The following is a 288,358-nucleotide window of genomic DNA, read 5'->3' as shown; positions in this document are numbered from 1 at the left end:
CAACAGCACTTTTTCTGAATCTTGCCCGCCATAAGAAAGGGGTCAAAGGTCCCTCTTCCATTCCTGTGTCACTCAACTATCCACAAGGTCGCCAGCTGGGTTTATAACTCTGTACCCCAGCAGTGCAGTTCAGTGGTTACACTCTATGTTGCCTGACATCATTATGTGTTGCTTCTCCCATAGTGTTAAAACAGGATTGCCAGCCTAGGATACGTTTCCATAAATATCAGTGTTGATCCAACTCTGCCAGCCACTAGGATATTTCCATATGAAATAATATTGCTCATATATGGTGCTATAGTATCACTCGTTAATGCTCAAAGAGATATATGGAGGGCACACACAAACACGTCAGTTAATTATAGGAAGTTTACTAATGCAAACTACATTAAACATATATAGTACGATACATGGGTGAATATAGGAAATAGATGCTCTGGAGAACGTTGGCAGCTCTCCTCTCGCCGTCTTCGGCAACTCCGTCAGCTGAGCAAATTTATTTTTTTATATGGTGGACTCGCACCCTCTCGAGGGGAAAGCAGCTCCATCAACGTCGTCCACCGCCTCACCAACTGCCACGTCGTCCACAAACTGCCTTCTCCAAATAGTAGAAGATACTGGCTGCCCTACTTCGAGGGAAGCCCTACAGCCTATTCTAATACTAATATAATAAGAAACATACTAATAATGCATATAAATATTTACTGGCCTATCTAGCCTAATCATCAAGGGGTATTGGGAGGGAAATATAATCTACCTTAATCACTCCTGTCCAGAACGCCTGTCCTCAGATGGTGTGAGGTCCCACGATTCTCATGTCGCTCCTCGGCAGTCCAGTAGACTGTTGCAAGTACTCAGGTGTCGTGAAGAAATTGCGTCATCACCGTGTCACTCCCTAGAGTTCAGATTTTCTGAAACTGGTTCAACCAGTGGTCACTGAGCCTGTCACTGTACACTCACATACATTCCTTCAATGGGACATTCTCTCCTGGAACCGGAAACGGTGTTTTCTCTCTATTATCTCAGCAGACGTGATCCAATCACTGCAGCACTGCTAGTCGTACCAAGCTAGACTCGCAGGCGCCAGACTTGCCCTCCCAAGTCGTCGCTCACCTCCAGTCGCCTATTAATATCCTCAAGTTCTTGGCACTCCTTTGCCCACTAAACCTGGCTTCTTCATGCTCACCAGGAGCACAGTGTCTTCTGCGACAATGGCAGACTGCGATGGCTGCTCAAAATCCACTGAGGAAGGCTCCCAGAGCCTCAAACCTCAAGAGCCCTCCGATGCACTTCTGCTCATGTCCAAAGTTTGACCAGCTCTGCGGGCACGCCTCCACTAGTGCTGGGCTAGGTCTCTCGGTGACGTCACGGCGGGTTCTGATTGGTTACCCACCTCACGTGACCTCGGCCAGTCAATCACCAGCCTACTGACACCGTCCACAAAATGGCGCACTTTTAAGGAGGGGGGGGGGGAGTCACCCTTTTGAATGTACAAGGGAGTGCAACCCCCTTACCTACAAAACTTATAAACACTAATTTCTCCCTATATATATATATATTTCTCCCTATATATAGGTAATCAATTCGGGCGCCTCACACACCAAAAGTCTCCCTGCATCTCAGGGAACCTGCAGGGTTAGTGGATATGACTCTTAACACTGGCATTGGGGAGAAATAGGAGGGAGCACCGCAACATACCTCTCCCCTAAAATAAGAGTCATATCGGATAGTGAATCCGGAAGAGGGCGTCCGCTATCACATTCACTCTCCCTTTAATGTGTCTGATTTCCAACTATTACTCTTATAACAGTTGGGACCATCTTGTCAGCCTCTGGTTTGAATTCTTCATTCTGTGCACGAACATCAAGGGGTTATGATTGGTGAACACCGGTCTCCCGTCATGCAGGGTGCATTCGCACCGGTCTCGTACCTCCACCCATATAGACGTTGAAATGTTTCAATGCCATGATCAGGGCTAAAGCTTCCTTCTCCACTGTACTTTAGGCTCTTTGGTACTTTTCGAACATCGCCATGTGCTAACATGGCTCCAAACCCTATGTGATTGATTGATTGATGAAGATTAAGCCACCCAAAAGGTGACACGGGCATGAATAGCCTGTAAGTGGTGGCCCCCTTTTGAGCCATCACCAGTATCAATAGATGGTACTGGAGATCTGTGGAGGTGCGACTGCACCCTGCGTGACGAGAGATGTCGCCTTTGTGAATGTGTTAAGATGAAGATGAAGCCACCCAAAAGGTGGCACGGGCATGAATAGCAGGTAAGTGGTGGCCCTTTTAAGTCATTACAAGTATCAAGAGCTGATACTGGAGATCTGTGGAGGTGCGACTGCACCCAGCGTAACGGGAGATGTCTCCCGGACCAAATGGTGTGACCAACCCGATTGATTGAATTTGATAAAGATTAAGCCACCCAAGAGGTGGCACGGGCATGAAGAGCCCGTAAGTGGTACAATTTATTTATTTTTTTCTCAGTATTCTGAGGTTGCATTTAACCATCAAGCTGTTATCGCGGGGGAGGATACTGCTTCACAGTCTTTATGAGGGTGTCCAGCTGCTGGACACCTTTGTTGACCAGGAGAGTGGCTGTGTTGATGGCTTCAGGGTGGCCACTGCATGATTCAGGAACTCTTAAAGCTATTTTAAGGTCATTGGTTGCTTCACATTCCAGAAGATAGTGAAGTAATGGCTTTTCTGTGACAGTTCGGCCGAAGATGCACTCTCTCTGTCGGGGTTCACCAATCTCCCAGTTGCATCTGTAACCTAGACGTAGTCTATATAACCTAACTGCTATTTCCCTGTGGATTCCTTTTGGGATATTTAACCTTTCTAATTTGGTTGCCTGAAGATACCATGTTGCAGATGGCGAACCTTCAGCTATTCTCTGGTGCAGGTAGGCTTTGTTGAGATGTGAGAGTTTTTTGGTGATGATGTTTTTTATGTTCTCTAGGCTGGGTTGAATTGTTTTATGTATCACTGGATGACGAGTTGCCAATTTAGCAATTTCATCAGCTTTTTCATTTAATGGGATTCCAATATGGGATGGGATCCAGTTTAAAGTTATGTTGAGTCCTTTGCCTTTAGCGACTGCTCCAAGATACAAAATGGTGGTAATTATTTCCACATTATCTTTCCACTGTTTTTGTCCTAGTATTTGAAGTGCAGCTTTTGAGTCTGTGTGTATGATTGCATTTTGAGTGTTTTGTGCAATCACATATGCGAATGCCTGTTGTATGGCAAACAGCTCAGTTTGGGTTCATGATACTAGTCCTCCCAGTCTCCAATATCCCTGTACGTTGGTCGTGCAAAGAGCAGCGCCAGCACTCTCATATTCTGTGTCCACCGATCCGTCTGTGAAGATGTGGGTGGCTCCTCCTACTGCTATGCTATACATTTGCTCTTCTATTATGCGCCTTAGGATTGTCGGATCATAGGCAGCCTTTTTCATTGGGAGACTTTCTATTACTATTTTGAAAGTAGGCTCTTCCCACGGCGCGGAAGGAGTGTAATTTGGGTGTGGATGATCACCCTCTCTATCAAGAATCATGTTTTTTAAATGTAGTCTGTTTAGGACTTTTCCTGCTCTTGCAACCCAAGAGTTTCCATTGTTTTGGCCTAGTCCAACCACCAAGGCCTGCCGTACTGGGATTGGATCAGAAGAAATAATTATCTTACTGATAATTGTAGCTGTCCTTTGTGATATTCTTTCTTGTAGAGAGGGCAAACCCGTCTCCAGTCTAAGAGTTTCAAGCCTGGTCCACATGGGGGCTCCCAGTGCAGCTCTCATAGCATTGTTTTGGGCAACTTCAAGCTTTTTCCACTGTTGGTGTGATAGATTTGTGAGTGCAGGTGCGGCATAATCGATCACTGATCTGACTGCCTGTACATAGTATGTGCGAAGGACTTGCAGATTGGCTCCTCCAGAAAGGGAGGTTAGCGACCTGAGGATTGCCGTCCGGGCCGCAGTTCGCTCTCTCAAGTAAGTGACCTCAGCATTAAAATTCATGTGTGTGTCCAGGATGATTCCTAGATACTGATAGGTGTCGATCCATTCTATTGGTTGACCCTGTACTGTGAGTTGGATGTTGGGCTTCGCTATTTTTATGGGCATGGCCTTTGACTTTGAGGGGTTGAGTTTGATCCCAATCTGTTTTGCCTCTTTACTGATGCAGTCTAAGCATTTGGATGCAAGGCGCGCCGCATACCTTCCTTTTATGATGATGACAAAGTCATCCGCGTAGTTTAGCAGCCTGCAGTGATGTGGGAGTTTCAACCTCATTATTCTTTCCATTAAACAGTTGAAGAGAAGAGGGCTGATAATACCTCCTTGCGGTGTACCATTTTCATCTCTTTTGTTCTCAGAGACTGTGCCATGACGTTTTACTCTTGCTTCTCTGTTTATGAGACAGTTTTTGGTCCAGGAGAGCAGGTTGCCTCTGACCTCTTTGTCAATGAGGCAGCAGAGAATAGCTGGGGCGCTAGCCAGTTCAAAGGCTTTTTCGAGCTCCAGGAATATCAGCATTCCTGGTCTGTCATTCAAGTGGGCTAACAGAGTTGTAATACATTCCACTGTGCCAACCCCTCTTCTATAGGCATACATATCATGGGGCAGTTTAGGCATTTTCCACTCCATTCTGTTGAGTGCCATCCTGTCAGCCGTCTTGGCTGCACAGCTTTGGAGAGAGATGGGCCTGGGATTAGGTGGATCTTTGGGTTTTGGGATCGGCACTATGTCTGCTCTATTCCAAGCAGAAGGTCTAGTTTGAGAAGTCCAGGCTAAATTAATTAACCTTAGGTATGCAGCGTCTCCCTCTGGGCCGAGATTCTAATCATTTTATAGGTTATTTTGTCGGCTCCAGGGGATGTATCCTTGGAGTTTTTCTTAGCCCGTTTGAGTTCATCCAGTGTGAAGGGGGCATTAGTATCAGAGACTTCTTCACATGCTGTAAGGATTCTGTGCCACCTTTCTTCCTCTAGTCCGGTCTGTACTGCTAATACATCTGGTGGAAGTTGATTGCTGGCTGCTCTCTCTGCAAACCTGGTTGCCAGTACTTCGGCTTCCTGTTGAGGATCTTTGGGGTGTGGAGCTTTAGGTGTTTTATTCCCTTTGGCCCGGTGAATTTGCTGCCACATCTCTCCGAGAGGGGTGTGTTCATTCAGGTGTGAACACCATTCCAGCCACTTTTGTTCTTTTATTTGTCTGGTCTCTCGATGTACATGTTCCTTGACCTCACAAAGTAAGATCCTGTTGCGGTCACTTGGCTGCTTTTTGTATAGCTTTCTTGTTCTATTGAGTCTATGGTTGAGTTCTTTGACACGTTCGCAATAGTACCTATGATCTTTATGTCACTAGCATCGATATATAAAATAAAGTCTGACTCGAAGTCAGGTGAAATCAGCACTGGTGCTTCTGTTAAAAATTTCTTTGTCTTCTTGAATGATTCTTGACATGCTTCACCCCACTTCCATCTAACGTTCTTAGACAGCAATTCAGTCAGAGGGTGTGCCACTGTCGAGACGTTCTTGCAAAATTCGCGATAATATCCTGTCGTTCTAAGATATCGTAACTACTCTTTCCTTGTCTTGGGAATCGGATATTCTTTGATAGCCACCACTTTCTGTTCCACTGGAGTTACTTTCCCTTGGCCAAATGACGAAACCTAAATATTTCAATCGGGCCTTCCTGAATACTCTCTTAGCAAGGTTAACTGTCAGGTTCGCTTCTTCCAATCTTTGGAACAATTCTCTCAGTCGATTCATGTGTTGTTTCCAGCTATCGGCGTACACTACTATATCGTCTATGTACACGGCGCAGCCTTCTAGCCCTCTTAGTACTTCGTTCATCATCCTCTGAAAACTACTTCCCGTTTTTTAGGCCGAACAGAAGTACTCTGTACTGGTACAATCTATCCGGAGTAGCGAACGCCGAGATCCTCCTTGCACTTGGAGATAAAAGTATTAGATAATAACCTTTCAGCCGGTCGACCTTGGAGACAAACCTTGCGTTTCCCACTTGGTCGACGATGTCACTTTTTCGGGGCACAGGGTGAGAACCCGACACGGCGATTTAGTTCACTTTGTGATAGTCGGTGCAAAAACGAAATGAGCCGTCACCCTTCTTAACTAACACACAGAGTGAGCTCCATTCACTGTTGCTGGGCTCAGAGAGATCATTCGCTAGCAGATACTTCACCTTCTTTCGCGTGATCTTTCCTCCACTCACATCCATTTCGTGCAGCACACTCTTGTGCAGTTGGGGCACATCTGTGAAGAGTGAATTGTTCTTCCTTATTAGAATCACTTGATTTCCTCTCTGCCCTCTACCCAGATGACATAGTTTTTCTTCCAGGGGCATCAAACTTTCTGTATTAGAAAGACGCATGCCATCAGCACTGGCCAACTTTCCTTCCTCTGACGGCAACACTTGGTTCATTTCCATACTTAGAATCAATTCTTCTTCTCCTGACTGTTGTTTTCTTCCCCGTTGCACTCTCCCGTTCTTCTTGGAAGTATGGCTTCAAACAGTTGACATGACATACTTGTGTCTTGCGGGGGCGACTCGGCTTGCTGATCTCGTAGCTTACAAGACCTACTCGCCTGACGACCGAGTATGGACTACTAAAGCGTGATTCCGTCACTCTACATCTCCCAGGTAGCAACATCATTACTCTGGCTCCCACCTCAAACTCCCTAGGGACAGCGTTCTTGTCGTACCAAATCGACATCTTCTCGTGAGCTGTCTTCATGTGCTCAGCAGCCAACGTCTTCGCCGTTTTCAATCGTTCTCGGAATTTCTGCACATATTCTTCACTAATGTCCTCTCTGTCAACTGCTCCTTCAACATCAACAACGGACTTCTTACTTCGTGTTCGAAGTAAGAACACTAGTTGGAAAGGAGAGAATCCCAGAGACTCAACTATAGCATCTCTGATCGCAAACAGGACTGGACAGACAGCTTCATCCCACTCCGTCCCCTGTTCCACACAATTTTCCCGCAAAACGGTCTCCAGAGTGGAGTGGAACCTCTCAATTATTCCTTGCGACTGAGGTCTGTAGGGTGATGATCGTAGTTGTGCTATTCCCCAGCCTGCAACAGCCTGCCTAAACCACTGTAATTGGAAAATACTTCCTCAATCGGATTGAATTTCCTTGGGCATTCCTACCCAAGAGAAGAATTGCTGAAGGTGTCCCATGACGCATCTTAATGATACCTTCCACACTGGGATTGCCTCTGGAAATCTCGTCGCAGCACACATGATGGTCAACAAGTAACTATTTCTTCTTCGTGTTCTAGGTAAGGGTCCCACAAGGTCGATTATTAGGCGTTCAAATGCCAGGCCAAACGTAGGAATTGGAACCAAAGGTGCCTTCGGGATGGCAGAGACGTTCTTCCCCGCTCTCTGGAACGGGAAACATTTCTTGCTAACTCTCCATACATCCGCGTCCATACCCGGCCAATAAAAATGCTCCCAAATCCGGTTTAAAGTTTTGGTCACCCCCCAAGTGACCCGAGGGATCCACTGAGTGTGCAAGCTCTGTCGGAAAATCCGACACCATTTAATATCATACAGATAATAGCTGTATTACCAACAAGTTACCCATAGAAAACGTAACTTGTAGTGGAATTACCGTCTAAAGAAAACGGGATATCATCACCACATACTATTATAATTCACCAGCTATTCTGCTGGGAATTGTTCTTAAATACATTAGTCTTTGGACTTTACCATCATAAAAACATCTTATATAAATTAACTTAATTATCAATATTAAAGTAGAGTAAATGTGACCCTTCTATCACTTATTGACATCTGGACAAAGTAGGCCAGGTGTCAGGGAGGAAGGAGCAGCCATTGTTGTGTCACCTCCGAGACGTGTGGAGCAAATTTAGCTCCTATCATTCTGGACAATGTCGGCCAGTAACGTCAATAGTATGGAGTGTTAAACAGCCATTGTATATTGAGACCAGAGGCTCACACGGGAGCAAATTCGGCTCCTGTTAATTTTACTTGGACGTAGTGTTATGGAAACCAAAGGTACCATCTCCAACACGATGTCTACAATTCAAGTTAAGTCTATCCGAAACCCGTTTATCATTCATTTATGGCCATTAATGTCAGGATATAGGGTGACCCGGTTAGATCACGTGGAAGCCTCAAACTAAAGGTAATTAAGCCAGGTCTTCAATGTTCCATGTACTGTATAGTGTTTTCTCTGATATAGCTTGTCATATATAGGATTCTGGCTTTACAGCTAGCGCAATTTTGACAGGTCAAGACGAGGATGCAAGATTTGTGCACCAGTTACTGGGTGATATGGAAGCTACCTCAAAGAGGATAATTTGGTGTCTACACCCTAGTTATACCTGGTGGACTAACCTGCTGTACTATAAGATAAGGAACCTCATCAATGTATGTAGCTATTACTGTAGTTTGATTGGCTGCATATATATTAAACTAATAAACCCCCCTAATGTGTAGAGGATCGATTTGTGAGATTATAAGATTATTGCAGAAATACAGTCCACTTAACATTATACAAATTGCTATCGAAGTATATAAATTAACGTAAATATAAATTCATATAAATTAAATAAATATAAATCTCACAGGTCGGTGCCCACATTAATTGGTCATCTTCGAACCGGATGACGGATTATTTGATCCTTTGAACCCACATTTGGTCATCTTAGTACCGGATGAACCAGTTAACCAGTGGATTCATTAAATATACTAGTGCAGTGTTATTTAAACAAAGGCCAGCCAGTCAAAGACAGCGCCTCGTGGGAGCTCACGAGCCCCGCTCAGTTCAGATCAGCCTTAGTCAGCGGTTTCATGCACACCCACAGAAATTTGGTGGCGTGTTATTTCGTGAAATGACAGCGCTAATATAGAAGCCAGCCTAATTAGTGACTGTGTCTTCGCGATATTGTTCACGGATTTCGTGGTGTTACATTTCGCGAGAATTTTGTGGACTTTATTTCGCGAGGTCACTAATAACATTTAATACTTCTAGATAATATTAGAAGTTTCATAGAGGCTAATTAAGAGGCTATTATCAATAATTGTGTATATTATTTCTCCAAAATAGAGAATTATTTAATATATACTGCACTAGTGTTCTCAATATAATATTTACTAATTGCCAACCCACAACAGGGTAGGATACTGACTAGTTGAACTATTATCGTTCATCCTAGTCCCATTATTACCATAGTCAGTTGTACTATATTGAACAACTTAACACCATTAATGAATGGTCCAGACCCTATTTTGGGTGTAATTTTTATCAACTCGAGTTGAGTTGTATATATAATAAATTACTTATGATCATTACACCTTTGAGTGATTAATTAGTGTCTCTACCATCCTAGGGTGATATAGAAGAGCTAACCTAAAGGTACTTCCAGTGACACTGGTTTATCACTCAAATTATTAGTGTGTATGATTGTATATATATAATTTGTATTAATTTTAAGTGCTAACCTCTAGTAGAGGTAGGATTATTGCCTAGTGAGTGCAGAATTTACCCTAGGCTACCATTAGTGTTTGTTCAGTATTATGAGCAGCCCAAGTACAAGTCCCACAAGGCTTCACCAACGAGCCAGTATGGATAATGCAGGGAGAATGAAAAGAACCCTTGCAGGTCTTAAAGGCCACTTAACAAGACAGATCAAGAAATGTGAAGATTTGTCACAACAATCTCAAGTTGATTATGCTGACCTGGAAAGCTATTATCAAGCAGCTGCAGGTAAATTTGAGCAAATCAAATGCCAAATGGCTGTCCTTGTGGGGACAGACTACTACCATCAATTCATCGGTAGCCCTACTAAATATCAGGGTATAACCATGTTAAACTCTGCAGGAGGTAAATTACTCTCAGGCCCAGTATCAAGCCTGAGGAGACCTATGCCTGCAGATAAACAATACCAGTAGAGATCTAAATTTGTCAGCTGATTATATTTCTCCAGTAGCATTATACTAAGGAGATTACAGCTGACTATAGTAACAGAGGTTGATGTTAGTATCATCATTTAAAGCTGGAGATGAGTTCATGAGGCCTCAGTGGCAAATCAGTGAACAGTAGCTTAAACAGCTACAAGTCACTGCGACCAATGTCACTGAACCCACTGCAGTCTCAGAACCATACTTTACTTTAATGATGAGCTATTCAATCTTCTGAATCAATTAACTAAATTAAACCCTAATAAATCTGATGACTGATTTGATACATTTATTATTTAATCAAGATGTATTCCATGGGCCTCAGTGTTTATATATCAGTGACCAGTTACCTGAAGAAACTTCAAGTTATATCTAATGTCACTGATCTCACTGCAGTCCCTGAATCATACTTGACTGTAGTACTTGATCACATCCAGTCTTCTGGGTTAAATAATATGTAATAAGGCTTGAATATTAGCCTTTCAAGAGTTGACAGGGAAATGAAATTGCATTAGACTTCTAACCCCTGCAACTCTAGTACGGGACATCCGTCCTGTACGAACAGACACACAAATGTGTGATTACTAACTACTAACATCAAATTAATCTAATAATTCGAAGGAGGAGTATCGGTATTCGTCTGTTCTAATTAGGACTTCGACCCGTGAGCAGCCCCTGGGGAATTATGTTGGAAAATCCGACACCATTTAATATCATACAGATAATAGCTGTATTACCAACAAGTTACCCATAGAAAACGTAACTTGTAGTGGAATTACCGTCTAAAGAAAACGGGATATCATCACCACATACTATTATAATTCACCAGCTATTCTGCTGGGAATTGTTCTTAAATACATTAGTCTTTGGACTTTACCATCATAAAAACATCTTATATAAATTAACTTAATTATCAATATTAAAGTAGAGTAAATGTGACCCTTCTATCACTTATTGACATCTGGACAAAGTAGGCCAGGTGTCAGGGAGGAAGGAGCAGCCATTGTTGTGTCACCTCCGAGACGTGTGGAGCAAATTTAGCTCCTATCATTCTGGACAATGTCGGCCAGTAACGTCAATAGTATGGAGTGTTAAACAGCCATTGTATATTGAGACCAGAGGCTCACACGGGAGCAAATTCGGCTCCTGTTAATTTTACTTGGACGTAGTGTTATGGAAACCAAAGGTACCATCTCCAACACGATGTCTACAATTCAAGTTAAGTCTATCCGAAACCCGTTTATCATTCATTTATGGCCATTAATGTCAGGATATAGGGTGACCCGGTTAGATCACGTGGAAGCCTCAAACTAAAGGTAATTAAGCCAGGTCTTCAATGTTCCATGTACTGTATAGTGTTTTCTCTGATATAGCTTGTCATATATAGGATTCTGGCTTTACAGCTAGCGCACTTTTGACAGGTCAAGACGAGGATGCAAGATTTGTGCACCAGTTACTGGGTGATATGGAAGCTACCTCAAAGAGGATAATTTGGTGTCTACACCCTAGTTATACCTGGTGGACTAACCTGCTGTACTATAAGATAAGGAACCTCATCAATGTATGTAGCTATTACTGTAGTTTGATTGGCTGCATATATATTAAACTAATAAACCCCCCTAATGTGTAGAGGATCGATTTGTGAGATTATAAGATTATTGCAGAAATACAGTCCACTTAACATTATACAAATTGCTATCGAAGTATATAAATTAACGTAAATATAAATTCATATAAATTAAATAAATATAAATCTCACAGGTCGGTGCCCACAAGCTCCAGTACTGCACTTCTATACCTGCACCGGCATCACCACTTGATGCCTCACTCTCAGCATACCATCACCCACTTCTTCTCTTACCCGTCTCCACCGCCTCATTAGCACTCCCTTCTCCACAAAGAAGCGAGTCGGTGACTCGGATCCAGCGAGACCTCCTTCTGCCTCCCGCACCAACTCTGGAACTCTTCCTTTTGCAGCTCACTTAGATGGGCGCTGTCAATACTTAGAGGCCTGGTGAGAGTAACTTGGATTCTCCTATCCGAGTCTTCTTCACCTGGCACTCGTCCTCCGGCCTCCTCTCTGAACAGATGATCGAACCCCAGGTCACCTGGCATGTCCTCTTCGGCGTGACCAGATCCGCTCAGATCATCTTCCCCGACACCCCGTCTCTTTATCACCTCGCATACGAGAAATGCTTCTCTCGCAATTTCCGTTGCATCACATTTGGTTTCCGTCATGTTACTCCGTCTGTAGGGCTCTATACACTCTTCGCCCTTAATCAAGTTCGGGAGAACGCACCCCCCACAGGGGTCGTTTCCTTAGATCACCTGAGCTTTCATTCTGGGAAGTGAAGCAAAGATCCCCTACTACGAGAGTCTGGCAACCATAGTCAAAATCAAGAGTCACTTTGGGGAGGGGCATCCTCACTTGTCCCTCTAACGTTGTTATTAGGGCTACCCCCTGCACTGAAACTTCTGTAGACATCAGGGAAGAGGGATTCACTAACAAGGGTGAAACCAGATCCCGTGTCCCTCAGCATCCTTGCTGGCACAGGATCAGCTCATCTTATCTTCACCGTTCCCTCACATACAAAGGGATAAATCCTCTTCTCCTTCATAACTGGGATCTTACCTATGGTATCGTTGGCTTCTTTGCTTCCTACTCTCACGAAAGTCATGTTCCCACTGTGTTTGGGGCGACCGCACTCTCGTGCAAAGTGTCCACGCTCCTCACAGTTGAAGGATCGGCCGCCTCCTCCAGGCGACCCTCAATCAGTCACCTGGCAGCACCAATGGTAGACGCCGCACCTTGGGTCCTCCTCGGACGTCCCGTCGTCGACTCTCTGCTCCAGAGTTTGGACTAACAATCACTCCTTGCGATCTCTTCGTCGTTTCTCTCGAGCTCTTGAATCAGGAGTTTACTCCGTGAGAAAGCTAGTTATGGGAGAGTCCCCGCCCGTCTTCGCTCCTTCTGAACTTTTGAAGTTCCCTCCTATTCTTATGTAAAACAAGTGTCTGGGCGGTCCCTCCCTACGGAGATGCAGTGCCTTCCCCAGCATGTCGGCTCTATCTACTGCAACTTTAGGGTCCATAATACCTGCTTCTCTCATCCTAACCCGTAGTTCTGGATGGAACACCGACATAAACTTCTCCATCACTATCAGTCGTTTGATCTCATCCGCTGTTTTCACTTCCTCTACCTTCAACCATCTTAGAAATTTCCATTCCATCTCTCGGGCTGTCTCGGTGATCTTCCCGATCGCTCTCGTACACTCCCTGAACTGCTTCCAGTACATTTCCGGAGTTAGTCTGAACGAGTGGAGGACCGCACTCATGATCGCGTCGTACCTCTCTTAGGTCCAGAGAGGTACACTCCTCTAGATCCAGCATGTTGTAGGCTTCCTGGGCCTCACCGGTCAACCTACTCTGGACCAGTGCAGCCCAATCATCTTCCGACCACCCTCTCAAAGTCGCTATCCTTTCATAGTGTTAGAAGAACGCCTCGGCCTCCTGAGGTTAGAAAGTTGGTAAGTCATGCTCCCTTACCTTGAGGTCATCCCGCCGTGCAGGTAGCGAGGTCAGCCCACGCTCAACACGTCTCAACTCAACTTCTTTGTTCGCCTCTGTCGCATCCAGAGCTGTGCGTCCCATTCCTCGCGTCACAGCTGTGCCTCTCTTTCCTCTCGATGCAGCTGCATCTCTCTTGCTCGTTACTCTCGTATAACCGCACCTCTCATTCTCGTGCCTCTCGCTGTAACTGCGCCTCACTTTCTCATTCCTCTCGCTGCAACTGCGCCTTTTTCTCAATCCTCTCGCTGCAACTGCGCCTGTCTTTATTCTCGTCGAAGCTGCGCCTCACTTTCCCGTTCTTCTCGCTGCAACTCCGCTACTCTTTCTCCTCGTTGCAGATGCGCACCAAGTTGCATAATAATTATTTCCAGTTGCATGTTTCTCTTACTGCCACTGGACCCTACACTGCTTCCTCATTCGCTACGGGTCCTTCCCACACTGGCAGGTGCCTGGGACGGGTCTTTCCCTGTGGTTTCTTCTCGAGCCTTGAGGTGAGCCATAATCTCCAGCGGGCGTTCCACCGCCTTGGACGTCCTCAAGTGGATGCCAAAATGGTCTGCTACAAGTTAGAGTTGGGCCTTGATGCACTCCTCTAAAACGCTCTCATCCCTAGTCTCAACGAATTTACTCACTTTACTGTCCTCCATATCTGTCACTGAGCATACACGACAACACCACACTATTTTCACTATTTCAGTCTTTGCACTAGCTGGGGCAACACTATCACTGTGTTCACTGAGTTTCTGGCAACACTGTCTCTCGTTAATGGACCCTGGCAAAACTGTAGCTTGATTAATGGATCCTGGCAACACTGTAGCTTGATTAACGAATCCTCGCAACACTGTAGCTTGATTAACGGATCCTGCCAACACTGTAGCTCGATTAACGGATCCTGGCAACACTGTAGCTTGATTAACGGATCCTGCCAACACTGTAGCTCGATTAACGGATCCTGGCAACACTGTAGCTTGATTAACGGATCCTGCCAACACTGTAGCTGGATTAACGGATCCTGGCAACACTGTAGCTTGATTAACGGATCCTGGCAACACTGTAGCTTGATTAACGGATCCTGGCAACACTGTAGCTTGATTAACGGATCCTGGCAACACTGTAGCTTGATTAACGGATCCTGGCAACACTGTAGCTTGATTAACGGATCCTGGCAGGGTCGCCAATTTGTTACAGGGGGTGGACTAAGGGCTAGGGAAAAAAAGTTAGTCTTTCTGACTTACATAACTTACCAGTCTATCGGTCCCGAAGATGAGGATCACGTCATGCGGGTCTATGCTCCCACACACCTGGGTGCCACTGATCGCCCTGCGAGCTCTTCAGTCGAGCCACGGGGGAACTGTTACCAGCAATTCCAGCCTTGTGCCACGGAAGAATGAAGGAAGATTATAATTTACCTTCAAGACGTCGCTTCGTGCAGGAACACCACTTTCTCTGAGTCTTGCCCACCATAACATAGGGATCACAGGTCCCTCATTCACACCTGTGTCACTCAACTATTCACAAGGTCGCCAGCTGGGTTTATAACTCTGCACCCCAGCAGTGCAGTTCTGTGGTTACACTCTATGTTGCCTGACAGCATTACGTGTTGCAACTCTTACAGTGTTAAAACAGGCTTGCCAGCCTAGGGTACGTATCTATAAATATCAATATTGCTACAACTCTGCCAGCCACTAGGATATTTCCATATGAAATAATACTGCTCATATATGGTGCTATAGTATCACTCATTAATGCTCAAAGAGATATATGGAGGGCACACATAAACACGTCAGTAAAATTATATGAAGTTTACTAACGCAAACTACATTAAACACATATAGAATGATACATGGGTGAATATAGGAAATAGATGTTCTGGAGAATGTTGGCGGCTCTCCTCTCGCCGCCTTTGGCAACTCCGTCAGCTGGGGAAATTTAAATGGAGGACTCTCACCCTCTCGAGGAGGGCAGCTCCATCAACATCGTCCACCACCACACCAACTGCTACGTCGTCTACACACTGTTGTAGACGACGTAGAAGATGCTGGCTGCATCTGGCTTAACAGTAGAAGATGTTCACCTTTGAAAAGTCCTGTCAAGATTGCAGCTTCTACGACGTTGCTGATTAATTTTTTTACTGCAATGCGCATGCAGTTGCAAAGTTTTGGTTGGTTGATATTTCGCAACATGATAATTGGTAAGCAAATTTCCAACTGCCGTACGTGTGATGATATCCCTGGCAGATCAAGTGAATTAAAAAATTCTGTTGGATAATTAACCACTTTATCTGCTTCCTCAACAGTGTTGACGGACATGTATGTGACTGCCTTGCTTTGAATGTTAGACTGAATAATATTGCTAAGTTCGTAGACGTCTTTGTTCTTGGCCACAAGAACATTCATTCATTCGTTCGTTCATTCAAGAACATTCATTGGCTCATTCATTCAGCCAATCGTGATGATTGTAATAACTGATTATAATCAGTTTGAATATTGGGAAATACTTTTTCAAGCTATTCTTCTTTTGACGTCACTAAATTGTAGACGTTATGAGGCAATGACATTCGTCCTGAGGTCAGATCAACCGGCACGTTTCCGTTCCCAATTTCCAGAAATTGATGTGAGAATATCTCAGCTGATGGATCGTTTTACAGCTGGACATGCAAATTTGTAGTTAATTTTAACGTCTTTACGTAACTCCACAAAGAAGAGTATCTCAGGTGAGCATTTATTTCGTCCGCTGGTGTCGATCGAAGAATTACAGGTAATGTTTACCTGAAATCTCCTTCAAGCAATATTAATGCATTCACAAATGATCTGATGTTTCCACACAAATCTTGTAATAATCGATCAAGAGCCTCGAGCGATTTTTTCTGTGCCATTATGCATTCATCCCAAACAATAAGTTTTCATTTCTGCAATACTTTTCCCAGGCCGAATGCTTTGGAAATGTTGCACAGGGGAGTTTCAATGAATTGCATTTTGAATGGCAATTTCAAAGCCGAAGTAGCAGTTCTTCCACCTTGGTAGCAATGTTGCAGTTATTCCGGACGATGCAAGAGCTAAGGTTATGCCATTTTGGGATCGAAAAGCTGCCAGAATCAATCTAATTCGGAACGTTTTACAGTTCTTCCTGGCGCATCTAAGAAGATTTCTCCAAACCCGTTTTTGACAGTTTGAATTATTTGAATGTAAATGACTTTTTGCTCAAGCATTAGCTTAGGAATATTTGATTGCACATACGACTACAGATCACAGGTGTTGCAATTTTGTTCACAACGCAATTCTTCATCGAACGAAGCAGCAGCAAATCGAGTCAGTAATGGCATTTCCAATTGATTTAGAACTTTGTTCGAGATTTCTAAGCACAAATCTTCAATCATTATCAACGCTTCGTTGTAGATTTCTGCTGTGAAATCCATTTTCATATTTGAATTTTTATTGCGTATTCGATGGACAATATCTTCAGCCATGTGCGATTTATATTTCTCTCATAACTCTGATGGAGATGAAGGAGACCCGGTGGTCAATATAATTGCAAACAATACACGAATTTGATTTGGATGTGACGTGTTGGACGCGTCATTAATGCATACATCCAAGTGTCGGTCGTTCTTCAATAAATTCTGAGCTTGACATGCACTACGGAAAGTGGCATGTATTAGGCCGTTGACAAATCTCAGTGGCTGGAAAGACGTTAGACTGGGCACATTTACCAACAGCATGTGAATAAAGAAGCATTCATCTTGACTGGGATGTAAGGTATACAGTCTGTTTGTTGCACATTTGAAGCTATGAAATAAACATGTTGTTCCTTTTCCTGTTTTAAAAAGGAAAAAAAAATACTAACGAAACATTTCAATTCAAATGCAGATCAATCGACACAGCTCAATTTCACCACCAACTGCACTGAAAAATAAGGACAGTTAAAAAAACGTAATGAAAAACAACGAAAAAAAAACATAAGCTATACCCACGAAATAAACAGTATGGGAAAGAACACAGCTCAGTTCCAATGCAATGTCACATGAAATAATTAAATCAAAATGAAAATGAATCAAAATCTATGAAAGTTGAATTTATCAATGCAATCGGAAACATTGAAACGGAATCGTAACATATTTTGTGTATCGTGTGTTGCTCTTACGTGCAACAGATGGCGCTGTTTTTTTTAAACATGTTTTTACCTGTCACAGGTGTGGCATCTAAATAGAAGGCATATAAAAACATGTACATATTCTATTGGAACGTTGTGTCAAAATTTCAAAGCAATCAGTGAAGAACTTTTGGAGATTACATCGTGTGGTGCTCTTACGTCCTACAAATGGCGCTGTTTTTCAAAAAAAGCATGTTATATCTTGTCACAGGTGAAGCATCTATTTAGTAGGTATATAAAAGAACTCGCCTAATCTAATGCAATGTTGTGTCAAATTCAAAGCAATCGGCAAAGAGGTTTCGAAGATTTCCTTCACATGAAAAACACACAAAAAAACATAGCTTTAAAAAAAAGCAAGTTTTTTCCCGTCACCGACGTGACAGCTATATATTATGCAAATAATAACCCGCTCGGATGCACATGGAATGTTGTGTGAAAATTTCAAATCAATCGGTGAAGAACTTTCGGAGATTAGGGATTTTGAACAAACGAACATTTCCATTTTTATTTATATAGATATATATTTACTGGCCTATCTAGCCTAATTATCACGGGGTAATGGTAGGGAAATATGATCTACCTTAATCAGTCCTGTTCATGACGCCTGTCCTCCAATTGTGAGAGGTCCTACGGTTACCAGGTCGCTCCTCGGTGGTCCAGTAGCGTGTTGCAAGTACTCAGGTGTCGTGAAGAAACCTGTTATGACCGTGCCACTCCCTAGATTTCAGATTTGGTCCAACCAGTGGTTACTGAACCTTTCACTGTACACACACGCTCCTTCAACAAGATATTCTCTCCTGGATCGGAAACGGTGTCTTCCCTCCAGTATCTCAGCAGATGTTATCCAATCACAGCAGCATTGCTCGCCAGACCAAGTTAGACTCGCGGGCGCCAGACTTGCCCTCCTGTGTCTTTGCTCACCTTCGGTCGCAAACTAATATTCTCAACTTCTTGGCACACTTTTCCCAAATAAACCATTGTCTTCTGTGACAATGGTAGACTGCGATAGCTGCTCAAAATCTAGTGAGCGAGGCTCCCAGAACCTCCAACGTCGAGAGCTCTCTGACGCACTTCAACTCGTGTCCAAAGTCTGACCAGCTCTGCAGCCACGCCTCCGCTAACACTGGGCCAGGTCTCTCGGTGACGTCACTGCGGGCCCAGATTGGTTAGCCACGTATGGTGACCTCGGCCAGCCAATCACCAGCCTGCTGGGGCCGTCCACAAAATGGTGCACTTTTAAGCAGGGGGTCGCCATTTTTTATGTACAAGGGGGTGCAAATCACCCTTACCTACAAAATTTATAAACACTAATTTCTCCCTATATTGGTAACCAATTCGGTCGCTTCACATATCAAAAGAATTCCTGTATCTCAGGGAACCTGCAGGGTTAGTGGATACGACTCTTAATGCTGGCATTGGGAAGAAATAGGAGGAGGTACCGCAACACTGACAACATCAGATACAGTTGTATTATAATGTATGATAATGAAGAATATTACTGGACTTTGTTTGATGGGGTTGTGCCTGTATTTGTTATAATAACGTTCATATTTAACGGTCAATAATCATTGTTATTTGCCCCAAACATTCCTCTATTTGCCCCAAACATTCCTCTATTTGCCCCAAACATTCCTCTATTTGCCCTTAACATTGATCGGTTTGGCACTGTGCATCCAGATACTTCTAATTGCAGTTCATTGTTGATGACAATTACATTCATAAAGGGAGACTGACGATTGCATTCAAGAATTCGCTGGTCATCTTCGGGAGAGGTTTTTCTTGGCCAACCAAACCGACGTTTGTCGTTCAAATTCCCGGATTCTTCCCCCCAGGAACTCTAACTGTCTGGAAACACCACAGTCTAACAGTTGGCTTTGTTATTCGAGGTTCTCTAGGGATGGCGGCGATTGACATGCCTCTCTCTCTCATAGCAAATATTGACTCCCGTTGACATAGCCTTTCGTCCTGGGGGTTTATCATTGATAAAGCGTCTGTGATCTTGAGTTGACTCGTGGATTGATCTGGAAAGAGTTAAGGGTCCACATTCTTTCACTCAGACGATGACACTTTCTGCTATAATTTGCCGGTTAAACGACCATTGTAGGAAACTGGCTTGTTTTAAGAAGCACTAGTGTGTTAACTAACAGATATCATCATTGTAGTCCGTGATGGGTATTGGGTAGTCATCACATGACAATGAATTACACGGGTAATATAATCCGACATTTCAGATGTCTGCCATATGTACAACTTATGTCTGTGTGTCTGAATATTTAATATTTGTATCTGCAGAATCGAGCTGTTAGCTCTTGGAACCCGCTTTCCTAACCAATCTATTTTTTCTTTATTATGTCTACTACATATATTTCTTTCTAACACACGTACCTACACACACATCCTCCTAGGAAGTAGCCTGTAGCAGGCGTTTAACTTCCAGGTGTCTATTTACTGTATTATAGACTGTGGGTTGGTTGGTGTTGTCGTCGTTGATCCTTCTCTACGGACAACCCAACCCACAACTCGGTAGAGTGCTTATACTAGGAGATCACCCTTGGCGCTTCTGGCTCTTGGAGAGGGGCTCAACGTCACACGTTTAGGGGATGCGGCTCCAACACTTAGCCTCGTTGTCACGTGCACACACCCACTCGAGCCGCTGTGACTCCCCACTCTCTCCTTAGATAAGATATGATCTCCTCAATCCCCTATGACTTACTAGTATTACCTCCTACCCTGTCCACAGCAGTGGTTCTTGGTTCTTTCTCTCTCCCTCTCCTTCTTTACTACCTCCTGGGAAGCCTCACTAGGACAAGGGCAAACACCATCAAATTGTGACACATTTACTGGACAAAGCACATACACGATACATACACACATATAATAATAATGAATCCTATACTCTATAATATCACAATCAGGTTGCACTCCAACACCATCAGAGCTCTATTATCAGCTTATCAAGTGGTATCCTATCTCCTGGTCCACCACCCGATACTATTAACCTCCTCAAGTTGATCAAGCCTACATACACTGTTGCACCATCAGCAAGACAATGTATATATAGAAAACCAGCACTTGAATGCAATAACATATATCAGTACAAATGTTCATTGATACACAACAATGATTAATCGATCAATATCAGTCCCAGAACGCATACATCTGTAGGTAATCCAGCCTACGACTGTAACTCTAAACTTCAGTATAAAAAACTCCTTGACATAAGAATGCAAACAGTCACTCACCTCTCACTGCGTCTTGCACGCTACTGACAACCAAACACTATCAACTCCCTATAAGTAATCCACCAGAACTTCCCCTTCCACCTCTGGAAGTTCACAACCCTAATATCCTTAGGTTCTTCCGGGCTTCACTACCAGGATCCTCTGCAGCTCCTCCCGGCTGCTATCACGAAGTTTCCTTGTGCAGCTACGGTGCTTCACCCTTCTGTTAGGTTCTTCCACAGCTCTCTTGGCTGCTACACCACCTCTACAGAAGCACGTGACACTCCTCTTCACTGCTGCTTCTCCTCACAGCTCGAGGTCCTCTGCTCCACTACCTTGGAGTCTCATCAGCTACATCATCTGCTGGCTTCGAAGTTCTCAGCAACTTCTTCCCCAAAAGACAAACCTGCAACCCATCGACGTTCCAATAAAATGTTCCCCTTTAACACATAAACAAAAATAACCACACAATATGCTTGCCTCAAACCTCTATCTGTCCTCTACATACAGTGAGAGTGGACTCCCCCGTTTTGGGCGGGTCCATACTCCACCTCGCCTGGCGGCGGTCCTCACTCGCTGGGAGGGTCTTCCTCCATCCGGAGCCATGCTCCCTCAGTCGTCCGCCAGCGCTCAGAGGGGACGGACGTCGCTCCGTGTTCCTCCCTCTCCACTCTCTTATTTCAGGCTTTCTGCCTTATTAAAATATGTCTAACTTATAAATAAACATTGCTACTGTCGCTGGGCACACGACCAACTACAAGTGATCACTATGAACTGGCGTTTATCGTGCTTACCACAGATTAATTGGTCGAGGGCGCTTTCCCTCTGACGGCGTCTGGTCAGGGCGCTCCCACGGCCCACAATAATGCTTCTGGGCGATTTAATATCTGCTCGTCGACCAGGACTTGAGACCACAACGTTCCCAGCTCGATTCCACAGCTGGTACGTCCGCACACTTCTCTTCTCTTCGAGATATATCACTAGGGGTTCCCTTCTGGCGGGAGCTCAAACGGAGCGCGGCTTCCCCCTGCGATGTCTGGCACTCAAGTGAGGTCAAGGTCCTCCGGAAGCGAGCCTCACGCCTCCAGCAAAATGTCCACATCTCCTAGCCAGTCATTTATCCATTTCCTTACTTACTGCCCATAATCTTAAATTGTTTTACATATCCAACCAGCCATTTTTCATATGGGTTATCACCTCAATATTTGCTAGTCCTTCTAGTTAGGTCAGGCTTGACGAATAACTCTCAAGGAGGGAGACTCGTTTCTCCTGTAGGCTGAGATCATAACACTCCCCTCCCCTTATTTTTGAGAGTTATTCCAGTGGCAAAGCTCGGGATAATACATCCGCCACCACACTGTCTCGTTCTTCAATCAATTGGTTCGAACGGTTGATCTGCTTACGTACTCCCTTAGGAGTCTACAATTAGTTCGTTGCTCCTTGCAACATCTGGCTCACAACTCGCCAGAAACATGATCTTCTCATAAACGATCTGACTTCTCTGGCACCTGTTGGCTAGGCTGTCCTCCTTGGACGCCTGCACTCCATCGTTCCACTCTACTTATTGTCTCCACCCTCCGTTTCCTCGTCTTCTTCTCTTCACGTCCAGAGTCAGACATCTGCTGTCTGTACTTCCTCTGTCGTCTTCATACTTCCATCTACTGCCATTATACTTCCGTCTCCTGTCATCATACTTCACTCGCTCGTCTTCACCAACTATCCTCCCTTTCGTCTCCTCATTTGTCCAAGACATCGTCTTGTTTGACCTCCATCGAGTCCTCGGCTTTCTTCTATCCCTCCATGCTTGCATCATCATCCTCTTCCTACACTTTTCACTTCTATACCACTCCATTTCTTCTCCTTCGACTCTTCTTCGTTCCCTAAAAGTTTCTTCGAGCTCTGTACTACAGCCAACAGCACTCGACCATACATGTCGCTCTACCTCTCCCAGAGTGCTCGTAAGCATCTCTCCACACATACTGTCTCTTCTCCTTTCATTTTCTCGGCTATTACTCTTCTTCATTATCTCTACTCTACGTTTTCTGTGAAACATGTCAACTCCTGACATCTCAAACAACTTAACTCTACTACCCAAATGCCTCTGTGCTCGTGGACAACTTGACGCTCTACTCTCGTCCTCTGTATGTCCACATCCTTCCTCATTCCTACTCAGCACAGTTGCATTCACCTTCCGACTCTTAATTTCAGCAGTCTGGGCTCTCTTCAGGTCAACTCCCTTCACAGTATTCTTCTTCGGCTGGGCCATCTTCACTTTTGACCTCACCGAGACTTCATTTTTCTGGGCTGGACCTTCATCAAACAGCCACGCTATATCTACGTCGATATCTTCCACCGGCTGAATCGACACTGTCTCACCTTCTCCAGTGTCTTCCTCGTCGGCCACCTCTGTCTTCATCACTACCGAGACAGGGTTTTCAATGGCTTGGCGGTCTCCTGACTCATCTCCTCGGATGTCAGTCAGGTTCACACTCTCAGGTGTCCCACCCGTGCAGTGGCCTTCTGGGCACTCCTCTGGCACAGTCTCCGCTACGACTCTCGGCAACACCTTTGTCCCGCACAAGTCATTTCCCAGGATCACTTGGACTCCTGGAACAGGTATGTCGGGGCACACTCCCAACATCACCTCCGCCGACACATATTCCGACCTTAGCTGGACAGTACATACGGGCATGTCACTCTCAGACAATAACCCATATACTCTCATCTTACTCCTGCCAGCTAACCGTCGATCATTCCCAATCAGGCTTCTCGTAATCAAGCTCTGATTAGCTCCGGTATCTCTTAAGATACCAACTTCTACCTCAGGTTGGCCTCCTACACTGATCCAACCTTTGCTCATGAACGGCCTATACCTCTCGTTCACTAAGTTCGCTCTCTGTGGTTTGTCTTCGAACACATTAGTATATTTACCTCGGGGGTCACACATGGCCAGGGTCACAACTCTCTTGCCCTGCCGACAATATCGCATCACGTGACCCAATCCGTTACAATTGTAACATCTCATCTGGGAGACATCTCTCCTATACGTACCAAAGCGGCTCTGACTTTGTCCACTCACATAAGAGTTCCTCGAGCCAGGTACACTACCTGCACTCTGTGGGGCTTTACTGGACTCTTGATTCCCTGGATCACGAATAGTTTCTCGTTTGGCTCCTCCATCTTCACTTTCAGATGAAGTGCGCGACCTACTCTTCTGAGTTTTAGGGTACTTACTTTGATCTGCCCATTTATCAAAATTTTTCTCACCCCAGACTCTTCTGGGTCTCTCATAATTTCTTCCTCCCCAGACTCCACTGGATCTGCCATTGCTGCGTCTCACCTCATTCTGCACTCTGTTCTCCCTCAAGCTCTTGTATGCTTCAGTAATCATATCTGCCCTATCTGCGGCATCTTTCACCTCCATTATCCCTGCTTCTTGGATCTTGAACTTTGTTTCGGGATGCATCATCTCCAAGAACTTCTCCATGACCATCAGTTGCTTCAGGTCAGCGTAAGATCCAACTCCAGCAGCCTCAATCCACTTCTGGAATCGTCTTTCCAGATCCCTTGCTGTCTCAGCAAACGTACATGCTCCAACTTTGATCATCTCTCTGAAGCGCTTCCTATAAGCCTCTGAGGTTAACTGAAACGAGCGCAATATGCTGCTCTTCACTGTGGCGTAATCCTGGCACTCTTCCAGTGACAATTGGGTGTATGTCTCCCTGGCTGCACCGGTCAATCTTAACTGGATCAGCTGGGCCCATTCCTCCTGTGGCCACTCCTTGATGCTGGCTACTTTTTCAAAGTGCTCGAAAAAGCTCTCTGCCTCTTCGGGAACAAACAAGGGAATGTCCTTCTCCCTAACCCTAACATCTGGTGGGTGTGATACCTGGGTGGTGCTCTCTGACAACCCATGTTCAATCCTTTGCTCAGCCAAGGTTCTATTCGCTTCTATCTGCATTTGTTTTGTTCTCTCTTTTTCTTTTTCGACTTGGGCTTTTTCTTTCTCCTGTTCCAACTCTAGTTCCCTTACTCTGGTTTTCTCTTTTTCTTTCTCCTGTTCCAACTCCAGTTCTCTTACTCTGGTTTTCTCTTTTTCTTTCTCCACCTCTAGTCTTGCTTTCTCTTTTTCTATTTCCAGTCTGGATTTTTCTTTTTCCTTCTCTGCTTCATTTTTCATCTGGAGTTCTAATTTCATCTTTTCCAGCTGGAACTGTCTCTCCTTGTCCTCTCGTTGTTGCTGCATCTGGAGCTCTAACTGGAATCTCTCCAAGCTCCTATTTCGGCTACTCCTGCTACTGCGGCTACTCTTGCTGCTCCTACTCGATCCCTGGGATCTCACGTCATCCTGCCCATCATCCTCCTTTCCACTTTCAGCTCCTTTTTGGGCTCCTTGCTCTGCCGCTTCATTTTTGGCTCTTAACTGCCTCAGGATCTCATCCTTCATCCCAGCTACTTTAGATGCTTTCAACCTAATGCCACATTTTTCTGCTATTTGTTTCAATTGATCCCTCGTGCAACCTTCCAAGACCTCAGGCTTGCCTGACTCCACAAACGCTTGCACCTTATCCATCTTTGTCCTGTGAGTCTTCCCAAAAGAGAGAATATACACCTGCGGTCACACAGTTTATCTCAGCAAGGGTGTACAAATCCACTCTTGGACAGGGTGTGGGTGTGTCAGTTCACTCTCCCGGACAGGCCCCCAATTTATTATAGACTGTGGGTTGGTTGGTGTTGTCGTCGTTGATCCTTCTCTACGGACAACCCAACCCACAACTCGGTAGAGTGCTTATACTAGGAGATCACCCTTGGCGCTTCTGGCTCTTGGAGAGGGGCTCAACGTCACACGTTTAGGGGATGCGGCTCCAACACTTAGCCTCGTTGTCACGTGCACACACCCACTCGAGCCGCTGTGACTCCCCACTCTCTCCTTAGATAAGATATGATCTCCTCAATCCCCTATGACTTACTAGTATTACCTCCTACCCTGTCCACAGCAGTGGTTCTTGGTTCTTTCTCTCTCCCTCTCCTTCTTTACTACCTCCTGGGAAGCCTCACTAGGACAAGGGCAAACACCATCAAATTGTGACACATTTACTGGACAAAGCACATACACGATACATACACACATATAATAATAATGAATCCTATACTCTATAATATCACAATCAGGTTGCACTCCAACACCATCAGAGCTCTATTATCAGCTTATCAAGTGGTATCCTATCTCCTGGTCCACCACCCGATACTATTAACCTCCTCAAGTTGATCAAGCCTACATACACTGTTGCACCATCAGCAAGACAATGTATATATAGAAAACCAGCACTTGAATGCAATAACATATATCAGTACAAATGTTCATTGATACACAACAATGATTAATCGATCAATATCAGTCCCAGAACGCATACATCTGTAGGTAATCCAGCCTACGACTGTAACTCTAAACTTCAGTATAAAAAACTCCTTGACATAAGAATGCAAACAGTCACTCACCTCTCACTGCGTCTTGCACGCTACTGACAACCAAACACTATCAACTCCCTATAAGTAATCCACCAGAACTTCCCCTTCCACCTCTGGAAGTTCACAACCCTAATATCCTTAGGTTCTTCCGGGCTTCACTACCAGGATCCTCTGCAGCTCCTCCCGGCTGCTATCATGAAGTTTCCTTGTGCAACTACGGTGCTTCACCCTTCTGTTAGGTTCTTCCACAGCTCTCTTGGCTGCTACACCACCTCTACAGAAGCACGTGACACTCCTCTTCACTGCTGCTTCTCCTCACAGCTCGAGGTCCTCTGCTCCACTACCTTGGAGTCTCATCAGCTACATCATCTGCTGGCTTCGAAGTTCTCAGCAACTTCTTCCCCAAAAGACAAACCTGCAACCCATCGACGTTCCAATAAAATGTTCCCCTTTAACACATAAACAAAAATAACCACACAATATGCTTGCCTCAAACCTCTATCTGTCCTCTACATACAGTGAGAGTGGACTCCCCCGTTTTGGGCGGGTCCATACTCCACCTCGCCTGGCGGCGGTCCTCACTCGCTGGGAGGGTCTTCCTCCATCCGGAGCCAGGCTCCCTCAGTCGTCCGCCAGCGCTCAGAGGGGACGGACGTCGCTCCGTGTTCCTCCCTCTCCACTCTCTTATTTCAGGCTTTCTGCCTTATTAAAATATGTCTAACTTATAAATAAACATTGCTACTGTCGCTGGGCACACGACCAACTACAAGTGATCACTATGAACTGGCGTTTATCGTGCTTACCACAGATTAATTGGTCGAGGGCGCTTTCCCTCTGACGGCGTCTGGTCAGGGCGCTCCCACGGCCCACAATAATGCTTCTGGGCGATTTAATATCTGCTCGTCGACCAGGACTTGAGACCACAACGTTCCCAGCTCGATTCCACAGCTGGTACGTCCGCACACTTCTCTTCTCTTCGAGATATATCACTAGGGGTTCCCTTCTGGCGGGAGCTCAAACGGAGCGCGGCTTCCCCCTGCGATGTCTGGCACTCAAGTGAGGTCAAGGTCCTCCGGAAGCGAGCCTCACGCCTCCAGCAAAATGTCCACATCTCCTAGCCAGTCATTTATCCATTTCCTTACTTACTGCCCATAATCTTAAATTGTTTTACATATCCAACCAGCCATTTTTCATATGGGTTATCACCTCAATATTTGCTAGTCCTTCTAGTTAGGTCAGGCTTGACGAATAACTCTCAAGGAGGGAGACTCGTTTCTCCTGTAGGCTGAGATCATAACAACTGTTAGATGAACAGGTGCACCAGGGTGAAAGAAACTGACCATTTGTTTCTGACTCGGCCAGGAATTGATGCCGGGCCTTTGGGACTACGACCCCCGAGCGCTCCCTACTCAGCCGCAAGTCGGCCCCCAAATACGTGCGTCTGTGTCTGTATGTTTGTCTCTCTCTCTCTGTCCAACCATTTGGGGGTGGACGGTAGAGCGACGGTCTCGCTTCATGCAGATTTGCGTTCAATCCCCAACCGTCCAAGTGATTGGGCACCATTCCTTCCCCCGTCCAATCCAAATCCTTATCCCGAACCCTTCCAAGTGTTATATAATCGTGATGGCTTAGCACTCTCCCCCTCATAATTTCCTTCCCTTCCCTTTCCTACCCCCCCCCCCCCCCTCTCTCTCTCTCTCTCTGAAGATGTGTGTCCGGGTCAGCTATACATACTATTGCATAATGTATTAAATTGCCTAATTAATAATTTAATAATAGTTGTTCTCAGGAATCAAATACACAAGTCACATAATCCCTATTCTGGGACTATTCACTATGTCTTCCAGCTGTTAGTAATATTAAATTAATTAATGAATTATAATTCTTTGTGATTCGCCTATCCATTTCTGAGATTGATGTGTAATTAGTTTTTGATACCATTAATATTGTGTAAAGTATATTCACAATTATCACAAATTAAAATGTTTGAAACTTCCTTAAACTTGAAAAGAACGTTTTGTGTTGTTGTGCCAAAGACTGTTCCTGTAGAGGAGGACCTGAGAATAATACAGAATTGCCTATAAGCAGTCAAGGAGAATAATACACTAAGAACTCCAATAACATTTTGTAGATCTGAGGCAAAGTGAAATCGACACCATTAATTCCCTGTGTCATCATACTATCATGCAAGAGTCACATATACATGGATCAACCAGTAAAATCAGAAGGCTCCTAGATATTATTACTGCTCGGCTTAGACTCGGCTATAAGTATCTCTGGGAATTTTCATTACTTGCTGATGCAAACTTGACCAAATGTAAAATGTGTCAACTAAATTATTTACACACTTCCGTTACTATGTGGTTTAGTGTGAAAAGATACGTGAATTCAGAGACAATTCTATAACAAATATTCAAGAAATGTGTAAATATGTAAGTCAAAATTATCTGCCACCAGAAATTTTAGCCAAATATCGCCAGTTTGCTAACTGTAGGTAGCAACTGTGTGTGATTTTCACTTTTCCACCCATGCCTAATATATAATGGGCAGTGTACAGGATAAACATATCAACTGTGGCTCCACATATGTCAGGAGCTTAATATAGGGAATACTTGTGGTCTGTCTCGAGCCCATTGTTGATGTGACGATGTACTTTGAATTTTGTAACTAGCTCATCAAGACTAATTTTCTTAGCTAAATGAATTTAGGGGCTTAGTCTCTTAGCGATTATGTGCTTATGTAACCCTTTTCACTACCGCTAACAGGACGGTAGTGGAAACCGAAGCACCTCCATACCCGGTAGTTATGCAACCGGGTATGGAGGTGCATAATAAATGATCTAACTGGACCGTGTTGCTGGTGATTGACGGTCAACGACGATCGAGGTAGCGTTTGTAGCTGGTTCGCCACCGACTGGGACACGGTTGTTTGTGCTGTCGCAGCTCAGTTTCGCTCTAGCCCTGCCTGTGAAAGGTTGTGCTCCAGTTGGTGGGCCCGGGTGCCATGGAGGTCTTTGGTATGGTGTTGCCTCCTAGCTCACCATTGAGCTAGATTTTACTTCATGTAGGACCTACTCCTTAGTTGAGGAGGCTTTGCTGGACGTCCTGTGTGGGGTGGTAACGGACGTTACGGGTGTACAGCTGGCTGGAGGGCACCGTGCTTTGGTGCAGTTCCGTGGCGATGTGGTGTTCCAGCATATAGTGAAGAAATACTAGAAGTGACTCTCCAGTTGCCTGAAGGTGCGGAATCGCAGCGAGTCAGTAAATGGGTGGTTGTGACGGGGCTGCCTTTCGAGTTCCCGGAGGAGTTGGTCTGACGCTTCTTCCAGAGGTATGGCTGCATTTTGCCCGGGTTTTTATGTCCGGGCTTCCGGATGTGATGAAACGTTTTCGTGAGCCTGTTCATCCTGCTGCGGCGCTTATTTGGGAGGGGCATTGCCTCCGGTTTCCGATGGCGGACTTTCCAGAAAAATATAGGTAGGCGTGGCATTGCTTGCTCTCGACTCCCGCTTGTTCTGCTTGCTGTAGGCCCTTCAGGCTATTGGTTGTGTGCCTTGTGTTTCTTTATGTTCCCTGGTTTTGTATTTTTTTGTTATGTACCTGTACTGTAATTTACTGTTTTGCTTTTTCCTATATTTGTGTTTTGATTCTGTCCATCGTGGACGGGCTACTGTAATGTGTTGTGTGTTCCCCTTCATTTAGAATTTTCACGTTTGTGATTCATCTGTCATTGTTTGCTGTAGGGGCTTCAGGCCTGTGATTTTTGTACCCTTGTGACCTATGTTATGTGTTCTGTATTTTGTTCTGAGGCCTCTCAGGCGTATGATTTTGTTCTTTTGTTTTTGTCACTAAGATCACTACTCAGCTGGGTTCAACGGTCACAACGTTGCACCCAATATTGCTACTCTCTATCAACTACACACCGTTGCATCCATGCTACAATTTTCTCCTGCTTGTCCTATTTCCTTATATATAAATAATTTTCTGCCATGGAATGTAGCTGACTTTTATGATATATATTTCACACTGGCAGACTATCTTTATGCCTTTCACCTCTGTCAATGATATGCAAATATTTTAGATGTTCGAAGGTCAAATAACAATTATAACTTATATAGATTTGTCAGCTTATGGATTCCTGCTATCATATGGTTAATGAACGAGGTGATCCGGTGCAGCACCGGATTCATCAAGGTGTAAGTGTTGCCTGGAGTGTGGTTATCATGGAGTAAGTGTTGCCTGGGGTGTGGTTATCATGGTGTATGTGTTGCCTGGGGTGTGGTTATCATGGTGTAAGTAGTGAAATGTACGCCTACGACCGTCCCAAACTCGAGGAGAACCTCGAGGATTGAACTTGGTCATAGTCAAAAGTGGTGTGGGAGTCCGTAGAATGGGACGGGTTGCGTCAGGGGGGACGTTGTGGGTCACAAGGGTAAAATGTAAGGGATGTTGTGGGTCATGTAGGTAAGAGGGGAGGATAAGTATGTGGGCATGTGTACATCATCTCAAAGGTTTCCCCGGATGTTATGACGCATGGCGTCCGGCCAGGCGTTGCTTGAGAGAGTCATGTTGGGTAGGGGTTGGAAGCTAAGTGGATGGTATGCAGTCGTGTAGGGAGGAAGAGGAGGAGTATGTAGGTTATGTTGTGTAGGGAGAGGAGAGCCCCCATACCTGAGAGGATAACATTGACGTCCATTAGCTTTCCCTACAGGAAGCCGTAAGTGTTGAGGGGGATAAGAGAGAGCAGCCTCTTGCAGATGTGGTCCATTTGCTTTAATGGTTTTTCGATGTCTTCAGAGTTGTCTGGAGATGATGACCCCAGCATGGGTCTGTATCCACTGCGGATTCGTTAAGGAGGGGTGAGGGTCTTACTTCCGCTAGCAGGCCCTCACCTGCCAACCATCAATCACTCCCACCCCTCATCCCCTCCTCTCCCCATACCATCAACCATTGTTCTGTGCAAAGCCTTTAGTATTATTTCTGTTAATATGTGTAAGCTATATCGTAACATGACCAACATGGCATCAGCATCATCATCATTCTTTGCCCAAATAGCATTTTTTTTTATGAGCAATAAACGAGGGAAAAGTAAACACATAATATATAAATTTATTTCTTTTATTAAACACTTAAGCGATTTACAACGATAATAATAATAATAATAATAATAATAATAATAATAATAATAATAATAATAATAATAATAATAATAATAATACTTTTTCTTGGTGGTTTAGCTAGCAGACAGATTGGGAGTCATTCATCCACTCCATCGAACCTTCCCACCACGCTAGTCAACCAGCCAATCTTTAGAAAGGGTTTAGGTAGTAGAGAGACAGATTGGGAGTCATTCATCCACTCCAACAAACCTTCCAGGCACGCTAGTCAACCAGTCAATCTGTAGAAAGGGGAAAAAGGTTATAAGTTTTTTGTTGTTGTCAATGTTGTAAACATAAATACAGACATTATTATGTTCATCATTCAATCCTAACATAAAGTATTACTCACCGCACTATCATCCTAGCCAACTTCGTCACACAACGTTTCACACCCAGCGTCAGTACCGTTTAAGCAGAATGTTTGCTTACACACAGGCATTTTCATCTGAGCATAATTGAATTTCAACACTTTTTCATCATTCTTGCGAAATTGACCATATTTAAATGCTTCGTCAAAGTGAAGCAGGGCGGCCTCTAAGCTTAGTCTGGAAAAATGATAGGCAAAATAAACGGCGTAATTCCCACAGAAGTAACTATTCAAGAATTCAATCCTTTTCTTCATAATACATAGGGCATAGTCTTGGAAGTAAGACATAAACTCTTCGAAATATCTTGAATAAGATCCTATTGCAGGATTGGCGTAGCTGTCTAGTATAACTATCTCGCTTCCACCTTCATTCTTATTTACATAGAATGTTATCCAATGGCCCATTTTATTACGAGAACCAGACTCCAGAGTGTTGATTATGAACACCACAGGTCTTTTTTTAAGTATTTTTGTCAGTATTTTCCTTACGTCATCAGCTAGGAAACATCCTAGATAGTTTACCTTATCACCTAAATTACTTCTGATAGCCTCATTTATTTCCAAACAATTCATATTAGTATTTTATCCTCGCGTATCGCAAATAACGCGACGATCTGCGTTAATGCTGATCACACCTGTTGTAGACCCATAAACTAGAATGACTTTATTTCTAGCCACACCGCGTTTAAATTCCAAAGCGATCCGCAGATTACCACTTTTTTCAATCGGGAAGGTGTCATCTATATCCTCAGGTTGTAAATTAAAGGCCAGTATGGTTCCACCATTCACATAAGTGTCATAAGACAATATATTGTCCTTATCGAAGCCTAAGGCTTGTAATGCAGTGTAATATAACTTGGCACAGTTATGAGGGAAGTCGCATCCAATATTGACAATATTAGTGCTATTCTGCGATATTAATACTTTACTAAGCTCGCAGTTTTCGAAATAAAGCGCGTTGCGATTATATGCACCAGACACAGCCTCCATATCAAGGATGATCATATATAAATGTTCTGGTATAACAGTCCCCCACGGTTGGTCCATTGGTATCGAGCGCTGACCTGTACCCAATGTATACGTTTTGTATAAAGTTTTATTAAAAGTATACGTAATAGGAGAGTTGTTCTGCACCATGGCTTTATTAACGGCTACTAATCCTTCAGGGTATGGCAATACCCGATCCACCCATAGACGTGTAGACTTGATATTGTATTTAAAATTAGCGTGTTCATTATCGCTGAGTATAAGCCACTTATCAGGTTGAAGTTCGAGCCTCACCCTGATGTCCACATTATCCAAAACGTATTCACTAACGGATGTGACATCCAGCATTAGTTTAAAACAAGTATTCACGCCACTCGTTTTCATATCAGTCATCCGTTGCTTCTCACCCGCCGAGGCGTTAGTGAAATAACCAGCTTCAATTTTACCAGGATCGACACGGTTAAAAAACTGTGACAGTTTATCATAGCGGTTAGCCTTACACCCAGAAATCGTAGATAATAACTTTACGTATGACCAGAATGAGAATAATGAGCTGGTTTCAACTACTGTTTCGTTTAAATACACAATAGCGGATTTGAATAGAGTTTGCGATAATCCATTCACTAACGAAACGTTTTTAGCATCTCCTAAAGGTGTTGTTCCATCTTCTTCGGTTAGATCAATAGACAACTCCAAAGCTATAGATGATAAATCCACCAGTTCACCATTCACTCCCTTGATGATGAATTCCAGATAAGTGTCTGTAAACTTATTATTGACCCCAGAATTCACAGGTAATAAATCCACCGTTTGTCTGCTTGCAATTGTTGATTCTACCAATCGAGGGGAAAATACTTTAGGAAAGGCTTCACTAACAGCAGCTGTATAGTGTTCTAACGGCACCTGGAGGCCCAGAGCGTTATATCCGGCCATGTTCGCGCTTTAGACAACACCAGCCAAGTGAGAAGAAGTTATGACAACACATCATTATATTTCGCTTTAGTAAAACGTTTGATGTTTACTAATTTTTTGTTTGTTTGTTTATTCTTTTTCTGCACTCTTCCGCCTATCATTTGCTTCCCCACTCCTTTCAATGTTTCAATTCCGCGTTTCTTAAGAGATTGTTTGAAAGTTTGTTTGTCATTATTAATGTCGTCTAGTACGTTCTGCCCCAAGCTAAGCGCAGCCGGGGCCAGAGTCCTCATGATAAAGGGCGCTGCTCGACGCGCTATTCCACTTAAAAAAGAAAATATTCCTCCTCTACGCGTATAACGTCTACTGCTGTTGAAAATCCGTATATCATCAGTCCCCCCACCTCTAGGAGGGGTTAACAGAATGTATAATTCCTCAACAGAGGGGGGAATAAAGTGGACACGCATTTCTCCGCTTGTTTCAGACGAATGAGGAGTGGCGGGAAAGCGTTGGTGTTATATACCTCCTGCAACGGGGCGTACATGCAAGACTGCTATGGTGCACCCACGTTCATCAAAATGTATTGGGTTACCATCTTGATCCCTAATAGTGATGCTGACGCTATCTATCATGTTAGTGTTAAGACGCACATATAGTTTTTTATTGTTGCTGTTATCACTTCCATTTAGGGAGATTACATCCAAAATATTTACAGACTGGTTTCCATATCTAGTAGAAGAGATTTTATCGCAATAAACACACAGAATATCAACTCCTCCTCTAGACATTGGCGGGAATAGACATGTGTTAACTACACTCGAGGCATACTGACGTTTTGCGAATATGTCATATTCTATTTCTGGAACTACGCCCAACACTTTCCCAAAAGCGGGTCCAAATGATAATGTAACTCTACTGATGTTTTTATGCCCCGTTGCAGAGCTAATATTCTCCTCACTAATCACAGTAGTGAACTTGTTTCGATTCGAGGAAGAATCATATTTAATAAAATGTGTTCCATATTTAGCTGAAAATTGTTTTAATGACTTTCCTAAAAAATTCAGTTTAGCATTACTTGAAAATATGGCCTCTATTTCTGTATTAATCGTGGTATTAATCTCTTTTATAGTTCCGGCTAAAACATCAGATGATAATAAATGCTTTGAATGCATGTATTTCCCCTCACCCACTTTCTCATACGTAACGCCTACACGTATATATGCCTCAGGATTATCACGCTTAATAACGTAATGTGAAGTGGAGAGGAGTAATTTTTGTACACACATTTCATAACTCCTCCTGGGATCTAATTCTAGCTGGTTAAACAATCGATTTTGGAAAGATGCGGGGATGTTATTGGGGAATAAATGCGTATCTGATACACTGGTGGTGTATATCACGTGAGTGTCCATCGCTCTGTCTCCTTAGACTGCTTTTTGCCTAGTAAAGCCAGCTACACATTACATGCACATTTATATACACTCACCTGTTAATATACGATCTAGGAAGCTTTCCTTTTACTGTGAGGATCAATCTTCGCAGTTGCCTTTCTCTTAACAGATGGAGCCTCATACACTTGACTGCTTGCCGTAGTATTACGGAATAAATCTCGTGGTGTAGAAGTTAGTGTGAAAAACAGTTGAGCAATGGGGAGTTTATCCGGTAAAAACACACATTTAAGCACAGTCATTTTATGTATAATGTCGTTAATTATATGTATGCCAGATACTGGAGCCAATACATTTCCATTCAGATCCCAACGAACGATTCCAGTAGCATCATAATGGTTTAGCAAGGATCTTGCATATTCATAATCTCGCACTTTCAACTTCAAATCTATTAAATATTTTATGGAAGGGTTGGTATGCAACTGTGGAGGAGGTGGTGGTGGTTTGACAGTAAGATGACGAGCAACAGCTTTCACAGTGGGGTAAGCAGGGCTGTGTGCAGCTTTCCGGTTGTCCACTATTTTACGCGGTACGAGATAAAAGGATTTCATTTTACTTTACTTACTGAACAACCGTGTAATTAAACTAGCTGCAATTGGTAAAATAATGGATAAAATACTGACCCCTCGCTTGCTGGTTAATATCCGTTTCTTAGTTGACACAGAAGGTTTCTTACAGGCTAGTGACCGAATAAGCAATTTATATTTTTTCAACTTTTTAACGACCTTGTCAGGCACGGGCAATTTTTTTTTTTAAAAGTTATTAAAAATTTCTGATAAACAATTTATATGTGGTTTCTTCAATTTTTCAATCGACTGTTTTCTCGAGGAATACTGAAGTTTTGATAATAGTTGGATCAATTCCTTGTATTTATAAACTAAGGGCTTCTTCATTATAAATGCAATATCTCAGCAGCATCAATCCATTGATCGAATGATCGATCATAACCTGCGTACCTAACTTTATACTGAAGCTTGCCAGAGACTCTGCGTTGCCCCACTACCTTTTCAATATTAAAGGTTTGAGGTAAATGTGTGGGTGTTAATTCTTGTTCATAGAAGCCACCATCAATTTCTTCCCCATTCAGATCTTTTAGAAAGTATAGAGGGATGTGTTGTCTCCGATCAATACGTGTAACTGTAAATATCTCTCGGGTGTTCTGCTGCTTAAACCCTTTCTTAAACTTGGAAATGCGATCAGATGGAGTGATGTGTACTGTATCACCAACACTCAATCGAGGAATGACAGTTCTCTTTGATTTGCTCGGGCTTTTATACATTAAATCAAATTGTTTGGCGTGTTCGCTGGGCGAGGATAGAGCGTGCACCTCCGTAGGTGTCTTCCCCTTCAATCCTCTGTGTGGGGTTAAATTATATGTTTTCACAATATCAGGTAGAGCCTGCATGTATTTTAAAGTGTTGTGCGCCGTCATAAACTTGTAAAGTTTGCCTTTTAAAGTACGTATGAACCGCTCAGCGATTGAAGCTTTAGTCTCCTGAGAAAATACACTATATAACTGTACTTTCCTTGCTGCCAGCATTTTTTTCATAGTGGCGTTATAAAATTCTCCACCTCGATCAGAATTAATTTTGCGCACTCCCTGAGAATGAGGTGAATCTAGAATTAAAGCCAGAGCTTTACTGGTACTTTTCCCGTCCTTGGCGCGTAAGGGTACTACTTGGGCGTACCTGGAGAAAATATCTACACATACGAGTAAATATTTCACTCCGTCATTATGTTTGTCCAATAAACTCATCTCGGCCAAGTCTATAGCTTGAAATAGTCGCGGTTTAGGGCTTAACACCCGACGCCGAGGGAATTTGTGGTTGTAAATAATGCAACGTATAGGAGTCAGAGCTTTTCAGATAGTCCTTTACATCGGTTACAGTTATACTAGAGTTAATTAATTTGGCGTCCTTATACAACCTCTGTATCCCTCCAAGTCCCCCGCTAGATGAGGGGTCGTTATATACTCGTTCCAGTACATCTTTCTTGCTCACCATTGGTAAACTATCTCATAGGGCGGTTCGTGAACAATATTACCGACTAATGTTATAGTAGAGGGAGTGTTCGTGCTCAGATCTACTAGCAAATAGCCGTAGGGTTGGCTAAAAACTTACTTATATAACCCTACAAATTTCTTTGAATACACTTTCCCAAATAATTGTCGTCCGAGTGTTTCAATTTGTGAGAGGTCTCGTGATTTAACCAATATGAAATGAGAAGCATTTAAACTAATATTCCTCGAATATTTACCAGGAAAAAATATATTTTGAGTAATTAATATGACGGAAACCATGAAATGTCGGCCCCTAGTAAACATGTCTGATACGATTTTTGAATTCGCATACTCTGTAAAAAGGTCATCATAGATTACTAAGATATGCGAGTCATTATCTACTCGCTCTTCCACAGGATCAATAATGGTTGAATGCTCGATCAGCTTCCCTTTAATTTGTGGATCTGATCGTAATTCAGAGTAACCTCCTCCACATATAATTATTGAGGAGAACTTGTGTTGATACTTCCTTACAAGTTTACTGCACAAGTAGGATTTTCCACTGTTTGAATAACCAGCAATAATAACACGAGATGGTTCTCTGAAAATATCTAGATGTTCCTCATGGATTATATCATAGGAACTGTCCATGATTAATGCTTCGTTAAGACTGCTAAAAACTAAGGAAATGTGGTGGTATTTATACAAACATAGTCATTTACAGGTGTTTATTCACATTTTATGTACAGCAACAACATTTTTAAAACTAATCATAGTTCTTACAGTTCACAAACAATAATATTAAACATCCTATTTTAAAACTAAACATAGTTCTTACAGATCACAAACAATAATATTAAACATCCTATTCATTTAGTATAAATAGTTCTAGTAATATGGGGCATCTATCTTAATACTAACAATTGTACAACATAAAATCTAGCGAGGGTTGAATAGTTTCTGAGCTGTAACATCGCGTTTGCTCCAGGGATGGAATATTGGGTAGAGTCTCTGTGCTTGCTCTACTTCCTCCTCCATAAACACTTCTTCCATCTCCTCCTCTCTCACTTCTACATCCATCTCATCATCATTGTTATTGGGAATATCAGGATGACCATACGCTAGGGACTGTGTGGGGCTTAAAATGTAGCGTTTATCGTCAAATGCTGACAATCCTCTGTAGGTACTGCGACATGTGCAAATCTTTCCTTGCACGTTGCGTATAGATCTCGACACAAACCTGATTGAAGTGTTTGTTTCAAGAGTGTGCTGAAACGAGTCATGTGAGAGCTTCTCTTGTAGGTGGTATGGTACACCCTTACACTTACAAGTGTGCTCCCCATCATGCGTGGTGAACGAATATGTTTTAGGTCTGAGAGCAATTAACTGGTTAATAATCTTAGAGCCTATTTCAGACTTGAGCAATCCTAGTTCACCTTCTCGCGCTTTAGAGTAGGATGGATGTGTGTCATTAAAATTACTAAAATCCATACAGTTGAAGAGAGGAGACTTATTCAACTCTTCAAACACATCCTGACAGTCCAGTTTAATGATGAAAGAGTCTGTGTCTGTATATAACAGACTCGCTTTATCCCCATACGCAGGTTTGACAACATCATACCAGAACTCATAGAGACGCCTCTTAGCAATTTGAAGTATATGATAACCCAGATACGTAGGAGTGTTGACTAGGAGAGACTTCTGCTTGATAGTACATATCACACGATCCTTACTTAACAAAAGACTCCGCTTGAAGAATGGGTTTCGAGCATGTTTCAGGAAATGTCTACGATCTGTGACCAAATAGTGTTTGTTCCCATATTTAGATACATCTGTGAGACTCTTTCCATATATAGAGTTTGATACGATTTTGAAAGCCTTTTTTTTATCGCGCATTTGGTACTGGCACGTTCACGAACATTGGTTTCAATGAAGTCTTTAAGGTAGCTCTCCTGCTCGAATTCGTAGATGTCATGAACTTTAGCTACTTCTAATCCAATGCGCATGAGCAACTGTAACAAGTCCAGACTAACGAGGTAGTCTTTCTGAGGAAGGTGAGAAGCAATTAATTTAGTGTTATTTTTAGGCAGCCCACGACTTTCTTCTGTAAGAATATTCTTACTGTAGGGTGAAATGTGTTCCTCAGTAATGCAAGTATGGGAAAGAACTAGGGGCAGTTCATCTGTATACCTAGCTACATCCGGTCGGACCTGCAGTGTATCACACAACACCCAATATCCCTTGGACCCGTCACATGGGATATTCTCCAAGCCTTGCTCTAGCAGTACGTCACGCTCATTGTGTGTCAGTTTCCGAATCCCCCCACGAGGGAGCAGTTCAGTCATACACGCCCCGTAAAGACTATTAAAATCTAAATAAATGATGTAGCTACTATCTTCCCCTAGATCTAAGCCTGTGTGCTGGTTCTCCACATTCGTGTACTGTCTCGTCACACTGGTGAACCCACCTCGGAGATTCCGACGAAGTAAATCATATAACAATGGGTCTGACACAACATCAAGTTCAACTTTCGATTTAAGCAAGAATGCATCCCAAGCAAATGAGGGTAAAGAAATGTAGTGTGAAATGTCTAATTTGTAGAGAGCAAGCATGGTATCTCGCCAGACTGTGAACACATCCGCTAGCAATCCTGTGTCCACTTTGAGGTTAAAGGAGCAGATACTCCCCTATGTTGCGACATTTAGCCAAATCAAAAATTTCTAAGGCTTGTTTATAATCTTTTTCTGACAACTCTTCGTCTTTTAGTGTATTGTAAAACTTATCGCGAGAAGGAAGGTGTGGTTCATCTAACACAGACATAGAGGATAAATAATCATAGGAGATTGATTGTTTACCCTTGAGCAGTTTTGGGATGGCTGCTTTATTTACCCCTTTTAACATAGCCAAAGTGAATGTGGTAGGTTTCCCACTATCAATATGATCCTTGGCTATTCTTCCTAGCGAGCCGTTGAGAAGGGCTAAGCTATCCAAAAATCTTAAGTTGTTCACATCAACTTTCATAAATTTAAATCCATCCTTGGCTAATATATCTATTTCACTTCCTGGTCTATCTCTCATCTCGTTTAGGATTACTCCTAAATTATAGGAAGCGTTGTGGGAAAAAGTGTATAGGAACTTGTATGAATTTACACACTGCAAATTACATCTATCACAGTAAGCTGCTTGATAATTGTGGAATCTTACTGTGTGGTCGTGATGACGGACTTTGATTACATCTTCTCCGTTAAAAGGTTCATCACAGAGTTCACAGGCCGTTTTTGTCTCAAATATCGCCTGTTGTTGCTGCGACATGTGAAGTTCATAGGCTACTAACCCCTTCTTGATTCTAGCCCATGACGCTTCTAGCGTGGTTACAAAGTGATTGACCGCATCTTTACCCAAATAAGTATCTTTCTCAACAATATTCATCTGTCTGTCAATGATGATGTACGCATACGCCACTGCGTTGTGACGTGATTCTATCATTCCCTTAGGGTTCGAGCGGTCTAACATGCACTCAAAGTCATAAAAGCACATGTGACTAGGACCATATCCCCGTCCATAGTTACGGAAAGTAATCTTCCTCTCTGGTGGGTAGAATTTGAGTCTGATGTACTTTGCATGTACTTTCATAACTGCATGCGATCTGCTGGGAGTGATATCATACAACAATGACAAAAGCTGTGATGCCTTGGGATTAGATCTGTATTGTTGCTCATATTATGTACATATTGGTTAAAATCCTTAATTAATACTAAGTGTTGAGCTTCCAACATCAGCAATGGTATGACATCTGTATATCCTCCTCTTCCCTTCCTAGCTAGTGTAATGTAGTGTCGCTGTCGTCTAGCATTTTCATCTCTTTCTAGTGAATAGATGAATATACTGACTTTATTCATTTTCTCTACCTTGTGAATATCCTCAAACGTCACTGCAGAATTGACATCTGCTGGCCAATTAATGTGTCTGAGACACCATCTCGCTTCTCCACACCGTGTACGAATATTATCTAGATGCATCCCCTTAGCTAAACATTTATAAGCAGCAACACACTGCATAAGGCAAATATCAGCCTCTCCCTCTGGATTGAAAACCAGCTGCTTTCCGCGCAAGCCTTCAGGATAGTCTACATGCGAGCCTAATCTTATCGGGTGTTCAATCTGACCACAGTTAATGTAAAACCCTGTGAGCCGCTCAACCAAGACATTGGACCCCTCCCTCTCTTCCAGGTACTGGGATATTTTCCCTGTCAATTCGTCCGCCCAAAAATCAATAAGGGTGTCTACCTCCTCAAGAGTTATTGTTCGCCCCTCACCTCGTATGGGAAAGCCATCGTTATTTATAGGATCCAATAGATTCTCCTCCCCCCCGTCTTGTTGTACATTTAAATTCCGCAAAATTAGAGTGATGTCTGGGTAAATTAGGAGTGATGGGTGTTGTGGAGAGAAAAGGGCGCGTATCTCATTAATGAAAAAATCACTATGTTCTCAGATAGAGTCCTGGGGAGGTGTTAACATGTTCTGGTATGGAGAATGAAAGCCGGACATAACCGCCATTATAGTTATCAATTCGATCCAGTAGCTGAGGTTGAATTTCTAGGACAGGAGGGGGAGAGGGAGAGAGAGGTGGTGGGGGTGATGGGAGAGGGCTAGGGGGGGTGGGGGGGGGTGATAGCCCCCCTCCGAGATGAATGGGCGACACTGCGCGGTCAGCTATTACGCCAGACGGTGCTAACCAGTCAGAATTGACAGACGCTGACGAGTCAAGGTCAAGGTCTGCTGAGCTGTCGTCTGAGTCAAGGCTATTCTCACGGACTGTGATGCTGTTGTTAACGGTAGTGTTCTCACCACTGTTGCTGCTGCTGCTGCTGCTGCTGTTGATGTTGCTGCTGCTGCTGCTGTCGCTACTGTCGCTGATTGATTGGGGTATGGGGCTGGGGGAGGAACGGGGGGTAGAGTGAGCCCGTGAACGAGCCCTCCCCTCCCTGTGAGTTGAGGGGTGAGAGCCGGATATGGGTAATGGCCACTCTGCTGAGTTGGGTGTGTCACTCTCACTGCCGCTCTCAGCGCTGCTGGATGCCAAATCTATGCACAGTGGTGTGTCATCTGTAAAAAAGAAAAACATATTATCTCTAGAAAGAATGAAAGCATATATATATATATATTTGAAGTGAGGGAACAGATTAGGGGGAATTAATATGTTTAGGAAATAGAGTGAAATAAGACAGTATTAACTTACTTATGTCCTGGTGAGGGGGTTGAGCAGGTGTGAGGCTGTGAATCCTTAACGTTGTGTTAACTGGGCGTGATATTGTCTCGTAGCCCTCCATCTGCTGGCGCCGCCGCCGCCACCCTTGTTGAAGGGGGCGGGGGGTGCCCGCGAGTGAGATCTGCTCTCCTTAGCTCAGTGTGGGATGGATGGGATACAGACTCGATGACGTCTATCTGTTCCCTCCGTCGATTGAGGTAAGGATTATAACCTGAAATGGAACAAAATGATATTCAGCACGGGTGAATGGGGAAAATATGTTTATTATGCATGTGTGTTCGCTTGCAACTGGATGTAATACAGATACGAGAAGTATATTTATATATGCTACCTACGTTTATGTGAAGTTTCATTCCGGCGATGACCTCCTCGCGGGGCAGGTGAGCAATAAGGACACTTCATGTTTTTGTAAACTGAAATTGGAAAAAACATATTTAACTGTGTGGAATGTAATAGCCCGAAAGAGTAAATATTCTCACACTATAAGTGAGATAATAGTTTACACACGCGATATTTCACCTGTGGATGCCATAAAATGAACTGTGGAATATTAAATAAGAATAACACTCACGGTTATCACAGAAAATCTGCTGACATCGCTTGCATTTGATGTCGTAATGGCCTAGGGGCGGTTTTTCACAGCTTGCGCATTGCAGCCGACATAGTTGATTTGGTGATGGAATATAAAACACTCCGCATTTCATGCAGGCTGTTGAGGTTCGTCTTTCCATGACGCGGACCAGTATGGTGTGTGTGTGTAGCGAATGAAGACTCGCAGTGAACCAACGGCGCGTTTGTGTGTGAGGGGAGGGAAACGATCCCGGTCAAATGAGAAGTGATTGATGGTTGGCAGGTGAGGGCCTGCTAGCGGAAGTAAGATCCTCGCCCCTCCTTAACGAATCCGCAGTGGATAGAGACCCATGCTGGGGTCATCATCTCCAGACAACTCTGAAGACATCGAAAAACCATTAAAGCAAATGGACCACATCCACAAGAGGCTGCTCTCTCTTACCCCCCTCAACACTTACGGCTTCCTGTAGGGGAAGCTAATGGACGTCAATGTTATCCTCTCAGGTATGGGGGCTCTCCTCTCCCTACACAACATAACCTACATACTCCTCCTCTTCCTCCTCCTCTTCCTCCCTACATGACTGCATACCATCCACTTAGCTTCCAACCCCTACCCAACATGACTCTCTCAAGCAACGCCTGGCCGGACGCCATGCGTCATAACATCCGGGGAAACCTTTGAGATGATGTACACATGCCCACATACTTATCCTCCCCTCTTACCTACATGACCCACAACATCCCTTACATTTTACCCCTGTGACCCACAACGTCCCCCCTGACGCAACCCGTCCCATTCTACGGACTCCCACACCACTTTTGACAATGACCGAGTTCAATCCTCGAAGTTCTCACTCGAGTTTGGGACGGTCGTAGGCGTACATTTCACTACTAGTGTATGTGTTGCCTGTGGTGTGGTTATCATGGTGTAAGTGTTGCCTGTGGTGTGGTTATCATGATGTAAGTGCTGCCTGGGGTGTGGTTATCATGGTGTAAGTGTTGCCTGGAGTGTGGTTATCATGGTGTAAGTGCTGCCTGGAGTGTGGTTATCATGGTGTAAGTGCTGCCTGGGGTGTGGTTATCATGGTGTAAGTGCTGCCTGGGGTTTGGTTATCATGGTGTATGTGTTGCCTGGAGTGTGGTTATCATGGTGTAAGTGTTGCCTGGAGTGTGGTTATCATGGTGTAAGTGCTGCCTGGGGTGTGGTTATCATGGTGTATGTGTTGCCTGGAGTGTGGTTATCATGGTGTAAGTGCTGCCTGTGGTGTGGTTATCATGGTGTATGTGTTGCCTGGAGTGTGGTTATCATGGTGTAAGTGCTGCCTGGAGTGTGGTTATCATGGTGTATGTGTTGCCTGGAGAGTGGTTATCATGGTGTAAGTGCTGCCTGTGGTGTGGTTATCATGGTGTAAGTGCTGCCTGTGGTGTGGTTATCATGGTGTAAGTGCTGCCTGTGGTGTGGTTATCATGGTGTAAGTGCTGCCTGTGGTGTGGTTATCATGGTGTAAGTGTTGCCTGGAGTGTGGTTATCATGGTGTAAGTGCTGCCTGGGGTGTGGTTATCATGGTGAAAGTGCTGCCTGTGGTGTGGTTATCATGGTGTAAGTGCTGCCTGTGGTGTGGTTATCATGGTGTAAGTACTGCCTGTGGTGTGGTTATCATGGTGTAAGTGTTGCCTGGAGTGTGGTTATCATGGTGTAAGTGCTGCCTGGGGTGTGGTTATCATGGTGTAAGTGCTGCCTGTGGTGTGGTTATCATGGTGTAAGTGCTGCCTGTGGTGTACAAGTCACAGCTTCGTATCATCCTTTGCAGATGACACAAAAATCAGTATGAAAATTACCTCGGCTGAGGACATTGAAAAACTTCAAGCTGATATTAATAAAGTTTTCGACTGGGCATCAGAAAATAACATGATGTTTAACAGTGATAAATTCCAGGTACTCAGGTACGGTAAAAATGAGGACCTTAAACATAATACAGAGTACAAAACACAATCAAATGTACCCATAGTAGGAAAACAGCATGTAAAGGATTTGGGAATAATAATGTCTGACGACCTAACGTTTAAGGAGCATAACCAAGCAAATATTGCGACAGCCAGAAAAATGATAGGATGGATTACGAGAACTTTCAAATCCAGGGATCCCATCACAATGGTTGTACTCTTCAAGGCACTTGTGTTGTCCCGTCTTGAGTACTGCTCAGTACTCACTTCCCCCTTCAAAGCAGGAGAGATTGCTGAAATAGAGGGAATACAGAGAACATATACGGCACGCATAGACGCAATAAAGCACCTAAATTATTGGGATCGTCTCAAAGCCCTCCAAATGTACTCACTAGAAAGAAGACGAGAGAGATATCAAATAATATACACCTGGAAGATACTGGAGGGCCAAGTACCAAATCTACACAGTAAAATAACAACATACTGGAGTGAACGACATGGAAGAAAATGTAGAATAGAACCAATGAAGAGCAGAGGTGCCATAGGCACAATCAGAGAACACTGTATAAACATCAGAGGTCCGCGGTTGTTCAACGTCCTCCCAGCAAGCATAAGAAATATTGCCGGAACAACCGTGGACATTTTCAAGAGGAAACTAGATTTATTCCTCCAAGGAGTGCCGGACCAACCGGGCTGTGGTGGGTATGTGGGCCTGCGGGCCGCTCCAAGCAACAGCCTGGTGGACCAAACTCTCACAAGTCGAGCCTGGCCTCGGGCCGGGCTTGGGGAGTAGAAGAACTCCCAGAACCCCATCAACCAGGTATCAACCAGGTGTGGTTATCATGGTGGATGTGTTGCCTGGAGTGTGGTTATCATGGTGTAAGTGTTGCCTGGAGTGTGGTTATCATGGTGTAAGTGCTGCCTGGGGTGTGGTTATCATGGTGTAAGTGCTGCCTGTGGTGTGGTTATCATGGTGTAAGTGCTGCCTGGAGTGTGGTTATCATGGTGTAAGTGTTGCCTGGAGTGTGGTTATCATGGTGTAAGTGCTGCCTGGAGTGTAGTTATCATGGTGTAAGTGCTGCCTGGAGTGTGGTTATCATGGTGTAAGTGCTGCCTGGGGTGTGGTTATCATGGTGTAAGTGCTGCCTGGGGTGTGGTTATCAAGGTGAAAGTGCTGCCTGGGGTGTGGTTATCATGGTGCAAGTGCTGCCTGGGGTGTGGTTATCATGGTGCAAGTGCTGCCTGGGGTGTGGTTATCATGGTGTAAGTGCTGCCTGTGGTGTGGTTATCATGGTGTAAGTGCTGCCTGGAGTGTGGTTATCATGGTGTAAGTGCTGCCTGGGGTGTGGTTATCATGGTGTAAGTGCTGCCTGTGGTGTGGTTATCATGGTGTAAGTGCTGCCTGGAGTGTGGTTATCATGGTGTAAGTGTTGCCTGGAGTGTGGTTATCATGGTGTAAGTGCTGCCTGGGGTGTGGTTATCATGGTGTAAGTGCTGCCTGGGGTGTGGTTATCATGGTGAAAGTGCTGCCTGGGGTGTGGCGATCATGGTGTAAGTGCTTCCTGTGGTGTGGTTATCATGGTGAAAGTGCTGCCTGTGGTGTGGTTATCATGGTGTAAGTTAGTCAAATGAGCAATTTAATAAAGTTGTTGCACGATTCATAATATTTGAAAACACATGTGCACGTTACTTGATAAAACAGAGCACTTGACTTGATAAAACAGAGCACTTGACTTGATAAAACAGAGCACTTGACTTAATAAATCAGAGCACTTGTGTGTATTTAGAGTTGTCTGTAGACTTGATACAGTGTTTGATACAACAGTATGTACATTTGTGTGTGTTGTGACAATAATCTCCTTCAAGAGATTGAGCCTGCTCTTCCCTCCACAAACACGTCGTTGAAATTATATAAAACGACTATGGAAGACATGTCCAACAACAACAACAACACCAGCAAGGCTTGCCAGGGTGAGCAAAACGGATGCAGCCAGCCACCTGTTCGGACTCAAACCACCAAACTACATGTTGATCGCTACCGGCTCCGCTGATTGGTCGCCGGTCTGGCTGCACTTGCACTCGCCCCCCCATACTACTTGATGTCTGGGGTCGCCCCAACCTCCTACCTCAGAATGTTCAGTGCTCTCGTTGTTACCACTCCTCCCGGCTAGACGCTAGCGTGTACTGAGGGAAGTGGTAGCTTAAGCCAATATTCCAGCACCTCCCATTTACTTGTATATTGCACTTCTTGTTATTTTGCCTTAACGTAACTTTTCATTGTGTCATTTAATTATTCTTATTATTTTGATTTTGATTGATTTTATTATAAGAATTTGTTTGTGCATTTTATTCATGTTTTGATTTAATTAACGTAATTAAAATTTCATTGTTAAAGTTTACTTATGTTTTGTGTGTCTTCTCCTTACCTTACCACAGACGAAGTTCCAGTTTTTTCTATTTTTTTTTATAACTATGTGACGAGGCCATACCCCTAGCCTTAAACAGCCGAACACCAACGCGTTACCGTCACAGTGTATAGACCTGATACAACAATGTACTAGTGTGTGTGTGTGTGTGTAGACATATTGTAGTGTATACAACTGTGTATTGTATGAGTGTAGACTTCAAACAACAGTGTACTTGTGTGTGTATTGACATTATACAACAGTGTACTTGCGTATGAACATGATACAACAGTGCACGTGTGTGTGTGTATACATAGACTTAATACAACAGTGTAATTGTATGATTATAGAGTTGATTCGACGGAGCACTTGTGAATAGAAGTGTTGCAGCAGGGAGCATATGTGTATTGACTTGATACAACTGTACAGTTCTTCCCACCTAGTTGTACTCACCTAGTTGTGCTTGCGGGGGGGTTGAGCTTCGGCTCATTGGTCCCACCTCTCAACCATCAATCAACAGGTGTACAGGTTCCAGAGCGTACTGGGCTCTATCATATTTACACTTGAAACTGTATATGGAGTCTGCCTCCTCCACATCACTTCCTAATGCATTCCATTTATTAACTACTCTGACACTAAACATTTTTTCCAATGTCTTTATGGCTCACCTGTGTCCCCTAATGAGAGTGCACCTTGTGTTAAATATTCTGTCTTTGTCTACCCTATCAATTCCTTTGAGAAACTTGTATGTGGTGATCATGTCCCCCCGAACTCTCCTGTCTTGAAGCGACGTGAGGTTTAATATCCGTACTCTTTCCTCATAGTCCATGCCCCTCAGATCGGGCACGAGTCTGGTGGCAAACCTCTGAACCTTCTCCGATTTAAGAACATAAGAATAAAGGTAACTGCAGAAGGCCTATTGACCCATACGAGGCAGCTCCTATTTAGTTGGGGAAAGGTTCAGAGGCAAACATCTGAACCTTTCTCCAGTGCTCCAGGATTAGTCTGACATACATGGTATACAGGGTTCTGAATGATTTCTTACACAAGTTTCTAAAGGCGGTTCTTATGTTGGCCAACCTGGTATATGCCGCTGATGATATCCTCTTGAAGTGGGCTTCAAGGGACAGGTCTGCCTTGATATCAACCCCCCCCCCCCCCCCCAGGCCTTGTGTGTGTGTATAGACTTAAATCAACAGTGTAATTACACACAGAGATCACACTAACGTGATGCATCAAATGAACAAATCCACAAGTGCCGTGACGAGGATTCGAACCTGCGTCCGGGAGCATCCCAGACACTGCCTTAATCGACTGAGCTACGACAGGGTAAAAGGGTTGAAACCGAAGTTCTACTGAACTTACTGGATCCCGTAGCCTCTCCGAGGCACAAATCAGGATTTTACACCCCCCCCCCCCCTGCACCCGAGCTATGTCAATAGGTCGCTCCGTAAGGGCGAAGAGGGAGAACGGCCTATTGACATAGCTCGGGTGCAGGGGGAAGGGGGGTGTAAAATCCTGGTTTGTGCCTCGGAGAGGCTGCGGGATCCAGTAAGTTCAGTAGAACTTCGGTTTCAACCCTTTTACCCTGTCCTAGCTCAGTCGATTAAGGCAGTGTCTGGGATGCTCCCGGACGCAGGTTCGAATCCTCGTCACGGCCCTTGTGGATTTGTTCAACAGTGTAATTGTGTATGACTGAACTTGATGTAACATTACTCACCTAGTTGTACTTGCGGCGGTTGAACTTCGGTTCTTTGGTCTCGCCTCTCAGCTGTTAACATACTGGTGTTTAGTTTTCTGACTCTATTTGGCTCTCTCATATATACATTTGAAACTATGTATGGAGTCAGCCTCCACCACATCACTTCCTAATGCATTCCACCTGATAACTACTCTGGCACTGAAAAAGGTCTTTCTAATGTCTCTGTGACTTATTTGAGGACTCAATTTCTTCCTGTGTCCCCTTGTTCGTGTACCACCCATGTTAAATAATCCATCCTTAACTACCCTGTCAATTGCCCTGACAATTTTGTATGTGTTGATCATGTCTCCGTCAACTCTTTTCTCTTCCATCGACGTAAGCTGCAACTCATGCAGCCTTTCCTTGTATTTGAACCTTCTCCAGCTTCTGTCCCATGATATCATTATGTCCTTCTGATCACAAATGTCATATCATTAATGCAAACACTCAAACGACAATGCCGACGGGCACTTATCAACTGGGTGCCAAGTCATGTGGGAATAATAGGAAATGACATTGCAGACGAAGCTGCAAAACTTGCAACTAAGAGAAGAAATGTAGACATTTACATACCACAGAGTCTATCACAGATTAAGAAAGTAATTAGAAACAGAGCAATGCAGAAGATGTACAGTGACCACAACACAGCAGTTGCAACATCAGGATCTGCGGGTTGGTACAAGAATTCAACCAACTATGAACCATTTAGTTAGATGACAGGGGGCAGTAGAACAACAGAAATACACTTACATCGCATCAGGCTTGGATACCCATGTGCATGGGAAATAGGCTTACAGGTTCCGGAAGATGAGAGGACATGTCAGCACTGTGGAGAAATGCCCGACAGACCACTGGAACATTATCTAACACAGTGCACAGTAACAAACCCATTAAGATTTCAACTTAGATTCAACAGAGCAGAAGAAGTTGTTAAACACATGGCAAAATCTTACTGAAACGACCATACGAGTCATAAATACTCATACTCCGCCCAAGTAAAACAGAAACAAGCAACACTTAGTGGGCCAGTCAGAGGCTTAGGGCCCGCGCAGGAATATCCCTGGAAAAAAATTCATGTCCTCTTACAAAGAACGTCGCATTTCCATCGTATGCATTACATAAGGCCAGAAATTGTCGTACTAGAAAATGGAAGTGGCTCGCGAAAGTGATTTACTGTGCCGTTTTCTGTTTTGGATCCTCTGGTAGGTTAGGAGAGGGCACTTTAATTTGACCGTTTTCATGACGTTGGTAAACCTTAGAAGGACGGGCTGGATGATGGGCTCCATGCTGGAGCGCATAGTCAAGGATTTGCCTTGTGTACATATGTGGTACACAAGTTTTTTTTTTTTTTTGCAGGGATATTCCTGCGCAGGCCCCTAAGCCTATGGCTGGTCCACTAAGTGTTACTTGTTTCTTGTTTCTGTTTTACTTAGGAGGAGTATGAGTATTTATGACTCGTATGATCGCTTCATTAAGATTATGCCCGTTTTCTGCTTTGTTGAATCTAAGTTGAAATCTTATTGGATTTGAAACTGTGCACTGTTAGATAATGTTCCAGCGGTCTGTCGGGCATTTCTCCACAGTGCTGACATTTCCTCTTATCTTCTTAACCTGTAATTCGTAACCTATAAGCCTATTTCCCATGCACATGGATATTCAAGCCTGTGGCGATGTAGGTTCTACAGCTCCACAAAGACCTAAATAAATCCTGAAATAAATTTCAATTGCAGTTTTCATGTTAGCCAGCCTCGCATTCGCTGTTGGTGATATTCGTTTGATGTGGGCTTTAGGAGACAGGTTCGGTGTGGCAACTCCTAAATCTTTCTCTCTGTCCGTTTCGTGAAGGACTTATCTTTCATTCGGTACCATGTGTCTGGCTTCCTGTTCCTTCCATTCAGTTTCATTACCATACATATACACTGGTTGAAATTTAATTGCCATTTGTTGGACCATTCCTTCAGTTTGTCTAGGTCATCTTGTAGCCTCTTTCTACAGGAGTCTTCTTATCATCCTCGGTCTTAATCCTTTTTATACCTTGCATCATCGCACACATTGAGAGGAACGAGTCTATTCCCTCTGAGAGATCATTTACATATATCAGAAACATTATATGTCCAAGGACTGATCCCTGTGGGACTCCAGTGGTGATGCCTCGCCACTAAGGCCTCACCCCTCACAGTGACTTACTGTCTTCCGTTGCTTAGGTACTTCCTTATCCAATGAAGTACCTTCCCTTTCACTGTGGGGAATATTCCCAGCAGGAATTTATTTATTTACTATTAAATTATTAACTTATTAAATTTACTTGAATGTATTATTATTAATTAAGAATAGACTGAATATAAGACTGGAATGTATTTTATTAATTTATTCCTCTAGGTGTTATCACGCTCACAAGTTTGGGAGTGTTATGTATGTAGCCTATCTATCAATAAATCAATGAATAACAATAAGTTACTATAAGGTTAATCGACTACTAAATGGGAAGTAGCTAATAAGTCGACTCCGAAATTTATCTCCTCTCTGCAAGTTCTTGATGTTGCAGTTATATACATTGAAGGGAGCACCGACCTGGAGAGGGAAACCTGTTGTTGTCTGGTCCAAGAAGACTCTAGCCTCTGTAGTTTCAAAAAATTTCCCGCTGTTTCCTGTAGAATCTTCTCGGGGTATCCTGTGTCCTGAACAACGACCACAGTATGTCAAATCCTTGAGTTCGCTGTCAACACTCGTTATCTGCTTTATCCAAATGCCTAAAGAATAGTGGAGAGATCTCTATACGGAAATTTGGTGACAGGAAGTATATAGACGGTTAGATATATAAGCTTAGATATATAAGAATGCAGGATAGAATCCTTGTAGAACACTTTAGTCTGGAGTCTATTTTCTCTGTCCAGTTATACACATGTGTCGAGGAAGGATAGCTCCTAAGGGCTAGATTTCACCGTAAAACCCAAATCTGGGTGGACACAATTAGCCCAGGTGTGAAAACTCTTGACCTCCACCTCCCCGCCTGCCAGTATTGACCTCCACCTCCCCGCCTGCCAGTATTCACCTCCACCTCCCCGCCTGCCAGTATTCACCTCCACCTCCCCGCCTGCCAGTATTCACCTCCACCTCCCCGCCTGCCAGTATTGACCTCCACCTCCCCGCCTGCCAGTATTGACCTCCACCTCCCCGCCTGCCAGTATTCACCTCCACCTCCCCGCCTGCCAGTATTGACCTCCACCTCCCCGCCTGCCAGTATTCACCTCCACCTCCCCGCCTGCCAGTATTGACCTCCACCTCCCCGCCTGCCAGTATTCACCTCCACCTCCCCGCCTGCCAGTATTCACCTCCACCTCCCCGCCTGCCAGTATTCACCTCCACCTCCCCGCCTGCCAGTATTCACCTCCACCTCCCCGCCTGCCAGTATTCACCTCCACCTCCCCGCCTGCCAGTATTCACCTCCACCTCCCCGCCTGCCAGTATTCCAAAACTGTGATCAATATACGTGAATTAGATGACTGGAGCCGGGGTGCAAATCCTGAGTTGGTCCTCGAGGGTTGTGTGCATAAAGACCTTCGCAGGTTACTCACTCTCCCTCCAGTCGCTCTTCCTTTAGTCTGGCGGTAGACTTTGTCAAACCAAAGGAGCGTGTCCTCTGGGTCGTGACGCAGGCACTGTTCCTCTAGCACCCTCCCCGGGGGACGTCTTACTCCGGCGTCTCGTAAGCGTCTGCTATTTCTCCTGTATTACCTAGTTGCCTAGTTGTACTTATCTAGTTGTGCTTGCGGGGGTCGAGCTGATCAACTAATGTACAGGTTCCTGAGCTATTTTGCTCTATCACCTTCAGTGATTAAGTGCTTAATTGCACACTATTATCTCTTGCAGCTATCTCACCCTGTCAGAGTAAAAGAGACAAAAGTATGTGAATGCATGTGTGTGTATATATGTATTTGAACGTATATGTGTGAGTGTATGTATATGTATTTGTATAAAGTATATATGGAAGCTGATCAGAATTACATATCACCTTTGTAAATGCACATTAATGACACTATGTAAAAGACACATCGAACACTTTATGTAGGGCATACGTAAATCAGTGTATCTATGTATTTACATACGTAGGTTAACTTAGCATTTTAAAAGCACCGAATCACCTTCTGTGGTTGATTGTTTAATAAACCCTTGAACTATATGTTTAACATATCTCTAACCCTGTGCATGGAGGACAGAAGAAAATGTATACATGCTGGTTAGCATTGTAAATGTATGGCCACGTCTGTGGTAGAAAAAAAAAATTACACCTGAAACTGTGTATGGAGTCAGCCTCCACCACATCACTTCCTAATACATTCCATTTGTCTACTACTCTAACACTGAAAAAAATCTTTCTAACGTCTTTGTTGCTCATTTGGGCACTCAATTTTCACCTGTGTCCCCTAGTGCGTGTGCCCCTTGTGTTAAATAGTCTGACTTTTTTAACCCTGCCAATTCCTCTGAGAATCTTGTATATGATGATCATGTCCTCTCTAACTCTTGTGTCTCCCAGTGACGTGAGGTTTAATTCCCGTAGTCTCTCCTCGTAGCTCATACCTCTCAGCTAGGGTAATAGTCTGGGGGCAAACCTTTGAACCTTTTCCAGTTTAGTCTTATGGTTGACTAGATATGGACTCCATGCTGGAGCTGCATACTCCAGGATTGGTCTGACATATGTGGTACACAAAGTTCTGAAAGATTCCTTACACGAGTTTCTAAAGGCCGTTCTTGTGTTAGCCAACATGGCATTTGCCGCTGATATTATCCTCTTGATATGGTTTCCAGGGGACAGGTCTGGCATAATATCAACACACAGGTCTTTCTCTCTCTCTGACTCTTGAAGAATTTCATCACCCAAATAATACCTTGTATTTGGTCTCCTGCTCCCTACACATATCTTCATTACATTACATTTGCTTGGGTTAAATTCTAACAACCATTTGTTCGACCATTCCTGCAGCTTGTCCAGGTTTTTTTGAAGCCTCAAGCTGTCCTCTGTCTTAATCCTTCTCATAATTTTGGCGCCATCAGCAAACATTGAAAGGAATGAGTCTATACCCTCTGGGAGATCATTTACGTATATCAGAAACAGGATAGGTCCGAGTACAGAGCCCTGTGGAACTTTACTGGTGACTTCACGCCACTCTGCGGTCTCACCGTAGCTCTCTACTTCCTATTGCTTAGATACCCCCCCCCCCTTATTCACGGGAGCACCCTACCAATTACTCCTGCCTGTTTCACCAGCTTATGCATCTGCCTCTTATGGGGTACTGTGTCAAAGGTTTTCCGACAGTCCAAGAAAATGCAGTCCGCCCATTCTTCTCTTTCTTGCTTAATCTTTGCCACCTTATCGTATCATTCTATTAAGCCTGTATGGCAAGATTTACCCTCCCTGAATTCATGTTGATGGGTTGTCACGAAGTCCCTTCTCTCCAGATGTGTTACTAGGTTTTTTCTCACAATCTTCTCCATCACCTTGCATGGTATACAAGTTAAGGACACTGGCCTGTAGTTCAGTGCCTCTTGTCTGTCACCCTTTTTGTATATTGGGACTACATTGGCCGTCTTCCATATTTCAGGTAGATCTTCCGTCTCCAGTGACCTACTCTACACTATCGAGAGTGGGCAAGCAAAGTGCTTCTGCACACTCTTTCAATACCCATGGTGAGATTCCGTCCTGGCCAACAGCCTTTCTGATGTACAGATCCAACAGATACCTCTTGACCTCATCTCCTGTAATTTCGAATCCGTCCGAGGCCATCTTTTTTACTGCCACCTTTCCTAGCGCAGTGACTTCACCTTGTTCTATTGTGAAGACCTCCTGGAATCTCTTACTGAGTTCTTCACACACCTCTTTGTCATTCTCTGTATACCCGTCTTCACCCGTTCTAAGTTTCATCACCTGTTCCTTCACTGTTGTTTTCCTCCTGATGTGACTGTGGAGTAGCTTTGGTTCGGTCTTGGCTTTACTAGCTATATCATCTTCATACTTTTTAACAGCTTCTCTTCTCACACTAACATACTCGTTCCTGGTTCTCTGGTGTCTCTGCTTTCTGGTGTTCTGTTATTTCGGAAGTTCCTCCACGCCCTTTTGTTCAGTTCCTTTGCTTTCATACATCCCCTATTAAACCATGGATTCTTCTTTTGCTTCTCGTTTTTTTCCTTTCGGGCCTGGATAAACCTGCTTACAGCCCCCTGATACTTTTGGTTGACAAAGTTCAACATGTCTTGTATGGACTTGGTTCTGAGTTCTGTGTCCCATGGTATATCCTTTAGGAATTTTCTCATCTCCTCATAATTTCCCTTTCGGTACGCCAGTCCTTTGTTTCCCAGTTCTTTTTTTGGGGTGATAATTCCTAGCTCAACCAGGTACTCAAAGATCAATACACTATGATCACTCATTCCCAAGGGTGCTTCCAACTTAACTTCCCTTATATTCGACTCATTTAGGGTAAATATTAGATCAAGCTTAGCTGGTTCATCCTCTCCTGTCATTTTTGTCGGTCCCTTGACGTGTTGGCTTAGAAAGTTTCTTGTTGCCACGTCTAGTAGCTTAGCTCTCTGTGTCTGGTCCTCCATGCCCTGGAAACACAAACTGAAACTGTCTCTAATTTCCGCTTGTTACAACTTGTAATAAAGATGCTACATCTTGGCTTAACGTGTTTATGACGTATTAGAACGTTGTTACAACCTGCTATATTGGTTGTTATAGCTAGTTAGGTGGTGTTAAAGCGTGTTCGAACGTTGTACCAACGTCATAGTTTCGGTGTGTGTTTGGGGGGCATGTGTCTCCATTATCCCAATCTATCTTCCCGTGATTGAAGTCTCCCATGATTAGTAGTCAGGATCCGTTCCTGCTTGCTACCGAAGCTGCTCTCTCTATTATATTAATGGTGACCATGTTGTTTCTATCATATTCCTGGCTGGGGTCTTCTGTCGTTTGGTGGGAGGGGATTATATATGACTACTACTATAATTTTTTGTCCTCAAATTGCTATGGTACCTGTTAAGTAGTCACTGAAATCTTCACAGTCCTGAATAACCATTTCTTCAAAACTCCAGCCTTTTCTTATCAGCAGAGCTACACCACCTCCTCCTCCTCCTCCTCCTTCCTCACTACATAGTAGTCTGGTGGAAACACTCCATGTGTTATGGTTTTCGTTTACTTTGATTCTGTGAGTGCTATTATGTCTGGGTTTTCTTCTAGTACCCATTCTCCAAGTTCATTTGTTTTATTTCTAATCCCATCTATGTTAGTGTACATTGCCTTGAAGCTCACTTTCTTCTGTTCATTCTCTTGTCCCCTTCTTGGTGAGCGTTCTGCTTATGGAGGAAGCTGTTCCCAAGGTGTGAAGATCTGTGGGGTGGTTAACAGGGTCTCGGAGAATTCTAGGGTGGGGGTGAGGGTCAAGGAAAGGGGTTATCTTGAGGTTACCTTGAGGTGCTTCCGGGGCTTAGCGTCCCCGCGGCCCGGTCGTCGACCAGGCCTCCTGGTTGCTGGACTGATCAACCAGGCTGTTGGACGCGGCTGCTCGCAGCCTGACGTATGAGTCACAACCCGGTTGATCAGGTATCCTTTGGAGGTTCTTTTCCAGTTCTCTCTTGAACACTGAGGGGTCTGCCAGTTATGCCCCTTAGAGGGGGGAGGGAGGGGTATGGGGGTAAGGAGGTAGGGAGGACATGGAGGATATGGGGGGGAGGAGGGATAGAGAGGGTATGGGATGAAGGGGGAGGGGGAAAGGAAAATGGGGGAGGGGGATATGGTGGGGATGAGACAGGGTGGGTATGGGGTGAGGAGGGGAGGGAGGGTTTCTATGCAGAGTAAAGTGGCGTGTTTGTGTGTTCTTCAAAGAGAGCAGCTCTTCTACTAGCTGCTTTTACTTGGGGTATATTTGGATACAAGGCCGAAACATCCTGAGAGAAAAGGTGGGCGCCTTCCTACAATGATTGGTTCAATTCAGTAATTCTCCGAAGGAAATCCGTAGTTTCCTGCAATCTCTCAAGCAATAGTTTCTGTAGTGGAGAGAGCTTCGGTATGAGGATCATATCTACCGGCTTTGTGGGAGCTCGGCAATCACTCATCCCTGCCAATAGTCCATAGAAGATGAAAGTCTTTATGAACTTCTGCTAAGGAATATAGAGGTAGAAGGGCAGGAATGTGGAGCCATGAAGATATCTCTTGCTGCCACTGAGAATAGTCCTCTTCCTCCTGGCGTCAACTGTATCTGGAGTGTCCCCATAGTTGTTGTAAAGGAGGAGAATAAGATTCTTGCTTCTGCACGTAGGAGAGTCACCTCTGGGTTTATTAGACGTCCATCACTTCTTTCGTCCATCATATGTCTCGTTCCTTCCTTTCTGTAATTCTCCGTGTCCAAATCACTATGGTGGGCCCCCCTTGTCTGCTTTTTCCCGTGTCTTGGTGCGGTTTGAAAGGTCTTCTTTACTTCCTTGTAGAAGGACTCCATCCGGTTATGGAGTCCCGGTATTTTGATTAAAATATCCTTTCCAGCTTAGCCAGGTGCAAATACTTGGAGAACAGGGAGGGAGTTCTATGGGCTCCCCCCTGAAGTGGGCGGTTGTTTGCATTTTTCCACAGCTGCCTCCCATCCCATGTTAATCTTTTTCTCAGTTTCTTAGGTCGGTTATCGATTTTTCCTTCATTTTCCCTCCACTTGGTGGACCCTTGACAAAGGTTAACCCTTTTGCTAAAACCTTTGTGGCCACCCTAGAGAGAGTTATTTCCGAAAAATTCTAATGTTGTCCTCTTCTACTAACCTTTTCTGTTCCAGTTTCCTGTTGCGGGGGCGTGTCCTTGATTGTATTTTTCAGATTGTATACAAGTTCAGGTTCTTGTTCCTTCTCCTGTGTACCGTTTGCCAGCCTCCTCCATCTTCGTTTCCTAGTTGATTCCATTTTCCATCTCGAGAGTATCCATCTCTCCACTATCCACCGTCTTGTCGTTTTCGGGGAAGACGCCTGTTCTCCTCATCCTTGTAGCTGAAAAAATCTTGTCACGTTGGTTTCTGTTCTGTCGAGGATCATAGTAACGTCTGTCGCCTCCATTCCTGTTCTAGGATTGGTCTCTTCCAGTGCTGTCGTTCCAACTGCGTAATCTCCATGCTACCAATTTCCACGTCCTTCTTGTCGATCGTTTCTGAGTCCTGTAGTTTCTCCTGTCTTTACTGAACTCCAGTCTGCGTTAATTTCATTCTAGTCTGGTGAAAGGGCAGAAGAACACACAAGCATTATTGACTATTTACAACACCAATATGCTGAGCCATGTTGACTATTTACTCGCCGAGTATAAAGTAAGAATCATGTACCTCCTGCATAGGAAGCCGGTGTTTGTCTTGAAAATCTTCATAATACATTAAAATTCTGGAATATATTTGATTACGGATCCCTCACATTCCCTGGTGGGTAAGAAGGGATGCAAAGTCACATATTTAGTTCAAATTCCAAACACAATGATCATTATGCTAAGCAAATTTTGTATTTGTGAACAAGTAACATTTTTGTTCTCTTTGGCTTTTCATGGCTCCTTTACCAGATTAGTAGACAACCCCTTCCTCTTAAAATAGCATCGCTTTTCGCTCGTTGGTCGCTTTTCATCGCTTTTCATGGGGGCCTCGTAGCCTGGTGGATAGCGCGCAGGACTCGTAATTCTGTGGCGCGGGTTCGATTCCCGCACGAGGCAGAAACAAATGGGCAAAGTTTCTTTCACCCTGAATGCCCCTGTTACCTAGCAGTAAATAGGTACCTGGGTGTTAGTCAGCTGTCACGGGCTGCTTCCTGGGGGTGGAGGCCTGGTCAAGGACCGGGCCGCGGGGACACTAAAGCCCTGAAATCAACTCAAGATAACCTCGTATGCGCACTATGGCCAAATATGGACGTAATATGAAATTAAATCGGATCACGAAAGTGATGTACGATTCCGTTTTCTGTTTGAGTGCTCTGGCTTACTCGGAAAGGTTAGGAGAGGAAACTTTCAATTAACTTTTTCATGACTTTTGAAACTTTAGGAAAATTTCCTGCCCTCCTAACCTACCAGAGGACCCTTAACTTACTGTTTTGGAAAAAAAATCCAAAATTTATTTTCATTTTTTTTTCATTTTTCAAATTACGTTTATTTTCTGACATACGAGGAAAACGGCCAAATTCAGACGTAATTTGTAGGAAGACAGGTTGCTGGACGATGGTGGAAAGGGTGCAGTCAAGCGCAGTGCTTACTGAAGACGAACATGGGATACCTAGCTAACATTATTGGTCGTGTATAAAATATATAATTCATTATATACTAGCTGTGCCCGGCCACGCATTGCTGTGGCTCAGCAACGCATGTGCGTTGCTGAGCCACAGCAACCTTCCCTTGTCTCCCAGTCCTCTCAACCATTCCCTACTCCTCTGTCCCCTCGTCCTCCCAATCATTCTCCACTCACCCATCCCATCGTCCTCCCCACCAATCCCCCCTCCCCCGTTCCCCTGTCTTCCCCACCATCCCCTTGTCTTCCCCACCATTCCCCACCATTCCCCACTCCACCATCCCCTCGTCCTCCCTACCATTCTCCCACTCCCACATCCCCTCATCCTTCCTACCAATGCCCCCTCCCCTGTCCCCTCTTCCTCCCCCCACTGTCCTGTCCCCTTGTCCTTCCCACCATTCACCCCCTCCCCTCGTCCCCACCATCCCCAACTCCCCCGTCCCCCTCGAATTCCCCATCATTACCTCGTCCCCTGTCCCCTCGTTGTCCCCACCATCCCCCACTCCCGTCCCCTTGTCCTCCACACTATTCCTCACTCCCTTGTCTGATGCATTCTCAAATGATCTGGTATTCCTTTCAGAAAATTGGGAACATCAAATGATCTGATGGTTCCCATTACGGAAAAATAAGAACAGTTAAAAACAAAACGAAAAACAAAGAAAGAACTAAAAAATAAACTATACTCATGAAATGAACGGTATGGTAAAAAACACAGATCAACTCCAAGGCAATGTCACAAAATAATAAAATCAAAATGAAAATAATCGAAATAGATGAAATTTCAATTTATCATTGCAATTGAAAACATTGAAATGGAATCGTAACATATTTAGTGTAGTAAGTATTGCTCTAACGTTCAACAGATGGCGCTGTTTTTCAAACAAAGCATGGTTTTACCTGTCACAGGTGTAGTATCTATACTTATACTCACGAAATGAATGGTATGGTAAACAACACAGTTCAATTCCAACGCAATATCCCACAATATAATTAATTCAAATTGAAAATAAATCGAAATCTATGAAAATTCAATTTATCAATGAAATCGGAAACAATGAAATGGAATCGTAACATATTTAGTATGGTATGTGTTGATCTTGCGAACAACAGATGGTGCTGTTTTTGAAAAAAAAATGTTTTTACCTGTCACATCTATATAGTAGGTATATAAAAAGCTGCGCCTATTCGAATGCAATGTTGTGTCAAAATTTCAAAGGAATCGGTGAAGAACTTTCGGAGATTACAGCGTGTGTTGCTCTTACATCCAACAGATGGCCCTGTTTAAAAAAAAAAAATGTTTTTCCTGTCACAGGTGAGGCCTGTATATAGTAGGTATATAAAAACACGCGTCTATTCGAATGCAACGTTGTGTCAAAATCTCAAACCAATCGGTAAAGAGGTTTTGAAGATTTTGCTCACATGAAAACACACGAAAAACACAGTTTTTCAAAAAAGCCTGTTTTCTCCCGTCACAGATGTGACATCTATATAGTATGTATATAAAAACCCACTCGGATGCAAATGAAACATTGTGTGAAAATTTTAAAGCAATCGGTGAAGAACTTTCGGAGATTAGCTTTTTTGAACAAACAAACATTTCCATATATATATATATATATATATATATATATATATATATATGTCGTACCTAGTAGCCAGAACTCACTTCTGAGCCTACTATGCAAGGCCTGATTTGCCTAATAAGCCTAGTTTTCATGAATTAATGTTTTTTCGACAACCTAACCTACCTAACCTAACCTAACCTAACGTTTTCTGCTACCTAACCTAACCTAACCTATAAAGATAGGTTAGGTTAGGTTAGGTAGGGTTGGTTAGGTTTGGTCATATATCTACGTTAATTTTAACTCTAATAAAAATAAATTGACCTCATACATAATGAAATGGGTAGCTTTATCATTTCATAACCAAAAAAATAGAGAAAATATATTAATTCAGTTAAACTTGGCTTATTAGGCAAATCGGGCCTTGCATAGTAGGCTGAGAAGTGCGTTCTGGCTACTAGGTACGACATATATATATATATATATATATATATATATATATATATATATATATATGTCAGTGGGAAAATGTTTTAAGTGGAGTGTCTCAAGGCTCTGTCCTGGGACCTTCGTTGTTTATAATATATAAATAAATTATCTAGATTCAGGTTTGAGTAGCAACATTTGCAAATTTGTCGATGATACAAAAATCGGTAGGGTAATTAACACGGGAGAAGACTCACTAAATCTTCAAGTTGATCTAAATAGGGTTTTGAAATGGTCAAAAGATTGGCAGATGCAGTTTAATGGTGATAAATGTAAAGTTCTGAGGTTAGGTAATGAGGATAGAGTTACAAGATTGCGAAAGGGGTCTGTGAGTTATGATTAGTAAGAATTTAAAACCAAAGGCTCAATGCATGAATGTTCGTAATAAGGCAAATAGGACGCTGGGATTTATTAATCGAAGTGTTAGTAACAAGACACCTGGTATGGTTCTTCAGCTATATCTTGCTCTGGTTAGGCCCCATTTAGATTATGGAGTTCAGTTTTTGTTGCTGTACAATAGTATGGATATAAATTCATTTGAACGTGTCCAGCATAGAATGATAAAGTTATTTCCCCAAATTAGAAACCTGTCATATGAGGAAAGATTAACAAAGCTTAAAATGCATTGCAGTCGAGGCGTCACAATATTGTGCCCCATTTAGATTATTCAGTTCTTTTTTTTCGCTGTACTATGGAATGGATATAAATTTGCTTGAACGCGTCCAGCATAGGATGACAAAGTTAATCCCTTAAAATAAAAACCTGTCATATAAAGAGAGATTAACAAAGCTTAAATTGCATTCACTGGAAAGGCAAAGAGTTAGGGGGAGACATGATAGAGGGTTACAAGAGGATGAATGGACATAACAAAGGGGATATTAATAGGGGTATTAAAAGCATCAACACAAGGCAGAACACGAAACAACGGGTATAAATTTGATAAGTTAAGATTTAGGAAAGACTTGGGTAAATACTGGTTCCGTAACAGGGTTGTTGATTTGTGGAACCAATTACCACGTAACGTGGTGGAGGTGGAGTCCCTTGATTGATTCAAACTTGCGTTGGACATGTGTATTAGTGGGACTGGTTGGTTATAAATAGGTGCGGCCTCGTATGGATCAATAGACTTTCTGCAGTTATCTTTGTTCTTATGTTCTCTCTCCTCGTTTTCCCTGTTCTCCCCTCTCCCCTGGTCTTCCCTGTCCCCCCTCTCCCCTCGTCTTCCCTGTCCCCCCTCTCCCCTCGACTTCCCTATCCCCCCTCTCCCCTGGTCTTCCCTGTCCCCCCTCTCCCCTGTCCCCCTCTCCCCTCGTCTTCCCTGTCCCCCCTCTCCCCTCGTTTTCCCTGTCCCCCCTTCTCTCCTCGTCTTCCCTGTCCCCCCTCGCCCCTCGTCTTCCCTGTCCCCCCTCTCTCCTCGTCTTCCCTGTCCCCCCTCTCCCCTCGTCTTTCCTGTCCCCCCTCTCCCCTCGTCTTCCCTGTCCCCTCGTCTTCCCTCGTCTTCCCTGTCCCCGTCTCCCCTCGTCTTCCCTATCCCCCCCTCTCCCCTCGTTTTCCCTGTCCCCCCTCTCCCCTCGTCTTCCCTGTCCCCCCTCTCCCCTCGTCTTCCCTGTCCCCCCTCTCCCCTCGTCTTCCCTGTCCCCCCTCTCTCCTCGTCTTCCCTGTCCCCCCTCTCCCCTCGTCTTCCCTGTCCCCTCGTCTTCCCTGTCCCCGTCTCCCCTCGTCTTCCCTGTCCCCGTCTCCCCTCGTCTTCCCTATCCCCCCCTCTCCCCTCGTTTTCCCTGTCCCCCCTCTCCCCTCGTCTTCCCTGTCCCCCTCTCCCCTCGTCTTCCCTGTCCCCCTCTCCCCTCGTCTTCCCTGTCCCCCCTCTCCCCTCGTCTTCCCTGTCCCCCTCTCCCCTTGTCTTCCCTGTCCCCCCTCTTCCTTCGTCTTACCTGTCCCTCTTTCCCCTCGTCTTCTCTGTCCCCCCATCTCCCCCCTCCCCTATCCTAACCTAACCTAACCTCTTTTGCCACTCTTGTTTGAATGGCAAACATTTGCCTCACTCCCCAAACAACAAGGTTAGAGGGTGAGAGTGGAACTACGGAATAAGGAACATGGTAATAGGGTAAGTGGAACAACACAAGGAACAAGGAAAAAGGGAAAGTGGAACAACACAATGAGGAACAACAAGGTAAGGGGTGACTGGAACCACAGAATAAGGAACAACAAGGTAAATGGGTGACAGTGGAACAACACAATTAGGAACAGCAAGGTAAGGGGGTGAGTGGAACAATACAGTAAGGAACATCAAGGTAAGGGGGTGAGTGGAACAATACAATAAGGAACATCAAGGTAAGGGGGTGAGTGGAACAATACAATAAGGAACATCAAAGTAAGGGGGTGATAGTGGAACAACCCAATAATTTATTTATTGACCTCTTCCATTGACATTAAATTCTCTCGAATGAATAAGTGTTAAAGTTAAAATAATTGTTCCTGGTTCACTGAGGTTGGGATAACACTGTTCCTGGTTCACTGAGGTTGGGATAACACTGTTCCTGGTTCACTGAGGTTGGGATAACACTGTTCCTGGTTCACTGAGGTTGGGATAACACTGTTCCTGGTTCACTGAGGTTGGGATAACACTGTTCCTGGTTCACTGAGGTTGGGATAACACTGTTCCTGGTTCACTGAGTTTGGGATAACACTGTTCCTGGTTCACTGAGGTTGGGATAACATTGTTCCTGGTTCACTGAGGTTGGGATAACACTGTTCCTGGTTCACTGAGGTTGGGATAACACTGTTCCTGGTTCACTGAGGTTGGGATAACACTGTTCCTGGTTCACTGAGGTTGGGATAACACTGTTCCTGGTTCACTGAGTTTGGGATAACACTGTTCCTGGTTCACTGAGGTTGGGATAACATTGTTCCTGGTTCACTGAGGTTGGGATAACACTGTTCCTGGTTCACTGAGGTTAGGATAACATTGTTCCTGGTTCACTGAGGTTGGGATAACATTGTTCCTGGTTCACTGAGGTTGGGATAACACTGTTCCTGGTTCACTGAGGTTGGGATAACATTGTTCCTGGTTCACTGAGGTTGGGATAACATTGTTCCTGGTTCACTGAGGTTGGGATAACACTGTTCCTGGTTCACTGAGGTTGGGATAACACTGTTCCTGGTTCACTGAGGTTGGGATAACACTGTTCCTGGTTCACTGAGGTTGGGATAACACTGTTCCTGGTTCACTGAGGTTAGGATAACATTGTTCCTGGTTCACTGAGGTTGGGATAACATTGTTCCTGGTTCACTGAGGTTGGGATAACACTGTTCCTGGTTCACTGAGGTTGGGATAACATTGTTCCTGGTTCACTGAGGTTGGGATAACATTGTTCCTGGTTCACTGAGGTTGGGATAACACTGTTCCTGGTTCACTGAGGTTGGGATAACATTGTTCCTGGTTCACTGAGGTTGGGATAACATTGTTCCTGGTTCACTGAGGTTGGGATAACACTGTTCCTGGTTCACTGAGGTTGGGATAACACTGTTCCTGGTTCACTGAGGTTGGGATAACACTGTTCCTGGTTCACTGAGGTTGGGATAACACTGTTCCTGGTTCACTGAGGTTAGGATAACATTGTTCCTGGTTCACTGAGGTTGGGATAACATTGTTCCTGGTTCACTGAGGTTGGGATAACTGTTCCTGGTTCACTGAGGTTGGGATAACATTGTTCCTGGTTCACTGAGGTTGGGATAACATTGTTCCTGGTTCACTGAGGTTGGGATAACACTGTTCCTGGTTCACTGAGGTTGGGATAACACTGTTCCTGGTTCACTGAGGTTGGGATAACACTGTTCCTGGTTCACTGAGGTTGGGATAACACTGTTCCTGGTTCACTGAGGTTGGGATAACACTGTTCCTGGTTCACTGAGGTTGGGATAACACTGTTCCTGGTTCACTGAGGTTGGGATAACACTGTTCCTGGTTCACTGAGGTTGGGATAACACTGTTCCTGGTTCACTGAGGTTGGGATAACACTGTTCCTGGTTCACTGAGGTTGGGATAACACTGTTCCTGGTTCACTGAGGTTGGGATAAGACTGTTCCTGGTTCACTGAGGTTAGGATAACATTGTTCCTGGTTCACTGAGGTTGGGATAACACTGTTCCTGGTTCACTGAGGTTGGGATAACACTGTTCCTGGTTCACTGAGGTTGGGATAACACTGTTCCTGGTTCACTGAGGTTGGGATAACATTGTTCCTGGTTCACTGAGGTTGGGATAACACTGTTCCTGGTTCACTGAGGTTGGGATAACACTGTTCCTGGTTCACTGAGGTTGGGATAACATCGTTCCTGGTTCACTGAGGTTGGGATAACTGTTCCTGGTTCACTGAGGTTGGGATAACACTGTTCCTGGTTCACTGAGGTTGGGATAACACTGTTCCTGGTTCACTGAGGTTGGGATAACACTGTTCCTGGTTCACTGAGGTTGGGATAACACTGTTCCTGGTTCACTGAGGTTGGGATAACACTGTTCCTGGTTCACTGAGTTTGGGATAACACTGTTCCTGGTTCACTGAGGTTGGGATAACACTGTTCCTGGTTCACTGAGTTTGGGATAACACTGTTCCTGGTTCACTGAGGTTGGGATAACACTGTTCCTGGTTCACTGAGTTTGGGATAACACTGTTCCTGGTTCACTGAGTTTGGGATAACACTGTTCCTGGTTCACTGAGGTTGGGATAACACTGTTCCTGGTTCACTGAGGTTGGGATAACACTGTTCCTGGTTCACTGAGGTTGGGATAACATTGTTCCTGGTTCACTGAGTTTGGGATAACACTGTTCCTGGTTCACTGAGTTTGGGATAACAGTGACTTTGATAACAATTACTTCCAGGAACCCATCGTGTGTGCATGTCGAGGGCGGGCGCCGGAGTGTGCAGCTTCTGCCATATCTCGGCCGCCATCAACCATTTCATCAATATTCAACAGCCAGAGGTGAAGGTCAGGGTTAAAGTTCATACCGGGATCAATGCCAAAGTTTAGGTGCAGGTCAAGGGTTCAGTCACTATTACACTTTAGGTCAGGATTGGCTGTAATGATTGGTTAACTCTGTTGTAATCATCTGAATATGTTTTCCTGGTGCCTTTGATGTCAGCTGTTGGTAGGTCGTATTTTAGAAATATCTTCCTGATACCAGTTCTGTTTCTCTTATCTGATTGGTCATGGCACTATTGGTGTCAACATCGGAATGCCATGTCTGATTATGTCACGGAGGAGAACATCGGAGTGTTATGTCTGATTGGTCAGACATAACCCATGTTGTCTATGATGCTTCATCATGAGAACCCATGTTGTCTATGATGCTTCATCATGAGAACCCATTTTGTCCATGCTGTTACATCAACAGAGCCCATAATGGCCATGCTGCTACATCAGCAGAACCCATGTTGTCCATGCTGCTACATCAGCAGAACCCATGTTGGCCATGCTGCTACATCAGCAGAACCCATGTTGGCCATGCTGCTACATCAGCAGAACCCATGTTGGCCATGCTGCTACATCAGCAGAACCCATGTTGGCCATGCTGCTACATCAGCAGAACCCATGTTGGCCATGCTGCTACATCAGCAGAACCCATGTTGGCCATGCTGCTACATCAGCAGAACCCATGTTGGCCATGCTGCTACATCAGCAGAACCCATGTTGGCCATGCTGCTACATCAGCAGAACCCATGTTGGCCATGCTGCTACATCAGCAGAACCCATGTTGGCCATGCTGCTACATCAGCAGAACCCATGTTGGCCATGCTGCTACATCAGCAGAACCCATGTTGGCCATGCTGCTACATCAGCAGAACCCATGTTGGCCATGCTGCTACATCAGCAGAACCCATGTTGGCCATGCTGCTACATCAGCAGAACCCATGTTGGCCATGCTGCTACATCAGCAGAACCCATGTTGGCCATGCTGCTACATCAGCAGAACCCATGTTGGCCATGCTGCTACATCAGCAGAACCCATGTTGGCCATGCTGCTACATCAGCAGAACCCATGTTGGCCATGCTGCTACATCAGCAGAACCCATGTTGGCCATGCTGCTACATCAGCAGAACCCATGTTGGCCATGCTACTACATCAGCAGAACCCATCTTGGCCATGCTGCTACATCAGCAGAACCCATGTTGGCCATGCTGCTACATCAGCAGAACCCATCTTGGCCATGCTGCTACATCAGCAGAACCCATCTTGGCCATGCTGCTACATCAGCAGAACCCATGTTGGCCATGCTGCTACATCAGCAGAACCCATCTTGGCCATGCTGCTACATCAGCAGAACCCATCTTGGCCATGTGGAGACTAGTAAGATAGGACTAACACCCACTACCTTAAACTACTGGGACACTCACTGCCAGAGCTCCCAACTACTCGTTACCAGAGAACAGTTAGCTGGGACCCACAAGCTGATCTCGGCTTGACCAGTAAGTTCTGTGTGACCAAAAACGGCGTACAATAAACTAGGGCAGATGAACTGTGAAGATCTCCTGCATGTTTCTTCTTGACTCGCTATGTTGCAATGGCTCACACTCCAGCTGAGTACACTTAGCCTGCACACTCCAGCTGAGTACACTTAGCCTGCACACTCCAGCTGAGTACACTTAGCCTGCACACTCCAGCTGAGTACACTTAGCCTGCACACTCCAGCTGAGTACACTTAGCCTGCACACTCCAGCTGAGTACACTTAGCCTGCACACTCCAGCTGAGTACACTTAGCCTGCACACTCCAGCTGAGTACACTTAGCCTGCACACTCCAGCTGAGTACACTTAGCCTGCAGACTCACTAGTGTCACCAATGTATTATCACAGTACCCAGCGGATTCAGTCATTTTTCGTAGCGTGGGAAATGTCCTGTAGAAAGTTATAAATGTGTTGTATGACGGGCCTGGTGCTGCCCACATGTTACGACACACTTATCCCCAGTACCCCCGGTAAGAACAAGAAGAGCCCTTGTTTTATATACCTACAAGAAGAAGGAAGTGGATGGTCTTTTCGACAGTGGAATAAGTTTGTGGACGTGTCAGCTCAAGTCGTGGACTGCAGGAAGAGTGGTAAAGCAGTACTGAAGCATTTTTTGTTGAGCAGCTTGTGGGCGCCCTGTTGAGCATCGGCCAGGAAGCGCCCTCCCACATTTTATCCAGTTGACAGTGATTGCCTGTAGTTGGCCATGTGCCCAGCGGCCGTATTAAGTGTTTATTGATATGTTAGGATGTTTTGATAAGGCAGAAAAAGTAAATAAGAGAATAGAGACGAGAGTACCAGCTGAGGAGAGGAACTGCACATCCTCTCCCGACGAGATCATGGAGGCAACTGAGTGGCCGGCTCCTGCAGGGTTGCCAGATTCAAATTGCTAAAAGTAGCGAGCTGACGGTCTAAAAGTAGCGAATTTGTAATAAGAGTAGCCCAATTTTTTGTTTAGTGACTGATACGGGTTTCAAAGTAATCTATTATGATATATAGAGTACGTTACACGATTTTAATTGTTTTATTAACATTATCTCTGCATATATATATTTAACCAATATGATAATAGGATAACTTACCAATATTTACTGTTTGAAGCATAATGGGTGTGAAGTCCTTCCACGTCTTTACAGTTGAAGATTACCAAGATCTTGATCTGCATCCACAACCTCATTCTTGTATATTGCAGACTCATATTTAAGCATTGACATGAGTGGTTCAAATGACGAGCAACAAGTTACATTTTCTTCAAGATATGTTTTGATAGATATGTCTCAAGATATGTCTCAAGACTGATGTCAAAAGCTCAAGTCCCATTCCCATTCAAGATTTCTCAGTTTAGTTTTCACAGACGTTACTCTCGAAAATATCCGTTCAACCAGGGCATTACTGATTGGCAAGCTGAATATTTTCAACACAAACTCAGCGAGGTCAATCAGTATGGGATCGCCAGCAGTGTTCTTGACAGTTGTTGTCTTGGTCTAAAATGACGATTCAGATGTCGGAATTTGTCCCTTACAAATGTTGGACCAGTCAATGGTTAACAGTAGGCGCCACTGACTTTCAATTTCACTAAGCTTAGATAGGTCAGCTAATACTAACGGAAGTTCCGAAAATTGTGGCCATGTAAGCTAAGGCATATGATAGGTAACAGATTTTTCACCTTTTTTTTATAGTTTCAACATTACTTAGAATACGAGAAAGAAGCTATTTGCAAGCTTTCATTAAAAAATTATCGCATCTTTCTTGAACATTTTGAAACTTTTCCTGGGTTGTAAAATTGTTTTGTCTGTTAATGGCCAGAAGTGTTGAAAATTCGTAACCAAAGTCAACTTTCTCCAAGGGCAGATACATAGAAATGTAGTCCAAATTAACATGAAACTTTGCATGATGAGAACGAAAGCTGCTTCTGAGTATTCCAGGAGTGAAGTTTTCTAAGACAGTGTGAAGGCTATTCTGACCTGCTTCATCTTTTGATAAAGTAAATTCATCCTTTCAAAATCATTTAGGATTGGTTTGAGACATGTGAAATATAGCTTATTGGAGGGATCAGCGTACATTGAAAATAGTTGTCTTGCAACATATTTATCACAAGAGGAAAAAACTATTTGGTAAGAGTTGTTAGAGAACCCCACTGATCTGACAGCCGCTTTACACTACCGCTCCTTGCCAACCATCGTCTTCCTGACAAAGGTATTAACTGTAAGGGATCTTTCCCATCATTTTTCAATCTGTAAATTTCTAGATAACTTTCTCCCCTTAATAAAGATCTGTGGAACCAGGTGTAGCTTTTGGGATGAAGTATTATTAACAATTAAGGTTGGGAAATCTATTGCCCCTGGGGAGGATTACCTTGCCTTGCGGTTACTATTTCTTTCAAAGGTTCCTAGGATCATCGTCCCCAGGGGCCGGTCTCTGACCAGGGCTCTCCTGCGGTAAGTGGTCTAGTCAATCAGGCTGTTGGACTCGGCTGTGATTTGTACAGATTATATTATTAAAGCATTAATAATCATCATTGAGTTTCTTAATATTAATATCCCAAAGTAGCCCAACATGCGTTTAAACTAACCCAAAAAGTCGCAAGTAGCGAAATTAAAAATTTGGGAGCGTGGGGCTCTCAAAAGTAGCCCAATTCGCTACTTGTAGCCCAATCTGGCTACCCTGGGCTCCTGGCGAGTCACACAGGGCGGAGGATAGACCCATCAAAATGTAGGGAAGTCATCTCACAGTATGTGGGAAGCAGAGAGATGTCGGATGAAGACATTTATTGTGTAGTTTATTTAAGTTATATGTTTATAGAGGAACATCTTTATTGGCGTGTCAATGGGTTGCAGGTTTGTCTGGGGGAAAGAAGTTGCTGAGAACTTCGAGCCAGTAGAGTGAGTTAGTGGAAGAGACTCCAAGGCTGTTGGAGGAGTAGCGTACCAGTGCCGTTCGAGGAAACTTCATGGTGTAGCAACTTGGAAGAGCTGTAGAGGACCCTGGTAGATAATTGTCGAGGAGCCTGAAGACGTTCAGGGTAGTGTACCTCCAGGTGTAGAGAGGAGGTTCTTATTGTTTACCTATAGGGAGTTGATGGAGTGTTTGAGTGTCATTGGCGTGTATGACGCAGTGGGAGGTGAATGACTGACTATTTTTGGTATCGAGGAATGTTTATATTGGTGTCTATAGTGTAACAGCCATAGGCTAGCTTTCCTTGTGTATATTTATATATGTTCTAGGACTGATAGTGCCTTATTATATTGCAGGATTTAACCCACTAGGTGAGGTTGGTAGCATAAGTGGTGAGCCAGGAGTTGGGCTACCACTTGGTATAAGCAGCTGAAAGAGTCCCAATGGGATTGGATGCAACCTGACTATAATAGCATAGTGTTGAGTCATTATTGTATCTTGTGTGTGTTGTATATGTTTTCTGTATATTAAATGTTTATAACCAGCAGGTGTTTGCCCTTGTCCTAGTGAGAATTCCCAGAAAGTAGGAGAGAGAGAGATAAAACACCATAGTTGTGGGCAGGGAAGTATAGAATCATAATTCGAAGAAAGGGGGGATTGAAGAGGTCATACCAAATAAGGAGAGAGTGAGGAGTCACGGTGGCTCGAATTGAGTGTGTGCACGTGACAACGAGGCCAGTGTTGGAGCCGCATCCCCCTAAATGTGTGACGCTGAACCACTCTCCAAGAGTAGGAAGCGTTCAGGGGGATCTGACCAAAGTATAAGCACTTCACGGTTTTTTTTTATATGGAAGGGACTTACGCACTCGACTTATAACCATGTAATAATAAATAATATCTGTACTATAAGATAATTTTTTTTGTCTGAAGTTCGAGGCCAGTTGCTTGGTGCTAGATTCTCCTATTTTCGCAGAAGGAGTAGTCTGTGGTACAGGATGAACATAGGTTGGTTGGGGTCGCCATAGTCCCAAAGGTAAGAGCGTGCAAAGCTCACATTCAGACTTCCTCGACTATGTTTAGCACTGCCCGCCAGGTACCCTAGTTAAATATTTTCACAACAAACAATTCAACACTATATTTCTTCTAGTAATATGCACCATTATTCACTGATCTCGAGAAAATTAACATAAATTTGCTGCTGTCCATAATACGTACTGGCTTGAAACAGACGATCCTCTCACAGCTTGCAAGCTTTCTCAAGCCACCCAGCTTTATCTGAGTAAAGGGTGTAACAATTTTACATTTTAGTGTTTTACCCCACTAAGCTCCTCTCACCAGTGTTCACCTACATAATTATATGTTTTACGAAAGAGACAGAAACAGACATAGACAAAACAGCCAATACTCTAAACAAATACACAAAGTCCATTCCATGCACCCGCCAAACCCCGCTGTTTATGAATGAAAAGCGGTTTACACACGACTCACAACTGCTGACGTTCGAACATATCCGGAACAAGTGCTTCACTGACGAATTTTGTTCGAATCACAACGCTATAAATGCTTCACCCACGTACTACAAATACAAATAATCGCCAACAGAACCTAAACACCAAACCTAACCTGTGCCTAAATATGCACAGTATGCTAATAAATAATAATATTAATTTACATTTCATAAAATTCCTATGTTGAATGAAAAGCATGTTAAAATTGATGAATGCGTCCTTGGGGTCGACCGCTGGATGGAAATGACTTGTTATGAGGACGGGTTGTTCAAGCTGACGTGACAGAGTTACCAGTTGGGGATTTTCCAGTCGGGGAGAGTTGCCAAGAAGCACCAGAGGGAACAATTGAACCTCAGTAAATATGTGAAATTCTCACCTGTAATTTTTTTATGTTCAGTTGATTTGCTGATGTTTTAGGACTGCGTGGTAGTAAATGAGTTCGCTTATGTGAGTCAGTGTAGACAGGCAGGCCAGACGACTCCCTACACCTTAGAGTTAGTATTTAAAGGGTGAAATTTATATGAATAAATATATATTACCGAGTCGAGGTGATCATTTTCTGTGAGATTTATTATCATTGATTCCTCAATGTCTTCTGGCCCGGTGATGAATGGAAGGAGAGAGGCAGCGAGTGTAGGTGAATGATGACCTCTTTGTGAATGGTGTTCCCTGCATACATTATGATTAGTAGTATTATATCATGTGTGGGTGAGTGACGCATTGATTCTGGCGGTTGTTACGGGACTGTTGTTATTATAAGGTGCGCCTGTAGCCTGGTCCAGGGATGCATTGTTGGAAGACAAAGTTTTCTATCCCTTATTGATTTATATACATAATACAGAGCGTAGCCAGTGTGGCCAGGCCCGGTCTCTATATTATTAATTTTATTATATATATACATATATATATATATGTCGTACCTAGTAGCCAGAACGCACTTCTCAGCCTACTATTCAAGGCCCTATTTGCCTAATAAGCCAAGTTTTCCCGAATTAATATATTTTCTCTATTTTTTTTCTTATGAAATGATAAAGCTACCCATTTCATTATGTATGAGGTCAATTTTTTTTATTGGAGTTAAAATTAACGTAGATATATGACCAAACCTAACCAACCCTACCTAACCTAACCTAACCTATCTTTATAGGTTAGGTTAGGTTAGGTAGCCGAAAAAGTTAGGTTAGGTTAGGTTAGGTAGGTTAGGTAGTCGAAAAATAAATAATTCATGAAAACTTGGCTTATTAGGCAAATCGGGCCTTGCATAGTAGGCATAGAAGTGCGTTCTGGCTACTAGGTACGACATATATATATATATATATATATATATATATATATATATATATATATATATATGTCGTACCTAGTAGCCAGAACTCACTTTTTGGCCTACTATTCAAGGCCCGATTTGCCTAATAAGCCAAGTTTTCATGATTTAATTGTTTTTCGGCAACCTAACCTACCTAACCTAACCTAACCTAACTTTTTCCGCTACCTAACCTAACCTAACCTATAAAGATAGGTTAGGTTAGGTTAGGTAGGGTTGGTTAGGTTCGGTCATATATCTACGTTAATTTTAACTCCAATAAAAAAAAATTGACCTCATACATAATGAAATGGGTAGCTTTATCATTTCATAGGAAAAAAATTAGAAAAAATATATTAATTCAGGAAAACTTGGCTTATTAGGCAAATCGGGCCTTGAATAGTAGGCCAAAAAGTGAGTTCTGGCTACTAGGTACGACATATATATATATATATATATATATATATATATATATATATATATATATGTATGTCGTACCTAGTAGCCAGAACGCACTTCTCAGCCTACTATGCAACGCCCGATTTGCCAATAAGCCAAGTTTTCCTGAAATAATATATGTTTTCTAATTTTTTTCTAATGAAATGATAAAGCTACCCATTTCATTATGTATGAGGTCAATTTTTTTTTACTGGAGTTAAAATTAACGTAGATATATGACCAAACCTAACCAACCCTACCTAACCTAACCTATCTATAGGTTAGGTTAGGTAGCCGAAAAAGTTAGGTTAGGTTAGGTTAGGTAGGTTAGGTAGTCGAAAAACAATTAATTCATGAAAACTTGGCTTATTAGGCAAATCGGGTGTTGCATAGTAGGCTGAGAAGCGCGTTCTGGCTACTAGGTACGACACACACACATATATATATATATATATATATATATATATATATATATATATATATATATATATATATATATAGTCCACATATATATATATATATAGTCCACAAGGAGACATGTATTTACAAATAGACGGAGTAGCAATGGGCTCCCCCTTAGGAGTTTTATTTGCTAATTTTTATATGGGAACCATCGAAGATAGGGTCTTCAGTAGCAGACAAAAACCAACTGTATACTGCCGTTATGTAGATGACATATTCGTAATAGTAAAAGACTCAGATGAACTAATTGACCTAAAAAGACACCTCGAGAGAGAGTCAGTACTCCGATTTACACGTGAAAATAGTGAAAATAACAGTCTGCCATTCTTGGATGTACTAATAACAAAAACAGGAACCTCTTTAAGCACCAACGTATATACCAAGCCCACCAACATAGGATTATGCCTGAACGGTAGAAGTGAGTGCCCCCAAAGATACAAAGCCAGTGTTCTCAATGCTTATATTCGCCGAGCGCTTACCCACTGCTCTGAATGGAGCAACGTGAGTAGAGAGTTTGAAAGAGTAACTCAGGTATTGGTGAACAACGGATATAGCAACACGGAAATAAACGCTGCTATAAGAAGACACTTGGACCGTTGGTATAATTCAGAACCTAGAACAGAAACCACAACACCCCCAATAAAATTATATTACAAATCAACCATGCACAGTGAACATATAAAAGAGGAAAGAATAATGAAAGAAATAATCCGTAAAGGAGTAAAAAGCACTACTCCTAACCAAAACATAAACCTGATAATATTCTACAAAACCAAGAAGACTTCCGAACTCCTTATCAAAAACAGCCCGAAGCCGACGGAGAACCCTCTACAGCAGTCAAGCGTTGTATACATGTACACTTGCCCCCACGAAGGATGTAACCTTCAATGTAATTACATAGGTATGACGTCGACCAAGCTGACGAGGCGTTTGACATGCCATCTTCAATCTGGTGCCCCTAGGAATCACATGAGACAAGCCCATGACATTACTCTAACAAGAGAAATGTTGAACAAGAATACTTGCATAATAGACAAAACCCAAGATTCAAGAAGATTACAAATTCTTGAGGCAATTCACATAAGAATAGAGCGACCTACCATGAACACCCAAATCACGGAACTATTTACTCTACCCACCATGAGAGTAAGGACAAGACAAGAACATATCGATGCCAACACAGAAGACAATGTCCAACATAACAGGCCAATTACACTGGATTAATCTTTGTGTTTAGATAGGAGATGCCTCGTATGGGCCAATAAGCCTTCTGCAGCCTCTATGTTTCACCTCACATTTATCCCTTATGTATCCCCCCATGTTTTCACCTTCATTGTATTATCACCTGACCTAATGCGGGTATAAAATCAACTAGTATTGTAAGATCTGTTCACTTGAGAATGAACCATGGAGGTTCGAAACGTCGTGCAAATTATACAAATAAGTGTAATACACTCTATAGTAAATCACTTCTTTTCTTCACCTTAAAAGTACGAAAATGAGTTTTGGAGAACTCCTATTTCAATTAAGCCCTGATGCTAAGAAAATAGTTAGAGGGATAGAAGCCCTAAACCAGAAAATAATAAATACAGAATATGCGGTCATATTCAATGAAACATGTTTGAAAGAAAACCTGCTGCCAGTATACACCAATATATATATATATATATATATATATATATATATATATATATATATATATATATATATATATATATATATATATATATATATATATATATATATATATATGTATATATATATATATATGTATATATATATATATATATATATATATATATATATATATATATATGTATATATATATATATATGTATATATATATATATATGTATGTCGTACCTAATAGCCAGAACGCACTTCTCAGCCTACTATTCAAGGCCCGATTTGCCTAATAAGCCAAGTTTTCATGAATTAATGTTTTTTCGTCTACCTAACCTACCTAACCTAACCTAACCTAGCTTTTTTTGGCTACCTAACCTAACCTTACCTATAAATATAGGTTAGGTTAGGTTAGGTAGGGTTGGTTAGGTTCGGTCATATATCTACGTTAATTTTAACTCCAATAAAAAAAAATTGACCTCATACATAGAGAAAAGGGTTGCTTTATCATTTCATAAGAAAAAAAATATAGTAAATATATTAATTCAGGAAAACTTGGCTTATTAGGCAAATCGGGCCTTGAATAGTAGGCTGAGAAGTGAGTTCTGGCTACTAGGTACGACATGTATATATATATGTCGTACCTAGTAGCCAGAATGCACTTATCAGCCTACTATGCAAGGCCCGATTTGCCTAATAAGCCAAGTTTTCATGAATTAATTGTTTTTCGACAACCTAACCTACCTAACCTAACCTAACCTACCTTTTTCGGATACCTAACCTAACCTAACCTATAAAGATAGGTTAGGTTAGGTTAGGTAGGGTTGGTTTGGTTCGGTCATATATCTACGTTAATTTTTACTCCAATAAAAAAAATTGACCTCATACATAGTGAAAAGGGCAGCTTTATCATTTCATGAGAAAAAAATTATAGAAAATATATTAATTCAGGAAAACTTGGCTTATTAGGCAAATCGGGCCTTGCATAGTAGGCTGAGAAGTGAGTTCTGGCTATTAGATACGACATATATATATATATATATATATATATATATATATATATATATATATATATATATATATATATATATATATATATATATATATATATATATATGTCGTACCTAGTAGCCAGAACTCACTTTTTGGTCTACTATTCAAGGCCCGATTTGCCTAATAAGCCAAGTTTTCATGAATTAATTGTTTTTCGACTACCTAACCTACCTAACCTAACCTAACCTAACTTTTTCGGCTACCTAACCAAACCTAACCTATAAAGATAGGTTAGGTTAGGTTAGGTAGGGTTGGTTAGGTTCAGTCATATATCTACGTTAATTTTAACTCCAATAAAAAAAAATTGACCTCATACATAATGAAATGGGTAGCTTTATCATTTCATAAGAAAAAAATTAGAAAAAATATATTAATTCAGGAAAACTTGGCTTATTAGGCAAATCGGGCCTTGAATAGTAGGCCAAAAAGTGAGTTCTGGCTACTAGGTACGATATATATATATATATATATATATATATGTCGTACCTAATAGCCAGAACGCACTGCTCAGCCTACTATTCAAGGCCCGATTTGCCTAATAAGCCAAGTTTTCATGAATTAATGTTTTTTCGTCTACCTAACCTACCTAACCTAACCTAACCTAGCTTTTTTTGGCTACCTAACCTAACCTTACCTATAAATATAGGTTAGGTTAGGTTAGGTAGGGTTGGTTAGGTTCGGTCATATATCTACGTTAATTTTAACTCCAATAAAAAAAAATTGACCTCATACATAGAGAAAAGGGTTGCTTTATCATTTCATAAGAAAAAAATTATAGTAAATATATTAATTCAGGAAAACTTGGCTTATTAGGCAAATCGGGCCTTGAATAGTAGGCTGAGAAGTGAGTTCTGGCTACTAGGTACGACATATATATATATATATATATATATATATATATATATATATATATATATATATGTATGTCGTACCTAGTAGCCAGAACGCACTTCTCAGCCTACTATGCAAGGCCCGATTTGCCTAATAAGCCAAGTTTTCATGAATTAATTGTTTTTCGACTACCTAACCTAACCTAACCTAACCTAACTTTTTCGGGTACCTAACCTAACCTATAAAGATAGGTCAGGTTAGGTTAGGTAGGGTTGGTTAGGTTCGGTCATATATCTACGTTAATTTTAACTGCAATTAAAAAAAATTGACCTCATACATAATGAAATGGGTAGCTTTATCATTTCATAAGAAAAAATTTAGAGAAAATATAATAATTCAGGAAAACTTGGCTTATTAGGCAAATCGGGCCTTGCATAGTAGGCTGAGAAGTGCGTTCTGGCTACTAGGTACGACATATATATATATATATATATATATATATATATATATATATATATATATATATATATATATATATATGTCGTACCTAGTAGCCAGAACGCACTTCTCAGCCTACTATGCAAGGCCCGATTTGCCTAATAAGCCAAGTTTTCCTAAATTAATATATTTTCTCTAATTTTTTTCTTATCAAATGATAAAGCTACCCATTTCATTATGTATGAGGTCAATTTTTTTTTATTGGAGTTAAAATTAACGTAGATATATGACCAAACCTAACCAACCCTACCTAACCTAACCTAACCTATCTCTATAGGTTAGGTTAGGTTAGGTAGCCGAAAAAGTTAGGTTAGGTTAGGTTAGGTAGGTTAGGTAGTCGAAAAAACATTAATTCATGAAATCTTGGCTTATTAGGCAAATCGGGCCTTGCATAGTAGGCTGAGAAGTGCGTTCTGGCTACTAGGTACGACATATATATATATATATATATATATATATATATATATATATATATATATATATATATATATATATGTCGTACCTAGTAGCCAGAACTCACTTCTCAGCCTACTATTCAAGGCCCGATTTGCCTAATAAGCCAAGTTTTCCTGAATTAATATATTTACTATAATTTTTTTCTTATGAAATGATAAAGCAACCCTTTTCTCTATGTATGAGGTCAATTTTTTTTTATTGGAGTTAAAATTAACGTAGATATATGACCGAACCTAACCAACCCTACCTAACCTAACCTAACCTATATTTATAGGTAAGGTTAGGTTAGGTAGCCAAAAAAAGCTAGGTTAGGTTAGGTTAGGTAGGTTAGGTAGACGAAAAAACATTAATTCATGAAAACTTGGCTTATTAGGCAAATCGGGCCTTGAATAGTAGGCTGAGAAGTGCGTTCTGGCTATTAGGTACGACATATATATATATATATATATATATATATATATATATATATATATATATATATATATATATATATATATATATATATATACATATACATACAACTTTAGAACACTTTCCCACCAGGAGACTCGAACCCTAGCCAGCACAGAAGCCTTCCAGCAACTGGCATAACAGGTACGCCTTAACCCTCTCCACCACCTGCTCAGACCCTTAAAAGAGATGGTAATTTCGGAGTATTTAAATACCCCAAAGATCAACACCTCCCAAGAGCACCAGAGCAAGTGAGGGGTCATTTATACGTTAATTTCATCAAGTCCCTGTTAATATGGGAAGACACAGTGTCTCTGCTTAAGGCACAACTCTCCTAAACACGAGAGTTAAGTATACAACTTTAGAACACTTTCCCACCAGGAGACTCGAACCCTAGCCAGCACAGAAGCCTTCCAGCAACTGGCATAACAGGTACGCCTTAACCCTCTCCACCACCTGCTCAGACCCTTAAAAGAGATGGTAATTTCGGAGTATTTAAAGACCCCAAAGATCAACACCTCCCAAGAGCACCAGAGCAAGTGAGGGGTCATTTATACGTTAATTTCATCAAGTCCCTGTTAATATGGGAAGACACAGTGTCTCTGCTTAAGGCACAACTCTCCTAAACACGAGAGTTAAGTATACAACTTTAGAACACTTTCCCACCAGGAGACTCGAACCCTAGCCAGCACAGAAGCCTTCCAGCAACTGGCATAACAGGTACGCCTTAACCCTCTCCACCACCTGCTCAGACCCTTAAAAGAGATGGTAATTTCGGAGTATTTAAATACCCCAAAGATCAACACCTCCCAAGAGCACCAGAGCAAGTGAGGGGTCATTTATACGTTAATTTCATCAAGTCCCTGTTAATATGGGAAGACACAGTGTCTCTGCTTAAGGCACAACTCTCCTAAATACGAGAGTTAAGTATACAACTTTAGAACACTTTCCCACCAGGAGACTCGAACCCTAGCCAGCACAGAAGCCTTCCAGCAACTGGCATAACAGGTACGCCTTAACCCTCTCCACCTTAACCCTTCTAAAGTTGTATACTTAACTCTCGTGTTTAGGAGAGTTGTGCCTTAAGCAGAGACACTGTGTCTTCCCATATTAACAGGGACTTGATGAAATTAACGTATAAATGACCCCTCACTTGCTCTGGTGCTCTTGGGAGGTGTTGATCTTTGGGGTCTTTAAATACTCCGAAATTACCATCTCTTTTAAGGGTCTGAGCAGGTGGTGGAGAGGGTTAAGGCGTACCTGTTATGCCAGTTGCTGGAAGGCTTCTGTGCTGGCTAGGGTTCGAGTCTCCTGGTGGGAAAGTGTTCTAAAGTTGTATACTTAACTCTCGTGTTTAGGAGAGTTGTGCCATATATATATATATATATATATATATATATATATATATATATATATATATATATATATATATATATATATATATATATATATATATATTTTATTAAATATGACCGAAAAAGTAAGATTAATAATTCTAACACGAATTTTCTCAATCTTTCGTACATTATGCTTCACTGTTGGAGGTAAATCAAAAATCACTTCTCCAAAATTCATTTTTATTTCTAGTCTGACGCGACACGGGCGCGTTTCGCAAAACTTATTACATTTTCAAAGACTTCACAAATACACAACTGATTAGAACTTGCATTTCCCTGATTTTATATCTACTTTTGAGTGAGGTGGGAAGGGTGATGTGGCATTACATTTGAGTGAGGTGGGAAGGATGATGTGGCATTAGAGGATATTAATAGGGTATTAAAAGTATCAACACAAGACAGAACACGAAACAATGGATATTGAATAGAAGTGTTTGTAGAAAGCCTATTGGTCCATATTTCTTGATGCTTCTATATTGGAGCGGAGTCTTGAGGTGGGTAGAATATAGTTGTGCAATAATTGGCTGTTGATTGCTGGTGTTGACTTCTTGATGTGTAGTGCCTCGCAAACGTCAAGCCGCCTGCTATCGCTGTATCTATCGATGATTTCTGTGTTGTTTACTAGGATTTCTCTGGCGATGGTTTGGTTATGGGAAGAGATTATATGTTCCTTAATGGAGCCCTGTTGTACAACAGGGCTCCATTAAGGAACATATAATCTCTTCCCATAACCAAACCATCGCCAGAGAAATCCTAGTAAACAACACAGAAATCATCGATAGATACAGCGATAGCAGGCGGCTTGACGTTTGCGAGGCACTACACATCAAGAAGTCAACACCAGCAATCAACAGCCAATTATTGCACAACTATATTCTACCCACCTCAAGACTCCGCTCCAATATAGAAGCATCAAGAAATATGGACCAATAGGCTTTCTACAAACACTTCTATTCAATATCCATTGTTTCGTGTTCTGTCTTGTGTTGATACTTTTAATACCCTATTAATATCCTCTAATGCCACATCATCCTTCCCACCTCACTCAAATGTAATGCCACATCACCCTTCCCACCTCACTCAAAAGTAGATATAAAATCAGGGAAATGCAAGTTCTAATCAGTTGTGTATTTGTGAAGTCTTTGAAAATGTAATAAGTTTTACGAAACGCGCCCGTGTCGCGTCAGACTAGAAATAAAAATGAATTTTGGAGAAGTGATTTTTGATTTACCTCCAACAGTGAAGCATAATGTACGAAAGATTGAGAAAATTCGTGTTAGAATTATTAATCTTACTTTTTCGGTCATATTTAATAAAATATGTCTACAGGAAAGACTGCTACCAAAATATACTAATATATATATATATATATATATATATATATATATATATATATATATATATATATATATATATATATATATATATATATATATATATATACAAAAGTTCTTACATTCTTGTAAGAATGGACATCTTCTGTCCATCTATTTCTTCATTCTTCTCTTTGTCTATCCATCTATCCAACAATCCATCTTTCCACCCTTCCATTAATTTCTCGTCTATCCATCAATCAGCCTATCCATCAACCTATCCAGCTATCCGTTCATCTTTCTAACCACCTTTCTGTTCCTCCAGCTTCCATTTATCCATCTATTTATTCCACTTCGCATTGACGGTAGAGCGATGGTTTTGCTTCATGCAGGTCGGGGTTCAATCCCCGACCGTCCAATTTGGTTGGGCACCATTCCTTTCCCTCCGTCCCATCTCAAATCCTTATCATGATCCCTTCCAAGTGCTATATATTTCTAATGGCTTAGTACTCTTTCTTGATAGTTCTCTTCCCTATCTATTTATTGATCCATCCATTTATCCATCTATCAGTCCATCTATCCATCTATTTATCCCTGCATCAGTCCCTCTATCTATTGTCTCTGTCTCTGTTTGTGTCTCTGGTTTTACCAGTCTCTCTCTCTTTGTCCATCCCGTCATCAGACCAAGTCCATTCCATCCGGCGGTCGACCACAAAGATGCATTAGTAAATTTGACCATGCTGTTCATTCTACGCAGGAATTTTCTCAAATATAAATTAATATTATTATATATTAGCATACTGTGCTTATATAGGCATTGGTTAGGTTTGCTTAGGTGTTAAGGTTCTGTTGGCGATTATTTGTATTTGTAGTTTAGAGGTCTTTGTTTAGAAGACGGGTTGCCTTGCAAGTAAAAAAGTGTTCAATGTGCTCACGGTCGCTGGATGAGTAAGACCCAGGTTCCCCCCCCCCCCCACCGTCCTCATAAACAAAGGCCAAAGTCCATTCCATGCACCCGCCAAACCCCCTGTTTATGAATGAAAATCGGTTTACACACGACTCGCAACTAATGACGTCCGATCACTTCCGGAATAATTTTTGTTCGAACCTCAACGTTGTAAATGCTTCATCCTCATACTACAAATACAAATTATCGCCAACATAACCTAAACATCTAAGCTAATTTAACCAATGGATATATGCACAATATGCTAATATATAAAAGAATGTGCTTTTAGGGTCGACCGCTGATGGAATAGGCTGAGTACGGGCCACCCCTAACATCTGCCTATTTAACACAACTAAGTCTGGTTTCTCTCGAGCGCGGGGTTGTATAATTACTGATCATTCACATGAAAAGAACATGACCTAATTTATTTTACGTAGTACCTTGTGTCAAACACAGTTCGCTCTTCTTATGGGTTTAATAAGCCGCTGGTATCCCACAAGCAGGCGGCTAAAATGTTTAAAAATGCAATGTACTCCTTTAAGACTCCCTTTCTTTTGTAGACTATTACTGTGCTATACTATTAAGGAAAGGATAGGTCCATTAATATCTGAGACCGGTCAGATAAGGATAATGACGAAGAGAGAAGTAATATTTTTAATAAATAATTTATCTCTGTGTTTGCTAAAGAACTTAACTCAATGCCTTCAGCAGAACTATGTGGGTGGGGACGAGAACAGGTTGACTAGTTTAACAGTTACCAGGAATGATGTTATTAAACAAATAGTGAAACTCAAACCAAACAAATCCTCAGGACCGGACGAAGTATTTGGCAGGGTGCTTAACGAATGCAAGAGGAGCTTTGCGATCCATTGTCAACCATATTTAACAAATCATTAGAGTCAGGCAGAGTGTCAGAGTCGTGGAAGGTTGCTAATGTGGTACCAATTTTTAAGAAAAGAGATAGATCACTTGCTTCAAACTATCGGCCAATTAGCCTAACGTCTATTGTGAGAAAGTTATTTGAATCGATAATTGCAAATACAATTCGTCTTCATCTTGAAAAATATAAAATAATAAATGATTCGTAATATGGTTTTACAAATGGCCGTTTAAGTTTAACAAATTTGCTATCATTTTAATCCAGCATAGTTGAGGCAGTTGATAATGGTAAGGTTTATGATGTTGTGTACCTTGACTTTAGCAAAGCTTTTGATAGTGCCACATGAAAGACTGATTAAAAAGATAGAGGCTCATGGTATTGGGGGTGATATATTAAGTTCGATTAGGGCATGGCTGTACCAAAAGGAATAGTTAGTATAAATGGGGTTAAGTCAGACTGGGAAAATGTTGTAAGTGGTGTGCCTCAAGGCTCTGTCCTGGGACCTCTGTCAGAGTTGGATTCCCTATGGGAGGAGGTACGACAGTTGAAGCAACATCAGGAAGAAACAAAAGAGGAGACCAGTATTAAAAAGACCTCGTCTTGGAAAGTCGTAAAGGACAGGGGTCTTAAGACTTTGACTAAGCCGCCTACAGATATCCTATGGTCTTCTAACTCATTTGACGTGTTGGAGGACGAGTGCTGTGGTGAGCCTGCAGATCGTTCGATAGGGAAAGCAACGAAGCTCAGGTCCCTCAAAGTGCTCAGAAAGTAAAGGGAGTAACTAAGCGAATTTTGGTTGTGGGAGATTCACAGGTGAGATATTTGGAGAGAACTTTTTGTGACAGAGATAGGGGTAACAGGTTAAGGGTTTGCTATCCGGGAGCTGGAATTGATGATATTGTTAACAATATGAATGATATTACGGCTGGAAATGGGAACAAACTCATCATTTGTATTAGTGCAGGTGGAAATGATGTTGGACGAGTGGAAGTGAGGAACTGATACAAAGGATTAAGACAGCTATAGAATTAGTTAGGAGCAAAGTGGGAATCCCGATCATATGTGGCATTCTTACAAGTAAGGGAGTTGGAAATGAATGGTTGTCGAGGGAACTTGGTGTCAATTGCCGACTGGAAAATTTTTGCAAATCAAATGCAATATCTTTCATAGATAACTGGAAATACTGCTATGGATGAAATTAAATGTATGCTCGGGATGGGGTGCATCTATCGAGGGCTGGCCCCCTCCCCATCCGGCTCGTTGGCGTCGTGAGGGGGCTTCGCGGACGGCTGCCAGAGTGTGATGCTCCGGGGGACAGTCCTCTGTCCTTTTCTGGCCTTGCACTCATGCTGCTGTCTTCTCTAATTGTGCCAGATCGCTTTTCCTTTTCATTATGTTTCGTTTTTCTCCCCCCTCTTCTCCTGTCTGCTTGTCGTTTCCTGCCGACCTTTTGCTTGTTTTGGATTATTTCTTTGGACTTCTTCTATTTTGACGCCCGGGTGCTTGAGGAGGCATACTCTTGCACCCGTAGAACTGTAATACCCGACGTCTCAAGCGAGGGGAACCTTTTATTGTCAATCCCCGTTTCGTCGCTGAACCCGATCTCGACGGACTGACGGTTCTTAAGGTGGCGTATGTGGGACGTATACTCATGACGCACCCCTAGGGGGCCCCGGCAAGATCGGCGATAGCTTCCTGTTGGGTGTCCTGCCTCTAATTGTGGCTCCATGGTGGGTATGGGGGCACATTCGTGGATGAATTTTTCACTCTGCATACCTATGTCGTTAAATGTTTCTGTTGTACCTTTTTGGGCTCGTGAGGTGGGCGACCAAGCCCCCGAGTCGGCCTGTCTTGGAAGACCGGGCTCTGGAGCCTCCACTGCGTTGGGCCCCGACCTTGCTCCTCCTTTGACCATCCTGACTTCTTCCCCCAGCTCCCCTCCCTCCTCTGTGGTTGGGTCGAACCTCCAGCCCCCAGTGGTGACCTCTTCGTCCCCTGGTGCGGCTAAGTCTCTCGTTGTGACAACTGCCCCTTTTGACCCCTCTCTCGCTGGGGGTTCTCAATGCCGTTCGCGCCCCGGCCGCACTCGCTCGATTCCTTCCCATACTGACGCGTATCAGGCCTTGTTTAGTCCCGCTTCATGGGCCAAGTACTTTGATCTCCTCCCTCTTGATTCTGCGCCTCCTGACGATTTCTCCCTCCATCGGCATCTTGTTGATTCCGTGGATGCGTCTGTAACCTTCAACCCCACTCATCTCGGTACACGTGTCGTTGCTGCTCCTTCTCAGGATGCAGCTTCCCGCTTGGCTGCCTTATCTTGCCTTGGCGAGATCCCTGTTCGGGACTCCAAGAACGTTCGGATGAATGCCAGTGTTGGCACTGTTCTCCTCCCGCCCCATGTTGCAACCGGTGTTCGGAATCTGCAGGATTGCCACGATGATATTCGGCATATCCTTGATGCCCAAGGCCATTCTGTCCTCCAGGTGGACTCGTTTACTCGTCCCCCTCGTGGTCGTCGCCGTCAACCCCTTCGTGTTGTGAAGATCACCTTTGATGGTAGGACCCTTCCATCCTCTGTCATTCTTGCTGGTGCTACGTGCTCTGTCCAGGAGTATATTCCTTCTCCCCGACTTTGTAACAAGTGCTGAAGGTTTGGGCATGGTGCCCTCCGCTGCTCTGGGACTGTCTTTCTCTGTCCTTTGTGTGGGGGTGAAGGTCACTCTAAGTCGGAGTGCACTTCTCCCCAAGCTCGCTGCCTCAACTGCGGTGAGGCCCATCCTACCTTCTCCCGTGCCTGTATCCATTACAAGCTTGAGGCAGCCATCCTCAACTTGAAGCACCGGGAGCGTTTATCTTTTCCTGAGGCGAGGCACCAGGTTCGCTTGCTCCCGCCTTATGCTAACGTCTCTTATGCTCGCGTGTTGCGCTCGTCCTCTCCTCATCCTTCCCTCCTTCCTCAGACTCACAACCGTTTCCGGGCCTTGGACCCTGATATGCCCACTGCTCCCTCCTCTGTTCCTTTGCGTTCTTCTGCGTTCCCCTTCTTTCTACCCGGTCTGTCATGTCTCCTGTGTCTTCTTCCTCGTCTCCCTCCGATCCTCCTTCCCATCCTCTTCCTCCATCTATCGGCTCTCCCCGCCGCCTGTCGGTGCAGGCGGATGTCCATCGCTCTCCAAACGGTCGTCGCGTGTGCTCTCGTTCAGCTTCTCCTGTTGACACACTGGAATCCGTTGCCCGGTACGTAGTTGCTGGGATACCGGTCTCTTTAAGTCAGAAGCGTAAGCCTGGCTTCTCTCCTTCCTCCTCCTCGGCGGGTAAGAAGGCTTCGGTTTCTTCCTCAGCCCCTACTTGTGGCTCTGTTTCTCCTTCCCCTCCCATTTGAGTGATTGCGCCCCCTTTTCCTGCTATGGAGGTTTCTTTGGCCCGTACTTCCCTTTCGGTTGCTGCTCTTGCTGAGGTGTGCTCCCCTCTTTCTACTCCCCCTCTTCTTGCTGCTGTCCTTGACTGCTCCTCTCCATTGTCTCCTCCTCTGCCTCCTCCTCCTACTCCTCCTCGTCCGGACCCTGCCCGCCCACCTCTGGTCTGTTCTCCCGCTTCCTTCCCTCCGTCTTTGCTCAGTTTACCCATGCCCCCCCTAACCCTGACTTTGCTGACACTGATATTTTTTAACGTGCTGTATTGCTCTTTCGCCTTTGTTTCTTCCTTGTTCTCTGTTGTTGTCCTTTCCCTTCTCGTCGTTGTCCATTCTTCAATGGAACGTTCGTGGTTATTATGCCAATTTCCTCGAACTCCAACTTCTGATTTCGCGGTTTTCGCCCCTTTGTGTCTGTCTCCAGGAGCCGATGCTTGGTGCTCGTCCTGGTCGTTTTCGTGGCTATTCCTTTCTCCCCCCCCCCACCCCAGCCGTTGCTGGGGCTCCTAATTCTTCTGCTCTATTGATTCACGCTGATGTTCCCTTTGTTCCTTTACTTTTTCCTTTGCCCCTACATTGTTCTGCTGCTCGTATCTTTGTGGGGAAATGGTACACAGTTTGTTCCATTTATCTCCCCCCGAGTGTCCCGCTTTCTCTTCCTGATTTGAAACACCTCTTGGACTCCTTGCCGGAGCCTGTGCTCCTGCTGGGTGACTTCAATTGTCGTCATTCTCTTTGGGGTGACGTTCTGACGAATACCCGGGGTCGCCTTCTTGAGCCGTTTCTCCACTACACAGGAGTGTAGTGTACACTACACTACACTGGATGTAGTAGTGTAGGGTAGTGTACACTACACTACACTCATTTGTTCATGAGACAGGTCAGATAACGGATAATGACGAAGAGATCAGTAATATTTTTAATAAATATTTAATCACTGTATTTACTAAAGACGAACTTAACAATATGCCTGCAGCTGAACAAGTCTATGTGGGTGGGGAGGAGGATAGGTTGACTAGTTTAGCAGTTACCAGGGAGGATATTATTAAACAAATAGTAACAAACCAAACAAATCCCCAGAGTCGAATGAAGTGTTTGCCAGGGTGCTTAAAGAATGCAAAGAGGAGCTTTGGGAGCCACTGTTTACCATATTTAATGAATCAACTGAGTCATGGAAGGTTGCTAATGTGGTACCAATTTTTAAGAGAGGAGATAGATCACTTGCGTCAAACTATCAGCCAATTAGCCTAACGTCTATTGTGGGAAAGTTACTTGAATCGATAATTGCAAATACAATTCTTCTTCATCATGAAAAACATAAATGAATAAATGATTCTCAACATAGTTTTACAAATGGCCGTTCATGTTTAACAAATTTGCTATCTTTTTATTCCAGCATAGTTGAGGCAGTTGATAGTGGTAAGGATTGGGATGTTGTGTAACTTGACTTTAGCAAAGCTTTTGATACAGTGCCACTTGAAAGACTAATTAAAAAGATAGAGTCTCATGGTGTTGTGGGTGCTATTTTAAGTTGGATTAGGGCATGCCTATACCAAAGAAAGCAGAGTTAGTAAAATAAATTCACACGGGCCGTGATGAGGATTCGAACTTACGCGCGGGATGTGTAGAGAGTTAGTATTAGTGGCATTTAAGTCAGAGTGGAAAAATGTTGTAAATGGAGTGCCTCAAGGCTCTCTCCTGGGGCCTCTGTTGTTTATAATATAGATACATGATCTAGATTCAGGTTTGAGTAGCAACATTTGCAAATTTGCCGATGATACAAAAATCGGTAGGAAGATTAACTGGTAGAAAGCCTCAGTCACTTCGAGTCGATCTGAATAGGGTTTTGAAATGGTCAAAAGATTGGCAGATGTAGGTTAATGCTAATAAATGTAAAGTGCAGACGAGGAGTCACAATAACGTGCCTGAAATGTTGACCAAACTACTCACTAGAAAGTGAAGGGACGACGACGCCTCGGTCTGTCCTGGGCCATTCTCAAGTCAAGTTGAATCGACTTGAGAATGGTCCAGGACGAACCGAGGCGTCGACGTCCCTTCACTTTCTAGTTTGTGGTTTGGTCAACAAATGTAAAGTTTTGGGTCTAGGTAATGATGATAGAGTTACAAGATATGAGCTAGAGGTGTTGAGATTACGAAGTGGGATTGCGAAAGGGATCTGAAAGTTATGATTAGTAATAATTTATAAACAAAAGGATCAATGCATGAATGTTCGTAATAAGGCAAATAGGACACTGGGATTTTTTAATCGAAGTGTTAGTAACAAGACACCCGGTGTTGTTCTTCAGCTATATCTTGCTCAGGTTAGGCCCCCATTTAGATTATGCAGTTCAGTTTATGTCGTTGTACAATAGAATGGATATACGTTCACTTGAATGTGGCCAGCGTAGGATTATAAAGTTAATTCCCAAAATTAGAAACCTGTCATATAAGGAAAGATTAACAAAGTTTTCCTTCTTCATAAGCGTCTTCTTGAATCTCGTCCTTTAGATTTCTGCACCCATCTCAGCCTTCCCTATAACGATCCCCTCTGTCTCTCTGAACTTCAGTCTGCCCTGGCCCTTTGCGGTTTTACGACGGCGGCTCCAGTAGCATTCATTATGAGATGCTTCGCCGTCTTCCTCCTTGCACGTCTCAGTATTTACTGAGTCTATATAATCGGATCTAATCGGATCTGGGAGTCGTCGTCAGTCTCTGAGGACTGGCTCGATGCTGTTCGGAAATCAGGGTCTCTTGGGACATCCCATAAGGACTGTCGCCCTATTGCCCTCATGAGTTGTGTCTGCAAACTCTTTGAACGTTTGGTTAACGTTTGCCTAATGTGGTTCTTAGAACACTATCACCACCTCTCCCCTTCTCAATTTGGTTTTTGTAAGTGCCGCAGCACAACAGATGTCCTGGTGAACTTGGAGGTCTATATTCGTACTGTTTTGCTGTAAAGACCTCCGTTGTTGCCGTCCTTTTTGACCTGGAAAAGGCTTACGACACCACCTGGAGATATCATGTTCTGTCCCAACTTCATTCTTTTGCCCATCGTGATCATCTCCCTCTCTTTCTCCAAAGCTTCCTCCCTCGTCGTTCCTTTCGAGTGAGGCTTGGTACCACACTCTCTGTCCCTTTTCGGCGATATGAGGATGTTCTCCAAGGTAGTGTTCTGAGCACTACTCTTTTTCTAGTTGCCCTCAATGGTCTTTTTTCCTCCCTTCCTTCGGGCGTCTTCTCCGATCTCTATGTCGACGATCTTACCCTGCTGTCGGGGTGATGATTCGCCTCCCCTTCAACAGTGGCATCAACTTGCGATTGATGCCCTGTCGTCTTGGGACACCGGTCATGGCTTCCGGTTTTCTACGTCTAATACTTGTGCTATGACTTTTACTCGGAAGCATATCGTTCTTCGTCCCCTCTAGGTCGCTCTATGGCCCTTGAGCACAAGGATTCCGCTAAGCTTTTCGGGTTAATCTTTGACACTCGTTTGTCTTGGTCGCCCCATATCTCTTACCTCAGAGTTGAATGCTCTAAGGCCCTTACCTTCCTTAAGGTTTTGTCCCGTACTTCTTGGGGAGTGGATAGGAAAACTCTCCTCGCTTTACATTCCTCTCTCGTCTTGTCTAAACTCGATTATAGTTGCCCTGCTTATTCGTCTGCTTCTCCTTCTACTCTTCCCCATCTTGATGCTTTGCACCATACTGGATTGTGCTTCAGCTCTGGTGCCTTATGTTCGACTCCCATCCTCCGCTTGTATGTTGACACTGGCTTCATATCTCTCCGGGACCGCCATGATCGCTACTGTCTTCGCTATCTTGCATGGTCCTTGCTACATACTGCCTCTCGCCTCTGTCGTGCTTTGACTTTTACCCCTCCTGTAGTTCCTGTTCCTCTTCACCACCTCCCTCTTTCTGTCCGGTTAACTCGCCTTCAGGATTCTCTTTCGGTTCGTATTTCTGATATTTCTCCTGGTATTGTTCCTTCCTTGCCTCCGTGGCAAGTCCCCCTTCCAAAATTTTGCTCTTCTTTGACCCGCATCACTAAAGCTTTTTTCCCTCCTATGGTTCCGAAACGCCTTTTCCTTGAGCACTTTTCTTCACACTTCTGCTCCGTTTCCTTCTTCACCAATGGGTCTAAATCTGCGGACGGTGTAGGCTACTCTGTTGTTTTTCCTGACCGCACTTATATATGTCGCCTACCTCTGGAGACTAGCGACTTCACAGCGGAACTGTATGCTATTCTCTATGCTATGCTCTTCGTCTCCTTTCTCATTGTCAATCTTCCTTTGTGGTTGTCATTGATCCTCGTAGTGCCCTCATGTCTCTCGGGTCCTTCAATCTGGTCCATCCAGTGGTCATCGAGATTCATTATTGGCTGTTTCTTATTTCCAGTAAATTTAAGTCAGTTGAGTTTTGCTGGGTTCCCAGCCATATTGATGTTTCTTTAAATGAGCGTGCGGACACTGCCACTAATGAAACTGTCCACTCATGTCCCATCTCCCGTAAAGGTATTCCTTACTTTTACCCAGTTATTCATTCCTCCGTCATTACCCGTTGGCAGGATTGTTGGTCTTCTGTTACTGGTAACAAATTGTGTACTCTTAAGGGTAGTGTGTCCTCATGGCCTTCCTCCTGCCACCGTAGCTGGCGATGGAAAACGGCTCGAGGTTGCGTATTGGCCGTACACTTTTAATTCATGGTCACTTAATGGAGCGCCGCCCTGCTCCTTATTGGCCAAATTGTATTGTCCCTCTTACAGTTGTGCATGTCCTTATTGAATGTGGTGACTTCCAGGAGGAACGTGTGTCTTGCTTTCCGACCGTCCCTCGTGGACGCTTTTTCCTTGATAAAATTCTTGGTGAATCGGATACTCTTGATATTGTTCGCCTTATTAATTTCTGTTCTCGTATTGGCATCCTTGGTTATATTTACCCTCTGTGATTATCCCGCACATTCGATGGTGCTACATAGCCTTCCCAGTTTGGTGCCTCATTTGATAATTACTTACTTACCATTATCAACTGCCTCAACTATGCTGAAATAAAATTATAACAAATTTGGTAAACATTAATGGCAATTTGTAAAACCTTGTTGTGAATCATTTATTAATTTATGTTTTTCAAGATGTAAATGAATGGTATTTGCAATTATCGATTCAAGTAACTTTCAAACAATAGACGTTAGGCTAATTGGTCTATAGTTTGAGGCAGGTGATCTATCTTCTTTCTTAAAAATTTGTACCATATTAGCAACCTTCAACGACTCTGGCACTCTGTCTGACTCTAATGATTTATTAAATATGGTAGACAATGGATCGCAAAACTCCTCTTTGCATTCTTTAAGCACCCTGGCAAACACTTCGACCGGCCCTGGGGATTTGTTTGGTTTGAGTTTCACTATTTGTTAAATAACCTATTCCCATGTTACTGTTAAACTAGTCAACCTGTCCTCGTCCCCATCCACATAGACTTGTTTGGCTGAAAGCATAGAGGTAAGTTCTTCTTTAGTAAATTCAGAGATAAAATTTCTATTAAATATTCTACTCATCTCTTCGTCATTATCTGTTATCTGACCTGTCTCAGTTCTTAATGGACCTATCCTTTCCCTAATCTTTGTTCGATATAACTGAAAAAAAAAGTTTTAGATTTGGCTTTACTTGCCCTGCTATGCGAACTTCATAGTTTCGTTTTGACCTCCTTATCTCTTTTATAACATTTCTATCCAGGTGTACGAATTCCTGTTCTAAACTGACTTCCCCATTCTTAACCCTTTTGTACCAAGCTCTCTTGCTACTTATAAGGTTCTTCAGATTCTTTGTTATCCATTTCGAGTCATTAGTATTCGATCTCTTCTATTTTGTATGGTATACTACGTTCTTGTGCTTTGCTAGAACATTTTTAAATAAGTTATATTTGGATCAATATTGAAATCTCTTTTTACACCACCCATTGTTGGGTTCACGTCTCGCTCCAAGACCGGCCCACCTCACATGCCTAAGACTTTCCAATTTATTTCAACCAAAAAAATTCTTCGACCATTCAAATCAGTTTTTCGAAATTTTGGCACTTTTCTGGCAACAGCAACAACAATTTGGCAACAGAATTTTCTCCTACAAGTCTAATCCATTCTATGCTAAATCTGATTTCTTTGTGATCGGTGTTCACTAGTTCACTTCCTATTTCGATGTCATTTATTTGTGTTTTCCTGTTAGTTAACACTAAGTCTAAAATATAATTTTCTCTCATTGGCTCCTTGATGTGTTGCATAAGAAAGCAATCATTAATTAATTCTAGAAAATCTTCTGCTTCATTATTCGCTGTTTTGTTAATCCAGTTTATTTCACTAAAATTAAAGTCATCCCTGACACAAATACTGTTTGACCTAGATGCTCTAGATATTTCATCCCATAGATGCTTTGATTCCTTCCTGTCTAAGTTCGGTGGCCTGTATATATCTATATCTCTTATTATAAGATTTCTAGCTTTTTCGTTTAATTCTAGCCAAATAGTTTCTGTGAGTGGCATAGTTTTGATTTAGTCTTTGAGACTTCATTTCAAATTATCCCTAACATATATGGCTACTCCCCCTCCTTGAATAATATATATGTGTGAAATAGTTTAAATCCATTTATTTGATATTCAGCTAATAGTTCTCTATTTTCTACATCCATCCATGTTTCGTTAAGTGCAATAATATCTATTTTTTTCTGTGCAGACATGAGCATATAAATAGTGTGATTTGTTTCTATGTCTCCTACTGTTCGTGTAGTGTATTGTTATTTTGATAACCTTCTTTCCTTGATAATTTTAGCAATTTGTTTCTCCCACACACACGTACTTTTATTACCTCCTTTCTCCATATCAATTCCCATACCACTATCTACTAACAGTTTAAACCCCACCCAAAAATTCCAACCACAGGTTCCAACGAGTTCGCAACAGCAACAACCCCAGCCCTATGCAGATGCACCCCATCCCAAGCGTACATGTCATTTCTTCCATAGAAGTGTTCCCAGTTATCAATGAATGTAAATAATCTTGCTCTGGGACGTAACGACATTGGGAGATTCACCAAAATACTAGTTCGTTTTAATTGAAGTTGTGGTCACCTTCTCATGGACAATTCCCACACAATAAGTTTCTCCTGAGATCACACCACACCCTCATCAGGTCAGCCTGCAGGTGACGCGGGCTGGCCTGCTTGACGCGGGCTGGCCTGCTTGACGCGGGCTGGCCTGCTTGACGCGGGCTGGCCTGCTTGACGCGGGCTGGCCTGCTTGACGCGGGCTGGCCTGCTTGACGCGGGCTGGCCTGCTTGACGCGGGCTGGCCTGCTTGACGCGGGCGGGCCTGCTTGACGCGGGCTGGCCTGCTTGACGCGGGCTGGCCTGCTTGACGCGGGCTGGCCTGCTTGACGCGGGCTGGCCTGCTTGACGCGGGCTGGCCTGCTTGACGCGGGCTGGCCTGCTTGACGCGGGCTGGCCTGCTTGACGCGGGCTGGCCTGCTTGACGCGGGCTGGCCTGCTTGACGCGGGCTGGCCTGCTTGACGCGGGCTGGCCTGCTTGACGCGGGCTGGCCTGCTTGACGCGGGCTGGCCTGCTTGACGCGGGCTGGCCTGCTTGACGCGGGCTGGCCTGCTTGACGCGGGCTGGCCTGCTTGACGCGGGCTGGCCTGCTTGACGCGGGCTGGCCTGCTTGACGCGGGCTGGCCTGCTTGACGCGGGCTGGCCTGCTTGACGCGGGCTGGCCTGCTTGACGCGGGCTGGCCTGCTTGACGCGGGCTGGCCTGCTTGACGCGGGCTGGCCTGCTTGACGCGGGCTGGCCTGCTTGACGCGGGCTGGCCTGCTTGACGCGGGCTGGCCTGCTTGACGCGGGCTGGCCTGCTTTGAACGCGGGCTGGCCTGCTTGACGCGGGCTGGCCTGCTTGACGCGGGCTGGCCTGCTTAGCGCGGCTGGCCCTGCTTGACGCGGGGCTGGCCTTCTTTGACGCGGGCTGGCCTGCTTTACGGGCGGGCTGGCCTTCTTGACGCGGGCTGGCCTGCTTGGCCCGCGGGCTGGCTCTGCATTGACGCGGGCTGGCCTGCTTTGACGCGGGCTGGCTGCTTGACGCGGGCTGGACCTGCGTGACGCGGCTGGCCCTGCTTGACGCGGGCTGCCTGCTTGACGCGGCTGGCCTGCTTGACGCGGGCTGGGCCTGCTTGACGCGGCTGGCCTGCTTGACGCGGGCTGGCCTGCTTCATCGCGGGCTGGCCTGCTTCCACGCGGGCTGGCCTGCTTCCACGCGGGAGGCTGCCTGCTTCACGCGGGCTGGCCTGCTTGACGCGGGCTGCCTGCTTGACGCGGGCTGGCCTGCTTGACGCGGGCTGGCCTGCTTGACGCGGGCTGGCCTGCTTGACGCGGGCTGGCCTGCTTGACGCGGGCTGGCCTGCTTGACGCGGGCTGGCCTGCTTGACGCGGGCTGGCCTGCTTGACGCGGGCTGGCCTGCTTGAAGCGGCTGGCCTGCTGACGCGGGCTGGCCTGCTTGACGCGGGCTGGCCTGCTTGACGCGGGCTGGCCTGCTTGACGCGGGCTGGCCTGCTTGACGCGGGCTGGCCTGCTTGACGCGGGCTGGCCTGCTTGACGCGGGCTGGCCTGCTTGACGCGGGCTGGCCTGCTTGACGCGGGCTGGCCTGCTTGACGCGGGCTGGCCTGCTTGACGCGGGCTGGCCTGCTTGACGCGGGCTGGCCTGCTTGACGCGGGCTGGCCCTGCTTGACGCGGGCTGGCCTGCTTGACGCGGGCTGGCCTGCTTGACGCGGGCTGGCCTGCTTGACGCGGGCTGGCCTGCTTGACGCGGGCTGGCCTGCTTCACGCGGGCTGGCCTGCTTCACGCGGGCTGGCCTGCTTCACGCGGGCTGGCCTGCTTCACGCGGGCTGGCCTGCTTCACGCGGGCTGGCCTGCTTCACGCGGGCTGGCCTGCTTCACGCGGGCTGGCCTGCTTCACGCGGCTGGCCTGCTTCACGCGGCTGGCCTGCTTGACGCGGGCTGGCCTGCTTGACGCGGGCTGGCCTGCTTGACGCGGGCTGGCCTGCTTGACGCGGGCTGGCCTGCTTGACGCGGGCTGGCCTGCTTGACGCGGGCTGGCCTGCTTGACGCGGGCTGGCCTGCTTGACGCGGGCTGGCCTGCTTGACGCGGGCTGGCCTGCTTGACGCGGGCTGGCCTGCTTGACGCGGGCTGGCCTGCTTGACGCGGGCTGGCCTGCTTGACGCGGGCTGGCCTGCTTGACGCGGGCTGGCCTGCTTGACGCGGGCTGGCCTGCTTGACGCGGGCTGGCCTGCTTGACGCGGGCTGGCCTGCTTGACGCGGGCTGGCCTGCTTGACGCGGGCTGGCCTGCTTGACGCGGGCTGGCCTGCTTGACGCGGGCTGGCCTGCTTGACGCGGGCTGGCCTGCTTGACGCGGGCTGGCCTGCTTGACGCGGGCTGGCCTGCTTGACGCGGGCTGGCCTGCTTGACGCGGGCTGGCCTGCTTGACGCGGGCTGGCCTGCTTGACGCGGGCTGGCCTGCTTGACGCGGGCTGGCCTGCTTGACGCGGGCTGGCCTGCTTCACGCGGGCTGGCCTGCTTCACGCGGGCTGGCCTGCTTGACGCGGGCTGGCCTGCTTCACGCGGGCTGGCCTGCTTCACGCGGGCTGGCCTGCTTGACGCGGGCTGGCCTGCTTGACGCGGGCTGGCCTGCTTGACGCGGGCTGGCCTGCTTGACGCGGGCTGGCCTGCTTCACGCGGGCTGGCCTGCTTCACGCGGGCTGGCCTGCTTCACGCGGGCTGGCCTGCTTCACGCGGGCTGGCCTGCTTGACGCGGGCTGGCCTGCTTGACGCGGGCTGGCCTGCTTCACGCGGGCTGGCCTGCTTCACGCGGGCTGGCCTGCTTCACGCGGGCTGGCCTGCTTCACGCGGGCTGGCCTGCTTGACGCGGGCTGGCCTGCTTGACGCGGGCTGGCCTGCTTGACGCGGGCTGGCCTGCTTGACGCGGGCTGGCCTGCTTGACGCGGGCTGGCCTGCTTGACGCGGGCTGGCCTGCTTGACGCGGGCTGGCCTGCTTGACGCGGGCTGGCCTGCTTGACGCGGGCTGGCCTGCTTGACGCGGGCTGGCCTGCTTGACGCGGGCTGGCCTGCTTCACGCGGGCTGGCCTGCTTCACGCGGGCTGGCCTGCTTCACGCGGGCTGGCCTGCTTCACGCGGGCTGGCCTGCTTCACGCGGGCTGGCCTGCTTCACGCGGGCTGGCCTGCTTCACGCGGGCTGGCCTGCTTCACGCGGGCTGGCCTGCTTCACGCGGGCTGGCCTGCTTCACGCGGGCTGGCCTGCTTGACGCGGGCTGGCCTGCTTGACGCGGGCTGGCCTGCTTGACGCGGGCTGGCCTGCTTCACGCGGGCTGGCCTGCTTCACGCGGGCTGGCCTGCTTCACGCGGGCTGGCCTGCTTCACGCGGGCTGGCCTGCTTCACGCGGGCTGGCCTGCTTGACGCGGGCTGGCCTGCTTCACGCGGGCTGGCCTGCTTCACGCGGGCTGGCCTGCTTCACGCGGGCTGGCCTGCTTCACGCGGGCTGGCCTGCTTGACGCGGGCTGGCCTGCTTGACGCGGGCTGGCCTGCTTGACGCGGGCTGGCCTGCTTGACGCGGGCTGGCCTGCTTGACGCGGGCTGGCCTGCTTGACGCGGGCTGGCCTGCTTGACGCGGGCTGGCCTGCTTGACGCGGGCTGGCCTGCTTGACGCGGGCTGGCCTGCTTGACGCGGGCTGGCCTGCTTGACGCGGGCTGGCCTGCTTGACGCGGGCTGGCCTGCTTGACGCGGGCTGGCCTGCTTGACGCGGGCTGGCCTGCTTGACGCGGGCTGGCCTGCTTGACGCGGGCTGGCCTGCTTGACGCGGGCTGGCCTGCTTGACGCGGGCTGGCCTGCTTGACGCGGGCTGGCCTGCTTGACGCGGGCTGGCCTGCTTGACGCGGGCTGGCCTGCTTGACGCGGGCTGGCCTGCTTGACGCGGGCTGGCCTGCTTGACGCGGGCTGGCCTGCTTGACGCGGGCTGGCCTGCTTGACGCGGGCTGGCCTGCTTGACGCGGGCTGGCCTGATTGACGCGGGCTGGCCTGCTTGACGCGGGCTGGCCTGCTTGACGCGGGCTGGCCTGCTTGACGCGGGCTGGCCTGCTTGACGCGGGCTGGCCTGCTTGACGCGGGCTGGCCTGCTTGACGCGGGCTGGCCTGCTTGACGCGGGCTGGCCTGCTTGACGCGGGCTGGCCTGCTTGACGCGGGCTGGCCTGCTTGACGCGGGCTGGCCTGCTTGACGCGGGCTGGCCTGCTTGACGCGGGCTGGCCTGCTTGACGCGGGCTGGCCTGCTTGACGCGGGCTGGCCTGCTTGACGCGGGCTGGCCTGCTTGACGCGGGCTGGCCTGCTTCACGCGGGCTGGCCTGCTTCACGCGGGCTGGCCTGCTTCACGCGGGCTGGCCTGCTTCACGCGGGCTGGCCTGCTTGACGCGGGCTGGCCTGCTTGACGCGGGCTGGCCTGCTTGACGCGGGCTGGCCTGCTTGACGCGGGCTGGCCTGCTTGACGCGGGCTGGCCTGCTTGACGCGGGCTGGCCTGCTTCACGCGGGCTGGCCTGCTTCACGCGGGCTGGCCTGCTTCACGCGGGCTGGCCTGCTTCACGCGGGCTGGCCTGCTTCACGCGGGCTGGCCTGCTTCACGCGGGCTGGCCTGCTTCACGCGGGCTGGCCTGCTTCACGCGGGCTGGCCTGCTTAACGCGTGCTGACCTGCGTATACCATTACATGGAGTAACTGTCTTTAAATAAATTACTCCTTGCCGGGTTGACGAGTAAAGATATGTAAATGTTGGAGTTTGTGTTGACCAAGGTCTCCTAGGTGGAGAGTGCCAGACCTCGTCAGTCACCCCTGGTCTCATGCTTTCAGTCTCTTTTTCCCGTTTCCATCCCAACTCTTTCATTTCCCTTTCTCTCACCTTTCTTCCGTCTCCCCTCCCCTTTCTCTTTCTGTACTCTGGCGAACAATTACTCTGAGATGTTTAATCAAACCAGAGCCATTTTTCAGCCTGCCACCCCCGCCTGCAACCCACGACGGCCACCCTCACCTGCCACCCTCGCCTGCCACCCTCGCCTGCCACGCTCGCCTGCCACGCTCGCCTGCCACTCTCGCCTGCCACCCTCGCCTGCCATCCCCGCCTGCCATCCCCGCCTGCCACCCTCGCCTGCCACCCTCGCCTGCCACCCTCGCCTGCCACCCTCGCCTGCCACCCTCGCCTGCCACTCTCGCCTGCCACTCTCGCCTGCCACCCTCGCCTGCCACCCTCGCCTGCCACCCTCGCCTGCCACCCTCGCCTGCCATCCCCGCCTGCCACCCTCGCCTGCCACCCTCGCCTGCCACCCTCGCCGGCCACCCTCGCCTGCCACCCTCGCGTGCCACCCTCGCCTGCCACCCTTGCCTGCCACCCTCGCCTGCCGTCCTCGCCTGCCGTCCTCGCCTGCCACCCCCGCCTGCCACCCTCGCCTGCCACCCTCGCCTGCCGTCCTCGCCTGCCACCCCCGCCTGCCACCCACGACGGCCACCCACGCCTGCCATCCCCGCCTGCCACCCTTGCCTGCCACCCTCGCCTGCCACCCCTCGCCTGCCGTCCTCGCCTGCCACCCTCGCCTGCCACCCCCGCCTGCCACCCCCGCCTGCCACACCCGCCTGCCACCCCCGCCTGCCACCCTCGCCTGCCACCCTCGCCTGCCACCCCCGCCTGCAACCCTCGCCTGCCACCCTCGCCTGCCACCCCCGCCTGCCATTCCCGCCTGCCACCCTCGCCTGCCACCACCGCCTGCCACCCTCGCCTGCCATCACCGCCTGCCATCCTCGCCTGCTATCCCTGCCTGCCACCCTCGCCTGCCACCCTCGCCTGCCATCAATGCCTGCCACCCTCGCCTGCCATCCTCGCCTGCCATCCTCGCCTGCCATCCCTGCCTGCCACCCTCGCCTGCCAACCCCGCCTGCCACCCTCGCCTGCCATCCTCGCCTGCCATCCCTGCCTGCCACCCTCGCCTGCAACACTCGCCTGCCACCCTCGCCTGCCATCCTCGCCTGCCACCCTCGCCTGCCACCCTCGCCTGCCACCCTCGCCTGCCATCCCTGCCTGCCACCCTCGCCTGCAACCCTCGCCTGCCACCCCCGCCTGCAACCCTCGCCTGCAACCCTCGCCTGCCACCCTCGCCTGCCACCCCCGCCTGCCACCCTCGCCGGCCATCCTCGCCTGCCACCCTCGCCTGCCATCCTCGCCTGCCATCCCCGCCTGCCACCCTCGCCTGCCACCCTCGCCTGCCACCCTCGCCTGCCATCCTCGCCTGCCACCCTCGCCTGCCATCCTCGCCTGCCACCCACGCCTGCCATCTCCGCCTGCAACCCTCGCCTGCCACCCTCGCCTGCCACCCTCGCCTGCCACCCTCGCCTGCCACCCTCGCCTGCCACCCCCGCCTGCAACCCTCGCCTGCCACCCTCGCCTACCACCCCCGCCTGCCATCCTCGCCTGCCACCCACGCCTGCCACCCTCGCCTGCCACCCTCGCCTGCCATCCTCGCCTGCCATCCTCGCCTGCCATCCCTGCCTGCCACCCTCGCCTGCCACCCCCGCCTGCCACCCTCGCCTGCCACCCTCGCCTGCTACCCTCGCCTGCCACTCACGCCTGCCACCCTCGCCTGCAATCCTCGCCTGCCACCCCCGCCTGCAACCCACGCCTGCCACCCTCGCCTGCCACCCTCGCCTGCCACCCTCGCCTGCAACCCCCGCCTGCCACCCCCGCCTGCCACTTTCGCCTGCAACCCACGCCTGCCACCCTCGCCTGCCATCCTCGACTGCCATCCCTGCCTGCCACCCTCGCCTGCCACCCTCGCCTGCCATCCTCGCATGCCACCCTCGCCTGCCTCCCCCGCCTGCCACCCTCGCCTGCCATCCCCGCCTGCCTCCCCCGCCTGCCATCCTCGCCTGCCACCCTCGCCTGCCACCCACGCCTGCCACCCACGCCTGCCACCCTTGCCTGCCACTCTCGCCTGCCACCCTCGCCTGCCATCCTCGCCTGCCATCCTCGCCTGCCACCCTCGCCTGCCACCCTCGCCTGCCACCCTCGCCTGCCAAACTCGCCTGCCAGCCTCGCCTACCACCCTCGCCTGCCACCCTCGCCTGCCACCCCTGCCTGCCACCCTCGCCTGCCACCCTCGCTTGCCACCCTCGCCTGCCATTCCCGCTTGCCACCCTCGACTGCCACTCCTGCCTGCCACCCTCGCCTGCCATCTCCGCCTGCCACCCTCGCCTGCCACCCTCGCCTGCCACCCCCGCCTGCCACCCTCGCCTGCCACCCTCGCTTGCCACCCTCGCCTGTCATTCCCGCTTGCCACCCTCGACTGCCACTCCTGCCTGCCATCCTCGCCTGCCATCTCCGCCTGCCACCCTCGCCTGCCATCTCCGCCTGCCACCCCCGCCTGCCACCCCCGCCTGCCACACCCGCCTGCCACACCCGCCTGCCACCCTCGCCTGCCACCCTCGCCTGCCACCCCCGCCTGCAACCCTCGCCTGCCACCCTCGCCTGCCACCCCCGCCTGCCATTCCCGCCTGCCACCCTCGCCTGCCACCACCGCCTGCCACCCTCGCCTGCCATCACCGCCTGCCATCCTCGCCTGCTATCCCTGCCTGCCACCCTCGCCTGCCACCCTCGCCTGCCATCAATGCCTGCCACCCTCGCCTGCCATCCTCGCCTGCCATCCTCGCCTGCCATCCCTGCCTGCCACCCTCGCCTGCCAACCCCGCCTGCCACCCTCGCCTGCCATCCTCGCCTGCCATCCCTGCCTGCCACCCTCGCCTGCAACACTCGCCTGCCACCCTCGCCTGCCATCCTCGCCTGCCACCCTCGCCTGCCACCCTCGCCTGCCACCCTCGCCTGCCATCCCTGCCTGCCACCCTCGCCTGCAACCCTCGCCTGCCACCCCCGCCTGCAACCCTCGCCTGCAACCCTCGCCTGCCACCCTCGCCTGCCACCCCCGCCTGCCACCCTCGCCGGCCATCCTCGCCTGCCACCCTCGCCTGCCATCCTCGCCTGCCATCCCCGCCTGCCACCCTCGCCTGCCACCCTCGCCTGCCACCCTCGCCTGCCATCCTCGCCTGCCACCCTCGCCTGCCATCCTCGCCTGCCACCCACGCCTGCCATCTCCGCCTGCAACCCTCGCCTGCCACCCTCGCCTGCCACCCTCGCCTGCCACCCTCGCCTGCCACCCTCGCCTGCCACCCCCGCCTGCAACCCTCGCCTGCCACCCTCGCCTACCACCCCCGCCTGCCATCCTCGCCTGCCACCCACGCCTGCCACCCTCGCCTGCCACCCTCGCCTGCCATCCTCGCCTGCCATCCTCGCCTGCCATCCCTGCCTGCCACCCTCGCCTGCCACCCCCGCCTGCCACCCTCGCCTGCCACCCTCGCCTGCCACCCTCGCCTGCCACTCACGCCTGCCACCCTCGCCTGCAATCCTCGCCTGCCACCCCCGCCTGCAACCCACGCCTGCCACCCTCGCCTGCCACCCTCGCCTGCCACCCTCGCCTGCAACCCCCGCCTGCCACCCCCGCCTGCCACTTTCGCCTGCAACCCACGCCTGCCACCCTCGCCTGCCATCCTCGACTGCCATCCCTGCCTGCCACCCTCGCCTGCCACCCTCGCCTGCCATCCTCGCATGCCACCCTCGCCTGCCTCCCCCGCCTGCCACCCTCGCCTGCCATCCCCGCCTGCCTCCCCCGCCTGCCATCCTCGCCTGCCACCCTCGCCTGCCACCCACGCCTGCCACCCACGCCTGCCACCCTTGCCTGCCACTCTCGCCTGCCACCCTCGCCTGCCATCCTCGCCTGCCATCCTCGCCTGCCACCCTCGCCTGCCACCCTCGCCTGCCACCCTCGCTTGCCAAACTCGCCTGCCAGCCTCGCCTACCACCCTCGCCTGCCACCCTCGCCTGCCACCCCTGCCTGCCACCCTCGCCTGCCACCCTCGCTTGCCACCCTCGCCTGCCATTCCCGCTTGCCACCCTCGACTGCCACTCCTGCCTGCCACCCTCGCCTGCCATCTCCGCCTGCCACCCTCGCCTGCCACCCTCGCCTGCCACCCCCGCCTGCCACCCTCGCCTGCCACCCTCGCTTGCCACCCTCGCCTGTCATTCCCGCTTGCCACCCTCGACTGCCACTCCTGCCTGCCATCCTCGCCTGCCATCTCCGCCTGCCACCCTCGCCTGCCATCTCCGCCTGCCACCCTCGCCTGCCACCCTCGCCTGCCATCACCGCCTGCCACCCTCGCCTGCCATCCCTGCCTGCCACCCTCGCCTGCCATCCCCGCCTGCCAGCCATCCCCGCCTGCCACCCTCGCCTGCCATCCCCGCCTGCCACCCTCGCCTGCCATCCCCGCCTGCCACCCTCGCCTGCCATCACCGCCTGCCACCCTCGCCTGCCATCCTCGCCTGCCACCTTCGCCTGCCACCCTCGCCTGCCATCCTCGCATGCCACCCTCGCCTGCCACCCTCCCCTGCCATCCCCGCGTGCCATCACCGCCTGCCACCCTCGCCTGCAACCCTCGCCTGCCATCACCGCCTGCCTTCCTCGCCTGCCATCACCGCCTGCCACCCTCGCCTGCCATCCCCGCCTGCCATCCTCGCCTGCCATCCCCGCCTGCCACCCTCGCCTGCCACCCTCGCCTGCCATCCCCGCTTGCCATCCTCGCCTGCCACCCTCGCCTGCCATCCCCGCCTGCCATCCCCGCCTGCCATCCTCGCATGCCATCCCCGACTGCCATCCCCGCCTGCCATCCCCGCCTGCCATCACCGCCTGCCACCCTCGCCTGCAACCCTCGCCTGCCACCCTCGCCTGCCATCCCCGCCTGCCACCCTCGCCTGCCACCCTCGCCTGCCACCCTCGCCGGCCACCCTCGCCTGCCACCCTCGCGTGCCACCCTCGCCTGCCACCCTCGCCTGCCGTCCTCGCCTGCCGTCCTCGCCTGCCACCCCCGCCTGCCACCCTCGCCTGCCACCCTCGCCTGCCACCCTCGCCTGCCGTCCTCGCCTGCCACCCCCGCCTGCCACCCACGACGGCCACCCACGCCTGCCACCCTCGCCTGCCATCCCCGCCTGCCACCCTTGCCTGCCACCCTCGCCTGCCACCCCTCGCCTGCCGTCCTCGCCTGCCACCCTCGCCTGCCACCCCCGCCTGCCACCCCCGCCTGCCACACCCGCCTGCCACACCCGCCTGCCACCCTCGCCTGCCACCCTCGCCTGCCACCCCCGCCTGCAACCCTCGCCTGCCACCCTCGCCTGCCACCCCCGCCTGCCATTCCCGCCTGCCACCCTCGCCTGCCACCACCGCCTGCCACCCTCGCCTGCCATCACCGCCTGCCATCCTCGCCTGCTATCCCTGCCTGCCACCCTCGCCTGCCACCCTCGCCTGCCATCAATGCCTGCCACCCTCGCCTGCCACCCTCGCCTGCCATCCTCGCCTGCCATCCTCGCCTGCCATCCCTGCCTGCCACCCTCGCCTGCCAACCCCGCCTGCCACCCTCGCCTGCCATCCTCGCCTGCCATCCCTGCCTGCCACCCTCGCCTGCAACACTCGCCTGCCACCCTCGCCTGCCATCCTCGCCTGCCACCCTCGCCTGCCACCCTCGCCTGCCACCCTCGCCTGCCATCCCTGCCTGCCACCCTCGCCTGCAACCCTCGCCTGCCACCCCCGCCTGCAACCCTCGCCTGCAACCCTCGCCTGCCACCCTCGCCTGCCATCCTCGCCTGCCATCCCCGCCTGCCACCCTCGCCTGCCACCCTCGCCTGCCACCCTCGCCTGCCATCCTCGCCTGCCACCCTCGCCTGCCATCCTCGCCTGCCACCCACGCCTGCAACCCTCGCCTGCAACCCTCGCCTGCCACCCTCGCCTGCCACCCTCGCCTGCCACCCTCGCCTGCCACCCTCGCCTGCCACCCCCGCCTGCAACCCTCGCCTGCCACCCTCGCCTACCACCCCCGCCTGCCATCCTCGCCTGCCACCCACGCCTGCCACCCTCGCCTGCCACCCTCGCCTGCCATCCTCGCCTGCCATCCTCGCCTGCCATCCCTGCCTGCCACCCTCGCCTGCCACCCCCGCCTGCCACCCTCGCCTGCCACCCTCGCCTGCCACCCTCGCCTGCCACCCACGCCTGCCACCCTCGCCTGCAATCCTCGCCTGCCACCCCCGCCTGCAACCCACGCCTGCCACCCTCGCCTGCCACCCTCGCCTGCCACCCTCGCCTGCAACCCCCGCCTGCCACCCCCGCCTGCCACCTTCGCCTGCAACCCACGCCTGCCACCCTCGCCTGCCATCCTCGCCTGCCATCCCTGCCTGCCACCCTCGCCTGCCACCCTCGCCTGCCATCCTCGCATGCCACCCTCGCCTGCCATCCCCGCCTGCCTCCCCCGCCTGCCACCCTCGCCTGCCATCCCCGCCTGCCTCCCCCGCCTGCCATCCTCGCCTGCCACCCTCGCCTGCCACCCACGCCTGCCACCCACGCCTGCCACCCTTGCCTGCCACTCTCGCCTGCCACCCTCGCCTGCCATCCTCGCCTGCCATCCTCGCCTGCCACCCTCGCCTGCCACCCTCGCCTGCTACCCTCGCCTGCCAAACTCGCCTGCCAGCCTCGCCTGCCACCCTCGCCTGCCACCCTCGCCTGCCACCCCTGCCTGCCACCCTCGCCTGCCACCCTCGCTTGCCACCCTCGCCTGCCATTCCCGCTTGCCACCCTCGACTGCCACTCCTGCCTGCCACCCTCGCCTGCCATCTCCGCCTGCCACCCTCGCCTGCCACCCTCGCCTGCCACCCCCGCCTGCCACCCTCGCCTGCCACCCTCGCTTGCCACCCTCGCCTGTCATTCCCGCTTGCCACCCTCGACTGCCACTCCTGCCTGCCATCCTCGCCTGCCATCTCCGCCTGCCACCCTCGCCTGCCATCTCCGCCTGCCACCCTCGCCTGCCACCCTCGCCTGCCATCACCGCCTGCCACCCTCGCCTGCCATCCCTGCCTTCCACCCTCGCCTGCCATCCCCGCCTGCCAGCCATCCCCGCCTGCCACCCTCGCCTGCCATCCCCGCCTGCCACCCTCGCCTGCCATCCCCGCCTGCCACCCTCGCCTGCCATCACCGCCTGCCACCCTCGCCTGCCATCCTCGCCTGCCACCTTCGCCTGCCACCCTCGCCTGCCATCCTCGCATGCCACCCTCGCCTGCCACCCTCCCCTGCCATCCCCGCGTGCCATCACCGCCTGCCACCCTCGCCTGCAACCCTCGCCTGCCATCACCGCCTGCCTTCCTCGCCTGCCATCACCGCCTGCCACCCTCGCCTGCCATCCCCGCCTGCCATCCTCGCCTGCCATCCCCGCCTGCCACCCTCGCCTGCCACCCTCGCCTGCCATCCCCGCTTGCCATCCTCGCCTGCCACCCTCGCCTGCCATCCCCGCCTGCCATCCCCGCCTGCCATCCTCGCATGCCATCCCCGACTGCCATCCCCGCCTGCCATCCCCGCCTGCCATCACCGCCTGCCACCCTCGCCTGCAACCCTCGCCTGCCATCCTCGCCTGCCATCACCGCCTGGCACCCTCGCCTGCTTTCCTCGCCTGCCATCCTCGCCTGCAACCCTCGCCTGCCATCCCCGCCTGCCACCCTCGCCTGCCACCCTCGCCTGCCATCCTCGCCTGCCACCCTCGCATGCCATCCTCGCCTGCCATCCTCGCCTGCCATCCCCGTCTGCCATCCCCGCCTCCCACCCTCGCATGCCACCCTCGCCTGCCATCCTCGCCTGCCACCCTCGCATGCCATCCTCGCCTGCCATCCCCGCCTGCCACCCTCGCATGCCACCCTCGCCTGCCATCCCCGCCTGCCACCCTCGCCTGCCATCACCGCCTGCCATCCTCGCCTGCCACCCTCGCCTGCAACCCTCGCCTGCCATCCTCGCCTGCAACCCTCGCCTGCCATCCTCGCATGCCACCCTCGCCTGCCATCCCCGCCTGCCACCCCCGTCTGCCACCCCCGCCTGCCACCCTCGCCTGCCATCCTCGCCAGCCATCCCCGCCTGCCATCCTCGCCTGCCATCCTCGCCTGCCACCCTCGCCTGCCATCACCGCCTGCCACCCTCGCCTGCCATCCCCGCCTGCCACCCTCGCCTGCCACCCTCGCCTGCCATCACCGCCTGCCACCCTCGCCTGCCATCCCCGCCTGCCACCCTCGCCTGCCACCCTCGCCTGCCATCACCGCCTGCCACCCTCGCCTGCCATCCCCGCCTGCCACCCTCGCCTGCCATCCCCGCTTTCCTCCTTCCTTACCTTGAGGTTACCTTGAGATGCTTCCGGGGCTTAGCGTCCCCGTGGCCCGGTCGTCGACCAGGCCTCCTGGTTGCTGGACTGGTCAACCAGGCTGTTGGACGCGGGTGCTCGCAGCCTGACGTATGAGTCAGCCTGGTTGATCAGGTATCCTTTGGAGGTGCTAATCCAGTTCTCTCTTGAACACTGTGAGGGGTCGGCCAGTTATGCCCCTTATGTATAGCGGAAGCGTGTTGAACAGTCTCGGGCCTCTGATGTTGATAGACTTCTCTCTGAGTACCTGTTGCACCTCTGTTTTTCAACGGGGGTATTCTGCACATCCTGCCATGTCTTCTGGTCTCATGTGATGATATTTCTGTGTGAAGGTTTGGGACCAGCCCCTCTAATATTTTAAACGTGTAAATTATTATGTATCTCTCCTGCCTGCGCTCAAAGGAGTACAGATTTAGGCTCTTTAGTCGGTCCCAATAGTTTAGATGTTTTACTGAGTGGATTCTAGCAGTAAAGAATCTCTGCACGCTCTCCAGGTCAGCAATTTCTCCAGCTTTGAAAGGGGCCGTCATTGTGCAACAGTACTCCACTCTAGAGAACACAAGCGCCCTCGCCTGCCATCCCCGCGTGCAACCCTCGCCTGTCGTTCCCGCCTGCCCCACCCCCGCCTGCCACCCTCACATGCCACCCCCGCCTGCCACCCCTAGACGGTATTAATATTTAGTATATCATTATGGCCTCAAAGAGCGGTGGAGATTTATAATGGGAGATTACATGCACGCGTTGCACTGCTGCGTGTGTTGCATGCAACACTGTACTTGGTCTTGCAGCGACAATACTTTATGAATATTGGTGTGTAGTACCATAGTGTTGATGGTGTCATACAGGCTCTCATGCACACTATGGTAGCTGGTGCTCCCAGACCCCAGGATGGTTGTGGTGATGGTGTCATGCACAATATGGTAGCTGGTGCTCCCTGACCCCAGGATGGTTGTGGTGATGGTGTCATGCACACTATGGTAGCTGGTGCTCCCTGACCCCAGGGCTGGGATTCACGAAGGTACTTACGAAGGTTTTTCTTCTTAGCTACGAATATTTTCCTTCTTAGCGCCTTCGTGGCGGCTACGTCGGTATTCAGGTAGCTACACTAAGTCGAAAAACCTTCGTAAGTTTGGTCCGGGATCTAAGTGTGGTTTCGACCACTCGTAGCTTTACGTAAACTGGATATAACTCAATTTTTCTCTACTACATAACACTGTGATCGATTTTAAGATTTTGGAACATAAACAAAAGATTATAAAAATTGAATCTCGTGAAGAGTACTCCTTCGTGTTAGTTATATATACATTCTCTGCTTGAAACTTTGAGTAAATATGTCTTTTATGATATTAGAATTAGTTTTATAATAGCAAGATATTATACCCGTAGTTATTAAGTAAATAAACACTGGTGAACATGAAATATGAGAGAAGGTGATGAGCCCTGCCTGATGGGATCATTAACTATCACCAAATTCCCCTGTTCACCTAGTAGTAAGGGTGTACCTTAGCTATACATACCCATTTCTAATTTATTTAGTTTGGTTTTATTTTTAAATTAAATCTGGGTGAGACATAAAATAAAAATATGCTGCACAAATGATGTTAGGTAAGGAGAAGGGTAAAAATGTCAAAAACTTTTTTCATTGAATACTTAAAGCTATAATTATGGTATATAGACTATTAAAAAGAGAGAGGGAAGTAGGGGTCCAAGACCTCTTCCTGTTACACATCTTGGGTGTGGAACAAGTAATTATCAAAAGAAGGCACCATGCCAGGAAGGCTATGTAGCAGTAAGGCAGTGAGGTGAGGCAGCTACTTATTTGAGAAATGCTTATTTTATTTACCTTATAAGCTGAGGCAGCTTATTTTATTTGAGGAATACTCAGCTGATTCCTCTACATTTAGCATGAAACAAATTTGTGTCCAAGACCTCTTCCTGTTACACAATTTGGCTGTGTGTAACCAAACTAGAAGTGCTCTACAAATCAAGGGACCCAGAATGTGGAATGACCTCCTGAATCATGTCAAAGGCTGTACCTCTCTCAGCCAGTTTCAGAGTAAAACCAAGTACTGCCTAATTAACTCCATGTAACCTACCTTACCTCCTAAATGTCAACCCATGTCTTGCTATTCTTTAAACAATGCTGTTCACCAACGTGTACAATTGCTGATTTCTGCTATGTTACCCCCCCCCCCTTTTTTATTTTTTTATTCCTTCTTTCAACACAATTTATACCTAATCCCGATTACTATTAAGTTTTAGTCTAAGTGTTCCCCCCCCCACACCTTGCCCGAAATGCTATGAGTATTAGTGGCTTTAGGTATTGTGTGTACTAGCTCTCTCTATAATTCCAACATTATGTTTGTAAATCAACTGTATGTACTTTTCCTGAATAAAATTTATTTATTATTATTTATTTATTAATCAGTAAGTATTAAAAGAAGGCACCAAGCTGGGAAGGCTATGTAGCACCATTGTGTGTAACAATAAACCATTTTTTTTTAACAAATAATGCACCTGTATGGCAAAACAAATCCTGTCAGCTGTTAAAATATTGATGCAGTTATTTAAATAAAAAATATAATGAAAGAAATACTACTGGTTTATTTTTCTCCTATCTTTTTGTACAGACAGTATATCCAAGGAAGTGAAAAATTGAGACATAATGCACAATTTAATGAATGATTAGCATGGATTAGCAGGTCAAAAGAAATATGACTATTACATATCAGCATGAGATCTTAATGATCCATGGTTAACATGATTTAATGAGGATAATACAGTAATTGTAATAATACAAACTATAATTTAAAATCTTTATTACTGATTTTTTTTATTAAGAAGATTAGGTATACACAGCGATGTGCTGCTACCCTATTCTATATGGAATATTATACAGTGTAGATAAAAAACTAGCTGTAAGTTTATCTAATACTCCCATCTCACAGGATGGTTAGACATATATGGAATCAAGATAGAAAATACCAGCCTCAATACATAAAACAAATCAACTCTGACTAAACAACACTTCACGATTTTCACAAGAGGTAAGCACTGAATCATGGAAACAATATATTATAATTACTCTTACCAGTTTCTACAAGACTCCTCTCAAACAATGTTTAGCATGTTTTTTAACATGTTTAGGTATACACAGCAATGTGCTGCTTCCCTATTCTGTATGAAGGACCACACAGTGTAGATAAAAAACCAGCTACAAGTTCATTCAACATCCTCACCTCACAGGATGGTCAGTCATACATGTAATCAGGAGAGAACAAAATACTTAAGGCTGATCTATTAGCCTCCACTGGCAAAATCTGGGTGCAGCACAAGAATATCTTCCAATATTCCTGAGTGTATGAAGTAATTACAGAGCTCAAAGTACCTCATACCATTTGGTATGAAGTCACTCATAACAGGGCAATCACAGATATAGTGTTGGAGAGTATGTTCTCTCAAGTAAGACTGAAAACAAATGTTTTTTCCACCAAGAGGACTATAAACCAATGGAACCACCTACCCGCTGAAGCGTAAATGCCAAATTCCAGCTAAAAAATATCATTAAGACAATTGGCGGGCCTTTTAACAAGCAGCAGGCTTTCTGTCCTCGTCGAGGCCACTAGATAGTGGCCCTTGGGTAAATTCAGTTAATATATACAATAATTGTCAGCGCCTCTTCCGAGCAACAAGGACAGCTACACAGTATCTCTTAGAATTACGTAGGTAAACAACAAATGTAACATATTTGTTTACTACAATGTCGGTGCTGCCTGTAGAAGTTGAAAAAACATTGTTTTACTTCGAAATATACTAATTTTATAAGAAAATTCGACGTAAATAGGAGGCAGTAGAGCTCCGATAAGCCAGCGCTAAATCTTCAATATGAAGAATGTTTCTGCTCTCTAATTGGCCAAATGAAACACAGTAGTGACCTCGATCGGCACGCAGGTGAACCAACAAATATCTTCTTAAGTGGACGTACGTGAATTGCACGTCAGCATCTTCTTAGGGCATACTTAGGAACCTTCGTAGCAAACCTACTTAGAAAGAAATACATGGAGCTTCATGAATCTAGGTCCAGGATGGTTGTGGTGATGGTGTCATGCACACTATGGTAGCAGGTGCTCCCAGACCCTAGGATGGTGTCATGCACACTATTGTAGCAGGTGCTCCCAGACCCTAGGAGGGTTGTGGTGATGGTGTCATGCACACTATGGTAGCAGGTGCTCCCAGACCCCAGGATGGTGTCATGCACACTATTGTAGCAGGTGCTCCCAGACCCTAGGAGGGTTGTGGTGATGGTGTCATGCACACTATGGTAGCTGGAGCTCCCTGACCCCAGGATGGTTATGATGATGGTGTCATGTGCACTATGGTAGATGGTGCTCCCAGACCACAGGATGGTGTCATGCACACTATAGTAGCTGGTGCTCCCTGACCCCATGATGGTTGTGGTGGTGGTGTCATGCACACTATGGAAGCAGGCGCTCCCTGACACAAGGATGGTTGTGGTGTCATGCACACTATGGTAGCAGGCGCTCCCTGACCCCAGGCTAGTTGTGGTGATGGTGTCATGCACACTATGGTAGCTGGTGCTCCCAGACCCCAGGATGGTGTCATGCACACTATGGTAGCTGGTGCTCTCAAACCTCAGGGTGGTGTCATGCACACAATGGTAGCAGGTGTTCCCAGACCTCAGGATGGTTGTGGTGATGGTGTCATGTACACTATGGTAGCTGGTGCTCTCAAACCTCAGGATGGTGTCATGCAAACTATGATAGCAGGTGCTCCCAGACTCTAGGATGGTGTCATGCACACTATGGTAGCAGGTGCTCCCAGAAACAAGGATGGTGTCATGCACACAATGGAAGCAGGTGCTCCCTGACCCCAGGATGGTTGTGGTGATGGTGTCATGCACACTATCGTAGCTGGTGCTCCCAGACCACAAGACGGTGTCATGTACACTATGGTAGCAGGTGCTCCGAGACCCCAGGATGGTTGTGGTGATGGTGTCATGTACACTATGGTAGCTGGTGCTCCCAGACCCAGGGATGGTTGTGGTGATGGTGTCATGCACACTATGTTAGCTGGTGCTCCCAGACCACAGGATGGAGTCATGCACACTATGGTAGCTGGTGCTCCAAAACTCTAGGATGGTGTCATGCACTCTATGGTACCTGGTGCTCCCAGACCTCAGGATGGTTGTGGTGATGGTGTCATGCACACTATGGTAGCTGGTGCTCCCAGACCCCAGGATGGTTGTGGTGATGGTGTCATGCACACTATGGTAGCTGGTGCTCCCAGACCCCAGGATGGTTGTGGTGATGGTGTCATGTACACTATGGTAGCTGGTGCTCCCAGACCCCAGGATGGTGTCATGCACACTATGGTAGCTGGTGCTCCCAGACCCCAGGATGGTGTCATGCACACTGTGGTAGCAGGTGCTCCCAGACCCCAGGATGGTGTCATGCACACTATGGTAGCTGGAACTCTCAAACCTCAGGATGGTGTCATGCACACTGAGGTAGCAGGTGCTCCCAGACATCTGGATGGTTGTGGTGATGGTGTCATGCACACTATGGTAGCTGGTGCTCCCAGACCACAGGATGGTGTCATGCACACTATGGTAGCTGGTGCGCCCTGACCTCAGGATGGTGTCATGCACACTATGGTACCAAGTGCTCCCTGACCCCAGGATGGTGTCATGTACACTATGGTAGCAGGTGTTCCCAGACCTCAGGATGGTTGCGGTGATGGTGTCATGTACATTATGGTGGCTGGTGCTCCCAGACCCCAGGATGGTTGTGGTGATGGTGTCATGCACACTGTGGTAGCTGGTGCTCCCAGACCCCAGGATGGTTGTGTTGATGGTGTAATGTACACTATGGTAGCTGGTGCTCCCTGACCCAAGGATGGTGTCATGCACACTATGGTAGCAGGTGTTCCCAGACCTCAGGATGGTTGTGGTGATGGTGTCGTGTACACTATGGTAGCTGGTGCTCCCAGACCCCAGGATGGTTGTGGTGATGGTGTCATGCACACTGTGGTAGCTGGTGCTCCCAGACCCCAGGATGGTTGTGTTGATGGTGTCATGTACACTATGGTAGCTGGTGCTCCCTGACCCCAGGATGGTGTCATGCACACTATGGTAGCTGGTGCTCCCAGACCCCAGGATGGTGTCATGCACACTATGGTAGCTGGTGCTCCCAGACCCCAGGATGGTGTCATGCACACTATGGTAGCTGGTGCTCTCAAACCTCAGGATGGTTGTGGCGATGTTGTCATGCACGCTATGGGAGCAGGTGCTCCCAGACCCCAGGATGGTGTCATGCACACTATGGTACCAGGTGCTCCCTGACCCCAGGATGGTGTCATGTACACTATGGTAGCTGGTGCTCTCTGATCCAAGGATGGTGTCATGCACACTATGGTAGCAGGTGCTACCAGACCCTAAGATGGTTGTGGTGATGGTGTCATGTACACTATGTAGCTGGTGCTCCCAGACCCCAGGATGGTAGTGGTGATGGTGTCATGCACACTGTGGTAGCTGGTGCTCCCAGACCCCAGGATGGTTGTGTTGATGGTGTCATGTACACTATGGTAGCTGGTGCTCCCTGACCCCAGGATGGTGTCATGCACACTATGGTAGCTGGTGCTCCCAGACCCCACGATGGTGTCATGCACAGTATGGTAGCTGGTGCTCTCAAACCTCAGGATGGTTGTGGTGATGTTGTCATGCACACTATGGGAGCAGGTGCTCCCAGACCCCAGGATGGTGTCATGCACACTATGGTAGCAGGTGCTCCATGACCCCAGGATGGTTGTGGTGATGGTGTCATGTACACTATGGTAGCTGGTGCTCCCAGACCCCAGGATGGTTGTAGTGATGGTGTCATGCACACTGTGGTAGCTGGTGCTCCCAGACCCCAGGATGGTTGTGTTGATGGTGTCATGTACACTATGGTAGCTGGTGCTCCCTGAACCCAGGATGGTTGTGTTGATAGTGTCATGTACACTATGGTAGCTGGTGCTCCCTGACCCCAGGATGGTGTCATGCACACTATGGTAGCTGGTGCTCCCAGACCCCAGGATGGTGTCATGCACACTATGGTAGCTGGTGCTCCCAGACCCCAGGATGGTGTCATGCACACTATGGTAGCTGGTGCTCCCAGACCCCAGGTTGGTGTCATGCACACTATGGTAGCAGGTGCTCCCAGACCCCAGGATGGTTGTGGTGATGGTGTCATGTACACTATGGTAGCTGGTGCTCCCAGACCCCAGGATGGTTGTAGTGATGGTGTCATGCACACTGTGGTAGCTGGTGCTCCCAGACCCCAGGATGGTTGTGTTGATGGTGTCATGTACACTATGGTAGCTGGTGCTCCCTGACCCCAGGATGGTTGTGTTGATGGTGTCATGTACACTATGGTAGCTGGTGCTCCCTGACCCCAGGATGGTGTCATGCACACTATGGTAGCTGGTGCTCCCAGACCCCAGGATGGTGTCATGCACACTATGGTAGCTGGTGCTCCCAGACCCCAGGATGGTGTCATGCACACTATGGTAGCTGGTGCTCTCAAACCTCAGGATGGTTGTGGTGATGGTGTCATGCACACTATGGTAGCTGGTGCTCCAAGACCACAGGATGGAGTCATTCACACAATGGAAGCAGGTGCTCCCTGACCCCAGGATGGTTGTGGTGATGGTGTCATGCACACTATCGTAGCTGGTGCTCCCAGACTACAAGACGGTGTCATGCACACTATGGTAGCAGGTGCTCCGAGACCCCAGGATGGTTGTGGTGATGGTGTCATGCACTCTATGGTACCTGGTGCTCCCAGACCTCAAGATGGTTGTGGTGATGGTGTCATGCACACTATGGTAGCTGGTGCTCCCAGACCCCAGGATGGTTGTGGTGATGGTGTCATGCACACTATGGTAGCTGGTGCTCCCAGACCCCAGGATGGTTGTGGTGATGGTGTCATGTACACTATGGTAGCTGGTGCTCCCAGACCCCAGGATGGTGTCATGCACACTATGGTAGCTGGTGCTCCCAGACCCCAGGATGGTGTCATGCACACTGTGGAAGCAGGTGCTCCCAGACCCCAGGATGGTGTCATGCACACTATGGTAGCTGGAACTCTAAAACCTCAGGATGGTGTCATGCACACTGAGGTAGCAGGTGCTCCCAGACATCTGGATGGTTGTGGTGATGGTGTCATGCACACTATGGTAGCTGGTGCTCCCAGACCACAGGATGGTGTCATGCACACTATGGTAGCTGGTGCGCCCTGACCTCAGGATGGTGTCATGCACACTATGGTACCAAGTGCTCCCTGACCCCAGGATGGTGTCATGTACACTATGGTAGCAGGTGTTCCCAGACCTCAGGATGGTTGTGGTGATGGTGTCATGTACACTATGGTAGCTGGTGCTCCCAGACCCCAGGATGGTTGTGGTGATGGTGTCATGCACACTGTGGTAGCTGGTGCTCCCAGACCCCAGGATGGTTGTGTTGATGGTGTCATGTACACTATGGTAGCTGGTGCTCCCTGACCCCAGGATGGTGTCATGCACACTATGGTAGCTGGTGCTCCCAGACCCCAGGATGGTGTCATGCACACTATGGTAGCTGGTGCTCCCAGACCCCAGGATGGTGTCATGCACACTATGGTAGCTGGTGCTCTCAAACCTCAGGATGGTTGTGGCGATGTTGTCATGCACGCTATGGGAGCAGGTGCTCCCAGACCCCAGGATGGTGTCATGCACACTATGGTACCAGGTGCTCCCTGACCCCAGGATGGTGTCATGTACACTATGGTAGCTGGTGCTCCCTGATCCAAGGATGGTGTCATGCACACTATGGTAGCAGGTGCTCCCAGACCCCAAGATGGTTGTGGTGATGGTGTCATGTACACTATGTAGCTGGTGCTCCCAGACCCCAGGATGGTTGTGGTGATGGTGTCATGCACACTATGGTAGCTGGTGCTCCCAGACCACAGGATGGAGTCATGCACACTATGGTAGCTGGTGCTCCCAAACACTAGGATGGTGTCATGCACTCTATGGTACCTGGTGCTCCCAGACCTCAGGATGGTTGTGGTGATGGTGTCATGCACACTATGGTAGCTGGTGCTCCCAGACCCCAGGATGGTTGTGGTGATGGTGTCATCCACACTATGGTAGCTGGTGCTCCCAGACCCCAGGATGGTTGTGGTGATGGAGTCATGTACACTATGGTAGCTGGTGCTCCCAGACCCCAGGATGGTGTCATGCACACTATGGTAGCTGGTGCTCCCAGACCCCAGGATGGTGTCATGCACACTGTGGTAGCAGGTGCTCCCAGACCCCAGGATGGTGTCATGCACACTATGGTAGCTGGAACTCTCAAACCTCAGGATGGTGTCATGCACACTGAGGTAGCAGGTGCTCCCAGACATCTGGATGGTTGTGGTGATGGTGTCATGCACACTATGGTAGCTGGTGCTCCCAGACCACAGGATGGTGTCATGCACACTATGGTAGGTGGTGCGCCCTGACCTCAGGATGGTGTCATGCACACTATGGTACCAAGTGCTCCCTGACCCCAGGATGGTGTCATGTACACTATTGTAGCAGGTGTTCCCAGACCTCAGGATGGTTGCGGTGATGGTGTCATGTACATTATGATAGCTGGTGCTCCCAGACCCCTGGATGGTTGTGGTGATGGTGTCATGCACACTGTGGTAGCTGGTGCTCCCAGACCCAAGGATGGTTGTGTTGATGGTGTCATGTACACTATGGTAGCTGGTGCTCCCTGACCCAAGGATGGTGTCATGCACACTATGGTAGCAGGTGTTCCCAGACCTCAGGATGGTTGTGGTGATGGTGTCATGTACACTATGGTAGCTGGTGCTCTCAAACCTCAGGATGGTGTCATGCACACTATGATAGCAGGTGCTCCCAGACTCTAGGATGGTGTCATGCACACTATGGTAGCAGGTGCTCCCAGAAACAAGGATGGTGTCATGCACACAATGGAAGCAGGTGCTCCCTGACCCCAGGATGGTTGTGGTGATGGTGTCATGCACACTATCGTAGCTGGTGCTCCCAGACCACAAGACGGTGTCATGCACACTATGGTAGCAGGTGCTCCGAGACCCCAGGATGGTTGTGGTGATGGTGTCATGTACACTATGGTAGCTGGTGCTCCCAGACCCAGGGATGGTTGTGGTGATGGTGTCATGCACACTATGGTAGCTGGTGCTCCCAGACCACAGGATGGAGTCATGCACACTATGGTAGCTGGTGCTCCCAAACTCTAGGATGGTGTCATGCACTCTATGGTACCTGGTGCTCCCAGACCTCAGGATGGTTGTGGTGATGGTGTCATGCACACTATGGTAGCTGGTGCTCCCAGACCCCAGGATGGTTGTGGTGATGGTGTCATGCACCCTATGGTAGCTGGTGCTCCCAGACCCCAGGATGGTTGTGGTGATGGTGTCATGTACACTATGGTAGCTGGTGCTCCCAGACCCCAGGATGGTGTCATGCACACTATGGTAGCTGGTGCTCCCAGACCCCAGGATGGTGTCATGCACACTGTGGTAGCAGGTGCTCCCAGACCCCAGGATGGTATCATGCACACTATGGTAGCTGGAACTCTCAAACCTCAGGATGGTGTCATGCACACTGAGGTAGCAGGTGCTCCCAGACATCTGGATGGTTGTGGTGATGGTGTCATGCACACTATGGTAGCTGGTGCTCCCAGACCACAGGATGGTGTCATGCACACTATGGTAGCTGGTGCGCCCTGAACTCAGGATGGTGTCATGCACACTATGGTACCAAGTGCTCCCTGACCCCAGGATGGTGTCATGTACACTATGGTAGCAGGTGTTCCCAGACCTCAGGATGGTTGCGGTGATTGTGTCATGTACATTATGGTAGCTGGTGCTCCCAGACCCCAGGATGGTTGTGGTGATGGTGTCATGCACACTGTGGTAGCTGGTGCTCCCAGACCCCAGGATGGTTGTGTTGATGGTGTCATGTACACTATGGTAGCTGGTGCTCCCTGACCCAAGGATGGTGTCATGCACACTATGGTAGCAGGTGTTCCCAGACCTCAGGATGGTTGTGGTGATGGTGTCATGTACACTATGGTAGCTGGTGCTCCCAGACCCCAGGATGGTTGTGGTGATGGTGTCATGCACACTGTGGTAGCTGGTGCTCCCAGACCCCAGGATGGTTGTGTTGATGGTGTCATGTACACTATGGTAGCTGGTGCTCCCTGACCCCAGGATGGTGTCATGCACACTATGGTAGCTGGTGCTCCCAGACCCCAGGATGGTGTCATGCACACTATGGTAGCTGGTGCTCCCAGACCCCAGGATGGTGTCATGCACACTATGGTAGCTGGTGCTCTCAAACCTCAGGATGGTTGTGGCGATGTTGTCATGCACGCTATGGGAGCAGGTGCTCCCAGACCCCAGGATGGTGTCATGCACACTATGGTACCAGGTGCTCCCTGACCCCAGGATGGTGTCATGTACACTATGGTAGCTGGTGCTCCCTGATCCAAGGATGGTGTCATGCACACTATGGTAGCAGGTGCTCCCAGACCCTAAGATGGTTGTGGTGATGGTGTCATGTACACTATGTAGCTGGTGCTCCCAGACCCCAGGATGGTAGTGGTGATGGTGTCATGCACACTGTGGTAGCTGGTGCTCCCAGACCCCAGGATGGTTGTGTTGATGGTGTCATGTACACTATGGTAGCTGGTGCTCCCTGACCCCAGGATGGTGTCATGCACACTATGGTACCAGGTGCTCCCTGACCCCAGGATGGTGTCATGTACACTATGATAGCTGGTGCTCACTGACCCAAGGATGGTGTCATGCACACTATGGTAGCAGGTGCTCCCAGACCCCAAGATGGTTGTGGTGATGGTGTCATGTACACTATGGTAGCTGGTGCTCCCAGACCCCAGGATGGTTGTGGTGATGGTGTCATGCACACTGTGGTAGCTGGTGCTCCCAGACCCCAGGATGGTTGTGTTGATGGTGTCATGTACACTATGGTAGCTGGTGCTCCCTGACCCCAGGATGGTGTCATGCACACTATGGTAGCTGGTGCTCCCAGACCCCACGATGGTGTCATGCACACTATGGTAGCTGGTGCTCTCAAAACTCAGGATGGTTGTGGTGATGTTGTCATGCACACTATGGGAGCAGGTGCTCCCAGACCCCAGGATGGTGTCATGCACACTATGGTAGCAGGTGCTCCCAGACCCCAGGATGGTTGTGGTGATGGTGTCATGTACACTATGGTAGCTGGTGCTCCCAGACCCCAGGATGGTTGTAGTGATGGTGTCATGCACACTGTGGTAGCTGGTGCTCCCAGACCCCAGGATGGTTGTGTTGATGGTGTCATGTACACTATGGTAGCTGGTGCTCCCTGACCCCAGGATGGTTGTGTTGATGGTGTCATGTACACTATGGTAGCTGGTGCTCCCAGACCCCAGGATGGTGTCATGCACACTATGGTAGCTGGTGCTCCCAGACCCCAGGATGGTGTCATGCACACTATGGTAGCTGGTGCACCCAGACCCCAGGATGGTGTCATGCACACTATGGTAGCTGGTGCTCCCAGACCCCAGGATGGTGTCATGCACACTATGGTAGCAGGTGCTCCCAGACCCCAGGATGGTTGTGGTGATGGTGTCATGTACACTATGGTAGCTGGTGCTCCCAGACCCCAGGATGGTTGTAGTGATGGTGTCATGCACACTGTGGTAGCTGGTGCTGCCAGACCCCAGGATGGTTGTGTTGATGGTGTCATGTAAACTATGGTAGCTGGTGCTCCCTGACCCCAGGATGGTTGTGTTGATGGTGTCATGTACACTATGGTAGCTGGTGCTCCCTGACACCAGGATGGTGTCATGCACACTATGGTAGCTGGTGCTCCCAGACCCCAGGATGGTGTCATGCACACTATGGTAGCTGGTGCTCCCAGACCCCAGGATGGTGTCATGCACACTATGGTAGCTGGTGCTCTCAAACCTCAGGATGGTTGTGGTGATGGTGTCATGCACACTATGGTAGCTGGTGCTCCAAGACCACAGGATGGAGTCATTCACACAATGGAAGCAGGTGCTCCCTGACCCCAGGATGGTTGTGGTGATGGTGTCATGCACACTATCGTAGCTGGTGCTCCCAGACCACAAGACGGTGTCATGCACACTATGGTAGCAGGTGCTCCGAGACCCCAGGATGGTTGTGGTGATGGTGTCATGCACTCTATGGTACCTGGTGCTCCCAGACCTCAAGATGGTTGTGGTGATGGTGTCATGCACACTATGGTAGCTGGTGCTCCCTGACCCCAGGATGGTTGTGGTGATGGTGTCATGCACACTATGGTAGCTGGTGCTCCCAGACCCCAGGATGGTTGTGGTGATGGTGTCATGTACACTATGGTAGCTGGTGCTCCTAGACCCCAGGATGGTGTCATGCACACTATGGTAGCTGGTGCTCCCAGACCCCAGGATGGTGTCATGCACACTGTGGAAGCAGGTGCTCCCAGACCCCAGGATGGTGTCATGCACACTATGGTAGCTGGAACTCTCAAACCTCAGGATGGTGTCATGCACACTGAGGTAGCAGGTGCTCCCAGACATCTGGATGGTTGTGGTGATGGTGTCATGCACACTATGTTAGCTGGTGCTCCCAGACCACAGGATGGTGTCATGCACACTATGGTAGCTGGTGCGCCCTGACCTCAGGATGGTGTCATGCACACTATGGTACCAAGTGCTCCCTGACCCCAGGATGGTGTCATGTACACTTTGGTAGCAGGTGTTCCCAGACCTCAGGATGGTTGTGGTGATGGTGTCATGTACACTATGGTAGCTGGTGCTCCCAGACCCCAGGATGGTTGTGGTGATGGTGTCATGCACACTGTGGTAGCTGGTGCTCCCAGACCCCAGGATGGTTGTGTTGATGGTGTCATGTACACTATGGTAGCTGGTGCTCCCTGACCCAAGGATGGTGTCATGCACACTATGGTAGCAGGTGTTCCCAGACCTCAGGATGGTTGTGGTGATGGTGTCATGTACACTATGGTAGCTGGTGCTCCCAAACCCCAGGATGGTTGTGGTGATGGTGTCATGCACACTGTGGTAGCTGGTGATCCCAGACCCCAGGATGGTTGTGTTGATGGTGTCATGTACACTATGGTAGCTGGTGCTCCCTGACCCCAGGATGGTGTCATGCACACTATGGTAGCCGGTGCTCCCAGACCCCAGGATGGTGTCATGCACACTATGGTAGCTGGTGCTCCCAGACCCCAGGATGGTGTCATGCACACTATGGTAGCTGGTGCTCTCAAACCTCAGGATGGTTGTGGCGATGTTGTCATGCACGCTATGGGAGCAGGTGCTCCCAGACCCCAGGATGGTGTCATGCACACTATGGTACCAGGTGCTCCCTGACCCCAGGATGGTGTCATGTACACTATGGTAGCTGGTGCTCCCTGATCCAAGGATGGTGTCATGCACACTATGGTAACAGGTGCTCCCAGACCCTAAGATGGTTGTAGTGATGGTGTCATGTACACTATGTAGCTGGTGCTCCCAGACCCCAGGATGGTAGTGGTGATGGTGTCATGCACACTGTGGTAGCTGGTGCTCCCAGACCCCAGGATGGTTGTGTTGATGGTGTCATGTACACTATGGTAGCTGGTGCTCCCTGATCCCAGGATGGTGTCATGCACACTATGGTAGCTGGTGCTCCCAGACCCCACGATGGTGTCATGCACACTATGGTAGCTGGTGCTCTCAAACCTCAGGATGGTTGTGGTGATGTTGTCATGCACACTATGGGAGCAGGTGCTCCCACACCCCAGGATGGTGTCATGCACACTATGGTACCAGGTGCTCCCTGACCCCAGGATGGTGTCATGTACACTATGATAGCTGGTGCTCACTGACCCAAGGATGGTGTCATGCACACTATGGTAGCAGGTGCTCCCAGACCCCAAGATGGTTGTGGTGATGGTGTCATGTACACTATGGTAGCTGGTGCTCCCAGACCCCAGGATGGTTGTGGTGATGGTGTCATGCACACTGTGGTAGCTGGTGCTCCCAGACCCCAGGATGGTTGTGTTGATGGTGTCATGTACACTATGGTAGCTGGTGCTCCCTGACCCCATGATGGTGTCATGCACACTATGGTAGCTGGTGCTCCCAGACCCCACGATGGTGTCATGCACACTATGGTAGCTGGTGCTCTCAAAACTCAGGATGGTTGTGGTGATGTTGTCATGCACACTATGGGAGCAGGTGCTCCCAGACCCCAGGATGGTGTCATGCACACTATGGTAGCAGGTGCTCCCAGACCCCAGGATGGTTGTGGTGATGGTGTCATGTACACTATGGTAGCTGGTGCTCCCAGACCCCAGGATGGTTGTAGTGATGGTGTCATGCACACTGTGGTAGCTGGTGCTCCCAGACCCCAGGATGGTTGTGTTGATGGTGTCATGTACACTATGGTAGCTGGTGCTCCCTGACCCCAGGATGGTTGTGTTGATGGTGTCATGTACACTATGGTAGCTGGTGCTCCCTGACCCCAGGATGGTGTCATGCACACTATGGTAGCTGGTGCTCCCAGACCCCAGGATGGTGTCATGCACACTATGGTAGCTGGTGCTCCCAGACCCCAGGATGGTGTCATGCACACTATGGTAGCTGGTGCTCTCAAACCTCAGGATGGTTGTGGTGATGGTGTCATGCACACTATGGTAGCTGGTGCTCCAAGACCACAGGATGGAGTCATTCACACAATGGAAGCAGGTGCTCCCTGACCCCAGGATGGTTGTGGTGATGGTGTCATGCCCACTATCGTAGCTGGTGCTCCCAGACCACAAGACGGTGTCATGCACACTATGGTAGCAGGTGCTCCGAGACCCCAGGATGGTTGTGGTGATGGTGTCATGCACTCTATGGTACCTGGTGCTCCCAGACCTCAAGATGGTTGTGGTGATGGTGTCATGCACACTATGGTAGCTGGTGCTCCCTGACCCCAGGATGGTTGTTTTGATGGTGTCATGCACACTATGGTAGCTGGTGCTCCCAGACCCCAGGATGGTTGTGGTGATGGTGTCATGTACACTATGGTAGCTGGTGCTCCCAGACCCCAGGATGGTGTCATGCACACTATGGTAGCTGGTGCTCCCAGACCCCAGGATGGTGTCATGCACACTGTGGAAGCAGGTCGCTCCCAGACCCCAGGATGGTGTCATGCACACTATGGTAGCTGGAACTCTCAAACCTCAGGTTGGTGTCATGCACACTGAGGTAGCAGGTGCTCCCAGACATCTGGATGGTTGTGGTGATGGTGTCATGCACACTATGGTAGCTGGTGCTCCCAGACCACAGGATGGTGTCATGCACACTATGGTAGCTGGTGCGCCCTGACCTCAGGATGGTGTCATGCACACTATGGTACCAAGTGCTCCCTGACCCCAGGATGGTGTCATGTACACTATGGTAGCAGGTGTTCCCAGACCTCAGGATGGTTGTGGTGATGGTGTCATGTACACTATGGTAGCTGGTGCTCCCAGACCCCAGGATGGTTGTGGTGATGGTGACATGCACACTGTGGTAGCTGGTGCTCCCAGACCCCAGGATGGTTGTGTTGATGGTGTCATGTACACTATTGTAGCTGGTGCTCCCTGACCCAAGGATGGTGTCATGCTCACTATGGTAGCAGGTGTTCCCAGACCTCAGGATGGTTGTGGTGATGGTGTCATGTACACTATGGTAGCTGGTGCTCCCAGACCCCAGGATTGTTGTGGTGATGGTGTCATGCACACTGTGGTAGCTGGTGCTCCCAGACCCCAAGATGGTTGTGTTGATGGTGTCATGTACACTATGGTAGCTGGTGCTCCCTGATCCCAGGATGGTGTCATGCACACTATGGTAGCTGGTGCTCCCAGACCCCACGATGGTGTCATGCACACTATGGTAGCTGGTGCTCTCAAACCTCAGGATGGTTGTGGTGATGTTGTCATGCACACTATGGGAGCAGGTGCTCCCACACCCCAGGATGGTGTCATGCACACTATGGTACCAGGTGCTCCCTGACCCCAGGATGGTGTCATGTACACTATGATAGCTGGTGCTCACTGACCCAAGGATGGTGTCATGCACACTATGGTAGCAGGTGCTCCCAGACCCCAAGATGGTTGTGGTGATGGTGTCATGTACACTATGGTAGCTGGTGCTCCCAGACCCCAGGATGGTTGTGGTGATGGTGTCATGTACACTATGGTAGCTGGTGCTCCCAGACCCCAGGATGGTGTCATGCACACTATGGTAGCTGGTGCTCCCAGACCCCAGGATGGTGTCATGCACACTGTGGAAGCAGGTCGCTCCCAGACCCCAGGATGGTGTCATGCACACTATGGTAGCTGGAACTCTCAAACCTCAGGTTGGTGTCATGCACACTGAGGTAGCAGGTGCTCCCAGACATCTGGATGGTTGTGGTGATGGTGTCATGCACACTATGGTAGCTGGTGCTCCCAGACCACAGGATGGTGTCATGCACACTATGGTAGCTGGTGCGCCCTGACCTCAGGATGGTGTCATGCACACTATGGTACCAAGTGCTCCCTGACCCCAGGATGGTGTCATGTACACTATGGTAGCAGGTGTTCCCAGACCTCAGGATGGTTGTGGTGATGGTGTCATGTACACTATGGTAGCTGGTGCTCCCAGACCCCAGGATGGTTGTGGTGATGGTGACATGCACACTGTGGTAGCTGGTGCTCCCAGACCCCAGGATGGTTGTGTTGATGGTGTCATGTACACTATTGTAGCTGGTGCTCCCTGACCCAAGGATGGTGTCATGCTCACTATGGTAGCAGGTGTTCCCAGACCTCAGGATGGTTGTGGTGATGGTGTCATGTACACTATGGTAGCTGGTGCTCCCAGACCCCAGGATTGTTGTGGTGATGGTGTCATGCACACTGTGGTAGCTGGTGCTCCCAGACCCCAAGATGGTTGTGTTGATGGTGTCATGTACACTATGGTAGCTGGTGCTCCCTGACCCCAGGATGGTGTCATGCACACTATGGTAGCTGGTGCTCCCAGACCCCAGGATGGTGTCATGCACACTATGGTAGCTGGTGCTCCCAGACCCCAGGATGGTGTCATGCACATTATGGTAGCTGGTGCTCTCAAACCTCAGGATGGTTGTGGCGATGTTGTCATGCACGCTATGGTACCAGGTGCTCCCTGACCCCAAGATGGTGTCATGTACACTATGGTAGCTGGTGCTCCCTGATCCAAGGATGGTGTCATGCACACTATGGTAGCAGGTGCTCCCAGACCCCAAGATGGTTGTGGTGATGGTGTCATGTACACTATGGTAGCTGGTGCTCCCAGACCCCAGGATGGTTGTGGTGATAGTGTCATGAACACTGTGGTAGCTGGTGCTCCCAGACCCCAGGATGGTTGTGTTGATGGTGTCATGTACACTATGGTAGCTGGTGCTCCCTGACCCTACGATGGTGTCATGCACACTGTGGTAGCTGGTGCTCCCAGACCCCAGGATGGTTGTGTTGATGGTGTCATGTACACTATGGTAGCTGGTGCTCCCTGACCCCAGGATGGTGTCATGCACACTATGGTAGCTGGTGCTCCCAGACCCCAGGATGGTGTCATGCACACTATGGTAGCTGGTGCTCCCAGACCCCAGGATGGTGTCATGCACATTATGGTAGCTGGTGCTCTCAAACCTCAGGATGGTTGTGGCGATGTTGTCATGCACGCTATGGGAGCAGGTGCTCCCAGACCCCAGGATGGTGTCATGCACACTATGGTACCAGGTGCTCCCTGACCCCAAGATGGTGTCATGTACACTATGGTAGCTGGTGCTCCCTGATCCAAGGATGGTGTCATGCACACTATGGTAGCAGGTGCTCCCAGACCCCAAGATGGTTGTGGTGATGGTGTCATGTACACTATGGTAGCTGGTGCTCCCAGACCCCAGGATGGTTGTGGTGATAGTGTCATGAACACTGTGGTAGCTGGTGCTCCCAGACCCCAGGATGGTTGTGTTGATGGTGTCATGTACACTATGGTAGCTGGTGCTCCCTGACCCCAGGATGGTGTCATGCACACTATGGTAGCTGGTGCTCCCAGACCCTACGATGGTGTCATGCACACTATGGTAGCTGGTGCTCTCAAACCTCAGGATGGTTGTGGTGATGTTGTCATTTACACTATGGGAGCAGGTGCTCCCAGACCCCAGGATGGTGTCATGCACACTATGGTACCAGGTGCTCCCAGACCCCAGGATGGTTGTGGTGATGGTGTCATGTACACTATGGTAGCTGGTGCTCCCAGACCCCAGGATGGTTGTAGTGATGGTGTCATGCACACTGTGGTAGCTGGTGCTCCCAGACCCCAGGATGGTTGTGTTGATGGTGTCATGTACACTATGGTAGCTGGTGCTCCCTGACCCCAGGATGGTTGTGTTGATGGTGTCATGTACACTATTGTAGCTGGTGCTCCCTGACCCCAGGATGGTGTCATGCACACTATAGTAGCTGGTGCTCCCAGACCCCAGGATGGTGTCATGCACTCTATGGTAGCTGGTGCTCCCAGACCCCAGGATGGTGTCATGCACACTATGGTAGCTGGTGCTCTCAAACCTCAGGATGGTTGTGGTGATGGTGTCATGCACACTATGGTAGCTGGTGCTCCCAGACCACAGGATGGAGTCATGCACACAATGGAAGCAGGTGCTCCCTGACCCCAGGATGGTTGTGGTGATGGTGTCATGCACACTATCGTAGCTGGTGCTCCCAGACGACAAGACGGTGTCATGCACACTATGGTAGCAGGTGCTCCGAGACCCCAGGATGGTTGTGGTGATGGTGTCATGCACTTTATGGTACCTGGTGCTCCCAGACCTCAGGATGGTTGTGGTGATGGTGTCATGCACACTATGGTAGCTGGTTCTCCCAGACCCCAGGATGGTTGTGGTGATGGTGTCATGCACATTATGGTAGCTGGTGCTCCCAGACCCCAGGATGGTTGTGGTGATGGTGTCATGTACACTATGGTAGCTGGTGCTCCCAGACCCCAGGATGGTGTCATGCACACTATGGTAGCTGGTGCTCCCAGACCCCAGGATGGTGTCATGCACACTGTGGTAGCAGGTGCTCCCAGACCCCAGGATGGTGTCATGCACACTATGGTAGCTGGAACTCTCAAACCTCAGGATGGTGTCATGCACACTGAGGTAGCAGGTGCTCCCAGACATCTGGATGGTTGTGGTGATGGTGTCATGCACACTATGGTAGCTGGTGCTCCCAGACCACAGGATGGTGTCATGCACACTATGGTAGCTGGTGCGCCCTGACCTCAGGATGGTGTCATGCACACTATGGTACCAAGTGCTCCCTGACCCCAGGATGGTGTCATGTACACTATGGTAGCAGGTGTTCCCAGACCTCAGGATGGTTGTGGTGATGGTGTCATGTACACTATGGTAGCTGGTGCTCCCAGACCCCAGGATGGTTGTGGTGATGGTGTCATGCACACTGTGGTAGCTGGTGCTCCCAGACCCCAGGATGGTTGTGTTGATGGTGTCATGTACACTATGGTAGCTGGTGCTCCCTGACCCAAGGATGGTGTCATGCACACTATGGTAGCAGGTGTTCCCAGACCTCAGGATGGTTGTGGTGATGGTGTCATGTACACTATGGTAGCTGGTGCTCCCAGACCCCAGGATGGTTGTGGTGATGGTGTCATGCACACTGTGGTAGCTGGTGCTCCCAGACCCCAGGATGGTTGTGTTGATGGTGTCATGTACACTACGGTAGCTGGTGCTCCCTGACCCCAGGATGGTGTCATGCACACTATGGTAGCTGGTGCTCCCAGACCCAAGGATGGTGTCATGCACACTATGGTAGCTGGTGCTCCCAGACCCCAGGATGGTGTCATGCACACTATGGTAGCTGGTGCTCTCAAACCTCAGGATGGTTGTGGCGATGTTGTCATGCACGCTATGGTAGCTGGTGCTCCCTGATCCAAGGATGGTGTCATGCACACTATGGTACCAGGTGCTCCCTGACCCCAAGATGGTGTCATGTACACTATGGTAGCTGGTGCTCCCTGATCCAAGGATGGTGTCATGCACACTATGGTAGCAGGTGCTCCCAGACCCCAAGATGGTTGTGGTGATGGTGTCATGTACACTATGGTAGCTGGTGCTCCCAGACCCCAGGATGGTTGTGGTGATAGTGTCATGAACACTGTGGTAGCTGGTGCTCCCAGACCCCAGGATGGTTGTGTTGATGGTGTCATGTACACTATGGTAGCTGGTGCTCCCTGACCCCAGGATGGTGTCATGCACACTATGGTAGCTGGTGCTCCCAGACCCTACGATGGTGTCATGCACACTATGGTAGCTGGTGCTCTCAAACCTCAGGATGGTTGTGGTGATGTTGTCATTTACACTATGGGAGCAGGTGCTCCCAGACCCCAGGATGGTGTCATGCACACTATGGTACCAGGTGCTCCCAGACCCCAGGATGGTTGTGGTGATGGTGTCATGTACACTATGGTAGCTGGTGCTCCCAGACCCCAGGATGGTTGTAGTGATGGTGTCATGCACACTGTGGTAGCTGGTGCTCCCAGACCCCAGGATGGTTGTGTTGATGGTGTCATGTACACTATGGTAGCTGGTGCTCCCTGACCCCAGGATGGTTGTGTTGATGGTGTCATGTACACTATGGTAGCTGGTGCTCCCTGACCCCAGGATGGTGTCATGCACACTATAGTAGCTGGTGCTCCCAGACCCCAGGATGGTGTCATGCACTCTATGGTAGCTGGTGCTCCCAGACCCCAGGATGGTGTCATGCACACTATGGTAGCTGGTGCTCTCAAACCTCAGGATGGTTGTGGTGATGGTGTCATGCACACTATGGTAGCTGGTGCTCCCAGACCACAGGATGGAGTCATGCACACAATGGAAGCAGGTGCTCTCAAACCTCAGGATGGTTGTGGTGATGGTGTCATGCACACTATGGTAGCTGGTGCTCCCAGACCACAGGATGGAGTCATGCACACAATGGAAGCAGGTGCTCCCTGACCCCAGGATGGTTGTGGTGATGGTGTCATGCACACTATCGTAGCTGGTGCTCCCAGACCACAAGACGGTGTCATGCACACTATGGTAGCAGGTGCTCCGAGACCCCAGGATGGTTGTGGTGATGGTGTCATGCACTTTATGGTACCTGGTGCTCCCAGACCTCAGGATGGTTGTGGTGATGGTGTCATGCACACTATGGTAGCTCGTGCTCCCAGACCCCAGGATGGTTGTGGTGATGGTGTCATGCACATTTTGGTAGCTGGTGCTCCCAGACCCCAGGATGGTTGTGGTGATGGTGTCATGTACACTATGGTAGCTGGTGCTCCCAGACCCCAGGATGGTGTCATGCACACTATGGTAGCTGGTGCTCCCAGACCCCAGGATGGTGTCATGCACACTGTGGTAGCAGGTGCTCCCAGACCCCAGGATGGTGTCATGCACACTATGGTAGCTGGAACTCTCAAACCTCAGGATGGTGTCATGCACACTGAGGTAGCAGGTGCTCCCAGACATCTGGATGGTTGTGGTGATGGTGTCATGCACACTATGGTAGCTGGTGCTCCCAGACCACAGGATGGTGTCATGCACACTATGGTAGCTGGTGCGCCCTGACCTCAGGATCGTGTCATGCACACTATGGTACCAAGTGCTCCCTGACCCCAGGATGGTGTCATGTACACTATGGTAGCAGGTGTTCCCAGACCTCAGGATGGTTGTGGTGATGGTGTCATGTACACTATGGTAGCTGGTGCTCCCAGACCCCAGGATGGTTGTGGTGATGGTGTCATGCACACTGTGGTAGCTGGTGCTCCCAGACCCCAGGATGGTTGTGTTGATGGTGTCATGTACACTATGGTAGCTGGTGCTCCCTGACCCAAGGATGGTGTCATGCACACTATGGTAGCACGTGTTCCCAGACCTCAGGATGGTTGTGGTGATGGTGTCATGTACACTATGGTAGCTGGTGCTCCCAGACCCCAGGATGGTTGTGGTGATGGTGTCATGCACACTGTGGTAGCTGGTGCTCCCAGACCCCAGGATGGTTGTGTTGATGGTGTCATGTACACTACGGTAGCTGGTGCTCCCTGACCCCAGGATGGTGTCATGCACACTATGGTAGCTGGAGCTCCCAGACCCCAGGATGGTGTCATGCACACTATGGTAGCTGGTGCTCCCAGACCCCAGGATGGTGTCATGCACACTATGGTAGCTGGTGCTCTCAAACCTCAGGATGGTTGTGGCGATGTTGTCATGCACGCTATGGTAGCTGGTGCTCCCTGATCCAAGGATGGTGTCATGCACACTATGGTAGCAGGTGCTCCCAGACCCCAAGATGGTTGTGGTGATGGTGTCATGTACACTATGTAGCTGGTGCTCCCAGACCCCAGGATGGTTGTGGTGATGGTGTCATGCTCACTGTGGTAGCTGGTGCTCCCAGACCCCAGGATGGTTGTGTTGATGGTGTCATGTACACTATGGTAGCTGGTGCTCCCTGACCCCAGGATGGTGTCATGCACACTATGGTAGCTGGTGCTCCCAGACCCCACGATGGTGTCATGCACACTATGGTAGCTGGTGCTCTCAAACCTCAGGATGGTTGTGGCGATGTTGTCATGCACGCTATGGTAGCTGGTGCTCCCTGATCCAAGGATGGTGTCATGCACACTATGGTAGCAGGTGCTCCCAGACCCCAAGATGGTTGTGGTGATGGTGTCATGTACACTATGTAGCTGGTCCTCCCAGACTCCAGGATGGTTGTGGTGATGGTGTCATGCACACTGTGGTAGCTGGTGCTCCCAGACCCCAGGATGGTTGTGTTGATGGTGTCATGCACACTGTGGAAGCAGGTGCTCCCAGACCCCAGGATGGTGTCATGCACACTATGGTAGCTGGAACTCTCAAACCTCAGGATGGTGTCATGCACACTGAGGTAGCAGGTGCTCCCAGACATCTGGATGGTTGTGGTGATGGTGTCATGCACACTATGGTAGCTGGTGCTCCCAGACCACAGGATGGTGTCATGCACACTATGGTAGCTGGTGCGCCATGACCTCAGGATGGTGTCATGCACACTATGGTACCAAGTGCTCCCTGACCCCAGGATGGTGTCATGTACACTATGGTAGCAGGTGTTCCCAGACCTCAGGATGGTTGTGGTGATGGTGTCATGTACACTATGGTAGCTGGTGCTCCCAGACCCCAGGATGGTTGTGGTGATGGTGTCATGCACACTGTGGTAGCTGGTGCTCCCAGACCCCAGGATGGTTGTGTTGATGGTGTCATGTACACTATGGTAGCTGGTGCTCCCTGACCCAAGGATGGTGTCATGCACACTATGGTAGCAGGTGTTCCCAGACCTCAGGATGGTTGTGGTGATGGTGTCATGTACACTATGGTAGCTGGTGCTCCCAAACCCCAGGATGGTTGTGGTGATGGTGTCATGCACACTGTGGTAGCTGGTGCTCCCAGACCCCAGGATGGTTGTGTTGATGGTGTCATGTACACTATGGTAGCTGGTGCTCCCTGACCCCAGGATGGTGTCATGCACACTATGGTAGCTGGTGCTCCCAGACCCCAGGATGGTGTCATGCACACTATGGTAGCTGGTGCTCCCAGACCCCAGGATGGTGTCATGCACACTATGGTAGCTGGTGCTCTCAAACCTCAGGATGGTTGTGGCGATGTTGTCATGCACGCTATGGGAGCAGGTGCTCCCAGACCCTAGGATGGTGTCATGCACACTATGGTACCAGGTGCTCCCTGACCCCAGGATGGTGTCATGTACACTATGGTAGCTGGTGCTCCCTGATCCAAGGATGGTGTCATGCACACTATGGTAGCAGGTGCTCCCAAACCCTAAGATGGTTGTGGTGATGGTGTCATGTACACTATGTAGCTGGTGCTCCCAGACCCCAGGATGGTAGTGGTGATGGTGTCATGCACACTGTGGTAGCTGGTGCTCCCAGACCCCAGGATGGTTGTGTTGATGGTGTCATGTACACTATGGTAGCTGGTGCTCCCTGACCCCAGGATGGTGTCATGCACACTATGGTAGCTGGTGCTCCCAGACCCCACGATGGTGTCATGCACACTATGGTAGCTGGTGCTCTCAAACCTCAGGATGGTTGTGGTGATGTTGTCATGCACACTATGGGAGCAGGTGCTCCCAGACCCCAGGATGGTGTCATGCACACTATGGTACCAGGTGCTCCCTGACCCCAGGATGGTGTCATGTACACTATGATAGCTGGTGCTCACTGACCCAAGGATGGTGTCATGCACACTATGGTAGCAGGTGCTCCCAGACCCCAAGATGGTTGTGGTGATGGTGTCATGTACACTATGGTAGCTGGTGCTCCCAGACCCCAGGATGGTTGTGGTGATGGTGTCATGCACACTGTGGTAGCTGGTGCTCCCAGACCCCAGGATGGTTGTGTTGATGGTGTCATGTACACTATGGTAGCTGGTGCTCCCTGACCCCAGGATGGTGTCATGCACACTATGGTAGCTGGTGCTCCCAAACCCCACGATGGTGTCATGCACACTATGGTAGCTGGTGCTCTCAAAACTCAGGATGGTTGTGGTGATGTTGTCATGCTCACTATGGGAGCAGGTGCTCCCAGACCCCAGGATAATGTCATGCACACTATGGTAGCAGGTGCTCCCAGACCCCAGGATGGTTGTGGTGATGGTGTCATGTACACTATGGTAGCTGGTGCTCCCAGACCCCAGGATGGTTGTAGTGATGGTGTCATGCACACTGTGGTAGCTGGTGCTCCCAGACCCCAGGATGGTTGTGTTGATGGTGTCATGTACACTATGGTAGCTGGTGCTCCCTGACCCCAGGATGGTTGTGTTGATGGTGTCATGTACACTATGGTAGCTGGTGCTCCCTGACCCCAGGATGGTGTCATGCACACTATGGTAGCTGGTGCTCCCAGACCCCAGGATGGTGTCATGCACACTATGGTAGCTGGTGCACCCAGACCCCAGGATGGTGTCATGCACACTATGGTAGCTGGTGCTCCCAGACCCCAGGATGGTGTCATGCACACTATGGTAGCAGGTGCTCCCAGACCCCAGGATGGTTGTGGTGATGGTGTCATGTACACTATGGTAGCTGGTGCTCCCAGACCCCAGGATGGTGTCATGCACACTATGGTAGCTGGTGCTCCCAGACCCCAGGATGGTGTCATGCACACTATGGTAGCTGGTGCTCTCAAACCTCAGGATGGTTGTGGCGATGTTGTCATGCACGCTATGGTAGCTGGTGCTCCCTGATCCAAGGATGGTGTCATGCACACTATGGTAGCAGGTGCTCCCAGACCCCAAGATGGTTGTGGTGATGGTGTCATGTACACTATGTAGCTGGTGCTCCCAGACCCCAGGATGGTTGTGGTGATGGTGTCATGCTCACTGTGGTAGCTGGTGCTCCCAGACCCCAGGATGGTTGTGTTGATGGTGTCATGTACACTATGGTAGCTGGTGCTCCCTGACCCCAGGATGGTTGTGGTGATGGTGTCATGTACACTATGTAGCTGGTCCTCCCAGACCCCAGGATGGTTGTGGTGATGGTGTCATGCACACTGTGGTAGCTGGTGCTCCCAGACCCCAGGATGGTTGTGTTGATGGTGTCATGCACACTGTGGAAGCAGGTGCTCCCAGACCCCAGGATGGTGTCATGCACACTATGGTAGCTGGAACTCTCAAACCTCAGGATGGTGTCATGCACACTGAGGTAGCAGGTGCTCCCAGACATCTGGATGGTTGTGGTGATGGTGTCATGCACACTATGGTAGCTGGTGCTCCCAGACCACAGGATGGTGTCATGCACACTATGGTAGCTGGTGCGCCCTGACCTCAGGATGGTGTCATGCACACTATGGTACCAAGTGCTCCCTGACCCCAGGATGGTGTCATGTACACTATGGTAGCAGGTGTTCCCAGACCTCAGGATGGTTGTGGTGATGGTGTCATGTACACTATGGTAGCTGGTGCTCCCAGACCCCAGGATGGTTGTGGTGATGGTGTCATGCACACTGTGGTAGCTGGTGCTCCCAGACCCCAGGATGGTTGTGTTGATGGTGTCATGTACACTATGGTAGCTGGTGCTCCCTGACCCAAGGATGGTGTCATGCACACTATGGTAGCAGGTGTTCCCAGACCTCAGGATGGTTGTGGTGATGGTGTCATGTACACTATGGTAGCTGGTGCTCCCAAACCCCAGGATGGTTTTGGTGATGGTGTCATGCACACTGTGGTAGCTGGTGCTCCCAGACCCCAGGATGGTTGTGTTGATGGTGTCATGTACACTATGGTAGCTGGTGCTCCCTGACCCCAGGATGGTGTCATGCACACTATGGTAGCTGGTGCTCCCAGACCCCAGGATGGTGTCATGCACACTATGGTAGCTGGTGCTCCCAGACCCCAGGATGGTGTCATGCACACTATGGTAGCTGGTGCTCTCAAACCTCAGGATGGTTGTGGCGATGTTGTCATGCACGCTATGGGAGCAGGTGCTCCCAGACCCTAGGATGGTGTCATGCACACTATGGTACCAGGTGCTCCCTGACCCCAGGATGGTGTCATGTACACTATGGTAGCTGGTGCTCCCTGATCCAAGGATGGTGTCATGCACACTATGGTAGCAGGTGCTCCCAAACCCTAAGATGGTTGTGGTGATGGTGTCATGTACACTATGTAGCTGGTGCTCCCAGACCCCAGGATGGTAGTGGTGATGGTGTCATGCACACTGTGGTAGCTGGTGCTCCCAGACCCCAGGATGGTTGTGTTGATGGTGTCATGTACACTATGGTAGCTGGTGCTCCCTGACCCCAGGATGGTGTCAAGCACACTATGGTAGCTGGTGCTCCCAGACCCCACGATGGTGTCATGCACACTATGGTAGCTGGTGCTCTCAAACCTCAGGATGGTTGTGGTGATGTTGTCATGCACACTATGGGAGCAGGTGCTCCCAGACCCCAGGATGGTGTCATGCACACTATGGTACCAGGTGCTCCCTGACCCCAGGATGGTGTCATGTACACTATGATAGCTGGTGCTCACTGACCCAAGGATGGTGTCATGCACACTATGGTAGCAGGTGCTCCCAGACCCCAAGATGGTTGTGGTGATGGTGTCATGTACACTATGGTAGCTGGTGCTCCCAGACCCCAGGATGGTTGTGGTGATGGTGTCATGCACACTGTGGTAGCTGGTGCTCCCAGACCCCAGGATGGTTGTGTTGATGGTGTCATGTACACTATGGTAGCTGGTGCTCCCTGACCCCAGGATGGTGTCATGCACACTATGGTAGCTGGTGCTCCCAAACCCCACGATGGTGTCATGCACACTATGGTAGCTGGTGCTCTCAAAGCTCAGGATGGTTGTGGTGATGTTGTCATGCTCACTATGGGAGCAGGTGCTCCCAGACCCCAGGATGGTGTCATGCACACTATGGTAGCAGGTGCTCCCAGACCCCAGGATGGTTGTGGTGATGGTGTCATGTACACTATGGTAGCTGGTGCTCCCAGACCCCAGGATGGTTGTAGTGATGGTGTCATGCACACTGTGGTAGCTGGTGCTCCCAGACCCCAGGATGGTTGTGTTGATGGTGTCATGTACACTATGGTAGCTGGTGCTCCCTGACCCCAGGATGGTTGTGTTGATGGTGTCATGTACACTATGGTAGCTGGTGCTCCCTGACCCCAGGATGGTGTCATGCACACTATGGTAGCTGGTGCTCCCAGACCCCAGGATGGTGTCATGCACACTATGGTAGCTGGTGCACCCAGACCCCAGGATGGTGTCATGCACACTATGGTAGCTGGTGCTCCCAGACCCCAGGATGGTGTCATGCACACTATGGTAGCAGGTGCTCCCAGACCCCAGGATGGTTGTGGTGATGGTGTCATGTACACTATGGTAGCTGGTGCTCCCAGACCCCAGGATGGTTGTAGTGATGGTGTCATGCACACTGTGGTAGCTGGTGCTCCCAGACCCCAGGATGGTTGTGTTGATGGTGTCATGTACACTATGGTAGCTGGTGCTCCCTGACCCCAGGATGGTTGTGTTGATGGTGTCATGTACACTATGGTAGCTGGTGCTCCCTGACCCCAGGATGGTGTCATGCACACTATGGTAGCTGGTGCTCCCAGACCCCAGGATGGTGTCATGCACACTATGGTAGCTGGTGCTCCCAGACCCCAGGATGGTGTCATGCACACTATGGTAGCTGGTGCTCTCAAACCTCAGGATGGTTGTGGTGATGGTGTCATGCACACTATGGTAGCTGGTGCTCCAAGACCACAGGATGGAGTCATTCACACAATGGAAGCAGGTGCTCCCTGACCCCAGGATGGTTGTGGTGATGGTGTCATGCACACTATCGTAGCTGGTGCTCCCAGACCACAAGACGGTGTCATGCACACTATGGTAGCAGGTGCTCCGAGACCCCAGGATGGTTGTGGTGATGGTGTCATGCACTCTATGGTACCTGGTGCTCCCAGACCTCAAGATGGTTGTGGTGATGGTGTCATGCACACTATGGTAGCTGGTGCTCCCTGACCCCAGGATGGTTGTGGTGATGGTGTCATGCACACTATGGTAGCTGGTGCTCCCAGACCCCAGGATGGTTGTGGTGATGGTGTCATGTACACTATGGTAGCTGGTGCTCCCAGACCCCAGGATGGTGTCATGCACACTATGGTAGCTGGTGCTCCCAGACCCCAGGATGGTGTCATGCACACTGTGGAAGCAGGTCGCTCCCAGACCCCAGGATGGTGTCATGCACACTATGGTAGCTGGAACTCTCAAACCTCAGAATGGTGTCATGCACACTGAGGTAGCAGGTGCTCCCAGACATCTGGATGGTTGTGGTGATGGTGTCATGCACACTATGGTAGCTGGTGCTCCCAGACCACAGGATGGTGTCATGCACACTATGGTAGCTGGTGCGCCCTGACCTCAGGATGGTGTCATGCACACTATGGTACCAAGTGCTCCCTGTCCCCAGGATGGTGTCATGTACACTATGGTAGCAGGTGTTCCCAGACCTCAGGATGGTTGTGGTGATGGTGTCATGTACACTATGGTAGCTGGTGCTCCCAGACCCCAGGATGGTTGTGGTGATGGTGTCATGCACACTGTGGTAGCTGGTGCTCCCAGACCCCAGGATGGTTGTGTTGATGGTGTCATGTACACTATTGTAGCTGGTGCTCCCTGACCCAAGGATGGTGTCATGCACACTATGGTAGCAGGTGTTCCCAGACCTCAGGATGGTTGTGGTGATGGTGTCATGTACACTATGGTAGCTGGTGCTCCCAGACCCCAGGATGGTTGTGGTGATGGTGTCATGCACACTGTGGTAGCTGGTGCTCCCAGACCCCAGGATGGTTGTGTTGATGGTGTCATGTACACTATGGTAGCTGGTGCTCCCTGACCCCAGGATGGTGTCATGCACACTATGGTAGCTGGTGCTCCCAGACCCCAGGATGGTGTCATGCACACTATGGTAGCTGGTGCTCCCAGACCCCAGGATGGTGTCATGCACACTATGGTAGCTGGTGCTCTCAAACCTCAGGATGGTTGTGGCGATGTTGTCATGCACGCTATGGGAGCAGGTGCTCCCAGACCCCAGGATGGTGTCATGCACACTATGGTACCAGGTGCTCCCTGACCCCAAGATGGTGTCATGTACACTATGGTAGCTGGTGCTCCCTGATCCAAGGATGGTGTCATGCACACTATGGTAGCAGGTGCTCCCAGACCCCAAGATGGTTGTGGTGATGGTGTCATGTACACTATGGTAGCTGGTGCTCCCAGACCCCAGGATGGTTGTGGTGATAGTGTCATGAACACTGTGGTAGCTGGTGCTCCCAGACCCCAGGATGGTTGTGTTGATGGTGTCATGTACACTATGGTAGCTGGTGCTCCCTGACCCCAGGATGGTGTCATGCACACTATGGAAGCTGGTGCTCCCAGACCCCACGATGGTGTCATGCACACTATGGTAGCTGGTGCTCTCAAACCTCAGGATGGTTGTGGTGATGTTGTCATTTACACTATGGGAGCAGGTGCTCCCAGACCCCAGGATGGTGTCATGCACACTATGGTACCAGGTGCTCCCTGACCCCAGGATGGTGTCATGTACACTATGATAGCTGGTGCTCACTGACCCAAGGATGGTGTCATGCACACTATGGTAGCAGGTGCTCCCAGACCCCAAGATGGTTGTGGTGATGGTGTCATGTACACTATGGTAGCTGGTGCTCCCAGACCCCAGGATGGTTGTGGTGATGGTGTCATGCACACTGTGGTAGCTGGTGCTCCCAGACCCCAGGATGGTTGTGTTGATGGTGTCATGTACACTATGGTAGCTGGTGCTCCCTGACCCCAGGATGGTGTCATGCACACTATGGTAGCTGGTGCTCCCAAACCCCACGATGGTGTCATGCACACTATGGTAGCTGGTGCTCTCAAAACTCAGGATGGTTGTGGTGATGTTGTCATGCTCACTATGGGAGCAGGTGCTCCCAGACCCCAGGATGGTGTCATGCACACTATGGTAGCAGGTGCTCCCAGACCCCAGGATGGTTGTGGTGATGGTGTCATGTACACTATGGTAGCTGGTGCTCCCAGACCCCAGGATGGTTGTAGTGATGGTGTCATGCACACTGTGGTAGCTGGTGCTCCCAGACCCCAGGATGGTTGTGTTGATGGTGTCATGTACACTATGGTAGCTGGTGCTCCCTGACCCCAGGATGGTTGTGTTGATGGTGTCATGTACACTATGGTAGCTGGTGCTCCCTGACCCCAGGATGGTGTCATGCACACTATGGTAGCTGGTGCTCCCAGACCCCAGGATGGTGTCATGCACACTATGGTAGCTGGTGCACCCAGACCCCAGGATGGTGTCATGCACACTATGGTAGCTGGTGCTCCCAGACCCCAGGATGGTGTCATGCACACTATGGTAGCAGGTGCTCCCAGACCCCAGGATGGTTGTGGTGATGGTGTCATGTACACTATGGTAGCTGGTGCTCCCAGACCCCAGGATGGTTGTAGTGATGGTGTCATGCACACTGTGGTAGCTGGTGCTCCCAGACCCCAGGATGGTTGTGTTGATGGTGTCATGTACACTATGGTAGCTGGTGCTCCCTGACCCCAGGATGGTTGTGTTGATGGTGTCATGTACACTATGGTAGCTGGTGCTCCCTGACCCCAGGATGGTGTCATGCACACTATGGTAGCTGGTGCTCCCAGACCCCAGGATGGTGTCATGCACACTATGGTAGCTGGTGCTCCCAGACCCCAGGATGGTGTCATGCACACTATGGTAGCTGGTGCTCTCAAACCTCAGGATGGTTGTGGTGATGGTGTCATGCACACTATGGTAGCTGGTGCTCCAAGACCACAGGATGGAGTCATTCACACAATGGAAGCAGGTGCTCCCTGACCCCAGGATGGTTGTGGTGACGGTGTCATGCACACTATCGTAGCTGGTGCTCCCAGACCACAAGACGGTGTCATGCACACTATGGTAGCAGGTGCTCCGAGACCCCAGGATGGTTGTGGTGATGGTGTCATGCACTCTATGGTACCTGGTGCTCCCAGACCTCAAGATGGTTGTGGTGATGGTGTCATGCACACTATGGTAGCTGGTGCTCCCTGACCCCAGGATGGTTGTGGTGATGGTGTCATGCACACTATGGTAGCTGGTGCTCCCAGACCCCAGGATGGTTGTGGTGATGGTGTCATGTACACTATGGTAGCTGGTGCTCCCAGACCCCAGGATGGTGTCATGCACACTATGGTAGCTGGTGCTCCCAGACCCCAGGATGGTGTCATGCACACTGTGGAAGCAGGTCGCTCCCAGACCCCAGGATGGTGTCATGCACACTATGGTAGCTGGAACTCTCAAACCTCAGAATGGTGTCATGCACACTGAGGTAGCAGGTGCTCCCAGACATCTGGATGGTTGTGGTGATGGTGTCATGCACACTATGGTAGCTGGTGCTCCCAGACCACAGGATGGTGTCATGCACACTATGGTAGCTGGTGCGCCCTGACCTCAGGATGGTGTCATGCACACTATGGTACCAAGTGCTCCCTGACCCCAGGATGGTGTCATGTACACTATGGTAGCAGGTGTTCCCAGACCTCAGGATGGTTGTGGTGATGGTGTCATGTACACTATGGTAGCTGGTGCTCCCAGACCCCAGGATGGTTGTGGTGATGGTGTCATGCACACTGTGGTAGCTGGTGCTCCCAGACCCCAGGATGGTTGTGTTGATGGTGTCATGTACACTATGGTAGCTGGTGCTCCCTGACCCCAGGATGGTGTCATGCACACTATGGTAGCTGGTGCTCCCAGACCCCAGGATGGTGTCATGCACACTATGGTAGCTGGTGCTCCCAGACCCCAGGATGGTGTCATGCACACTATGGTACCAGGTGCTCCCTGACCCCAAGATGGTGTCATGTACACTATGGTAGCTGGTGCTCCCTGATCCAAGGATGGTGTCATGCACACTATGGTAGCAGGTGCTCCCAGACCCCAAGACGGTTGTGGTGATGGTGTTATGTACACTATGGTAGCTGGTGCTCCCAGACCCCAGGATGGTTGTGGTGATAGTGTCATGAACACTGTGGTAGCTGGTGCTCCCAGACCCCAGGATGGTTGTGTTGATGGTGTCATGTACACTATGGTAGCTGGTGCTCCCTGACCCCAGGATGGTGTCATGCACACTATGGTAGCTGGTGCTCCCAGACCCCACGATGGTGTCATGCACACTATGGTAGCTGGTGCTCTCAAACCTCAGGATGGTTGTGGTGATGTTGTCATTTACACTATGGGAGCAGGTGCTCCCAGACCCCAGGATGGTGTCATGCACACTATGGTAGCAGGTGCTCCCAGACCCCAGGATGGTTGTGGTGATGGTGTCATGTACACTATGGTAGCTGGTGCTCCCAGACCCCAGGATGGTTGTAGTGATGGTGTCATGCACACTGTGGTAGCTGGTGCTCCCAGACCCCAGGATGGTTGTGTTGATGGTGTCATGTACACTATGGTAGCTGGTGCTCCCTGACCCCAGGATGGTTGTGTTGATGGTGTCATGTACACTATGGTAGCTGGTGCTCCCTGACCCCAGGATGGTGTCATGCACACTATAGTAGCTGGTGCTCCCAGACCCCAGGATGGTGTCATGCACTCTATGGTAGCTGGTGCTCCCAGACCCCAGGATGGTGTCATGCACACTATGGTAGCTGGTGCTCTCAAACCTCAGGATGGTTGTGGTGATGGTGTCATGCACACTATGGTAGCTGGTGCTCCCAGACCACAGGATGGAGTCATGCACACAATGGAAGCAGGTGCTCCATGACCCCAGGATGGTTGTGGTGATGGTGTCATGCACACTATCGTAGCTGGTGCTCCCAGACCACAAGACGGTGTCATGCACACTATGGTAGCAGGTGCTCCGAGACCCCAGGATGGTTGTGGTGATGGTGTCATGCACTTTATGGTACCTGGTGCTCCCAGACCTCAGGATGGTAGTGGTGATGGTGTCATGCACACTATGGGAGCAGGTGCTCCCAGACCCCAGGATGGTTGTGGTGATGGTGTCATGCACATTATGGTAGCTGGTGCTCCCAGACCCCAGGATGGTTGTGGTGATGGTGTCATGTACACTATGGTAGCTGGTGCTCCCAGTCCCCAGGATGGTGTCATGCACACTATGGTAGCTGGTGCTCCCAGACCCCAGGATGGTGTCATGCACACTGTGGAAGCAGGTCGCTCCCAGACCCCAGGATGGTGTCATGCACACTATGGTAGCTGGAACTCTCAAACCTCAGGATGGTGTCATGCACACTGAGGTAGCAGGTGCTCCCAGACATCTGGATGGTTGTGGTGATGGTGTCATGCACACTATGGTAGCTGGTGCTCCCAGACCACAGGATGGTGTCATGCACACTATGGTAGCTGGTGCGCCCTGACCTCAGGATGGTGTCATGCACACTATGGTACCAAGTGCTCCCTGACCCCAGGATGGTGTCATGTACACTATGGTAGCAGGTGTTCCCAGACCTCAGGATGGTTGTGGTGATGGTGTCATGTACACTATGGTAGCTGGTGCTCCCAGACCCCAGGATGGTTGTGGTGATGGTGTCATGCACACTGTGGTAGCTGGTGCTCCCAGACCCCAGGATGGTTGTGTTGATGGTGTCATGTACACTATTGTAGCTGGTGCTCCCTGACCCAAGGATGGTGTCATGCACACTATGGTAGCAGGTGTTCCCAGACCTCAGGATGGTTGTGGTGATGGTGCCATGTACACTATGGTAGCTGGTGCTCCCAGACCCCAGGATGGTTGTGGTGATGGTGTCATGCACACTGTGGTAGCTGGTGCTCCCAGACCCCAGGATGGTTGTGTTGATGGTGTCATGTACACTATGGTAGCTGGTGCTCCCTGACCCCAGGATGGTGTCATGCACACTATGGTAGCTGGTGCTCCCAGACCCCAGGATGGTGTCATGCACACTATGGTAGCTGGTGCTCCCAGACCCCAGGATGGTGTCATGCACACTATGGTAGCTGGTGCTCTCAAACCTCAGGATGGTTGTGGCGATGTTGTCATGCACGCTATGGGAGCAGGTGCTCCCAGACCCCAGGATGGTGTCATGCACACTATGGTACCAGGTGCTCCCTGACCCCAAGATGGTGTCATGTACACTATGGTAGCTGGTGCTCCCTGATCCAAGGATGGTGTCATGCACACTATGGTAGCAGGTGCTCCCAGACCCCAAGATGGTTGTGGTGATGGTGTCATGTACACTATGGTAGCTGGTGCTCCCAGACCCCAGGATGGTTGTGGTGATAGTGTCATGAACACTGTGGTAGCTGGTGCTCCCAGACCCCAGGATGGTTGTGTTGATGGTGTCATGTACACTATGGTAGCTGGTGCTCCCTGACCCCAGGATGGTGTCATGCACACTATGGTAGCTGGTGCTCCCAGACCCCACGATGGTGTCATGCACACTATGGTAGCTGGTGCTCTCAAACCTCAGGATGGTTGTGGTGATGTTGTCATTTACACTATGGGAGCAGGTGCTCCCAGACCCCAGGATGGTGTCATGCACACTATGGTAGCAGGTGCTTCCAGACCCCAGGATGGTTGTGGTGATGGTGTCATGTACACTATGGTAGCTGGTGCTCCCAGACCCCAGGATGGTTGTAGTGATGGTGTCATGCACACTGTGGTAGCTGGTGCTCCCAGACCCCAGGATGGTTGTGTTGATGGTGTCATGTACACTATGGTAGCTGGTGCTCCCTGACCCCAGGATGGTGTCATGCACACTATAGTAGCTGGTGCTCCCAGACCCCAGGATGGTGTCATGCACTCTATGGTAGCTGGTGCTCCCAGACCCCAGGATGGTGTCATGCACACTATGGTAGCTGGTGCTCTCAAACCTCAGGATGGTTGTGGTGATGGTGTCATGCACACTATGGTAGCTGGTGCTCCCAGACCACAGGATGGAGTCATGCACACAATGGAAGCAGGTGCTCCCTGACCCCAGGATGGTTGTGGTGATGGTGTCATGCACACTATCGTAGCTGGTGCTCCCAGACCACAAGACGGTGTCATGCACACTATGGTAGCAGGTGCTCCGAGACCCCAGGATGGTTGTGGTGATGGTGTCATGCACTTTATGGTACCTGGTGCTCCCAGACCTCAGGATGGTTGTGGTGATGGTGTCATGCACACTATGGTAGCTGGTGCTCCCAGACCCCAGGATGGTTGTGGTGATGGTGTCATGCACATTATGGTAGCTGGTGCTCCCAGACCCCAGGATGGTTGTGGTGATGGTGTCATGTACACTATGGTAGCTGGTGCTCCCAGACCCCAGGATGGTGTCATGCACACTATGGTAGCTGGTGTTCCCAGACCCCAGGATGGTGTCATGCACACTGTGGTAGCAGGTGCTCCCAGACCCCAGGATGGTGTCATGCACACTATGGTAGCTGGAACTCTCAAACCTCAGGATGGTGTCATGCACACTGAGGTAGCAGGTGCTCCCAGACATCTGGATGGTTGTGGTGATGGTGTCATGCACACTATGGTAGCTGGTGCTCCCAGACCACAGGATGGTGTCATGCACACTATGGTAGCTGGTGCGCCCTGACCTCAGGATGGTGTCATGCACACTATGGTACCAAGTGCTCCCTGACCCCAGGATGGTGTCATGTACACTATGGTAGCAGGTGTTCCCAGATCTCAGGATGGATGTGGTGATGGTGTCATGTACACTATGGTAGCTGGTGCTCCCAGACCCCAGGATGGTTGTGGTGATGGTGTCATGCACACTGTGGTAGCTGGTGCTCCCAGACCCCAGGATGGTTGTGTTGATGGTGTCATGTACACTATGGTAGCTGGTGCTCCCTGACCCAAGGATGGTGTCATGCACACTATGGTAGCAGGTGTTCCCAGACCTCAGGATGGTTGTGGTGATGGTGTCATGTACACTATGGTAGCTGGTGCTCCCAGACCCCAGGATGGTTGTGGTGATGGTGTCATGCACACTGTGGTAACTGGTGCTCCCAGACCCCAGGATGGTTGTGTTGATGGTGTCATGTACACTATGGTAGCTGGTGCTCCCTGACCCCAGGATGGTGTCATGCACACTATGGTAGCTGGTGCTCCCAGACCCCAGGATGGTGTCATGCACACTATGGTAGCTGGTGCTCCCAGACCCCAGGATGGTGTCATGCACACTATGGTAGCTGGTGCTCTCAAACCTCAGGATGGTTGTGGTGATGTTGTCATGCACACTATGGGAGCAGGTGCTCCCAGACCCCAGGATGGTGTCATGCACACTATGGTACCAGGTGCTCCCTGACCCCAGGATGGTGTCATGTACACTATGGTAGCTGGTGCTCCCTGACCCAAGGATGGTGTCATGCACACTATGGTAGCAGGTGCTCCCAGATGCCAAGATGGTTGTGGTGATGGTGTCATGTACACTATGGTAGCTGGTGCTCCCAGACCCTAGGATGGTTGTGGTGATGGTGTCATACACACTGTGGTAGCTGGTGCTCCCAGACCCCAGGATGGTTGTGTTGATGGTGTCATGTACACTATGGTAGCTGGTGCTCCCTGACCCCAGGATGGTGTCATGCACACTATGGTAGCTGGTACTCCCTGACCCCACGATGGTGTCATGCACACTATGGTAGCTGGTGCTCTCAAACCTCAGGATGGTTGTGGTGATGTTGTCATGCACACTATGGGAGCAGGTGCTCCCAGACCCCAGGATGGTGTTATGCACACTATGGTAGCAGGTGCTCCCAGACCCCAGGATGGTTGTGGTGATGGTGTCATGTACACTATGGTAGCTGGTGCTCCCAGACCCCAGGATGGTTGAAGTGATGGTGTCATGCACACTGTGGTAGCTGGTGCTCCCAGACCCCAGGATGGTTGTGTTGATGGTGTCATGTACACTATGGTAGCTGGTGCTCCCAGACCCCAGGATGGTGTCATGCACACTATGGTAGCTGGTGCTCCCAGACCCCAGGATGGTGTCATGAACACTATGGTAGCTGGTGCTCCCAGACCCCAGGATGGTGTCATGCACACTATGATAGCTGGTGTGCACACTATGGTAGCAGGTGCTCCCAGACCCCAGGATGGTGTCATGCACACTGTGGTAGCAGGTGCTCCCAGACCCCAGGATGGTTGTGGTGATGGTGTCATGCACACTATGGTAGCTGGTGCTCCCTGACCCCAGGATGGTTGTTTTGATGGTGTCATGCACACTATGGTAGCTGGTGCTCCCAGACCCCAGGATGGTTGTGGTGATGGTGTCATGTACACTATGGTAGCTGGTGCTCCCAGACCCCAGGATGGTGTCATGCACACTATGGTAGCTGGTGCTCCCAGACCCCAGGATGGTGTCATGCACACTGTGGAAGCAGGTCGCTCTCAGACCCCAGGATGGTGTCATGCACACTATGGTAGCTGGAACTCTCAAACCTCAGGATGGTGTCATGCACACTGAGGTAGCAGGTGCTCCCAGACATCTGGATGGTTGTGGTGATGGTGTCATGCACACTATGGTAGCTGGTGCTCCCAGACCACAGGATGGTGTCATGCACACTATGGTAGCTGGTGCGCCCTGACCTCAGGATGGTGTCATGCACACTATGGTACCAAGTGCTCCCTGACCCCAGGATGGTGTCATGTACACTATGGTAGCAGGTGTTCCCAGACCTCAGGATGGTTGTGGTGATGGTGTCATGTACACTATGGTAGCTGGTGCTCCCAGACCCCAGGATGGTTGTGGTGATGGTGTCATGCACACTGTGGTAGCTGGTGCTCCCAGACCCCAGGATGGTTGTGTTGATGGTGTCATGTACACTATTGTAGCTGGTGCTCCCTGACCCAAGGATGGTGTCATGCACACTATGGTAGCAGGTGTTCCCAGACCTCAGGATGGTTGTGGTGATGGTGTCATGTACACTATGGTAGCTGGTGCTCCCAGACCCCAGGATTGTTGTGGTGATGGTGTCATGCACACTGTGGTAGCTGGTGCTCCCAGACCCCAGGATGGTTGTGTTGATGGTGTCATGTACACTATGGTAGCTGGTGCTCCCTGACCCCAGGATGGTGTCATGCACACTATGGTAGCTGGTGCTCCCAGACCCCAGGATGGTGTCATGCACACTATGGTAGCTGGTGCTCCCAGACCCCAGGATGGTGTCATGCACACTATGGTAGCTGGTGCTCTCAAACCTCAGGATGGTTGTGGCGATGTTGTCATGCACGCTATGGGAGCAGGTGCTCCCAGACCCCAGGATGGTGTCATGCACACTATGGTACCAGGTGCTCCCTGACCCCAAGATGGTGTCATGTACACTATGGTAGCTGGTGCTCCCTGATCCAAGGATGGTGTCATGCACACTATGGTAGCAGGTGCTCCCAGACCCCAAGATGGTTGTGGTGATGGTGTCATGTACACTATGGTAGCTGGTGCTCCCAGACCCCAGGATGGTTGTGGTGATAGTGTCATGAACACTGTGGTAGCTGGTGCTCCCAGACCCCAGGATGGTTGTGTTGATGGTGTCATGTACACTATGGTAGCTGGTGCTCCTTGACCCTAGGATGGTGTCATGCACACTATGGTAGCTGGTGCTCCCAGACCCCACGATGGTGTCATGCACACTATGGTAGCTGGTGCTCTCAAACCTCAGGATGGTTGTGGTGATGTTGTCATTTACACTATGGGAGCAGGTGCTCCCAGACCCCAGGATGGTGTCATGCACACTATGGTACCAGGTGCTCCCAGACCCCAGGATGGTTGTGGTGATGGTGTCATGTACACTATGGTAGCTGGTGCTCCCAGACCCCAGGATGGTTGTAGTGATGGTGTCATGCACACTGTGGTAGCTGGTGCTCCCAGACCCCAGGATGGTTGTGTTGATGGTGTCATGTACACTATGGTAGCTGGTGCTCCCTGACCCCAGGATGGTTGTGTTGATGGTGTCATGTACACTATGGTAGCTGGTGCTCCCTGACCCCAGGATGGTGTCATGCACACTATAGTAGCTGGTGCTCCCAGACCCCAGGATGGTGTCATGCACTCTATGGTAGCTGGTGCTCCCAGACCCCAGGATGGTGTCATGCACACTATGGTAGCTGGTGCTCTCAAACCTCAGGATGGTTGTGGTGATGGTGTCATGCACACTATGGTAGCTGGTGCTCCCAGACCACAGGATGGAGTCATGCACACAATGGAAGCAGGTGCTCCCTGACCCCAGGATGGTTGTGGTGAAGGTGTCATGCACACTATCGTAGCTGGTGCTCCCAGACCACAAGACGGTGTCATGCACACTATGGTAGCAGGTGCTCCGAGACCCCAGGATGGTTGTGGTGATGGTGTCATGCACTTTATGGTACCTGGTGCTCCCAGACCTCAGGATGGTTGTGGTGATGGTGTCATGCACACTATGGTAGCTGGTGCTCCCAGACCCCAGGATGGTTGTGGTGATGGTGTCATGCACATTATGGTAGCTGGTGCTCCCAGACCCCAGGATGGTTGTGGTGATGGTGTCATGTACACTATGGTAGCTGGTGCTCCCAGACCCCAGGATGGTGTCATGCACACTATGGTAGCTGGTGCTCCCAGACCCCAGGATGGTGTCATGCACACTGTGGTAGCAGGTGCTCCCAGACCCCAGGATGGTGTCATGCACACTATGGTAGCTGGAACTCTCAAACCTCAGGATGGTGTCATGCACACTGAGGTAGCAGGTGCTCCCAGACATCTGGATGGTTGTGGTGATGGTGTCATGCACACTATGGTAGCTGGTGCTCCCAGACCACAGGATGGTGTCATGCACACTATGGTAGCTGGTGCGCCCTGACCTCAGGATGGTGTCATGCACACTATGGTACCAAGTGCTCCCTGACCCCAGGATGGTGTCATGTACACTATGGTAGCAGGTGTTCCCAGACCTCAGGATGGTTGTGGTGATGGTGTCATGTACACTATGGTAGCTGGTGCTCCCAGACCCCAGGATGGTTGTGGTGATGGTGTCATGCACACTGTGGTAGCTGGTGCTCCCAGACCCCAGGATGGTTGTGTTGATGGTGTCATGTACACTATGGTAGCTGGTGCTCCCTGACCCAAGGATGGTGTCATGCACACTATGGTAGCAGGTGTTCCCAGACCTCAGGATGGTTGTGGTGATGGTGTCATGTACACTATGGTAGCTGGTGCTCCCAGACCCCAGGATGGTTGTGGTGATGGTGTCATGCACACTGTGGTAGCTGGTGCTCCCAGACCCCAGGATGGTTGTGTTGATGGTGTCATGTACACTATGGTAGCTGGTGCTCCCTGACCCCAGGATGGTGTCATGCACACTATGGTAGCTGGTGCTCCCAGACCCCAGGATGGTGTCATGCACACTATGGTAGCTGGTGCTCCCAGACCCCAGGATGGTGTCATGCACACTATGGTAGCTGGTGCTCTCAAACCTCAGGATGGTTGTGGCGATGTTGTCATGCACGCTATGGTAGCTGGTGCACCCTGATCCAAGGATGGTGTCATGCACACTATGGTAGCAGGTGCTCCCAGACCCCAAGATGGTTGTGGTGATGGTGTCATGTACACTATGTAGCTGGTGCTCCCAGACCCCAGGATGGTTGTGGTGATGGTGTCATGCACACTGTGGTAGCTGGTGCTCCCAGACCCCAGGATGGTTGTGTTGATGGTGTCATGTACACTATGGTAGCTGGTGCTCCCTGACCCCAGGATGGTGTCATGCACACTATGGTAGCTGGTGCTCCCAGACCCCACGATGGTGTCATGCACACTATGGTAGCTGGTGCTCTCAAACCTCAGGATGGTTGTGGCGATGTTGTCATGCACGCTATGGTAGCTGGTGCTCCCTGATCCAAGGATGGTGTCATGCACACTATGGTAGCAGGTGCTCCCAGACCCCAAGATGGTTGTGTTGATGGTGTCATGCACACTGTGGAAGCAGGTGCTCCCAGACCCCAGGATGGTGTCATGCACACTATGGTAGCTGGAACTCTCAAACCTCAGGATGGTGTCATGCACACTGAGGTAGCAGGTGCTCCCAGACATCTGGATGGTTGTGGTGATGGTGTCATGCACACTATGGTAGCTGGTGCTCCCAGACCACAGGATGGTGTCATGCACACTATGGTAGCTGGTGCGCCCTGACCTCAGGATGGTGTCATGCACACTATGGTACCAAGTGCTCCCTGACCCCAGGATGGTGTCATGTACACTATGGTAGCAGGTGTTCCCAGACCTCAGGATGGTTGTGGTGATGGTGTCATGTACACTATGGTAGCTGGTGCTCCCAGACCCCAGGATGGTTGTGGTGATGGTGTCATGCACACTGTGGTAGCTGGTGCTCCCAGACCCCAGGATGGTTGTGTTGATGGTGTCATTTACACTATGGTAGCTGGTGCTCCCTGACCCAAGGATGGTGTCATGCACACTATGGTAGCAGGTGTTCCCAGACCTCAGGATGGTTGTGGTGATGGTGTCATGTACACTATGGTAGCTGGTGCTCCCAAACCCCAGGATGGTTGTGGTGATGGTGTCATGCACACTGTGGTAGCTGGTGCTCCCAGACCCCAGGATGGTTGTGTTGATGGTGTCATGTACACTATGGTAGCTGGTGCTCCCTGACCCCAGGATGGTGTCATGCACACTATGGTAGCTGGTGCTCCCAGACCCCAGGATGGTGTCATGCACACTATAGTAGCTGGTGCTCCCAGACCCCAGGATGGTGTCATGCACACTATGGTAGCTGGTGCTCTCAAACCTCAGGATGGTTGTGGCGATGTTGTCATGCACGCTATGGGAGCAGGTGCTCCCAGACCCTAGGATGGTGTCATGCACACTATGGTACCAGGTGCTCCCTGACCCCAGGATGGTGTCATGTACACTATGGTAGCTGGTGCTCCCTGATCCAAGGATGGTGTCATGCACACTATGGTAGCAGGTGCTCCCAAACCCTAAGATGGTTGTGGTGATGGTGTCATGTACACTATGTAGCTGGTGCTCCCAGACCCCAGGATGGTAGTGGTGATGGTGTCATGCACACTGTGGTAGCTGGTGCTCCCAGACCCCAGGATGGTTGTGTTGATGGTGTCATGTACACTATGGTAGCTGGTGCTCCCTGACCCCAGGATGGTGTCATGCACACTATGGTAGCTGGTGCTCCCAGACCCCACGATGGTGTCATGCACACTATGGTAGCTGGTGCTCTCAAACCTCAGGATGGTTGTGGTGATGTTGTCATGCACACTATGGGAGCAGGTGCTCCCAGACCCCAGGATGGTGTCATGCACACTATGGTACCAGGTGCTCCCTGACCCCAGGATGGTGTCATGTACACTATGATAGCTGGTGCTCACTGACCCAAGGATGGTGTCATGCACACTATGGTAGCAGGTGCTCCCAGACCCCAAGATGGTTGTGGTGATGGTGTCATGTACACTATGGTAGCTGGTGCTCCCAGACCCCAGGATGGTTGTGGTGATGGTGTCATGCACACTGTGGTAGCTGGTGCTCCCAGACCCCAGGATGGTTGTGTTGATGGTGTCATGTACACTATGGTAGCTGGTGCTCCCTGACCCCAGGATGGTGTCATGCACACTATGGTAGCTGGTGCTCCCAGACCCCACGATGGTGTCATGCACACTATGGTAGCTGGTGCTCTCAAAACTCAGGATGGTTGTGGTGATGTTGTCATGCTCACTATGGGAGCAGGTGCTCCCAGACCCCAGGATGGTGTCATGCACACTATGGTAGCAGGTGCTCCCAGACCCCAGGATGGTTGTGGTGATGGTGTCATGTACACTATGGTAGCTGGTGCTCCCAGACCCCAGGATGGTTGTAGTGATGGTGTCATGCACACTGTGGTAGCTGGTGCTCCCAGACCCCAGGATGGTTGTGTTGATGGTGTCATGTACACTATGGTAGCTGGTGCTCCCTGACCCCAGGATGGTTGTGTTGATGGTGTCATGTACACTATGGTAGCTGGTGCTCCCTGACCCCAGGATGGTGTCATGCACACTATGGTAGCTGGTGCTCCCAGACCCCAGGATGGTGTCATGCACACTATGGTAGCTGGTGCACCCAGACCCCAGGATGGTGTCATGCACACTATGGTAGCTGGTGCTCCCAGACCCCAGGATGGTGTCATGCACACTATGGTAGCAGGTGCTCCCAGACCCCAGGATGGTTGTGGTGATGGTGTCATGTACACTATGGTAGCTGGTGCTCCCAGACCCCAGGATGGTTGTAGTGATGGTGTCATGCACACTGTGGTAGCTGGTACTCCCAGACCCCAGGATGGTTGTGTTGATGGTGTCATGTACACTATGGTAGCTGGTGCTCCCTGACCCCAGGATGGTTGTGTTGATGGTGTCATGTACACTATGGTAGCTGGTGCTCCCTGACCCCAGGATGGTGTCATGCACACTATGGTAGCTGGTGCTCCCAGACCCCAGGATGGTGTCATGCACACTATGGTAGCTGGTGCTCCCAGACCCCAGGATGGTGTCATGCACACTATGGTAGCTGGTGCTCTCAAACCTCAGGATGGTTGTGGTGATGGTGTCATGCACACTATGGTAGCTGGTGCTCCAAGACCACAGGATGGAGTCATTCACACAATGGAAGCAGGTGCTCCCTGACCCCAGGATGGTTGTGGTGATGGTGTCATGCACACTATCGTAGCTGGTGCTCCCAGACCACAAGACGGTGTCATGCACACTATGGTAGCAGGTGCTCCGAGACCCCAGGATGGTTGTGGTGATGGTGTCATGCACTCTATGGTACCTGGTGCTCCCAGACCTCAAGATGGTTGTGGTGATGGTGTCATGCACACTATGGTAGCTGGTGCTCCCTGACCCCAGGATGGTTGTGGTGATGGTGTCATGCACACTATGGTAGCTGGTGCTCCCAGACCCCAGGATGGTTGTGGTGATGGTGTCATGTACACTATGGTAGCTGGTGCTCCCAGACCCCAGGATGGTGTCATGCACACTATGGTAGCTGTTGCTCCCAGACCCCAGGATGGTGTCATGCACACTGTGGAAGCAGGTCGCTCCCAGACCCCAGGATGGTGTCATGCACACTATGGTAGCTGGAACTCTCAAACCTCAGAATGGTGTCATGCACACTGAGGTAGCAGGTGCTCCCAGACATCTGGATGGTTGTGGTGATGGTGTCATGCACACTATGGTAGCTGGTGCTCCCAGACCACAGGATGGTGTCATGCACACTATGGTAGCTGGTGCGCCCTGACCTCAGGATGGTGTCATGCACACTATGGTACCAAGTGCTCCCTGACCCCAGGATGGTGTCATGTACACTATGGTAGCAGGTGTTCCCAGACCTCAGGATGGTTGTGGTGATGGTGTCATGTACACTATGGTAGCTGGTGCTCCTAGACCCCAGGATGGTTGTGGTGATGGTGTCATGCACACTGTGGTAGCTGGTGCTCCCAGACCCCAGGATGGTTGTGTTGATGGTGTCATGTACACTATTGTAGCTGGTGCTCCCTGACCCAAGGATGGTGTCATGCACACTATGGTAGCAGGTGTTCCCAGACCTCAGGATGGTTGTGGTGATGGTGTCATGTACACTATGGTAGCTGGTGCTCCCAGACCCCAGGATGGTTGTGGTGATGGTGTCATGCACACTGTGGTAGCTGGTGCTCCCAGACCCCAGGATGGTTGTGTTGATGGTGTCATGTACACTATGGTAGCTGGTGCTCCCTGACCCCAGGATGGTGTCATGCACACTATGGTAGCTGGTGCTCCCAGACCCCAGGATGGTGTCATGCACACTTTGGTAGCTGGTGCTCCCAGACCCCAGGATGGTGTCATGCAAACTATGGTAGCTGGTGCTCTCAAACCTCAGGATGGTTGTGGCGATGTTGTCATGCACGCTATGGGAGCAGGTGCTCCCAGACCCCAGGATGGTGTCATGCACACTATGGTACCAGGTGCTCCCTGACCCCAAGATGGTGTCATGTACACTATGGTAGCTGGTGCTCCCTGATCCAAGGATGGTGTCATGCACACTATGGTAGCAGGTGCTCCCAGACCCCAAGATGGTTGTGGTGATGGTGTCATGTACACTATGGTAGCTGGTGCTCCCAGACCCCAGGATGGTTGTGGTGATGGTGTCATGCACACTGTGGTAGCTGGTGCTCCCAGACCCCAGGATGGTTGTGTTGATGGTGTCATGTACACTATGGTAGCTGGTGCTCCCTGACCCCAGGATGGTGTCATGCACACTATGGTAGCTGGTGCTCCCAGACCCCACGATGGTGTCATGCACACTATGGTAGCTGGTGCTCTCAAAACTCAGGATGGTTGTGGTGATGTTGTCATGCTCACTATGGGAGCAGGTGCTCCCAGACCCCAGGATGGTGTCATGCACACTATGGTAGCAGGTGCTCCCAGACCCCAGGATGGTTGTGGTGATGGTGTCATGTACACTATGGTAGCTGGTGCTCCCAGACCCCAGGATGGTTGTAGTGATGGTGTCATGCACACTGTGGTAGCTGGTGCTCCCAGACCCCAGGATGGTTGTGTTGATGGTGTCATGTACACTATGGTAGCTGGTGCTCCCTGACCCCAGGATGGTTGTGTTGATGGTGTCATGTACACTATGGTAGCTGGTGCTCCCTGACCCCAGGATGGTGTCATGCACACTATGGTAGCTGGTGCTCCCAGACCCCAGGATGGTGTCATGCACACTATGGTAGCTGGTGCACCCAGACCCCAGGATGGTGTCATGCACACTATGGTAGCTGGTGCTCCCAGACCCCAGGATGGTGTCATGCACACTATGGTAGCAGGTGCTCCCAGACCCCAGGATGGTTGTGGTGATGGTGTCATGTACACTATGGTAGCTGGTGCTCCCAGACCCCAGGATGGTTGTAGTGATGGTGTCATGCACACTGTGGTAGCTGGTACTCCCAGACCCCAGGATGGTTGTGTTGATGGTGTCATGTACACTATGGTAGCTGGTGCTCCCTGACCCCAGGATGGTTGTGTTGATGGTGTCATGTACACTATGGTAGCTGGTGCTCCCTGACCCCAGGATGGTGTCATGCACACTATGGTAGCTGGTGCTCCCAGACCCCAGGATGGTGTCATGCACACTATGGTAGCTGGTGCTCCCAGACCCCAGGATGGTGTCATGCACACTATGGTAGCTGGTGCTCTCAAACCTCAGGATGGTTGTGGTGATGGTGTCATGCACACTATGGTAGCTGGTGCTCCAAGACCACAGGATGGAGTCATTCACACAATGGAAGCAGGTGCTCCCTGACCCCAGGATGGTTGTGGTGATGGTGTCATGCACACTATCGTAGCTGGTGCTCCCAGACCACAAGACGGTGTCATGCACACTATGGTAGCAGGTGCTCCGAGACCCCAGGATGGTTGTGGTGATGGTGTCATGCACTCTATGGTACCTGGTGCTCCCAGACCTCAAGATGGTTGTGGTGATGGTGTCATGCACACTATGGTAGCTGGTGCTCCCTGACCCCAGGATGGTTGTGGTGATGGTGTCATGCACACTATGGTAGCTGGTGCTCCCAGACCCCAGGATGGTTGTGGTGATGGTGTCATGTACACTATGGTAGCTGGTGCTCCCAGACCCCAGGATGGTGTCATGCACACTATGGTAGCTGTTGCTCCCAGACCCCAGGATGGTGTCATGCACACTGTGGAAGCAGGTCGCTCCCAGACCCCAGGATGGTGTCATGCACACTATGGTAGCTGGAACTCTCAAACCTCAGAATGGTGTCATGCACACTGAGGTAGCAGGTGCTCCCAGACATCTGGATGGTTGTGGTGATGGTGTCATGCACACTATGGTAGCTGGTGCTCCCAGACCACAGGATGGTGTCATGCACACTATGGTAGCTGGTGCGCCCTGACCTCAGGATGGTGTCATGCACACTATGGTACCAAGTGCTCCCTGACCCCAGGATGGTGTCATGTACACTATGGTAGCAGGTGTTCCCAGACCTCAGGATGGTTGTGGTGATGGTGTCATGTACACTATGGTAGCTGGTGCTCCTAGACCCCAGGATGGTTGTGGTGATGGTGTCATGCACACTGTGGTAGCTGGTGCTCCCAGACCCCAGGATGGTTGTGTTGATGGTGTCATGTACACTATTGTAGCTGGTGCTCCCTGACCCAAGGATGGTGTCATGCACACTATGGTAGCAGGTGTTCCCAGACCTCAGGATGGTTGTGGTGATGGTGTCATGTACACTATGGTAGCTGGTGCTCCCAGACCCCAGGATGGTTGTGGTGATGGTGTCATGCACACTGTGGTAGCTGGTGCTCCCAGACCCCAGGATGGTTGTGTTGATGGTGTCATGTACACTATGGTAGCTGGTGCTCCCTGACCCCAGGATGGTGTCATGCACACTATGGTAGCTGGTGCTCCCAGACCCCAGGATGGTGTCATGCACACTTTGGTAGCTGGTGCTCCCAGACCCCAGGATGGTGTCATGCAAACTATGGTAGCTGGTGCTCTCAAACCTCAGGATGGTTGTGGCGATGTTGTCATGCACGCTATGGGAGCAGGTGCTCCCAGACCCCAGGATGGTGTCATGCACACTATGGTACCAGGTGCTCCCTGACCCCAAGATGGTGTCATGTACACTATGGTAGCTGGTGCTCCCTGATCCAAGGATGGTGTCATGCACACTATGGTAGCAGGTGCTCCCAGACCCCAAGATGGTTGTGGTGATGGTGTCATGTACACTATGGTAGCTGGTGCTCCCAGACCCCAGGATGGTTGTGGTGATAGTGTCATGAACACTGTGGTAGCTGGTGCTCCCAGACCCCAGGATGGTTGTGTTGATGGTGTCATGTACACTATGGTAGCTGGTGGTCCCTGACCCCAGGATGGTGTCATGCACACTATGGTAGCTGGTGCTCCCAGACCCCACGATGGTGTCATGCACACTATGGTAGCTGGTGCTCTCAAACCTCAGGATGGTTGTGGTGATGGTGTCATGTACACAATTGTAGCTGGTGCTCCCTGACCCAAGGATGGTGTCATGCACACTATGGTAGCAGGTGTTCCCAGACCTCAGGATGGTTGTGGTGATGGTGTCATGTACACTATGGTAGCTGGTGCTCCCAGACCCCAGGATGGTTGTGGTGATGGTGTCATGCACACTGTGGTAGCTGGTGCTCCCAGACCCCAGGATGGTTGTGTTGATGGTGTCATGTACACTATGGTAGCTGGTGCTCCCTGACCCCAGGATGGTGTCATGCACACTATGGTAGCTGGTGCTCCCAGACCCCAGGATGGTGTCATGCACACTATGGTAGCTGGTGCTCCCAGACCCCAGGATGGTGTCATGCACACTATGGTAGCTGGTGCTCTCAAACCTCAGGATGGTTGTGGCGATGTTGTCATGCACGCTATGGGAGCAGGTGCTCCCAGACCCCAGGATGGTGTCATGCACACTATGGTACCAGGTGCTCCCTGACCCCAAGATGGTGTCATGTACACTATGGTAGCTGGTGCTCCCTGATCCAAGGATGGTGTCATGCACACTATGGTAGCAGGTGCTCCCAGACCCCAAGATGGTTGTGGTGATGGTGTCATGTACACTATGGTAGCTGGTGCTCCCAGACCCCAGGATGGTTGTGGTGATAGTGTCATGAACACTGTGGTAGCTGGTGCTCCCAGACCCCAGGATGGTTGTGTTGATGGTGTCATGTACACTATGGTAGCTGGTGCTCCCTGACCCCAGGATGGTGTCATGCACACTATGGTAGCTGGTGCTCCCAGACCCCACGATGGTGTCATGCACACTATGGTAGCTGGTGCTCTCAAACCTCAGGATGGTTGTGGTGATGTTGTCATTTTCACTATGGGAGCAGGTGCTCCCAGACCCCAGGATGGTGTCATGCACACTATGGTAGCAGGTGCTCCCAGACCCCAGGATGGTTGTGATGATGGTGTCATGTACACTATGGTAGCTGGTGCTCCCAGACCCCAGGATGGTTGTAGTGATGGTGTCATGCACACTGTGGTAGCTGGTGCTCCCAGACCCCAGGATGGTTGTGTTGATGGTGTCATGTACACTATGGTAGCTGGTGCTCCCTGACCCCAGGATGGTTGTGTTGATGGTGTCATGTACACTATGGTAGCTGGTGCTCCCTGACCCCAGGATGGTGTCATGCACACTATAGTAGCTGGTGCTCCCACACCCCAGGATGGTGTCATGCACTCTATGGTAGCTGGTGCTCCCAGACCCCAGGATGGTGTCATGCACACTATGGTAGCTGGTGCTCTCAAACCTCAGGATGGTTGTGGTGATGGTGTCATGCACACTATGGTAGCTGGTGCTCCCAGACCACAGGATGGAGTCATGCACACAATGGAAGCAGGTGCTCCCTGACCCCAGGATGGTTGTGGTGATGGTGTCATGCACACTATCGTAGCTGGTGCTCCCAGACCACAAGACGGTGTCATGCACACTATGGTAGCAGGTGCTCCGAGACCCCAGGATGGTTGTGGTGATGGTGTCATGCACTTTATGGTACCTGGTGCTCCCAGACCTCAGGATGGTTGTGGTGATGGTGTCATGCACACTATGGTAGCTGGTGCTCCCAGACCCCAGGATGGTTGTGGTGATGGTGTCATGCACATTATGGTAGCTGGTGCTCCCAGACCCCAGGATGGTTGTGGTGATGGTGTCATGTACACTATGATAGCTGGTGCTCCCAGACCCCAGGATGGTGTCATGCACACTATGGTAGCTGGTGCTCCCAGACCCCAGGATGGTGTCATGCACACTGTGGAAGCAGGTCGCTCCCAGACCCCAGGATGGAGTCATGCACACTATGGTAGCTGGAACTCTCAAACCTCAGGATGGTGTCATGCACACTGAGGTAGCAGGTGCTCCCAGACATCTGGATGGTTGTGGTGATGGTGTCATGCACACTATGGTAGCTGGTGCTCCCAGACCACAGGATGGTGTCATGCACACTATGGTAGCTGGTGCTCTCAAACCTCAGGATGGTTGTGGTGATGGTGTCATGCACACTATGGTAGCTGGTGCTCCAAGACCACAGGATGGAGTCATTCACACAATGGAAGCAGGTGCTCCCTGACCCCAGGATGGTTGTGGTGATGGTGTCATGCACACTATCGTAGCTGGTGCTCCCAGACCACAAGACGGTGTCATGCACACTATGGTAGCAGGTGCTCCGAGACCCCAGGATGGTTGTGGTGATGGTGTCATGCACTCTATGGTACCTGGTGCTCCCAGACCTCAAGATGGTTGTGGTGATGGTGTCATGCACACTATGGTAGCTGGTGCTCCCTGACCCCAGGATGGTTGTGGTGATGGTGTCATGCACACTATGGTAGCTGGTGCTCCCAGACCCCAGGATGGTTGTGGTGATGGTGTCATGTACACTATGGTAGCTGGTGCTCCCAGACCCCAGGATGGTGTCATGCACACTATGGTAGCTGTTGCTCCCAGACCCCAGGATGGTGTCATGCACACTGTGGAAGCAGGTCGCTCCCAGACCCCAGGATGGTGTCATGCACACTATGGTAGCTGGAACTCTCAAACCTCAGAATGGTGTCATGCACACTGAGGTAGCAGGTGCTCCCAGACATCTGGATGGTTGTGGTGATGGTGTCATGCACACTATGGTAGCTGGTGCTCCCAGACCACAGGATGGTGTCATGCACACTATGGTAGCTGGTGCGCCCTGACCTCAGGATGGTGTCATGCACACTATGGTACCAAGTGCTCCCTGACCCCAGGATGGTGTCATGTACACTATGGTAGCAGGTGTTCCCAGACCTCAGGATGGTTGTGGTGATGGTGTCATGTACACTATGGTAGCTGGTGCTCCTAGACCCCAGGATGGTTGTGGTGATGGTGTCATGCACACTGTGGTAGCTGGTGCTCCCAGACCCCAGGATGGTTGTGTTGATGGTGTCATGTACACTATTGTAGCTGGTGCTCCCTGACCCAAGGATGGTGTCATGCACACTATGGTAGCAGGTGTTCCCAGACCTCAGGATGGTTGTGGTGATGGTGTCATGTACACTATGGTAGCTGGTGCTCCCAGACCCCAGGATGGTTGTGGTGATGGTGTCATGCACACTGTGGTAGCTGGTGCTCCCAGACCCCAGGATGGTTGTGTTGATGGTGTCATGTACACTATGGTAGCTGGTGCTCCCTGACCCCAGGATGGTGTCATGCACACTATGGTAGCTGGTGCTCCCAGACCCCAGGATGGTGTCATGCACACTTTGGTAGCTGGTGCTCCCAGACCCCAGGATGGTGTCATGCACACTATGGTAGCTGGTGCTCTCAAACCTCAGGATGGTTGTGGCGATGTTGTCATGCACGCTATGGGAGCAGGTGCTCCCAGACCCCAGGATGGTGTCATGCACACTATGGTACCAGGTGCTCCCTGACCCCAAGATGGTGTCATGTACACTATGGTAGCTGGTGCTCCCTGATCCAAGAATGGTGTCATGCACACTATGGTAGCAGGTGCTCCCAGACCCCAAGATGGTTGTGGTGATGGTGTCATGTACACTATGGTAGCTGGTGCTCCCAGACCCCAGGATGGTTGTGGTGATAGTGTCATGAACACTGTGGTAGCTGGTGCTCCCAGACCCCAGGATGGTTGTGTTGATGGTGTCATGTACACTATGGTAGCTGGTGCTCCCTGACCCCAGGATGGTGTCATGCACACTATGGTAGCTGGTGCTCCCAGACCCCAGGATGGTTGTGTTGATGGTGTCATGTACACTATGGTAGCTGGTGCTCCCTGACCCCAGGATGGTGTCATGCACACTATGGTAGCTGGAACTCTCAAACCTCAGAATGGTGTCATGCACACTGAGGTAGCAGGTGCTCCCAGACATCTGGATGGTTGTGGTGATGGTGTCATGCACACTATGGTAGCTGGTGCTCCCAGACCACAGGATGGTGTCATGCACACTATGGTAGCTGGTGCGCCCTGACCTCAGGATGGTGTCATGCACACTATGGTACCAAGTGCTCCCTGACCCCAGGATGGTGTCATGTACACTATGGTAGCAGGTGTTCCCAGACCTCAGGATGGTTGTGGTGATGGTGTCATGTACACTATGGTAGCTGGTGCTCCTAGACCCCAGGATGGTTGTGGTGATGGTGTCATGCACACTGTGGTAGCTGGTGCTCCCAGACCCCAGGATGGTTGTGTTGATGGTGTCATGTACACTATTGTAGCTGGTGCTCCCTGACCCAAGGATGGTGTCATGCACACTATGGTAGCAGGTGTTCCCAGACCTCAGGATGGTTGTGGTGATGGTGTCATGTACACTATGGTAGCTGGTGCTCCCAGACCCCAGGATGGTTGTGGTGATGGTGTCATGCACACTGTGGTAGCTGGTGCTCCCAGACCCCAGGATGGTTGTGTTGATGGTGTCATGTACACTATGGTAGCTGGTGCTCCCTGACCCCAGGATGGTGTCATGCACACTATGGTAGCTGGTGCTCCCAGACCCCAGGATGGTGTCATGCACACTTTGGTAGCTGGTGCTCCCAGACCCCAGGATGGTGTCATGCACACTATGGTAGCTGGTGCTCTCAAACCTCAGGATGGTTGTGGCGATGTTGTCATGCACGCTATGGGAGCAGGTGCTCCCAGACCCCAGGATGGTGTCATGCACACTATGGTACCAGGTGCTCCCTGACCCCAAGATGGTGTCATGTACACTATGGTAGCTGGTGCTCCCTGATCCAAGAATGGTGTCATGCACACTATGGTAGCAGGTGCTCCCAGACCCCAAGATGGTTGTGGTGATGGTGTCATGTACACTATGGTAGCTGGTGCTCCCAGACCCCAGGATGGTTGTGGTGATAGTGTCATGAACACTGTGGTAGCTGGTGCTCCCAGACCCCAGGATGGTTGTGTTGATGGTGTCATGTACACTATGGTAGCTGGTGCTCCCTGACCCCAGGATGGTGTCATGCACACTATGGTAGCTGGTGCTCCCAGACCCCACGATGGTGTCATGCACACTATGGTAGCTGGTGCTCTCAAACCTCAGGATGGTTGTGGTGATGGTGTCATGTACACAATTGTAGCTGGTGCTCCCTGACCCAAGGATGGTGTCATGCACACTATGGTAGCAGGTGTTCCCAGACCTCAGGATGGTTGTGGTGATGGTGTCATGTACACTATGGTAGCTGGTGCTCCCAGACCCCAGGATGGTTGTGGTGATGGTGTCATGCACACTGTGGTAGCTGGTGCTCCCAGACCCCAGGATGGTTGTGTTGATGGTGTCATGTACACTATGGTAGCTGGTGCTCCCTGACCCCAGGATGGTGTCATGCACACTATGGTAGCTGGTGCTCCCAGACCCCAGGATGGTGTCATGCACACTATGGTAGCTGGTGCTCCCAGACCCCAGGATGGTGTCATGCACACTATGGTAGCTGGTGCTCTCAAACCTCAGGATGGTTGTGGCGATGTTGTCATGCACGCTATGGGAGCAGGTGCTCCCAGACCCCAGGATGGTGTCATGCACACTATGGTACCAGGTGCTCCCTGACCCCAAGATGGTGTCATGTACACTATGGTAGCTGGTGCTCCCTGATCCAAGGATGGTGTCATGCACACTATGGTAGCAGGTGCTCCCAGACCCCAAGATGGTTGTGGTGATGGTGTCATGTACACTATGGTAGCTGGTGCTCCCAGACCCCAGGATGGTTGTGGTGATAGTGTCATGAACACTGTGGTAGCTGGTGCTCCCAGACCCCAGGATGGTTGTGTTGATGGTGTCATGTACACTATGGTAGCTGGTGCTCCCTGACCCCAGGATGGTGTCATGCACACTATGGTAGCTGGTGCTCCCAGACCCCACGATGGTGTCATGCACACTATGGTAGCTGGTGCTCTCAAACCTCAGGATGGTTGTGGTGATGTTGTCATTTTCACTATGGGAGCAGGTGCTCCCAGACCCCAGGATGGTGTCATGCACACTATGGTAGCAGGTGCTCCCAGACCCCAGGATGGTTGTGATGATGGTGTCATGTACACTATGGTAGCTGGTGCTCCCAGACCCCAGGATGGTTGTAGTGATGGTGTCATGCACACTGTGGTAGCTGGTGCTCCCAGACCCCAGGATGGTTGTGTTGATGGTGTCATGTACACTATGGTAGCTGGTGCTCCCTGACCCCAGGATGGTTGTGTTGATGGTGTCATGTACACTATGGTAGCTGGTGCTCCCTGACCCCAGGATGGTGTCATGCACACTATAGTAGCTGGTGCTCCCACACCCCAGGATGGTGTCATGCACTCTATGGTAGCTGGTGCTCCCAGACCCCAGGATGGTGTCATGCACACTATGGTAGCTGGTGCTCTCAAACCTCAGGATGGTTGTGGTGATGGTGTCATGCACACTATGGTAGCTGGTGCTCCCAGACCACAGGATGGAGTCATGCACACAATGGAAGCAGGTGCTCCCTGACCCCAGGATGGTTGTGGTGATGGTGTCATGCACACTATCGTAGCTGGTGCTCCCAGACCACAAGACGGTGTCATGCACACTATGGTAGCAGGTGCTCCGAGACCCCAGGATGGTTGTGGTGATGGTGTCATGCACTTTATGGTACCTGGTGCTCCCAGACCTCAGGATGGTTGTGGTGATGGTGTCATGCACACTATGGTAGCTGGTGCTCCCAGACCCCAGGATGGTTGTGGTGATGGTGTCATGCACATTATGGTAGCTGGTGCTCCCAGACCCCAGGATGGTTGTGGTGATGGTGTCATGTACACTATGGTAGCTGGTGCTCCCAGACCCCAGGATGGTGTCATGCACACTATGGTAGCTGGTGCTCCCAGACCCCAGGATGGTGTCATGCACACTGTGGAAGCAGGTCGCTCCCAGACCCCAGGATGGAGTCATGCACACTATGGTAGCTGGAACTCTCAAACCTCAGGATGGTGTCATGCACACTGAGGTAGCAGGTGCTCCCAGACATCTGGATGGTTGTGGTGATGGTGTCATGCACACTATGGTAGCTGGTGCTCCCAGACCACAGGATGGTGTCATGCACACTATGGTAGCTGGTGCGCCCTGACCTCAGGATGGTGTCATGCACACTATGGTACCAAGTGCTCCCTGACCCCAGGATGGTGTCATGTACACTATGGTAGTAGGTGTTCCCAGACCTCAGGATGGTTGTGGTGATGGTGTCATGTACACTATGGTAGCTGGTGCTCCCAGACCCCAGGATGGTTGTGGTGATGGTGTCATGCACACTGTGGTAGCTGGTGCTCCCAGACCCCAGGATGGTTGTGTTGATGGTGTCATGTACACTATTGTAGCTGGTGCTCCCTGACCCAAGGATGGTGTCATGCACACTATGGTAGCAGGTGTTCCCAGACCTCAGGATGGTTGTGGTGATGGTGTCATGTACACTATGGTAGCTGGTGCTCCCAGACCCCAGGATGGTTGTGGTGATGGTGTCATGCACACTGTGGTAGCTGGTGCTCCCAGACCCCAGGATGGTTGTGTTGATGGTGTCATGTACACTATGGTAGCTGGTGCTCCCTGACCCCAGGATGGTGTCATGCACACTATGGTAGCTGGTGCTCCCAGACCCCAGGATGGTGTCATGCACACTATGGTAGTTGGTGCTCCCAGACCCCAGGATGGTGTCATGCACACTATGGTAGCTGGTGCTCTCAAACCTCAGGATGGTTGTGGCGATGTTGTCATGCACGCTATGGGAGCAGGTGCTCCCAGACCCCAGGATGGTGTCATGCACACTATGGTACCAGGTGCTCCCTGACCCCAAGATGGTGTCATGTACACTATGGTAGCTGGTGCTCCCTGATCCAAGGATGGTGTCATGGACACTATGGTAGCAGGTGCTCCCAGACCCCAAGATGGTTGTGGTGATGGTGTCATGTACACTATGGTAGCTGGTGCTCCCAGACCCCAGGATGGTTGTGGTGATAGTGTCATGAACACTGTGGTAGCTGGTGCTCCCAGACCCCAGGATGGTTGTGTTGATGGTGTCATGTACACTATGGTAGCTGGTGCTCCCTGACCCCAGGATGGTGTCATGCACACTATGGTAGCTGGTGCTCCCAGACCCCACGATGGTGTCATGCACACTATGGTAGCTGGTGCTCTCAAACCTCAGGATGGTTGTGGTGATGTTGTCATTTACACTATGGGAGCAGGTGCTCCCAGACCCCAGGATGGTGTCATGCACACTATGGTAGCAGGTGCTCCCAGACCCCAGGATGGTTGTGGTGATGGTGTCATGTACACTATGGTAGCTGGTGCTCCCAGACCCCAGGATGGTTGTAGTGATGGTGTCATGCACACTGTGGTAGCTGGTGCTCCCAGACCCCAGGATGGTTGTGTTGATGGTGTCATGTACACTATGGTAGCTGGTGCTCCCTGACCCCAGGATGGTTGTGTTGATGGTGTCATGTACACTATGGTAGCTGGTGCTCCCTGACCCCAGGATGGTGTCATGCACACTATAGTAGCTGGTGCTCCCAGACCCCAGGATGGTGTCATGCACTCTATGGTAGCTGGTGCTCCCAGACCCCAGGATGGTGTCATGCACACTATGGTAGCTGGTGCTTTCAAACCTCAGGATGGTTGTGGTGATGGTGTCATGCACACTATGGTAGCTGGTGCACCCAGACCACAGGATGGAGTCATGCACACAATGGAAGCAGGTGCTCCCTGACCCCAGGATGGTTGTGGTGATGGTGTCATGCACACTATCGTAGCTGGTGCTCCCAGACCACAAGACGGTGTCATGCACACTATGGTAGCAGGTGCTCCGAGACCCCAGGATGGTTGTGGTGATGGTGTCATGCACTTTATGGTACCTGGTGCTCCCAGACCTCAGGATGGTTGTGGTGATGGTGTCATGCACACTATGGTAGCTGGTGCTCCCAGACCCCAGGATGGTTGTGGTGATGGTGTCATGCACATTATGGTAGCTGGTGCTCCCAGACCCCAGGATGGTTGTGGTGATGGTGTCATGTACACTATGGTAGCTGGTGCTCCCAGACCCCAGGATGGTGTCATGCACACTATGGTAGCTGGTGCTCCCAGACCCCAGGATGGTGTCATGCACACTGTGGTAGCAGGTGCTCCCAGACCCCAGGATGGTGTCATGCACACTATGGTAGCTGGAACTCTTAAACCTCAGGATGGTGTCATGCACACTGAGGTAGCAGGTGCTCCCAGACATCTGGATGGTTGTGGTGATGGTGTCATGCACACTATGGTAGCTGGTGCTCCCAGACCACAGGATGGTGTCATGCACACTATGGTAGCTGGTGCGCCCTGACCTCAGGATGGTGTCATGCACACTATGGTACCAAGTGCTCCCTGACCCCAGGATGGTGTCATGTACACTATGGTAGCAGGTGTTCCCAGACCTCAGGATGGTTGTGGTGATGGTGTCATGTACACTATGGTAGCTGGTGCTCCCAGACCCCAGGATGGTTGTGGTGATGGTGTCATGCACACTGTGGTAGCTGGTGCTCCCAGACCCCAGGATGGTTGTGTTGATGGTGTCATGTACACTATGGTAGCTGGTGCTCCCTGACCCAAGGATGGTGTCATGCACACTATGGTAGCAGGTGTTCCCAGACCTCAGGATGGTTGTGGTGATGGTGTCATGTACACTATGGTAGCTGGTGCTCCCAGACCCCAGGATGGTTGTGGTGATGGTGTCATGCACACTGTGGTAGCTGGTGCTCCCAGACCCCAGGATGGTTGTGTTGATGGTGTCATGTACACTATGGTAGCTGGTGCTCCCTGACCCCAGGATGGTGTCATGCACACTATGGTAGCTGGTGCTCCCAGACCCCAGGATGGTGTCATGCACACTATGGTAGCTGGTGCTCCCAGACCCCAGGATGGTGTCATGCACACTATGGTAGCTGGTGCTCTCAAACCTCAGGATGGTTGTGGTGATGTTGTCATGCACACTATGGGAGCAGGTGCTCCCAGACCCCAGGATGGTGTCATGCACACTATGGTACCAGGTGCTCCCTGACCCCAGGATGGTGTCATGTACACTATGGTAGCTGGTGCTCCCTGACCCAAGGATGGTGTCATGCACACTATGGTAGCAGGTGCTCCCAGATGCCAAGATGGTTGTGGTGATGGTGTCATGTACACTATGGTAGCTGGTGCTCCCAGACCCTAGGATGGTTGTGGTGATGGTGTCATACACACTGTGGTAGCTGGTGCTCCCAGACCCCAGGATGGTTGTGTTGATGGTGTCATGTACACTATGGTAGCTGGTGCTCCCTGACCCCAGGATGGTGTCATGCACACTATGGTAGCTGGTGCTCCCAGACCCCACGATGGTGTCATGCACACTATGGTAGCTGGTGCTCTCAAACCTCAGGATGGTTGTGGTGATGTTGTCATGCACACTATGGGAGCAGGTGCTCCCAGACCCCAGGATGGTGTTATGCACACTATGGTAGCAGGTGCTCCCAGACCCCAGGATGGTTGTGGTGATGGTGTCATGTACACTATGGTAGCTGGTGCTCCCAGACCCCAGGATGGTTGTAGTGATGGTGTCATGCACACTGTGGTAGCTGGTGCTCCCAGACCCCAGGATGGTTGTGTTGATGGTGTCATGTACACTATGGTAGCTGGTGCTCCCAGACCCCAGGATGGTGTCATGCACACTATGGTAGCTGGTGGTCCCAGACCCCAGGATGGTGTCATGCACACTATGGTAGCTGGTGCTCTCAAACCTCAGGATGGTTGTGGTGATGTTGTCATTTACACTATGGGAGCAGGTGCTCCCAGACCCCAGGATGGTGTCATGCACACTATGGTAGCAGGTGCTCCCAGACCCCAGGATGGTTGTGGTGATGGTGTCATGTACACTATGGTAGCTGGTGCTCCCAGACCCCAGGATGGTTGTAGTGATGGTGTCATGCACACTGTGGTAGCTGGTGCTCCCAGACCCCAGGATGGTTGTGTTGATGGTGTCATGTACACTATGGTAGCTGGTGCTCCCTGACCCCAGGATGGTTGTGTTGATGGTGTCATGTACACTATGGTAGCTGGTGCTCCCTGACCCCAGGATGGTGTCATGCACACTATAGTAGCTGGTGCTCCCAGACCCCAGGATGGTGTCATGCACTCTATGGTAGCTGGTGCTCCCAGACCCCAGGATGGTGTCATGCACACTATGGTAGCTGGTGCTCTCAAACCTCAGGATGGTTGTGGTGATGGTGTCATGCACACTATGGTAGCTGGTGCACCCAGACCACAGGATGGAGTCATGCACACAATGGAAGCAGGTGCTCCCTGACCCCAGGATGGTTGTGGTGATGGTGTCATGCACACTATCGTAGCTGGTGCTCCCAGACCACAAGACGGTGTCATGCACACTATGGTAGCAGGTGCTCCGAGACCCCAGGATGGTTGTGGTGATGGTGTCATGCACTTTATGGTACCTGGTGCTCCCAGACCTCAGGATGGTTGTGGTGATGGTGTCATGCACACTATGGTAGCTGGTGCTCCCAGACCCCAGGATGGTTGTGGTGATGGTGTCATGCACATTATGGTAGCTGGTGCTCCCAGACCCCAGGATGGTTGTGGTGATGGTGTCATGTACACTATGGTAGCTGGTGCTCCCAGACCCCAGGATGGTGTCATGCACACTATGGTAGCTGGTGCTCCCAGACCCCAGGATGGTGTCATGCACACTGTGGTAGCAGGTGCTCCCAGACCCCAGGATGGTGTCATGCACACTATGGTAGCTGGAACTCTTAAACCTCAGGATGGTGTCATGCACACTGAGGTAGCAGGTGCTCCCAGACATCTGGATGGTTGTGGTGATGGTGTCATGCACACTATGGTAGCTGGTGCTCCCAGACCACAGGATGGTGTCATGCACACTATGGTAGCTGGTGCGCCCTGACCTCAGGATGGTGTCATGCACACTATGGTACCAAGTGCTCCCTGACCCCAGGATGGTGTCATGTACACTATGGTAGCAGGTGTTCCCAGACCTCAGGATGGTTGTGGTGATGGTGTCATGTACACTATGGTAGCTGGTGCTCCCAGACCCCAGGATGGTTGTGGTGATGGTGTCATGCACACTGTGGTAGCTGGTGCTCCCAGACCCCAGGATGGTTGTGTTGATGGTGTCATGTACACTATGGTAGCTGGTGCTCCCTGACCCAAGGATGGTGTCATGCACACTATGGTAGCAGGTGTTCCCAGACCTCAGGATGGTTGTGGTGATGGTGTCATGTACACTATGGTAGCTGGTGCTCCCAGACCCCAGGATGGTTGTGGTGATGGTGTCATGCACACTGTGGTAGCTGGTGCTCCCAGACCCCAGGATGGTTGTGTTGATGGTGTCATGTACACTATGGTAGCTGGTGCTCCCTGACCCCAGGATGGTGTCATGCACACTATGGTAGCTGGTGCTCCCAGACCCCAGGATGGTGTCATGCACACTATGGTAGCTGGTGCTCCCAGACCCCAGGATGGTGTCATGCACACTATGGTAGCTGGTGCTCTCAAACCTCAGGATGGTTGTGGTGATGTTGTCATGCACACTATGGGAGCAGGTGCTCCCAGACCCAAGGATGGTGTCATGCACACTATGGTACCAGGTGCTCCCTGACCCCAGGATGGTGTCATGTACACTATGGTAGCTGGTGCTCCCTGACCCAAGGATGGTGTCATGCACACTATGGTAGCAGGTGCTCCCAGATGCCAAGATGGTTGTGGTGATGGTGTCATGTACACTATGGTAGCTGGTGCTCCCAGACCCTAGGATGGTTGTGGTGATGGTGTCATACACACAGTGGTAGCTGGTGCTCCCAGACCCCAGGATGGTTGTGTTGATGGTGTCATGTACACTATGGTAGCTGGTGCTCCCTGACCCCAGGATGGTGTCATGCACACTATGGTAGCTGGTGCTCCCAGACCCCACGATGGTGTCATGCACACTATGGTAGCTGGTGCTCTCAAACCTCAGGATGGTTGTGGTGATGTTGTCATGCACACTATGGGAGCAGGTGCTCCCAGACCCCAGGATGGTGTTATGCACACTATGGTAGCAGGTGCTCCCAGACCCCAGGATGGTTGTGGTGATGGTGTCATGTACACTATGGTAGCTGGTGCTCCCAGACCCCAGGATGGTTGTAGTGATGGTGTCATGCACACTGTGGTAGCTGGTGCTCCCAGACCCCAGGATGGTTGTGTTGATGGTGTCATGTACACTATGGTAGCTGGTGCTCCCAGACCCCAGGATGGTGTCATGCACACTATGGTAGCTGGTGGTCCCAGACCCCAGGATGGTGTCATGAACACTATGGTAGCTGGTGCTCCCAGACCCCAGGATGGTGTCATGCACACTATGGTAGCTGGTGCTCTCAAACCTCAGGATGGTTGTGGTGATGTTGTTATGCACACTATGGGAGCAGGTGCTCCCAGACCCCTGGATGGTGTCATGCACACTATGGTAGCAGGTGCTCCCAGACCCCAGGATGGTGTCAGCACACTATGGTAGCAGGTGCTCCCAGACCCCAGGATGGTGTCATGCACACTGTGGTAGCAGGTGCTCCCAGACCCCAGGATGGTTGTGGTGATGGTGTCAAACACACTATGGAAGCTGGTGCTCCAAGACCCCAGGATGGTTGTGGTGATGGTGTCATGCACACATGGTAGCTGGTGCTCCCTGACCCCAGGATGGTTGTGGTGGTGGTGTCATGCACGCTGTGGTAGCTGGTGCTCCCTGACCCCAGGATGGTTGTGGTGGTGGTGTCATGCACACTATGGTAGCTGGTGCTCCCAGACGCCAGGATGGTGTCATGCACACTAAGGTAGCTGGTGCTCCCTGACCCCAGGATGGTTGTTGTGTTAGTGTCATGCACACTATGGAAGATGGTGCTCCCAGAGCCCAGGATTTTGTCATTCACACTATGGTAGCTGGTGCTCCCTGACCCCAGGATGGTGTCATGCAAACTATGGTACCAGGTGCTCCCAGACCCAAGGATGGTTGTGGTGATGGCGTCATGTACACTATGGTAGCTGGTGCTCCCTGACCCCAGGATGTTTGTGGTGATGGTGTCATGCACACTATGGTAACAGGAGCTCGCTGATCCCAGGATGATTGTGGTGATGGTGTCATGCACACTATGGTAGCTGACGCATCCAGAACCCAGGATGGTTGTGGTGATGGTGTCATGCACACTATGGTAGCAGGTGCTCCCAGACCCCCAGATGGTTGTGGTGACGGTGTCATGCACACTTTGGTAGCTGGTACTCCCTGACCCCAGGATGGTGTCATGCACACTATGGTAGCTTGTGATCCCAGACCCCAGGATGGTTGTGGTGATGGTGTCATGTACACTATCGTAGATGGTACTCCCAGACCACAGGATGGTGTCATGCACACTATGGTAGCAGGTGCTACGAGACCCGAGGATGGTGTCATGCACACTATGGTTGCTGGTGCTCCCTGACCCCAGGATGGTTGTGGTGATGGTGTCGTGCACACTATGGTAGCTGGTGCTCCCAGACCAAAGGATGGTGTCATGCACACTATGGTAGCAGGTGCTCCCAGACCCTAGGATGGTTTTGGTGATGGTGTCATGCACACTATGGTAGCTGGTGCTCCCAGACCTCAGTATTTTTGTTGTGATAGTGTCATGCACAATATTGAAGCTGGTGCTCCCAGACCCCAGGATGGTGTCATGCACACTATGGTAGCAGGTGCTCCCAGACCCCAGGATGGTGTCATGCATACTATGGTAGCAAGTGCTCCCAGACCCCAGGATGGTGTGATGCACACTGTGGTAGCAGGTGCTCCCAGACCCCAGGATGGTTGTGGTGATGGTGTCATGCACACTATGGTAGCTGGTGCTCCCAGACCACAGGATGGTGTCATGCACACTATGGTAGCTGGTGCTCCCTGCCCCCATAATGGTGTCATGCACACTATGGTAGCTGGTGCTCCCAGGATGGTTGCGGTGATGGTGTCATGCACACTATGGTAGCTGGTGCTCCCAGACCCCAGGATGGTTGTGGTGATGGTGTCATGCACACTATGGTAGCTGGTGCTCCCAGACCACAGGATGGTGTCATGCACACTATGGTAGCTGGTGCTCCCTGCCCCCATAATGGTGTCATGCACACTATGGTTGCTGGTGCTCCCAGGATGGTTGTGGTGATGGTGTCATGCACACTATGGTAGCTGGTGCTCCCAGACCCCAGGATGGTTGTGGTGATGGTGTCATGCGCACTATGGTAGCTGGTGCTCCCAGACCCCAGGATGGTTGTGGTGGTGGTGTCATGCACACTGTGGTAGCTGGTGCTCCCTGACCCCAGGATGGTTGTTGTGGTGGTGTCATGCACACTATGGTAGCTGGTGCTCCCAGACCCCTGGATGGTGTCATGCACACTATGGTACCAGGTGCTCACTGACCCCAGGATGGTGTCATGTACACTATGGTAGCTGGTGCTCCCTGACCCAAGGATGGTGTCATGCACACTATGGTAGCAGGTGCTCCCAGACCCCAGGATGGTTGTGATGATGATGTCATGTACACTATCGTAGCTGGTGCTCCCATACCCCAGGATGGTTGTGGTGATGGCGTCATGCACACTGTGGTAGCTGGTGCTCCAAGACCCCAGGATGGTTGGGGTGATAGTGTCATGCACACTATGGTAACTGGTGCTCCCAGACCCCCAGGATGGTGTCAAGCACACTATGGTAGCAGGTGCTCCCTGACCCCAGGATGGTTGTGGTGATGGTGTCAAGCACACTATGGAATCAGGTGCTCCCAGACCCCAGGATGGTGTCATGCACACTATGGTAACTGGTGCTCCCAGACCCCAGGATGGTTGTTATGATGGTGTCATATACACTATCGTAGCTGGTACTCCCAGAAAACCGGATGGTGTCATGCACACTATGGTAGCAGGTGCTATGAGACCCGAGGATGGTGTCATGCACACTATGGTTGCTGGTGCTCCCTGACCCCAGGATGGTTGTGGTGATGGTGTCGTGCACACTATGGTAGCTGGTGCTCCCAGACCAAAGGATGGTGTCATGCACACTATGGTAGCAGGTGCTCCCAGACCCCAGGATGGATTGGTGATGGTGTCATGCACACTATGGTAGCTGGTGCTCCCAGACCTCAGTATTTTTGTGGTGATAGTGTCATGCACAGTATGGAAGATGGTGCTCCCAGAGCCCAGGATTTTGTCATTCACACTATGGTAGCTGGTGCTCCCTGACCGCAGGATGGTGTCATGCAAACTATGGTACCAGGTGCTCCCAGACCCAAGGATGGTTGTGGTGATGGTGTCATGTACACTATGGTAGCTGGTGCTCCCTGACCCCAGGATGTTTGTGGGGATGGTGTCATGCACACTATGGTAACAGGAGCTCGCTGAACCCAGGATGATTGTGGTGATGGTGTCATGCACACTATGGTAGCTGACGCTTCCAGAACCCAGGATGGTTGTGGTGATGGTGTCATGCACTCTATGGTAGCAGGTGCTCCCAGACCCCCAGATGGTTGTGGTGACGGTGTCATGCACACTTTGGTAAATGGTACTCCCTGACCCCTGGATGTTGTCATGCACACTATGGTAGCTTGTGATCCCAGACCCCAGGATGGTTGTGGTGATGGTGTCATGTACACTATCGTAGATGGTACTCCCAGACCACAGGATGGTGTCATGCACACTATGGTAGCAGTTGCTACGAGACCCGAGGATGGTGTCATGCACACTATGGTTGCTGGTGCTCCCTGACCCCAGGATGGTTGTGGTGATGGTGTCGTGCACACTATGGTAGCTGGTGCTCCCAGACCAAAGGATGGTGTCATGCACACTATGGTAGCAGGTGCTCCCAGACCCTAGGATGGTTTTGGTGATGGTGTCATGCACACTATGGTAGCTGGTGCTCCCAGACCTCAGTATTTTTGTTGTGATAGTGTCATGCACAATATTGAAGCTGGTGCTCCCAGACCCCAGGATGGTGTCATGCACACTATGGTAGCAGGTGCTCCCAGACCCCAGGATGGTGTCATGCACATTATGGTAGCAAGTGCTCCCAGACCCCAGGATGGTGTGATGCACACTGTGGTAGCAGGTGCTCCCAGACACCAGGATGGTTGTGGTGATGGTGTCATGCACACTATGGTAGCTGGTGCTCCCAGACCACAGGATGGTGTCATGCACACTATGGTAGCTGGTGCTCCCTGCCCCCATAATGGTGTCATGCACTCTATGGTAGCTGGTGCTCCCAGGATGGTTGTGGTGATGGTGTCATGCACACTATGGTAGCTGGTGCTCCCAGACCCCAGGATGGTTGTGGTGATGGTGTCATGCGCATTATGGTAGCTGGTGCTCCCAGACCCCAGGATGGTTGTGGTGGTGGTGTCATGCACGCTGTGGTAGCTGGTGCTCCCTGACCCCAGGATGGTTGTTGTGGTGGTGTCATGCACACTATGGTAGCTGGTGCTCCCAGACCCCTGGATGGTGTCATGCACACTATGGTACCAGGTGCTCACTGACCCCAGGATGGTGTCATGTACACTATGGTAGCTGGTGCTCCCTGACCCAAGGATGGTGTCATGCACACTATGGTAGCAGGTGCTCCCAGACCCCAGGATGGTTGTGATGATGGTGTCATGTACACTATCGTAGCTGGTGCTCCCATACCCCAGGATGGTTGTGGTGATGGCGTCATGCACACTGTGGTAGCTGGTGCTCCAAGACCCCAGGATGGTTGTGGTGATAGTGTCATGCACACTATGGTAACTGGTGCTCCCAGACCCCCAGGATGGTGTCAAGCACACTATGGTAGCAGGTGCTCCCTGACCCCAGGATGGTTGTGGTGATGGTGTCAAGCACACTATGGAATCAGGTGCTCCCAGACCCCAGGATGGTGTCATGCACACTATGGTAACTGGTGCTCCCAGACCCCAGGATGGTTGTGGTGATGGTGTCATATACACTATCGTAGCTGGTACTCCCAGAAAACCGGATGGTGTCATGCACACTATGGTAGCAGGTGCTATGAGACCCGAGGATGGTGTCATTCTCACTATGGTTGCTGGTGCTCCCTGACCCCTGGATGGTTGTGGTGATGGTGTCGTGCACACTATGGTAGCTGGTGCTCCCAGACCAAAGGATGGTGTCATGCACACTATGGTAGCAGGTGCTCCCAGACCCCAGGATGGTTTAGTGATGGTGTCATGCACACTATGGTAGCTGGTGCTCCCAGACCTCAGTATTTTTGTGGTGATAGTGTCATGCACAATATTGAAGCTGGTGCTCCCAGACCCCAGGATGGTGTCATGCACACTATGGTAGCAGGTGCTCCCTGACCCAAGGATGGTTGTGGTGATGGTGTCATGTACACTATGGTAGCTGGTGCTCCCTGACCCCAGGAAGTTTGTGGGGATGGTGTCATGCACACTATGGTAACAGGAGCTCGCTGAACCCAGGATGATTGTGGTGATGGTGTCATGCACACTATGGTAGCTGACGCTTCCAGAACCCAGGATGGTTGTGGTGATGGTGTCATGCACTCTATGGTAGCAGGTGCTCCCAGACCCCCAGATGGTTGTGGTGATGGTGTCATGCACACTTTGGTAGCTGGTACTCCCTGACCCCAGGATGGTGTCATGCACACTATGGTAGCTTGTGATCCCAGACCCCAGGATGGTTGTGGTGATGGTGTCATGTACACTATCGTAGATGGTACTCCCAGACCACAGGATGGTGTCATGCACACTATGGTAGCAGGTGCTACGAGACCCGAGGATGGTGTCATGCACACTATGGTTGCTGGTGCTCCCTGACCCCAGGATGGTTGTGGTGATGGTGTCGTGCACACTATGGTAGCTGGTGCTCCCAGACCAAAGGATGGTGTCATGCACACTATGGTAGCAGGTGCTCCCAGACCCTAGGATGGTTTTGGTGATGGTGTCATGCACACTATGGTAGCTGGTGCTCCCAGACCTCAGTATTTTTGTTGTGATAGTGTCATGCACAATATTGAAGCTGGTGCTCCCAGACCCCAGGATGGTGTCATGCACACTATGGTAGCAGGTGCTCCCAGACCCCAGGATGGTGTCATGCACATTATGGTAGCAAGTGCTCCCAGACCCCAGGATGGTGTGATGCACACTGTGGTAGCAGGTGCTCCCAGACACCAGGATGGTTGTGGTGATGGTGTCATGCACACTATGGTAGCTGGTGCTCCCAGACCACAGGATGGTGTCATGCACACTATGGTAGCTGGTGCTCCCTGCCCCCATAATGGTGTCATGCACTCTATGGTAGCTGGTGCTCCCAGGATGGTTGTGGTGATGGTGTCATGCACACTATGGTAGCTGGTGCTCCCAGACCCCAGGATGGTTGTGGTGATGGTGTCATGCGCATTATGGTAGCTGGTGCTCCCAGACCCCAGGATGGTTGTGGTGGTGGTGTCATGCACGCTGTGGTAGCTGGTGCTCCCTGACCCCAGGATGGTTGTTGTGGTGGTGTCATGCACACTATGGTAGCTGGTGCTCCCAGACCCCTGGATGGTGTCATGCACACTATGGTACCAGGTGCTCACTGACCCCAGGATGGTGTCATGTACACTATGGTAGCTGGTGCTCCCTGACCCAAGGATGGTGTCATGCACACTATGGTAGCAGGTGCTCCCAGACCCCAGGATGGTTGTGATGATGGTGTCATGTACACTATCGTAGCTGGTGCTCCCATACCCCAGGATGGTTGTGGTGATGGCGTCATGCACACTGTGGTAGCTGGTGCTCCAAGACCCCAGGATGGTTGTGGTGATAGTGTCATGCACACTATGGTAACTGGTGCTCCCAGACCCCCAGGATGGTGTCAAGCACACTATGGTAGCAGGTGCTCCCTGACCCCAGGATGGTTGTGGTGATGGTGTCAAGCACACTATGGAATCAGGTGCTCCCAGACCCCAGGATGGTGTCATGCACACTATGGTAACTGGTGCTCCCAGACCCCAGGATGGTTGTGGTGATGGTGTCATATACACTATCGTAGCTGGTACTCCCAGAAAACCGGATGGTGTCATGCACACTATGGTAGCAGGTGCTATGAGACCCGAGGATGGTGTCATTCTCACTATGGTTGCTGGTGCTCCCTGACCCCTGGATGGTTGTGGTGATGGTGTCGTGCACACTATGGTAGCTGGTGCTCCCAGACCAAAGGATGGTGTCATGCACACTATGGTAGCAGGTGCTCCCAGACCCCAGGATGGTTTGGTGATGGTGTCATGCACACTATGGTAGCTGGTGCTCCCAGACCTCAGTATTTTTGTGGTGATAGTGTCATGCACAATATTGAAGCTGGTGCTCCCAGACCCCAGGATGGTGTCATGCACACTATGGTAGCAGGTGCTCCCTGACCCAAGGATGGTTGTTGTGATGTTGTCATGCACACTATGGTAACTGGTGCTCCCAAACCCCCAGGATAGTGTCATACACACTATGGTAGCAGGTGCTTCCTGACCACAGGATGGTTGTGGTGATGTTGTCATGCACACTATGGTAGCTGGTGCTCCCAGACCAAAGGATGGTGTCATGCACACTATTGAAGCTGGTGCTCCCAGACTCTAGGATAGTGTCATGCACACTATGGTACCAGGTTCTCCCTGATCCCAGGATGGTTGTGGTGATGGTGTCATGCACACTATGGTAACTGGTGCTCCCAGACCCCCAGAATAGTGTCATGCACACTATGGTAGCAGGTGCTCTCAGACCCCAGGATGGTTTTGGTGATGGTGTCATGAACACTATGGTAGCTGGTGCTCCCAGACCTCAGTATGGATGTGGTGATGTTGTCATGCACACTATGGTTGTTGGTGCTCCCAAACCCCAGAATGGTGTCATGCACACTATTGTAGCAGGTGTTCCCAGACTCTAGGAGGGTTGTAGTTATGGTGTCATGCACACTATGGTAGCTGGAGCTCCCTGACCCCAGGATAGTTATGGCGATGGTCTCAAGCGTACTATGGTAGCTGGTGCTCCCAGATCCCAGGATGGTGTCATGCACACTATACTAGCTGGTGCTCCCTGACCCCAGGATGGTTGTTGTGGTGGTGTCATGCACACTATGAAAGCAGGCGCTCCCTGACACAAGGATGGTTGTGGTGGTGGTGTCATGCACACTATGGAAGCAGGTGCTCCCAGACCCCAGGATGGTTGTGATGATGGTGTCATGTACACTATCGTAGCTGGTGCTCCCATACCCCAGGATGGTTGTGGTGATGGCGTCATGCACACTGTGGTAGCTGGTGCTCCAAGACCCCAGGATGGTTGTGGTGATAGTGTCATGCACACTATGGTAACTGGTGCTCCCAGACCCCCAGGATGGTGTCAAGCACACTATGGTAGCAGGTGCTCCCTGACCCCAGGATGGTTGTGGTGATGGTGTCAAGCACACTATGGAATCAGGTGCTCCCAGACCCCAGGATGGTGTCATGCACACTATGGTAGCAGGTGTTCCCAGACCTCAGGATGGTTGTGGTGATGGTGTCATGTACACTATGGTAGCTGGTGCTCCCAGACCCCAGGATGGTTGTGGTGATGGTGTCATGCACACTGTGGTAGCTGGTGCTCCCAGACCCCAGGATGGTTGTGTTGATGGTGTCATGTACACTATGGTAGCTGGTGCTCCCTGACCCCAGGATGGTGTCATGCACACTATGGTAGCTGGTGCTCCCAGACCCCAGGATGGTGTCATGCACACTATGGTAGCTGGTGCTCCCAGACCCCAGGATGGTGTCATGCACACTATGGTAGCTGGTGCTCTCAAACCTCAGGATGGTTGTGGTGATGGTGTCATGTACACTATGGTAGCTGGTGCTCCCAGACCCCAGGATGGTTGTGGTGATGGTGTCATGCACACTGTGGTAGCTGGTGCTCCCAGACCCCAGGATGGTTGTGGTGATGGTGTCAAGCACACTATGGAATCAGGTGCTCCCAGACCCCAGGATGGTGTCATGCACACTATGGTAGCAGGTGTTCCCAGACCTCAGGATGGTTGTGGTGATGGTGTCATGTACACTATGGTAGCTGGTGCTCCCAGACCCCAGGATGGTTGTGGTGATGGTGTCATGCACACTGTGGTAGCTGGTGCTCCCAGACCCCAGGATGGTTGTGTTGATGGTGTCATGTACACTATGGTAGCTGGTGCTCCCTGACCCCAGGATGGTGTCATGCACACTATGGTAGCTGGTGCTCCCAGACCCCAGGATGGTGTCATGCACACTATGGTAGCTGGTGCTCCCAGACCCCAGGATGGTGTCATGCACACTATGGTAGCTGGTGCTCTCAAACCTCAGGATGGTTGTGGTGATGTTGTCATGCACACTATGGGAGCAGGTGCTCCCAGACCCCAGGATGGTGTCATGCACACTATGGTACCAGGTGCTCCCTGACCCCAGGATGGTGTCATGTACACTATGGTAGCTGGTGCTCCCTGACCCAAGGATGGTGTCATGCACACTATGGTAGCAGGTGCTCCCAGATGCCAAGATGGTTGTGGTGATGGTGTCATGTACACTATGGTAGCTGGTGCTCCCAGACCCTAGGATGGTTGTGGTGATGGTGTCATACACACTGTGGTAGCTGGTGCTCCCAGACCCCAGGATGGTTGTGTTGATGGTGTCATGTACACTATGGTAGCTGGTGCTCCCTGACCCCAGGATGGTGTCATGCACACTATGGTAGCTGGTGCTCCCTGACCCCACGATGGTGTCATGCACACTATGGTAGCTGGTGCTCTCAAACCTCAGGATGGTTGTGGTGATGTTGTCATGCACACTATGGGAGCAGGTGCTCCCAGACCCCAGGATGGTGTTATGCACACTATGGTAGCAGGTGCTCCCAGACCCCAGGATGGTTGTGGTGATGGTGTCATGTACACTATGGTAGCTGGTGCTCCCAGACCCCAGGATGGTTGTAGTGATGGTGTCATGCACACTGTGGTAGCTGGTGCTCCCAGACCCCAGGATGGTTGTGTTGATGGTGTCATGTACACTATGGTAGCTGGTGCTCCCAGACCCCAGGATGGTGTCATGCACACTATGGTAGCTGGTGGTCCCAGACTCCAGGATGGTGTCATGAACACTATGGTAGCTGGTGCTCCCAGACCCCAGGATGGTGTCATGCACACTATGGTAGCTGGTGCTCTCAAACCTCAGGATGGTTGTGGTGATGTTGTTATGCACACTATGGGAGCAGGTGCTCCCAGACCCCTGGATGGTGTCATGCACACTATGGTAGCAGGTGCTCCCAGACCCCAGGATGGTGTCAGCACACTATGGTAGCAGGTGCTCCCAGACCCCAGGATGGTGTCATGCACACTGTGGTAGCAGGTGCTCCCAGACCCCAGGATGGTTGTGGTGATGGTGTCAAACACACTATGGAAGCTGGTGCTCCAAGACCCCAGGATGGTTGTGGTGATGGTGTCATGCACACATGGTAGCTGGTGCTCCCTGACCCCAGGATGGTTGTGGTGGTGGTGTCATGCACGCTGTGGTAGCTGGTGCTCCCTGACCCCAGGATGGTTGTGGTGGTGGTGTCATGCACACTATGGTAGCTGGTGCTCCCAGACGCCAGGATGGTGTCATGCACACTAAGGTAGCTGGTGCTCCCTGACCCCAGGATGGTTGTTGTGTTAGTGTCATGCACACTATGGAAGATGGTGCTCCCAGAGCCCAGGATTTTGTCATTCACACTATGGTAGCTGGTGCTCCCTGACCCCAGGATGGTGTCATGCAAACTATGGTACCAGGTGCTCCCAGACCCAAGGATGGTTGTGGTGATGGCGTCATGTACACTATGGTAGCTGGTGCTCCCTGACCCCAGGATGTTTGTGGTGATGGTGTCATGCACACTATGGTAACAGGAGCTCGCTGATCCCAGGATGATTGTGGTGATGGTGTCATGGACACTATGGTAGCTGACGCATCCAGAACCCAGGATGGTTGTGGTGATGGTGTCATGCACACTATAGTAGCAGGTGCTCCCAGACCCCCAGATGGTTGTGGTGACGGTGTCATGCACACTTTGGTAGCTGGTACTCCCTGACCCCCGGATGGTGTCATGCACACTATGGTAGCTTGTGATCCCAGACCCCAGGATGGTTGTGGTGATGGTGTCATGTACACTATCGTAGATGGTACTCCCAGACCACAGGATGGTGTCATGCACACTATGGTAGCAGGTGCTACGAGACCCGAGGATGGTGTCATGCACACTATGGTTGCTGGTGCTCCCTGACCCCAGGATGGTTGTGGTGATGGTGTCGTGCACACTATGGTAGCTGGTGCTCCCAGACCAAAGGATGGTGTCATGCACACTATGGTAGCAGGTGCTCCCAGACCCTAGGATGGTTTTGGTGATGGTGTCATGCACACTATGGTAGCTGGTGCTCCCAGACCTCAGTATTTTTGTTGTGATAGTGTCATGCACAATATTGAAGCTGGTGCTCCCAGACCCCAGGATGGTGTCATGCACACTATGGTAGCAGGTGCTCCCAGACCCCAGGATGGTGTCATGCATACTATGGTAGCAAGTGCTCCCAGACCCCAGGATGGTGTGATGCACACTGTGGTAGCAGGTGCTCCCAGACCCCAGGATGGTTGTGGTGATGGTGTCATGCACACTATGGTAGCTGGTGCTCCCAGACCACAGGATGGTGTCATGCACACTATGGTAGCTGGTGCTCCCTGCCCCCATAATGGTGTCATGCACACTATGGTAGCTGGTGCTCCCAGGATGGTTGCGGTGATGGTGTCATGCACACTATGGTAGCTGGTGCTCCCAGACCCCAGGATGGTTGTGGTGATGGTGTCATGCACACTATGGTAGCTGGTGCTCCCAGACCACAGGATGGTGTCATGCACACTATGGTAGCTGGTGCTCCCTGCCCCCATAATGGTGTCATGCACACTATGGTTGCTGGTGCTCCCAGGATGGTTGTGGTGATGGTGTCATGCACACTATGGTAGCTGGTGCTCCCAGACCCCAGGATGGTTGTGGTGATGGTGTCATGCGCACTATGGTAGCTGGTGCTCCCAGACCCCAGGATGGTTGTGGTGGTGGTGTCATGCACGCTGTGGTAGCTGGTGCTCCCTGACCCCAGGATGGTTGTTGTGGTGGTGTCATGCACACTATGGTAGCTGGTGCTCCCAGACCCCTGGATGGTGTCATGCACACTATGGTACCAGGTGCTCACTGACCCCAGGATGGTGTCATGTACACTATGGTAGCTGGTGCTCCCTGACCCAAGGATGGTGTCATGCACACTATGGTAGCAGGTGCTCCCAGACCCCAGGATGGTTGTGATGATGGTGTCATGTACACTATCGTAGCTGGTGCTCCCATACCCCAGGATGGTTGTGGTGATGGCGTCATGCACACTGTGGTAGCTGGTGCTCCAAGACCCCAGGATGGTTGGGGTGATAGTGTCATGCACACTATGGTAACTGGTGCTCCCAGACCCCCAGGATGGTGTCAAGCACACTATGGTAGCAGGTGCTCCCTGACCCCAGGATGGTTGTGGTGATGGTGTCAAGCACACTATGGAATCAGGTGCTCCCAGACCCCAGGATGGTGTCATGCACACTATGGTAACTGGTGCTCCCAGACCCCAGGATGGTTGTTATGATGGTGTCATATACACTATCGTAGCTGGTACTCCCAGAAAACCGGATGGTGTCATGCACACTATGGTAGCAGGTGCTATGAGACCCGAGGATGGTGTCATGCACACTATGGTTGCTGGTGCTCCCTGACCCCAGGATGGTTGTGGTGATGGTGTCGTGCACACTATGGTAGCTGGTGCTCCCAGACCAAAGGATGGTGTCATGCACACTATGGTAGCAGGTGCTCCCAGACCCCAGGATGGATTGGTGATGGTGTCATGCACACTATGGTAGCTGGTGCTCCCAGACCTCAGTATTTTTGTGGTGATAGTGTCATGCACAGTATGGAAGATGGTGCTCCCAGAGCCCAGGATTTTGTCATTCACACTATGGTAGCTGGTGCTCCCTGACCGCAGGATGGTGTCATGCAAACTATGGTACCAGGTGCTCCCAGACCCAAGGATGGTTGTGGTGATGGTGTCATGTACACTATGGTAGCTGGTGCTCCCTGACCCCAGGATGTTTGTGGGGATGGTGTCATGCACACTATGGTAACAGGAGCTCGCTGAACCCAGGATGATTGTGGTGATGGTGTCATGCACACTATGGTAGCTGACGCTTCCAGAACCCAGGATGGTTGTGGTGATGGTGTCATGCACTCTATGGTAGCAGGTGCTCCCAGACCCCCAGATGGTTGTGGTGACGGTGTCATGCACACTTTGGTAGCTGGTACTCCCTGACCCCAGGATGGTGTCATGCACACTATGGTAGCTTGTGATCCCAGACCCCAGGATGGTTGTGGTGATGGTGTCATGTACACTATCGTAGATGGTACTCCCAGACCACAGGATGGTGTCATGCACACTATGGTAGCAGGTGCTACGAGACCCGAGGATGGTGTCATGCACACTATGGTTGCTGGTGCTCCCTGACCCCAGGATGGTTGTGGTGATGGTGTCGTGCACACTATGGTAGCTGGTGCTCCCAGACCAAAGGATGGTGTCATGCACACTATGGTAGCAGGTGCTCCCAGACCCTAGGATGGTTTTGGTGATGGTGTCATGCACACTATGGTAGCTGGTGCTCCCAGACCTCAGTATTTTTGTTGTGATAGTGTCATGCACAATATTGAAGCTGGTGCTCCCAGACCCCAGGATGGTGTCATGCACACTATGGTAGCAGGTGCTCCCAGACCCCAGGATGGTGTGATGCACACTGTGGTAGCAGGTGCTCCCAGACACCAGGATGGTTGTGGTGATGGTGTCATGCACACTATGGTAGCTGGTGCTCCCAGACCACAGGATGGTGTCATGCACACTATGGTAGCTGGTGCTCCCTGCCCCCATAATGGTGTCATGCACTCTATGGTAGCTGGTGCTCCCAGGATGGTTGTGGTGATGGTGTCATGCACACTATGGTAGCTGGTGCTCCCAGACCCCAGGATGGTTGTGGTGATGGTGTCATGCGCATTATGGTAGCTGGTGCTCCCAGACCCCAGGATGGTTGTGGTGGTGGTGTCATGCACGCTGTGGTAGCTGGTGCTCCCTGACCCCAGGATGGTTGTTGTGGTGGTGTCATGCACACTATGGTAGCTGGTGCTCCCAGACCCCTGGATGGTGTCATGCACACTATGGTACCAGGTGCTCACTGACCCCAGGATGGTGTCATGTACACTATGGTAGCTGGTGCTCCCTGACCCAAGGATGGTGTCATGCACACTATGGTAGCAGGTGCTCCCAGACCCCAGGATGGTTGTGATGATGGTGTCATGTACACTATCGTAGCTGGTGCTCCCATACCCCAGGATGGTTGTGGTGATGGCGTCATGCACACTGTGGTAGCTGGTGCTCCAAGACCCCAGGATGGTTGTGGTGATAGTGTCATGCACACTATGGTAACTGGTGCTCCCAGACCCCCAGGATGGTGTCAAGCACACTATGGTAGCAGGTGCTCCCTGACCCCAGGATGGTTGTGGTGATGGTGTCAAGCACACTATGGAATCAGGTGCTCCCAGACCCCAGGATGGTGTCATGCACACTATGGTAACTGGTGCTCCCAGACCCCAGGATGGTTGTGGTGATGGTGTCATATACACTATCGTAGCTGGTACTCCCAGAAAACCGGATGGTGTCATGCACACTATGGTAGCAGGTGCTATGAGACCCGAGGATGGTGTCATTCTCACTATGGTTGCTGGTGCTCCCTGACCCCTGGATGGTTGTGGTGATGGTGTCGTGCACACTATGGTAGCTGGTGCTCCCAGACCAAAGGATGGTGTCATGCACACTATGGTAGCAGGTGCTCCCAGACCCCAGGATGGTTTGGTGATGGTGTCATGCACACTATGGTAGCTGGTGCTCCCAGACCTCAGTATTTTTGTGGTGATAGTGTCATGCACAATATTGAAGCTGGTGCTCCCAGACCCCAGGATGGTGTCATGCACACTATGGTAGCAGGTGCTCCCTGACCCAAGGATGGTTGTTGTGATGTTGTCATGCACACTATGGTAACTGGTGCTCCCAGACCCCCAGGATAGTGTCATACACACTATGGTAGCAGGTGCTTCCTGACCACAGGATGGTTGTGGTGATGTTGTCATGCACACTATGGTAGCTGGTGCTCCCAGACCAAAGGATGGTGTCATGCACACTATTGAAGCTGGTGCTCCCAGACTCTAGGATAGTGTCATGCACACTATGGTACCAGGTTCTCCCTGATCCCAGGATGGTTGTGGTGATGGTGTCATGCACACTATGGTAACTGGTGCTCCCAGACCCCCAGAATAGTGTCATGCACACTATGGTAGCAGGTGCTCTCAGACCCCAGGATGGTTTTGGTGATGGTGTCATGAACACTATGGTAGCTGGTGCTCCCAGACCTCAGTATGGATGTGGTGATGTTGTCATGCACACTATGGTTGTTGGTGCTCCCAAACCCCAGAATGGTGTCATGCACACTATTGTAGCAGGTGTTCCCAGACTCTAGGAGGGTTGTAGTTATGGTGTCATGCACACTATGGTAGCTGGAGCTCCCTGACCCCAGGATAGTTATGGCGATGGTCTCAAGCGTACTATGGTAGCTGGTGCTCCCAGATCCCAGGATGGTGTCATGCACACTATACTAGCTGGTGCTCCCTGACCCCAGGATGGTTGTTGTGGTGGTGTCATGCACACTATGAAAGCAGGCGCTCCCTGACACAAGGATGGTTGTGGTGGTGGTGTCATGCACACTATGGAAGCAGGTGCTCCCAGACCCCAGGATGGTTGTGATGATGGTGTCATGTACACTATCGTAGCTGGTGCTCCCATACCCCAGGATGGTTGTGGTGATGGCGTCATGCACACTGTGGTAGCTGGTGCTCCAAGACCCCAGGATGGTTGTGGTGATAGTGTCATGCACACTATGGTAACTGGTGCTCCCAGACCCCCAGGATGGTGTCAAGCACACTATGGTAGCAGGTGCTCCCTGACCCCAGGATGGTTGTGGTGATGGTGTCAAGCACACTATGGAATCAGGTGCTCCCAGACCCCAGGATGGTGTCATGCACACTATGGTAACTGGTGCTCCCAGACCCCAGGATGGTTTTGGTGATGGTGTCATGAACACTATGGTAGCTGGTGCTCCCAGACCTCAGTATGGATGTGGTGATGTTGTCATGCACACTATGGTTGTTGGTGCTCCCAAACCCCAGAATGGTGTCATGCACACTATTGTAGCAGGTGTTCCCAGACTCTAGGAGGGTTGTAGTTATGGTGTCATGCACACTATGGTAGCTGGAGCTCCCTGACCCCAGGATAGTTATGGCGATGGTCTCAAGCGTACTATGGTAGCTGGTGCTCCCAGATCCCAGGATGGTGTCATGCACACTATACTAGCTGGTGCTCCCTGACCCCAGGATGGTTGTTGTGGTGGTGTCATGCACACTATGAAAGCAGGCGCTCCCTGACACAAGGATGGTTGTGGTGGTGGTGTCATGCACACTATGGAAGCAGGTGCTCCCAGACCCCAGGATGGTTGTGATGATGGTGTCATGTACACTATCGTAGCTGGTGCTCCCATACCCCAGGATGGTTGTGGTGATGGCGTCATGCACACTGTGGTAGCTGGTGCTCCAAGACCCCAGGATGGTTGTGGTGATAGTGTCATGCACACTATGGTAACTGGTGCTCCCAGACCCCCAGGATGGTGTCAAGCACACTATGGTAGCAGGTGCTCCCTGACCCCAGGATGGTTGTGGTGATGGTGTCAAGCACACTATGGAATCAGGTGCTCCCAGACCCCAGGATGGTGTCATGCACACTATGGTAACTGGTGCTCCCAGACCCCAGGATGGTTGTGGTGATGGTGTCATATACACTATCGTAGCTGGTACTCCCAGAAAACCGGATGGTGTCATGCACACTATGGTAGCAGGTGCTATGAGACCCGAGGATGGTGTCATGCACACTATGGTTGCTGGTGCTCCCTGACCCCTGGATGGTTGTGGTGATGGTGTCGTGCACACTATGGTAGCTGGTGCTCCCAGACCAAAGGATGGTGTCATGCACACTATGGTAGCAGGTGCTCCCAGACCCCAGGATGGTTTGGTGATGGTGTCATGCACACTATGGTAGCTGGTGCTCCCAGACCCCAGGATGGTGTCATGCACACTATGGTAGCAGGTGCTCCCTGACCCAAGGATGGTTGTTGTGATGTTGTCATGCACACTATGGTAATTGGTGCTCCCAGACCCCCAGGTTAGTGTCATACACACTATGGTAGCAGGTGCTTCCTGACCACAGGATGGTTGTGGTGATGTTGTCATGCACACTATGGTAGCTGGTGCTCCCAGACCAAAGGATGGTGTCATGCACACTATTGAAGCTGGTGCTCCCAGACTCTAGGATAGTGTCATGCACACTATGGTACCAGGTTCTCCCTGATCCCAGGATGGTTGTGGTGATGGTGTCATGCACACTATGGTAACTGGTGCTCCCAGACCCCCAGAATAGTGTCATGCACACTATGGTAGCAGGTGCTCTCAGACCCCAGGATGGTTTTGGTGATGGTGTCATGAACACTATGGTAGCTGGTGCTCCCAGACCTCAGTATGGATGTGGTGATGTTGTCATGCACACTATGGTTGTTGGTGCTCCCAAACCCCAGAATGGTGTCATGCACACTATTGTAGCAGGTGTTCCCAGACTCTAGGAGGGTTGTAGTTATGGTGTCATGCACACTATGGTAGCTGGAGCTCCCTGACCCCAGGATAGTTATGGCGATGGTCTCAAGCGTACTATGGTAGCTGGTGCTCCCAGATCCCAGGATGGTGTCATGCACACTATAGTAGCTGGTGCTCGCTCCCTGACCCCAGGATGGTTGTTGTGGTGGTGTCATGCACACTATGAAAGCAGGCGCTCCCTGACACAAGGATGGTTGTGGTGGTGGTGTCATGCACACTATGGAAGCAGGCGCTCCCTAACCCCAGGCTAGTTGTGGTGATGGTGTCATGCACACTATGGTAGCTGGTGCTCGCAGACCCCAGGATGGTGTCATGCACACTATGGTAGCAGGTGCTCCCAGACCCCAGGATGGTTGTGGTGATGGTGTCAGGCACACTATGGTAGCTGGTGCTCCCAGACCCCTGGATGGTGTCATGCACTCTATGGTACCTAGTGCTCCAAGACCTCAGGATGGTTGTGGTGATGGTGTCAGGCACACTATGGTAGCTGGTGCTCCCAGACCCCTGGATGGTGTCATGCACTCTATGGTACCTAGTGCTCCAAGACCTCAGTATGGTTGTGGTGATGGTGTCATGCACACTATGGTAGCTGGTGCTCCCAGACCCCAGGAAGGTATCATGCACACTATGGCAGCTTGTGCTCTCGGAAACCAGGATGGTGTCATGCACACAATGGAATCAGGTGCTCCCTGACCCCAGGATGGTTGTGGTGGTGGTGTCATGCACACTATCGTAGCTGGTGCTCCCAGACCACAGGATGGTGTCATGCACACTATGGTAGCAGGTGCTCCGAGACCCCAGGATGGTGTCATGCACACTATGCTAGCTGGTGCTCCCTGACCCCATGATGGTTGTGGTGATGGTGTCATGCACACTATGGTAGCTGGTGCTCCCAGACCCCAGGATGGTTGTGGTGGTGGTGTCATGCACGCTGTGGTAGCTGGTGCTCCCTGACCCCAGGATGGTTGTGGTGGTGGTGTCATGCACACTATGGTAGCTGGTGCTCCCAGACCCCTGGATGGTGCCATGCACACTATTGTACCAGGTGCTTCCTGACCCCAGGATGGTGTTATGTACACTATGGTAGCTGGTGCTCCCTGACCCAAGGATGGTGTCATGCACACTATGGTAGCAGGAGCTCCCAGACCCCAGGATGGTTGTGGTGATGGTGTCATGTACACTATCGTAGCTGGTGCTCCCATACCCCAGGATGGTTGTGGTGATGGCGTCATGCACACTGTGGTAGCTAGTGCTCCAAGACCCCAGGATGGTTGTGGTGATAGTGTCATGCACACTATGGTAACTGGTGCTCCCAGACCCCCAGGATGGTGTCAAGCACACTATGGTAGCAGGTGCTCCCTGACCCCAGGATGGTTGTGGTGATGGTGTCAAGCACACTATGGAATCAGGTGCTCCCAGACCCCAGGATGGTGTCATGCACACTATGGTAGCTGGTGCTCCCAGACCCCAGGATGGTTGTGGTGATGGTGTCATATACACTATCGTAGCTGGTACTCCCAGAAAACCGGATGATGTCATGCACACTATGGTAGCAGGTGCTATGAGACCCGAGGATGGTGTCATGCACACTATGGTAGCTGGTGCTCCCTGACCCCTGGATGGTTGTGGTGATGGTGTCGTGCACACTATGGTAGCTGGTGCTCCCAGACCAAAGGATGGTGTCATGCACACTATGGTAGCAGGTGCTCCCTGACCCCAGGATGGTTGTTGTGATGTTGTCATGCACACTATGGTAACTGGTGCTCCCAGACCCCCAGGATAGTGTCATACACACTATGGTAGCAGGTGCTTCCTGACCACAGGATGGTTGTGGTGATGGTGTCATGCACACTATGATAGCTGGTGCTCCCAGACCAAAGGATGGTGTCATGCACACTATTGAAGCTGGTGCTCCCAGACTCCAGGAGTGTCATGCACACTATGGTACCAGGTTCTCCATGATCCCAGGATGGTTGTGGTGATGGTGTCATGCACACTATGGTAACTGGTGCTCCCAGACCTCCAGAATAGTGTCATGCACACTATGGTAGCAGGTGCTCTCAGACCCCAGGATGGTTTTGGTGATGGTGTCATGCACACTATGGTAGCTGGTGCTCCCAGACCTCAGTATGGATGTGGTGATGTTGCCATGCACACTATGGTTGTTGGTGCTCCCAAACCCCAGAATGGTGTCATGCACACTATTGTAGCAGGTGTTCCCAGACCCTAGGAGGGTTGTGGTTATGGTGTCATCCACACTATGGTAGCTGGAGCTCCCTAACCCCAGGATAGTTATGGCGATGGTGTCATGCGTACTATGGTAGCTGGTTCTCCCAGATCCCAGGATGGTGTCATGCACACTATAGTAGCTGGTGCTCCCTGACCCCAGGATGGTTGTTGTGGTGGTGTCATGCACACTATGAAAGCAGGCGCTCCCTGACACAAGGATGGTTGTGGTGGTGGTGTCATGCACACTATGGAAGCAGGCGCTCCCTGACCCCAGGCTAGTTGTGGTGATGGTGTCATGCACACTATGGTAGCTGGTGCTCGCAGACCCCAGGATGGTGTCAGGCACACTATGATAGCTGGTGCTCCCAGACCCCAGGATGGTGTCATGCACACTATAGTAGCTGGTGCTCCCTGACCCCAGGATGGTTGTTGTGGTGGTGTCATGCACACTATGAAAGCAGGCGCTCCCTGTCACAAGGATGGTTGTGGTGGTGGTGTCATGCACACTATGGAAGCAGGCGCTCCCTGACCCCAGGCTAGTTGTGGTGATGGTGTCATGCACACTATGGTAGCTGGTGCTCGCAGACCCCAGGATGGTGTCATGCACACTATGGTAGCAGGTGCTCCCAGACCCCAGGATGGTTGTGGTGATGGTGTCAGGCACACTATGGTAGCTGGTGCTCCCAGACCCCTGGATGGTGTCATGCACTCTATGGTACCTAGTGCTCCAAGACCTCAGGATGGTTGTGGTGATCGTGTCATGCACACTATGGTAGTTGGTGCTCCCAGACCCCAGGAAGGTATCATGCACACTATGGCAGCTTGTGCTCTCGGAAACCAGGATGGTGTCATGCACACAATGGAATCAGGTGCTCCCTGACCCCAGGATGGTTGTGGTGGTGGTGTCATGCACACTATCGTAGCTGGTGCTCCCAGACCACAGGATGGTGTCATGCACACTATGGTAGCAGGTGCTCCGAGACCCCAGGATGGTGTCATGCACACTATGCTAGCTGGTGCTCCCTGACCCCATGATGGTTGTGGTGATGGTGTCATGCACACTATGGTAGCTGGTGCTCCCAGACCCCAGGATGGTTGTGGTGGTGGTGTCATGCACGCTGTGGTAGCTGGTGCTCCCTGACCCCAGGATGGTTGTGGTGGTGGTGTCATGCACACTATGGTAGCTGGTGCTCCCAGACCCCTGGATGGTGTCATGCACACTATTGTACCAGGTGCTTCCTGACCCCAGGATGGTGTTATGTACACTATGGTAGCTGGTGCTCCCTGACCCAAGGATGGTGTCATGCACACTATGGTAGCAGGAGCTCCCAGACCCCAGGATGGTTGTGGTGATGGTGTCATGTACACTATCGTAGCTGGTGCTCCCATACCCCAGGATGGTTGTGGTGATGGCGTCATGCACACTGTGGTAGCTGGTGCTCCAAGACCCCAGGATGGTTGTGGTGATAGTGTCATGCACACTATGGTAACTGGTGCTCCCAGACCCCCAGGATGGAGTCAAGCACACTATGGTAGCAGGTGCTCCCTGACCCCAGGATGGTTGTGGTGATGGTGTCAAGCACACTATGGAATCAGGTGCTCCCAGACCCCAGGATGGTGTCATGCACACTATGGTAGCTGGTGCTCCCAGACCCCAGGATGGTTGTGGTGATGGTGTCATATACACTATCGTAGCTGGTACTCCCAGAAAACCGGATGATGTCATGCACACTATGGTAGCAGGTGCTATGAGACCCGAGGATGGTGTCATGCACACTATGGTAGCTGGTGCTCCCTGACCCCAGGATGGTTGTGGTGATGGTGTCGTGCACACTATGGTAGCTGGTGCTCCCAGTCCAAAGGATGGTGTCATGCACACTATGGTAGCAGGTGCTCCCTGACCCTAGGATGGTTGTTGTGATGTTGTCATGCACACTATGGTAACTGGTGCTCCCAGACCCCCAGGATAGTGTCATACACACTATGGTAGCAGGTGCTTCCTGACCACAGGATGGTTGTGGTGATGGTGTCATGCACACTATGATAGCTGGTGCTCCCAGACCAAAGGATGGTGTCATGCACACTATTGAAGCTGGTGCTCCCAGACTCCAGGAGTGTCATGCACACTATGGTACCAGGTTCTCCATGATCCCAGGATGGTTGTGGTGATGGTGTCATGCACACTATGGTAACTGGTGCTCCCAGACCTCCAGAATAGTGTCATGCACACTATGGTAGCAGGTGCTCTCAGACCCCAGGATGGTTTTGGTGATGGTGTCATGCACACTATGGTAGCTGGTGCTCCCAGACCTCAGTATGGATGTGGTGATGTTGCCATGCACACTATGGTTGTTGGTGCTCCCAAACCCCAGGATGGTGTCATGCACACTATTGTAGCAGGTGTTCCCAGACCCTAGGAGGGTTGTGGTTATGGTGTCATCCACACTATGGTAGCTGGAGCTCCCTAACCCCAGGATAGTTATGGCGATGGTGTCATGCGTACTATGGTAGCTGGTTCTCCCAGATCCCAGGATGGTGTCATGCACACTATAGTAGCTGGTGCTCCCTGACCCCAGGATGGTTGTTGTGGTGGTGTCATGCACACTATGAAAGCAGGCGCTCCCTGACACAAGGATGGTTGTGGTGGTGGTGTCATGCACACTATGGAAGCAGACGCTCCCTGACCCCAGGCTAGATGTGGTGATGGTGTCATGCACACTATGGTAGCTGGTGCTCGCAGACCCCAGGATGGTGTCAGGCACACTATGATAGCTGGTGCTCCCAGTCCCCAGGATGGTGTCATGCACTCTATGGTACCTGGTGCTCCAAGACCTCAGGATGGTTGTGGTGATGGTGTCATGCACACTATGGTAGCTGGTGCTCCTAGACCCCAGGAAGGTATCATGCACACTATGGCAGCTGGTGCTCCCGGAAACCAGGATGGTGTCATGCACACAATGGAATCAGGTGCTCCCTGACCCCAGGATGGTTGTGGTGGTGGTGTCATGCACACTATCGTAGCTGGTCCTCCCAGACCACAGGATGGTGTCATGCACACTATGGTAGCAGGTGCTCCGAGACCCCAGGATGGTGTCATGCACACTATGGTAGCTGGTGCTCCCTGACCCCATGATGGTTGTGGTGGTGGTGTCATGCACGCTGTGGTAGCTGGTGCTCCCTGACCCCAGGATGGATGTGGTGGTAGAGTCATGCACACTATGGTAGCTGGTGCTCCCAGACCCCTGGATGGTGTCATGCACACTATTGTACCAGGTGCTTCCTGACCCCAGGATGGTGTCATGTACACTATGGTAGCTGGTGCTCCCTGACCCAAGGATGGTGTCATGCACACTATGGTAGCAGGTGCTCCCAGACCCCAGGATGGTTGTGGTGATGGTGTCATGTACACTATCGTAGCTGTTGCTCCCATACCCCAGGATGGTTGTGGTGATGGTGTCATATACACTATCGTAGCTGGTACTCCCAGAAAACCGGATGGTGTCATGCACACTATGGTAGCAGGTGCTATGAGACCCGAGGATGGTGTCATGCACACTATGGTAGCTGGTGCTCCCTGACCCCAGGATGGTTGTGGTGATGGTGTCGTGCACACTGTGGTAGCTGGTGCTCCCAGACCAAAGGATGGTGTCATGCACACTATGATAGCAGGTGCTCCCAGACCCCAGGATGGTTTGGTGATGGTGTCATGCACACTATGGTAGCTGGTGCTCCCAGACCTCAGTATTTTTGTGGTGATAGTGTCATGCACAATATTGAAGCTGGTGCTCCCAGACCCCAGGATGGTGTCATGCACACTATGGTAGCAGGTGCTCCTTGACCCCAGGATGGTTGTTGTAATGTTGTCATGCACACTATGGTAACTGGTTCTCCCAGACCCCCAGGATAGTGTCATACACACTATGGTAGCAGGTGCTTCCTGACCACAGGATGGTTGTGGTGATGGTGTCATGCACACTATGGTAGCTGGTGCTCCCAGACCAAAGGATGGTGTCATGCACACTATTGAAGCTGGTGCTCCCAGACTCCAGGATAGTGTCATGCACACTATGGTAGCAGGTTCTCCCTGATCCCAGGATGGTTGCTGGGATGGTGTCATGCACACTATGGTAACTGGTGCTCCCAGACCCCAAGAATAGTGTCATGCACACTATGGTAGCAGGTGCTCTCAGACCCCAGGATGGTTTTGGTGATGGTGTCATGCACACTATGGTAGCTGGTGCTCCCAGACCTCAGTATGGATGTGGTGATGTTGTCATGCACACTATGGTTGTTGGTGCTCCCAAACCCCAGAATGGTGTCATGCACACTATTGTAGCAGGTGTTCCCAGACCCTTGGAGGGTTGTGGTTATGGTGTCATGCACACTATGGTAGCTGGAGCTCCCTGACCCCAGGATAGTTATGGCGATGGTGTCATGCGTACTATGGTAGCTGGTGCTCCCAGATCCCAGGATGGTGTCATGCACACTATAGTAGCTGGTGCTCCCTGACCCCAGGATGGTTGTTGTGGTGGTGTCATGCACACTATGAAAGCAGGCGCTCCCTGACACATGGATGGTTGTGGTGGTGGTGTCATGCACACTATGGAAGCAGGCGCTCCCTGACCTCAGGCTAGTTGTGGTGATGGTGTCATGCACACTATGGTAGCTGGTGCTCGCAGACCCCTGGATGGTGTCATGCACAATATGGTAGCAGGTGCTCCCAGACCCCAGGATGGTTGTGGTGATGGTGTCAGGCACTCTATATTAGCTGGTGCTCCCAGACCCCCTGGATGGTGTCATGCACACTATGGTAGCAGGTGCTCCCTGACCCAAGGATGGTTGTGGTGATGGTGTCATGTACATTATGGTAGCTGGTGCTCCCAGACCTTAGGATGGTGTCATGCACACTATGGTAGCAGGTGTTCCCAGACCCCAGGATGGTGTCATGCACACTATGGTAGCAGGTGTTCCCAGACCCCAGAATGATTTTGGTGATGGTGTCATGCACACTATGGTAGCTGGTGCTCCCAGACCTCAGCATGGTTGTGGTGATGTTGTCATGCACACTATGGTAGCTGGTGCTCCCAGACCAAAGGATTATGTCATGCAAACTATTGTAGCAAGTGTTCCCAGACCCCAGGATGGTTGTGGTGATGGTGTCATGCACACTATGGTAACTGGTGCTCCCAGACCCCCTGGATGGTGTCATGCACACTATGGTAGCAGGTGCTCTCTGACCCCAGAATGATTTTGGTGATGGTGTCATGCACACTATGGTAGCTGGTGCTCCCAGACCTCAGTATGGTTGTGGTGATGTTGTCATGCACACTATGGTAGCTGTTGCTCCCAGACCAAAGGATGATGTCATGCACACTATGGTAGCAAGTGTTCCCAGACCCAAGGATGGTTTTGGGGATGGTGTCATGCACACAATGGTAGCTGGTGCTCCGAGACCCCAGGATCGTGTCATGCACACTGTGGTAGCAGGTGCTCCAAGACCTCAGGATGGTGTCATGCACACTATGGTACCAGGTGCTCCCTGACCCCAGGATGGTGTCATGTACACTATGGTAGCTGGTGCTCCCTGACCCAAGGATGGTGTCATGCACACAATGGGTGCAGGTGCTCCCAGACCCCAGGATGGTTGTAGTGATGTTGTCATGCACACTATGGGAGCAGGTGCTCCCAGACCCCAGGATGGTGTCATGCACACTATGATAGCAGGTGCTCCCAGACCCCAGGATGGTGTCAGCACACTATGGTAGTAGGTGCTCCCAGACCCCAGGATGGTGTCATGCACACTGTGGTAGCAGGTGCTCCCAGACCCCAGGATGGTTGTGGTCATGGTGTCATGCACACTATGGTAGCTGGTGCTCCCTGCCCCCATAATAATGTCATGCACACTATGGTAGCTGGTGCTCCCAGACCCCAGGAAGGTTGTGGTGATGGTGTCATGCACACTATGGTAGCTGGTGCTCCCAGACCCCAGGATGGTTGTGGTGATGGTGTCATGCACACTATGGTAGTTGGTGCTCCCAGACCCCAGGATGGTTGTGGTGGTGTCATGCACGCTGTGGTAGCTGGTGCTCCCTGACCCCAGGATGGTTGTGGTGGTGGTGTCATGCACACTATGGTAGCTGGTGCTCCCAGACGCCAGGATGGTGTCATGCACACTAAGGTAGCAGGTGCTCCCTGACCCCAGGATGGTTGTTGTGGTAGTGTCATGCACACTATGGAAGATGGTGCTCCCAGACCCCAGGATTTTGTCATTCACACTATGGTAGCTGGTTCTCCCTGACCCCAGGATGGTGTCATGCAAACTTTGGTACCAGGTGCTCCCAGACCCAAGGATGGTTGTGGTGATGGTGTCATGCACACTATGGTAACAGGAGCTCGCTGAACCCAGGATGATTGTGGTGATGGTGTCATGCACACGATGGTATCTGGCGCTTCCAGAACCAAGGATAGTTGTGGTGATGGTGTCATGTACACTATGGTAGCAGGTGCTCCCAGACCCCCAGATGGTTGTGGTGACGGTGTCATGCACACAATGGTAGCTGGTGCTCCCTGACCCTAGGATGGTGTCATGCACACTATGGTAGCTTGTGATCCCAGACCCCAGGATGGTTGTGGTGATGGTGTCATGTACACTATCGTAGATGGTACTCCCAGACCACAGGATGGTGTCATGCACACTATGGTAGCAGGTGCTACGAGACCCGAGGATGGTGTCATGCACACTATGGTTGCTGGTGCTCCCTGACCCCAGGATGGTTGTGGTGATGGTGTCGTGCACATTATGGTAGCTGGTGCTCCCAGACCAAAGGATGGTGTCATGCACACTATGGTAGCAGGTGCTCCCAGACCCTAGGATGGTTTTTGGTGATGGTGTCATGCACACTATGGTAGCTGGTGCTCCCAGACCTCAGTATTTTTGTGGTGAGAGTGTCATGCACAATATTGAAGCTGGTGCTCCCAGAATCCAGGATGGTGTCATGCACACTATGGGATCAGGTGCTCCCAGACCCCAGGATGGTGTCATGCACACTGTGGTAGCAGGTGCTCCCAGACTCCAGGATGGTTGTGGTGATGGTGTCATGCACACTATGGTAGCTGGTGCTCCCAGACCCCAGGATGGTTGTGGTGATGGTGTCATGCACACTATGGTAGCTGGTGCTCCCAGACCCCAGGATAGTTGTGGTGGTGGTGTCATGCACGCTGTGGTAGCTGGTGCTCCCTGACCCCAGGATGGTTGTGGTGTCATGCACACTATGGTAGCTGGTGCTCCCAGACCCCTGGATGGTGTCATGCACACTATGGTAGCAGGTGCTCCCTGACTCCAGGATGGTTGTTGTGGTAGTGTCATGCACACTATGGAAGATGGTGCTCCCAGACCCCAGGATTTTGTCATTCACACTATGGTAGCTGGTGCTCCCTGACACCAGGATGGTGTCATGCAAACTATGGCACCAGGTGCTCCCAGACCCAAGGATGGTTGTGGTGATGGTGTCATGCACACTATGGTAACAGGAGCTCGCTGAACCCAGGATGATTGTGGTGATGGTGGCATGCACACTATGGTAGCTGGTGCTTCCAGAACCCAGGATGGTTGTGGTGATGGTGTCATGCACACTATGGTAGCAGGTGCTCCCAGACCCCCAGATGGTTGTGGTGACGGTGTCATGCACACTATGGTAGCTGGTGCTCCCTGACCCCAGGATAGTGTCATGCACACTATGGTAGCTTGTGATCCCTGACCCCAGGATGGTTGTGGTGATGGTGTCATATACACTATCGTACCTGGTACTCCCAGACCACAGGGTGGTGTCATGCACACTATGGTAGCAGGTGCTACGAGACCCGAGGATGGTGTCATGCACACTATGTTTGCTGGTGCTCCCTGACCCCAGGATGGTTGTGGTGATGGTGTCGTGCACACTATAATAGCTGGTGCTCCCAGACCAAAGGATGGTGTCATGCACACTATGGTAGCTGGTGCTCCCAGACCCTAGGATGGTTTTGGTGATAGTGTCATGCACACTATGGTAGCTGGTGCTCCCAGACCTCAGTATTTTTGTGGTGATAGTGTCATGCACAATATTGAAGCTGGTGCTCCCAGACCCCAGGATGGTGTCATGCACACTATGGTAGCAGGTGCTCCCAGACCCCAGGATGGTGTCATGCACACTGTGGTAGCAGGTGCTCCCAGACCCCAGGATTGTTGTGGTGATAGTGTCATGCACAATATTGAAGCTGGTGCTCCCAGACCCCAGGATGGTGTCATGCACACTATGGTAGCTGGTGCTCCCAGACCACAGGATGGTGTCATGCACACTATGGTACCAGGTGCTCCCTGACCCCAGAATGGTGTCATGTACACTATGGTAGCTGGTGCTCCCTGACCCAAGGATGGTGTCATGCACACTAAGGTAGCAGGTGCTCCCTGACCCCAGGATGGTTGTGGTGATGGTGTCATGTACACTATCGTAGCTGGTGCTCCCATACCCCATGATGGTTGTGGTGATGGCGTCATGCACACTGTGGTAGCTGGTGCTCCAAGACCCCAGGATGGTTGTGTTGATGGTGTCATGTACACTATGGTAGCTGGTGCTCCCTGACCCCAGGATGGTGTCATGCACACTATGGTAGCTGGTGCACCCAGACCCCAGGATGGTGTCATGCACACTATGGTAGCTGGTGCTCCCAGACCCCAGGATGGTGTCATGCACACTATGGTAGCTGGTGCTCTCAAACCTCAGGATGGTTGTGGTGATGTTGTCATGAACACTATGGGAGCAGGGGCTCCCAGACCCCAGGATGGTGTCATGCACACTATGGTAGCAAGTGCTCCCAGACCCCAGGATGGTGTCATGCACACTGTGGTAGCAGGTGCTCCCAGACCCCAGGATGGTTGTGGTGATGGTGTCATGCACACTATGGTAGCTGGTGCTCCCAGACCCCAGGATGGTTGTGGTGGTGGTGTCATGTACGCTGTAGTAGCTGGTGCTCCCTGACCCCAGGATGGTTGTGGTGGTGGTGTCGTGCACACTATGGTAGCTGGTGCTCCCAGACCCCAGGATGGTGACATGCACACTATGGTAGCAGGTGCTCCCTGACCCCAGGATGGTTGTTGTGGTAGTGTCATGCACACTATGGAAGATGGTGCTCCCAGACCCCAGGATTTTGTTATTCACACTATGGTATCTGGTGCTCCCTGACCCTAGGATGGTGTCATGCACAATATGGTACCAGGTGCTCCCAGACTCAAGGATGGTTGTGGTGATGGTGTCATGTACACTATGGTACCAGGTGCTCCCAGATCCAAGGATGGTTGAGGTGACGGTGTCATGCACACTATGGTACCAGGTGCTCCCTGACCCCAGAATGGTGTCATGTACACTATGGTAGCTGGTGCTCCCTGACCCAAGGATGGTGTCATGCACACTAAGGTAGCAGGTGCTCCCAGACCCCAGGATGGTTGTGGTGATGGTGTCATGTACACTATCGTAGCTGGTGCTCCCATACCCCATGATGGTTGTGGTGATGGCGTCATGCACACTGTGGTAGCTGGTGCTCCAAGACCCCAGGATGGTTGTGTTGATGGTGTCATGTACACTATGGTAGCTGGTGCTCCCTGACCCCAGGATGGTGTCATGCACACTATGGTAGCTGGTGCACCCAGACCCCAGGATGGTGTCATGCACACTATGGTAGCTGGTGCTCCCAGACCCCAGGATGGTGTCATGCACACTATGGTAGCTGGTGCTCTCAAACCTCAGGATGGTTGTGGTGATGTTGTCATGAACACTATGGGAGCAGGGGCTCCCAGACCCCAGGATGGTGTCATGCACACTATGGTAGCAAGTGCTCCCAGACCCCAGGATGGTTGTGGTGATGGTGTCATGCACACTATGGTAGCTGGTGCTCCCAGACCCCAGGATGGTTGTGGTGGTGGTGTCATGTACGCTGTAGTAGCTGGTGCTCCCTGACCCCAGGATGGTTGTGGTGGTGGTGTCGTGCACACTATGGTAGCTGGTGCTCCCAGACCCCAGGATGGTGACATGCACACTATGGTAGCAGGTGCTCCCTGACCCCAGGATGGTTGTTGTGGTAGTGTCATGCACACTATGGAAGATGGTGCTCCCAGACCCCAGGATTTTGTTATTCACACTATGGTATCTGGTGCTCCCTGACCCTAGGATAGTGTCATGCACAATATGGTACCAGGTGCTCCCAGACTCAAGGATGGTTGTGGTGATGTTGTCATGAACACTATGGGAGCAGGGGCTCCCAGACCCCAGGATGGTGTCATGCACACTATGGTAGCAAGTGCTCCTAGACCCCAGGATGGTGTCATGCACACTGTGGTAGCAGGTGCTCCCAGACCCCAGGATGGTTGTGGTGATGGTGTCATGCACACTATGGTAGCTGGTGCTCCCAGACCCCAGGATGGTTGTGGTGGTGGTGTCATGTACGCTGTAGTAGCTGGTGCTCCCTGACCCCAGGTTGGTTGTGGTGGTGGTGTCGTGCACACTATGGTAGCTGGTGCTCCCAGACCCCAGGATGGTGACATGCACACTATGGTAGCAGGTGCTCCCTGACCCCAGGATGGTTGTTGTGGTAGTGTCATGCACACTATGGAAGATGGTGCTCCCAGACCCCAGGATTTTGTTATTCACACTATGGTATCTGGTGCTCCCTGACCCTAGGATGGTGTCATGCACAATATGGTACCAGGTGCTCCCAGACTCAAGGATGGTTGTGGTGATGGTGTCATGTACACTATGGTACCAGGTGCTCCCAGATCCAAGGATGGTTGAGGTGACGGTGTCATGCACACTATGGTAGCTGGTGCTCCCTGACCCCAGGATGGTGTCATGCACACTGTGGTAGCTTGTGATCCCAGACCCCAGGATGGTTGTGGTGATGGTGTCATGCACACTATCGTAGCTGGTGCTCCCAGACCACAAGAGGGTGTCATGCACACTATGGTAGCTGGTGCTCCCTGACCTCAGGATGGTTGTGGTGATGGTGTCGTGCACACTATGGTAGCTGGTGCTCCCAGACCCCAGGAAAGTTGTGATTGTGTCATGCACACTATGGTAGCAGGAGCTCGCTGAACCCAGGATGATTGTGATGATAGTGTCATGCACACTATGGTAGCTGGTGCTTCTAGACCCCAATATGGTTGTGGAATGGTGTCATGCACACTATGGTAGCAGGTGCTCTCTAACCCCAGGATGGTTGTGGTGGTAATGTCATGCACACTATCGTAGCTGGTGCTCCCAGACCCCAGGATGGTGTCATGCACACTATGGTAGCAGGTGCTTCGAGACCCCAGGATGGTGTCATGCACACTATGGTAGCTGGTGCTCCCTGACCCCAGGATGGTTGTGGTGATGGTGTCGTGCACACTATGGTAGCTGGTGTTCCCAGACCCCAGGATGGTTGTGGTGGTGGTGTCATGCACACTATGGAAGCTGGTGCTCCCTGACCCCAGGATGGTTGTGGTGATGGTGTCATGCACACTATGGTAGCAGGTGCTCCCTGACCCCAGGATGGTTGTGGTGATAGTGTCATGCACACTATGGTAACTGGTGCTCCCAGACCCCCAGGATGGTGTCATGCACACTATGGTAGCTGGTGCTCCCAGACCCCAGGATGGTTGTGGTGATGGTGTCATATACACTATCGTAGCTGGTACTCCCAGACCACCGGATGGTGTCATACACACTATGGTAGCAGGTGCTATGAGACCCGAGGATGGTGTCATGCACACTATGGTACCTGGTGCTCCCTGACCTCAGGATGGTTGTGGTGATGGTGTCGTGCACACTATGGTAGCTGGTGCTCCCAGACCAAAGGATGGTGTCATGCACACTTTGGAAGCAGGTGCTCCCAGAGCCCAGGATGGTTTGGTGATGGTGTCATGCACACTATGGTAGCTGGTGCTCCCAGACCCCAGGATGGTTGTGGTGATGGTGTCATGCACACTATGGTAGCTGGTGCTCCCAGACCCCAGGATGGTTGTGGTGGTGGTGTCATGCACGCTGTGGTAGCTGGTGCTCCCTGACCCCAGAATGGTTGTGGTGGTGGTGTCATGCACACTATGGCAGCTGGTGCTCCCAGACCCCTGGATGGTGTCATGCACACTTTGGTAGCAGGTGCTCCCTGACTCCAGGATGGTTGTTGTGGTAGTGTCATGCACACTATGGAAGATGGTGCTCCCACCCCCCAGGATTTTGTCATTCACACTATGGTAGCTGGTCCTCCCTGACCCCAGGATGGTGTCATGCAAACTATGGCACCAGGTGCTCCCAGACCCAAGGATGGTTGTGGTGATGGTGTCATGTACACTATGGTAGCTGGTGCTCCCTGACCCCGGGATGTGTGTGGTGATGGTGTCATGCACACTATGGTAACAGGAGCTCGCTGAACCCAGGATGATTGTGGTGATGGTGGCGTGCACACTAAGGTAGCTGGTGCTTCCAGAACCCAGGATGGTTGTGGTGATGGTGTCATGCACACTATGGTAGCAGGTGCTCCCAGACCCCCAGATGGTTGTGGTGACGGTGTTATGCACACTATGGTAGCTGGTGCTCCCTGACCCCAGGATGGTGTCATGCACACTATGGTAGCTTGTGATCCCTGACCCCAGGATGGTTGTGGTGATGGTGTCATGTACACTATCGTAGCTGGTACTCCCAGACCACAGGATGGTGTCATGCACACTATGGTAGCAGGTGCTACGAGACCCGAGGATGGTGTCATGCACACTATGTTTGCTGGTGCTCCCTGACCCCAGGATGGTTGTGGTGATGGTTTCGTGCACACTATAGTAGCTGGTGCTCCCAGACCAAAGAATGGTGTCATGCACACTATGGTAGCTGGTGCTCCCAGACCCTAGGATGGTTTTGGTGATGGTGGCATGCACACTATGGTAGCTGGTGCTCCCAGACCTCAGTATTTTTGTGGTGATAGTGTCATGCACAATATTGAAGCTGGTGCTCCCAGACCCCAGGATGGTGTCATGCACACTATGGGAGCAGGTGCTCCCAGACCCCAGGATGGTGTCATGCACACTATGGTAGCAGGTGCTCCCAGACCCCAGGATTTTTTCATTCACACTATGGTAGCTGGTGCTCCCTGACCCCAGGATGGTGTCATGCAAACTATGGGACCAGGTGGTCCCACACCTAAGGATGGTTGTGGTGATGGTGTCATGCACACTATGTTAAAAGGAGCTCGCTGAACCCATGATGATTGTGGTGATGGTGGCATGCACACTATGGTAGCTGGTGCTCCCAGACCCCTGGATGGTGTCATGCACACTATGGTAGCAGGAGCTCCCAGACCCCAGGATGGTGTCATGCACACTGTGGTAGCAGGTGCTCCCAGACCCCAGGATGGTTGTGGTGATGGTGTCATGCACACTATGGTAGCTGGTGCTCCCAGACCACAGGATGGTGTCATGCACACTATGGTACCAGGTGCTCCCTGACCCCAGGATGGTGTCATGTACACTATGGTAGCTGGCGCTCCCTGACCCAAGGATGGTGTCATGCTCACTATGGTAGCAGGTGCTCCCAGACCCCAGGATGGTTGTGGTGATGGTGTCATGTAAACTTTCGTAGCTGGTGCTCCCATACCCCATGATGGTTGTGGTGATGGCGTCATGCACACTGTGGTAGCTGGTGCTCCAAGACCCCAGGATGGTTGTGTTGATAGTGTCATGTACACTATGGTAGCTGGTGCTCCCTGACCCCAGGATGGTGTCATGCACACTATGGTAGCGGGTGCACCCAGACCCCAGGATGGTGTCATGCACACTATGGTAGCTGGTGCTCCCAGACCCCAGGATGGTGTCATGCACACTATGGTATCAGGTGCTCCCAGACCCCAGGATGGTGTCATGCAAACTATGGTAGCAAGTGCTCCCAGACCCCAGGATGGTGTCATGCACACTGTGGTAGCAGGTGCTCCCAGACCCCAGGATGGTTGTGGTGATGGTGTCATGCACACTATGGTAGCTGGTGCTCCCTGCCCCCATAATGGTGTCATGCACACTATGGTAGCTGGTGCTCCCAGACCCCAGGATGGTTGTGGTGATGGTGTCATGCACACTATGGTAGCTGGTGCTCCCAGACCCCAGGATGGTTGTGGTGGTGGTGTCATGTACGCTGTGGTAGCTGGTGCTCCCTGACCCCAGGATGGTTGTGGTGGTGGTGTCGTGCACACTATGGTAGCTGGTGCTCCCAGACCCCAGGATGGTGTTATGCACACTATGGTAGCAGGTGCTCCCTGACCCCAGGATGGTTGTTGTGGTAGTGTCATGCACACTATGGAAGATGGTGCTCCCAGACCCCAGAATTTTGTCATTCACACTATGGTAGCTGGTGCTCCCTGACCCTAGGATGGTGTCATGCACAATATGGTACCAGGTGCTCCCAGACCCAAGGATGGTTGAGGTTACGGTGTCATGCACACTATGGTAGCTGGTGCTCCCTGACACCAGGATGGTGTCATGCACACTATGGTAGCTTGTGATCCCAGACCCCAGGATGGTTGTGGTGATGGTGTCATGCACACTATCGTAGCTGGGGCTCCCAGACCACAAGAGGGTTTCATGCACACTATGGTAGCTGGTGCTCCCTGACCTCAGGATGGTTGTGGTGATAGTGTCGTGCACACTATGGTAGCTGGTGCTCCCAGACCCCAGGAAAGTTGTGGTGATGATGTCATGCACACTATGGTAGCAGGAGCTCGCTGAACCCAGGATGATTGTGGTGATGGTGTCATGCACACTATGGTAGCTGGTGCTTCTAGACCCCAATATGGTTGTGGAATGGTGTCATGCACACTATGGTAGCAGGTGATCCCTGACCCAGGATGGTTGTGATGATGGTGTCATGCACACTATGGTAGCAGATGCTCCGAGACTCCAGGATGGTGTCATGCACGATATTCCAGCTGGTGCTCCCTGACCCCAGGATGATTGTGGTGATGGTGTCATGCACGCTATGGTAGCAGGTGCTCCCAGACCCCCGGATGGTTGTGGTAACGGTGTCATGCACACTGTGGCAGCTGGTCCTCCCAGACCCCAGGATGGTGTCATGCACACTATGGTAGCTGGTGCTCCCAGACCCCAGGATGGTTGTGGTGATGGTGTCACGTACACTATGGTAGCTGGTGCTCCCTTACCCCAGGATGGTTGTGGTGATGGTGTCATGTACACTATGGTAGTTGGTGCTTCCTGACTCCAGGATGGTTGTGATAGTGGTGTCAGGCACACTATGGTAGCTGGTGCTCCCATACCCCAGGATGGTGTCATGCACACAATGGAAGCAGGTGCTCCCTGACTCCAGGATGGTTGTGGTGGTAATGTCATGCACACTATCGTAGCTGGTGCTCCCAGACCCCAGGATGGTGTCATGCACACTATGGTAGCTGGTGCTCCCAGACCCCAGGATGGTTGTGGTGATGGTGTCACGTACACTATGGTAGCTGGTGCTCCCTTACCCCAGGATGGTTGTGGTGATGGTGTCTTGTACACTATGGTAGTTGGTGCTTCCTGACCCCAGGATGGTTGTGATAGTGGTGTCAGGCACACTATGGTAGCTGGTGCTCCCATACCCCAGGATGGTGTCATGCACACAATGGAAGCAGGTGCTCCCTGACTCCAGGATGGTTGTGGTGGTAATGTCATGCACACTATCGTAGATGGTGCCCCCAGACCCCAGGATGGTGTCATGCACACTATGGTAGCAGGAGCTCCCAGACCCCAGGATGGTGTCATGCACACTATGGTAGCAGGTGCTCCGAGACCCCTGGATGGTGTCATGCACACTATGGTAGCTGGTGCTCCCTGACCCCAGGATGGTTGTGGTGATGGTGTCGTACACACTATGGTAGCTGGTGTTCCCAGACCCCAGGATGGTTGTGGTGGTGGTGTCATGCACACTATAGTAGCTTGTGCTCCCAGACCCCTGGATGGTTGTGGTGATGGTGTCATGCACACTATGGTAGCAGGTGCTCCCTGACCCCAGGATGGTTGTGGTGATAGTGTCATGCACACTATGGTAACTGGTGCTCCCAGACCCCCAGGATGCTGTCAAGCACACTGTGGTAGCAGGTGCTCCCTGACCCCAGGATGGTTGTGGTGATGGTGTCAAGCACACTATGGAATCAGGTGCTCCCAGACCCCAGGATGGTGTCATGCACACTATGGTAGCTGGTGCTCCCAGACCCCAGGATGGTTGTGGTGATGGTGTCATATACACTATCGTAGCTGGTACTCCCAGACCACCGGATGGTGTCATGCACTCTATGGTAGCAGGTGCTATGAGACCCGAGGATGGTGTCATGCACACTATGGTAGCTGGTGCTCCCTGACTCCAGGATGGTTGTGGTGATGGTGTCTTGCACACTATGGTAGCTGGTCCTCCCAGACCAAAGGATGGTGTCATGCACACTATGGTAGCAGGTGCTCCCAGACCCCAGGATGGTTTGGTGATGGTGTCATGCACACTATGGTAGCTGGTGCTCCCAGACATCAGTATTTTTGTGGTGATAGTGTCATGCACAATATTGAAGTTGGTGCTCCCAGACCCCAGGATGGTGTCATGCACACTATGGTAGCAGGTGCTCCCTGACCCCAGGATGGTTGTTGTGATGTTGTCATGCACACTTTGGTAACTGGTGGTCCCAGACCCCCAGGATAGTGTCATGCACACTATGGTAGCAGGTGCTTCCTGACCTCAGGATGGTTGTGGTGATGGTGTCATGCACACTATGGTAGCTGGTGCTCCCAGACCAAAGGATGGTGTCATGCACACTATTGAAGCTGGTGCTCCCAGACTCCAGGATGGTGTCATGCACACTATGGTAGCAGGTTCTCTCTGATCACAGAATGGTTGTGGTGATGGTGTCATGCACACTATGGTAACTGGTGCTCCCAGACCCCCAGAATAGTGTCATGCACACTATGGTAGCAGGTGCTCTCAGACCCCAGGATGGTTTTGGTGATGGTGTCATGCACACTATGGTAGCTGGTGCTCCCAGACCTCAGTATGGATGTGGTGATGTTGTCATGCACACTATGGTTGTTGGTGCTCCCAAACCCCAGGATGGTGTCACGCACACTATTGTAGCAGGTGTTCCCAGACCCTAGGAGGGTTGTGGTTTTGGTGTCATGCACACTATGGTAGCTGGAGCTCCCTGACCCCAGGATAGTTGAGGCGATGGTGTCATGTACACTATGGTAGTTGGTGCTTCCTGACCCCAGGATGGTTGTGATAGTGGTGTCAGGCACACTATGGTAGCTGGTGCTCCCATACCCCAGGATGGTGTCATGCACACAATAATTAGCAGGTGCTCCGAGACCCCTGGATGGTGTCATGCACACTATGGTAGCTGGTGCTCCCTGACCCCAGGATGGTTGTGGTGATGGTGTCGTGCACACTATGGTAGCTGGTGTTCCCAGACCCCAGGATGGTTGTGGTGGTGGTGTCATGCACACTATAGTAGCTTGTGCTCCCAGACCCCTGGAGGGTGTCATGCACACTATGGTAGCTGGTGCTCCCTGACCCCAGGATGGTTGTGGTGATGGTGTCATGCACACTATGGTAGCAGGTGCTCCCTGTCCCCAGGATGGTTGTGGTGATAATGTCATGCACACTATGGTAACTGGTGCTCCCAGACCCCCAGGATGGTGTCATGCACACTATGGTAGCTGGTGCTCCCAGACCCCAGGATGGTTGTGGTGATGGTGTCATGTACACTATCGTAGCTGGTACTCCCAGACCACAGGATGGTGTCATGCACACTATGGTAGCAGGTGCTACGAGACCCGAGGATGGTGTCATGCACACTATGTTTGCTGGTGCTCCCTGACCCCAGGATGGTTGTGGTGATGGTGTCGTACACACTATAGTAGCTGGTGCTCCCAGACCAAAGGATGGTGTCATGCACACTATGGTAGCTAGTGCTCCCAGACCCTAGGATGGTTTTGGTGATGGTGTCATGCACACTATGGTAGCTGGTGCTCCCAGACCTCAGTATTTTTGTGGTGATAGTGTCATGCTCAATATTGAAGCTGGTGCTCCCAGACCCCAGGATGGTGTCATGCACACTATGGGAGCAGGTGCTCCCAGACCCCAGGATGGTGTCATGCACACTATGGTAGCTGGTGCTCCCAGACCCCAGGATGGTGTCATGCACACTATGGTAGCTGGTGCTCTCAAACCTCAGGATGGTTGTGGTGATGTTGTCATGAATACTATGGGAGCAGGTGCTCCCAGACCCCAGGATGGTGTCATGCACACTATGGTATCAGGTGCTCCCAGACCCCAGGATGGTGTCATGCACACTATGGTAGCAAGTGCTCCCAGACCCCAGGATGGTGTCATGCACACTGCAGTAGCAGGTGCTCCCACACCCCAGGATGGTTGTGGTGATGGTGTCATGCACACTATGGTAGCTGGTGCTCCCTGCCCCCATAATGGTGTCATGCACACTATGGTAGCTGGTGCTCCCAGACCTCAGGATGGTTGTGGTGATGGTGTCATGCACAGTATGGTAGCTGGTGCTCCCAGACCCCAGGATGGTTGTGGTGATAGTGTCATGTACGCTGTGGTAGCTGGTGCTCCCTGACCCCAGGATGGTTGTGGTGGTGGTGTCGTGCACACTATGGTAGCTGGTGCTCCCAGACCCCAGGATGGTGTCATGCACACTATGGTAGCAGGTGCTCCCTGACCCCAGGATGGTTGTTGTGGTAGTGTCATGCACACTATGGAAGATGGTGCTCCCAGACCCCAGGATTTTGTCATTCACACAATGGTAGCTGGTGCTCCCTGACCCTGGGATGGTGTCATGCACAATATGGTACCAGGTGCTCCCAGACCCAAGGATGGTTGTGGTGATGGTGTCATGTACACTATGGTACCAGGTGCTCCCAGACCCAAGGATGGTTGAGGTGACGGTGTCATGCACACTATGGTAGCTGGTGCTCCCTGACCCCAGGATGGTGTCATGCACACTATGGTAGCTTGTGATCCCAGACCCCAGTATGGTTGTGGTGATGGTGTCATGCACACTATCGTAGCTGGTGCTCCCAGACCACAAGAGGGTGTCATGCACACTATGGTAGCAGGTGCTCCGAGACCCCAGGATGGTGTCATGCACACTATGGTAGCTGGTGCTCCCTGACCTCAGGATGGTTGTGGTGATGGTGTCGTGCACACTATGGTAGCTGGTGCTCCCAGACCCCCAGAATAGTGTCATGCACACTATGGTAGCAGGTGCTCTCAGACCCCAGGATGGTTTTGGTGATGGTGTCATGCACACTATGGTAGCTGGTGCTCCCAGACCTCAGTATGGATGTGGTGATGTTGTCATGCACACTATGGTTGTTGGTGCTCCCAAACCCCAGAATGGTGTCATGCACACTATTGTAGCAGGTGTTCCCAGACCCTAGGAGGGTTGTGGTTATGGTGTCATGCACACTATGGTAGCTGGAGCTCCCTGACCCCAGGATAGTTATGGCGATGGTGTCATGCGCACTATGGTAGCTGGTGCTCCCAGACCACAGAATGGTTGTGGTGATGGTGTCGTGCACACTATGGTAGCTGGTGCTCCCAGACCCCAGGAAAGTTGTGGTGATGGTGTCATGCACACTATTTGTAGCAGGAGCTCGCTGAACCCAGGATGATTGTGGTGATGGTGTCATGCACACTATGGTAGCTGGTGCTTCTAGACCCCAATATGGTTGTGGAATGGTGTCATGCACACTATGGTAGCAGATGCTCCGAGACTCCAGGATGGTGTCATGCACGCTATTCCAGCTGGTGCTCCCTGATCCCAGGATGATTGTGGTGATGGTGTCATGCACTCTATGGTAGCAGGTGCTCCCAGACCCCAGGATGGTGTCATGCACACTATGGTAGCTGGTGCTCCCAGACCCCAGGATGGTTGTGGTGATGGTGTCACGTACACTATGGTAGCTGGTGCTCCCTGACCCCAGGATAGTTGTGGTGATGGTGTCATGTACACTATGGTAGTTGGTGCTTCCTGATCCCAGGATGGTTGTGATAGTGGTGTCAGGCACACTATGGTAGCTGGTGCTCCCATACCCCAGGATGGTGTCATGCACACAATGGAAGCAGGTGCTCCCTGACTCCAGGATGGTTGTGGTGGTAATGTCATGCACACTATCGTAGCTGGTGCTCCCAGACCCCAGGATGGTGTCATGCACACTATGGTAGCAGGTGCTCCGAGACCCCTGGATGGTGTCATGCACACTATGGTAGCTGGTGCTCCCTGACCCCAGGATGGTTGTGGTGATGGTGTCGTGCACACTATGGTAGCTGGTGTTCCCAGACCCCAGGATGGTTGTGGTGGTGGTGGTGTCATGCACACTATAGTAGCTTGTGCTCCCAGACCCCTGGATGGTTGTGGTGATGGTGTCATGCACACTATGGTAGCAGGTGCTCCCTGACCCCAGGATGGTTGTGGTGATAGTGTCATGCACACTATGGTATCTGGTGCTCCCAGACCCCCAGGATGGTGTCAAGCACACTGTGGTAGCAGGTGCTCCCTGACCCCAGGATGTTTGTGGTGATGGTGTCAAGCACACTATGTAATCAGGTGCTCCCAGACCCTAGGATGGTGTCATGCACACTTTGGTAGCTGGTGCTCCCAGACCCCAGGATGGTTGTGGTGATGGTGTCATATACACTATCGTAGCTGGTACTCCCAGACCACCGGATGGTGTCATGCACACTATGGTAGCAGGTGCTATGAGACCCGAGGATGGTGTCATGCACACTATGGTAGCTGGTGCTCCCTGACCCCAGGATGGTTGTGGTGATGGTGTCGTGCACACTATGGTAGCTGGTGCTCCCAGACCTCAGTATTTTTGTGGTGATAGTGTCATGCACAATATTGAAGCTGGTGCTCCCAGACCCCAGGATGGTGTCATGCACACTATGGTAGCAGGTGCTCCCTGACCCCAGGATGGTTGTTGTGATGTTGTCATGCACACTATGGTAACTGGTGCTCCCAGACCCCCAGAATAGTGTCATGCACACTATGGTAGCAGGTGCTCTCAGAACCCAGGATGGTTTTGGTGATGGTGTCATGCACACTATTGTAGCTGGTGCTCCCAGACCTCAGTATGGATGTGGTGATGTTGTCATGCACACTATGGTTGTTGGTGCTCCCAAACCCCAGAATGGTGTCATGCACACTATTGTAGCAGGTGTTCCCAGACCCTAGGAGGGTTGTGGTTATGGTGTCATGCACACTATGGTAGCTGGAGCTCCCTGACCCCAGGATAGTTATGGCGATGGTGTCATGCGCACTATGGTAGCTGGTGCTCCCAGACCCCAGGATGGTGCCATGCACACTATAGTAGCTGGTGCTCCCTGACCCCAGGATGGTTGTTGTGGTGGTGTCATGCACACTCTGAAAGCAGGCGCTCCCTGACACAAGGATGGTTGTGGTGGTGGTGTCATGCACACTATGGAAGCAGGCGCTCCCAGACCCCAGGCTAGTTGTGGTGATGGTGTCATGCACACTATGGTAGCTGGTGCTCGCAGACCCCAGGATGGTGTCATGCACACTATGGTAGCAGGTGCTCCCAGACCCCAGGATGGTTGTGGTGATGGTGTCAGGCACACTATGGTAGCTGGTGCTCCCAGACCCCAGGAAGGTGTCATGCACACTATGGCAGCTGGTGCTCCCGGAAACCAGGATGGTGTCATGCACTCAATGGAAGCAGGTGCTCCCTGACCCCAGGATGGTTGTTGTGGTGGTGTCATGCACACTATCGTAGCTGGTGCTCCCAGACCACAGGATGGTGTCATGCACACTATGGTAGCAGGTGTTCCGAGACCCCAGGATGGTGTCATGCACACTATGGTAGCTGGTGCTCCCAGACCCCAGGATGGTTGTGGTGATGGTGTCACGTACACTATGGTAGCTGGTGCTCCCTGACCCCAGGATGGTTGTGGTGATGGTGTCATGTACACTATGGTAGTTGGTGCTTCCTGATCCCAGGATGGTTTTGATAGTGGTGTCAGGCACACTATGGTAGCTGGTGCTCCCATACCCCAGGATGGTGTCATGCACACAATGGAAGCAGGTGCTCCCTGACTCCAGGATGGTTGTGGTGGTAATGTCATGCACACTATCGTAGCTGGTGTTCCCAGACCCCAGGATGGTGTCATGCACACTATGGTAGCAGGTGCTCCGAGACCCCTGGATGGTGTCATGCACACTATGGTAGCTGGTGCTCCCTGACCCCAGGATGGTTGTGGTGATGGTGTCGTGCAGACTATGGTAGCTGGTGTTCCCAGACCCCAGGATGGTTGTGGTGGTGGTGGTGTCATGCACACTATAGTAGCTTGTGCTCCCAGACCCCTGGATGGTTGTGGTGATGGTGTCATGCACACTATGGTAGCAGGTGCTCCCTGACCCCAGGATGGTTGTGGTGATAGTGTCATGCACACTATGGTATCTGGTGCTCCCAGACCCCCAGGATGGTGTCAAGCACACTGTGGTAGCAGGTGCTCCCTGACCCCAGGATGGTTGTGGTGATGGTGTCAAGCACACTATGTAATCAGGTGCTCCCAGACCCTAGGATGGTGTCATGCACACTTTGGTAGCTGGTGCTCCCAGACCCCAGGATGGTTGTGGTGATGGTGTCATATACACTATCGTAGCTGGTACTCCCAGACCACCGGATGGTGTCATGCACACTATGGTAGCAGGTGCTATGAGACCCGAGGATGGTGTCATGCACACTATGGTAGCTGGTGCTCCCTGACCCCAGGATGGTTGTGGTGATGGTGTCGTGCACACTATGGTAGCTGGTGCTCCCAGACCTCAGTATTTTTGTGGTGATAGTGTCATGCACAATATTGAAGCTGGTGCTCCCAGACCCCAGGATGGTGTCATGCACACTATGGTAGCAGGTGCTCCCTGACCCCAGGATGGTTGTTGTGATGTTGTCATGCACACTATGGTAACTGGTGCTCCCAGACCCCCAGGATAGTGTCATGCACACTATGGTAGCAGGTGCTTCCTGACCTCAGGATGGTTGTGGTGATGGTGTCATGCACACTATTGTAGCTGGTGCTCCCAGACCAAAGGATGGTGTCATGCACACTATTGAAGCTGGTGCTCCCAGACTCCAGGATGGTGTCATGCACACTATGGTAGCAGGTTCTCCCTGATCCCAGAATGGTTGTGGTGATGGTGTCATGCACACTATGGTAACTGGTGCTCCCAGACCCCCAGAATAGTGTCATGCACACTATGGTAGCAGGTGCTCTCAGAACCCAGGATGGTTTTGGTGATGGTGTCATGCACACTATGGTAGCTGGTGCTCCCAGACCTCAGTATGGATGTGGTGATGTTGTCATGCACACTATGGTTGTTGGTGCTCCCAAACCCCAGAATGGTGTCATGCACACTATTGTAGCAGGTGTTCCCAGACCCTAGGAGGGTTGTGGTTATGGTGTCATGCACACTATGGTAGCTGGAGCTCCCTGACCCCAGGATAGTTATGGCGATGGTGTCATGCGCACTATGGTAGCTGGTGCTCCCAGACCCCAGGATGGTGTCATGCACACTATAGTAGCTGGTGCTCCCTGACCCCAGGATGGTTGTTGTGGTGGTGTCATGCACACTATGAAAGCAGGCGCTCCCTGACACAAGGATGGTTGTGGTGGTGGTGTCATGCACACTATGGAAGCAGGCGCTCCCAGACCCCAGGCTAGTTGTGGTGATGGTGTCATGCACACTAAGGTAGCTGGTGCTCGCAGACCCCAGGATGGTGTCATGCACACTATGGTAGCAGGTGCTCCCAGACCCCAGGATGGTTGTGGTGATGGTGTCAGGCACACTATGGTAGCTGGTGCTCCCAGACCCCAGGAAGGTGTCATGCACACTATGGCAGCTGGTGCTCCCGGAAACCAGGATGGTGTCATGCACTCAATGGAAGCAGGTGCTCCCTGACCCCAGGATGGTTGTTGTGGTGGTGTCATGCACACTATCGTAGCTGGTGCTCCCAGACCACAGGATGGTGTCATGCACACTATGGTAGCAGGTGTTCCGAGACCCCAGGATGGTGTCATGCACACTATGGTAGCTGGTGCTCCCAGACCCCAGGATGGTTGTGGTGATGGTGTCACGTACACTATGGTAGCTGGTGCTCCCTGACCCCAGGATGGTTGTGGTGATGGTGTCATGTACACTATGGTAGTTGGTGCTTCCTGATCCCAGGATGGTTGTGATAGTGGTGTCAGGCACACTATGATAGCTGGTGCTCCCATACCCCAGGATGGTGTCATGCACACAATGGAAGCAGGTGCTCCCTGACTCCAGGATGGTTGTGGTGGTAATGTCATGCACACTATCGTAGCTGGTGCTCCCAGACCCCAGGATGGTGTCATGCACACTATGGTAGCAGGTGCTCCGAGACCCCTGGATGGTGTCATGCACACTATGGTAGCTGGTGCTCCCTGACCCCAGGATGGTTGTGGTGATGGTGTCGTGCACACTATGGTAGCTGGTGTTCCCAGACCCCAGGATGGTTGTGGTGGTGGTGGTGTCATGCACACTATAGTAGCTTGTGCTCCCAGACCCCTGGATGGTTGTGGTGATGGTGTCATGCACACTATGGTAGCAGGTGCTCCCTGACCCCAGGATGGTTGTGGTGATAGTGTCATGCACACTATGGTATCTGGTGCTCCCAGACCCCCAGGATGGTGTCAAGCACACTGTGGTAGCAGGTGCTCCCTGACCCCAGGATGGTTGTGGTGATGGTGTCAAGCACACTATGTAATCAGGTGCTCCCAGACCCTAGGATGGTGTCATGCACACTTTGGTAGCTGGTGCTCCCAGACCCCAGGATGGTTGTGGTGATGGTGTCATTTACACTATCGTAGCTGGTACTCCCAGACCACCGGATGGTGTCATGCACACTATGGTAGCAGGTGCTATGAGACCCGAGGATGGTGTCATGCACACTATGGTAGCTGGTGCTCCCTGACCCCAGGATGGTTGTGGTGATGGTGTCGTGCACACTATGGTAGCTGGTGCTCCCAGACCTCAGTATTTTTGTGGTGATAGTGTCATGCACAATATTGAAGCTGGTGCTCCCAGACCCCAGGATGGTGTCATGCACACTATGGTAGCAGGTGCTCCCTGACCCCAGGATGGTTGTTGTGATGTTGTCATGCACACTATGGTAACTGGTGCTCCCAGACCCCCAGGATAGTGTCATGCACACTATGGTAGCAGGTGCTTCCTGACCTCAGGATGGTTGTGGTGATGGTGTCATGCACACTATTGTAGCTGGTGCTCCCAGACCAAAGGATGGTGTCATGCACACTATTGAAGCTGGTGCTCCCAGACTCCAGGATGGTGTCATGCACACTATGGTAGCAGGTTCTCCCTGATCCCAGAATGGTTGTGGTGATGGTGTCATGCACACTATGGTAACTGGTGCTCCCAGACCCCCAGAATAGTGTCATGCACACTATGGTAGCAGGTGCTCTCAGAACCCAGGATGGTTTTGGTGATGGTGTCATGCACACTATGGTAGCTGGTGCTCCCAGACCTCAGTATGGATGTGGTGATGTTGTCATGCACACTATGGTTGTTGGTGCTCCCAAACCCCAGAATGGTGTCATGCACACTATTGTAGCAGGTGTTCCCAGACCCTAGGAGGGTTGTGGTTATGGTGTCATGCACACTATGGTAGCTGGAGCTCCCTGACCCCAGGATAGTTATGGCGATGGTGTCATGCGCACTATGGTAGCTGGTGCTCCCAGACCCCAGGATGGTGTCATGCACACTATAGTAGCTGGTGCTCCCTGACCCCAGGATGGTTGTTGTGGTGGTGTCATGCACACTATGAAAGCAGGCGCTCCCTGACACAAGGATGGTTGTGGTGGTGGTGTCATGCACACTATGGAAGCAGGCGCTCCCAGACCCCAGGCTAGTTGTGGTGATGGTGTCATGCACACTATGGTAGCTGGTGCTCGCAGACCCCAGGATGGTGTCATGCACACTATGGTAGCAGGTGCTCCCAGACCCCAGGATGGTTGTGGTGATGGTGTCAGGCACACTATGGTAGCTGGTGCTCCCAGACCCCAGGAAGGTGTCATGCACACTATGGCAGCTGGTGCTCCCGGAAACCAGGATGGTGTCATGCACTCAATGGAAGCAGGTGCTCCCTGACCCCAGGATGGTTGTTGTGGTGGTGTCATGCACACTATCGTAGCTGGTGCTCCCAGACCAAAGGATGGTGTCATACACACTATGGTAGCAGGTGTTCCGAGACCCCAGGATGGTGTCATGCACACTATGGTAGCTGGTGCTCCCTGACCCCAGGATGGTTTTGGTGATGGTGTCGTGCACACTATGGTAGCTGGTGTTCCCAGACCCCATGATGGTTATGGTGAGGGTGTCATGCACACTATGGTAGCTGGTGCTCCCAGACCAAAGGATGGTGTCATGCACACTATGGTAGCAGGTGCTCCCAGACACCAGGATGATTTTGGTGATGGTGTCAAGCACACTATGGTAACTGGTGCTCCCAGACCCCCAGGATGGTGTCATGCACACCATGGTAGCAGGTGCTCCCTGACCCCAGGATGGTTGTGGTGATGGTGTCATGCACACAATGGTAACTGGTGCTCCCAGACCCCCTGGATGGTGTCATGCACACTATGGTAGCAGGTGCTCCTTGACCCAAGGATGGTTGTGGTGATGGTGCCATACACATTATGGTAGCTGGTGCTCCCAGACCTTAGGATGGTGTCATGCACACTATGGTAGCAGGTGTTCCCAGACCCCAGGATGGTGTCATGCACACTATGGTAGCAGGTGTTCCCAGACCCCAGAATGATTTTGGTGATAGTGTCATGCACACTATGGTAGCTGGTGCTCCCAGACCTCAGTATGGTTGTGGTGATGTTGTCATGCACACTATGGTAGCTGGTGCTCCCAGACCAAAGGATGATGTCATGCACACTATGGTAGCAAGTGTTCCCAGACCCCAGGATGGTTGTGGTGATGGTGTCATGCACACTATGGTAACTGGTGCTCCCAGACCCCCTGGATGGTTTCATGCACACTATGGTAGCAGGTGCTCCCTGATCCAAGGATGGTTGTCGTGATGGTGTCATGCACATTATGGTAGCTGGTGCTCCCAGACCTTAGGATGGTGTCATGCACACTATGGTAGCAGGTGTTCCCAGACCCCAGGATGGTGTCATGCACACTATGATAGCAGGTGTTCCCAGACCCCAGAATGATTTTGGTGATGGTGTCATGCACACTATGGTAGCTGGTGCTCCCAGACCTCAGTATGGTTGTGGTGATGTTGTCATGCACACTATGGTAGCTGGTGCTCCCAGACCAAAGGATGATGTCATGCACACTATGGTAGCAAGTGTTCCCAGACCCAAGGATGGTTTTGGTGATGGTGTCATGCACACAATGGTAGGTGGTGCACCGAGACCCCAGGATCGTGTCATGCACACTGTGGTAGCAGGTGCTCCCTGACCCCAGGATGGTTGTGGTGATGGTGTCGTGCACACTATGGTAGCTGGTGCTCCGAGACCCCAGGATGGTTGTGGTGATGGTGTCATGCACATTAATGGTAGCTGGTGCTCCCAGACCCTAGGATGATTGTGGTGATGGTGTCATGCACACTATGGTAGCTGGTGCTCCCAGACCCCAGGATGGTGTCATGCACACTATGGTAACAGGTGCTCCGAGACCCCAGGATGGTTGTGGTGATGGTGTCATGCACATTATGGTAGCTGGTGCTCCCTGTCCCCAGGATGGTTGTGGTGATGGTAGCCGGTCGGCCGAGTGGACAGCACGCTGGACTTCTGATCCTGAGGTCCCGGGTTCGATCCCGGTCGCCGGCGAGAAACAATAGGCAGAGTTTCTTTTACCCTATGCCCCTGTTACCTAGCAGTAAAATTGGTACCTGCAGGGTGTTAGTCAGCTGTCACAGGCTCCTCCTGGGGGTGGAGGCCTGGTCGAGGACCGGGCCGCGGGGACACTAACTACCCCGAAATCATCTCAAGATGGTGTCATGCACACTTTGGTAGCTGGTGCTCGCAGACCCCAGGATGGTGTCATGCACACTATGGTAGCAGGTGCTCCCAGACCCCAGGATGGTTGTGGTTATGGTGTCAGGCACACTATGGTAGCTGGTGCTCCCAGACCCCAGGAAGGTGTCATGCACACTATGGCAGCTGGTGCTCCCGGAAACCAGGATGGTGTCATGCACTCAATGGAAGCAGGTGCTCCCTGACCCCAGGATGGTTGTGGTGGTGGTGTCATGCACACTATCGTAGCTGGTGCTCCCAGACCACAGGATGGTGTCATGCACACTATGGTAGCAGGTGCTCCGAGACCCCAGGATGGTGTCATGCACACTATGGTAGCTGGTGCTCCCTGACCCCAGGATGGTTTTGGTGATGGTGTCGTGCACACTATGGTAGCTGGTGTTCCCAGACCCCATGATGGTTATGGTGAGGGTGTCATGCACACTATGGTAGCTGAGCTCCCAGACCAAAGGATGGTGTCATGCACACTATGGTAGCAGGTGCTCCCAGACACCAGGATGATTTTGGTGATGGGGTCAAGCACACTATGGTAACTGGTGCTCCCAGACCCCCAGGATGGTGTCATGCACACCATGGTAGCAGGTGCTCCCTGACCCCAGGATGGTTGTGGTGATGGTGTCATGCACACTATGGTGACTGGTGCTCCCAGACCCCCTGGATGGTGTCATGCACACTATGGTAGCAGGTGCTCCTTGACCCAAGGATGGTTGTGGTGATGGTGTCATACACATTATGGTAGCTGGTGCTCCCAGACCTTAGGATGGTGTCATGCACACTATGGTAGCAGGTGTTCCCAGACCCCAGGATGGTGTCATGCACACTATGGTAGCAGGTGTTCCCAGACCCCAGAATGATTTTGGTGATAGTGTCATGCACACTATGGTAGCTGGTGCTACGAGACCCCAGGATGGTTCTGGTGATGGTGTCGTGCACACTATGGTAGCTGGTGTTCCCAGACCCCATGATGGTTATGGTGAGGGTGTCATGCACACTATGGTAGCTGAGCTCCCAGACCAAAGGATGGTGTCATGCACACTATGGTAGCAGGTGCTCCCAGACACCAGGATGATTTTGGTGATGGTGTCAAGCACACTATGGTAACTGGTGCTCCCAGACCCCCAGGATGGTGTCATGCACACCATGGTAGCAGGTGCTCCCTGACCCCAGGATGGTTGTGGTGATGGTGTCGTGCACACTATGGTAGCTGGTGCTCCGAGACCCCAGGATGGTTGTGGTGATGGTGTCATGCACATTAATGGTAGCTGGTGCTCCCAGACCCTAGGATGATTGTGGTGATGGTGTCATGCACACTATGGTAGCTGGTGCTCCCAGACCCCAGGATGGTGTCATGCACACTATGGTAGCTGGTGCTCCGAGACCCCAGGATGGTTGTGGTGATGGTGTCATGTACATTATGGTAGCTGGTGCTCCCTGTCCCCAGGATGGTTGTGGTGATGGTAGCCGGTCGGCCGAGTGGACAGCACGCTGGACTTCTGATCCTGAGGTCCCGGGTTCGATCCCGGTCGCCGGCGAGAAACAATAGGCAGAGTTTCTTTTACCCTATGCCCCTGTTACCTAGCAGTAAAATTGGTACCTCCAGGTTGTTAGTCAGCTGTCACAGGCTCCTCCTGGGGGAGGAGGCCTGGTCGAGGACCGGGCCGCGGGGACACTAACAACCCCGAAATCATCTCAAGATGGTGTCATGCACACTATGGTAGCTGGTGCTCCCAGACCCCAGGATGGTGTCATGCACACTATGGCAGCTGGTGCTCCCAGACCCCAGGATGGTTGTGGTGATGGTGTCATGCACCTTATGGTAGCTGGTGCTCCCAGACCCCAGGATGGTGTCATGCACACTATGGTAGCTGCTGCTCCCAGACCCCAGGATGGTTGTTGTGATGGTGTCATGCAAACTATGACAGTTGATTCTCTCGGACCCCAGAATGGTGTCATGCACACTATGGTAGCTGGTGCTCCCTGACCCAAGGATGGTGTCATGCACACTATGGTAGCAGGTGCTCCCAGACACGAGGATGGTTGAGGCGATGGTGTCAAGCACATTATGGTAGCTGGTGCTCCCTGACCCCAGAATGGTGTCATGCACACTATGGTAGCTGGTGCTCCCAGGCCCCAGAATGGTGTCATGCACACTATGGTAGCTGGTGCTCCCTGACCCCAGGATGGTTGTTGTGATGGGGTCATGCACACTCTGGTAGCAGGTGCTCGCTGACCCCAGGATGGTTGTGGTGATGGTGTCATGCACACTATGTGGTGAGCATAAATAGCTGGTGCTCCCTGACCCAAGGATGGTGTCATGCACACTATGGTAGCAGGTGCTCCCAGACCCGAGGATAGTTGTGGTGATGGTGTCATGCACACTATGGTAGCTGCATGGTGCTCCCTGACCCCTGAATGGTGTCATGCACACTATGGTAGCTTTTGCTCCCAGACCCCATGATAGTTGTGGTGATGGTGTCATGTACACTATGGTAGCAGGTGCTCCCTGACCCAAGGAGGGTTGTAATGATGGTGTCATGCACACAATGGTAGCTGGTGCTTCCAGACCCCAGGATGGTGTCATGCACACTATTGTAGCTGGTGCTCCCTGACCCCAGGATGGTTGTGGCGATGGTGTCATGCACACAATGGTAGCTAGTGCTCCCTGACCCCAGGTTGGTGAGGTGATGGTGTCATTCACACTATGGAAGCAGGTGCTCCCTAACCTCAGGATGGTTGTGGTGATGGTGTCATGCACACTATGGTAGCTGCATGGTGCTCCCAGACCCCAGGATGGTGTCATGCACACAATGGTAGCTGGTGCTCCCAGACCCCAGTATGGTGTCATGCACTCTATGAAAGCAGGTGCTCCGAGATCCCAGGATGGTGTCATGCACACGATGGTAGCTAGTGCTCCCTGACCCCAGGATGGTTGTGGTGATGGTGTCATGCACACTATGGTAGCTGCTGCTCCCTGACCCCAGAATGGTTGTGGTGATTGAATCATGCACATTATGGTAGCAGGTGCTCGCTTACCCAAGGATGGTTATGGTGATAGTGTCATGCACACTATGGTAGCTGGTGCTCCTAGACCCGAGGATGGTTGAGGTGATGGTGTCATGCACACTATGGTAGCTGGTTCTCCCGGACCCCAGAATGGTGTCATACACACTTTGGTAGCTGGTGCTCCCTGACCCCAGAATGGTGTCATGCACACTATGGTAGCTGGTGCTACCAGAACCCATCATGGTTGTGGTGATGATGTCATGCTCAATATGGTAGCAGGTGCTCCCTGATCCGAGGAGGGTTTTAATGATGGTGTCATGTACACTATGGTAGCTGGTGCTTCCAGACCCAAGGATGGTGTCATTCACCCTATTGTAGCTGGTGCTCCCAGACCCCAGGATGGTTGTGGTAGTGGTGTCATGCACACTATGGTATCTGGTGCTTCCTGACCCCAGGATGGTTGTGGTTGTGGTGGCATGCACACTATCGTAGCTGGTGCTCCCAGACCCCAGGATGGTGTGATGCACTCTATGGTAGCAGGTGCTCCGAGAACCCAGGAAGGTGTCATGCACACTATGATAGCGGGTGCTTCCTCACCCCAGGATGGTTGTGGTGATGGTGTCATGCACACTATGGTAGCTGGTGCATCCAGACCCCAGGATGGTAGTGGGGATGGTGTCATGCACACAATGGCAGCTGGTGCTCCCTGACCCCAAGATGGCGTGGTGATGGTGTCATGTACACTATGGTAGCTGGTGCTCCCTGTCCCCAGGATAGTTGGGGAAGAGGTGTCATGCACACTATGGTAGCTGGTGCTCCCAGACCCCAGGATAGTGTCATGCACACTATGGTAGCTGGTGCTCCCTGACCCCAGGATGGTTGTTGTGATGGTGTCATGCACACTATGGTAGCAGGTGCTCGCTGACCCCAGGATTGTTGAGGTGATGGTGTCATGCACACTATGGTAGCTGGTGCTCCCAGACCCCAAGATGGATGTGGTGATGGTGTCATGCACACTATGGTAGCAGGTGCTCCCAGACCTCAGTATGGGTGTGGTGATGGTGTCATGCACACTATGGTAGATGGTGCTCCCAGACCCCAGGATGGTATCATGCACACTATGGTAGCTGGTGCTCCCGGACCTCAGAATGGTTGTGGTGATGGTGTCATGCACACTGTGTCAGTTGGATCTCCCGGACCCCAGAATGGTGTCATGCAAACTATGGTGGCATGTGCTCCCTGACCCAAGGAAGGTGTCATGCACACTATGGTAGCAGGTGCTCCCAGACCCCAGAATGGTGTCATGCACACTATGGTAGCTAGTGTTCCCAGACCCCATGATAGTTGTGGTGATGGTATCATGTACACTATGGTAGCAGGTGCTCCCTGACCCAAGGAGGGTTGTAATGATGGTGTCATGCACACTATGGTAGCTGGAGCTTCCAGACCCCAGGATGGTGTCATGCACACTATTGTAACTGGTGCTCCCAGACCCTAGGATGGTGTCATGCACACTATGGTAGCTGCTGCTCCCTGACCCGAGGATGGTTGTGGTGATGGTGTCATGCACACTATGGTAGCTGGTGCTCCCTAACCTCAGGATTTTTGTGGTGATGGTGTCATGCACACTATGGTAGCTGGTGCTCCCAGTCCCCAGGATGGTGTCATGCACACAATGGTAGCTGGTGCTCCCAGACCCCAGAATGGTTGTGGTGGTGGTGTCATGCACACTATCGTAGCTGGTGCTCCCAGACCCCAGAATGGTTGTGGTAATGGTGTCATGCACACTATGGTAGCTGGTGCTCTCAGACCTCAGCATGGTTATGGTGATGGTGTCATGCACACTATTGTAGCAGGTGCTCCCTGACATAAGAATGGTGTCATGCACACTATAGTAGCTGGTGCTCCCAAACCCCCAGGATTGTTGTGGTGATAGTGTCATGCACACTATGGTAGCTGGTGCTACGAGACCCCAGGATGGTTCTGGTGATGGTGTCATGCACACTATGGTAGCTAGTGCTACGTGACCCTAGGATGGTTCTGGTGATGGTGTCATGCATATTATGGTAGCTGGTGCTCCCAGACCCAAGGATGGTTGTGGTGATGTTGTCGTGTACACTATGTTAGCTGGTGCTACCAGACCCCAGGATGGTGTCATGCACACTATGGTAGCTGGTGCTCCCTGACCCCAGGATGGTTGTGGTGATGGTGTCATGCACACTATTGTAGTTTGTGCTCCCTGACCCCAGGATGGTGTTTTGATGGTGTCATTCACACTATGGTAGCTGGTGTTCCCTGACCCCTGGATGGTTGTGGTGATGGTGTCATGCACACTATGGTAGCTAGTGCTCCCTGACCCCAGGGGGGTGTGGTGATGGTGTCATGCACACTATGGTAGCTGGTGCTAACAGACCCCAAGATGGTGTCATGCACACAATGGTAGCTGGTGCTCCCAGACCCTAGGATTGTTGTGGTGGTTGTGTCATGCACACTATCGTAGCTGGTTCTCCCAGACCCCAAGATGGTGTCATGCACACTATGGTAGCTGGTGCTACGAGACCCCTGGATGTTTCTGGTGATGGTGTCATGCATATTATGGTAGCTGGTGCTCCCTGAGCCCAGGATGGTGTGGAGATGGTGTCATGCACACTATGGTAGCTGGTGCTCCCTGACCCCAGGATTGTGTGGTGATGGTGTCATGCACACTATGGTAGCAGGTGCTCCCAGACCCGAGGATGGTTGTGGTGATGGTGTCATGCACACTATGGTAGCTGATGCTCCCTGACCCCAGGATGGTTCTGGTGATGGTGTCATGCACACTACGGTAGCTGGTGCTCCCTGACCCCAGGATGTTGTTTTGATGGTGTCATGCACACTATGGTAGCTGGTGGTCCCTGACCCCAGGATGGTGTGGTGATGGTGTCATGCACACTATGGTAGCAGGTGCTCCCTGACCCCAGGATGGTTGTGGTGATGGTGTCATGCATACTATGGTAGCTGGTGCACCCTGACCCCAGGATGGTTGTGGTGATGGTGTCATGCACACTATGTTAGCTGGTGCTCCCAGACCCCAGGATGGTGTCATGCACACAATGGTAGCTGGTGCTCCCAGACCCTAGGATGGTTGTTGTGGTGGTGTTATGCACACTATCGTAGCTGGTGCTCCCAGACCCCAGGATGGTGTCATGCACTTTATGCTAGCAGTTGCTCTGAACCCCAGGATAGTTGTGGTGATGGTGTCATGCACACTATGGTAGCTGGTGCTCCCAGACCCCAGGATGGTGTCATGCACACTATGGTAGCAGGTGCTCTCTAACCCTTGGATGGTTGTGGTGGTGTCATGCATACTATGGTAGATGGTGCTTCCAGACCCCAGGATGTTGTTATGCACACTATGGTAGCTGGTGCTCCCAGACCCCAGGATGGTTGTGGTGATGGGGCCATGCACACTATGGTAGCTGGTGCTCCCAGACCCCCGGATGGTGTCGTTCACACAATGGTAGCTGGTGCTCGAAGACCCCAGGATGGTTGTGGTGGTGGTGTCATGTACACTCTGGTAGCTGTTGCTCCCAGACCCCCGGATGGTGTCATGCACACAATGGTAGCTGGTGCTCCCAGACCACCGGATGGTGTCATGCACACAATGGTAGCTGGTGCTCGAAGACCCCAGGATGGTTATGGAGGAGGTGTCATGTACACTATGGTAGCTGGTGCTCCCAGACCCCAGGATGGTGTCATACACATTGGTAGCTGGTGCTCCCTAACCTCAGGATGGTTGTGGTGATGGTGTCATGCACACTATGGTAGCTGGTGCTCCCAGACCCCAGGATGGTGTCATGCACACAATGGTAGCTGGTGCTCTCAGAACCCAGGATGGTTATAATGGTGGTGTCATGCACACTATGGTAGCTCGTGCTCCCTGACCCCAGGATGGTTGTGGTGATGGTGTCATGCACACTATTGTAGCTGGTGCTCCCAAACCCCAGGATGGTGTCATGCACACTATGGTAGCTGTTGCTCCCAAACCCCAGGATGGTTGTGGTGATGGTGTCATGTACACTATGGTAGCTGGTGCTCCCTGACCCAAGGATGGTTGTAGTAGTGGTGTCATGCACACTATGGTAGCTGGTGCTTCCAGACCCCAGAATGGTGTCATGCACACTATTGTAGCTTGTGCTCCCTGACCCCAGGATGGTGTGATCATGGTGTCATGCACACTATTGTAGCTCGTGCTCCCTGACCCCAGGATGGGTGTGGTGATGGTGTCATGCACACTATGGTAGCTGCTGCTCCCAGACCCTAGGATGGTGTCATGCACACTATCGTAGCTGGCGCTCCCTGTCCCCGGGATAGTTGTGGTGATGGTGTCATGTACACTATGGTATCTGGTGCTCCCAGACCCAAGGATGGTTGTGGTGATGGTGTCACGTACACTATGGTAGCAGGTGCTCTGAGTCCCTAGGATGGTGTCATGCACACTATCGTAGCTGGCGCTCCCTGTCCCCGGGATAGTTGTGGTGATGGTGTCATGTACACTATGGTATCTGGTGCTCCCAGACCCAAGGATGGTTGTGGTGATGGTGTCACGTACACTATGGTAGCAGGTGCTCTGAGTCCCTAGGACGGTGTCATGCACACTATCGTAGCTGGCGCTCCCTGTCCCCGGGATGGTTGTTGTGATGGTGTCATGCACACTATGGTAGCAGGTGCTCGCTGACCCCAGGATGGTTGTAGTGGTGTCATGCACACTATGGTAGCTGGTGCTCCCAGACGGCAGGATGGTGTCATGCACACTATTGTAGCTGGTGCTCCCAGTACCCAGGATGATTGTGGTGATGGTGTCATGCACACTATTGTAGCCTGTGCTCCCTGACCCCAGGATGGTGTGGTCATTGAGTCATGCACACTATGGTAGCTCGTGCTCCCTGACCCCAGGATGGTTGTGGTGATGGTGTCATGTACACTATGGTAGCTGGTGCTCCCAGACCCTAGGATGGTGTCATGCACACTATGGTAGCTGGTGCTCCCTGACCCCGGAATGGTTGTGGTGATGGTGTCATGCACACTATGGTAGCTGGTGCTCTCTGACCCCAGGATGGTTGAGGTGATGGTGTCACGTACACTATGGTAGCAGGTGCTCCGAGACCCCAGGATGGTGTCATGCACATGGTAGCTGGTGCTCCCCGACCTCAGGATGGGTGTGGTGATAGTGTCATGCACACTATGGTAGCTGGTGCTCCCTGACCCCAGGATGGTTGTGGTTATGGTGTCACGTACACTATGGTAGCAGGTGCTCCGAGACCCCAGGATGGTGTCATGCACACTATGGTAGCTGGTGCTCCCTGACCACAGGATGGTTGTGGTATTGATGTCATGCACGTTATGGTAGCTGGTGCTCCAAGATCCCAGGATGGTGTCATGCACACTATCGTAGCAGGTGCTCCCAGACTCCAGGATGGTGTCATGCACTCTATGTTAGCAGGTGCTCCAAGACCCCTGGATGGTGTCATGCACACTATGGTAGCTGGTGCTCCCAAACCCCAGGATGGTTGTGGTGATGGTGACATCCACACTATGGTAGCTGGTGCTCTCTGACCCCAGGATGGTATGATGATGGCGTCATGCACACTATGGAAGCTGGTGCTCCCTGACCCCAGGATGGTATTATGGTGGTGTCATGCACACTATGGTAGCTGGTGCTCCCTGACCTCAGTATGGTTGTGGTGATGGTGTTATGCACACTATGGTAGCTGGTGCTCCCAGACCCTAAGATGGTGTCATGCACGCTATGGTAGCTGGTGCTCCCCGACCTCAGGATAGGTGTGGTGATGGTGTCATGCACACTATGGTAGCTGGTGCTCCCTGATCCCAGGATGGTTGTGGTGATGGTGTCATGCACACTATGGTAGCTGGTGCTCCCTGACCCCAGGATGGTTGTGGTGATGGTGTCATGCACACTAAGGTAGCTGGTGCTCCATGACACCAGGATGGTGTGGTGATGGTGTCATGCACACTAAGTTAGCTGGTGCTCCAAGACCCTAGAATGATCTCATGCACACTATGGTAGCTGGTGCTCCCTGACCTCAGGATGGTTGTGGCGATGGTGTCATGCACACTATGGTAGCTAGTGCTCCTTGCCCCCAGGATGGTGTGGTGTTGGTGTCATTCACACTATGGTAGCTGGTGCTCCAAGATCCCAGGATGGTGTCATGCACACTATCGTAGCTGGTGCTCCCAGACCCCAGGATGGTGTCATGCACACTATGGTAGCTGGTGCTCCCAGACCCCAGGATGGTTGTGGTGGTGGTGTCATGCACACTATCGTAGCTGGTGCTCCAAGATCCCAGGATGGTGTCATGCACACTATCGTAGCTGGTGCTCCCAGACCCCAGGATGGTGTCATGCACACTATGGTAGCTGGTGCTCCCAGACCCCAGGATGGTGTCATGCACACAATGGTAGCTGGTGCTCCTAGACCCCAGGATGGTTGTGGTGGTGGTGTCATGCACACTATCGTAGCTGGTGCTCCTAGACCCCAGGATGGTGTCATGCACTCTATTGTAGCAGGTGCTCGGAGACCCCAGGATGGTGTCATGCTCACTATGGTAGCTCGTGCTCCCTGACCCCAGGATGGTTGTGGTGATGGTGTCATGCACACTATAGTAGCTGGTGCTCCCATACCCCAGGATAGTTGTGGTGATAGTGTGATGCACTCTATGGTAGCAGGTGCTTGCTGACCCCAGGATGGTTGTGGTGATGGTGTCATGCACACTATCGTAGCTGGTGGTCCCAGACCCTGGATGGTTGTGGTGATGGTGTCATGCACTATGGTAGCATGTGCTCACAGACCCCAGGATGGTTGTGGTGATGGTGTCATGCTCACTATGGTAGCTGGTGCTCGCTGACTCCAGGATGGTTGTGGTGATGGTGTCATGCACCCAATGGTAGCTGGTGCTCCCTGACCCCAAGATGGTGTGGTGATGGTGTCATTCACACTATGGTAGCTGGTGCTCCCTGACCCCAAGATGGTGTGGTGATGGTGTCATGCACGCTATGGTAGCTGGTGCTCCCTAACCTCAGGATGGTGTCAAGCACACAATGTTTTTTTTTTTTTCTACCACAAACGTGGCCACACATTTACAATGCTAACCAGCATATAAACATTTTCTTCTGTCCTCCATGGACAGGGTTAGAGATGTGTTAAACATATGATTCAAGGGCTTATTGAACAATCAACCACAGAAGGTGATTCGGTGCTTTTAAAATGCTAAGCTAACCACACTAGGGTAGCAGATGCTCCCTGACCCTAGGATGGTTGTTATGATGGTGTCATGCACACTATTGTAGCTGGTGCTCCCAAACCCCAGGATGGTGTCATGCACACTATGGTAGCTGGTGCTCCCAAACCCCAGGATGGTGTCAAGCACACTATGGTACCTGTTGCTCCCAAACCCCAGGAAGGTTGTGGTGATGGTGTCATGTACACTATGGTAGCTGGTGCTCCCTGACCCAAGGATGGTTGTGGTAGTGGTGTCATGCACACTATGGTAGCTGGTGCTCCAGACCCCAGGATGGTGTCATGCACACTATGGAAGCAGGTGCTCCCTGACCCAGGATGGTTGTGGTGATAGTGTGATGCACACTATGGTAGCAGGTGCTCGCTGACCCCAGGATGGTTGTGGTGATTGTGTCATGCACACTATGGTAGCTGGTGATCCCAGACCAAAGGATGGTGTCATGCACACTTTGGTAGCAGGTGCTCCCAGACCCCAGGATGGTTTTGGTGATGGTCTCATGCACACTATGGTACCTGGTGCTCCCAGACCCCAGGATGGTTGTGGTGATGGTGTCATGCACACTATGGTAGCTGGTGATTCCAGACCAAAGGATGGTGTTATGCACACTATGGTAGCTGGTACTCCCAGACCACACAATGGTTCTGGTGGTGGTGTCATGCACACTATGGTACCAGGTGCTCCCATACCCCAGGATGGTAGTGGTGATGGTGTCATGCACACTATGGTAGCAGGTGCTCCCTGACCCCAGGATGGTGTAGTGATGGTGTCATGTACACTATGGTAACTGGTGCTCCCAGACCCCATGATGGTTGTGGTGATGGTGTCATTCACACTATGGTAGCTGGTGCTCCCTGACCCCAAGATGGTGTGGTGATGGTGTCATGCACACTATGGTAGCTGGTGCTCCCTATCCTCAGGATGGTATCAAGAACACAATATTTTGTTTTTTTCTACCACAAACGTGGCCACACATTTACAATGCAAACCAACATATAAACATTTTCTTCTGTCCTCCATGGACAGGGTTAGAGATGTGTTAAACATATGATTCAAGGGCTTATTGAACAATCAACCACAGAAGGTGATTTGGTGCTTTTAAAATGCTAAGCTAACCACACTAGGGTAGCAGATGCTCCCTGACCCTAGGATGGTTGTTATGATGGTGTCATGCACACTATTGTAGCTGGTGCTCAAAAACCCCAGGATGGTGTCATGCACACTATGGTAGCTGTTGCTCCCAAACCTCAGGATGGTTGTGGAGATGGTGTCATGTACACCATGGTAGCTGGTGCTCCCTGACCCAAGGATGGTTGTAGTAGTGGTGTCATGCACACTATGGTAGCTGGTGCTTCCAGACCCCAGGATGGTGTCATGCACACTATGGAAGCTGGTGCTCCCTGACCCAGGATGGTTGTGGTGATAGTGTGATGCACACTATGGTAGCAGGTGCTCGCTGACCCCAGGATGGTTGTGGTGATGGTCATGCACACTATGTTAGCTGGTGCTCCAAGACCCTAGAATGATCTCATGCACACTATGGTAGCTGGTGCTCCCTGACCCCAGGATGGTTGTGGCGATGGTGTCATGCACACTATGGTAGCTAGTGCTCCTTGCCCCAGGAGGGTGTGGTGTTGGTGTCATTCACACTATGGTAGCTGGTGCTCCAAGATCCCAGGATGGTGTCATGCACACTATCGTAGCTGGTGCTTCCAGACCCCAGGATGGTGTCATGCACACTATGGTAGCTGGTGCTCCCAGACCCCAGGATGGTGTCATGCACACAATGGTAGCTGGTGCTCCCAGACCCCAGGATGGTTGTGGTGGTGGTGTCATGCACACTATCGTAGCTGGTGCTCCCAGACCCCAGGGTGGTGTCATGCACTCTATTGTAGCAGGTGCTCGGAGACCCCAGGATGGTGTCATGCTCACTATGGTAGCTCGTACTCCCTGACCTCAGGATGGTTGTGGTGATGGTGTCATGCACACTATAGTAGCTGGTGCTCCCATACCCCAGGATAGTTGTGGTGATAGTGTGATGCACACTATGGTAGCAGGTGCTTGCTGACCCCAGGAGGGTTGTGGTGATGGTGTCATGCACACTATCGTAGCTGGTGGTCCCAGACCCCTGGATGGTTGTGGTGATGGTGTCATGCACTATGGTAGCATGTGCTCCCAGACCCCAGGATGGTTGTGGTGATGGTGTCATGCACCCAATGGTAGCTGGTGCTCCCTAACCCCAAGATGGTGTGGTGATGGTGTTATTCACACTATGGTAGCTGGTGCTCCCTGACCCCAAGATGGTGTGGTGATGGTGTCATGCACACTATGGTAGCTGGTGCTCCCTAACCTCAGGATGGTGTCAAGCACACAATGTTTTGTTTTTTTTCTACCCCAAACGTGGCCACACATTTACAATGCTAACCAGCATATAAACATTTTCTTCTGTCCTCCATGGACAGGGTTAGAGATGTGTTAAACATATGATTCAAGGGCTTATTAAACAATCAACCACAGAAGGTGATTCGGTGCTTTTAAAATGCTAAGCTAACCACACTAGGGTAGCAGATGCTCCCTGACCCTAGGATGGTTGTTATGATGGTGTCATGCACACTATTGTAGCTGGTGCTCCCAAACCCCAGGATGGTGTCATGCACACTATGGTAGCTGTTGCTCCCAAATCCCAGGATGGTTGTGGTGATGGTGTCATGTACACTATGGTAGCTGGTGCTCCCTGACCCAAGGATGGTTGTGGTAGTGGTGTCATGCACACTATGGTAGCTGGTGCTTCCAGACTCCAGGATGGTGTCATGCACACTATGGAAGCTGGTGCTCCCTGACCCCAGGATGGTTGTGGTGATAGTGTGATGCACACTATGGTAGCAGGTGCTCGCTGACCCCAGGATGGTTGTGGTGATGGTGTCATGCACACAATGGTAGCTGGTGATCCCAGACCAAAGGATGGTGTCATGCACACTTTGGTAGCAGGTGCTCCCAGACCCCAGGATGGTTTTGGTGATGGTCTCATGCACACTATGGTACCCGGTGCTCCCTGACCCCAGGATGGTTGTGGTTATGGTGTCACGTACACTATGGTAGCAGGTGCTCCGAGACCCCAGGATGGTGTCATGCACACTATGGTAGCTGGTGCTCCCTGACCACAGGATGGTTGTGGTAGTGGTGTCATGCACATTATGGTAGCTGGTGCTCCAAGACCCCAGGAAGGTGACATGCACACTATCGTAGCTGATGCTCTCTGACCCCAGGATGGTTGTGGTATTGATGTCATGCACATTATGGTAGCTGGTGCTCCAAGATCCCAGGATGGTGTCATGCACACTATCGTAGCTGGTGCTCCCAGACTCCAGGATGGTGTCATGCACTCTATGTTAGCAGGTGCTCCAAGACCCCAGGATGGTGTCATGCACACTATGGCAGCTGGTGCTCCCAAACCCCAGGATGGTTGTGGTGATGGTGACATCCACACTATGGTAGCTGGTGCTCTCTAACCCCAGGATGGTATGATGATGGCGTCATGCACACTATGGAAGCTGGTGCTCCATGACCCCAGGATGGTATGATGATGGTGTCATGCACACTATGGTAGCTGGTGCTCCCTGACCTCAGTATGGTTGTGATGATGGTGTCATGCACTCTATGGTTGCTGGTGCTCCCAGACCTCAGGATGGTGTCATGCACACTATGGTAGCTGGTGCTCCCAGACCCCAGGATAGGTGTGGTGATGGTGTCATGCACACTATGGTAGCTGGTGCTCCCAGACCCCAGGATGGTTGTGGTGATGGTGTCATGCACACTATGGTAGCTGGTGCTCCCCGACCTCAGGATAGGTGTGGTGATGGTGTCATGCACACTATGGTAGCTGGTGCGCCCTGACCCCAGGATGGTTGTGATGATGGTGTCATGCACTCTATGGTTGCTGGTGCTCCCAGACCTCAGGATGGTGTCATGCACACTATGGTAGCTGGTGCTCCCTGACCTCAGGATGGGTGTGGTGATGGTGTCATGCACACTATGGTAGCTGGTGCTCCCTGACCCCAGGATGGTTGTGGTGATGGTGTCATGCACACTAAGGTAGCTGGTGCTCCATGACACCAGGATGGTGTGGTGATGGTGTCATGCACACTATGTTAGCTGGTGCTCCAAGACCCTACAATGATCTCATGCACACTATGGTAGCTGATGCTCCTTGACCCCAGGATGGTTGTGGCGATGGTGTCATGCACACTATGGTAGCTAGTGCTCCTTTCCCCCAGGAGGGTGTGGTGTTGGTGTCATTCACACTATGGTAGCTGGTGCTCCAAGATCCCAGGATGGTGTCATGCACACTATCGAAGCTGGTGCTCCTAGACCCCAGGATGGTGTCATGCACACTATGGTAGCTGGTTCTCCCAGACCCCAGGATGGTGTCATGCACACAATGGTAGCTGGTGCTCCCAGACCCCAGGAAGGTTGTGGTGGTGGTGTCATGCACACTATCGTAGCTGGTGCTCCCAGACCCCAGGATAGTGTCATGCTTTCTATTGTAGCAGGTGCTCGGAGACCCCAGAATGGTGTCATGCTCACTATGGTAGCTCGTGCTCCCTGACCCCAGGATGGTTGTGGTGATGGTGTCATGCACATTATAGTAGCTGGTGCTCCCATACCCCAGGATAGTTGTGGTGATAGTGTGATGCACACTATGGTAGCAGGTACTTTCTGACCCCAGGATGGTTGTGGAGATGGTGTCATGCACACTATCGTAGCTGGTGGTCCCAGGCCCCTGGATGGTTGTGGTGATGGTGTCATGCACTATGGTAGCATGTGCTCCCAGACCTCAGGATGGTTGTGGTGATGGTGTCATGCTCACTACGGTAGCTGGTGCTCGCTGACCCCAGGATGGTTGTGGTGATGGTGTCATGCACCCAATGGTAGTTGGTGCTCCCTGACCCCAAGATGGTGTGGTGATGGTGTCATTCATACTATGGTAGCTGGTGTTCCCTGACCCCAAGATGGTGTGGTGATGGTGTCATGCACACTATGGTAGCTGGTGCTCCCAGACCAAAGGATGGTGTCATGCACACTATGGTAGCTGGTACTCCCTGACCACACAATGGTTCTGGTGGTGGTGTCATGCACACTATGGTACCAGGTGCTCCCATACCCCAGGATGGTAGTGGTGATGGTGTCATGCACACTATGGTAGCAGGTGCTCCCTGACCCCAGGATGGTGTAGTGATGGTGTCATGTACACTATGGTAACTGGTGCTCCCAGACCCCATGATGGTTGTGGTGATGGTGTCATGCACACTATGGTAGCTGGTGCTCCCTGATCCCAAGATGGTGTGGTGATTGTGTCATGCACACTATGGTAGATGGTGCTCCCTAACCTCAGGATGGTGTCAAGCACACAATGTTTTGTTTTTTTTCCTACCACAAACGTGGCCACACATTTACAATGCAAACCAGCATATAAACATTTTCTTCTGTCCTCCATGGACAGGGTTAGAGATGTGTTAAACATATGATTCAAGGGCTTATTGAACAATCAACCACAGAAGGTGATTCGGTGCTTTTAAAATGCTAAGCTAACCACAGTAGTGTAGCAGATGCTCCCTGACCCTAGGATGGTTGTTATGATGGTGTCATGCACACTATTGTAGCTGGTGCTCCCAAACCCCAGGATGGTGTCATGCACACTATGGTAGCTGTTGCTCCCAAACCCCAGGATGGTTGTGGTGATGGTGTCATGTACACTATGGTAGCTGGTGCTCCCTGACCCAAGGATGGTTGTGGTAGTGGTGTCATGCACACCATGGTAGCTGGTGCTTCCAGACCCCAGGATGGTGTCATGCACACTATGGAAGCTGGTGCTCCCTGACCCCAGGATGGTTGTGGTGATAGTGTGATGCACACTATGGTAGCAGATTCTCGCTGACCCCAGGATGGTTGTGGTGATGGTGTCATGCACACTATGGTAGCTGGTGATCCCAGACCAAAGGATGGTGTCATGCACACTTTGATAGCAGGTGCTCCCAGATCCCAGGATGGTGTCATGCACACTATCGTAGCTGGTGCTCCTAGACCCTAGGATAGTGTCATGCACACTATGGTAGCTGGTTCTCCCAGACCCCAGGATGGTGTCATGCACACAATGGTAGCTGGTGCTCCCAGACCCCAGGAAGGTTGTGGTGGTGGTGTCATGCACACTATCGTAGCTGGTGCTCCCAGACCCCAGGATAGTGTCATGCACTCTATTGTAGCAGGTGCTCGGAGACCCCAGAATGGTGTCATGCTCACTATGGTAGCTCGTGCTCCCTGACCCCAGGATGGTTGTGGTGATGGTGTCATGCACACTATAGTAGCTGGTGCTCCCATACCCCAGGATAGTTGTGGTGATAGTGTGATGCACACTATGGTAGCAGGTGCTTTCTGACCCCAGGATGGTTGTGGTGATGGTGTCATGCACACTATCGTAGCTGGTGGTCCCAGGCCCCTGGATGGTTGTGGTGATGGTGTCATGCACTATGGTAGCATGTGCTCCCAGACCCCAGGATGGTTGTGGTGATGGTGTCATGCTCACTACGGTAGCTGGTGCTCGCTGACCCCAGGATGGTTGTGGTGATGGTGTCATGTACCCAATGGTAGTTGGTGCTCCCTGACCCCAAGATGGTGTAGTGATGTTGTCATTCACACTATGGTAGCTGGTGCTCCCTGACCCCAAGATGGTGTGGTGATGGTGTCATGCACACTATGGTAGCTGGTGCTCCCAGACCAAAGGATGGTGTCATGCACACTATGGTAGCTGGTACTCCCAGACCACACAATGGTTCTGGTGGTGGTGTCATGCACACTATGGTACCAGGTGCTCCCATACCCCAGGATGGTAGTGGTGATGGTGCCATGCACACTATGGTAGCTGGTGCTCCCTGACCTCAGGATGGGTGTGGTGATGGTGTCATGCACACTATGGTAGCTGGTGCTCCCTGACCCCAGGATGGTTGTGGTGATGGTGTCATGCACACTAAGGTAGCTGGTGCTCCATGACACCAGGATGGTGTGGTGATGGTGTCATGCACACTATGTTAGCTGGTGCTCCAAGACCCTACAATGATCTCATGCACACTATGGTAGCTGATGCTCCCTGACCCCAGGATGGTTGTGGCGATGGTGTCATGCACACTATGGTAGCTAGTGCTCCTTTCCCCCAGGAGGGTGTGGTGTTGGTGTCATTCACACTATGGTAGCTGGTGCTCCAAGATCCCAGGATGGTGTCATGCACACTATCGAAGCTGTTACTCCTAGACCCCAGGATGGTGTCATGCACACTATGGTAGCTGGTTCTCCCAGACCCCAGGATGGTGTCATGCACACAATGGTAGCTGGTGCTCCCAGACCCCAGGAAGGTTGTGGTGGTGGTGTCATGCACACTATCGTAGCTGGTGCTCCCAGACCCCAGGATAGTGTCATGCTTTCTATTGTAGCAGGTGCTCGGAGACCCCAGAATGGTGTCATGCTCACTATGGTAGCTCGTGCTCCCTGACCCCAGGATGGTTGTGGTGATGGTGTCATGCACATTATAGTAGCTGGTGCTCCCATACCCCAGGATAGTTGTGGTGATAGTGTGATGCACACTATGGTAGCAGGTGATTTCTGACCCCAGGATGGTTGTGGTGATGGTGTCATGCACACTATCGTAGCTGGTGGTCCCAGGCCCCTGGATGGTTGTGGTGATGGTGTCATGCACTATGGTAGCATGTGCTCCCAGACCTCAGAATGGTTGTGGTGATGGTGTCATGCTCACTACGGTAGCTGGTGCTCGCTGACCCCAGGATGGTTGTGGTGATGGTGTCATGCACCCAATGGTAGTTGGTGCTCCCTGACCCCAAGATGGTGTGGTGATGGTGTCATTCATACTATGGTAGCTGGTGTTCCCTGACCCCAAGATGGTGTGGTGATGGTGTCATGCACACTATGGTAGCTGGTGCTCCCAGACCAAAGGATGGTGTCATGCACACTATGGTAGCTGGTACTCCCTGACCACACAATGGTTCTGGTGGTGGTGTCATGCACACTATGGTACCAGGTGCTCCCATACCCCAGGATGGTAGTGGTGATGGTGTCATGCACACTATGGTAGCAGGTGCTCCCTGACCCCAGGATGGTGTAGTGATGGTGTCATGTACACTATGGTAACTGGTGCTCCCAGACCCCATGATGGTTGTGGTGATGGTGTCATGCACACTATGGTAGCTGGTGCTCCCTGATCCCAAGATGGTGTGGTGATTGTGTCATGCACACTATGGTAGATGGTGCTCCCTAACCTCAGGATGGTGTCAAGCACACAATGTTTTGTTTTTTTTCCTACCACAAACGTGGCCACACATTTACAATGCAAACCAGCATATAAACATTTTCTTCTGTCCTCCATGGACAGGGTTAGAGATGTGTTAAACATATGATTCAAGGGCTTATTGAACAATCAACCACAGAAGGTGATTCGGTGCTTTTAAAATGCTAAGCTAACCACACTAGTGTAACAGATACTCCCTGACCCTAGGATGGTTGTTATGATGGTGTCATGCACACTATTGTAGCTGGTGCTCCCAAACCCCAGGATGGTGTCATGCACACTATGGTAGCTGTTGCTCCCAAACCCCAGGATGGTTGTGGTGATGGTGTCATGTACACTATGGTAGCTGGTGCTCCCTGACCCAAGGATGGTTGTGGTAGTGGTGTCATGCACACTATGGTAGCTGGTGCTTCCAGACCCCAGGATGGTGTCATGCACACTATGGAAGCTGGTGCTCCCTGACCCCAGGATGGTTGTGGTGATAGTGTGATGCACACTATGGTAGCAGATTCTCGCTGACCCCAGGATGGTTGTGGTGATGGTGTCATGCACACTATGGTAGCTGGTGATCCCAGACCAAAGGATGGTGTCATGCACACTTTGGTAGCAGGTGCTCCCAGACCCCAGGATGGTTTTGGTGATGGCCTCATGCACACTATGGTACCTGGTGCTCCCAGACCCCAGGATGGTTGTGGTGATGGTGTCATGCACACTATGGTAGCTGGTGATCCCAGTGTTACGGACCCGGATCCAGCGTCCGAGCCTGGAGCAGTGACGACCACGCCATCTGTGGGTCAGCTCCCGAAACCCCCTCGAAATGGACGACGACACCTAGTGAGGACGAGGTGTACTGGCTACGAGGGCCAGTTTCCAGTCCTGTTCAGCTCACAACACCGCCGCTGCTGACCTCTGGTGAGGTGGTGCTCAGACGACAACGCCATCTATGGAGTGGATACGTCGGGCGTTTGTGTCTGAGCCTGTAAGTGAGGTGCTTTAGTGTGTCCCTGTTATTGATGACGTGTCTGCTTACAGAGTCGACCTGGGACTGCTGTAAGGGAAGTTGAGTCAGTCTACCCAAGGCAGCCGTCCCCATACCAAGTGCTTTGCTGCAGCAGCTGTGAGTCGCCTCCCGGAGGAACACTGTGGTGTTACCCTGCCAGTGAAGTGGCAGTTGAAGGATTGTCGTACCCGGGACCGACTGCTAGAGACGATTGACCACTGGGGCATTGAGGACAGGAGAGTGATCAGTGGTATCACACGAGGCTCCTGACTAGGGCGCTACCCTAGTATCGCTCGTGGAGTGGCCTGAACAGCGTTGCTGATTCGGAACCTGCCAGTTGTCTGCTGGACTTGTGGTTGACGGCCTCCATGGCGGTGCCTCCAGTGGAACTGTGTTTTGGCTGGCCTGTGGCCGGGGTAGACTCAGCTTTTCGAAGGATTCGTCGAGAGGCCACGAGAGCACCGAGAACTTGGCAGCAAGAAGATCCAGGGTCTTCAGAAGATGACTACAGTGTAAATAATTCCCCTGTGCAGTGTTAATACCCCTCCCCCTGTGTAACCTTTTATATATTATTTATTGGTGGCGGTCATTATATTATATTAAGTTTTTGCCTTTCTTTCCCTTCCCCTTTTAGTTTACTTGCGTTACTGATCACATCCCTTGAAAGCCACTACTGGCTTGGGGCCGGATACCCTTCCCTCTAACAACATCAGAGTAAGAACCCAGTTGCGACCCGAGAGGGCCATAACACCCAGACCAAAGGATGGTGTCATGCACACTATGGTAGCTGGTACTCCCAGACCACACAATGGTTCTGGTGGTGTTGTCATGCACACTATGGTACCAGGTGCTCCCATACCCCAGGATGGTAGTGGTGATGGTGTCATGCACACTATGGTAGCAGGTGCTCCCTGACCCCAGGATGGTGTAGTGATGGTGTCATGTACACTATGGTAACTGGTGCTCCCAGACCCCATGATGGTTGTGGTGATGGTGTCATGCACACTATGGTAGCTGGTGCTCCCTGACCCCAAGATGGTGTCATGCACACTATGGTAGCTGGTGCTCCCTAACCTCAGGATGGTGTCAAGCACACAATATTTTGTTTTTTTTCTACCACAAACGTGGCCACACATTTACAATGCTAACCAGCATATAAACATTTTCTTCTGTCCTCCATGGACAGGGTTAGAGATGTGTTAAACATATGATTCAAGGGCTTATTGAACAATCAACCACAGAAAGTGATTCGGTGCTTTTAAAATGCTAAGCTAACCACACTAGGGTAGCAGATGCTCCCTGACCCTAGGATGGTTGTTATGATGGTGTCATGCACACTATTGTAGCTGGTGCTCCCAAACCCCAGGATGGTGTCATGCACACTATGGTAGCTGTTGCTCCCAAACCCCAGGGTGGTTGTGGTGATGGTGTCATGTACTCTATGGTAGCTGGTGCTCCCTGACCCAAGGATGGTTGTGGTAGTGGTGTCATGCACACTATGGTAGCTGGTGCTCCCTGACCCAAGGATGGTTGTGGTAGTGGTGTCATGCACACTATGGTAGCTGGTGCTTCCAGACCCCAGGATGGTGTCATGCACACTATGGAAGCTGGTGCTCCCTGACCCCAGGATGGTTGTGGTGATAGTGTGATGCACACTATGGTAGCAGGTGCTCGCTGACCCCAGGATGGTTGTAATGATGGTGTCATGCACACTATGGTAGCTGGTGATCCCAGACCAAAGGATGGTGTCATGCACACTTTGGTAGCAGGTGCTCCCAGACCCCAGGATGGTTTTGGTGATGGTCTCATGCACACTATGGTACCTGGTGCTCCCGGACCCCAGGATGGTTGTGGTGATGGTGTCATGCACACTATGGTAGCTGGTGATCCCAGACCAAAGGATGGTGTCATGCACACTATGGTAGCTGGTACTCCCAGACCACACAATGGTTCTGGTGGTGGTGTCATGCACACTATGGTACCAGGTGCTCCCATACCCCAGGATGGTAGTGGTGATGGTGTCATGTGCACTATGGTAGCTGGAGCTCCCTGACCCCAGGATGGTTGTGTTGGTGGTGTCATGCACACTATGGTAGCAGGTGCTCCCTGACCCCAGGATGGTTGTGGTGATGGTGTCATGCACACTATGGTAGCAGGTGCTCCCTGACCCCAGGATGGTGTAGTGATGGTGTCATTTACACTATGGTAACTGGTGCTCCCAGACCCCAGGATGGTTGTAGTGATGGTGTCATGCACACTATGGTAGCAGGTGCTCCCAGACCTCAAGATGGTTGTGGAAATGGTGTCATGTACACTATGGTAGCTGGTGCTCCCAGACCCCAAGATGGTGTCATGCGCACTATGGAAGCTGGTGCTCCCTGACCCCAGGATGGTGTCATGCACACTATGGTAGCAGGTCTCCCAGATCCCAGGATGGTGTCATGCACACTATTTAAGCTGGTGCTCCCTGACCCCAGTATGGTTGTGGTGATGGTGTCATGCACTCTATGGTAGCTGGTGTTCCCTGAACCCAGGATGGTGTCATGCACACTATGGGAGCAGGTGCTCCCAGACCCCAGGATGGATGTGGTGATGGTGTCATGCACACTATGGTAGCTGGTGCTCCCTGAACCCAGTATGGTGTCATGCACACTATTTTAGCTGGTGCTCCCAGACCCCAGTATGGTGTCATGTCATTATTAAAACAGTTAACACTGAAAAGCATCACTGAGAGTACTCAGAGTATGAGTAACGATGTATCAGTGCTATACCGACGGCTCTATAGAAGAAGGTGGACGATGTACCAGTTGCGCAAGTAATATATTTGAACAATCTTCTCTCGTACATATAGTAAGGAAGCGCGTCAATGATCTGGGCAAGTCAAACTCAAACCGAACCGGATGGATGTTGTTAGGACCGCGCAAGATAGCGAAGACAGTAGCGATCACGGCGGTCCTGGAGAGACAGGAAGCCAGTGTCTACATACAAGCTAAGGACTGGAGTCGAACGAAAGGCACCAGAACTGAGGCGCAACCCAGTATGGTGCAAAGCATCAAGACGGCGAAGAGTAGAAGCAGAAGGAGAGCAAAATTAATGAGAAGAGATGTGACAGATGAGGATTGTAGGATCCTCCAAGAGGACTTAAACAGGTTGCAGATATGGTCAGGGAAATGGCTACTGGGAGTTGGACACCAATAAATGTAATGTTATGGAAATGGGATCAGGTGATAGGCGACCAAAGGGACAGTACACAGTGAAGGGGAACTGCCTACCTGTAACGATTCGAGAAAGAGACCTGGGAGTGGACGTAACACCTAATCTAACTCCTGAGGCACATATAAATAGGATAACGACAGCAATTCACCACACACCGGCGAAAATTTGAACTTCATTCAGAAACCTCAGTGAGGAGGCTTTTAGGGCGCTTTACACTGCCTACGTGAGACCAGTCTTAGAGTATGCCGCGCCATCATGGAGCCCCCACCTGAAGAAACACATAAAGAAACTGGAGAAGGTTCAGAGGTTTGCGATGAGGCTTGTCCCAGAGTTACGAGGGATGGGATATGAAGAGCGGCTGAAGGAACTGAACCTTACGACACTAGAGAAAAGAAGGGAGAGAGGAGATATGATAGGGACATATAAAATACTCAGGGGAATTGACAAAGTGGAAATTGATGAAATGTTCACACGTAATAATAACAGAACGAGGGGACATGGGTGGAAACTGGAAACTCAGATGAGTCACAGAGATGTTAGGAAGTTTTCTTTTAGCGTGAGAGTAGTGGAAAAATGGAATGCACTTGGGGAACAGGTTGTGGAAGCAAATACTATTCATACTTTTAAAACTAGGTATGCTAGGGAAATGGGACAGGAGGCATTGCTGTAAACAACCGATAGCTGGAAAGGCGGGATCCAAGAGTCAATGCTCTATCCTGCAAGCACAAATAGGTGAGTACAAATAGTTGAGTACACACACACACACACACACACACACACACACACACACACACACACACACACACACACACACACACACACATACATCTCCCCTTGGATACTAAAGGAAGGAACAGAGGCACTGTGCTTGTGACTCTCCATAGTGTATAACAAATCATTGGTAACAGGAGAACTACCAGAAATTTGGAAAGCAGCTAATGTAGTTGCGATTTACAAGAAAGGGAATAGACAGGAGGCACTGAACAACAGGTCAGTGTCCCTAACCTGCATACCATGCAAGCTGATGGAGAAGATTGTGCGAAGAAAGCTAGTGGTACATCTGGAGTGAAAAAACTTTGTAACACAGCATCAAAATGGGTTCTGGGATGCCAAGTCCTGCCTCACAGGGCTGAGGCAGGCAGGAATTCTACGACCAGACAACGAAAATCAGGCAAGAAAGTGAGGGGTGGGCAAACTGCATATTTTTGGATTGCCAGAAAGCCTTTGATACATTACCACACAAGAGGTTAGTGAAAAGCAGGAGATGCAGGCTGGAGTGAAAAGGTAGGTACTCCATTGGATAAGAGAGTACATAAGTAACAGAAGACAACGAGTCACTGTGAGGGGTGAGGTCTCAGATTTGCGAGACGTCACAAGTGGAGTCCCGCAGGGGTCAGTCCTTGGACCTATACTGTTTCTGATATATGTAAATGATCTCCCAGAGGGTATAGACTCGTTTCTCTCAATGTTTGCTGATGATGCTAAAATTATGAGAAGGATTGAAACAGAGGATGATAGTAGAAGGCTACAAGATGACCTACACGAACGGAATGAATTCTGTCTTCCAGTGTGTGAGGTGCATTTCACGCAGCCTTTCCTCTTATCTCATGCCTCTTAGTTCTAGGACTAGCCTAGTGGCATACCTCTAAACTTTTTCAAGCTTAGTCATGTGCTTGACAAAGTAAGGGCTCCATGCTGGGGCTGAATTCTCCAGGATTGACTTCACATATGTGATATACATGGTTCTGAATGATTCCTTGCACAGATTTCTGAAGGCAGTTCTGATGTTAGCCAGCCTTGCATACGCCGCAGATGGTATACTTTTTAAGTGGGCTTCAGGAGACATGTTTGGTGTGATATCAACTCTTAGATTTTTCTCTCTCTCCGTTTCATGAAGGACTTCATCTCTCATTCTGTATCCTGTGTTTGGCCTCCTGTTTCCACCACCTAGTTTTATTACCTTACATTTACTCGGGTTAAACCTTAGTAGCCATTTGTTGAATCATTCATTCAGTTTGTCTAGGTCATCTTGTAGCCTCCTACTATCTTCATCTGTCTTAATCCTCCTCATAATTTTTGCATCATCAGCAAACAATGAGAGGAACGAATTTATACCCTCTGGGAGATCATTTACAAATATCAGAAACAGTATGGGTCGAGGGACTGAACCCTGCCCGACTCCACTGGTGACGCCTCGCCAATCTGAGGCCTCACCCCTCACAGTGATTCGTTGTAATCTGTTACTTAGGTTCTCCCTTATCCAATAGAGTACCTTCCCTTTCACTCCTGCCTGCATCTCCAGCGTTTGCACTAGTCTCTGATGTGGAACTGTGTTACAGGCTTTCTGGTTATCCAAAGATATGCATTCTGCCCACCCCTCTCTTTCTTGCCTGATTGTAGAATTCAATTAATCCCGTGTGGCATGATATTGCCTCCCTGAACCCATGTTGATGTTGTGTCACAAAGTTCCTTCGCTCCAGATGTTCCACTAGCCTTTTTCGCACAATCTTCTCCATCAACTTGCATGGAATGCAAGTTAGGGACACTGGCCTGTAGTTCAGTGCCTCCTGTTTATCCCTCTTCTTGTATATCGGGACTACATTTATCATCTTCCAAATTTCTGGCAGTTCTCCTGTTACCAGTAATTTGTTATACATCGGAGACTAGCCGGCACAATGCTTCTGCTCCTTTTTTTAGTATCCATGTCAGTATTCCATCTGGGCCTAAAGCCTCTGTCACATCCAACTCTAGCAAAAGCTTCCTTACATCCCCACTGGTAATCCCAAACTCCTCTAGTGGTGCCTAGTTAATTATTTTTTCTATTATCTCAGGAACTTCTCCTTGCTCTAATGTGAAGACCTCCTGGTATTTCGTATTGTATTCCTCACACACTTCATGTTAGTTTGTAATAAATCTGTCTGCCCCTGTCCTCAGTTTCATTACCTATTCCTTCGCTGATTTATTCCTGATGTGGCTGTGCAGCAATTTAAGTTGAGTCTTTGCTTAACTTTCTATGTCGTTTTCATATTGCCCTTCTGCCTCTCTTCTCACCCTGACGTATTCATTCCTGGCACTCTGGTAACCTTATCTGCTCTTAAGTGTCCTATTATTTTTATAGTTTTTCCATGCCCTTTTACTTCGTTGCTTTGCTAGCTTACATCTCTGATTAAACCATGGGTTTCTCTTCTGCATTTACTTTTTTTTTCCTTTTGGATCAGGATAAACTTGTCTGCTGCCTCCTTAAACTTCTGCATGATGTATTCCATCATGTCCTGGGCCCTCTTTCCCCTGAGCTCTGTTTTCCATGTTATATCCATTAGGAATTTTCTTATCTCCTCACAGTTTCCCTTTCGGAATGCCAGCTTTTTGTTTGCAGGCGCCTTCCTTGAGTACTTTAACCCCTTCTTCGACCAGATACTCAAACGCCAGGACACTGTGATTGCTCATTCCCACTGGGGTCTTGAAGTCGATTTCCCTTATGTCGGAGTCGTTCAGAGTGAAGACTAGGTCGTCTCACTAGTTCATCGTTTCCCCTCATTCTTGTGGGTTCCCTGACATGCTGGCTTAAAACGTTTTTTGTTGCCACCTCCAGTAGTTTAGCTCTCCATGTTTCCTCTCCTCCGTGCGGTTCCTTGTTCTCCCAGTCTAAACTTCTGTAATTGAAGTCCCACATGATGAGCAGATGGGATCGAATTCTACAGGCAGCAGAGGCTGTCCTCTCAATTATATTGTTAACTTCCATGTTGTTTCTCTCATACTCTTGACTGGGGTCTTCTGTCATTTGGTGGAGGGCTATATATCACTGCTACTACTACTCTTGGTCCTCCCACCGTCATGTTGCCTGTTATGTAGTCTCTATGCCCCTCGCAGCCTGGGATAACCATCTCCTTGAAACTCCATTCTTTTCTCATGATTAGGGTCACTCCGCCTCCTCCTCTATAATCCTTCTCTTTCCTTATTAGAGTGCTCTCCTGGGGAAACACTTAATTCGTTATGATTTCTTAGAGTTTTGTTTCCATAAGTCCAATTACATCTGGGTTTACTTCTTGTGCTCTTTCCCTAAGTTCACTTTCCTTGCTTGTAATTCCATCTATGTTCGAGTACATCACCTTGAATCTGACTCTTTTCTATCCATCCTCAGTTTCTGTTTATTCCTCTTGAGTAGGTAAACATGGGGGGTCTAGGATGGGGAAGGAGGGATGGGATCTGGGTTGTGAAGGGAGGCTGGGTGTAAGGGAGACTTGGGTATTGTGGGAGCTGAGATGATCTGGTTTGGAGAGGATGGAAGCGAAGTGAGGGCTTGGGGGGGGGGGTAGGGGAGGAGGGAGGGCTTGGGGGGGGTAGGGGAGGAGGGAGGGCTTGAATGGGGGGGGGAGGTGAGGGAGAAAGGAGGGCTTAGTGGGGCGGGGGAGAAGGGAGGTCTTAGGGTGGTGAGGGAGAAGGGTGGGCACTGGCAGGTGAAGAAGGGAGGGCTTGGGGAAGTAGGGAGGGCTTGGGGGGGTGGAGAAGGGAGGTCTTGAGAAGAGTGAGGAAAAGGGGGAGTCTAGATGGTCACTCAGTGGGGGGGGCATGTAGGGGCTGTGGCAGGTAGAGCTTCTATTGCGTGGGAGGTGGGTGTGATTCTCCTCTCACTGGGGCAGTTGAACTGCCTGTGGAGGGTTCCCCACTCCCCTCTGGGATCGTAGGGTTCTGGGCTGTGGTTCCCTGATTCCTGTCTCTTCCCCCCTGCGCTCATTCCTCGCTGCTGCTGCCCTCAGTCTCTCCTTCTTGGTCATATCCCTCTGCTGCAATACTGCTTTGAACTTCATTACATTGAATAGGCTCCTCTTCCTTCTTTTGTATCCTTGCTTTTGAAAAACACTTTTTATCAGTCGGTCTCTGTGCTTGTTGTACTGGCCAAGCCTGAAAAACGTTTTTATATTCTGTTCTTCCCTCTCCATCTGTACCCCTTCAAGGATCTCTTTAACTATGGCTTTGTCCATATCTCTCCTCTCCCCTGGACTGGCTCCCATTTGCTCCTTAATACCTATTACGAATACTGTTCTTTTCCTCTCTATCAGTCGGTTAGTACATCTTGCTGCTTCCTGAGAAGTAGCAACTTTCGTGGCAGTCGTCCTCCCGTTAGGTTGGTCGCCTGGGTCGATTCTCTTTCTGAGAACCTCCTCCAACATGTCCGCTCGATCAGCTGCTGTCTTCAGATCCTTTATGGCCGCTTCCCTTATTCTGACCCTCAGTTCTGGGTGGAGTACAGGCATGAATTTCTACATAATCGTCAGCTGCTTGATCTCTTCAGCCGATTCCAATCCCTCAGCTTTCAATCATTTTAAGAACTTTCATTCCATATCTCGGGCCGGGCCGTCTCTGCGTAGAATCTTCCTGACGCTCTTGTACACTCCCTGAACCGCTTCTGGTACACTTCCAGAGTCATCCTGAACGAATGGAGTACTGTAATCTTGATCGAGTCGCATCTCGCACACTCTTCGAGGTTCAGCATGTTGAAGGCTTCCCGGGCCTCACCGGTCAACCTGATCTGGACCAGCGCAGCCCAAGCATCTTCCGGCCACCCTTCCATTGTCGATATCCTCCCGAAGGCTTCGGCCTCATGAGATTCGAAAGTTGGCAAGTCACGCTCTCTTACCTTGAGGTCATCCTGCCGTGCAGATAATGAGGTCAGCCGGCGCTCGACATGCCTCAACTCGACCTTTTTGTTTGCCTCTATCTCATCCCATCACATCTGGAGCTGTGTGTGTCCCGTTCCTCACGTCGCAGCTGTACTTCTCTTTCCTCTTGCTGCAGCTGTCTCTCTCTCTCGTTCCTCTCACTGTAACTGTGTCTCTCTTTCCTCTCGTTGCAACTGCGCCTCCCTTTCTTCTCTTCGCAGCTGGAGCTCTCGTTCTCGTTCCTCCTTGTTGCAGCTGGATCTTTCGTTCTTGCTCCTCTCGCTGCATCTGTGCCTCCCCTCTCTTTTCGACGCAGCTGGGCCTCCAGCTGGGCCTCATTATTTCCAGTTGTATGCTCTTCTTACTGCCACTGGATCTTCCACTGCTTCCTCGTTCGCTCTGGGTTCTTCCCTCACTGGCAGGTGCCTGGGACGGTTCTTCCCCTGTTGTTTCTTCTGGAGCCAGGAGGTGCACCATAATCCCCAGCCGGCACTCCGCCACATTGGACGTCCTCAAGCTGATGCTGAGATGGTTCGCCACAAGTTGGAGTTGGGCCTTAATCCTCTAACATGCTCCTATCCCTAGTCCCAACAAATTTATTCACTTTATCGTCCTCCATCTCTGTGTGACTGAGCAAATACAACGACACTACACTAATTTCACTATTTAAGTGTTTGCACTACCTGGGGCAACACTGTCACTGCGCTCACTGAGTTCCTGACAACACTGTCACTTGTTAGCGGACCCTGGTAACACTATCTCTGGTTCGACTATCCTGGCAAGGTCGCCAATTGTCACGAGTTGCTCACCTTGGTCTTGTGTTACGGGGGTTACAGTTAAACAGTGGGGGGATCAGGCTACTGATCCTGTAACTCCACGCCGCGGGTCTTCGCTCCCTCTACTTGGGTACCATCAACCACACCTCAAGTCCGGCCGCCTCTACTTGACCTTGGACCTAAGGGGAAGAGGAGAAGGCCCAGCGCACACTGCTCGAGCTCAGTCCTGCAATGTGCGACTCCCCTACCAGGCCTGCCCACCGACATGTGCAAAGTTTTGCCGAACCTTCGGCCGTCACCTCAGTTCTCACCTTCGTTTCCTGGTCGCCAGCTGGGAAATCTTCTCTGCGTCCCAGCACCGTTTTTATTTCAAATATTTTACCACTTTACCAGCCAAGGGTCTCTTTTCTATATATTGCCAGTACTAATGTGGTGCAAACTAATATCATTTATTCAAAATGCTCAATGAGAAGGAGGAGACACATAAAAGCAATGCTAAAATAATAAAGTTTTCTTTTATATATATATATATAAAAGTTTGTGAGGGTACCACGTCTGGTGCCAATGTGGGGACCCATAGCCTCGGAGAAGAAAATAAAAAGTATTCAGAGGAGACCTTGTGGTTTCTCACTGAACACTAATATTATCTTCTCCTACCACCCCCATTCTTTTGTATGTACACATATATATTTACTTTATTTGAACTTTGTTACCAAAAAGGAGTTACATATGGGTTACAAAGATGGTTATCATAGGTTGTCGAGTTCCTCCAGCTCCTCAGATGGCGGGCAGGAGCCCTGGATGCAGTGCGCATTTCCCCTCTGTATCGCCACACTGAGGCGCTGGAAAAGAAAGCTTGCAGCTCTCGGGTCCCTTGTATATATATATATATATATATATATATATATATATATATATATATATATATATATATATATATATATATATATATATATATATATATATTAGTATATTTTGGTAGCAGTCTTTCCTGTAGACATATTTTATTAAATATGACCGAAAAAGTAAGATTAATAATTCTAACACGAATTTTCTCAATCTTTCGTACATTATGCTTCACTGTTGGAGGTAAATCAAAAATCACTTCTCCAAAATTCATTTTTATTTCTAGTCTGACGCGACACGGGCGCGTTTCGTAAAACTTATTACATTTTCAAAGACTTCACAAATACACAACTGATTAGAACTTGCATTTCCCTGATTTTATATCTACTTTTGAGTGAGGTGGGAAGGGTGATGTGGCATTACATTTGAGTGAGGTGGGAAGGATGATGTGGCATTAGAGGATATTAATAGGGTATTAAAAGTATCAACACAAGACAGAACACGAAACAATGGATATTGAATAGAAGTGTTTGTAGAAAGCCTATTGGTCCATATTTCTTGATGCTTCTATATTGGAGCGGAGTCTTGAGGTGGGTAGAATATAGTTGTGCAACTATATTCTACCCACCTCAAGACTCCGCTCCAATATAGAAGCATCAAGAAATATGGACCAATAGGCTTTCTACAAACACTTCTATTCAATATCCATTGTTTCGTGTTCTGTCTTGTGTTGATACTTTTAATACCCTATTAATATCCTCTAATGCCACATCATCCTTCCCACCTCACTCAAATGTAATGCCACATCACCCTTCCCACCTCACTCAAAAGTAGATATAAAATCAGGGAAATGCAAGTTCTAATCAGTTGTGTATTTGTGAAGTCTTTGAAAATGTAATAAGTTTTACGAAACGCGCCCGTGTCGCGTCAGACTAGAAATAAAAATGAATTTTGGAGAAGTGATTTTTGATTTACCTCCAACAGTGAAGCATAATGTACGAAAGATTGAGAAAATTCGTGTTAGAATTATTAATCTTACTTTTTCGGTCATATTTAATAAAATATATATATATATATATATATATATATATATATATATATATATATATATAAATATATATATAGCAGCAGCCATGTCTTTCCCAACAGGTTCAGCAGGGGGCTTTACAGGCCTAAGACCCCAACACATCAAACAAATGCTGAACCCGGTGCTTGGAGATGCTGCAAAGGACCTTCTAGTGGAACTTACCAGATTCTCCAACATGTGTTTGGCTGGCGGCATCCCTGAGGACATCAGGCCTGTCTTTTATGGAGCAGCACTCTGTGCTCTAAAGAAGAAGGATAGGGGTATCAGGCCCATTGCCGTTGGCAACACCCTCCGACGCCTTGTAGCTAAGGCTGCAGTGAGATCTATCAGCCAGGAAGCAGCCACCTTGCTGAAACCTCATCAGCTCGGGTTTGGGATTCCCCTAGGTTGTGAAGCTGCAGCACATGCAGCGCGGGCTTACATTGCTGATCTCCCGGACCAGAAGGCACTAGTAAAGCTTGACTTCAAAAATGCCTTCAATCAAGTCAGACGAGACGCTGTCCTCAGGGCTGTACACAACCATTTCCGTCCCCTTTACCCATTCATCCGATCGTGCTACAGTGGGGACTCTAAGCTTCTTTTTGGGGAGCATGAAATAAACTCCTGTGTAGGTGTCCAACAAGGTGACCCCTTAGCCCCCCTCCTTTTCTGCCTAGCTATCAAAGAGGTCACTGATAGTCTGACAAGCGAGCTAAACATCTGGTACCTGGATGATGGCACTCTAGCTGGAACTCCGGAAACCATTTTGGAGGATATAAGGAAAATCCAGGAGCAGGGAGCAGCCTTAGGCCTCATTCTCAATGCATCCAAATGTGAAATAATCTCCCGCAACCCAGACATCACTGGGCAAATACAAAATGTTCTTCCAGACATTCTCGTTGTCGAGCCACCGGACTGCACTCTCCTGGGTGCCCCCATTGGCCCACGAGCAATCGAGGAGGTCCTGGCTGCAAAAATCACTGACTTAAAGAGAATGCTGGACAGGATTGACAAGATTGATGCCCATGATGCTCTCTTTCTCCTTACAAGATGCCTGTCTCTCCCTAAGTTGACCTACTTTCTGAGATGTTCTCCATCCTTCAGCAGCCCTAAGTTAAATGTGTATGACACCCTTCTGAGGTCCATGCTGGTGAAAGTCCTGAACCTGCCATTGGACGACTCTCAGTGGGAGCAAGCAACCCTTCCTGTAAGATTCGGCGGCCTTGGTGTCCGCACAGCCTCCCAAATTGCTCTACCAGCCTTCCTTTCCTCCTCTCATGCATCGCACGACCTCGTCAGAGAGATTTTACCTGCAACCCTGAGAGATTCAGCAGGAATACACGATCCTGCTTTCACTGAATGTTCAAATCAGTGGAATGTTCTTGCAGCCCCAGCAACCATTATAGAGCCAACAAAACAACACAAACAGTCCGGCTGGGACCACCCTCTAGTGGAAAAAGTAGCTGATGCCATGCTCAGCGTCGCAACATCAGACAAGGAGAAAGCCCGCCTCAGAGCAGTGCGTGCCCCCATGCAGGAGACTTCCTCCTGGCAGTACCCATGTCAGCAATGGGCACGCGCCTAGATCCAGAATCCCTTCGTGTAGCAGTGGCCCTCCGCCTTGGTGCCCCAATTCACACTGAATACAAGTGTATTTGCAACAGGGTGGAAGCAGACCAATACGGACTGCATGGGTTGCATTGCGGAAGCACAAAGGGCTGGCATGCAAGACACAACGAGGTCAATGACATCATCAAGAGAAGCCTCGTCTCAGCTGGGTGCCCAGCGGAGAGAGAACCTCGCATCCTAGGGGTCCAAAACCCGGATTTCCCCGCACTTCGCCCTGATGGCATCACCATATACCCATGGAAGGAGGGTAGACAGTTGGTGTGGAACTACACATGTGTATCCACCCTGGCTGACACCTATGTACACTTCGGAGCTGATCAAGCAGGTGGGGCGGCCAACCACAGGGAAACAGCAAAATCACTCAAGTACAGGCGACTGGAAGGTCAATACCTCTTTGTTCCCATAGCGTCTGAGACGCATGGCCCCTGGGGCAAGAGTGCCTTGGGATTTCTCAAGGAATTGGGTTCCAAGCTCATTGACGTCACCCAAGGGCTTCCAGTTTTTTGTTTCAGCGTCTCAATGTGGCGATCCAGAGGGGAAATGCTTGCTGCGTCCTCGGTTCCTGTCCAGAAGCGGAGGAGCTTCAAGAGATCCATAACCTTTAGGCATTTGTCTTGTATGTTTTGTAACCTTTAAATACACAATAAAGGAAAAAAAAAAAAAAGGGAAGGGGGTGGTAGGAGAAAAGCACACAGAAACTGTATTGGAGGGGACCTACATTTCCTCCAATGCGTTATGTGTGGTTTCCTCCGAGGCTATGGGTCCCCCTTCTTCCAGCCAGAGGTGGTACTCCCTTCCCTATATATAAAAAAAAAAAAAAAAAAAATATATATATATATATATATATATATATATATATATATATATATATACATATACATATATATACATATATATATATATATATATATATATATATATATATATATATATATATATATATATATATATACATATACATATATATATATATATATATATATATATATATATATATACATATACATATATATACATATATATATATATATATATATATATATATATATATATATATATATATATATATATATATATATATATATACATATACATATATATACATATATATATATATATATATATATATATATATATATATATATATATATATATATTTATATATATATATATATATATATATATATATATATATATATATATATATATATATATATATATATATATATATGTAGGAAGGGAGTACCACCTCTAACTGGTAGAAGGGGGACCCATAGCCTCGGAGGAAACCACGCATAACGCATTAGAGGGAATGTTTAGATCCCCTCCAATACAGTTTCTGTGTGCTTTTCTCCTACCACCCCCCTTCTTTTTTTATTTTTTGTGCTTTATTATGCATTTGATGGTTACAAGATATACATGGGTTGATACAAAAATAATAATGCAAAAAGGTGATTAAAGGTTACGGATCTCTTGAAAAACACAACAATGGGAAACATTGATGAATGTCACAGACGGGTTCGATCATTGTTGCAAGTCAAACACTTCTTCGAATTCCTCTGAAGTTATATATATATATATATATATATATATATATATATATATATATATATATATATATATATATATATATATATATATATATATATATATATATATATATATATATATATATATATATTTTGGTAGCAGTCTTTCCTGTAGACATATATTATTAAATCTGACCGAAAAAGTAAGATTAATAATTCTAACACGAATTTTCTCAATCTTTCGTACATTTCTTTTCACTGTTGGAGGTAAATCAAAAATCAATTCTCCAAAATTCATTTTTATTTCTAGTCTGACGCGACACGAGCGCGTTTCGTAAAACTTATTACATTTTCAAAGACTTTAGTTTACAAATACACAACTGAATGGAACTTACGCATCTCCGATTTTATATCTACATTTGAGTGAGGTGGATGGGGTGAGGTGGCATTAATAGGGTATTAATTTCATCAACACAAGACAGAACAAGAGGTGGTATTAATAGGGTATTAATTTCATCAACACAAGACAGAACACGAAACAATGGGTATTGAATAGAAGTGTTTGTAGAAAGCCTATTGGTCCATATTTCTTGATGCTTCTATATTGGAGTGGAGTCTTGAGGTGGGTAGAATATAGTTGTGCAATAATTGGCTGTTGATTGCTGGTGTTGACTTCTTGATGTGTAGTGCCTCGCAAACGTCAAGCCGCCTGCTATCGCTGTATCTATCGATGATTTCTGTGTTGTTTACTAGGATTTCTCTGGCGATGGTTTGGTTGTGGGAAGAGATTATATGTTCCTTAATGGAGCCCTGTTGCTTATGCATCGTTAAACGCCTAGAAAGAGATGTTGTTGTCTTGCCTATATACTGGGTTTTTTGGAGCTTACAGTCCCCAAGAGGGCATTTGAAGGCATAGACGACGTTAGTCTCTTTTAAAGCGTTCTGTTTTGTGTCTGGAGAGTTTCTCATGAGTAGGCTGGCCGTTTTTCTGGTTTTATAGTAAATCGTCAGTTGTATCCTCTGATTTTTGTCTGTAGGGATAACGTTTCTATTAACAATATTTTTCAGGACCCTTTCCTCCGTTTTATGAGCTGTGGAGAAGAAGTTCCTGTAAAATAGTCTAATAGGGGGTATAGGTGTTGTGTTAGTTGTCTCTTCAGAGGTTGCATGGCGTTTCACTTTCCTTCTTATGATGTCTTCGACGAAACCATTGGAGAAGCCGTTGTTGAAGAACTCTGTAGGGTAAGGCAGGTCCTAGTCAACAACGGCTGTGGAAAAGAAGTTCCTGTAAAATAGTCTAATAGGGGGTATAGGTTTTGTGTTACTTGTCTCTTCAGAGGTTGCATGGCGTTTCACTTTCCTTCTTATGATGTCTTCGACGAAACCATTGGAGAAGCCGTTGTTGAAGAACTCTGTAGGGTAAGGCAGGTCCTAGTCAACAGCGGCTTCTCCAATGGTTTCGTCGAAGACATCATAAGAAGGAAAGTGAAACACCATGCAACCTCTGAAGAGACAACTAACACAACACCTATACCCCCTATTAGACTATTTTACAGGAACTTCTTTTCCACAGCTCATAAAACGGAGGAAAGGGTCCTGAAAGATATTGTTAATAGAAACGTTATCCCTACAGACAAAAATCAGAGGATACAACTGACGATTTACTATAAAACCAGAAAAACGGCCAGCCTACTCATGAGAAACTCTCCAGACACAAAACAGAACGCTTTAAAAGAGACTAACGTCGTCTATGCCTTCAAATGCCCTCTTGGGGACTGTAAGCTCCAAAAAACCCAGTATATAGGCAAGACAACAACATCTCTTTCTAGGCGTTTAACGATGCATAAGCAACAGGGCTCCATTAAGGAACATATAATCTCTTCCCACAACCAAACCATCGCCAGAGAAATCCTAGTAAACAACACAGAAATCATCGATAGATACAGCGATAGCAGGCGGCTTGATGTTTACGAGGCACTACACATCAAGAAGTCAACACCAGCAATCAACAGCCAATTAATGCACAACTATATTCTACCCACCTCAAGACTCCGCTCCAATATAGAAGCATCAAGAAATATGGACCAATAGGCTTTCTACAAACACTTCTATTCAATACCCATTGTTTCATGTTCTGTCTTGTGTTGATGAAATTAATACCTTATTAATACCACCTCTTGTTCTGTCTTGTGTTGATGAAATTAATACCCTATTAATGCCACCTCACCCCATCCACCTCACTCAAATGTAGATATAAAATCGGAGATGCGTAAGTTCTATTCAGTTGTGTATTTGTAAACTAAAGTCTTTGAAAATGTAATAAGTTTTACGAAACGCGCTCGTGTCGCGTCAGACTAGAAATAAAAATGAATTTTTGAGAATTGATTTTTGATTTATCTCCAACAGTGAAAAGAAATGTACGAAAGATTGAGAAAATTCGTGTTAGAATTATTAATCTTACTTTTTCGGTCATATTTAATAATATATATATATATAATATATATATATATATATATATATATATATATATATATATATATATATATATATATATATATATATATATATATATATATAAATATATATATATATATATATATATATATATATATATATATATATATATATATATGTATATATATATATATATATATATATATAAATATATATATATATATATATATATATATATATATATATATATATATATGCATTAATATTAATGTAAACATATGATAGTGACAGCAGAGCTCCTCTGGTGGCAGCCAGCAACTTGCATCAGCTGGGCGAGTTTAAAGGGATTTCAGGCCCCTCACTTAGAGGGGGGGGGGGCGACTCCGTCAGCGTAGATTCACAGTCTTCCCGGCTCCAACACTCGCTGTTTTCACCAGGAAGTAGATAGCATATACGTGCTGCCCTACAGCCTAATCTACTCCTATAATATCTAGAAACACTCTAGCAAGTACCTACATATATATCACTAAGCCTATCTTGCCAAATACCAATGGAAAATGGGAGGGAATAATAATCTACCTTAGCATGTTCTGGCCTCAGACACCTGGACTCCGATGATTGTCGTGGTCCCTCACGTCGTTCCTCGGCGTTCCGGATGAGTTACCAATCCAAAGGAGTCGTGCAGCTGCCCATCTTCGCTGTACTCACTCTCAAATTGTAGTTCCTGATCACTGGCTAATTCAGATGTCACTGCTCACGTCGTCTTCCTCGATTGCCCCATTACCAAGGCCATATACTCAAATCCGGACGCAACTTTGCCCTTCTGAGTTCCCAGTGGGTGTAATCCAATCACAGTATCTCTGAGCACCTCGGAATTCCGCTGACGACGAGCCATTTACTACTCCTGCCAACGTCACTCTCGACTTCTCCAAGACTATCAGTTCACAGTCCTCGGCGCCCTAACACCACTAGAACTCGGCTTCCTCGCACTTCCCTGAAGTGTTGTAGTCTTCTATACTCGCTAAGAACGTGCCAGGCTGCGTTACTTCAGTGAATGAGGCTTCTGGACCTCCGAACTCGAGAGTTCAACCAGCGCACGTCCGACCTCAACGAAACGCTGTGAATCTGAGCGCTCTGCAAGCTCTGAGCCAGGCCTAACAGGCCTGGTGTCACAGACCCAGGAGCGGGCTCTTATTGGTCACTCTCGTCACGTGACCATAGCCAGCCAATCGCCAGCCTGCTGGTGTCTTCACGATTTTGGCGCACCTTTGCTTGTCCGTCGCCATTTTGTATGCACTAGAGACATAAACCCCTTTACAAGCCAGAACTAGAGTAACCATTTTACACTCAAACAAGTACTCTTGCTAGCTGTCACCTATGTCAAACAAATGCCTGCACCTCAGGGAACCTGCAGGGTGTATAGATATGACTCTTTTCGCTGAATAAGGGAATATATAGGAGAGGGCGCCGTAACAGTGAGTGTGTGTGTACTTACCTAATTGTGCTTGCGGGGGTTGAGCTCTAGCTCTTTGGTCCCGCCTCTCAACCGTCAATCAACTGGTGTACAGGTTCCTGAGCCTATTGGGCGCCTATCATATCTACACTTGAAGCTGTGTATGGAATCAGCCTCCACCACATCACTTCCTAATGCATTCCATTTGTCTACTACTCTGACACTGAAAAAATTCTTTCTAACGTCTCTATGGCTCATTTGGGCACTCAATTTCCAACTGTGTCCCCTAGTGCGTGTTCCCCTTGTGTTAAAATGTCTGTCTTTATCTACCCTATCAATTCCTCTGAGAATCTTGTATGTGGTAATCATGTCCCCCCTAACTCTTCTGTCTCCCAGTGACGTGAGGTTTAATTCCCGTAGTCTCTCCTCGTAGCTCATACCCCTCAGTTCTGGTACTAGTCTGGTGGCAAACCTTTGAACCTTTTCCAGTTTAGTCTTGTGCTTCACTAGATATGGACTCCATGCTGCAGCCGCATACTCCAGGATTGGTCTGACATATGTGGTATAAAATGTTCTGAAAGATTCCTTACACAAGTTTCTAAAGGCCGTTCTTATGTTAGCCAACCTGGCATATGCCGCTGATGTTATCCTCCAGATATGAGCTTCAGGGGACAAGTCTGGCGTGATGTAAACCCCAGGTCTTTCTCTATCTCTGACTCTTGCAGGATTTCATCTCCCATTTGATACCTTGTATCTGGTCTCCTGCTCCCTACACCTATCTTCATTACATTACATTTGCTTGGGTTAAACTCTAACAACCATTTGTTCGACCATTCCTGCAGCTTGCCCAGGTCTTCTTGAAGCCTCAAGCTGTCCTCCTCTGTCTTAATCCTTCTTATAATTTTGGCGTCGTCAGCAAACATTGAGAGGAATGAGTCTATACCCTCTGTGGGATATCTGGGGCTTGACTCAATTATTTAATTATTTAATTAATTAATTTAATAACGAAGGACCACCCACTTTTGAGAAAAGAGGGAAACTAATAAAAAGTGATCATAAGAAACACAAGGAAGAACCAGTGTCTATGGATAAATATTAGAAAGAATAATCACTTAAATAAATAATGGACTGTATGGTTAATTAACTAAAGTCAGAGCCTCAAACACCTACATTGGGGGGGTATTGCTAGAACTTCATATACGTCTAGGAACTAGTGTGGTTCGTGCACTAGTTCATTGTTGAATAAAGAATATTATGACCAAATTATTATAGAATCAATAGGTAAATTCAAATAGAGAATATTAATGATTGTTAGAATTAAAGAGCAATCATCTAAGTAAACACATCCATCTCCAGTTCACATGGCAAGTACTCAATATGATATTATGGATATGTAGAATAAATTGGAGCAATTAAATGTGTACAAAAAGTCTTAGCTTTAAGACGATTTCTATGACATCGTTCGTGCCTCGTCCTCGTGATCTCAGGATCTCCACATAGAAGCCCTTAGAGGTGAATTACCTGAATGTAGTTAATGGCTCGTTGACTCCTCACGTACGAGCTGTAATTTAAAGGATATTACGTAGCATTGAACTAGGCTACTTAAATCTCAATATTTATGAAAATAGAAAATAAAGATTAATGCGGTACTAACATTGGATTTTTAGTCGTCTTGCTATGTAACGACAGACTGCCCACGAAATATACAATCTCTAATGATGTATCAAGAAAGAAATATATACTTATCGATGAGTGCAGTGTATGCTGAAGTAGGCCGGTATCGCGTCTCAGTCTCAGACTTCCACAATGTTGTACACGTGGTTGAGGGTTTGGCTTAAATATCGACGCGTTATTATTTGACCGAGCACTGTAGATCACGTGGAAGAATAATTATTCGTTCTAAGCTGAGTATCAGTGTAATTCTTGCTGATAATCCCAACGTCACGTGTCTCAGACTCTGACGCCACGACTTTCCTGTCCAAGTACGGGCGTTCGCTGCTCACTCCGCAACACGAGCCCGCCACACACCCAATGGCGTCTCTTCCCTCAACCCGCGTCCCGCATTCACCACAGAGATTATTTATCACGAATAATACTATTTCGCGCAATTGTGGTTGAAATACTTTAATAAAGACTGGGTTGTGATTCTAGGGATTTAAATATTATTGCTTTCTCGTCTTATGGTGGTAAACGTGAAATGGAGAAGATTTTAGTTTTCTCCATGGCATTCACGCGTGACAGAAAAACTATTACTTGATAACAATTGTAACTAAAACTCTCGATTTAGAATTATTTGGGAGTTATGTTATCCATAAATAATTATCACACGGAATACTGATGATTTTAGAGAACCACATTCAATTCTCTAACACACTGGCAATAAATGTTTTAACTAGATATAAGCTGACGCAATACTGGTGCTTGGTTTCGTAAGAATTCCAGCATCCATATGTAGATATAATGGTTAGTTTATGTGAACATTACTGTTAGTAAGTTTTAGTGACTACTATAGTTAGTATATAATAATACTGATTCATTATAATACAATAGTATTGTATTAGTGTTGGAAATTTCCAACACCCTCTGGGAGATCATTTACGTATATCAGAAACAGGATAGGTCCAAGTACAGAGCCCTGTGGGACTCCACTAGTGACTTCACACCAATCTGAGGTCTCACCCCTCACTGTAACTCTCTGTTTCCTATTGCTTAGGTACTCCCTTATTCACTGGAGCGCCCTACCAGTTACTCCTGCCTGTTTCCCCAGCTTATGCATCAACCTTTTATGGGGTACTGTGTGAAAGGCTTTCTGAGAGTCCAAAAAAATGCAGTCCGCCCATCCTTCTCTTTCTTGCTTGATCTTTGTCACCTGATCGTAGAATTATATTAAGGCTGTAAGGCAAGATTTACCCTCCCTGAACCCATGTTGATGGGTTGTCACGAAGTCCCTTTTCTCCAGATGTGTTACTAGGTTTTTCTCACGATCTTCTCCATCACCTTGCATGGTATACAAGTTGAGGACACTGGCCTGTAGTTCAGTGTCTCTTGTCTGTCGCCCTTTTTGTATATTGGGACTACATTAGCCGTCTTCCATATTTCTGGTAGATCTCCCGTTTCCAGTGACTTACTATACAGTATGGAGAGTAGCAAACAAAGTGCTCCTGCACACTCTTTCAATACCCATGGTGAGATTCGGTTCGGCCCAACAGCCTTTCTCACGTCCAGCTCCAATAGGTGCCTCTTGACCTCATCTTTTGTAATTTCGAACCCTTCCAAGGTCGCCTGGTTTGCTGCCACCTTTCCTAGGGCTGTCCTAGACCTCTCCTTGTTCTATTGTAAAGACCTCCTGGAATCTTTTGTTGAGTTCTTCACATACCTCCTTGTCATTCTCTGTGTACCTGTCCTCACCCATTCTAAGTTTCATCACCTGTTCCTTCACTGTTGTTTTCTTCCTGATGTGACTGTGTAGTAGCTTTGGTTCGGTCTTGGCTTTATTAGCTATATCATTTTCATACCTTTTCTCAGGTGCTCTTCTCACACTAACATACTCGTTCCTGGTTCTCTGGTATCTCTCTCTACTTTCTGGTGTTCTGTTATTACGGAAGTTCCTCCACGCCCTTTTGTTCAGTTCCTTTCCTTTCATACATTCCCTATTAAACCACGGATTCTTCTTTTGCTTCTAGGTTTCTTCCTGTCGGGCCGGGATAAACCTGTTTACTGCCTCCTAACACTTTTGGGTGACATAGTCCATCATGTCTTGTACGGACTTAGTTCTGAGGTCTGTGTCCCATGGTATATCCCTAAAGAATTTATTCATCTCCTCATAGTTTCCCTTTCGGTATGCCAGCCCTTTGTTTCCCAGTTCTTTTTGGGGGGAGAGAATTTCCAGCTCAAAAAGGTACTCAGAGCTCAATACACTCTGATCACTAATTCCCAAGGGGGCTTCCAACTTAACTTCCCTTATATACGACTCATTTAGGGTAAATATCAGATCAAGTAAAGCTGGTTCATCCTCTCCTCTCATTCTTGTCGGTCCCTTGATGTGTTGACTTAGAAAGTTTCTTGTTGCCACGTCCAGCAGCTTAGCTTTCCATGTGTCTGTTCCTCCATGTGGGTCTCTGTTCTCCCAATCTATCTTCCAGTGGTTAAAATCTTCCATTATTAGTAGTCTGGATCCGTTCCTGCTAGCCACAGAAGCTTCTCTCTCTATTATATCGATGGTGGCCATGTTGTTTCTATCATATTCCTGTCTGGGTCTTCTGTCGTTTGGTGGGGGTTATATATGACTACTACTATGATTTTCTGTCCCCCAGTTGTTATGGTGCCTGATATGTAGTCACTGAAACCTTCACAGCTCTGATTAACCATCTCTTCAAAACTCCAACGTTTTCTTATCAGCAAAGCTACACCACCTCCTCCTCTCCCTTCTCTCTCTTTCCTCACTACATAGTAGTCCTGTGGAAACACTGCATTTGTTTTGGTTTTTGTTAGCTTTGTTTCTGTGAGTACTATTATGTCTGGGGTTTCTTCTTGTGCTCATTCTCCGAGTTCACTTGTTTTATTTGTAATCCCATCTATGTTAGTGTACATTGCCTTGAAGCTCACTTTCTTCTGTTCATTTCCTTGTCACCCTTCTTGGTGAGTGTTCTGCTGGTCGGGAAAGCTGTTCCCTGGGTGTGAAGATCTGTGAGGTGGTTTGCAGGGTCTCAGAGGATTCTGGGGTAGGGGGTGGGGGTTCAAGGGATGAATGGGGGGGGGACAGGTAGGGTATGGGGTAAGGAGATAGGGGGGGGGGGACATGGAGGATTCTGGGTGAGGGGGGGGGAGGAGGGAGAGGGAGGGTATGGGGTGAAGGGGGATGGGGGGAGGGGGGGGAAGGCATGAAGGGGGACATGGTGGGAATGGGGGAGGGGTGACAGGATTGGGATGGGGTGGGGGGGGCAGGGAGGGTTGGGTGAACATTTGTGTGGGGACAGGTAGGGTGAGGGGAAGGGAGGGCTTCTATGCAGAGGGAGGTGGTGGTGTTGCCTTCCCCTCTGGTGCTGCTGGGATGCTGGTTGTAGGTTCCCCTCTTGTTTCTGGGACTGTTGTGTTGGGGGCTGTGATTTCCTGGTTTACTCCTTTCTCCCTGCATTTTCTCCTTGCCTCTGCTGCCCTGGCTCTCTCCTCCTTCGTCCTGTCCCTCTGCAGAAATAATTTTTTGTATTCCTCCACATATTGCAGATGACTCTTCCATTCCGAAATAACCTCTTTCGTGGTCTCGTTTGTAAACACCACCTTTACCAGTCGGTTTCTGTCCTTGTTGTACCAGCCCAACCTGAAAACCTTCTGAATGGTTTGTTCAGTCCCTTCCATCTGTAACCCTTTCAGTATCCCATGTACTGCCTCTCTGTCCTTGCTATTCCATTCCTGCCTATTGGATCTATCCTGTTCTTTGATGCCTACAACTACCACTGATCTTTTTCTTCCCAGCAGCTGACTGGTGCACCTTGCTGCTTTCTGTGAGGTAGCTGCTTGCATGGCTACCTCCCTCACTGTGTCCATTGCTTCTGAGCTCTTTCTCAGTATGTCCGCAAATGTTTCAGGTACAGAGGCATTTCCTTCCAATGCAACATACCCACCTTCCCTTTGGATGATAATCTGTTGCTCAGCCTCTTTATTTTTCTCTGTGAGGGATTTGATCTCCTCCCTTGCTGATGCCAGCTCACTTTGCAGGTTGTTAGTTGTAATCCTCATTTCATGCATCTCCCTCCTGAATTCCTCCAAAACTTGGGCTGACATTTCCTTCTTTTGATAACTTTGACTATTCCCTGTGTCCCTGTGTGTGTGTGTGTGTGTGTGTGTGTGTGTGTGTGTGTGTGTGTGTGTGTGTGTGTGTGTGTGTGTGTGTGTGTGTGTGTGTGTGTGTGTAATTACCTAAGTGTAACTACAAAAGTGTAGTTACAGGATGAGGGCTATATCATTGTGGTGTCCTATCTTCCCAGTAACCTTTGTCATGTAATGCTTTGAAACTACTGACGGTTTTGACCTCCACCATCTTTTCACTTAGTTTGTTCCAACTGTATACCACTCTGGTTGCATAATAAATCTTTCTAATATTATTTTGGCATCTTTGTTTTCTTGGCTTGAACCTGTGTCCTCTTGTTCATGAAGTTGCTGGTTTCAGGAATTCCTCTTTGTCAATTTGGTCTATTCCTGTAAATACTTTGTAAGTGGGGATCATATTCATACGTTCCTCACACGATGTTCTTTATGCGTTCCTCTGGCAACAGCCTACTATCCAAAACTATTCATAGGTCTCGATCTTTATTAGAGTTCCGTAATTCCTTTCCACAAAATTTGAGTTGTGTATAGTCTATTTTCTCCGATTCCACATTCCATAACATGGTACTTATTCACAAGAAATTCCATTTGCCACTTGACACTCAATTTTAAGGGAATTACAATCATCTGTGTCTATGATCTTCTCCAGCATCTTATCATCATTCACAAACATGTCCATATAATTCTTTATTCCTTCTGGTTGATCGTTTATGTAGTCGATAAACATTACTGGGTCAAGAACTGAACCCTGTGGTACTCCGCTACTAACACTCGTCAGTCAGATACATTGTCTCTGATCACTGCCCTCATCTGTCTGTCAGTTAGGAAACTTTTCATCCATGTCAGAAGTCTCCTTGTCACCCATCCAGCATGTTCCAGCTTCCGCAACAGCCTCTTGTGTGAGACTCTATCAAAAGCCTTTTTTAGGTCCAGATAGATACAGTCCTCTCAATCACCTCTTTCCGGTAGTATCTCTCTGGCTCTATTATAAAAGCTAAGTGGATTTGTTACACAGGATCTTCCTGTTCGAAAACCATACTGCCTGCCCGTTATTATGTCATTCTTAACTATTTTTTCTAGTATTTTGACTACCACGCTTGTTAATATCTGTCTCTATCCTTATCTTTGTCTCTCACCTCTCACCTCTTTCTGTCTCTGTCTCTCTTCTTCTCTCTGCCACTGTCTCTCTCTCACTCTCTTTCTCCCATTTTCTCTCTGTATCTTTCCTCGTCTCTCACTTTTTCTATCTCTCTCTTTCTCTTTGTATCTCTGTCTTTCTCCTCTATCAGTCTTTCCCTTTCCTTTTCCATGTCTCAATCTCTCTCTTTTCTCTCTGTTTCCATGTTTCTCATCTTCTTTCTGTCTCCTCTCTGTATATCTCTCCCTGTCTCTGTATCTCTCACTGTCTCTGTCTCTCTGTTATCTCTGTCTCTCTACTTGTCTTAATGTGTCTCTCTATCCTTCTCACTGTCACTGTATATTTATGACTCTTTGTCTTCGTTCATCTCTGCCTCTGTTTCTGCCCTAATCTAGGTCTCTGTCCTTCTCTCTCTACCTGGGTCGCTATATTTCTCTCTCTATTTTTCTCTCTATTTCTCTCGCTATCTCTCTCGCTATCTCTCTTTCTCCACACTCTCTTATCTTTCTTCACTCTCTTTTTTTCTCGTATCTTTCTGTTCTCTGTTCATCTTCTCTCTCTCTCTCTCTCTCTCTCTCTCTCTCTCTCTCTCTCTCTCTCTCTCTCTCTCTCTCTCTCTCTCTCTCTCTCTCTCTCTCTCTCTCTCTCTCTCTCTCTCTCTCTCTCTCTCTCTCTCTCTCTCTCTCTCTCTCTCTCTCTCTCTCTCTCTCTCTCTCTCTCTCTCTCTCTCTCTCTCTCTCTCTCTCTCTCTCTCTCTCTCTCTCTCTCTCTCTCTCTCTCTCTCTCTCTCTCTCTCTCTCTCTCTCTCTCTCTCTCTCTCTCTCTCTCTCTCTCTCTCTCTCTCTCTCTCTCTCTCTCTCTCTCTCTCTCTCTCTCTTCTCTCTTCTCTTCCCTCTCTTCTCGCTTTCTCCTCTCTCTCTCTCTCTTTTCTTTCTCTCTCTCTCTCTCTCTCTTCTCTCTTTCTCTTCTCTCTCTCCTCTCTCTTTTCTCTTTCCCTGGAAGAGATAGAAGCTGGCATATATTGTCGTATTATGAAAGCGTGTATATTTTGGTCCATTATGGGAGCATGAATATATTGTCCTATTATGGAAGCGTGTGTGTGTATTTTCCCATTATAGAAACATGTTTATATTGTTCCATTATGGAAGCATGTGTATATTGTTCCATTATGGAAACATGTGTATATTGTTCCATTATGGAAACATGTGTATATTGTTCCTTATAGAAACACACACACACACACACACACACACTTTTGGTAGTATAGTAGTATGCTACTAAATACTTTGGTAGTATATTTTGGTAGCAGTCTTTCTTGTAAACATATGTTGTTAAATATGACCAAAAGGGTAAGATTAATAATTCTAACACGAATTTTCTCAATATTTCTTATGTTTCTTTTCAACTAAGGAAACAAACATAGGAATGTGCCTCAGTGCTCAGACAGGTACAAGAGGAGTGTTGTCAACGCTTACGTCGACTGTGCTATCAGCCACAGCTCAGGATGGAAGCAAGTCGATGAAGAGCTCTGTAGGGTAAAGCAGGTCCTAGTCAACAACGGCTTCTCTAATGGTTTTGTTGAAGACATCATAAAAAAAAAGGTAAAATGCCATGCAACGTCTGAACAGTCAACCAACACAACACATGTCCCCCCCAATTAGACTATTTTACAGGACTTTTTTTACAGCTCATAAAACGGAGGAAAGGGTCCTGAAAGATATTGTTGATAGGAACGGTATCCTTTCAGATGAAAATCAGAAAATACAATTGATGATTTATTATTTAACAAAAAAAACGGCTAACCTAGTCATGAAAAACTCTCCAGACACAAAGCAGAATGCCTTGAAGGAAACAAATGTCGTGTGGGCCTTCAAATGCCCACTTGGGGACTGTAAGCCCCAAAGAACTCAATATATAAGCAAGACAACAACGGCTCTCTCCAGGCGATTAACAATGCATAAGCAACAGGGCTCCATCAAGGAACATATAATCTCTTCTCACAACCAGACCATCACCAGAGAAATCTTAACAAACAACACAGAAATTATCGATAGATACACCGATAGCAGGCGGCTTGACATCTGCGAGGCACTACACATCAAAAAGTCAACACCAGCAATCAACAGCTAGTTAATGCACAACTATATTCTACCCACTTCAAGACTCCAAACCAATATAGAAGCATCAAGAGGAAGTAAGGGCCATTAGACCCTCTGCAGTTACTTCCATTCGTATGTTCTCATATTCAATTAATTCCCATAGTTTCGTGTTGTGTCTTGTGTTTGTCACAAGTTTGTTCACCTCACCCAAAACTGTTGTACCATATCACCTCACCCAAATGCGATTATAAGTATGACGGATTTGCGTGTTTACAGGTTACAGTTGTGTGTGTGTGTGTGTAAACTAAAATCTTTGAAAATGTAATAAGTTATTACAAAACGCGTTCAGGCATCGCATCAGACTAGAAATAAAAAATGATTTTTGGAGAATTGATTTTTCAATTACCATCGACAATGAAAAGAAACATAAGAAATATTGAGAAAATTTGCGTTATAATTATTAATCTTACCTTTTTGGTAATATTTAACATATGTTTACAAGAAAGACTGCTACCAAAATATATTAATATTAAAACGCACGACCCAGCAGCAAGAAATCAAGCCTTCACGATAAAATATCGCCAAGATTTGATTCGAAATCAGATACACAAGGCAGAAAATGAGATCAAAGACAACAAAACGCAACTACTTCACGCTACAAACCAATGGAAAAGCAGCAACATTGACAAAAACCTCCGTATTCGTATCGACCAACACCTCGACATCTTCACAGATCGACATCACCACAGCACCGAAACCAGGATCATCAAGAAACTAACAACATTATATGGAGGACCTATGGCGATTCCACAACCCAGAGATGACTTCTTAAACCTGGCTGGAATCAACCTCACTGAGGACCAAATCACTCTCCTAAATCTGGATATAACCTTGAGGTTACCTTGAGGTGCTTCCCGGGCTTAGTGTCCCCGCGGCCCGGTCGTCGACCAGGCCTCCTGGTTATACTGCCTCCTGGACATAAACTGTCACTTTATGTCCAGACCAAGTGAGATTACCTGGAAAGTGGAGTTGGAGATCCTATTGGACGACATATTCGACCTCGAGATGCAAAAGAAGGTTACCACTAAAGACACCTTGAAAACAGAACTTATTGCAGAAGGAGGAAAGATTCGAGGCAACTACAGAAGCACCATACTGTCCCCCGATCTCAAAGAGGCAGATAAGAGCCTTCGCAAGAACAAGGAGATAGTAGTCAGGAGAGGTGACAAATCGCCAAAATACGCAATTCTTAAAAAAAGACGAATATCTGGCGAAAATGAACCTCATACTCTCTGACCAAATTAAATTCCAAAGGGTAACGAAGGACACTACCTTTGTTTTCAATTCGCTGTAAACAGATTGATCGAAACTGTGAACGCCAACAAATCCGGACTCCACCTACCAAAGGTTATTGGGGAATACAAACCTAGGTATACATATAGAAATGTCATGACCCACAAGCTTGAAAACCCACTTCGGCCAATCATCAGCCAGATACCCACACCCACATACAGACTGGCTAAGCGACTCAACGGCTTGCTGACTCCTTATGTACCTTGTGCTTTCAGCCTGAAGTCTCCAAAGGAATTTGTTGACTTACTGCAAGGAACTAGGCCCACAGGGATAAGAGTCTCGTTGGACATAGACTCACTATTTACCAATGTACCTGTGGATGAAACAATCGGGATAATAGTGGACAGAGTGTATCGTGATCCAGCTTGTACTCCTCATGACATACCAGAAAACATACTAAGGAATCTACTGCAAGCTGTGAACGTGCAAGCATACTAAAGAGGCACTCTTCTTGAGCCCAGATAGGAACATGTATAAGCAAGTAGATGGGGTCGCCCTGGATTCTCCCCTAGGTGTCCTGTTTGCAAACTTATACATGGGTACCGTCAAGCAGAAGGTCTTAGTTGACATAGACTTGAAAACCTGCCATATACTGCAGGTATGTTGACGACATTTTTACACAGGTACCTGATGTCAGACGTCTGCAGGAGCTGAAGGAGGCATTTGAGCGGAATTCTGTGTTGATTTTCACTTCAAGATGGAGAAGGATGGGAAGCTGCCCTTTCTAGATGTAACAGTCACAGAAAGGAGCAGAGGCTTCCACACTGTAGTCTACACTAAGGAAACAAACATAGGAATGAGCCTCAGTGTCAATAGTGACTGCCCAGACAGGTACAAGATGAGTGTTGTTAACGCTTATATCGACTGTGCTCTCAGCCACAGCTCAGGATGGAAGCAAGTCGATGAAGAACTCTGTAGGGTAAAGCAGGTCCTAGTCAACAACGGCTTCTCTAATGGTTTTGTTGAAGACATCATAAAAAAATGGTAAAATGCCATGCAACGTCTGAACAGTCAACCAACACAACAAATGTACCCCCCCTATTAGACTATTTTACAGGAACTTCTTTTCAACAGCTCATAAAACAGAGGAAAGGGTCCTGAAAGATATTGTTGATAGGAACGTTATCCCTACAGACAAAAATCAGAAAATGCAATTGACGATGTACTTAAAAAACAAAAAACTTCCAACCTAGTCATGAAAAACTCTCCAGACATAAAGCAGAACGTCTTGAAGGAAACCAATGTCGTCTGGGCCTTCAAATGCCCACTTGGGGACTGCAAGCCCCAAAGAACTCAGTATATAGGCAAGACAACAACGGCTCTTTCCAGGCGATTAACAGTGCATAAACAACAGGGCTCCATAAAGGAACATATAATCTCCTCTCACAACCAGACCATCACCAGAGAAATCTTAACAAACAACACAGAAATCATCGATAGATACAGCGATAGCAGGAGGCTCGACATCTGCGAGGCAGATGTCAAGCCATCGACATCTACACATCAAAAAGCCAACACCAGCAATCAACAGCCAATTAATGCACAACATTATTATTCCCACTTCAAGACTCCGAACCAATACAGAACCATCAAGAGGAAGTAAGGTCCAATAGGCCCTCTGCAGTTACTTCCATTCTTATGTTCTCATATCTAATTAATACCCATAGTTTCGTGTTTTGTCGTGTGTTTGTCACAAGTCTGTTCACCTCACCCAGAACTGTTGTACCATATCACCTCACCCAAATGTGAGTATAAGTATGACGGATTTGCGTGTTTACAGGTTACAGTTGTGTGTGTAAACTAAAGTCTTTGAAAATGTAATAAGTTATTACGAAACGCGCTCAGGCGTCGCATCAGACTAGAAATAAAAATGAATTTTGGAGAATTGATTTTTCATTTACCATCGACAGTGAAAAGAAACGTAAGAAATATTGAGAAAATTCGTGTTATAATTATTAATCTTACCTTTTCGGTCATATTTAACCATATAATATCACTTTTGGAAATGTTTATATTGTTACATTATGGAAGCGTGACTATATTTTCCCATATTGCTCCTTGCTTTAGTATCCATGGTGAGATTCCATCTGGAGCTATAGCCTTTGTCACATCCATCTCTAGGAAAAGCTTTCCTACATCCCCAATTGTATCCAATTGTATGCATGGTGAGATTCCATCTGGAGCTATAGCCTTTGTCACATCCATCTCTAGGAAAAGCTTTCCTACATCCCCAATTGTAATCCCAAACTCTTCTAGTGGTGCCTGGTTATCTATTATCTCTCTTATCTCTTGAACTTCTCCATGCTCTAATGTGAAGACCACCTGGAATTTCTCATTCCGTTCCACACACACTTTCTTGTCGTTTGTAGTGAATCTGTCTGACCCTACACTCAGATTCATTAGCTGTTCCTTTACTCTTTTTTCTCCTGATGTGGCTGTGCTACAATTTAGGTTGAGTCTTTGCCTTGCTTGCTATTTCATTTTCGTATTGCCTTTTTGCCTCTCTTCTCACCCTGACGTATTCATTCCTGGCTCTTTAGTATCTATCTCTGCTCTCTATTGTCCTGTTATATCTATAGTTTCTCAACGCCCTTGTACTTTGTTGCTTAGCTAGCTTACATCTCTGATTAAACAATCGGTTTCTCTTATGCATTTCTTTTCCTTTAGGACCGGGACAAACTTGTCTGCTGTCTCCTTACACTTCTGCATGATGTAGTCCCTAATGTCTTAGGCCGTCTTTCCTCTGAGTTCTGTTTCTCATGTTAAATCTGTTAGGAATTTTCTTAACTCATAGTTTCACTTTCGGAATGCCAGCTTTTTGTTTTGAGGTCCCTTCCATGAGTTCATTAACCCTTTTTCGACCAGATACTCAAACGTCAGTCCACTGAGATTGTTCATTCCTACTGGGGCCTCGATACCGATTTGCCTTATTTCGTAGTCTTCCAGAGTGAAAACTAGGTCGAGTTTCGCTGGTTCATTGTTTCCTCTCATTCCTATGGATCCCCTGACATGCTGGCTTGAAAAGTTAATGAGTTCACTTTGCCTTGCTTGTAATCTCATCTATATTCGAGTACATCACCTTGAAACGGACTCTTTTCTTTTCAACCTCAGTTTATGTTGATTCCACTGGAGTAGGGGAACAAGGGGTGTCCGTGGTGGGAGGGCCCAGGAAGAAGGAGCTGGAGAGTCTGGGGTGTAAGGGGGGGGGAGGGTCTGGGATGATTCGGTATGGGGAAGCTAGGAGGGTCTGGGGTTGGGATCCATTTGGGCATGGGATGGTTGAGCAGGAGCGGCATGTGGCAGGAGGGAGGGAGGGGGAGGGCTCAATGGTTGGGGAATGAAGGGGAGCCTTGGGTAGGGGGGCTGGTAGGTCAGGGGTTGGGAAGGGAAGGGGAGCCTGGGATGGTAGAGGGGGGGGGGGTAGGGAGGGAGAGGGGTGTGGTAGGAAGGAGAGCTTGGGGTGAGAGGTATCGGGGAGAGCATGGGCTTGAGAAACATGGGGGAGTATGGGTTGTGAGAATAGGGAGGGCCTGGGGATGGGGAAAGGGGTTTGGAAGAAGGAGGACATGGGGGAACATAGGGGTTAGGGAGCATGAGGGTTGCATGGCGTGAAGACGGTCCCTACTGGCTGGGGAGGTGCAGGCGACTGTGGGGAAATGGACATGGGGTTCGAATGGTGGGAGGTTTCTGTTATATTCCTCCCTTGGGAAACTGGCCTGTTGGTGAGAGGATTCCCACTCCCCTCTGAGGTTTCTGGAGATGTTGAGCCTAGTCCTGTGGCTCCCTTGTTGCCATCTATCCCCCTTGCTTCACCATCTTGCTTCTGCAGCCTTCCTTCTCTCTTCGCTCGTCATGTCGCTCTGCAGAAAATCGTCCTTGTATTCCCCTAGTCTCATGAGCTTACTCTTCCTTGACAGGATTTCCTCTTTCATTGCCTTGTTCGTGAGCACTAACTTTATCAGTCGTTTCCTTTCCTTCTTGTAGCCACCCAGCCTGAAAATCTTCCCTATGTTGCCATTATCCCCTATGATATCCAGACCCTCCAAGATCTTTGTTGCTATTGCTCGGTCCTTCCTTTTCCACTCCAGGTTGGATCCTTCTGGTTCCTGTACTCCTACAATTATGTTAGATCTTTTTCTTTTCAGCATTTGAGTCGAGCAATTTGCAGCTTTCTGTGATGTAGCTGCTTTCATAGCTGCTTCCTCTGTGGCAGCCTTGCCACTTGGGATATTTTGCAACTTTACTGCAAACGAGAGTCTTACTGGAGGGAGCCCTCCATCTGCTTCTTCCCCTGTTTCTAGGAGGTTGTTTGCATCGTACTGAGTCCAACTCGGATTTTCCCTGAGTTGGACTCAGGGAAATCTCTGTATCTCTCCCTTGGCTTCACACAGCTCACTCTGTAGGCTCTGTATTACTGCATTCATTGCAATCAGTTCTCTGCTGAAGTCCCCTAACACCTGGGGATACTTCCAGTCACAGGAAGTATCCTCTATTCTCCCCTTCCTGTGTGTGTATGTATATTCACCTATTTGTGCATGCGGGGGTTGAGCTCTTCTCTTTCGGCCCGTCTCTCAACTGTCAATCAATCAAGTGTTTTTTCACACACACATACACCCCAAGAAGTAGCCCATTGCAGCTATTTAACTCCCAGGTACCTATTTACTGCTAGGTAACAGGAGCATCATGGTGAAAGAAACTCTGTCAATTTCTTTCCGCCATACCCGGGGATCAAACCCCTAACCATAGGATTACGAATCCCGAGCGTTGTCCACTCAGCCATCAGGCTCCCCTGTGTGTGGGTGTGTGTGTGAGCATGTGCATGTGTGTGTGTGTGTGTGTGTGTGTGTGTGTGTGTGTGTACTCACCTAGGTGTACTCACCTAGTTGTGTCTGCAGGATCGAGCATTGACTCTTGGATCCCGCCTTTCGAGCATCGGTTGTTTACAGCAATGACTCCTGTCCCATTTCCCTATCATACCTGGTTTTAAAATTATGAATAGTATTTGCTTCCACAACCTGTTCCTGAAGTGCATTCCATTTTCCCACTACTCTCACGCTAAAAGAAAACTTCCTAACATCTCTGTGCCTCATCTGAGTTTCAAGCTTCCATCCATGTCCCCTCGTTCTGTTACTATTCCGTGTGAACATTTCGTCTATGTCCACCCTGTCAATCCCTCTGAGTATCTTATACGTTCCTATCATGTCCCCCTCTCCCTTCTTCTTTCTAGTGTCGTAAGGCACAGTTCCCTCAGGCGCTCCTCATACCCCATCCCTCGTAGCTCTGGGACGAGTCTCGTTGCAAACCTCTGAACCTTTTCCAGTTTCATTAAATGCTTCTTCAGATGGGGACTCCATGATGAGGCGGCATACTCTAAGACTGGCCTTACGTAGGCAGTGTAAAGCGCCCTAAATGCCTCCTTACTTAGGTTTCTGAATGATGTTCTAACTTTTCCCAGTGTAGAGTACGCTGCTGTTGTTATCCTATTTATATGTGCCTCAGGAGATAGATTAGGTGTTACGTCCACCCCCAGGTCTCTTTCACGCATCGTTACAGGTAGGCTGTTCCCCTTCATTGTGTACTGTCCCTTTGGTCTCCTATCTCCTAGTCCCATTTCCATAACTTTACATTTGCTCGTGTTGAATTCCAGTAGCCATTTCTCTGACCATCTCTGCAACCTGTTCAGGTCCTCTTGGAGGATCCTGCAATCCTCATCTGTCACAACTCTTCTCATCAACTTTGCGTCATCCGCAGACATCGACATGTAGGACTATACGCCTGTAAACATGTCGTTAACATATACAAGAAATAGAATTGGTCCCAGCACCGATCCTTGTGGTACTCCACTTGTTACTGTTCGAAAGTCCGACTTCTCACCCCTTACTGTAACTCTTTGGCTCCTTCCTGTTAGGTAGTTCCTTATCCATGCTAGGACCTTTCCCCCCACCCCCGCCTGCCTCTCGAGCTTGAACAGCAGTCTCATGTGTGGTACTGTATCAAAGGCTTTTTGGCAGTCCAGAAATATGCAGTCTGCCCAACCATCTCTGTCCTGTCTTATCCTCGTTATTTTATCATAGAATTCCAGAAGGTTTGTTAGGCACGCTTTCCCTGTCCAGAACCCATGTTGATGTTTGTTCACAAACCTAATGTTCTCCAGGTGTGCAACCAGTCGTAGCCTAATTATTCTTTCCAGTATTTTACAGGGGATGCTTGTCAGTGATACAGGTCTATAGTTAAGTGCCTCCTCCCTATCACCTTTCTTGAAGATCGGCACGACATTTGCCTTCTTCCAGCAACTGGGCAATTCTCCTGACATAAGTGACTCATTAAAGATCATTGCCAGAGGCACGCTGAGGGCCTGTGCTGCTTCTTTTAGTATCCACGGTGATACTTTGTCTGGTCCAACTACTTTAGTTGCATCTAGAGTTGTCAACTGTTTCATTACCTCCTCTGCTGTCACCTCTATATCTGATAGTCTTTCATCTAGGGTAACCCCTTCCAACAATGGGAGCTGCTCAGGCTCGGTAGTGAACACTCCATGGAAACTGGCATTCAGTGCCTCGCAGATTTCCTTGTCACTTTTAGTATATGCCCCCTCTGTCTTCCTTAGTCTTGTCACTTGGTCGTTCACCGACATTTTCTTCTTATATGACTGTGTAGTAACTTAGGTTGTTTTTTTGATTTGATTGCAATATCGTTCTCATAGTCCCTTTCCGATGTTCGTCTTATGTTAATGTAATCGTTCCTAGCTCTGTTGTATCTGATCCTGTTGTCCTCTGTTCTTTGTCTTCTGTACTTCCTCCACTCCCGCCTGCTGGCCATTTTTGCTTCCTGACACTGTCTATTAAACCATGGGTTATTATATTCCTTCTTATTTTTTCCCTTTACCGTTGGTATAAATCTCTCTTCGGCCTCCTGGAATTTCTGTATGACTAGGTCCATTATATCTTGGACTGTTTTTCCTCTAATTTATTCCTCCCACTGCACTTCACCCAGATAGTCCCTTATCCTCATATAGTCCCCTTTCCTGTAGTCAGCTCTCCTTTCCCAGATCTCTTGTCCCATGGTCATAAGTTTGAATTCCATCATATAGTCAAAGACTAGGACACAATGGTCACTGGCCCCTAGAGGTATTTCATGCTCTAAATTCTCGATATCTTCTACGTTCTGGGTGAAAATCAGGTCTAATAGGCTCGGTGCATCTCCTCCTCTTTCCCTTGTGTCTTCCTTCACATGTTGTGTCAGGAAATTCCTGTCTATAACATCTACTAATTTTGCTCCCCACGTTTCGTCCCCTCCATGGGGATTCCTTGATTCCCAATTTATCTCTCCATGATTTAGGTCCCCCATGATCAGCAGCTTCGCTCTCATTCTGTGAGCTAGTGTTGCTGCCTTCTGCAGTTCATTTATACATGCTTTGTTGCTGTCATCATACTCCTGCCTGGGTCTTCTACTGTTTGGTGGGGGATTGTAGATTACCAAGATCACAATCTTCCTCCCATCTACTGTCAGAGTTCCATGTATGAAGCTTGTGCACTCATTGGTAACTCGATTTCCCAGGTCTTCAAACTTCCATTTCCGCTTTATTAGGAGTGCTACTCCCCCTCCCTGTCTCTGTGTCCTCTCTTTTCGTATCACCTGGTACCCTTCAGGAAAGATTGCATCTGAGATCATGTCATTAATTTTAGTTTCCACAATTGCAACTATGTCAGGATCTGCTTCACTCACTCTTTCTTTTATCTCTTCTGCTTTATTAGATACCCCATCAGCATTGGTGTACCAAACCTTGAGATTCTTCATGGAAACTCTTGTACCAGAGTTCTCCCTTTCTCTGGGGGTCTGGGGGGATCTGGGGGGTGTCTGGGGGAGGGACTGGGGGCAGGGGGGATCTGGGGGATCTGGGGGGTGTCTGGGGGATGACTGGGGGCGGGGGAGATCCGGGGGATGTCCGGGGGGATCCGGGGGGGGGGGGGTCCGGGGGGTGTATGGGGGGTGAAAGAGGTCAGGAGGGGTGCTTGGGGGGGCTACTGAGGGCTGGGCTTCTAGGAAGGTAGGTAGGAGGGTCTGGGGTAGGGCCTGGGTAGGTAGGTCTGGAGTAGGAAGGGCATACTGGGTCTGAAGATTAGGGAGGGCATAGAGGGGTTGGGAGATAGCGTAAGGTTGGGAGTCAGATAGAGGTTGAGAGGTTGGGAGGGGGAAGGATAGAGGGGGTGGGGAAAACCTCCCACCCCCCTCGCAAGGGTGGGGGGTCACATGGAAGGAGAGGGGATGAGGAGGGGTGAGGGCTGGGTAGGCTTTGGGTGTTGAGGGGATGAGGGCTAGGTGGGTTCTTGGGGTTGAGGGGATGAGGGCTGCGTGGGTTTTGGGGGTTGAGGGGATGAGGGCTAGGTGGGTTTTGGGGGTTGAGGGGATGAGGGCTGGACGGGTTTTGGGGGTTGAGGTGATGAGGGGGTCCTTGGAATGTGGGATGAATTTGACTGCAGTGGGGTCAGAGGGGTCAAGGGATGTGTTGGGGAGATAAGCAGGGGCGGCTGATTTGGGGAAGGGGTGACCTGAGAAGCAGGTGTGAGCTGGTTAGCATGGGGTGGATTAGCACTGGGGTGTGTAACTACTCTCAAATGGGAAGAGTTGTATTGTTGTTTGCTTGCTCTGTATGCAATCTGTTCCTCCTTCGACATGAATTTGTCAATATGTGTGTGTGTGTGTGTGTGTGTGTGTACTCACCTATTTGTGCTTGCGGGGGGTTGAGCTCTGGATCTTTGGTCCCGCCTCTCAACCGTCAGTCACTGTTGTACAGATTCCTGAGTCGACTGGGCTCTATCATATCTACATTTGAAACTGTGAATGGAGTCAGTCTCCACCACATCACCCCAGTGCATTCCACAAGTTAACTACTCTCGAATGTGTGTGTGTGTGTGTGTGTGTGTGTGTGTGTGTGTGTGTGTGTGTGTGTGTGTGTGTGTGTGTGTGTGTGTGTGTGTGCGTGTGTGTGTGTGCGTGTGCGTGTGCGTGTGTGTGTGTGTGTGTGTGTGTGTGTGTGTGTGTGTGTGTGTGTGTGTGTGTGTGTGTGTGTGTGTGTGTGTGTGTGTGTGTATTCACCTAGTTCTTCACTTAGTTGTGCTTGCTGGGGTTGAGCTCTGTTCTTTCGGCCCGTCTCTCAACTGTCAATCAACTGTTTACTAACTACTTTTTTTCACAGGAAGCAGCCCGTGACAGCTGACTAACTCCCAGGTACCTATTTACTGCTAGGTAACAGAGGCATCAGGGTGAAAGAAACTCTGCCCATTGTCTCTCGCCAGCGCCAGGAATCGAACCCGGGACCAAAGGATCACGCGTCCAGCGTGCTGTCCAGTCAGCCACCAGCCGACTGGACAGTCGGCCGTGTACTCACCTAGTTGTGCTTGCAGGGGTTGAGCTCTGGCTCTTTCGTCCCGCCTCTCAACCGTCAATCAACAGGTGTACAGGTTCCTGAGCCTATTGGGCTCTATCATATGTACACTTGAAACTGTGTATGGAGTCAGCCTCAACCACATTACTTTCTAATGCATTCCATTTGTCAACCACTCTGACACTAAAAAAGTTCTTTCTAATATCTCTGTGGCTCATTTGGGCACCCAGTTTCCACCTGTGTCCCCTAGTGCTTGTGCCCCTTGTGTTAAATAGCCTGTCTTTATCAACCCTGTCGATTCCCTTCAGATTCTTGAATGTCGTGATCATGTCCCCCCTAACTCTTCTGTCTTCCAACGAAGTGAGGTTTAATTCCCGTAGTTTCTCCTCGTAGCTCATACCCCTCAGCTCGGGTACTAGTCTGGTGGCAAACCTTTGAACCTTTTCCAGTTTAGTCTTAAGCTTGACTAGATATGGATTCCATGCTGGAGCCGCATACTCCAGGATTTGTCTGACATATGTGGTATATAATGTTCTGAAAGATTCCTTACACAAGTTTCTAAAGGCCGTTCCTATGTTAGCCAACCTGGCAATATGCCGCTGATGTTTTCCTCCAGATATGAGCTTCAGGGGACAAGTCTGGCGTGATGTAAACCCCAGGTCATTCTCTATCTCTGACTCTTGCAGGATTTCATCTCCCAATTGATACCTTGTATCTGGTCTCCTGCTCCCTACACCTATCTTCATTACATTACATTTGCTTGGGATAAACTCTAACAACCATTTGTTCGACCATTCCTGCAGCTTGTCCAGGTCTTCTTGAAGCCTCAAGCTGTCCTCCTCTGTCTTAATCCTTCTCATAATTTTGGCGTCGTCAGCAAACATTGAGAGGAATGAGTCTATACCCTCTGGGAGATCATTTACGTATATCAGAAACAGGATAGGTCCGAGTACAGAGCCCTGTGGGACTCCACTGGTGACTTCACGCCATTCTGAAGTCTCACCCCTCACTGTAACTCTCTGTTTCCTATTGCTTAGGTACTCCCTTATCCACTGGAGTGCCCTACCAGTTACTCTTGTCTGTTTCTCCAGCTTATGCATCAACCTTTTATGGGGTACTGGTGTCAAAGGCTTTCCAACAGTCCAAAAAAATGCAGTCCGCCCATCCTTCTCTTTCTTGCTTTATCTTTTTCACCTGATTGTAGAATTCTATCAAGCCTTTAAGGCAAGATTTACCCTCCCTGAACCCATATTGCTGGGTTGTCACGAAGTCTCTTCTCTCCAGATGTGTTACTAGGTTGCTTCTCACAATCTTCTCCATCACCTTGCATGGTATACAAGTTAAGGACACTCTCCTGTAGTTCAGTGCCTCCTGTGTGTCACCCTTTTTGTATATTGGTACTACATTAGCAGTCTTCCATATTTCTGGTAGGTCCCCCGTTTCCAGTGACCTACTATACAGTATGGAGAGTAGCAAACAAAGTGCTCCTGCACACTCTTTCAATACCCATGGTGAGATTCGGTTCGGCCCAACAGCCTTTCTCACGTCCAGCTCCAATAGGTGCCTCTTGACCTCATCTTTTGTAATTTCGAACCCTTCCAAGGTCGCCTGGTTTGCTGCCACCTTTCCTAGGGCTGTCCTAGACCTCTCCTTGTTCTATTGTAAAGACCTCCTGGAATCTTTTGTTGAGTTCTTCACATACCTCCTTGTCATTCTCTGTGTACCTGTCCTCACCCATTCTAAGTTTCATCACCTGTTCCTTCACTGTTGTTTTCTTCCTGATGTGACTGTGTAGTAGCTTTGGTTCGGTCTTGGCTTTATTAGCTATATCATTTTCATACCTTTTCTCAGGTGCTCTTCTCACACTAACATACTCGTTCCTGGTTCTCTGGTATCTCTCTCTACTTTCTGGTGTTCTGTTATTACGGAAGTTCCTCCACGCCCTTTTGTTCAGTTCCTTTCCTTTCATACATTCCCTATTAAACCACGGATTCTTCTTTTGCTTCTAGGTTTCTTCCTGTCGGGCCGGGATAAACCTGTTTACTGCCTCCTAACACTTTTGGGTGACATAGTCCATCATGTCTTGTACGGACTTAGTTCTGAGGTCTGTGTCCCATGGTATATCCCTAAAGAATTTATTCATCTCCTCATAGTTTCCCTTTCGGTATGCCAGCCCTTTGTTTCCCAGTTCTTTTTGGGGGGAGAGAATTTCCAGCTCAAAAAGGTACTCAGAGCTCAATACACTCTGATCACTAATTCCCAAGGGGGCTTCCAACTTAACTTCCCTTATATACGACTCATTTAGGGTAAATATCAGATCAAGTAAAGCTGGTTCATCCTCTCCTCTCATTCTTGTCGGTCCCTTGATGTGTTGACTTAGAAAGTTTCTTGTTGCCACGTCCAGCAGCTTAGCTTTCCATGTGTCTGTTCCTCCATGTGGGTCTCTGTTCTCCCAATCTATCTTCCAGTGGTTAAAATCTTCCATTATTAGTAGTCTGGATCCGTTCCTGCTAGCCACAGAAGCTTCTCTCTCTATTATATCGATGGTGGCCATGTTGTTTCTATCATATTCCTGTCTGGGTCTTCTGTCGTTTGGTGGGGGTTATATATGACTACTACTATGATTTTCTGTCCCCCAGTTGTTATGGTGCCTGATATGTAGTCACTGAAACCTTCACAGCTCTGATTAACCATCTCTTCAAAACTCCAACGTTTTCTTATCAGCAAAGCTACACCACCTCCTCCTCTCCCTTCTCTCTCTTTCCTCACTACATAGTAGTCCTGTGGAAACACTGCATTTGTTTTGGTTTTTGTTAGCTTTGTTTCTGTGAGTACTATTATGTCTGGGGTTTCTTCTTGTGCTCATTCTCCGAGTTCACTTGTTTTATTTGTAATCCCATCTATGTTAGTGTACATTGCCTTGAAGCTCACTTTCTTCTGTTCATTTCCTTGTCACCCTTCTTGGTGAGTGTTCTGCTGGTCGGGAAAGCTGTTCCCTGGGTGTGAAGATCTGTGAGGTGGTTTGCAGGGTCTCAGAGGATTCTGGGGTAGGGGGTGGGGGTTCAAGGGATGAATGGGGGGGGGGGACAGGTAGGGTATGGGGTAAGGAGATAGGGGGGGGGACATGGAGGATTCTGGGTGAGGGGGGGGGAGGAGGGAGAGGGAGGGTATGGGGTGAAGGGGGATGGGGGGAGGGGGGGGAAGGCATGAAGGGGGACATGGTGGGAATGGGGGAGGGGTGACAGGATTGGGATGGGGTGGGGGGGGCAGGGAGGGTTGGGTGAACATTTGTGTGGGGACAGGTAGGGTGAGGGGAAGGGAGGGCTTCTATGCAGAGGGAGGTGGTGGTGTTGCCTTCCCCTCTGGTGCTGCTGGGATGCTGGTTGTAGGTTCCCCTCTTGTTTCTGGGACTGTTGTGTTGGGGGCTGTGATTTCCTGGTTTACTCCTTTCTCCCTGCATTTTCTCCTTGCCTCTGCTGCCCTGGCTCTCTCCTCCTTCGTCCTGTCCCTCTGCAGAAATAATTTTTTGTATTCCTCCACATATTGCAGATGACTCTTCCATTCCGAAATAACCTCTTTCGTGGTCTCGTTTGTAAACACCACCTTTACCAGTCGGTTTCTGTCCTTGTTGTACCAGCCCAACCTGAAAACCTTCTGAATGGTTTGTTCAGTCCCTTCCATCTGTAACCCTTTCAGTATCCCATGTACTGCCTCTCTGTCCTTGCTATTCCATTCCTGCCTATTGGATCTATCCTGTTCTTTGATGCCTACAACTACCACTGATCTTTTTCTTCCCAGCAGCTGACTGGTGCACCTTGCTGCTTTCTGTGAGGTAGCTGCTTGCATGGCTACCTCCCTCACTGTGTCCATTGCTTCTGAGCTCTTTCTCAGTATGTCCGCAAATGTTTCAGGTACAGAGGCATTTCCTTCCAATGCAACATACCCACCTTCCCTTTGGATGATAATCTGTTGCTCAGCCTCTTTATTTTTCTCTGTGAGGGATTTGATCTCCTCCCTTGCTGATGCCAGCTCACTTTGCAGGTTGTTAGTTGTAATCCTCATTTCATGCATCTCCCTCCTGAATTCCTCCAAAACTTGGGCTGACATTTCCTTCTTTTGATAACTTTGACTATTCCCTGTGTCCCTGTGTGTGTGTGTGTGTGTGTGTGTGTGTGTGTGTGTGTGTGTGTGTGTGTGTGTGTGTGTGTGTGTGTGTGTGTGTGTGTGTGTGTGTGTGTGTGTGTGTGTAATTACCTAAGTGTAACTACAAAAGTGTAGTTACAGGATGAGGGCTATATCATTGTGGTGTCCTATCTTCCCAGTAACCTTTGTCATGTAATGCTTTGAAACTACTGACGGTTTTGACCTCCACCATCTTTTCACTTAGTTTGTTCCAACTGTATACCACTCTGGTTGCATAATAAATCTTTCTAATATTATTTTGGCATCTTTGTTTTCTTGGCTTGAACCTGTGTCCTCTTGTTCATGAAGTTGCTGGTTTCAGGAATTCCTCTTTGTCAATTTGGTCTATTCCTGTAAATACTTTGTAAGTGGGGATCATATTCATACGTTCCTCACACGATGTTCTTTATGCGTTCCTCTGACAACAGCCTACTATCCAAAACTATTCATAGGTCTCGATCTTTATTAGAGTTCCGTAATTCCTTTCCACAAAATTTGAGTTGTGTATAGTCTATTTTCTCCGATTCCACATTCCATAACATGGTACTTATTCACAAGGAATTCCATTTGCCACTTGACACTCAATTTTAAGGGAATTACAATCATCTGTGTCTATGATCTTCTCCAGCATCTTATCATCATTCACAAACATGTCCATATAATTCTTTATTCCTTCTGGTTGATCGTTTATGTAGTCGATAAACATTACTGGGTCAAGAACTGAACCCTGTGGTACTCCGCTACTAACACTCGTCAGTCAGATACATTGTCTCTGATCACTGCCCTCATCTGTCTGTCAGTTAGGAAACTTTTCATCCATGTCAGAAGTCTCCTTGTCACCCATCCAGCATGTTCCAGCTTCCGCAACAGCCTCTTGTGTGAGACTCTATCAAAAGCCTTTTTTAGGTCCAGATAGATACAGTCCTCTCAATCACCTCTTTCCGGTAGTATCTCTGTGGCTCTATTATAAAAGCTAAGTGGATTTGTTACACAGGATCTTCCTGTTCGAAAACCATACTGCCTGCCCGTTATTATGTCATTCTTAACTATTTTTTCTAGTATTTTGACTACCACGCTTGTTAATATCTGTCTCTATCCTTATCTTTGTCTCTCACCTCTCACCTCTTTCTGTCTCTGTCTCTCTTCTTCTCTCTGCCACTGTCTCTCTCTCACTCTCTTTCTCCCATTTTCTCTCTGTATCTTTCCTCGTCTCTCACTTTTTTCTATCTCTCTCTTTCTCTTTGTATCTCTGTCTTTCTCCTCTATCAGTCTTTCTCTTTCCTTTTCCATGTCTCAATCTCTCTCTTTTCTCTCTGTTTCCATGTTTCTCATCTTCTTTCTGTCTCCTCTCTGTATATCTCTCCCTGTCTCTGTATCTCTCACTGTCTCTGTCTCTCTGTTATCTCTGTCTCTCTACTTGTCTTAATGTGTCTCTCTATCCTTCTCACTGTCACTGTATATTTATGACTCTTTGTCTTCGTTCATCTCTGCCTCTGTTTCTGCCCTAATCTAGGTCTCTGTCCTTCTCTCTCTACCTGGGTCGCTATATTTCTCTCTCTATTTTTCTCTCTATTTCTCTCGCTATCTCTCTCGCTATCTCTCTTTCTCCACACTCTCTTATCTTTCTTCACTCTCTTTTTTTCTCGTATCTTTCTGTTCTCTGTTCATCTTCTCTCTCTCTCTCTCTCTCTCTCTCTCTCTCTCTCTCTCTCTCTCTCTCTCTCTCTCTCTCTCTCTCTCTCTCTCTCTCTCTCTCTCTCTCTCTCTCTCTCTCTCTCTCTCTCTCTCTCTCTCTCTCTCTCTCTCTCTCTTCTCTCTTCTCTTCCCTCTCTTCTCGCTTTCTCCTCTCTCTCTCTCTCTCTCTTTTCTTTCTCTCTCTCTCTCTCTCTCTTCTCTCTTTCTCTTCTCTCTCTCCTCTCTCTTTTCTCTTTCCCTGGAAGAGATAGAAGCTGGCATATATTGTCGTATTATGAAAGCGTGTATATTTTGGTCCATTATGGGAGCATGAATATATTGTCCTATTATGGAAGCGTGTGTGTGTATTTTCCCATTATAGAAACATGTTTATATTGTTCCATTATGGAAGCATGTGTATATTGTTCCATTATGGAAACATGTGTATATTGTTCCATTATGGAAACATGTGTATATTGTTCCTTATAGAAACACACACACACACACACACACACACTTTTGGTAGTATAGTAGTATGCTACTAAATACTTTGGTAGTATATTTTGGTAGCAGTCTTTCTTGTAAACATATGTTGTTAAATATGACCAAAAGGGTAAGATTAATAATTCTAACACGAATTTTCTCAATATTTCTTATGTTTCTTTTCAACTAAGGAAACAAACATAGGAATGTGCCTCAGTGCTCAGACAGGTACAAGAGGAGTGTTGTCAACGCTTACGTCGACTGTGCTATCAGCCACAGCTCAGGATGGAAGCAAGTCGATGAAGAGCTCTGTAGGGTAAAGCAGGTCCTAGTCAACAACGGCTTCTCTAATGGTTTTGTTGAAGACATCATAAAAAAAAGGTAAAATGCCATGCAACGTCTGAACAGTCAACCAACACAACACATGTCCCCCCCAATTAGACTATTTTACAGGACTTTTTTTACAGCTCATAAAACGGAGGAAAGGGTCCTGAAAGATATTGTTGATAGGAACGGTATCCTTTCAGATGAAAATCAGAAAATACAATTGATGATTTATTATTTAACAAAAAAAAACGGCTAACCTAGTCATGAAAAACTCTCCAGACACAAAGCAGAATGCCTTGAAGGAAACAAATGTCGTGTGGGCCTTCAAATGCCCACTTGGGGACTGTAAGCCCCAAAGAACTCAATATATAAGCAAGACAACAACGGCTCTCTCCAGGCGATTAACAATGCATAAGCAACAGGGCTCCATCAAGGAACATATAATCTCTTCTCACAACCAGACCATCACCAGAGAAATCTTAACAAACAACACAGAAATTATCGATAGATACACCGATAGCAGGCGGCTTGACATCTGCGAGGCACTACACATCAAAAAGTCAACACCAGCAATCAACAGCTAGTTAATGCACAACTATATTCTACCCACTTCAAGACTCCAAACCAATATAGAAGCATCAAGAGGAAGTAAGGGCCATTAGACCCTCTGCAGTTACTTCCATTCGTATGTTCTCATATTCAATTAATTCCCATAGTTTCGTGTTGTGTCTTGTGTTTGTCACAAGTTTGTTCACCTCACCCAAAACTGTTGTACCATATCACCTCACCCAAATGCGATTATAAGTATGACGGATTTGCGTGTTTACAGGTTACAGTTGTGTGTGTGTGTGTGTAAACTAAAATCTTTGAAAATGTAATAAGTTATTACAAAACGCGTTCAGGCATCGCATCAGACTAGAAATAAAAATGATTTTTGGAGAATTGATTTTTCAATTACCATCGACAATGAAAAGAAACATAAGAAATATTGAGAAAATTTGCGTTATAATTATTAATCTTACCTTTTTGGTAATATTTAACATATGTTTACAAGAAAGACTGCTACCAAAATATATTAATATTAAAACGCACGACCCAGCAGCAAGAAATCAAGCCTTCACGATAAAATATCGCCAAGATTTGATTCGAAATCAGATACACAAGGCAGAAAATGAGATCAAAGACAACAAAACGCAACTACTTCACGCTACAAACCAATGGAAAAGCAGCAACATTGACAAAAACCTCCGTATTCGTATCGACCAACACCTCGACATCTTCACAGATCGACATCACCACAGCACCGAAACCAGGATCATCAAGAAACTAACAACATTATATGGAGGACCTATGGCGATTCCACAACCCAGAGATGACTTCTTAAACCTGGCTGGAATCAACCTCACTGAGGACCAAATCACTCTCCTAAATCTGGATATAACCTTGAGGTTACCTTGAGGTGCTTCCCGGGCTTAGTGTCCCCGCGGCCCGGTCGTCGACCAGGCCTCCTGGTTATACTGCCTCCTGGACATAAACTGTCACTTTATGTCCAGACCAAGTGAGATTACCTGGAAAGTGGAGTTGGAGATCCTATTGGACGACATATTCGACCTCGAGATGCAAAAGAAGGTTACCACTAAAGACACCTTGAAAACAGAACTTATTGCAGAAGGAGGAAAGATTCGAGGCAACTACAGAAGCACCATACTGTCCCCCGATCTCAAAGAGGCAGATAAGAGCCTTCGCAAGAACAAGGAGATAGTAGTCAGGAGAGGTGACAAATCGCCAAAATACGCAATTCTTAAAAAAAGACGAATATCTGGCGAAAATGAACCTCATACTCTCTGACCAAATTAAATTCCAAAGGGTAACGAAGGACACTACCTTTGTTTTCAATTCGCTGTAAACAGATTGATCGAAACTGTGAACGCCAACAAATCCGGACTCCACCTACCAAAGGTTATTGGGGAATACAAACCTAGGTATACATATAGAAATGTCATGACCCACAAGCTTGAAAACCCACTTCGGCCAATCATCAGCCAGATACCCACACCCACATACAGACTGGCTAAGCGACTCAACGGCTTGCTGACTCCTTATGTACCTTGTGCTTTCAGCCTGAAGTCTCCAAAGGAATTTGTTGACTTACTGCAAGGAACATGGCCCACAGGGATAAGAGTCTCGTTGGACATAGACTCACTATTTACCAATGTACCTGTGGATGAAACAATCGGGATAATAGTGGACAGAGTGTATCGTGATCCAGCTTGTACTCCTCATGACATACCAGAAAACATACTAAGGAATCTACTGCAAGCTGTGAACGTGCAAGCATACTAAAGAGGCACTCTTCTTGAGCCCAGATAGGAACATGTATAAGCAAGTAGATGGGGTCGCCCTGGATTCTCCCCTAGGTGTCCTGTTTGCAAACTTATACATGGGTACCGTCAAGCAGAAGGTCTTAGTTGACATAGACTTGAAAACCTGCCATATACTGCAGGTATGTTGACGACATTTTTACACAGGTACCTGATGTCAGACGTCTGCAGGAGCTGAAGGAGGCATTTGAGCGGAATTCTGTGTTGATTTTCACTTCAAGATGGAGAAGGATGGGAAGCTGCCCTTTCTAGATGTAATAGTCACAGAAAGGAGCAGAGGCTTCCACACTGTAGTCTACACTAAGGAAACAAACATAGGAATGAGCCTCAGTGTCAATAGTGACTGCCCAGACAGGTACAAGATGAGTGTTGTTAACGCTTATATCGACTGTGCTCTCAGCCACAGCTCAGGATGGAAGCAAGTCGATGAAGAACTCTGTAGGGTAAAGCAGGTCCTAGTCAACAACGGCTTCTCTAATGGTTTTGTTGAAGACATCATAAAAAAATGGTAAAATGCCATGCAACGTCTGAACAGTCAACCAACACAACAAATGTACCCCCCCTATTAGACTATTTTACAGGAACTTCTTTTCAACAGCTCATAAAACAGAGGAAAGGGTCCTGAAAGATATTGTTGATAGGAACGTTATCCCTACAGACAAAAATCAGAAAATGCAATTGACGATGTACTTAAAAAACAAAAAACTTCCAACCTAGTCATGAAAAACTCTCCAGACATAAAGCAGAACGTCTTGAAGGAAACCAATGTCGTCTGGGCCTTCAAATGCCCACTTGGGGACTGCAAGCCCCAAAGAACTCAGTATATAGGCAAGACAACAACGGCTCTTTCCAGGCGATTAACAGTGCATAAACAACAGGGCTCCATAAAGGAACATATAATCTCCTCTCACAACCAGACCATCACCAGAGAAATCTTAACAAACAACACAGAAATCATCGATAGATACAGCGATAGCAGGAGGCTCGACATCTGCGAGGCAGATGTCAAGCCATCGACATCTACACATCAAAAAGCCAACACCAGCAATCAACAGCCAATTAATGCACAACAATATTATTCCCACTTCAAGACTCCGAACCAATACAGAACCATCAAGAGGAAGTAAGGTCCAATAGGCCCTCTGCAGTTACTTCCATTCTTATGTTCTCATATCTAATTAATACCCATAGTTTCGTGTTTTGTCGTGTGTTTGTCACAAGTCTGTTCACCTCACCCAGAACTGTTGTACCATATCACCTCACCCAAATGTGAGTATAAGTATGACGGATTTGCGTGTTTACAGGTTACAGTTGTGTGTGTAAACTAAAGTCTTTGAAAATGTAATAAGTTATTACGAAACGCGCTCAGGCGTCGCATCAGACTAGAAATAAAAATGAATTTTGGAGAATTGATTTTTCATTTACCATCGACAGTGAAAAGAAACGTAAGAAATATTGAGAAAATTCGTGTTATAATTATTAATCTTACCTTTTCGGTCATATTTAACCATATAATATCACTTTTGGAAATGTTTATATTGTTACATTATGGAAGCGTGACTATATTTTCCCATATTGCTCCTTGCTTTAGTATCCATGGTGAGATTCCATCTGGAGCTATAGCCTTTGTCACATCCATCTCTAGGAAAAGCTTTCCTACATCCCCAATTGTATCCAATTGTATGCATGGTGAGATTCCATCTGGAGCTATAGCCTTTGTCACATCCATCTCTAGGAAAAGCTTTCCTACATCCCCAATTGTAATCCCAAACTCTTCTAGTGGTGCCTGGTTATCTATTATCTCTCTTATCTCTTGAACTTCTCCTTGCTCTAATGTGAAGACCACCTGGAATTTCTCATTCCGTTCCACACACACTTTCTTGTCGTTTGTAGTGAATCTGTCTGACCCTACACTCAGATTCATTAGCTGTTCCTTTACTCTTTTTTCTCCTGATGTGGCTGTGCTACAATTTAGGTTGAGTCTTTGCCTTGCTTGCTATTTCATTTTCGTATTGCCTTTTTGCCTCTCTTCTCACCCTGACGTATTCATTCCTGGCTCTTTAGTATCTATCTCTGCTCTCTATTGTCCTGTTATATCTATAGTTTCTCAACGCCCTTGTACTTTGTTGCTTAGCTAGCTTACATCTCTGATTAAACAATCGGTTTCTCTTATGCATTTCTTTTCCTTTAGGACCGGGACAAACTTGTCTGCTGTCTCCTTACACTTCTGCATGATGTAGTCCCTAATGTCTTAGGCCGTCTTTCCTCTGAGTTCTGTTTCTCATGTTAAATCTGTTAGGAATTTTCTTAACTCATAG

At 49.5% G+C, this 288,358-nt stretch overlaps 1 protein-coding gene across 1 annotated transcript; it reads left to right on the top strand.

The window, feature by feature from the left end:
- Nucleotides 1-100,410: 100,410 nt before the first annotated feature.
- LOC138363706 (proline-rich protein 36-like) lies at nt 100,411-247,447 on the top strand. The gene is made up of 3 exons (XM_069323098.1): nt 100,411-104,359; nt 106,173-107,545; nt 247,205-247,447. The coding sequence occupies exons 1-3, from the start codon at nt 100,411-100,413 to the stop codon at nt 247,445-247,447; spliced, it is 5,565 nt and encodes a 1,854-aa protein (XP_069179199.1).
- Nucleotides 247,448-288,358: the final 40,911 nt, after the last annotated feature.

This window comes from Procambarus clarkii, chromosome 1 (genome assembly GCF_040958095.1).
Source record: "Procambarus clarkii isolate CNS0578487 chromosome 1, FALCON_Pclarkii_2.0, whole genome shotgun sequence".
In the NCBI taxonomy this organism is placed as follows: domain Eukaryota; kingdom Metazoa; phylum Arthropoda; class Malacostraca; order Decapoda; family Cambaridae; genus Procambarus; species Procambarus clarkii.
This window is presented reverse-complemented; position numbering and strand designations above follow the sequence as displayed.

Bases quoted from the DNA above. Each gene is read 5' to 3' on its own strand.
- LOC138363706 (XM_069323098.1), top strand. From the start codon at position 100,411: ATGCCTGCCACCCTCGCCTGCCATCCTCGCCTGCCATCCTCGCCTGCC. The intron at 104,360-106,172 runs GCAACCCTCGCC...CTCGCCTGCCAG, and splicing joins ACCGCCTGCCACCCTCGCCT to CCTCGCCTGCCACCCTCGCC. The intron at 107,546-247,204 runs GTCTGCCACCCC...GTACACTTCCAG, and splicing joins CATCCCCGCCTGCCACCCCC to AGTCATCCTGAACGAATGGA.